Source organism: Myripristis murdjan, chromosome 18 (assembly GCF_902150065.1).
Source record: "Myripristis murdjan chromosome 18, fMyrMur1.1, whole genome shotgun sequence".
NCBI lineage: Eukaryota > Metazoa > Chordata > Actinopteri > Holocentriformes > Holocentridae > Myripristis > Myripristis murdjan.
The window spans coordinates 5,170,342-5,457,680 of NC_043997.1; the positions used below are offsets into that span (position 1 = coordinate 5,170,342).

Genomic DNA, 287,339 nt, shown 5'->3' on the forward strand with positions numbered 1-287,339 from the left:
AAACATGGTCGACCACGAAACCTGTGTAATTTTTTTTATTTTTTTTTTTTCATTTTTGAGGGGCTGGCATGCCTACCAGTTATGATGTATGACAGATTGTATGACAGTTTTTGTATATTCTGAGAGAGTAAACTTGTTGGAGGTGTATTATTGTACCAAATTTCAGTTTCCTATGTGGTGTAGTTCCTGAGATATTGACATCTGAAAATGGAGGAAAAATAAGGATGCACGAAAATCTCACCAAAATCGACATAACACCCTCACTAAATTGGCCCTATCTCAAAAAGTATCCATTCGAGCAAACTAAAAATTTACATTGTGCCTATTGGATACATAAGGAACAACTGGTGAATTTTTCAGAATTTTTTGAGACCCAAGTGCGTGGGCCATTTGTTGAAATGACTTGGAATGACCCTAAAGCATTAAGTTATGGCAGCCTTAAGTTGACTTGACATACCTGATTTACTTTTTAAAAATATTGGTAGAACTCTCCACAGGATTTTTACACTTTGAAAAACTGTCAGCCATTTCAACCTTAAAAGATCAGAAGGATTAGATTGGAGATTTTCTTTCCAGTTAATCTAATCTGACACTGTCCTAATAACCCCAAGCTGACTTTTTGTTAAACTTCATTTTATTTGATTTCACCCCAGAGACCCAGTTTGGATTTTTCCAAGATGGCATTGTAGCATTACGGCTAGTAAGACTACATGTGGGATTACGGTGTGGCTGTCTAGTACTGGAAAAACACCAAAACGTTGAGTGGAGGAACAACTCAGGAGGTGGAAGTCCATGCAAAAAAAAAAAAAAAAAAAAAAAAAAAAAAGGTTTCATTCGCCAAAACAACAAACAAACCAAAAGTCCCTGAAAAGCTAACAAGGAGCAAACAAACTGAAAAAAAGTCCCTGATAACAAGGATTGATCTAAACTGATGTTCCCCAACCCAGTCCTCAAGGACCGCCTGTCCTGTAGGTTTTGGTTTCAGCTTTGCTCTTGCACACCTGACCCAATTAACCAATCAGCATGAAGCCCTTAAATGGATCCGGTGTGAAAGAGCAGAGCTGAATTAAAAACCTGCAGGACAGACAGCGAGCCAGAGGATATGCAAATTAGGAAGGAAAACTCCGCCAAAATTAATGTGAACTGTTTTTTTTTAAACCATTAAAAATCAACACCTTGACTCCCGTGCATGTCACAAAACACTACTGTCACTCTTTCGTGCACTTTTTAGTGGATTTAGCAACTTTTAGATTGGCTAGCTTAAAACAGCGGGGGAAGAGTATTTCAGGTCTTACCGTGTCAGAAGCTGTCGTTTCCGTTCTGCCGGGAAAACTTTCCCTGCGTTCCAATACTCATACTACCATACTATTTAGTAGGGGGGGGGGGGAAATTAGCATGCATATTTCATACTAAACTACATACTTTGTAAGGGCAGCTGCAGTACATACTAAAAGTAAAAAGTATAAGTATGCGGTTTGGAACGCAGGGCCAGCTTTAACATATGTATGTGGAGCGTTCGTCACTAATTAATGTCCACCTGTTACAACAGGTAACTGGAACCATTTCAAGAAACTTACATATATAAACAATATAGGCTAAAGTGGTGCTGAAGCAGTCAGTTATATTAACTTTTACTGCAGAAAATATTGAGAATTTTCACAAAATAATTATTCACAGGAATATTTGAATGTAAAATATTTACCCAGCTACACACACCATTATCAGGAAAAAAAAAAAACACAACAGGTTGACTGGTGTTATCTCTTCAGCTTCTTGGGTCCGAACCGTAGTAAGGATCCTCTGGGTAGCCGCATAAAAGTGACGCACGGGCGACATGCGTCGGGTTGAGTAGCCATTATAAGATTCGGAACTTTGCTGGGAGAAAATTTTAGTTACTGGACCTCTTTGAATTTTAATTGAATAGCCTACCCCGCCTTAGGCCATCTAGTTTCATGTGATGCCTGGGTCTTTAATCTAGCAGGACCTGCAATATCACTGTTATGGAAAGCGACTAACAACAACAACAACAACAACAACAATAATAATAATAACAACAACAACAACAACAACAATAATAATAATAATAATAATAATAATAATAATTTTCCCACAATACGACTCCAATAGCGGTAGTAGCGCTGTAATGCAAGGCCTCTGGTTCATTCGGGCTTGGACCCCCAGTTTTTCTGATTAGACCAGCCATGTGAGTGAGGGAATCGAGTCTTAGTCAAATGAAAGGTACAACTGTTATTTTACTGCAAGGCTTCTAGCTCCTGCGTCACCATCACATTCAGGATATTTTCCTGCAGCTCGGTCATTAATTTCACTACTTTTCTCTGTTTCAGGTTTCTGTAAACAAACAGAAAGCAAACGCACCGGGTCTCGGCGCAGTTAAAAGAAAAATCATTTCAGTGAGCTGGAGGCTCGGAAGCCGCCGTTATGTAATGAGCCGCAAAAACGAAAGTAAATTGCACTGGAGTGCCGCTGCTTGTGCTTGAGTTGTTCAGGCTCTTTGCAAGAATCAGCTGTGTTTCCAGACAGCGGGCTGCATTTGAGCATTTTCCTCCCCGTATTCTCAGGCGTTTGGAGCAGCGATGATCAAACCAGCTCTTCTTTCATGCCTGTTTCTGCTGTTAAGTCCGTCTCCGTGTGAAGGTAAGCGGTGGATAATTGTCTGTTTTTTTCGCCGTTATCATGATTAGTATTTATGTATTTCTTAATTTATTTGAGTTAATTTCTTGGATCATGAAGGCGCGGATCTTTAGCAGAATGAGGCTGCTTACAGTTTGTCTTTTATTCTACAAAGTTCTCTGTTGAACAACAGTAACATTATAATTTACACAGGTCTGTTCTATCAGCTGTCAGGGAGCTCAAAATAAAGGGTTAAATGTTAGTATGTAAGGCTGATATGAAGGCTACTGGGCACAACCTCGTATCTTTGTTGCCAGAGTGTGTGTGCACTGATAAACTATCTCTCACTGTCACTTGGGGTTGATCGTCAGACCCGACAGCAACAGTTCCCTTACCAAAAAGTAGTATACTCAAGTAACTTATAAGTATACTTTTTATGAACTAAGTATACTTTCTGTGAACTAATACTTAGGTAAGTATACTTTTCAGATTACTTTGAATGTACTATCAGGAATATACTTAACAAAAGTATACTTAGTTTATACTGATGAGTACACAGACAAAGTTTAAGTATAATCCAAGTATAACATACTTGATATACTTTAAGTATATTATCCAATAGTAGTTAAAACTTAGTACAAGTTTATAAAAATGTTGTACCTGCTTGCAACATGGAGTGTTATTTTACTGTATTAGCTGGCTTGCTGTATAGCTATTTTACACATTGGCTGTTTTGCCATAACACATACACTGTGAGTGAACCTGTAGTGTACTGCTTATACTTGACTACATTTACACTTAAATACTACTATATTTATGTATATACTGTTTATATGTTCAAGGTTGCCAGTTGCCACACACAAGGTTTGGAAGGGATCAACGTCATCAAAACACTTGATGACGTTGATCATTTGTATGTTGCCAAATGTATATGAACGTGACTACAATATGATGACTCATGTGCAGTGTGTATTTTCTTTTCTTTCATTCTTTCTTTCTTTCTTTCTTTTTTTTTTTTTTAATTGTAAAGCACTTTGGCACAGTGTTGTTGTTTTTAAATGTGTTTTATAAGGAAAGATGGATGGTACTTTAAGTATGAGTTGAATTCTGATTTGAGCATTGTGTACTTGTGTGTGGCAACTGGCAACCTTGAACATATAAACAGTATATACATAAATATAGTAGTATTTAAGTGTAAATGTAGTCAAGTATAAGCAGTACACTACAGGTTCACTTACAGTGTATGTGTTATGGCAACTACCTCAAAGCAGCCAATGTGTAAAATAGCTATACAACAAGCCAGCTAATACAGTAAAATAACACTCCATGTTGCAAGCAGGTACAACATTTTTATATACTTGTACTAAGTTTTAACTACTATTGGATAATATACTTAAACTTAAAGTATATCAAGTATGTTATACTTGGAGTATACTTAAACTTCATATTCCTGATAGTACATTCAAAGTAATCTGAAAAGTATACTTACCTAAGTATTAGTTCACAGAAAGTATACTTAGTTCATAAAAAGTACACTTATAAGTATACTTGAGTATACTCCTTTTTGGTAAGGGAAGTTTTGAATGCCATGCCTATTTGTCACATTTGCTCTCACAGGGTTGGCGCCTAAACCCTGTAACACTTTCATTCAGTACCTCGCATTTTTCAGTTCTTCGTTCATTAAAGTGCATTTTTTTCCAAGAGGTGTTTATTCACATGAGATACCTCTCCACTCAGATATTTGATTCAAACTAGACTGTGCCAACTCAGTGGCCTAGTGGTAGAGCATCCACCCTGAGACTGGGAAGTCGGGGGTTCAATCCCCAGCCGGGTCAACAAAGTCAACAAATTCAACTATGGTTGTAGTATGCATCAAGTATAAGTAAAGTATATTCAAGTACATTGAAGGTAAAAGAGTAGTACACTTTTAAGTTTATAAAAGTGCAAAGTAAGTAAAGCAATAGTGTACTTGAAGTACACTAATGAGTAAACGAATGGTTTACTTTAACTAAAGAATAGTACAACTCAAGTACAGGAAATAGTATAATTTAAGTATACTTATATATAAGTAAAGTAACCTTGAAGTATACTTTGTAAGTATACTAACTAGTACATATGTAAGTACACTACTAGTACATAAATACAAGTATACTTGGTAAGGAAAGTATACTTGATAAAGTATACTCAAACTCCACTTAAGTATACTTGGAAAGGTAAACTAGAAGTTTACATCTTTTTGGTAAGGGTTTAAATGCCCTCCTGTGGTGATTTTAGGCTGCGCAGTTACAGAGCAGAAAAAAAACACAAACCAGATGTGACACAATTACAAAATGTGTTCTTCCTGGATTCTGGTTGCACATTTGAGCTTTTTGACTTCTTTTTTCGTCTTCAAAATTATGACGGTTTTTCACATTGATCTGTTATCAATTGCCTGCAAGCCCAGACATCAGCTCTCACCCCCCTTCTCCACCCTCCTCTGGCGTCACGAAGTCATTATTGTTCAGAGTAATGTGGCTGCAGCTTGTCGGTCATGAGTTTCCCAGTTTCCTGTGGGAGGAAGCAGGCAGCCTTTTCCTGAAGGTCTGTCTCCAGATAAGCAATGTAAACAATGTGCTATCGCCATCCCCACTGTTTATTATTATTTCTTGGATCATGAAGGCGTGGAGGTCATTTATTCTAGAGAGTTGGCCACACTGATGTCTTTCTTCTTCTAACACACTCCTGTGCAGGTAACATACACACATTAAATATCAGTCATACCCTGGTGTTTACAGGTCAGAGGTTGTGATTGGGTTTAGATTTTATTTAAGGGTGAAAATAATCCCTGCAAATACTATTTCCTTTAAATGTTTATGTTGTTTACCCTCTACTGGGCGTACACTGCATATGCTGACCTGGACCATTTATTAACCCTAAATGTCAGTAATCTGTGTTTTCCCTCATTCATGACATCAAAGGCATGACATTGAAAAATCCTATTTCTCCTCAGGTCAGTCTCAGCTGATTGGTCCTCCTCAGCCAATAGTGGCGAAACTTCGTGATGACATCATCCTGCCAAGCCACCTGGACCCTGCTGTGGACGTTATTGACATGATAGTGGAGTGGACGAGACCTGACCTGGACCACAGACTTGTCCTTCTATGGCGTCAAGGTTGGGAGCTTGAGCATAAAAAACACCCGTCCTACAAGGGCAGAACGTCTCTGTCCCTGGGCAAACTGGTAAACGGAGACGTTTCCCTGAAACTCTCTGAAGTGAAACTCTCTGATGAAGGAAAATACAGATGCTTCATTCTTTCACTGGACAGAGAATCTATAGTTGAGCTTGTTGTTGGTAAGTCGGACTGTGTTTATTTTCCATGATGCATTCATTCACTCATGATGTGTTTTCTTCCAGTCAGTGTTCATGAGTAGCTTGTCTGCCCCTAGTGGCTGTTATGAGGAATAGAAATGTCTAAATGTGTAAAGAGCACATATTGAAGCAGCATCATTAATTCACCCCCTACTAGGCCTGTACTGCTGAACTGTATGTAGTACTTCACACCGATGATACTGTATGTCCTTGAGTGTGTACTTCCTCCTCTCCCTCCATCAGGTGCTGCCTCCTCTCCTGTCATCAACGTGACCAAAAGCAGCAGTGGAGTGGTTTTAGAGTGTGAAAGTAAAGGCTGGTACCCAGAGCCTGAGCTGTTTTGGCTGGACGCTGAGGGAAAGCTCCTCTCTGCTGGAGCTCCAGAGACAGTCAGAGGTCCTGATGGCCTCTATACTGTCAGCAGCAGAGTGACTGTGAAGAAGAGACACGGCAACAGCTTCACCTGCAGGGTTCAGCAGCTCAGCATCAACCAGAGCAGGGACACACACATCCACGTCCCAGGTCAGAGGGCTTTTAAAAATATGCTATGGGTTATTTAAACATGTGTGACATCTCGTTATATATAAATGTCATCTTGTTCTGTTTTATCATTTCAGATGATTTCTTCTCGGCTTCTCCTGCTGATCCTTTCACAATCGGCTTGTTTGTTGTCTTCTTGTCTGTTGCCTTGCTGCCTTTTGTTGCTGTCGTCTATGTTGTGTGGCAGTTGAAACACATCAAAATCAGTGAGTAACACATTAATTTTTCCTCTCCTTTCTTTATGTCAGATTACCGTCACATCTCTTTGATGGTTTGAACGATTGGTTTGAAGGATTCACATTTTTAATAGATTTCATTAATTCTAAAGCCTCAATAAAAACACCAGTGTTTATTGTTTACTGAAAAAAAAAAAAAAAAGTTGTGGTAGATGCTTTATCAGTCAACCAGTAGAGGGTGTATCTTTAAGGCTCAGTTCTTGTCAAAGTGGCCTGGGCTCTTTGCTGCAAATGACACAAAAAGAAAAAGTCTTCATACCATTATTAAAAGGTTACATAAAAGGTTAAAACTTAAAGAGAAAAATCAGAGAAATATTTTTTTGGAAAGGTTATAATTATTATAGTTATAGTGAGGTTATAGTTATTTCATGCTGAATTATATTTTCATGCCATCAGTCAGCCTCTCTGACAAACATGTTTTCAGCTTCATGTTTTCATTGTGCCTGTATTTTCTTCAGTTTGGTGCCTTTTCTCTCCAAAAGACAAAACTCCATCAACACAAAAGGTTTTAACATCAACTAACATTGTTTCCTGTTTCTGTTTCACACAGAGAGAAAGAGGGAGGGGAGCAAAACCAAATTTCAGAGGAACAATGTTGAACTTCAGTTCCTGACGGAGGAAGGAAGAAACCCGGAGCAGCTCAAGACAGAAAGAAAGACACTGAAGGATCTGGACAAGAAAAAGGCCAAACTGGAGGAAGAGCTGCAAAAGAAAAAGGAGGAAAGGAAACACTTGGTAGTGGAGTGTGATAAACTGATGAGACACAAGATTGAACTGGAGAAAAACAGTGAGGAAAACAAATTAAATCTGGAGAAGACAGAGAGACAGTGGGATGAGAACCAGAAGAAACTTCAGTCAGTGAGAAGAAAAATACATGAGCAGGAGAGAGACAAGACAGACCTTAAAAAACAAAAAGACAAGGCAAAGAAAAAGAAAGATGAAGACCTAAGTTTTCTATTAACAGCCCAAAACAAACTGAAGTGGACAAAGTCCCATCTTGCGAAACAACTACAAGAAGAAGAGAAAAAACTGGAATACAAAGAGATTGAACTCACTGCAGCAACAGAAAAGAAGAAAGTAGCAGAGAGCCAGATGGAGAAGATCAGAGTGAAGCTGAAGGAGCTGAAGGAGGTAGAGAAACAGAGGAAGGAGAGAGAGGGGAAGACTCAGGCAGAGGAATAGCAGAAAGGAAAAGCTCTGGAAAGTCAGAAGAGAGAAACAGAGAATCAGGAAGAGCCGCAGGAGAAAGATCAGCTGACTGAGGGAAGAGCTGAAGCTAAAGAAAGACTGGAGAGAGAGGAGGAAGAGAGGAAGAAGAAGGAGAAGAGAGACTCAAAGAAGGGGAAAAACACTAATGCGTTTTCAGTCATGGGGAGTCATTTTACACTATTTTAATTTTTTAAGTCTTACTCATCATAGAGTTTGCTGACAGTAAAACCATTTGAAGCCATCAGACAGAGAAAAGGAGCTGAGCACATCAGCTTTGGATTTCATGCCACAGCTGCCAGTGTTGATGTTTCCCACTTCCACACTGGGATTTGTAAAAGTGGAGACGAGGAGGAAGACTGGAAACAGATCCATGTTGACTTCAGAATCCAAGAGACTTGACCACCACCGTCTCTCTGTCTCAGGTTGTTGATTCAAAATAGAAGAAAATGGACTTAACATGAGAATATACAGTCATTAATAACAGTACTTTGTAATGTCTCTAGTTTTGTAACTGGATATTATATTTTTGCATATTTTTGTATCATAGCTTATTGTGTCTCTTATTATTATGTTTTGAATGTGTTGTGATAACTCCACATGTGATTGTACAGTTAGAAATGACTACTTACTTTGTCATTTTTTTGTTTTATTGCAAGATATTATATTTTTATATTTTTTATATCACAGCTTATTGTGTTGCTCATAATTATTTTTTGAATGTATTGTGATGATTAAATTTTGCCTCATTCCTTGGTGATAATGCACATTAGGCTGTGTGTCAGTGTGTCACACCTGTACAATGTGACATCAGGTGTGTGTGCAGAAAAAAATGATTTTGTAAGCTTGAACACTGTAAACTGAAGTGTAAATATTCATCATGACGTTTGAGCTGAGCTCTGGGTGTGATGGATTTTATTTAGCTATGAAATGACAAGAGGTTTCACACGTCAAGCCAAATAATGTAAAAATGCATTGTCTCTGTGTTCCTCATACTGTAATAAAGTTGATTGATGTTACAATTCAATTCAGTTCAATTTTATTTGTTTGTTTGGCATCAAATCATAACAAAAGTTTCTCAAGGTGCTTTACAGAAACCCAACAGATATCGGCCAAATCCATGGAGCAAAATCCCCCCAAGAGCAGCACAGGGCGACAGTGGTGAGGAAGAAACCCTGAATAAAAGCTCCAACTCTGCCCCCTGCAGGACATCAGATGAACTGTCACTTATATTCCTTCATTGACCTTTGATGAAATGGGAGATATTGTCATGTGATCAGCTGCCAACAGGATGGAGGTCTGTCACTGAGCACAGCTGCAGAAAAACAAAGTCTTACATGAAATGTGGTTTATTTGATATTCCAGTTTCATTGTCCAGGCCAGGTGAATTATTTATCCCTCAGCTTCAGGGAGCAGAGGAGGTGGGAAACTACCTTTAACAGCTGATAACTTCAAAATAAAAGACAAGAAAAGAAAAATCTGGTGTCAGTGGAGACTTTAAATATCCCGTGATGGAGTAAATGTCACTTCAGAGGCTGAGACCTGGACAGAAAAGGATTCTGGGTAAAATTTCCCAGTGTTAAATATGACCATGATACACTGGTGCTGGACAATTAACTGTATGATTATTGGTCTATAAATGACAACACAGTTTGAACCCTGTGGTTAATAAAGATTCTGGGGTTGTTGAATAGACACAGTCTCAACATTGGTAATATAGATCTGAATCTAAATGGACTTGTGCATTAATCTGTTCAGAGCAGAAAACACCAAGTCAAAACACATCGCCGCCCAGCTCAGCTCAAGGTTCAAGTTTTGTTTTATGACACTTTGGACATTTATACTTTCCTCTGAGATGAGGCAATTCCTTGAGACATCAAACAGGTCGGTTGGATTTCTGTTTTAATATCTGAAATATTCTAAATAAAATCTACCTCAGCTGTGAAAAGTTTTTTTTATCACCTTCAGTGAGCTGCATTTAAAATAAGAGCTCGTCTGCTGTCACTGCTGGACTTCGTCTCTGAACAACGAGTTTATTCTCTTTTCATACTTTCACTTTTACAGGAGAGAACAATCAAAATAGTCTTTCTTTGTGCTTTAATATTGCAATATGGAAAAAGGAGTACACTTTCATATCAACTTTATTGATTGATTTTAGTGAGCATTATACAAGTGTAAGGGTTAAAATGCATCACTAAAGACTGACATGCAGAGTCACCTGGCTCCCAGTACATCACTTTAATCTGTAATGTTGTCATGGTTGCTAAGTCCTCTACTTGTTTTCATATGGCTGTGTTTTTTTCCATCATGTTGTTTACTTCATGAGATTTTCTCATTTACTGCTTTTACTGTGAAGTGTTTCTGAGTGCCAGTAGCGGTTTTAGGCATGGGCGAAGCGGGGAGCCGCCTGGGGCCACATTTTTCACACGGAAGGGCGCAAGGCAGTAATTATGCCTAGGGTGGAAACATGGGCTGAACCGCCACTGCTGAGTGCCAAGAAAAACTCTATACTGACAAAATGTCTTCTTCTTCTTCTTCTTCTTCTTCTTCTTCTTCTTACATTGTGAAAGAAGAGTAACAGTTCCAGTAAAACAAAGTCAAAACTCAACACTGAAATGTATTTTTTTCATGATGTGAAGTGTTGAAGAAAAACCACTGTAGTCCAGGTGTGAGTTTACTGAAGTATACCGGCACACTGGTGAACTGACCGACACAGAGGGTATCTGGTACGGTGAGCTGACCAAGAGCAATGTCAGGGGAAGACCTTTATACAGTGAGTACAGATGGTACGTAAATAGAAAACAAAAAGTGAGGGAAGGTATTGTAAGACAGTGATCAAGGTATTGTAAGGCAGTGGTCAGGTAGGATGTGGTACCGAATGGGAACAAAAGACATGCTAAGTGTTGATGTGCATGCCCACAGGATTAAAGGCCAGGCCCAGACGACAGGATGGGCCGTCAGTTAGCAAGTCTGAATCAATCAGGAAGTCTGAGCTGCCTAAAATGTGTATTTTCCTTCCACAGAAGTCAACTGTCTGTCTTGAGGGCAAAGAAAGACAATGTGTTGTATGTATCAGTGTGTTAATCATTATCCATGATATAAACTTCATTTTATTTTATTCAGTGATATCATCTGGTGGATGTAACTCCTTCTCCACTTACCTCACCTTGACTTTAACCTCTGTCAGCCATAATTCAGGATTGGACTTTATCACCCTGTGGGCTGATTACCTCTGATCACGTCCATTCAGTGGTGTGTATAACTAATCCAAACTCAGGTGTCATTTACTTTCCGAGACAATCAGGACAGGATTGCTTGTAATTCAGGGCTGTCCCATGTTGGTCTGGTCACTGTACCTGCAAAGCATACCTGTCTAGGTGTGTTCCATACCATCTGTAGATTTCATATTTATTTATTACCATCTGTATATTTCACATCTCATATCTTATATTCTTAGGTTAGTCCTTATTTTATATATATATAGTCTTAATTGTATATAATTCTGCTTAATTTTATTTTTATGTTTCTATTGATGCTGCTGTAACATAAGAATTTCACAGTTTGGGATCAATAAAGTAAATCTATCTATCTATCGATCGATCGATCGATCGATCTAAACACAGAATGACAGTGACCAACAGGGGGTGCTGTTTCCCAGGTTTCATTCTTCAAATGTTCCTCGGTCCAGAGACAGTTCTAACTTCTGTTTGGAAGGTGCTGGAGGACGTCACATCAAATATCTGAGTAGAAACCACAGGATAGATCAATGGTTTAGTAACAGATGGATAAATAGACAGACAGATTACGCCACACGAAATGTGTTTCCAGAGCCCTCACATACACTGAGACACACAGAAAACCACCCTGCATCATCCAGATACACATATCTACAAGGTGGTGGTTGATGATGTTACTGTGCCTGTTTTTACTGCTGCTGCTGTGCCACTGTTTAAAATCATGTAAGCTTTCAGTGGCTTCTGTGTTGTGCTGGAGCAAGTTGAGTCTGCTTTTGTCCTGAGGACTGAACTTCTTCACAGTTTGAAGCCTGAAGTAGTTTTTTTTTTTTTTTCCCCTGCCACATGTCCTATGTAATAACTTCCAGTGTAAAGCAAAGTTTGTTTCAGCTTTCAGGTGGCAAGGATGCTTCACGTGATGGACAGACTGTCCCTTAAATCTCAGCTCAGCGTCTTCACCACCTTGGTTTTCCATCACACTGTGGTCGTTCTTCTTCTGACACACTCCTGTGCAGGTAACGTACACTCATACAATATCAGTGATACCGTGGTGTTTACAGGTAAAAACTCATGATTGGACTTTAGATTTAATTTTGTTTAAGTGAAAATAATCAGTGAAAATGTTGTTACCCTCAACTGACTACACCTGTACATTTTGTTATCTGTCATTTCTATTCTGAACTTTGTTCATCACATAAAAGACATGAACTTAAAAAAAAAAAAAAAACTCTATTTCTCCTCAGGTCAGTCTCAGCTGATTGGTTCTCCTCAGCCAATAGTGGCGATTGCTGGGGGTGACATCATCCTGCCGAGCCACCTGGAACCTGCTGTGGACGCTGTTGGCATGACAGTGGAGTGGACGAGACCCGACCTGAAGCCCAGATTTGTCCATATGTGGCGTGACGGCTGGGAGCTTGTGTATAAAAAACATCCATTCTACGAGGGCAGAACGTCTCTGTTCATGGACAAACTGGAGCACGGAGACGTTTCACTGCAACTCTCTAAAGTGAAACTCTCTGATGAAGGAAAATACAGATGCTTCATTTTGCCACTGGGTAGAGAAACTACTGTTCAGCTTGTTGTTGGTAAGTAGGACTGTGTTTATTGTCCATGATTTGTTTTGCAAAGTATATCACATTCATTCCCTCATGATGTCTTTTCCTCCAGTCAGTGTTGATGAGTAGCTTGTCTGCCCCTAGTGGCTGTTATGAGGAATGTAAATATCTAAATGTGTAAAGAGCACATATTGAAGCAGCATCATTAATTCACCCCCTGCTAGGCCTGTACTGCTGAACTGTAGGTAGTACTTCACACTGATGATACTGTATGTCCTTGAGTGTGTACTTCCTCCTCTCCCTCCTCATCAGGTGCTGCCTCCTCTCCTGTCCTCAACGTGAGCAAAAGCAGCAGTGGAGTGGTTTTAGAGTGTGAAAGTAAAGGCTGGTACCCAGAGCCTGAGCTGTTTTGGCTGGATGCTGAGGGAAAGCTCCTCTCTGCTGGAGCTCCAGAGACAGTCAGAGGTCCTGATGGCCTCTATACTGTCAGCAGCAGAGTGACTGTGGAGAAGAGCCACAGCAACAGCTTCACCTGCAGGGTTCAGCAGCTCAGCATCAACCAGAGCAGGGACACACACATCCACGTCCCAGGTCAGGGGGCTTTTATGGATGGGATGTGGGTTGTTAACATATGTGTGACATCTAGTTTCATATAAATGTCATCTTGTTCTGTGTTTTATCATTTCAGATGATTCCTTTCCGTCTTTTCCTGCTGTTCCTGTCACCATCAGCTTGTCTGTTGTCTTCCTCTGTGTTGTTGTTGTTGTTGTTGTCATTGTTATGGTGAAATGTAGAGTTAACGAATTAGGTGAGTAACACATTCATTTATTATCCTTTATTATGTCAGATTACCGTCACATCTCTCTGATGATTATTTTGATGTGAAGAACTCCCATTTTTCATGAATTTCATTGATTCCAAAATCTCAGTAAAATACCACAGTGTTGTTTACCGGGCTCTTTGCTGCCTGTCATCACCTCCCTGCCTTTATCTTATTTGTCTCTCTACTGAGACTAGACTCATCTGATAACACTGTTTTGATGTTAGAATTTCTAAGAAAAGGTTTGTTGTTGATTTCTAGTTATTCCATGCTGAATTATTTTCCCATGCCATCAATCAGCCTCTTATCTCTGACAAACATGTTTTCAGCTTCACGTTTTCATTGAGCCTGTATTTTCTTCACTTTGGTGCCTTTTCTCTCAAAGACAAAACTCCATCAACACAACAGGTTTTAAATTCAACTAACATTGTTTCCTGTTTCTGTTTCACACAGAGAGAAGAGCGAATGCCTGCGCAGGTAGCGTCATTAAACTTGAGAACCTAATGGATGATCTGAACAAGAAAAAGGCAGAACTGGAGGAAGAGCTTAAAAAGAAAGAGCAGGAAGGGAAACACTGGGAAGAGCTGTGTGATCAACTGATGAGAGAAAAGACTGAACTGGAGAACAAAATAGAGGAAAACAAATTGAAACTGGAGCAGATGGAGAGAGAGAGAGATGAGAACGAGAACAAACTTCAGTCAGAGAGAAGAACAGTAACAGTCAAGCAGAGAGATGAGACACACCTGAAAAAACAAAAAGACACAGCAAAGAAAGAGAAAGATGAAGAACTAAGTCTTTTATTACAGGGCAAAAACAATCTGGAGAGGACAAAGTCCCATCTTGAGAAACAGTTACAAGAAGAGGAGAAAATACTGGAAAACAAAGAGAGCGAACTTACTGCAGCAACAAAAAAGAGGAGACTATCAGAGAGCCAGATAGAGCAGATCAGAGTGGAGCTGAAGAAGCTGGAGGAGCTGAAGGAGGAAGAGAAACAGGGATGAGAGAGAGAGGAAGACTCAGGCAGAGGAACAGCAGAAAGGAAAAGCTCTGGAAAGTCAGGAGGATAAATCCCACATGGATTTGAAGAAGAGAGAAACAGAGAATCAGGAAGAGCCGCAGGAGAAAGATCAGCTGACTGAGGGAAGAGCTGAAGCTGAAGAAAGACTGGAGAGAGAGGAGGAGGAGGAGAGGAGAGATTCAAAGAAGGGGAAATTCAGAGATGATAAAGTTTCATCAGTCATGGGGAGTCACTTTACACGATGTTAATTTTCCTCATCAGAGAGTTCACTGACAGTAAAGCAGGTAAATGAAGTGCAGCTCCCTGCTGTGATCCTCTTGAACAGCTGCTCTCCACTTCCTTTCTCCAGCGGCTCCAAGCAGCGCTGGAACAGTCTGAGTCCCTCTGAGCTCTGAGCAGCTTCTTCATCTCTGCTCACATCCAGCAGACATTTGAAGCCATCAGACAGAGAAAAGGAGCTGAGCACATCAGCTTTGGATTTCATGTCACAGCTGCCAGTGTTGATGTTTCCCACTTCCACACTGGGATTTGTAAATGTGGAGACGAGGAGGAAGACTGGAAACAGATCCATGTTGACTTCAGAATCGCCTTTTTTTCTGCCAATTCCAAGAGACTTTATCACCAACACTTTCTCCAAATGTGATGCTAAAGACTTTGAGCTGCTGTGAGAGGATAACACTGCTCTGATTTAGAGAGGCAGAAGGAAAAACTTGAAATTGTCTCACTCAGTTTGTTGATTTAAAATGCAAGAAAATAACTCCACATGAGATTATCCAGTTATTAATGACAGTGTTGACTTTGTAATGTTTTTAGTTTTATAACACGATATTTACATTTTTGTATTTTTTGTATCACAGCTTATTATGTCACTTATAATTATGTTTTGAATATTTTGTGATAATTAAATTTTGTCTCATTCCTGGGTGAGCATTCACATAACTCTCTCCCGCAGTGTGTCACACCTGTATGCTGTGACATCAGGTGTGTGTGCAGCTAAAACTGATTTTTTAAAGCTTGAACATTGTAAACAGAAATGTAAATATTCATTATGACGTTTGACCTAAAAACTAACCTTTCAAAAGTTTCAAACAGTGCACACGCTGCGGTCCCATGAATGAACAATAAAGGAAAAAAAAAACATGAAACCATATAAGCCAAACCCTGTTGTTCATCTGGACTGAGTGTTAATTTATGACATGAACAAACACACAGCCTGAAAGTGAAAGTCTAAACATGAAGTGAATGTGACCCAGTTATCAGGACACCAGGGTGAAAGTACGACTTCTCTTTTATTTCTCTGTATGTGTGGACTTTGGCCATGCAGTTAACTCTTCATGACTGTGAGACGAGGAGCAGGTAGGCATGTTGGACTTTTTTTCTTTAAAATTTAGTCATTATTTATATTTTTAATCTATTGTAGCCATGCTTCGCCAAACATTTCACCAAAAGAAAATCTTAATTGCTTCCAGTGGTGTATTTCTTAGAGTATCTGGTTTTCAGTCGCAGGTTTTGAGTCTCTTCTCAACAACAAATAGCCTTTCATGCTTTTATGAGTAACTTATGTGGCACCGTAGTGTATGTAATTAAATTTATCAATCCAAATTTCAACAGCACTAACTGCGTTTTAAAGCAGCCTGTAATACATATTCTTACACAAGCTTAATACAGGCCTAATATATCTATTTTCTAGCACTAAGTGTGACACTATTGATTCTCCTGCCGAGCGTATTTAAAAGAAAAGGAGACCTACAGGAGGCAGTGATGCAGGTCCGACCCACAGGTCCGTCCAAGTTGAGTCTCAGGTTGACAGCAGCAACGAGGGAGGTCAGAGGTCAAGGGACCCCGAGTTTTTCCCTGCTATAATTTTGCGTAAATTTGAAGTGATATTTAGCCGCCTTGCCAACAACTTGTCCGGTTAAACCAGCCGTGTGAGTGAAGGACTGACCAACAGGGGGAGATATTTAACAGGTTATATTCATTGTTCAACGGTGGCGACAGTTTGACTTGATTTGAGAGGAATTGAACTCCATAAGGCATATCAGTGGTTTAAACAATGTCCTCATTAAAAATAAAGACACAAGGATCAGGATGTTTTCTGGTGTGAAACTAAAAGACAAACCAAATGAGCAAAAACCCTCTACAGACCAAGGCAGCAGAGAGACCATGAGGTACGAGATTTGGGCTCAGTTCATGAAATTGTGATATTTTTAAATATTTCTCCCAAGTGCTCGATGGACTCTTTGCAGAGGATGTACACTGGTTTTCTCCAAATCTAATTGCATGATTTAATTCCAAAATGCAGTATTTTGTTTCCTTGATTTCAGGCCAATGAGTGTTGCAACAGACTGCAATGAATGGAAAAAAAAAGAATGATTAAATGAATGAATGAGTGAATGATTTTATTTTGATGGGTTAACCTCTTAACTCTCCTCAGTTTGAATAATTTTGTTGTTTCGCACTGTTCTCCCTGTTCAGTGCTCACCTTGTTTTTGACTACTTGCGGAGAATTTTTTGAATTTTGATTGGAGGGATTTTATTTTTCCGTGCCACGTGTTCTTGTTCATGAATTGCCTTGTAAAAACAAATTTATTTGAGTTTTCAGAATGCGAGGATGATTCACCTGAAGGACGGCCTGTCCCTTCAATCTGGGCTCAGTGTCTTGGTTTTCCGTCACACTGTTGTCGCTCTTCTTCTAACACACTCCTGTGCAGGTAAATAACACACAGAAAACATCAGTAATACCTTTTACAGGTACAACATCATTATTAGGCTTTAGATCTATTGCCATCCAAGTAAAAAGTGCAGTGATGTTAAGAGACGACATGAAGCATACTGACATTTTAAGTACATATTTATTTGTATTTATGAATCTTTGTGTGACTGATGTGATGTTTAGTGTGTGTGTGTGTATGTGGTACGGTGAATTTCCACACCAAGACAATGAAAACTAATTGAACTGAAGTGAAAATGAGAGTTTGTAGACAAAAACAGCTGCGTACACTGAATCAGTTCAGTCAGTTCTCATTGCGGGAAATGAAAAACAACATTTCTCCTCAGGTCAGTCTCAAGTGATTGGTTCTCCTCAGCCAATAGTGGCGATAATTGGTGATGACATCATCTTGCCGAGCCACCTGGAACCTGCTGCGGACACTGTTGGCATGACAGTGGAGTGGGCGAGACCCGACCTGGAGCCCAGATTTGTGTATCTGTGGCGTGACGGTCATGAACTTCTGGTTCATCAAAACCCAACATATGAGGGCAGAACGTCTCTGTTCAGGGACAAACTAAAGGATGGAGACGTTTCTCTAAAACTCTCTAAAGTGAAAATCTCTGATGAGGGAAGATACAGATGCTTCATCCCTTCACTTGGAAGAGACACTTTCGTCAATCTTGTTGTTGGTAAGTGCTCATATGTTCACTCTGTTTAGGCTAACTACAGCCACTCACACTGGGTGCTGATCAGTACAGACAAATCACTGATGGGAATCTTTCATCTCCCTCCTCATCAGGTGCTGCCTCCTCTCCTGTCATCATCATGACCAATATCAGCAGTGGAGTGGTTTTAGAGTGTGAAAGTAAAGGCTGGTACCCAGAGCCTGAGCTGTTTTGGCTGGACGCTGAGGGAAAGCTCCTCTCTGCTGGAGCTCCAGAGACAGTCAGAGGTCCTGATGGCCTCTATACTGTCAGCAGCAGAGTGACTGTGGAGAAGAGCCACAGCAACAGCTTCACCTGCAGGGTTCAGCAGCTCAGCATCAACCAGAGCAGGGACACACACATCCACGTTCCAGGTCAGAGGGGTTTTCTGAACTCACAATATGACACTTTTAGTTTCAAACAGCTGAAGTCTACTTTTATATATATATACACTTGGTTAAAGGGTTTAGGCAACAAATTGAAAACTGGAGACGGTCTCGTGCATGGAATGTCTACCTGGAAACGAGAATTGAACTCGGGTCTCATGCATGAAGGACCTGTGTCTTACACACCTGCCATCCACAGGTTGAAGGGCTCCCTTGTTGCTGGAAAAAGCCCTGGGAGTGAGAATGGGCTAGAATGTCACGATGTTCTGTGTTTTATCTTTTCAGACGATTTCTTCACGGATACCTGTAGCTTTCATGTGGTTTACATCACCACTGGCTTGGCTGTTGTCTTCATGTGTACTTCATGTGTAGCCATTGTCTGTCTTGTATGGAAATGCAGACGTGACACACTCAGTAAGTCACAAATTAATTATTATTCTCCTTTCATAACGTGAGGTTTCTCCTACAGATTGTTCATATGGTCACAGGGATATAAAAGGTGTCATTTCAGGCTGTGTGTTCACTGTCTCCTGCTTTTCTTTGCACACAGAGGCCAGGAACCACCACATGGATCAAACTGACCAGAGAGAAGAAGAGATGATAATATCTATATTTAATAACCCAGAACTTCAGTGTGTAATGGAAAAAGATCTGGCTCTGAAAAATGTGAAACTTGAGGAAGAGCTACAGAATAAAGAGAGTGAACAGAAACGTTGGGAAGAGCAGTGTGATAAACTGATTAGACAGAAGAGGGACTTGGAGAAGCAGATGGAGCAACTGAAATTACAACTGGAGAAGGAAGAGAGACGGAGACATGCGAGTGAGATGAGGCTTCGGGAAACTGTAGAGGCTGCTGACAAAAAGGAAAATGAGTACAAGAGGGTTCTGGGGATCGGCCAGGCAGAATTTGAGATACAGCCACAGTCGACAAATCACAGCGGCTTCTCGAGGCAGGAGAGAGCAGAGAACCAGAGGGCAGATTCTTTTTACTTGCGAAACAACCTGCCCAAGCCCCTACCGAGGCGCTTTAGTAAGCCAGAAAATGTCCAGAGCAGACAGCGCCCTTTGACAACGCGCAGGCCTGACTTTGGTGATGATAGTAAGAAGCTACAGTTCTCTGACATGGAAAACAGAAACAACAGGGATGGGGAAAATATGCATCCTCCATTGTGGTCCAGCTCAACGGTGACCAATCATGTGGTCCAGCCCGATGGTCACGGGTGGACAAATCGGCATTCTTTGAGGAACTACAGGCATTGCGTAGGTGATGATGCCCGCAATAAGATACAGTACTCTGACCTGGATGATAGAAACAACAGGCCTGGGGAAAATATGCCTGTGGTCCAGCCTGATGGTCACGGGTGGACCAATCAGCGTTCTTCGGGAGTCTACAGGCATAATCATTGTGCCCAAGCTTACGCCCCTGCAGTCCATCCAGTGAACCCACGATGGTCCCATGTAAACAGTTTCAGGTGTCCAGCAGAAGCACCAGCTGTAGACATGCAGATACCCCATGCACATGGACCTGTAGGCAGAAAAGAGCAGGCTCTCCAGAGTGAAGAGAGGCAAGGAAGAGTTGCACAGGGGCAAGTAAAACGGAATACCCATCATCATCCCGTACGCACGGTCCCGCAACCGAGCCAAATTGAGACTACAGAGCTGTAGCCCTGTTTTTTGGGGATCAGCGACCACAACCCCAGATCAGACGCATTGATTGTAGTGGGTGAACTGTTCAAAGACCTGAGAATCTGCCGCAGACACTCAAGAGACATCTAGCAGGATGAATATGAGAGCAGTGACGAGCTACAGCTAATGAGAGTGAAAGAAAGAAGATGACAACACATATCCTTGTATTTTTCGTAGTTCATTTGTCACTGCAAATCAGCACATGAAAAAACTTGAATTGCTTGCTTCTTATAGACGTCCAGTTTTGGAAGAAAAAAAAAATCCTGTGTCACTTCTCCTGTGTGTTTTCATGACAAAAACAGACAGATTTAGTCAACATTGTCTCCAGTGAAAGATACTGTAATCGTGACTTCAACCCATGACGACTTCAAGATTACCAATTCATCGCTTTTCATTGACTTTGTATTGTATGAAGGAGCCTCTGTGGCTTCTGATGGTCTTTACCTCAAAACTAATGGTAAGTTCGCTTCACGCATGGTATGGCTTGATTCAGCAGAAGACGCTGAGCTTTTTGGCGATACATATTTGCAGGTTCAGTTTGAATTAACAGTGTGCTTTAAGCTCCTGTCCCAGTTTTTAGGTTTACTTTTATTTTATTTTATTTTTTTAGGTTTTTATGTGTTTTTAGCACTACTTTTAGTATTTTTTATTATCTTTGATGTGTCTTTGTCTTGTCGTGATACTGTATGGGCTTGGGGGAACAATATTTCGTTTTTTATAATAATAAGAGATAAAAAGAAGAAATCTTGAATCTTGAATTGCAGACGTGAATCACGAAAAACAAGCTTACTTTTTGATTAAAATTCTGTTCCAGTGATTATGTATTGAACCGCTAGAGCAAGCGACCCTTCCCTGACCTAATACAGATTATTGACAGTTCATCCAAATCAGCATATCATCCTTCAAGTATCAATTTGTATGAGTTGTAAAAGCATTAAATCCAAGACAAACAGTTTAATATCTTGGTCACATTGTCAAGGAAGGCACAGTAAGGTCATCAGACCATTGTGGTGGCAGTGCAGTGAACTGGTTTTCAGGGTCGATCAGTTCTCTACAGGACTTAAATGTAGATTTTCTTTACAAAAACATTAGAGCAAACATTGTGCACCAACATGCTGACATACATGCGGACGACAAAGTGCAGAGAAACCAGTCCAAACGTCATCTGTCTCTTCCTCTCTCTGTTCTCTCTGTTTCTGCTGCTGTCTGTCGGTCTCTCTGTACCTCTTACGGCCACACTCATCACCTTAAATGGTTTCATGTGGGATTATAATTCTGATTACACATGCTCATGTTACTGATGTTGAGATGCATTTGTTGTGTACTTTTTCGAGATCTTTAAAAAATTAGTAACTGTTATAAAATGACAATGACAAGTTTCCATAGTTTCTGTCATCCGTAACTAACATTTACAACTCCAGGATGTCCAGGTGATACAGGCGTCAACTAACAGGCCTGTGTCCCTTTTCCCCTCCGAGCCTCACTCACCACACTGTGTTGATGATCACACTGAGATTTACTGAATGTCAGCAGATTCAAGTTTATAATGTTCAGTTTGTGTTCACATTGTGTAAATTTAACTCTGTGTTTATTACCGAGGTTGTAGTTTGCAGAGTTCTTGCACTGCACTACTTAATATTGAGAGGTGTTTCCAATTTTTTGTCCCCCGTATTTACATACAATAAATGGGGGCAGAATATTGGAAACACCTCTCAATAAAATGCAGTCCAGTCCAACAGCAGCACTAACTATGAGCTTAATGTCAAACATAGAAGTGAATGAACACCTCTGTTACTGTGACAACAAGACAAACTGAGCATTATAGGCAGCAGGAGAGGAAACTTTCTGGCACAACAGCTGAATTAGATTAGATTAGTCTGTACAGGTGGAGCTGATAAAGTGGAGAATACTGAACGCTGAAGGCAGTTCCGGGTTTATAGATGCACTGAATTACCATGATGCCTTTGTTGAATAATTTCTTTGATTATTTTTGTTTACTGATTTGGAATATTTATTTTGTACATGAAAAAAAAAAAAAAAATACATGTTTGTATTCATACGTGAAAACAATAAACGGTTGAACGACTACTGCATCCCTGTGTTTGAATGTGCAACCCAGACCAGATGCTCTTCTGTGATTTTCCATAGTTTCTTCAGTAATTTTACTTTTCCTCCAGTACATTGTTGCAGTTCAGATTTCATAGGCTTTCTTTCAGCATCAGAAACTGGACCGTCATGAACGCATTTCCAGTTAAAAGAATCTTATTTGAAGTTTGTTGTAGCACTACATGGAGAAGACAGCATAAAGTTATTGTTTTAAAGAAGTAATTCACAACTTTTACCTTGAGTACATCTCACATGAGCAACTTTTTACTGGTAGATTTTTTTTTTTTTTTTTTTTGCTGGAGTACTTCTATTTCAGCTTTCAAAATAAAAGAATGTTTCCATATAATCCAGTGGGTCAAACCTTATTGTTAATATAGATGAACAGCCTAATTGATAATTTGTGACATAACCACATAGAGACACAGTTATAATGTTATTAATATTGTGTAAAATTTAAATAGACATGCTCATTACTCTTGGCTTGGCACCACCTGGTGCAGCTGGAGATTAAAGTTCAGTTTTTATTTTTTTTATCATAGTTTTTATTTGAGGACTTTGACCTTGCAGCGCATTGTCCTCTGAGAGGTCGTTCTGCAAGACGTGAAAGAGGTATGTAAGATATTTTTAAAAATACAGTATATTAAATTATCTATACTGCTGCAATGCTTTGCTTCACATTTCAGTAAATGAAAATCTTTATTGACAACAGCGGGCTGTTTTTCCTCTTTTTTCTTCTTGGTTTTTGTTGAGTAAAACTGTCCTCCGTGACTGCAGGAAGTCCTCGCTGAACAGCTATTTTTGTCAATGCAACTTTTCATACATTTATAAGAGACTTAGTGCACGCACATTTGGCACATTTGGCACATATGGCACATATGAGATGTAATAATTTGATCTGCTGAATTCTCAACTGCGTTTAAATCACTTTTCAAACAGTAAGTCTGAGCATTTTAGTGCAAAGGCGAACAGTTTCAGAGCGTTAAACTTTCACATCAAACTTTATTCATTTATTTCATTTATTTATGTGATTTATGCAAATGTGAGGTTTAAAATAGATCACTAAAGACCGAGCTGCAGAGCGGTTGTACAGTTTGTCTGAACAAGGAAATGAGAGTGAAGGAGGAGCCAGCAGAAGAGGTTGTTGTTAAGTTACCATGGTTCATTACTCAGAGAGGCTTTACAAGGGCAATAACTGAGGTCCATTGTTTTGAACTAAAAGTAAACTAAAACTAAAACCAAGTGTGGAAAAAAAAAAAACTTAAGGAAATTAAAATAAATTTAAAAAAGACTTCAGAAAAAAAACATGGAAACTGGTTAAAATGATATTGTGTATTTGAAGAAATAGAAAAAAGAGAAACTAAAACTGAGACTGAGACTGATAAAAACTGAACTAAAACTGAACAATAAAAAAAATAAAATAAAATAAAATAAACTGATAAGAGTGAACCCATTCTGGAAACCAACTGAAACTAAACTGAATTGAATTGTCCTTAATTTGATTATTGATGAATTTATGCCTGACTATTTCACTCTGCTTCATTCCTCAGTATTTGGTGGTATTATTATTGTTGTTGTTATTATAAAATATAATTTAAAAAGCCTTTTTTCTTCCAGGTGTTCTTGTAGATAAATCCCATTGTAGAAGTTTTCAGAGCTCAGCGATGTCCCACCTGAAGGACGGCCTGTCCCGACTCAGTGTCTCGGTTTTCCATCACACTGTTGTCGCTCTCCTTCTAACACACACCTGTGCAGGTAAATGACACACTGAAAACTTCAGCAGTGCCTCAGAGTTTACAAAAACACTGTAAAAGATTGTGATTAGGCTTTAGATCTAATGTTGTTTGGGTGAATAAGTGACATTAACTTCTTTGTGCCCTCTTTTAGGACCATTACGGTCATGTTCCTCTGTGATGTTCTGTAGTTTCTTCAGTAACTTTACTTTTCTTCCAGTACACTGTTGCAGTATAGATCTCATAGGCTCTGTTTCAGCATCAGAAACTGGACCGTCATGAACACATTTCCAGTTAAATGAGTCTTATCTGAAGTTTGTTGTAGCACTAGGAGGAGAAAATAACATTTAATGAAGAAAACATTTTCGGTGGCAGATTTGTCTCCATGAAATGTTTGTTTAATAACTCAAACACTAAGCTGCAATGTTCCAGCTTAAAGTACAAGAATGTCACATGTTCATGTTCATTTATGTTTGCAGTAGATGCACAGAAAATGCAGCAGCCATTAGAAGACAGTCCGTTTATTGTTATTTCTCCTCAGGTCAGTCTCAGCTGATTGGTCCACCTCGGCCAATATTGGCAATAGTTGGTGATGACATCATCTTGCCAAGCCACCTGGACCCTGCTGTGGACGCTTTTGGCATCACAGTGGAGTGGGCGAGACCCGACCTGAAGCCCAGGTTCGTCCACGTGTGGCGTGACGGTGTGAACCTTCTGATTAATCAAAACCCGTCCTACATTGGAAGAACGTCTCTGTTCATGGACAAACTGAAGAACGGAGACGTATCTCTGAAACTCTCTAAAGTGAAACTCTCTGATGAGGGAAAATACAGATGCTTCATCCCTTCACTTGGAAGAGACACTATCATCCAGCTTGTTGTTGGTAAGTGCTCGTATGTTCACTCTTCTCAGGCTAACTGCAGCCACTCACAGTGGGTGCTGATCAATACAGACAAATCATTGATGGGGATCCCTCCTCCTCTCCCTCCATCAGGTGCTGCCTCCTCTCCTGTCATCAACGTGACCAAAAGCAGCAGTGGAGTGGTTTTAGAGTGTGAAAGTAAAGGCTGGTACCCAGAGCCTGAGCTGTTTTGGCTGGATGCTGAGGGAAAGCTCCTCTCTGCTGGAGCTCCAGAGACAGTCAGAGGTCCTGATGGCCTCTATACTGTCAGCAGCAGAGTGACTGTGGAGAAGAGCCACAGCAACAGCTTCACCTGCAGGGTTCAGCAGAGCAAAATACAGCAAACCAGGGAGACACAGATTCAAGTTCCCGGTTAGAAACAATTTATAAAATGTAAAATGGGTTCTCTATTAGCTTGAAGCATGCTTTAATTTTATATTAATGTCATGTTGTTCTGTTTTGTCATTTCAGATTATTTCTTCGTGGATATATGTGACCATTCCGCTCTCTATGTCGCCATTGTCTTTAATGTCATCTTTGTCTTCATGAGTATTTTGGCTGTTGTCTTTGTTTTGTGTAAACGGAGACAAAACAAAATCAGTAAGTCAAAAAAGTTTTTTTCTTCTTTGTTCTTACTGTCATACAGTACATTCCTCATACAGATATAATGACAGGGTTCTTCATGTAATATAGAAAAACAAGGTTTATAAGGTGCTTTACAGCAACAAAACATCAGGAGGCATGAAAGTGTTAATCATAAAAACAATAAGAGCAATAGCACCATCAATAAAACAAAGGTGAAATGTAGGGCACTGAATCAGCCATCTGCTATTGGCTGGTAGTCGGTGCCAGGCACTGGCGCCGGAAGAGGGCGGGGCCGGGGGGAGGCCCACTTTTTAAGTGACGAACCACCATATCCCCACAAATGCCCCTATATTACAACACTTGTGGTAAAAATGAAGTTTCTTTCCTTCATTCCCGTCCACACTGAGACAAATTCCTCTATATTGGAACATTTACGGTAAAATTACGTTTCAGTCTGTGGTCCACCAGAGGTAAAATAAAGCAGACAACAGCGAGTCAACACACTTGGGCTGAATCTCAACGTCCCCCCTGAGCCCTGAACCCTCCCAGACTCACCTGACATGTCACATTATGTGTGACGAGGACATGACTGATGAATAAACTCGGTGTGTAATACAGGATATGCTTGCTTTTCTCTGATTTCATGTGTTTCTCATGTAACATCTTAAATCCTTGTTAATGTAGTGTTTCTTTGTATATTGAGGCAGACATGACAACTTATTTTTTTTCTTGTAACCTTAACGTTGGGGTTGGTTGCTCCTTCCATGCTTGTTTGTTTACTGCTCCTATATGTTCTTCTTTTTCCATTTTATTGATTTAATATTGATATAATTTGAATGCTTTCACGTTTCACGTAACAACACAATGAATGTGTGTTCTGGTCTCTTTCCCCTCTTTCCATTTGTATACAGAGAGTAAGAAGCATGGAGATGAAACTGACCAGAGAGAAGAAGAAGAAAAAGAAAAGACCGAATCTCTGAGCAGAAACTCAGAACTTCAGGTTCTGATGGAGAGAAGAGACAGAGAGCAGCTTGAGGCAGAGAGGGATAAAAATGCCAAACCTGGGGAAGAGCTGCAGAAGAAAGAGAACGAACAGAAACATTGGAGAGAGGAGTGTGAGAAACTGGAGGAAGAGCAGAGGGAAGTGACAGAGCAACTCAGACAACAGCTGGAGGAGAGGGAGGAGAACGAGAGGAGGCTCAGAGAAACTGCTCAGAGAGAAAAAGAAGAAAAGAAAGCATCTATGAGAGAGTCAGAGAGAGTCAGAGAGCAGCTCAATAAAGAAAACAGACTCTTGAAAGCAGAGTTGGATAAATCGAAGAAGCAGCAGAGGAAACTAGAGAACCAGACAGAGCAACTCAGACAGCAACCGGAGGAAGCAGAGAGACAGAGGGATGAGAAGGAGAGGAGGCTCAGAGAAACTGTAAAGCAGAAAGAAGGTGTTGGGATAAATGAGATAAATGAGTTTGAGAGAGATACCAAGGAAGAACTTGTGAAACAACAGCAGACAGAACCGAGTACCTCAGAGTCGGTGCATACAAGAGACTACAACGCTCAGATCAAGAAAACGAATCAGGTACAGACGTTGGTCAGTGACTATGAGAAGAAGATGACACTGAAAAACCCGACACAGTCGACTGATGTCGCGTGCTCATTTTCTAATGACCCTCAAAAACATCTGACATCATCTCTACGGAGAGATTATGGGAAACAACAACACAACCCAACCAATCAGTCTCCTCTGATGAGCTCCAGCAGTGGCTCAGGTGATGGTGACACTGGGAGGCAGCAGGACACTGAAATGGGAAACAGAAACAACAGGACAAAGGATTGCTCATACATCCAACAGTACTCTCATAAGTTTCAGAGCGACCCAATGGCTTCACAACAATCCCATGTTAGCACATTCATTTTTCCAGCAGGAGCAGCGGCTGCAGGCCTCCACAATTCCCAGTCAAACAGACCAACTGGAAGAGTAACCAAAGATCTCCCTGGTGAAGAAAGACACAGGAGAACCGCAGCAGGGCAAATAGAGAGAGATACCCACACTGACTCTGTAAGCAGGACATGGCAAGGTCATAAAGAGTCCACAAAACCCCCAGGACAGAGGCAGATGACTAGGTATGACCTATGCAAACCCACGATGCAACAGCAAATACAGGAGGATAACAATAATCCTCCTGTAAGCAGGACAAGCCAAGGTCATGAAGAAACCACAGGAACCCGAGATCATAAAAACTCTGTTTATATGCAACACAAAGAAAATACACAACATGATTTGCAAAATTAAGAGAAGTCTAACGTGGGGAAACCACAGTCACAGAGTTCATAATGTGCAGTGATGTGATAGGGACAAGGAATGACAGTGGAGCTACAGCCAATGAGAGCTCAAGACAGCGAGACAGGAAAACCTGGGGGAGGAGTCACAAAACAATCTGTAACCATAACAGATGCAAAATAATTTCTTTGTCTTTTTTTTATATATATTATTGAGTCACTTATTGTGTTTTTTTTTTTTTTTTTTTCACAAGAAAATGACAGAATGACTGATTAACTGTGTTGCCTGTTGAGTGTGCTGTGATTTTTCCTTAGTGAAAATTTGCATTATCAATGTGTCATATGTGCAAGGTATTTTCATATTATTTTGTGTGTAAAAATAATCCCAATACTGAGACCACTGCAAATCAATAAATACGATTCATCACGTCTGTCCTGGAAACTTTTCTTTAGAAACTTTTCTTCTTCAATTTCAACTTCTTCAGTTTTGCATTGTGCATTTTGAAAGTGTTCATTTCTCTCTCCAAAATAAAAGCCCCTGCTCTTCTTCTTCCTTGGTTTGCAAAAGAAATATTATTATTGCTGATGATTTTTGGCTGCTGTAGTTTTTTAAATGAGTAATCAGTTCCTTAGCAACAGCCACACGTCTAAACTAAATTTCTTTACATGTAGCTCACAAACACAGGTTGTGAATGCTAATTAAATAAGCATCTTAATGATTTGTAATAGTTTTAATACAGGCTATAACACAGATACAATCACATTACTGGACCAAAAAGTACTACCTGAATGATGGAGGCTCAGCTAAAGATAAAAAACAGACAAGAAAACAAACTGACATGAAGTTTTATTTGTTTTTATTTGAATACTTTCACAATTCTCCTGCAGTCTATTTTTTTGTGCATGTTAATGTAATCTAATCTGCAGCACAGGCAGCAGAGAACACACATTACTACCTAATAACTAACCAGGAGGGTTAATATGATTTCTTTTATTACTTTTTATTTGGGGACTTTGGCCGTGCAGCAAACTGTCCTCTGACTCTGAGAGACGTGCAGCAGGTATGTGAGCTTTAATAAAAAATATATATATATTCAATTATCTAGTGCACTCAAACTCCTGAACAGTGTATGAAATGTAATAGTTTGTCACATAATAACTTTACTGATCGCATTGAGTGTAATAATTTAATCAATAAAAATTTCGGTTGGTGTTAGCTTCACCTTTCTGAACTGTACAGCTAACTGATCTTGGCAGCTTCAAAATACATTTTAATGTCAAAACAGCGCTGAAGGTTAAAACTTCACCCAGTTGTTCCAGTTTATTATTATTACACAGAGCAAACACACAGAGAAATATGCATTATTAAACAATTTTACAGGGTTAACTTTGATTCTTTTCAATTAAACCTTGTTTAGTTTTCCACTTGATAAATCATATTATTTTTTTCTATGTATATAAATGTAACATACTTTCACTGGTTTGTGGTCACTGAATATGGTAATTAAGATAAACGCAACATATAGATTGATATAAAAATAAACATTTTACACTGCTAAAAATGCACACTGTTTTACATGAGATCAAATGCAAAACAATTCAATAATAAGGAAAACAATATTCTGACTAGCATTATATTGACAGTATAAAGTAGTAGTTGTTGTAAATAATATTTCATAACAGCTTTATTGTTTCCAGCCTGTTTTCTTCAGCCTCGGCGGCCATTTTGCCTCCCAGAGGAACATGAAGTGGAGTGTGTGCCGCTGCTTTGGACTCTGTGTGTTTCTTATCCTCACACTCCCAGTTTGCTCAGGTAAACTGGACCAGTTCAGACCTGAAGGAGCAGCGGTGAGGTGTCTCTGTGCCGCTGAGACAAAACTAATGTTTTCTGGTGGCTCAGTGCTCAGATATAAAACGCACATGTGCAGCAACCTCGATGTGGGACTAGTTCTTATGACTTTTTAAAATCAATATAAGACTGTTATGTCCATGTGTATGGTGCAGCGTGGTCACTCTCTCCATGCTCTGCTGCTGACTAATGTCCAAAACATCCATTGGCTTGTAAGGTCACACCTGTCCTGGTTGACAGTGTCAATAAAGTCTGTTAAAATCAGAGCTGTTACACTATAAATCAGATGAATCAACACTGCAAAAACTCAAAATCTTACCAAGATTATTTGTCTTATTTCAAGTCAAAAATGTCTTATTACTAGTCAAAATATCTCATTACACTTAAAATAAGACATGATCACCTCAGAAGTAACTTGTTTTTAGACAATTGTCTCTTGTTTCAAGTGAAAATTTGCTTGAAACAAGTGAAAATTTGCTTGTTTCATTGGCAAAATTTGTTTCTTGTTTCTAGCTAATTTTCACTTATTTCAAGTGAATTTTCACTTTTTCTACTGGCAAATTTTTGCCAATGAAACAAGCAAATTTTCACTTGAAACAAGTGAAAATTGTCTAAAAACAAGTTACTTCTGAGGTGATCATGTCTTATTTTAAGTTTAATGAGATATTTTGACTAGAAATAAGACATTTTTGACTTGAAATAAGACAAATAATCTTGGTAAGATTTTGCGTTTTTGCAGTGAATTTATTCATGATGAATCCAAACTGAGACCGGAACATGAGTCTACCATCATAGTGAGTTTATATAGGTATATATCAATAAAACAAAACAACCACTGAGAACTGAAGTAGATGTGATCAAAATGAACTTCTATTATGACTGAAGGCAACATGTTATAAGGCAGAGAATGTCTGCTCACTAATAATTCAGCTGTGTCATTTGTTGTCATCCTTATGATGAATTTTGATGGAGGATGATGAGCAGTCAGGCCGGTCATCTCTTCCTCAAAGAATTTTTAGACTATTGCTTTAATTAAATTGGACAAGTTATAAACTGTGTTCCCATTATCTCTCTGTTGCTGTGTTCGTTCCTCCAGGACAGTCTGTAGTGATTGGATCACCTCAGCCAATAGTAGCATTAACTGGTGATGATGTCATTCTGCCGTGTCGCCTTGAACCAGTCATCAGAGACTTTTCTGGGACAGTGGAGTGGACCAGACAAGGCCTGGACCCAGAGTTTGTCCATGTTCACCAAAGTGGTCGTCTGGTGATTCAGACCCAAAATCCTCTGTATAAGTACAGGACCGTCCTGTTTGTGGATGAGCTGAAGAACGGAAATGTCTCTCTGAAACTCTTCAGAGTGACAATCTCTGATGAGGGGAGATACAGATGCTTCATTCCCTTGATACAGAGAGAAGCCTTCATCCAGCTCAATGTTGGTGAGTCAGTCAGTGCGTGTTGTGAAGGATCTGAAGTGCAATAAAAGCGTCATGGTTTGAGAAATTGTACTGAACAATCCCTCTACTGTATTGTGGCTTTTATGACACCCATTACAGAGAAATCCCTCCTCCTCTCCCTCCTCATCAGGTGCTGCCTCCTCTCCTGTCATCAACGTGAGCAAAAGCAGCAGTGGAGTGGTTTTAGAGTGTGAAAGTAAAGGCTGGTACCCAGAGCCTGAGCTGTTTTGGCTGGACGCTGAGGGAAAGCTCCTCTGTGCTGGAGCTTCAGAGACAGTCAGAGGTCCTGATGGCCTCTATACTGTCAGCAGCAGAGTGACTGTGGAGAAGAGCCACAGCAACAGCTTCACCTGCAGGGTTCAGCAGCTCAGCATCAACCAGAGCAGGGACACACACATCCACGTCCCAGGTCAGAAATGATTTATAAAATGTAAAATGGGTTCTCTATTAGCTTGAAACAGCCAATGTTTCATTTTATATAAATGTCATGTTGTTCTGTTTTGTCATTTCAGATTATTTTTTCGTGGATAAAAGTGACAGTCCTGCTCTCTACGTCTCCATTGTCTTTGCTCTCATCTTTGTCTTCATGTGTATCTTTGCTGTTGTCTTTGGTTTGTGTAAACGGAGACGAAACAAAATCAGTAAGTCACAAAAGTTTTTTTCTTCTTTTTTCGGTGTGTAATACAGGATATGGTTGCTTTTCTCTGATTTCATGTGTTTTTTAGGTAACATATTAAATCCTTGTTAATGTAGCATTTCTTTGTAGATTGAGGCAGACATGAAAAATTCTTTTTTTTCTTGTAACCTTAACGCTAACATTGGCTGCTCCTTCATGCTTGTTTGTTTACTGCTCTTCTATGTTCTTCTTTTTCCCATTTTCTTGTTTTATTTTATGTATTTTCTTTCAGGCTTCCCGTGGCTTTTTTGCATTTCACGTCACAACACCATGACTTTGTTCCTGTCTCTTTTCTCTGTTTCTGTTTGCACGCAGAGAGCAAAAAGGATGAAGATGAAACTGACCAGAGAGAAGAAGAAGCAAAGAGCAAATCTCTGAGCAGAAACACAGAACTTCAGGTTCTGATGGAGAGAGGAAGAGACGGAGAGCAGCTTGAGGCAGAAAGGGATAAAAATGGCAAACTTGAGGAAGAGCTGCAGAAGAAAGAGATTGAACAGAAACACTGGAGAGAGGAGTGTGAGAAACTGAAGGAAGAGCTGAGGGACGTGACAGAGCAACTCAGACAGCAGCTGGAGGAGGCAGAGAGACAGAGAGACGAGAACGAGAGGAGGCTCAGAGAAACTGCTCAGAGAGAAAAAGAAGAAAAGATGAGAGAGACAGAAAGAGTTAGAGAGCATCTTCTGGTAGAAATTAAAGAAAAGAGACTCTTGAAAGCAGAGTTGGATGATTCGAAGTGGCAGCAGAGGAAACTGGAGAACCAGACAGAGCAGCTCAGACAGCAGCTGGAAGAAGCAGAGAGACAGAGGGACGAGAACGAGAGGAGGCTCAGAGAAACTGTAAAGCAGAAAGAAGGTGTTGAGATAAATGAGATAAATGAATTTGTGAGAAAGACTAAAGAAGAGCTTGCAAAGCGACAGCAGAAAGAACTCAGTTCCACACCATGGGTGCATGCAAGAGACTACAACGCTCAAATCCAGATACTGAAGCAGATACAGACGTTGGTGAGTGACTTTGAGAGGAAGATGACACTGAAAAACCCGACACAGCCGACTCCTGTCACATGTTCATTTTCTGATGGCTCTCAAAAACATCTGACATCATCTCTACAGAGGGATTATGGGAAACAACAACACAACCCAACCAATCAGCCTCCTCTGATGAGCTACAGGAGTGGTTCAGGTGATGGTGACACTGGGAGGCTGTAGGGCACTGAACTGGGAAACAAAAACAACAGGACAGTGGACTGCACACAAACCCAGTTGTATGGTCTTATGTTGCAGACCAACCAAATGGCCTCACAACAATCCAGTGTTCATCAACTCACTTTTCCAGCAGGAGCAGCGGCTGCACCTCCACACTTCCCAGGCAAACAGACCAACTGGAAGAGTTAGTAAGATTCTCCCTCATGAAGAAAGACACAAGAGAGTTGCAGTGGGGCAAAAAGAGAGAGATACCTACACTGACTCTTTAAGCAGGGCACAGCAAGGTCATAAAGAGTCCACAAAACTCCCAGGACAGAGGCAGATCACCAAGAATGAACTATACAAAGACATGATGCATCAGCAAATACAGGAGGATAACCTCCTGTAAGCAGAACAAGCCAAGGTCATGAAGAATCTGAACCCTAGATCATAAAAACTCTGTCTATGTGCAGCACAAAGAAACTACACAACATGATGCGTATAATTAAGAGAAGTTCTGAGGGAACAACAGACACAGAGTTCATAATGTGCAGTGACGTGACAGGGACAAGGAATGACAGCAGTGTGGAGCTACAGCCAATGAGAGCACAAGACAGCGAGACAGAAAAACCTGGGGGAGGAGTCATAAAACAATCTGTAATCATAACACATGCAAAACAATTTCTTTTTTTAATATTATTGAGTCACTTATTGTGTGTATTTTTTCCACAAGAAAATGACAGAATGACTGATTAATTGTGTTGCCTGTTGAGTGTGCTGTGATTATTCCTTAGTGAGAATTTGCATTATCAATGTGTCATATGCACAAAGTGTTTTCATATTATTGTGTGTGTATAAAATAATCCCAATATTGAGATCACTTTAAATCAATAAATAAGAATCATCACGTCTGTCCTGGAAACTTTTCTTTAGAAACATTTTGTTATAAAAACTGCATTTTAATCTTATGGAATTACATTATATTACCATTATTTCCATGACACTATATAGAAGTGTGTAGACAGTAGTTTTCCACTCTTCACCCAAGTGAGAGTGTAATATGACCTTGTATCCTTCTATTGTAGCTGGATTGTTGAATATTACCATATAAGGATTCATTTCCTGTTAGAATAGAATAGATAACTGTTGATGTGTGAACAAGTGCCTCAGTGAGAGGTCGCTGCCCAACGGGGTAAGCTACTCACTCCTTGCAAGTAAAAATTTACTACTCAACTGGGCGTTGTCTGTCTCCTTTGTCAGGAGGTGCTCTCAGAATTTTAGTAACAACTTGGTCCTTCGAGCCGGATCCCAACATCTCTGACTGGAGGACGGGGAGGAACTGGTGAAGCTGAAAAACCTGTGCACAGTCTGGTCTGGGACCTGAAAGACCTCCGCCGCAGAGTTCGGTGAAAAAAGAGGCCAGCTGAACCAGGACACCTCCGTCCAACAGTGGGGTGACGGGATCCGAACAACAGTGAACGAGACCCTGCCTGCCTAGGGAGACACCAGTTGAGTGAGTATGAGTGTGTTTGTGAGGTCGCGCGCATGAACCGTTCTTGGGTGAACCGTTCTTGAGTGAGAGGTCGCTGCCCAGAGGGGTAAGCTACTCACTCCGGGGTGAGAGGTCGCTGCCCAGGGGGGTAAGCTACTCATTCCTAGTAAAGACCTGATTAGGGAGGTCTCTAAAGACAAACCTCGCGCATGCACGTTAAAGATAAAGCTAGCAAAGAACGGTGTGATTGATGTGTGATTGATGAGTGATTGGGTTCGCGACAGCCGAAGCAGCGGGCAGAGGGTAAACCCGATCGGTGTCAACTGACTCTGCTGACTGTTGAAGTAGGCTGTTGGCGTTCCATTGGCAAATATGAGAAGTAGTGGCAGTAAAAAGATTGAACCTCAGCTGATGGCTGATGCAAAATACATGCATAAACGTTACCCTGGCTCTTGTGAACAATTGCGCATGTGGCAAAAGAAATATGATTTCAATGAAACTCGGAGTAACTGCTTGTACTCTGTTGGTAAAAAAAGGAAAAAAAAAAAAAGATTGGGTGCAAAAAAATATGGTTGGTCTGAACTCAAGTGACCTTTCAGCATAGCTGGACTATGTAAAATAGATAGATAGATAGATAGATAGATAGATAGATAGATATACTTTATTCATCCCAACTAGGGAAATTCTGGTGTTCCAGCAGCAACAGTAGAAACATACAATAAAGTTAAATAAAAAAGAATAAAGGCTAATTATATACAATAAAGACTATAAAGACTAAAAACTAAAACATACAATAAGGGCTAACCTAAGAAAAAGAGATATGAGATGTGAAATATACAGATGGTAATGAATATGACAATATACAGAGGGAGTAGAAAGTAAAAAGTAGTAAAAGTATGGACTAAAATATGCACAAATGTGGAAAGAGGAAGCAGTATGATGAAGATTATGGTTGTAATTCTTCAGCACCGTCACAACAAGCACAACAGCAACAGGCAGGACAGAGACGTGCCACGTCTCCCCCTTACTGCCTCGCCACCACCTTTTGCGGCAGCACAGGCAGAGCTGGATGCGCTTAAAGGTGCTGTAGGTGGAAATGCAGGGAAGAAAAAATGAGAAGAGCATGGAAATGTTTGAACTGGAGGTTTATTTGAAGCAAATTGATAAAAAAAAAAAAAAAAAAAAAAAAAAAAAAACACTATTGACCTCTATGTAATGGATAAGCTGATCACCTTTCTTTGTGATTCTGGAGCTGATAAAATAGTGGTGAATGATCCCTGGTTCTCAGATAAACTGTCAAATGATTTTGTCTGGGACAGATCAGCAAATGGTCTGATGTCGAAGGAATTTCTGACATAACATGTTTGCGAAGGATGAACTTACTGGTCAAGCACAAAGACACAACTCCTTTATTTTAGCAGCTGCCCGGTTAATCTTTTGAGCAGACAAACAATGTGCAAACTGAGCTTGGCCTTGCTTCCCACACTCAAGGGCCTGATAGTTAAACGAGTAAACAACGATGAAGATGTTTTTGTTATGGAAGGGCGAGGGCAGCCCCAATATTTTTACACTTTGGACTTGTGTGCTTCAGCAGTCAGTGACATCCCATGCACACTGGTAGAAATGGCAGATGCATGTGTTCCATCCATGTCAGAAAAACACAGCTACACAGACTTACACTGTACAATGTACTTCCCTCATTCTGGTGAACCAGATAAAAAAATATGAAGCTAAACTTGCTCAGCTGACAGACCTACAACTCAGTTTAACAGACATGGTGTGGGACAAACACGGAAACTCTGTGGTTGCAGTTTCACTAACTAACACACAGCAGCTCCTGTACAGAGAACATGCACCTCCACATGTGTCTCTTACTCGTAACCCCAACACAGAATGGAGAGACCTTTACCGTCTCCTGTGCCAGGCAAAAATTGCCACTGATTGGCGCCCTGTGCAGACCCACATTTTCTACAGTCCCGCATGCGGACTGTACAAACAACGCCTCAATTGGCGCACGCGAGTGGAAACTGCAACCCACTTGATATCAGAAAGTTGAGAAGAAGTGTTTTTGTCCTCTGAGGAGGAAGAGCAATTGACTGAGATAAATCCAAACCTGTGGTCCTCTGGACCCGCTGATGTTGGTTTGATAAAAGGTGCAACACCGGTACAAATTACACCAAAGATTTCTTTTAGGCCATGTGTTAAACAATATCCCCTAAAGAGAGATGCTGAAGAAGGCATATCAGATACTAGATGCGTTGGGAAAGGCAGATGTTATAGTTCCTTGCCCTGATTCACCTGTTCCCTGTAAAGAAAGCAGCCATCCCAGTGCATCCCGACAGTCAATTCTGGTTTGCCTTCATGTATAAACGAAAGAAGTGGACGTTCACATGTTCAGCCCAAGGTTACTGTGAATCTCCCACCATTTTCTCACAATGGATGTCATCTAATCTAGCTAAATTTTCACCACTCTGTGTTAGTCAATTACTGCTGTATGTTGATGACATATTGTTAGCTTCCCCTACAGAAAAAGCATGTCAAATTGACACGAAAGCCTTGCTAACATTCTTAGCTGATAATGGGCACAAAGTCAATAAAGCAAAATTGCAGCTATGGCGTCCTACAGTTAAATATTTGGGTCACAACATTAGTGCGGACGGAAAAGCCATAGATCCTAAACGTAAACAAGTCATTCTTAATGCACCTAAACCATGCACCAAACAACTGTTCAACAATTGTTGTTCAAATGGTGTATTGTAAAAATGGTCACATGTCATCAGTCCTGTTGCAGTCTTATGGTGACAAGTTGAGACCCTTGGCATACTATTTTTCCAAATTAGATTCTGTCACCTTAGCATTCCCAGTATGTGTCCAGGCGGTTATTGCTGCTTCAGTGGCCGTTCAGGCATCTTCTAGTATTGTTCACTTTCACCCCCTTACAGTCTTTTCTGACACAGATTCTGTTGAGTCTGAACGATCTTTTTGGTTGTCTCATGGTGCTTCAATTATTGATGGTATTTATTTCTCTCCTGAGAAAAAAAAAACTATTCTCCCTAAAAATCTATATAGATGGGCGTGTATTTTGAGCCACAGTCCTTGCCATGGTTCGACAGGAAGGATGAATACCCTTATATTAAGTAAATTCACAGCATACGGTTTCACAAATTTTTCAACGAATTTTGTAGCAAGATGACACATATATGCAAAATTTAATACCCAGGGACGGCTGAGACCAAAACGAGGAGCTTTCCCAATGCCCACAGAACCATTTGAAGCTATGGCAATGGATTTTATACAACTTAATAAATGTGAAGGGAAAGAATATTGCCTTGTAATGATAGATATGTTTAGTAAATGGGTAGAGATATTCCCCACAAAAAATCCAGATGCCCTGACAGTAGCCAAAGCATTGTGTAGAGAAATTATTCCTAGATATGGCATCCCCAGAATGCTATATAGTGACAATGGAGCCCACTTTGTAAATAAAATCATAGAACATGTGGGAACAAGACTACAAATAGATTTAAAAAATCATTGTGCCTACCATCCTCAAAGTGCAGGGCTGGTAGAGAGGTATAATGGAACAATAAAAAATAAACTTAGGAAATGTATGGCTGAATCCGGAAAAAACTGGATTTACTGTCTAGATTTAGTAAAATTGTATATGCATATAACCCCAATGGAAAATGGTCTGACGCCCTTTGAGATACTATATGGTAGACAATTTAGATTACCACAATGGAGTGTGCTTACACCAGAACAAAATCAAGAACAGACGATAGCTGATTATATGAGGAAAATGCTGCAGCATAAAGAGGTTGAGATTGCTAACAAGTTGCCAGTGTCTCCTGTTGATTCTATCCCTACAGAAGCTGACTCAAAGCTGAAGCCAGGAGATTGGATTCTGATTAAGGTCATCAAAAGGAAGGCTTGGTCATCCCCGCGGTGGGAAGGTCCATATCAAGTGCTGCTGACCACACCCACGACAGTAAAGATAGCTGAAAGACCCAGCTAGATACACCAATCTCACTGTAAGAAACAACATCCTTTGTCTGACTAAAACCTAGGTGACAACCTGCTGAGTGTAATAAGTCTGGCTACAAAGGGGGTTAGAATCATTAGGAACTAGCCGTCTCAATGCCAGTGAAGAAACCAACGGTGCACTCAGCAATTTAGGTCACATCAGGCTGGTCAAGATGAAGTGGTTGTTTTTGTTTCTTTTGGCATTTTTTGCTTCACTAGCAATTATAACTCCTCCATTGGTGGTAAGAAATAAACGTTATCGTATTGATCATCATGAACCTATGGACAATTCTTGGTATAAGTCTGTAATGTTAATCTCTAACCGACTCACAAATGACAGTAGTTGTTATGTTTGTTCCATATGGCCGCATGGAGTGCCAGAAAGCACTATTCTGGTCCCCCATCCAGCCTATATCGCGGATGTATTTGCTGTATTGCAAGATGTAACTGTGGGAAGGAATCGCTCCACGTGGGTGTCTTACTTCCCAGCCCTGAATGTCACTTCAACTTTTATCTTTCGTGACCCTTCAACATTTTCTAATGTGACTAATGCTACAGTTTCTAAAGGAATGATGTCTCATAGGTATGGAGATTCAATGCCCAATGCTCCCCTCTGTTTTTACAGACCCCGCTTTGATGATGACACTTTTTTGGGCAATGCCACTAACTGTAAGGTCATAGTGCGTGTTGGTAAAATGATTCATCGAATAATGCGACTGGACGAAATGTTTATGGTACAACACATTCAGGATGCCTGGTCACTTTTAACCTGACTACATTATCTCCCATTGTCAACTTTTCCTTGGGAAAAGGTGCTAACAGCTCCATGTGGCTGGGGATACGCATGTCCTCAGTCCATGGTCTGGACATGTGGGCACAAATCCTATATATACCTTCCCACTGGGTGGTCTGGTTGCTGTCATGTGTCATATCTGCTCTCATCTGTGCAGGTATTCAAGACCTTCGCTTCTCATCACACCACTCAAACCGACCTATAGAGGCAAAGGCGTGGCCAACGCATCTCTGACTTCAAGGGCACCCTGGGCACAATATTCCCTTTTATGGGGCGGCTAATGTCGCACACTGATTAAATGAAGTTGCATTTGCGCTAGAAAACCTAACAGCCTTAGTTGATGGCATTGTACAAACTGTTAGTCCAGAGTTATCTGCTCTCAGAGCCATGGCCTTACAAAACAGAATGGCTCTTGATTTGGTAATGGCTGAAAACAGGAGATGTCTGTCAATTGATTGGTGAGCATTGTTGCACATGGATCCCTGACAGTAGTAATAAGTAATCTAACCTAACTACACTCACATCTATTAGCCTTACAAAGATGCATGCAAGATCAGACTGATACGGGAGTGGGATTCAGCTTGTGGAAATGGCTTACTGGTGGTTCATGGTTCTCTGTGGCCGTGAAGGTGCTTACACCCATTTTGCTGGTCTTGGCTTTGCTGTTTCTCTTGTTGTCTGTTGTATACCTTGTTTCCAGGTGCTGATCCGGAGGCTTGTCAGCGGAATGGTCAGAAACACACTGTACACTGAGCATGGGGAGGTGTATGTCCAGCTACTCATCGGGGGAGACAACAGCAGCATTTCTAACAACACTGAAGACGCAACTGTTTGAAATTTATGTGTTGATCTCTATGACGTCATTACAGAAAATCGAAAGAAGTTGTAACTGACTGACTTGATGATCTTATGCATATTTTTCTATTTGTATGTAAATAATGATAAACAGGAGGGAAATGTTATAAAAATTGCATTTTAATCTTATGGAATTACATTATATTACCATTATTTCCATGACACTATATAGAAGTGTGTAGACAGTAGTTTTCCACTCTTCACCCAAGTGAGAGTGTAATATGACCTTGTATCCTTGTATTGTAGCTGGATTGTTGAATATTACCATATAAGGATTCATTTCCTGTTAGAATAGAATAGATAACTGTTGATGTGTGAACAAGTGCCTCAGTGAGAGGTCGCTGCCCAACGGGGTAAGCTACTCACTCCTTGCAAGTAAAAATTTACTACTCAACTGGGCGTTGTCTGTCTCCTTTGTCAGGAGGTGATCTCAGAATTTTAGTAACACATTTCCTCTTCAATTTCAATTTCTTCAGTTTTGCCTAGTGCATTTTTAAAGTTCATTTCCCTCTCCAAAATAAAAGCCCCTGCTCTTCTTTTTCCTTGGTTGGCAAAATAAATATTATTATTGCTGATGATTATTGGCTGCTGTAGTATTTCAATATGAGTGTCAGTTCCTTAGCAACAGCCTAAAGTCTAAACTCCATGTTTGATTACTTATTTACATGGAACTCACAAACAAAGGTGGTGAATACAAAATAAATAAGCATCTTAATGATTTGTAATAGTTTTAATACAGGCTACAACACAGATACACTCACATTACTGGACCAAAAAGTACTGCCAGTATGATGGAGGCTCAGCTAAAGATTAAAAAAAAAAAAACAAAAAAAAAAAACAGACAAGAAAACAAACGTGACATGAAATTTGATTTATTTTTCTTTGAATTCTTTCACAATGCTCCTGCGGTCTTATTTTTTGTGCATGTTAATCTAATCTAATCTGCAGCACAGGCAGCAGAGAACACAAATTACTGCCTAATAACTAACCAGGAGGGTTCACATGATTTCTTTTATTAATTTTTATCTGAGGACTTTGGCCGTGCAGCAAACTGTCCTTGAAGTAAAGTGACTCTGTGAGACGTGCAGCAGGTATGTGAGCTTTTATCAAAAAATATTAAAGTATCTAGTGCACTCAAACTTCTTAACAGTGTATGAAATGTAATAATTTGTAACATAATAACTTTATTGATTGTACTGATTCTCTTAATTTAATCAATCAAAATTTCCGTTGTGGTGTTAGCTTCACCTTTCTGAAATGAACAGCTAAACGATCTTGGCAGCTTCAAAATACATTTTAAGCTCAATGCAGCGCTGAAGGTGAAAACTTCGCCCAGTTATTACAGTTTATTATTTCACAGAGCAAACACAGACAAACATGTATTATTAAACACATTTACAGGGTTAACTTTGATTCTTTCCAATTAAACATTGATTCATAGATCATATTATTTTTTTCTATGTATATAAATGTAACATACTTTCACTGGCTTGTGGTCACTGAATATGGTAATTAAGATTAACACAACATATAGATTGATATAAAAATAAACATTTTACACTGCTAAAAATGAGCATTGTTTTACATGAGATCAAACGCAAAACAATTCAATAATAAAGAAAACAATATTCTGACTATCATTATATTGACATTATAAAGCAGTACTCGCTGTTGTAAATAATATTTCATAACAGCTTCATTGTTTCCAGCCTGTTTTCTTCAGCCTCGGCAGCCATTTCACCTCCCAGAAGGAACATGAAGTGGAGTGTGTGCCGCTGCTTTGGACTCAGTGTGTTTCTCATCCTCACACTCCCAGTTTGCTCAGGTAAACTGGACCAGTTCAGACCTGAAGAGGCGGCGGTGAGGTGTCTCTGTGCCGCTGAGACAAAACTAATGTTCTTTGGTTGCTCAGTGCTCAGATATAAAGGGCACATGTGCAGCAACATCGAGGTGGAACTAGTTTTAATGATTTTTTGAAAATTAATATAAGGCTGTTATGTTTATGTGTATGTGGTTGGTCGGTGACATTTTCACTCTAAGATGCATGAAGTAGTTGCAATAACTAACAAATAACGGGCTGCTGTTGTGTTGAAGTCTTTCTTGTATTAATCCAATCAAAGAATTAAAATTACTACAAGGAATACAAGGGATATGAATGATAACTTAATTGTATTATGTAAACATATAAATAAAAAATAGTTAAAGTGCTGTAAAAGATACTGAAACAATCCTATAAAACAATTTACTTATTTCTTCCAAAGTCTAAAAACAATATTATGAAGTTATTACTACTGTAAAGCTCAGCAGCAACATAAATTAATGTAGTAAATTTCAAATGAAAAATCCCAAAACACAATGTGCACAGTATCCGAAGTTATCAATTTTATGAGCAGAAAGTTAAGTTACTTATTAAATGGCGGACAGAACTGAGTCTGATATTGCAGAAATATACTCCGATAATATGTCAACATTGAAAAAAAAACAAAAAAAACAAAAAAAAACGAACCAAAAAACACCAGGTTATTATTATAAGGTACAATTTCAAGCAGAAGTGTCTACTCACTAACAATTCAACTGTGTCATTTGTTGTCATTATGCTGAATGTTGGTCAAATCACTTATTGCCATTAAAGTGATTATGATGACATTGAAGATATAGGGATCCAGCTATATTGTTGTTAATATTTTCTAAAATCCAAATAAACATGCTCATTACTCTCGGCTTGGCACAACCCAGTGCAGCAGGAGGTTAAGGTTCAGTTTTTTGTTTTTTTTTTATTATCGTTTTATTTGAGGACCTTGGCCTTGCAGCTTATTGTCCTCTGAGAGGTGGTTCCACAAGACGTGAAAATCCAAATAAACATGCTCATTACTCTCGGCTTGGTACAACCCAGTGCAGCAGGAGGTTAAGGTTCAGTTTTTTTTTGTTTTTTTTTTATTATCGTTTTATTTGAGGACTTTGGCCTTGCAGCTTATTGTCCTCTGAGAGGTGGTTCCACAAGACGTGAAGCAGGTACAGTACAGGCCAAAAGTTTGGACACACCTACTCATTCAATGTGTTTTCTTTATTTTCATGACTATTTACATTGTAGATTCTCACTGAAGGAATCAAAACTATGAATGAACACATGTGGAGTTATGTACTTAACAAAAAAAAGGGGAAATAACTGAAAACATGTTTTATATTCTAGTTTCTTCAAAATAGCCACCCTTTGCTCTGATTACTGCTTTGCACACTCTTGGCATTCTCTCCATGAGCTTCAAGAGGTAGTCACCTGAAATGGTTTTCCAACAGTCTTGAAGGAGTTCCCAGAGGTGTTTAGCACTTGTTGGCCCCTTTGCCTTCACTCTGCGGTCCAGCTCACCCCAAACCATCTGGATTGGGTTCAGGTCCGGTGACTGTGGAGGCCAGGTCATCTGCCGCAGCACTCCATCACTCTCCTTCTTGGTCAAATAGCCCTTACACAGCCTGGAGGTGTGTTTGGGGTCATTGTCCTGTTGAAAAATAAATGATCGTCCAACTAAACGCAAACCGGATGGGATGGCATGTCGCTGCAGGATGCTGTGGTAGCCATGCTGGTTCAGTGTGCCTTCAATTTTGAATAAATCCCCAACAGTGTCACCAGCAAAACACCCCCACACCATCACACCTCCTCCTCCATGCTTCACAGTGGGAACCAGGCATGTGGAATCCATCCGTTCACCTTTTCTGCGTCTCACAAAGACACGGCGGTTGGAACCAAAAATCTCAAATTTGGACTCATCAGACCAAAGCACAGATTTCCACTGGTCTAATGTCCATTCCTTGTGTTTCTTGGCCCAAACAAATCTCTTCTGCTTGTTGCCTCTCCTTAGCAGTGGTTTCCTAGCAGCTATTTGACCATGAAGGCCTGATTGGCGCAGTCTCCTCTTAACAGTTGTTCTAGAGATGGGTCTGCTGCTAGAACTCTGTGTGGCATTTATCTGGTCTCTGATCTGAGCTGCTGTTAACTTGCGATTTCTGAGGCTGGTGACTCGGATGAATTTGTCCTCAGAAGCAGAGGTGACTCTTGGTCTTCCTTTCCTGGGTCGGTCCTCATGTGTGCCAGTTTCGGCGTTTGATGGTTTTTGCGACTCCACTTGGGGACACATTTAAAGTTTTTGCAATTTTCCGGACTGACTGACCTTCATTTCTTAAAGTAATGATGGCCACTCGTTTTTCTTTAGTTAGCTGATTGGTTCTTGCCATAATATGAATTTTAACAGTTGTCCAATAGGGCTGTCGGCTGTGTAGTAACCTGACTTCTGCACAACACAACTGATGGTCCCAACCCCATTGATAACGCAAAAAATTCCACTAATTAACCCTGATAAGGCACACCTGTGAAGTGAAAACCATTTCAGGTGACTACCTCTTGAAGCTCATCGAGAGAGTGTGCAAAGCAGTAATCAGAGCAAAGGGTGGCTATTTTGAAGAAACTAGAATATAAAACATGTTTTCAGTTATTTCACCTTTTTTGTTAAGTACATAACTCCACATGTGTTCATTCATAGTTTTGATTCCTTCAGGTAGAATCTACAATGTAAATAGTCATGAAAATAAAGAAAACGCATTGAATGAGAAGGTGTGTCCAAACTTTTGGCCTGTACTGTATGTTAGATATTTTTTAAAAATACAACATATTAAATTATCTAAACTGTTGCAGTGCTTCATTTCACATTTCAGTAAATGAAAATCTTCAGCTGTTTTTCTTTTTTGTTTTTGTTGGGTAAAAGTTCGTCTCCTGTGACTCCAAGAAGTCCTTACTGAACAACTATTTTTGTCAGTGTAATCTGTTTATAAGAGACTTAGTGTACTCAAATTTGACCAAGATATGAGATGTAATGATTTGATCTGCTGAATTCTCAACGTCATTTAAAATCACTTTTCAACCAGTAACTTTGAGCATTTTAGTGCAAAGGCAAGCAGTGTCAGAGCGTCAAACTTCCTCATCAAACTTTATTTTTTTTATTTTAGTGATCATTATGCAAATATGAGGTTTAAAACAGATCACCAAAGACTAAGGCTTAGGGTTAGCACAGTTAGTACAGATTACTAAAGACCGAGCTTGTTAAGCCAGAGCTCAGAGGAACAGAACCAACAATGAGGATACGGTAGAATAACTTCTTAATGAACTTTGTTCTTTAATGAACAAAGTGCATTCACAAAAACAGAGAAACAAACGGGGAAATCAAGGAGAGGCTGGGTGCAGCAGGCAAGGCACGGAGGGTCTAAAGGTAGAGCAAAAATTCCGGGAGTCAAAAAACAGGTCTGCAAGACAGAGCAAAATCACAGAAAGGAACCGGGACGTTACCACGCATGGTACAGGGAGAACTGGCGATGGATGGAGGTCTGAACCGGGGTTATAAAGGCTGTAGATTGTTGGAGATGATGATGGGATGAGAACCAGGTGGGTGAGTGGAATAGGTGAGTGGGAGAAACCAATGAGCCTGCCACGCCCAGCCTGAAGGGAAAAACACACACACACAAGACACAGGGGGAGGGGAACAGGAAAAAACACACACAGACAGGGCCGACTCCTAACAGAGCTGCAAAGCGATTGTACAGTTTGTCTGAACAAGGAAATGACAGTGAAGGAGGAGCCAGCAGAGGAGGTTGTTGTTAAGTTACCATGGTTCATTACTCAGCGAGGCTTTTTACGGGGGAGGAGCTGAGGTCCATTACTTTGAACTGAAAATGAACTAAAAGTAAAACTAGGTGTGGAAAAAAAAAAAAAAAAACAATTTAAGGAAATTAAACTAAAAAAAAATGGACCTTTAAAAAACATGGAAACTGATTAAAATGATATTGTGTATTTGAAGAAACAGAAAAAGAGAAACTATAACTAAAACTGAGACAAAAAAAAAAACTTAACTAAAACTGAACATTAAAAAAAAAAAAAACTGATAAAAGTGAACCCAATCTGTTAACTAACTGAAACTAAACTGAACTAACTGAAAAAAAAATACAAAACTAATAAGCAATGCTAAAGTACAATAACTCAATAAACTGGTGGAATGAGCTTGGTGTGCTTTTATTTTGAAGACAGAACCTTTTAACCGTCCTAAATTTAATTGTTGATTTGGATTTGTGCCTCACTATTTCATTCACTCAGTATTTGATGGTATTGGTATTTGGTGTTATAATATAATACAATAGTTATAAATACAATTTTAAAAAGGTTTTTTTTCCCTCCATATGTTCTTGTAGATGAATCTCAATGTAGAAGTTTTCAGAGCTCAGCGATGTCCCACCTGAAGGGCGGCCTGTCTCTTCAATCTGGGCTCAGTGTCTTGGTTTTCCATCACACTGTTGTCGAACTCCTTCTAACACACACCTGTGCAGGTAACTGACTCACTGAAAACCTCAGCAATGCCTTAGAGTTTACATAAAGACTGTAAAAGATTGTGATAATGCTTTAGATCTAATGTTGTTTAGGTGAATAAGTGACAATGACTTCTTTTTGCCTCATTTAGGATCATTACAGTCATGAGCTTGAAAAGTCTGATAGGCCAGTAAAGTAACCTTGACTGTGTGAATGCTTTCAGTTATTTTTGCCTCTACAGCAGATTTATCTCCAAGAAGTGTTGGTTTAACTCAAACACTAAACTGCAATATTTCAGCTTTAAATACAACAGTGTCATACTTAATTTAAGTTTGCAGTAAATGCACATAAAATGTAGCAGCCATCAGAAGAAATTCCCTTTATATTTGTCATTTCTCCCCAGGTCAGTCTCAGCTGATTGGTCCTCCTCAGCCAACAGTGGCAACAGTTGGTGATGATGTCATCCTGCTGTGCCACCTGGAACCTGCTGTGGATGCTGTTGGCATCACAGTGGAGTGGACAAGACCTGACCTGGACCAGAGAATTGTCCTTTTGTGGCATCACGGTTGGGAACATGAGCATAAAAAACATCCATCCTATGAGGGCAGAACGTCTCTGTCTTTGGGCAAACTGACACAGGGAGACGTTTCACTGAAACTCTCTAAAGTGAAACTCTCTGATGAAGGAAAATACAGATGCTCCATCCCTTCATTGGGCAAAGAATCTATAGCTGACCTTGTTGTTGGTAAGTAGGACTGTGTTTATTTCCCATGATTTATTTTCTAATTGCAAAGTACACTCAGTGTCACATTCTCAGCTTTACCAGTATGAACACCTCTATTACTGTGACAACAAGAAAAGCTGAGCATTATAGGCAGCAAGAAAGGAAACTTAATGGCACAACAACTGGATCAGATTGGATTAGATTATACAGGTGGAGCTGATGAAGTGGCCAGTGACTAGGGATAGGATTTGATAAGATTTTAGTGATTCCAATTCCATGATCGAATCTGCTTATCGATTCAATTCTTTAATGCTTCTCTTTCACTGGGCAAGGGTTTATTTGTATTATCTTTCTTTTATATCATTGTGTTGTTAAAATACCACCACTCCTGTCCATCCAAATGACTTTCACACAACTACATTTGAGTGTTCAAAATAGTGAAATATTTATTCAATAACTGTACAAAACTGTACAAAACAAATAGTCATTCTTTTCTCAATCTGGGTACAGAAGGATCAGATGTAAGTCGCATTTGACTGGAGAAGTTCTGATACTACCTGGCACTGGGTTATTTTGGTCAAAAGGAACTGAAATTCTAATGTAGAAATTAAAATCCAGGAACACTTAAACATGTTACTTGAAAATGCTCATTCCTTTTTAAAAGGGTTTATGAACTGAGCTGCCAAAAATAAAACCAGTCCAGAATCGACAAATACAACCAAGTCACTCTAATGTAGAAAAATAACTGCTTGGTTGAGATTCATTAGCGTTAGCATTAAGGCCAATTTATGGTTCTGCGGACACTAGACGCAACACGCACGGCACGCAGTTGCTACGTAGATGGTGTGTGCCTTGTATGTTTCTGCGTATTACGCTAAGCAATTCCCTGCCAAAACGGTAGTGGGGCCGGCTTTTTTCTGCAGACCTACGTAGACCATGTGACGTATAGTTGCTGCTCTATTTGTTTACCTTCCGGCTTTGTACTTCTTCGACTTGATCCAGCATGATCCAAGCCGGTGAGAAATTATTACCGACGAGTCGAGATCTGATCACAACAGTAGTTCTTTTAAAAATGCTGCTGCTGGCACTCCAGCAGGAGATGAAACTGGAGGGGTGAAATGCCGGAAATGATGTAGTCGGCGACCAATCATAGCTCTCGTTGTCTGTGTAGGACGCATTTGCTACGCAAACTGTCCGTAAGTTAAGGCTGAATTATGCTTCAACGTTAGAAGAGCGTAAGGGGGTTGCGAAGCACGCATTTCCTACGCAGCGCGTGTGTGTCCAACATACCTCTGCAACACACACTGAGCAATTCTCCTCCCACCAATGTAGACCCTGTGACGTATGGTCGCTGCTCTTCTGTACATCTTTGTAATGGCGAGAGGATGAGTCGTATAGGTGCAGGTACTTGCGCACCTCCTCGGCCAGGCGTTCTTCCGCGAGATCCAGCACTCTCCAAAGTTTTCAAACACAACCGACAAGTCGAGACACAACAGTTGTTTTAAAAACGGCGCTGCCGGACAGCATAACAACAGGATGTGATGCCGGTTGCAACGAAATGCCGGAAATGATGTACTTCGGCGGACCAATCACCGCTCTTGTGGGGCTGCGTAGGGTCTGCGTAGTTACAATTTTTGGGAGGTGCGCGGCAAGGCTCTGCGGCGGTCGCACAACCCCGTAAGCTTCGCACAACCTCCGTACGCTCTTCCTACGCGGAAGCATAATTCAGCCTTTAAGCGTACACAGAAGCATAAATCGGCCTTTACTTGGGAGCATATGGAAAATGTGACATTCCTGCAGAGTAGCTGCCTGCTGTGTGGACAAATGTTTCTGCTGCTGGCACTTCCTCCCTTTGTCGAAATAGAAGTTTTGCAAGTGTTGCAAGTGGCTCTGTTGTCGTCTTTCTGCGTGAAGCATGACCAAACTTTTGAACTCCTGCCTCGATGCAGTGCTGACTCTATAGCAACGTGGTGTGCGTATGACATCATACCACATGCGCAGAGGACTCGATAGCAGAATCGTTAAGCACTTCGGCAAACACAGAATCCCATTCCTACCGGTGACTTTATATGATGCATTCATTCCCTCATGATGTGTTTTCTTACAGTGTTCATGATCATGGTTCATGATTAGCTTGTCTGCCCCTAGTGGCTGTTATGAGGAATAGAAATGTCTAAATGTGTAAAGAGCACATATTGAAGCAGCATCATTAACTCACCCCCTACTAGGCCTGTACCATTTTGAAGAGAAATAAACATTTGTTCAACAAGAATATTTAAAAATGTAAACAAGAAAGAGTGAGTGATCTGCACAAACGTTAAAACTCTTATCTCGCTGAAATCTTGACGGATTTACAAACGGCTTGGTTTCTTACAAACGTTATTAACGTGGCTACAATTCTGGATGTTTGACCAGAAGTGTAACATAATTATCCATAAGTGCAGTTTTATTACTACACCTCTGACATTTAAAACAAACCAAACCGTTTGAAAATCGGTAGAAAATTGAGCAAGTTATGGTTATTTAAAAAGTGCATGCACCACTACTACACAATGTTATGGGTGAGCGAGCTGACTGTGGCAAGATGGCCGCCATGTGCGGATGTGCGACTCCATTGGCCGGCAGCGCGGACGAGACATCTAGCCTTTATTATAGATATCTATGGGTTAGGCTGCGTTTGGTTTGGAAAGAAGTTCCATGTCATTCTTGTTCACTTTTTTCTCCGCCTCGTCTTGTGTGTGTGTGTGTGTGTGTGTGTGTGTGTGTGTGTAGCCAATTCCCCCCCCCCCCCTTTGGCAGAGAGAGACGAGGAAAACAAACACGCATGAATGTAGTAATTAATCGCGGTCAGAAAAGTTACCGACTTCATTTAAATTTACCGTGCAATTAACCGACTTATCGCGCATCGTGACAGGCCTACTGCTGAACTGTATGTAGTACTTCACACCAATGATACTGTATGTCCTTGAGTGTGTACTTCCTCCTCTCCCTCCTCATCAGGTGCTGCCTCCTCTCTTGCCATCACCGTGAGCAAAAACAGCAGTGGAGTGGTTTTAGAGTGTGAAAGTAAAGGCTGGTACCCAGAGCCTGAGCTGTTTTGGCTGGACGCTGAGGGAAAGCTCCTCTCTGCTGGAGCTCCAGAGACAGTCAGAGGTCCTGATGGCCTCTATACTGTCAGCAGCAGAGTGACTGTGGAGAAGAGCCACAGCAACAGCTTCACCTGCAGGGTTCAGCAGCTCAGCATCAACCAGAGCAGGGACACACACATCTACTTTTCAGGTCAGAGGGCTTTTAAAAATATGATATGGGTTATTTATATATGTGTGACATCTAGTTTTATGTAAATGTCATCTTGTTCTGTGTTTTATAATTTCAGATGATTTCTTCGTGGATACAAGAGACAGTCCTGCTCTCATTGCCATTGTCTTTCCTGTCATCTTTGTCTTCTCGTGTATCTTGGCTATTGTTTTTATTGTGTGTGGACAAAACAAAACCGGTAAGTCAAAAATGTTTTTTTTTTTTCTTCTTTTTTCTTGCTGTCAGGGTTCCTCATACAGATATAATGACAGTGTTCTTCAGCCTGTTCTAATGGATGTAATGTAGAAAAAAATCAAACAAACAAACAAAAAAAAAACAATAGTAATAAGAATAATACAGTTTATTTTGTAGCATCTTTCCAAAACAAGGTTAACAAGATGCTTCACAGGATAAAGCAACAGAACAGCAGGAGGCATGAAAGTGTTAATTATAAAAACAATAAGAACAATAGCACTGTCAATGCCGTGTAATACAGGATATGCTTGCTTTTCTCTGATTTCATGTGTTTTTCATGATACATCATAAATCCTTGTTAATGTAGCATTTCTTTCTAGATTGAGGCAGACATGACAACTTATTTTTTTCTTGTAACCTTAACGTCAGGGTTGGTTGCTCCCTCCATGCTTGTTTGTTTACTGTTCCTATATGTTCTTTTTTTTCCATTTTATTGTTTTATTTATTTTTTTGAACGCTTTTGGGCTTCCCCTGGCTTCCCTGAGTTTCATGTCACACCACAATGACTGTGTGTTCCTGTCTTTTTTCCCTGTTTCTGTTTGTACGCAGAGATCAGGAACCATGGAAATGAAATGTACCTTTTAGAGAATGAACTGAAAGACAGTATAGAAAAATTAAGGGAAAGCGAAGAGCGATTGGAACAATCAAAAAAGGAGATGTGGAGATGGAGCGAGACTAAGTACGGACAAATTGTAAAACAGACAGAAGATGATAGCATAAATAAGTATCTGAGAGAGATCAATGCGAAACTTGCAAAACAACAGGGGACAGAACCACAGAGTAAATATCTGGAAAATATTCCCGACAAATATCTGACATCATCTCTATGGAATGATGACCCAACCAATCAGCATCCTCTGATGAACTACAGCAGTGGCTCAGGTGATGGTGACACTGGGAGGCTGCAGGGCAAAGAACTGGGAAACGGAAACAACAGGACAGCGGACGGTCCACACTCCTCACTGTACTCTTATTTGTTGCAGACTGACCCAACAGCCTCACAACAATCCCGTGTTTATAAACTCACTTCTCCAGCAGGAGCAGCGGCTGCAGACCTCCACAATTACCAGTCATACAGACCAACTGGAAGAGTAACCACGGATCTCCCTGATGAAAAAAGATCCAGTTGGCTCGAGGCATATATAAAGAAATACGGTAAATATACTGTCCCCTTAAGCAGGGCACAGCAAGGTCATAAAGAGTCCACAACACCCCCAGAACAGAGGCAGAACATCAAGTATGAACTATACAAAGATATGAAATGATGCAACAGCAAATACAGATAACAATAAACAGGACAAGCCAAGGTCATGAAGAATCCACAGGGACCCGAGATCAGAAGAACTCTGTGATTCGCACAAAGAAACTACACAAGAGAAGTCTAACATGGGGAAACTGCAGACACAGGGTTCATCTTGTGTAGTGACATGTGTAGTGACATGAAGGAATGACAGTGGAGCTACAGTCAATGAGAGCACAAAACAGCTAGACGGGAAAACCTGGGGGAGGAGTCATAAAACAATCCATAACCATAACACATGCAAAACCATTTTCCCCCTGCATGTACATCACTATACAAACAACTGGAATCAATACCTTGTTAGTGGACATTCATTTTTAAAATAAATAAATAAAAATACATGTCTCAAATCATTTCCCATGACACCTCTTATGTATCTTTTTCTTAAGAAATTGACAAAGTGGCTGATTAATTGTATTGCATGTTCTGTGTAGTTTGTTTTTTCCTTAGTGAGAATTCATACAAAGCTCTCCACATCTTTATATCATGTGTACAAGGCACCTTCATGTTATTTTGTATGCAAATAACTTAATCCAATATAGATCATTGTAAATAAATGGATAAGACTGATCACATCTGTCCTGAAATCTTTCCTTTGGATATATGCTGCTGTATGATAACTGTAAACACTGTGCTGATGTTGAGTCTGACTTGCTCATGAAATGTACTTATTCCACATTTCACATTAAAAGACTTACTGTAATGACAGTTTTTGTGATCATGGTGCATCTTTAAAGAGTTCATGTTGCTGTCCTGAATTAATTTATGAAGCTAAAACAGCCAAGGGTCAAATTCAGCCCAGAACACTGGAAATATATCATCATGTTGATTTCATGTTATTAAATTAGGAAACCCGAGGATAACAAGGGGGTAAACTGCTGATATGATGGAGGCTCTTCATGAACCACAGCTAAAGAAAGTAAATAATCTATAAAACCTGATGTGAAGTTTGATTTATGTTCCTTTGACCTGTTTCAGAATGTTATTTTAGGCTGCAGCAGGCAGACACAAGACAACACAAACACATCACTGCCTAATTAAAAAAAAAAAAAACAGGAAAGCACATTATCGTTTTATTACTTTTTATTTGAGGACTTTGGCCGTGCAGCAAAGTGTCCTCTGACGTGAAGTGACTCTGAGAGACGTGCAGCAGGTTTGTAAGCTTTTATTAAAAAATATTCAATTATATAGTACACTCAAACTTGTAAATGGTGTATGAAAAGTAATAATTTGTTGCATAATAATTTTACTGATTTATTGAGTGAAATAATTTAATTAATTCAAATTTCAGTTGTAGTGTTAGCTTCACCTTTCACCTTTCATATTATTTTTTTCTGTGTGTATAAACAGAACATACTTTCACTGATTTGTAATCACTGAATATGGTAATTCAGATTAATATAACATGTAGATTGATATAAAAATACACATTTTACACTGCTAAAAATGAGCACTGTTTTACATGAAATCAAATGCAAAACAACTCAATAATAAGGAAAAAAATATTCTGACTTGCATTATATTGACATTATAAAGCAGTAGTAGCTGCTGTAAATAATATTTCATAACAGCTTCATTGTTTCCAGCCTGTTTTCTTCAGCCTCGGCAGCCATTTCACCTCCCAGAGGAACATGAAGTGGAGTGTGTGCTGCTGCTTGGGACTCTGTGTGTTTCTCATCCTCAGACTCCCAGTTTGCTCAGGTAAACTGGACCAGTTCAGACCTGAAGGAGCAGTGGTGAGGTGTCTCTGTGCTGCTGAGACAAAACTAATGTTCTCTGGTGGCTCAGTGCTCAGATATAAAGGGCACATGTGCAGCAACATCGGGGTGGAATTAGTTTTAATGACTTTTTTTTTTTTTTTTTTTAAATTAGTATTAGGCTGTTATGTCTGTGTGTATGTTGTTGGTCAGTGACATTTTCATTCTAAGATGCATGAATTAGTTGCAATAAATAATAAATAACGGGCTGCTGTTGTGTTGAAGTTTTTCTTTTATTAATCCAATAAAAGAACTATAATTACTTGGACCTGATACAAGAGATATGAACGGTAACTTAATTATACTACGTAAACATATGAAACAAAAAATAGTTAAAGTGCTGTAAGTGATACTGAAACAATCCTATAACATAATTAACATATTTCTTCCAAAGTCCAAAAACAATCGGATAAAATTATTGCTACTGTAAAGCTTAGCAGCAGCATAAATTAATATCCATAAATCCAAAAATACAATGTGCACAGGAACCAAAGTTATCAATTTTATGAGCAGAAAGTTATTTATTAAATGGGGATCAAAATTGAAACCTAAGCATGAGTCTGATATTGTAGCAATTTCCTCCGATGATATGTCAATATTTAAAAAACACCAAGTTATTATTATAAGGGGCAATTTCAAGCAGAAGAGTCTGCTCATTAAAAATTAAACTGTGTCATTTGTTGTCATTGTTAAGTTGAATGTTAACTAATTCACTGATTACCATTAAGGTGATTATGATGATATTGCAGATATAAAACTGACTGGTTCAAAAATAAATACATGATCTTCCATAATAGAGAGAAAAAAAAAAGATTTATGCTTTTAAGATACCAAGACGTCTTTACCTGGATATTATCTTGGCATGAGGAAAGTCTGGCTTGTCGATGTCTTTTAATTAAACTTGTGAGCTGTTGCTGTCTGAGGTCGAGTGAACAACGAGCCAAACTGCAGTTATGAAAGATATGTAATGAGTTATGAAATGAGACCAAGATCCTTAAAATCCACACACAATAATTAATCTAAAAATGGACATACTGGCTGAAAAGTTACTGTTGTTGTGCTCTTTCCTCCAGGACAGTCTGCAGTGATTGGTTCGCCTAAACCAATAGTAGCATTAGCTGGTGATGATGTCATTCTGCCGTGTCGCCTTAAACCAGCCATCAGAGACTTTTCCGACACAGTGGAGTGGACCAGAGAAGACCTGGACCCAGAGTTCGTCCATGTTCACCAAGGTGGTCGTCTTGTGGTTCAGGAACAAAATCCACAGTATAAAAACAGGACCGTCCTGTTTGTGGATGAACTGAAGAACGGAAACGTCTCACTGAAACTCTTCAGAGTGACAATCTCTGATGAGGGGAGATACAGATGCTTCATTCCCTCGATCGGGAGAGGAGATTTCATCCAGCTCCATGTGGGTGAGTCAAGAGCACCATCACTGTTTGAGAAACTGGATGAACTTTTTCATCATGCAGAAATATTTCCAGTGACATTAATGTTTGAAATCCCTCCTCATCAGGTGCTGCCTCCTCTCCTGTCATCATCGTGAGCAAAAGCAGCAGTGGAGTGGTTTTAGAGTGTGAAAGTAAAGGCTGGTACCCAGAGCCTGAGCTGTTTTGGCTGGACGCTGAGGGAAAGCTCCTCTCTGCTGGAGCTCCAGAGACAGTCAGAGGTCCTGATGGCCTCTATACTGTCAGCAGCAGAGTGACTGTGGAGAAGAGCCACAGCAACAGCTTCACCTGCAGGGTTGAGCAGAGCAAAATACAGCAAACTAGGCAGACACAGATTCATGTCTCAGGTGGGAAGAGTTTTATAGATGTGCTTTGACTCATTTATTAGCTTGAAACAGGTGAGGTTTAGTTTTAAATAAATGCCGTGCTGTTCTTTGTTTTATCATTTCAGATGATTTCTTCATGGATAAATGTGGCTGTAACGCTCTCTACATCACCATTAGCTTTACTGTCATCCTTGTCTTCATGTGCATTTTGGCTGCTGTCTTTGTTGTGTGTAAACGGAGACGCAATAAAATCAGTAAGTCACAAAAGTGTTTTTCCTCCTGTAGTGACAAAATTGCAGTAAAACCTTTCTTGCCATTTTAGCAGGATGCAATGTTTCTGACTTGATGTGTTGCCCAGGCCTCAATACTCCACATGCCGTCCACACCTTGCAAACTCAACCAATGCGGCACAAACGAGGCAGGAATAAAATGTAAAAATACTAAGGGTTATACTAAGTTTGATAAACTGCCAAAACAAATAAAACAAAAACCGTCTCCACCTGGAACACTATGTTATACTCTCACTTTTGAGTCTGTAGCCAGGAGGGACTCCAAAAAACAAACAAACAAACAAACAAACAAACAAAAAAACACACTGAAAAACAGCCAAATAAAGTACAGTAAAAGCTGTTCATCTGTGTGCACTGACTTACATGTGACTAATTAAACTACAATCTTCTAACAACAGGATATCCTAATGGAGCACAGACAAAACCTTAAAGATGTAAACCAATATGATAGAGCACATTAAGCCAAACTAAACACCATTTCTTCGGTCGATGTAAAATATCTTAAATGATAACATAAACTGAAATAGTCACAAAATATTCAATCACTGCAATTACACAGTAAGTGAAAATACTAATTTACAGTATGACTCTAACACCTCTCCTGTCTTAGTGTCCGTTTTCTTTATACAGATATAATAACAGGGTTCTTAAACAATACTGTCAATAAAACAATGGTGCAGTGTAAAGCACTGAATCATCTGCCTGCTATCCTGGCAGCGCCACTGGTCGGTGATGTCATCTTCTAGTAAAAAGGGAGTGATCATGATGATCAAATGGTTGTTTTTTGATTTGGTTACTGTAGAAAACAAAATGAAACAAATACTTTAATGAGGTTTCAATATTTAAACATCAGATATACTCATGAGATAACCTCATTTGGAGCTTCACCATCATCATTTTGTTGTGTTTCTGCAGCTTTGTCATCAGTTTCACACCTCGTCTCTGTTCCCTGTTTCTGTTTGTACACAGAGAGCAAGAAGCATGAAGATGAAACCGACCAGAGAGAAGATGAAGAAGAGGAAAAGATCATATCTCTGAGCAGAAACACAGAATATCAGGATCTGATAGAGAGAGTAAGAGACAGAGAGCAGCCTGAGGCAGAAAGGGATAAAAATGCCAAACTTGAGGAAGAGCTGCAGAAGAAAGAGAACAAACAGAAACACTGGAGAGAGGAGTGTGAGAAACTGAAGGAAGAGCAGAGGGAAGTGACAGAGCAACTCAGACTGCAGCTGAAGGAGGCGGAGAGACAGAGGGACGAGAACAAGACGAGGGTCAGAGAAACTGCTCAGAGAGAAAAAGAAGAAAAGATGAGAGAGACAGAAAGAGTCAGAGAGCAGCTCCTGGCAGAAATAGAGGAAAAGAGACTCTTGAAAGCAGAGTTTGGTAAATTGAAGGAAGTGGAGAACCAGACAGAGCAACTCAGACAGCAGCTGGAAGAAGCAGAGAGACAAAGAGATGAGAATGAGAAGAGGCTCATGGAAATTGCTGAAAACAAAGAAAACACCAAATCTACAAGTGGCAACACAGAAGTTCAGTTTCTGATGGAGAGAGAAAACGACAGAGAGCAGCTCATGGCAGAAAGGGAGGAGAAGCGACACTGGAAAGACGAGTGTGACAAACTGAAGGAGCAGCAGAAGGAAATGGAGAACCAGACAGAGGAGCTCAAAATGCAACTGGAGGAAGCAGAGAGACAGAGGGACGAGAACAAGAGGAAACTTCAGGAAACCGTGAAGCGGAAAGACGCCGGTGGGGAGAAGACGACCGAACACAAGAAGTTCTTGATGGAGACCAAACGGATTCTGATGCTCAGTGCAGCAGAACTGGAAAAACAGCCGCAGAGGACATCGTACGGGACAGGTAAAACAGCCAGTGGTCTTGTCCTGACGTCGGGGCGAGTGCAGAACCAGACAGCACAGAGGGAGGTGCTGAACGAGATACAGAAGCTGCTGAGTGAGATTGAGGCGAAATTGAAATAACTTTTTTTTTTTTTTTACTCACAAAACCACCAGGCCACGCTGCAACTGAAGGGTTACTGGAAGCCACAAAAGAGGCCGAACTAGTCAAAATCCTGTGAGGAACTGGAGAACACAAACAACAGAACAGTGGAAATACTCTTCTCTGTTGAGGTCGGTTAGCAGCAGATCCACTTTTTTAAAAATCACAATAAGCTTCACATTTGGGAGGGTCAGACATCTCAAAACCACGCTGCAGGAGGTGAGAGAGAGGAAGTCTGACTGAGAGTCTTGATAGAGACTTCTGCATTCATTGCAAACACAAAAAAGTAAACAAGATAAATAAAAAAGACCCATCACGTCTGTCCTCAAATCTTTTCTTCAGAAATGTTTGAACCAGTAAATTTTCTGCCGTCTCATAACTCTAAATGCGCTGATGTTTGCAACCATGACTTGGACAAAAATATACAACAGACTTCTATGCATCACACATAAAGACACTCCACATGCCACCTAAAGACCCAAATTTAAATTAATTAACACTTGACAATTGTGCACAGTGCATGTCACCCTCCAGAATAAAAGCCCCTGCTCTTCTTTTTCCTTGCTTGGAAACGAGATGATGAAATGTTGTTATTGCTCATGATTATTGGCTGCTGTAGTATTTTAATATGACTAATCAGTTCCTTAGCAACAGCCACAAGTGTAAACTCCATGTTCAGTTAATTATTTCCATGTTGCTCACAAACAAAGGTGCTGAATGCAAATTAAATAAGCATCTTGATTTGTAATAGTTTAAATACAGGCTACAAAACAGATATACTCAAAGTACTGGACCAAAAAGTGCATAATAATGTCAGAAAACTATGGCTGTGTCCCAATTCAGGGTCTGCGGACTTCGGACGAAGCGTCCTCCCCGTCAACCAAATGGGACGGTCTAGCCTTCGGAGTATTTCCTGGTCGGGTAACCGCCGTTCCCATGACAACAAACTCCGGAGACAGAAAAGCTGTGTCCCAATTCAGGGTCTGCATCCTTCGAAGTCCGCATTTGAAGGCCAGTTACGTCACAACACTGAGCGAAGGCCTGTCCCAATTCATCCAAAGTCGAAGGATCCTTCAAATTCGCACTTCAAATGCGTCCTCCTTTTCAGCCGTTGGTAGCCGATTCGGAGGACGCACCGCGACTATCCTTCTCGGGCTCCCGTATCCCAAGATGCTTTGCGTGCTGCTGCTCAGTCGAAAAAAGTTAACTGAAATGGCCACGGTGGCATCTAGTATATGTAAATATTCAGATTTCACTATTATAAAATATTTGGTTTATACTCATTTGAACATCCAACGCCATATACTGTATGTTAAACCAAAACCCCTTTCTTTACTGTTCTGTCTTGTCTGACGGAAAGAAACGTTATCTTTCTGTCTCCGGAGTTTGTTGTCATGGGAACGGCGGTTACCCGACCAGGAAATATTCCGAAGGCTAGACCGTCCCATTTGGTTGACAGGGAGGACACTTCGTCTGAAGTCCGGGTCCTCCAAAAGCCATGGACTTCGGAGGACCCGGACTTCAAAGGATGCAGACCCTGAATTGGGACACAGCTAAAGATAAGGTTTCTTTCCGTCAGACAAGATAAAACAGTAAAGAAAGGGGTTTTGGTTTAACATATATGGCATTGGATGTTCAAATGAGTAAAAACCCAATATTTTATTAGTGAAATCTGAATATTTACATATACTAGATGCCGAATTTGCCATTTCAGTTCCTTCGAGCAGTGTTGTGACGTAACTGGCCTTCAAATGTGGGCTTTGAAGGATGCAGACCCTGAATTGGGACACAGCTTATATGTGCATGTTAATATAAGTGAGCACACACTGCTGCCTATCAGGTAACCAGAACACGAACATGATTTGTTTTATTGGTTTTTATTTGAGGACTTTGGCCGTGCAGTAAACTGTCTGACACTTAAAAAAAAAAAAAAAAAAAGAAAGAAAAGAAGTTAATTATCCAGTACTCTAAAAGCTGTAAACAGTGCATGAAATGTAATAAATTGCAATATAATGACTTCACAATACCTGCTTTAGTCTGCATATGAATTCCTTTGTTGGCAGGGTGCTGTACTCACAGTCTGCTGGGAAAAAAATGAAAGTGAAACTAATTTTCTAGGACTATGGTCATTTCGCAGTGAGGGACATAAACATAGAAGAAAAAGGAGAGGAAATGACATTTTAGGGGGGCAAAGTGATTTATATACAAGTTTAAGATGTGAAATAAGTCGCCACATTTGAATTCCACATTTGAGAGAAAGATTAAAACTAAAATGTGTATAAATGTGAAGGTGAGGCACTGGCCAGCAGGCAGCACTGTTGGTGTAGAGGTTGTAGATGTTAAAGGTACAGTAAAGGAACTGTATTTCTGCACAGTGAAGCACAAACACAAAGAAAAACACACTTTATTAATGTTTGAATCACTCCAACTAAGCCTTGTTTGAACTCCCACTCCAAAGATCATATTATTTTTTCTATGAATGCATACATAACATCATATAAAAATAAAAAATAAACAATTTAAATTAATATAAAAATGTGTGAATGATGGAAAAATATCTATATCCTCTTTGGACAGTGATTTGAGTGAACTACTGTGCTAAAGTGCAGGGTTTTTTTTGTTTTTGTTTTTATTTTTTTTTTTTTGGTCTACTTTAATTTTTTTTATTCATGAGTGCTCAGCAATTTTCTTAAGAAGATCATGAAGAAATCTTGAGATCATGTCAAACTGAGTCTGCCTCTAATTCGCACTCTCGGGATGGAAGATGGATACAGGTTTCAGGTGTTCTTTGGCAGAAAATAGTTCCCATGATGATTATATCACACATCCCTGTTACTGTCTTTGAATCGAGCTGCTGCTGTTCGTTACTTCACAGGAACTGTCAGGATGGATAAACTGCACTGCAGCAGGGGTTCAGTTGGGAAATGGGGCTAAATGTTAGCTGTGTTATCGACCACATGGTGTCTGTTTTAAAGCTGCACCGCCTCTGTGGTCGAGAACAGCATCATCAAACATGAGAGCAGCCAGAGAGGAAGTCTGCCTGGTCTGGTAAGTCTGCCTTGGATGGTTACAACGTTATGGCTAATAATCAGAACTATTTTTCAGAATATCGATTAAATTTGCACTTCCGGGATCTATGAACTACCACCCACAGCGTGACATCTTTGAAGCCGAGAATCCGTGTGTCCAGCATGGATCCTCGTTGACTTTCAGTGGACACTGTTTGTGTGGTGACAACACGGAATTAAAACCGTAGAAATCTATGATTAAAACAGGTTACGTGCGAGGAGCACGCAATGCGTTATTAAGAGGTCGTGCTCCTTTCACGGATTTCTGTGAGATCAGGTTGGGCAGACTCTATTACCACGTTATATGACGCAGAAAACGTCACGTTACCATGACAACAAAGAGTTAGTTGACGCCCCAAATGCTTCCCGTGGCACGTTGTGGGAGTTCTATGTAAGTCTGTCGGGTTACCCAACTCGTCGAAAACTGACGAGAAACGGGTGCCTAATGAGTCGGCATGTGACGCTAAGGGACCCTGACCATTCATCAGGCTGTTGATGCATTAGGAGTGAGAACGTGTTGAAATATAGCAAGAGCAGGTTTTAAGAGCAACTCGGTCCGTAACCGACATCAACTTCCTTCCGGTTCGTTGTTAATAGCGTCCATGGCTACCACCGTAGCAACAACAAAAACGTATTTTTAGTACAATTTCGTAGGGAGATCTGAAAGAATGTACGTCGAAATGACAAAACTACAGAACGTATACATAAACCGAATGGATGCTATGAAAAGAAAGTGTACATTTGTCGCTAGAAAAGTTATCAAAACAAAGCTAAAGCCACAAGCTATCTTAAAATATAGCAATTTCCACCGAAAGTAGAAGGGATGTCTGCCATGTTTTTTGTTCACGCCGGGGAGAAACTGGGCAGTCACGTGACCGAAAGTATGCCTGCAGAAAAGACTAGGCAGATCAAAGGTACCCATGTCACAATTTCAGAGCCGTTTTTGTGAAATGACTACATTTTGCCTTGTGGACCAACGTAGCTATTACACAATTTGGAGTGAGACTGGGTTGTTATTGGTGATGTCGCCAGCCTTGCGCTGCGCTGCACTCAGCTCAGCTCAGACTGGTGCGCTCTTGTGCCCCGCGATCACATACACAATGAATGGCTGAATGGCTAAAAGCAGCACCAATGAAACTTTAGCATTCAGTATTCAGTTCACTTTTTTTTTTCATTAAAAAGCAAATGGTTTCAACTCGGCTCTTGCACTCCTGACCGAACTAAGGCCTGTGCATCTTCCTGCACACCCTCTTCAGGTAGATCTGCTTCAACCAATCAGCATGAAGCCCTTAAATGGATCAGGTGTGAAAGAACAGAACTGAAACAAAAACCTGATGGAGGGAACCTTTTCACATTTCCCCTTCCCCTGGAAGCTTGCCATCAGGATGGTGAGACAGGGAGTCTGCCACAACATTGGCACTCCCAGGTCGATACCGAACACTGAACCTGTAAGGCTGCATCTCTAGCAGCCATCTGGAGATGCGGTTGTTTGAGTCTTTCATTTTATTGTGCCACTGCAGGGCTCAGTGGTCAGTTTCTAGTTTGAAGTCTCTGCTCAGCAGATAGTATTTGAAGGTCTCCAAGGCCCACTTTATAGCCAGACTATCCAGTTCAATGGCTGAATGCCTGGTCTCTCGTGGCCATAGTTCCCGGCTGACATAAACCACTGGCTTTCGGTCATTTCCTTCACCCTGAAGCAGAACAGCCCCCAGAACCACACCAGAGGCGTCTGATTGGGCAACAAAAGGTTGGCTGAAGTCAGGGCTCTGTAATACTGGGTCAGTGCAGAGTGCCCCCTTCAGGTCAAGGAATGCTTGTTCATACTTTTCCTCTGATAGCAGTTGATTAGGGCTGGATTTCCATGTCAGGTCTGTTAAAGGGGCTGCTTGGGTGGTGAAGTGGGGAACAAATCGCCGGTACCACCCAGCTAAGCCAAGGAGGGACCCGAGCTCCTTCTTGGTGCGGGGATGAGGACAGTCCTTCACTGCCTGCACCTTGTCTTGTTTGGACCGGATCACTTCACCGCTGCTCCTGTTTGTAGGCCTCTCTCTCCTGGATCTGCATCTGTCTCTGTAGCAAGGCATACAGCTGATCAAAGCCTCCTTTGTCCTGTTCCCTGGGATCATCATTGTCTCCTCCCATGGCCTGGTCCTCCATGCTCTCCTGGCCACATGGAAGAGTACCTGGGTCATACTGTAAGGCTTTGCCAGAGTCTCTCTCTGCATGGCCTTCTGCACACTCCTGGTGATGTAGCACCCTGGTTTCTTTTTGTTCTCCAGTGTCAGTGATGAAAACACATCCCACCACTGCCACCAATTATAGTACTACAGCTAGTAAGACTACATGTGGGATTTCGGTGTGGCTGTCTAGTACTGGAAATGAGTAAAAACGACTGCAATCTGCAACAATACAGCCTCAATGCCCGTCTGGCTTTTTATAAGTCTTCTGGCCCCCTCCCTAATCAGACTATCACACTAGACAAGCAGTTGGGACAAGGGACAAGCAGCCAAGAGAGGGAAACACAACAAAGTTCACATTTCAATAGCATAATTGCACTACTGGGGAAAAAGGAGCGGAAAAAAAAAAAAAAAAAAAAAAAAAAAACATTAATGCACATCAGTGTTCACAAACACTGCATTTACAAACATAAAAAACCTAATAAAGACAAATCTTTTCTCATCTCTTCTGACTGACTAAATGAACACAAACCTAACAAATCAGTGGCTCCACCTAGTGCCCAATTTGGCACAGGTGGCCTGACTCAGCTGATAATGGGGATTGATCTAAACAATGTAGGGAGTATGGGCATGTGAAAAGGTGATAGAGGGAACCTTTTCACAGGCATACTTTGACAAATAGATTCAAAGACAAAAAATTCAAAGACTGTATTTTGCAGTGGATTGTTAAAGTATAGCAGTTAAACTGTTCCTCATTTTGCTGAGGATCCTCTGCTGTGAAACAAAAAGACACCAAACCCAAAGAGCAGCTGCCCTCTGGTGGCAGTCCGAGACAGTGCAGAGACCATCAGTATGACTTCAGGATCGACTCCCAGGGGAGCCACAGTTTCTGAGATTTAGGATCAGTTCATGAAATTGTTATTCTTGTAAACATTTCTCCAAAGTGCTGGAGGCACTCTTTGCAAGGTGACCACATTAGTTTTCTCCAAATCCAGCAGGAGAACTGAATTATCAAATGCAAAAAATAACAACAGCCTAAACAAAGCATGTGTAAATGACTGTTTGACCCCAAGCCTAAGACTTTGAAATGTATTTTAAAAGTAAATCAACACTGAGTATTTATCAGCTGATAGTGTGAGGACGCCGAGTGGAAAAAGTGATAGATAGATAGATAGATAGATAGATAGGTCACAGTCCTTACATACAAAGAAACATACAGAAAACCACATTACAACATACAGATATGCATGCAGACACATAAACACATGACCCTCATTCCCCACCTGCATACACACTTGTCCACTCTCCTTTATTTTAACAACTTTCCTGACTTCAGATCTTCTTGCCTGTTCATTAGACATGAATGTTCACTGAAGCAGTTTCATAAATGCAAACAGATATATGTTAACTTCAGAATCCAAGAGACTTGACCACCACCGTCTCTATCTGTTTGTTGATCTAAATTGCAAGAAATTTAATGAGTTTTCTTAATGTAATGAGTACTACCGGGTAAACATGAAATTCACATGATGATGTGCTTTCAATGTCTTGTACACACTTTGTAACGCATAGGTTATAAATAACAAAAATCTCTTTCTCAAGATGTTCTCTTGACGCATGTTATTTTATTGGCGGACAATCCCCCACATCGATGTCGTGCTGTATCACATGCGTCTGAGTCAGCACCTCTGAAAACAGACACAAGGGAGATTCAGTCAAGTTGACCACATCCTCACGTTGAGACCCAGTCAAAAGCCAAGTTTCGACAACATTTCACAGTTTTTAGCCGTTCTTGTAGGCCTACAACAGCACTGAACGGAGCAACAACATCTTCAGCAAGCTCATCAGACACCGCTGACGGAACCGGCACTGGACAGCGCCACGCCCGAGCTGTCCTGATCAGTGGTTTCAGCACTGGACAGCGCCACGCCGGAGCCGCCCTGATCAGTGGTTTCAGCACTGGACAGCGCCACGCCGGAGCCGCCCTGATCAGTGGTTTCAGCACTGGACAGCGCCACGCCGGAGCCGCCCTGATCAGTGGTTTCAGCACTGGACAGCGTGTGGGGCGAGAGCTGTGGGAGAGTTTAGGGTAAAAAGGGGGAATGGGGAATTTCGCCCCAGGAATTAAAGGGTGTAACTTTTGAATGTTGGAAGTATAACTAATGACGCAATTCTTCGAACGCGACCCCCTTGCCGTGCTACTTAATGACATTTGAGGTAAATCGGGGATATTTAAGCAGCCGGATCCTAATGCTAGAGTCGGCTGTGTTTTCAAACAGCGGGCTGCATTGGAACATTTTCCTCCCTGTATCCTCAGGCGTTTGGAGCAGCGATGATCAAACCAGCTCTTCTATCACTCGGATGCCTGTTTCTGCTGTTCAGTCTGTCTCCGTGTGAAGGTAAGCAATGGATAATTTTCTTTTTTTTCTTTTCTTTTTTTTTTTTTTATCTGAGTCGGAATCAGCATCATGACGGCCATCAAACATGAAGCAAACTTTCTTGGATCATGAAGGCGCGGATCTGTTGCACAATGAGGCTGCGTACAGTTTGTCTTTTATTCAACAAAATTCTCCGTTGAACAACAGTGACATAATTTACACAGGTCTGTTATATCAGCTGTCAGGCTGCTCAAAATAAAGGGTTAAATGTTAGTATGTAAGGCTAATATGAAGGCTACTGGGCACAACCTCGTATCTGTGTTACCAAAGTGTTTGTGTATTTATAAACTGTGTATTTTTTTTTTTTTTTTTTTTTTTTTTTTGGTGGGGGGATGGGGGCTGGGGTGGGGGGTGTGTGTGTGTGTGTGTGTGTGTGTGGGTGGTGATTTTAGGCTGCGCAGTTACAGAGCAGAAGAAAACACAAACCAGATGTGACGCAGTTGCAAAAGGTGTTCTTCCTGGAATCTGGTTGCACATTTCAGCTTTTTGACACTCTTCAAAATTATGATGGAGGTTTTCACATTGATCTGTTATCAATTTACCCTTAAGCCCAGACACCAGCTCTCACCCCCCTTCTTCACCCCTCCTCTGATGTCCTCACCTCAGTATTGTGTGTGTTCAGAGGAGTGGGGTTGCAGCTTGTCGGTCATGTGTTTCCCAGTTCCCTGCACAGCTGTGAGAGGAAGCAGGCAGCCTTTTTCTGATGTTCTGTCTGTCTCCATAAGCAATGTAAACAATGCGCTACTGCCATTTTTCCCCTCAAATCACTCTCATGAAGATTATTTTTTGTTTATTATTATTTCTTGGATCATGAAGGCGTGGATCTGTTGCAGAATGAGGCAACATGTGTCATTTATTCTAGAGAGTTGGCCACACTGTTGTCTTTCTTCTTCTTTCTTCTTCTAACACACTCCTACAGGTAACACACACACATGAAATATCAGTCACACCCTGGTGTTTACAGGTCAAAGGTTGTGATTGGATTTAGATTATATTTAAGGGTGAAAATAATCCCTGAAAATAATGTTTCCTTTAAATGTTTACGTTGTTCGCCCCCTACTGGGCGTATACTGCATATATTGACCTGGACCATTTATTAACCCTAATTGTCATTAATCTGTGTTTTACCCCATTCCTGACATGGAAGATATGAGCTTGGAAACAAAACAAAACAAAAAAAAAACAACCTCTCTATCTCTAAAACTCTATTTCTCCCCAGGTCAGTCTCAGTTGATTGGTCCTCCTCAGCCAATAGTGGCGATAGTTGGTGATGACATCGTCCTGCCGTGCCACCTGGACCCTGCTGTGGACGCTTTTGACATGATAGTGGAGTGGACGAGACCTGACCTGGACCACAGACTTGTCCTTCTATGGCGTCACGGTTGGGAGCTTGAGCATAAAAACCATCTGTCCTATGAGGGCAGAACGTCTCTGTTCATGGAAAAACTGAAGAACGGAGACGTTTCACTGAAACTCTCTGAAGTGAAACTCTCTGATGAAGGAAAATACAGATGCTTCATTCCTTCACTGGACAGAGAATCTATAGTTGAGCTTGTTGTTGGTAAGTAGGACTGTGTTTATTGTCCAGCATGAATTCATTCCCTCATGATGTGTTTTCTGAGTAGCTTGTCTACCCCTAGTGGCTGTTATGAGGAATAGAAATGTCTAAATGTGTAAAGAGCACATATTGAAGCAGCATCATTGTAATATCCTGAGACTTCTTATATTAATCTTGAGGGAGCTCTAGGTGTGGGTTTCCTGTCAGGAAGTCTATATGTAGAAGTCCATGTCATTTGATTTCTATCTCACTCTCTGTATGCGTAGACTACCATGTGTCAGTAAAAGCCAAGAAAGATATTTTTGGAGTCCTGTGTCCTCCTTGATTTTTCCAGGGTCACAATGTTATATTGGCGACAAGGATAATCTGGAGAAATGTTTTTTTTTTTTTTTTTTCCGCTTTTTTGCCCTGCTCCCTGGCCCTGTGCATGGATTGATTGCTTGATTAGATGATTGGACTCCAGGTGGACAAAAACCTTGGTGGAAGGGGGAAGACAAGCAGGTGAGATGGCAACAATAGGATCCCTGCCTCCATTTGAGGGAAAAGTGCAAGCTTGCGAGGAATACTGTGAGATAATGGAACACTTTTTTACTGCAAATGATATCACTGATGAAGATAAAAAGAAGTCCATATTGCTCAGTGTGGTGGGAGCACAAACTTATAGTTTGATGAGAAACCTCCTAAGTCCTGCAAAACGTGGAGAGAAGACTTTTGCCCAGTTGGTAACTTTATTAAAGAACCACTTTAACCCCAAACCAAGTGAAATTGCCCAGAGGTTTAAATTTGATTCACAAATGAGACAACCCACTGAATCTGTAACTGAATATGTGGCTGAGTTAAGGAAACTGGCACAAGATTGTAATTATGGAGAGACACTTTCACAAATGTTACATAAGGCTGGTATCTGGAATAAATGATGATCGCATTCAGAGAAGATTATTGTCAGAGAGCAAGCTCACATTTGAAAGTGCCCTGTCTCTAGCTCAAGCAATGGAGACTGCCAACAGAAATGTGCAGGATTTGCAGGCAAAGGCAGGAGCCATGTCCTGTAATGCAGTGAGGGCTGGTGGATCGGAGAGCAGGGGGCAAAAGAGAGAGAGCCAAGGGAGAGCAGAAAAGGATAAAGACTGTTATCACTGCAACATGCACCTGAAGACTGTCGGTTCAAAAAGGAAAAATGTCATGCATGTGGAATGACTGGACACATTGCCCGAGCTTGTCGCAATAAGAAAAAGTCCAATGCTGAAAAGAATGCTGACAGAAGAACCAGAGGAAGAGGAAGACGCTTCACACAGGAGAGAAATGTGCATTATTGTTCTCCCAGAGTGGCAGAAGGGAGTGAGGAGGAGGAACAGGCATTCCCATTATACAGTGTCCTGGGCGAGGATGAAGAGGAGGGGGAGCCACCCTACAAGGTATGCATATGGCTTTAAATGAAGAACCAGTGACATTTGAAGTGGATACTGGTTGTGGACTCACCATCCTGAATAAGAAAACATTCAAAGAAAAAGTGAAAAATGCCCCTCCATTGAAGAAAACTCGCCTGAAGTTGAGAACATATACAAAGCAAAAGATAAAGGTGCTGGGGAAAACATAATGTGAAGGTGAACTACAAACAGCAGGAAAAGATATTGCCCATCATAGTTGTTAGGGGCACAGGTCCAAACTCACGAGGAAGATGGTGGCTGAAGCATGTTAAACTGGACTGGGCTGAAATAAAGAACCCTGCACACCACCCATCATCCCTGAACCTGGATCAAGTGCTACAAAAGCATGAGGGAGTGTTTAAAGAAGAGCTGGGAACTTTAAAAGGATTTAAAGCTACTATTCATGTACCTGATAATGCAGCTCCCTGCTTTTATAGACCCAGATCTGTTCCCTATGCTATGAAACCTAAAGTTGATGCTGAAATTGACAGATTGTTAAAAGAGAACATCATTACTCCCGTCAAGTATTCTGAGTGGGCAGCTCCTGTGGTTCCTTTGCTCAAACAGGATGGTGACTGTAGATTGTGTTGAGATTATAATTTGACTGTGAATAGAGTCTCCACCTTGGAACAGTACCCCATACCCAAAGTAGAGGATTTGATGGCAAGTGTTAGCTGGCGGGCAACAGTTCACAAAACTTGACATGAGTCATGCATATCAGCAAATCCAAATGGATGACCAGTCTAAGAAGTATTTAACTGTAAATACTCACCGTGGAATGTTTACAAACAACAGATTACCATTTGGTGTATCCTCAGCTCCTGCAATATTCCAGAGAACCATGGAGGAGGTTCTCCAGGGAATACCACAAGTTGCTGTATATCTGGATGATATCCTGGTTTCCGGGGAAACCAGAGAAATGCACCTCAAGACCCTGGATGAGGTGTTGACCAGGTTAGAAGATGCTGGTCTCAGATTAAAGAGAAGCAAATGCACATTGCTGGCTGATGAAGATCAGTTTTTGGGACATAAAGTGGATGCGAAAGAAGTTCACACAGTGGAGGTCAAGGTCAAAGCTGTTGTTGATGCGCCCACCCCAACTACAGTGACAGAGCTCAAGGCCTACCTGGGCTTGTTGAATTATTATAACCGATTCCATCCAAATCTCTCCACATTGCTGGCCCCTTTACATCATCTGCTGAGGAAAGATGTGGTTTGGAGCTGGGGGGACCGTCAAGAGGAAGCCTTCAGGAGGTCCAAAGACTTATTGAAGTCAGCTGATGTTTTGGTGCATTATTCTGGAGAGAGGGCTTTAATATTAGCCTGCGATGCCTCACCATATGGCGTGGGGGCAGTGTTGTCCCACAGGATGGAAGATGGAACAGAAAAAATAATTGGTTTTGTATCTCGAACCTTGGCACCAGTGGAGAAGAAATACTCACAGCTGGATAAAGAAGGTTTGGCTGTGATCTTTGGAATTAAAAGGTTCCACAAATACCTTTATGGCCGGAACATTACAATTGTGACTGATCACAAGCCCTTGATCTCCCTGTTCAATGAAACTAAACCTGTTCCTCAGATGGTGTCTCCACGTGTTCAGCGTTGGTCTGTATGGCTCAGAGCTTATGAGTATCACATTGTATACAGGCCTGGAAAGCAGCATGTAAATGCAGATGCCCTCAGTAGGCTTCCCTTGCCAGAAACATTCCCTGCTGAGGAAGAGGAGGATGTGGTGCTGATGCTGGATGGAATGGATGATGCACCAGTGACCACAGAACAAGTAAGGCATTGGACAGCTAAAGATGTGACACTGTCACGTGTGCATGGATATGTGCTAAAAGGATGGCCTTCAACAGTGGAGCCTGAATGTATGCCTTACTGCTCTCAACGCTTGGAGCTCAGTGTGCGAGATGGATGTGTTCTGTGGGGTGCTTGAGTCATTATTCCCCAGGCTAAGCAGTATAGGGGTCACCAATCACTCTCTGGCTTGGTTCTCCAACTATCTCTCCCACCGGGTACAGCGTGTAAGATTTGACAACTCACTCTCTCGCCCCCTCTCTGTCACCAAGGGTGTCCCTCAAGGTTCTGTACTCGGTCCACAACTGTTTTCCATCTATATCAATGACATTCCCCTGGCTGCTGGAAATTCATCCATCCACCTTTACGCCGATGACACAATACTCTATGCCTCTGGTCCGTCCCCCTCCTCTGTCCAATCCACGCTCCAGGATAGCTTTCTCCAGGTACAACATGCCTTCTCTCATCTAAAACTGTCTCTCAACACCTCCAAGACAAAGGCCATGTGGTTTCACCGAAAGGGTGCCCCCTCTCTGTCTCCACTAAACATCTCCACCTGTGAGGGAGCTATCCTGGAGCACGTTCCCACCTACAAGTACCTGGGCACCTGGTTAGACTCCACACTTTCCTTCTCGCACCACATCTCTCGGTTACAGTCTAAGGTCAAGGCAAAACTTGGTTTCCTTTACAGAAATCGTCACGTCTTCACTTCATCCGCCAAACTCACTCTCATCAAAATGACCATTCTCCCCACACTCGACTTCGGTGACACTATCTACAGATCCGCTTGCAAGGGCACTCTCGCAAAACTTGACACACTCTATCACTCTGCCATCCGCTTTGCCACTAATGCCCCCTTCAACACCCACCACTGTACCCTTTACTCACTGGTAAGCTGGCCCTCTCTTCACACCCGCCGCCATATTCACTGGCTCACTCTCATCTACAAGACCCTCCTTCACCGCACACCCCCCTATCTGTCTCGTCTGCTGCACCGACTCCCCGTCACATACAACACCCGGTCCTCCCTGCACATACAGTTAACTACTCCTAAATCCAGATCCTCCCTTGGTCATACATCTTTTCAATCAGCTGCTGCCACTGACTGGAACGCTCTGCAAAAACACCTAAAACTGGACAACTTCATTTCTATCCCGACCTTCAAGGAGGCCATCTCACACATACTTACTGAAACCTGCAATTGCTTTCCGCCATCCAATTCAGCCCCCACCTCACGTTGTACGCTTATACCCGCTGACGCCGCCCAGGTCACACTGTGATGCTGTAAATATGTTGTTCATGTTGTAAATATTCCTCATTCCATGTTCTAGTCTATGTTTTTAAATTTTTTATCCCCTTGTAAGTTTACCTTGTCATCCTGCCTGTTAACCTGCTTGGCCTGTTCTTTCACATTGCTCATTGTGTACCTGTCTTCCCGCATGGTTGTGTCCAAATGCCCCCCTGCATTTTTATTGTATGGTTGTGGTTGTGTCCTTCACTGTAGTGTGTAGATGTATAGCCTGGTTACGGTTGTCACCGTATTCCAAGTTGGTGTTTTGTACCTTGTTGGTGTTTCCCCTGCATCTTACTTGTATTGTTTAACCCTGCCTGTCTTTGTATTCTCTGTGTTTGTCTATATTGTTGTACTTATTCCGCTGGTTTCTGTGCCCCGCTGCATGTTTTGCCTGGTTGTCGCTTTTTTTTTTTTTTTTTTTTTTTTTTTGTTTTTTGTTTTTTGTCTTACCGTATGTCTGTACAGCCGTCATCTTTACCGTGCATGTACCCTGTCTTACCGTTGTTGTTTGCTGTATGTCCGCATTGTCGTGTAATGTCTTGCTGTATGCTGTTTTGCCGTACTTTATTCTCCTGTTTCCACTAACCAAACCTCTTTCCTTTACAGCCCCCCCACCCCCACCCTCCCCCAAGAGGTTTATGCCTCTTGACAGGCCATCATTGTAAATAAGAACTTGTTCTTAATGATTTGCCTGGTTAAATAAAGGTTAAATAAAAAAAAAAAAATAAAAGAAAGGAAGGAAAATGCTGTTAAAGTTGCTGCATCAGTCCCACCCAGGGATGTCTAGGATGAAGGGACTGGCCCGGTCATATGTCTGGTGGCCGCAGATGGATCACGATGTTGAGAGGGAAGTACACCAGTGTGATGAGTGTCAACAGAATAGCATGTCTCCTTCTACAGCACCCTTACATCCCTGGGAATGGCCAGAGAAGCCCTGGACTCGACTCCATGTGGACTACGCGGGTCCATTTTTGGGCAAGATGTTTCTGGTACTGGTTGATTCCCATTCTAAATGGATGGATGTGTATCCTGTGAAAACAGCAACTACTCATGGAACCATTGAAAAGCTCAGACAAAGTTTCGGTGTCCATGGATTGCCACAGATGTTGGTGAGTGATAATGCTACATGCTTTACAAGTGCTGAGTTTGCTGATTTCATGTCTAAAAATGGGATAAAGCATGTGACTTCAGCCCCTTTCCATCCTTCATCGAACGGATTGGCTGAGAGAGCAGTGCGGACCTTTAAGGAGGGGATGAAGAGGATGCAAGGAGTAAATGAGAGCTTGGAAGCAAAAGTGTCCAGATTCCTGTTTAGTTACAGAATCACTCCACACTCTACCACAGGCTTGTCCCCGGCTGAAATGCAGATGTCACGGAGGCCCAGGTCTGCCTTTGGCCTGTTATTCCCAGACTTGAAGTCTAAGGTGGAAAAGAAACAGTGGAAACAAAAAGTTAATCATGACAAACGCACCAAGCTCAGAAGTTTTTCACCTGGGAATCCAGTTTTTACAAGAAACTACGGATATAGTCCCAAATGGATCCCTGGAATAATTGAGAGCTGCACAGGTCCGCTGTCATGTACAGTCCTCATTGGGAATGGACAGGTCGTGAGGAGACATGTTGACCAAATCAGGAATAGAGAGCTAAGTGGTGTTCCAGATACCGATCCCAGTACACCTCAGGTTGTGAGCACCCCATCTCCTGTGATGCCAGAACAAGTGCAGTCCCCTGAGGTCAGGGCCTCTGACTCTCCAACCCCTGTGGAAGACTCCAAAAGTGACACACCCATGTTGGGGAGTGAGCCCCCACCTGTGCAGCAGGAACAAGTAACACCACCTTTAAGGCGCTCTATTAGAGAGAGGTGCCCTCCTGATTATTATAGGCCGTAGTTAACATTGAAAAAAGCAAAAAAAAAAAAAAAAAAAAAAAAGGAAACACTGGTTTATCAGCTCTGCAGAGAATACTACTGATGATTAAATTTAGTTGCTAAACCAAATTATTCTAGGCTGTCAAAGAGACATTTATGTATATTGCATTTAAAGTTCAGTTAAAGTTCAAAATTTAAAACCCAGATTTAAGTTACAATTTAAAAGTTAAGTTGAAGTTGAGTTCAGCTTATAAAGGTTATGTAAAATGTATTTTATGTGCAATGTTGCTTAATTTATCTTATTTTCTCTTGCAGTGAGTGTTGTCTGCAGACCTGAGAGGGGAGGGATGTAGTATCCTGAGACTTCTTCTATTCATCTAGAGGGAGCTCTAGGCTCCAGGTGTGGGTTTCCTGTCAGGAAGTCTATATGTAGAAGTCCATGTCATGTGATTTCTCTCTCACTCTCTGTATGTGTAGACTACCATGTGTCAGTAAAAGCCAAGAAAGATATTTTTGGAGTCCTGCGTCCTCCTTTATTTTTCCAGGGTCACAATGTTATAATCATTAATTCTCCCCCTGCTTGGCCTGTACTGCTGATCTGTATGTAGTACTTCACACCGATGATACTGTATGTCCTTGAGTGTGTACGTCCTCCTCTCCCTCCTCATCAGGTGCTGCCTCCTCTCCTGTCATCATCATGCACAATAGCAGCAGTGGAGTGGTTTTAGAGTGTGAAAGTAAAGGCTGGTACCCAGAGCCTGAGCTGTTTTGGCTGGACGCTGAGGGAAAGCTCCTCTCTGCTGGAGCTCCAGAGACAGTCAGAGGTCCTGATGGCCTCTATACTGTCAGCAGCAGAGTGACTGTGGAGAAGAGCCACAACAACAGCTTCACCTGCAGGGTTCAGCAGCTCAGCATCAACCAGAGCAGGGACACACACATCCACGTCCCAGGTCAGAAATGATTTATAAAATGTAAAATGGGTTTTCTATTAGCTTGAAACAGCCAATTTTAATTTTATATTAATGTCATGTTGTTCTTTTTTGTCATTTCAGATTTTTTCTTTGTGTACATATATGACAGTCCTGCTCTCTACGTCGCCATTGTCTTTGCTGTCATCTTTGTCTTCATGAGTATTTTGGCTGTTCTCTTTGTTTTGCATAAACGGAGAGAAAACAAAATCAGTAAGTCAAAAAGTTTTTTTCTTCTCCTTTCTTAGTGTCAGGGTTCCTCAGATAGATATAATGACAGCATTCTTCAGTTTGTTCATATAGATGTAATGTAGAAGGACAAGGTTTACAAGGTGCTTTTTTGGATAAAACAACAAAACAACAGGAGGCATGAAAGTGGTAATCATAAAAACAATAAGAGCAATAGCACCATCAATAAAACAAAGGTGAAATGTATGGGCATTGAATCAGCTGTCTGATATTGGCTGGTAGTCGATGCCAGGCACTGGGGCCAGAAGGGTGGGGGTGGGGGGGTGATGGAGAACCACTGTTTCCCAAAAAAACAACACTTATGGTAAAAAGAAGTTTCTTTCCTTCATTCCTGTCCACGCTTAGACAAATTCCTCTATATTGCAACATTTACAGTAAATGTATGTTTCAGTCTTTGGTTCACTAGAGGTAAAATAAAGCAGGCAACAGCGAGTCAACCAAATCCCAACGTCCCCCTTGAGCCCTGAACCCTCCCACACTTATTCAACATGTCACATTATGTGTGACGAGGACATGACTGACGAATAAACTCGGTGTGTAATACAGGATATGCTTGCTTTTCTCTGATTTCATGTGTTTCTCATGTAACATCTTAAATCCTTGTTAATGTAGCGGTTGGTTGCGCCTTCCATGCTTGTTTGTTTACTGCTCTTACATGTTCTTCTTTTTCCATTTTATTGTTTTTTTATTTATTATTATTATTATTATTATTATTATTTAATGTTTTCGGACTTCCTCTGGCTTTCCTGCGTTTCATGTCACAGCAGAATGACTGAGTGCCTCTGTCTCTGATCCCCTTTTTCTGTTTGTACACAGAGAGAACAGAACTTCAGGATCTGATTAAGAGAAACAAAGAGCAGCTTGAGGCAGAAAAGAAGGAAGTGACAGAGCGACTCACACTACAACTGCAGGAGGCGGAGAGACAGAGGGAGGAGAACAAGTGGAAGCTCACCGAAATTGCTCAGAGAGAAAAAGAAGAAAAGAGAGAGAAAGAAAAAGTCAGAGAGCAGCTCCTGGCAGAGAGGGAGGAAAAGAGACTCTTGAAGGAACAGCAGAGAGAGCTGGCTATGGAAAAAGCCAAACTTGACAAAGAGCTGCAGAAGAAAAAGTACGAACAGAAAGACCAGAGAGAGGAGTGGGAGAAACTGAAGGAAGTGACAGAGCAACTCAGACTGCAGCTGATGGAGGCAGAGAGACAGAGGGAGAAGAATGAGAGGAGGCTCAGCGAAACTGCTCAGAGAGAAAAAGAAGAAAAGACCAAGTCTATGAGAGAGACAGAAAAAGTCAGAAAGCAGCTCCTGGCAGAAAAGGAGGAAAAGAAACTCTTGAAAGCAGAGTTTGATAAATTGAAGGAACAGCAGAGAGATCTGACTATGGAAAAAGCCAAACTTGACAAAGAGCTGCAGAAGAAAAAGAACGAACAGAAACACCAGAAAGAGGAGTGTGAGAAACTGAAGGAAGTGACAGAGCAACTCAGACTGCAGCTGATGGAGGCAGAGAGACAGAGGGACGAGAATGAGAGGAGGCTCAGAGAAACTGCTCAGGGAGAAAAGGAAGAAAAGATGAGAGAGACAGAAAAAGTCAGAAAGCAGCTCCTGGCAGAGAGGGAGGAAAAGAGAGAGCTGCCTGTGGAAAAAGCCAAACTTCACAAAGAGCTGCAGAAGAAAGAGAACGAACAGAAACACTGGAGAGAGGAGTGTGAGAAACTGAAGGAAGAGCAGAGGGAAGTGACAGAGCAACTCAGACTGCAGCTGATGGAGGCAGAGAGACAGAGGGATGAGAACGAGAGGAGGCTCAGAGAAACTGCTCAGAGAGAAAAAGAAGAAAAGACCAAGTCTATGAGAGAGACAGAAAAAGTCAGAGAGCAGCTCCGGGCAGAGAGGGAGGAAAAGGGACTCTTGAAAGCAGAGTTGGACAAATTGAAGGAACAGCAGAGGAAACCGGAGAACCAGACAGAGCAACTCGGACAGCAGCGGGAGGGAACAGAGAGACAGAGAGATGAGAAGGAGATGGAGCTCAGAGAAATTGCTGAAAACAAAGAAAAGACCAAATCTGTGAGTGACAACACAGAAGATCAGTTTCTGATGGAGAGAGAAAACAGACAGAAAGCAGCTCATGGGAAGAAAAGGAAGAAAAGCAACACTGGAAAGACGTGTGTGACAAACTGAAGGAGCAGCAGAGGAAAGTGGAGAACCACGGGGCGAGTGCAGAACCAGACCAGGCATAGAGGGAGGGAGGTACTGAACCAGATACAGACGCTGCTGAGTGAGTTTGAGGTGAAGTTGAAATAGCGTCACACGCATCCAGCTGTTCCTGCGAGCTCACTTTCTTTTTGTACTCGGGAAAAACCATCAGGCCACGCTGCAACTGAGGGGTTACTGGAGGCCATAAAGAGGCCGGACCAGTCAAAATCCTGTGAGGAACTGGAGAACACAAACAACAGAACGGTGGAAATACTCTTCGATTAGCAGCAAGATTCAAGATTTCAAGATTGAAGATTTATTCGTCACATGCATGAATGTACAGGTACAGCAGCAGTGAAATGTAATTGCAACAACTCCAGCACTGTGCAAGTAAAAAATAAAAATATAAATAAAAATAATAAAAATAATAACGATAATAATAATAATAATAAAAAAAAAATAAATAAAAGTAAAGATAAAAAGAAAGAATATATGACATTCCTATATACAATGAACAACCTGTGTACAATATACAACAATATACAAAAGTAAAAGTAAAAGCAAAAGTAAAAGCAGATCCACTTTATCAAAATCCACAATAAGCTCTACATTTGGGAGAGTCAGATGTCTCAAAACCGCGTTGCAGGAGGTGAAAGGGAGGAAGTCTGGCTGAGAGTCTTGACAGAGACTTCTGCATTCATTGCAAACACAAAAAGGTAAACAAGATAAATAAATAAGACTCATCACGTATGTCCTGTACGAAGGAGGATTAGGGCCACACTGAGAAAAAAAAAATCCGAGATTTCGAGATTAAAGTCGTAATATTACGAGAATAAAGTCGTAAATTTACGAGAATAAAGTCGTAATATTAAAAAGTCGTAAATTTACGAGAATAAAGTCGTTAATTTACGAGAATAAAGTCGTAGATTTACGAGAATAAAGTCGTAAATTTACGAGAATAAAGTTATAGATTGAGGAGAATAAAGTCGTAGATTTAGGAGAATAAATGGTATGGTATAGAATCATCATCATCATCATCATCATCAATACGTTTATGTAATATAATTGTATAACCAGACTGTAAATTCTTTTTCAGGTGCTTAAAATCGCCAGTGCTGTGATTTTCATATGTAATCTTCTCATATTGTTCTAATATTCAAGATTAATTTTCGTAATTTATTTATAATAGACCATAAACTGACAAGTTTATAAGCTTTTGGTGTGTAACTCGATCTGTTCAGAAGCATGACTTAATAATAGGCAAGGCAAGGCAAATTTATTTGTATAGCACATTTCATACACAATGCAATTCAAAGTACTTTACATAAGAGTGCAAGAAGCATTAAAACACAAATTAAAAACACAAAAATGTAAAAACAACAAGAAACTGTTGCAGTTCTTTGTTGTCACCACAAGACAAGAACCTAGACCACTGTTTGGGTATTTTCTGTTCAGCTGAATATATTGTAGTCAACTGACATCCTTTTCTTCCTCGTCGGTCTTGTTCTGCATTCTTTATACTCTGTTTTGTAGGTATCAGGGACTCGTAAGTACATTCTGCAGATGATGCTTGCATAGTTTTACTTAAATATACAATATATTCAGCTGAACGGAAAATACCCAAACACTGGTCTAGGTTCTTGTCTTGTGGTGACAACGAAGAACAACTGTGTCACATAAGGATGTTGGGAACATCTTTTCAACCCACAACAGAACTGTATGAAGCAACTGAAGCTTTTACATGTGTCCTCTGTGACCTGAAAGGCTGTAGAGATGTCTACTATGCAAGAGGTCAAATGTTCAAGGGTGGAAAGTGCACAGACAGAAGTCTCCCACCAAACAGGGATGCCTTAGGGAAACACTCTCAGCAGGTAAACTACCAGGCAGCCATATACAGGAGGCGCTTGCAGAGTCCAGCCAGATATACCCCCACCAACGGCCCATGGCTGGAAGATCGAGGGAGACTTCTTTGGGATTGACTGGATGACACTACCCTCAACCCCTGTTGGCATCTTGGAGCTTGTGTACTGCTCCTGTAAAAAACACAATGTGTGGAAGGGAGATGTACATGCAAAATGAACGGGCCACCATGCACAGACATGTGTCTTTGTTTAGACTGTGAGAATATTTCAAACTAAGCCTATGTGTAGGCATATGTTTTTGCCTTTGGTCAAGTTAAAAAAAAAAAAAAGGAACTGTCTAAACTAAGACTGATAAATTAGTAAGATTCAGTTTAGATCTTTACCACTTCAGTCTCTGTCTTGTCTGGTCACTTACATAAGTGGGGATAAAACTAGCTTTGCTAATACAGTCTTGGGTTTGGTCTGGATTACAAACATGTCCACAGTTTAATTCCACAGAGCTACAAACCAAAGAGCCTAATTTACGTTCTGGTGTTACAACATGCTAGCATGCTATCGTTAATAGTAGGCTATTTAACCCTTATAAGGTATTCGGGTCTGTGGGACCCGTTTTCAGTTTTTAGCTTAAGAAAAATGATACTAATAATTATTTTTTCAAACTGATATTTATTGGCCTTGGGTCATTTTCTGTGAGGAACATGAACCAGAAAACAAATTTCAATTACCCCCCCTGCATACCCCCTCTACACATTTATATTACATACAGGGTCTTCGGGTCCACTTGACCCGGACCTAGTGAAAGTGTGTAAATCATAGATCCTGTGCACCCTCATGTTCCCTTCCTCCTCTGTGTGTGTGTGTGTGTGTGTGCGTGTGTGTGTGTGTGTATTGTGTGTGAGAGATAGAGAGAGAGTGCGGGAACAGGTGCACACTGTGGGTGTACCTGTTCCCGCACAAGGTTGCAACATTGTTAGAAAATTGGAGTACCCAACACTAACTGCACCCACATTCCCACACATTTCACCCTCTGTCTTGCGGGAACCAATCTCGGGGACCTGACGCTATAGATAGCTCTGTCAGTGTGGTGTCATACCACAACTGATCAAGATGGCAAAGCGATTTTCTGTTCAGACTGCCTTACAACTGATATTGGAAGAGAGAGAAGGTGATGATGATGATGCAGAGGAAGAGGTTTCAGAATGTGAGGATCACAATTCTGAAAATGCTATCTGACACTGAGTTTGAAGAGGAGGATGAGTATCAGCCAACTCAGAAGCGTAAAAGAGCCTCTGGACCAGCCCTTCAGCAAACCAGGACGATGTGAGCAGCCAGGACCAGCCCATGAGCAACCAGGCCCAGGACCAGCCCACGAGCAACCAGGCCCAGGCCCAGCCCATGAGCAACCAGGCCCAGGCCCAGCCCATGAGAGGCCAGGATCAGCCCGTCAGCCGCCTCCCAAACGCAAGCGTACCTCAGGAGCAGCAGGCCAGCAGCCAGCCCCAGGGCCAGTGGTGAGCAGCTTCAAAATGACAACATATGGATGTCAAGAAATGGCAGAATTGAATGGTCTTCGTTTTCAAGAAATGAACCGTCCCGCATAGCTGCCAATGTGACGAGTGTTAGTAAAGATCTTTATCTTTACATTATTCTAGATTGTGGCCAGTAACAAAAAGAAGCGCTGTGAGGTGTGTGGACCCAAGATGGACAGAAAAACACTATACATGCACCCAGTGCAAGAAGTACATTTGCAATACATACACAGTGAAACTCTGTACCTATTCTATGGCATAGTCTGGTATGAAATGGCTGTGTTCAATTGGGCTAATGTGTTGTTCAGACAGATTTTATGTGTAAATGTTAGGTTACATTTCTAATGAAATTCAAATAAAACACTAGTTATGAAAAAAAACTGCCTTCATTTGTACATTTGCTGATTATTTTCTAGTTATGCCTGTTTTATGATAGATTTTCTTATTTTGTTGCATTTTAATAAAAAAACGAGTGTTATTTATATTCATAAATGTTATTTTACAAAGGTAAAGGGAAGAAATTTAACATATGTATTGTTTATATTACTTGCAATTGGGATGAAGTAAAGATCTGCTGAATATTTTAACAAAAAAAGGTTTGATTATGTTGAATTAAAAGCCCCAAAATGCAACGGGTCCACCAGACCCAGCAGGACTCCCTGTGTAACAAAAAAACGAATACCATATAAGGGTTAAATACGATGGATGTGCTTTGTGCGGGTGTCCAGTAATGACTACAAAGATTTAGCATACAGAGTATTGCTATAATATGAAATTATGAATTTAAAAAGATATTTCAACCTTACCAGACAGCAGTATCGTCACTTCTGTAGCCATATTTACTTCCTATTTGGACAAATATCATTGGCGCCGGAACTTGTTGTTGCTTGGTTTGCAGTATAGCATTCCATAGCGTTTACCTTGGTAGTTTATCAAACAAAAGCTCCGTTTTCATAAAAATGTGATAAAAACCTATCGCCGAGGATCGATCATTTCAAAACAAAAGCAGATAGAGTCCTTCGGCCCACCGTCTTATTGTGTGGGCGGGCACAACACCGGAGACGGTGGTCGCCAAAGAGGCTGCCTGTGCTCTCGCCTGTTTTACTTCCGTTGTCGGATATCCTTTACTCATAATTACGACTTTAATCTCGTAAAATTACGACTTTTTGCCCCTCGTAATATTACGACTTTATTCTCGTAAAATTACGACTTTATTCTCGAAATTTTAAGACTTTATTCTCGTAAAATTACGACTTTATTCTCGTAATATTACGACTTTATTCTCAATATTCTCAAAAAATAATTTTTTTGCTCAATGTGACCCCAAAACTCCGTCGTAGGGTCCTGAAATCCTCTCTTCGGAAATCTGTGAACCTGTAAATTTTCAGCCGTTTCATAACTAAATGTGCTGATGTTTGTAACCACGACTCGGACAAAAATGCATGATGTGCATTTTCGAGTCTACATGGATCACACATAAAGACGCTCCATAAGGCCACATAAGGACATAAATTCAAATTAATTAACCCTTGACAATTGTGCACAGTGCATGTTACCCTCCAGAATAAAAGCCCCTGCTCTTTATTAATGGCCACATGCCAATAAACTCCATGTTCAGTTATTTATTTACATGTATCTCACAAACAAAGGTGGTGAATGTAAATTCAATAAGCATCTTAATGATTCATAATAGTTTTAATACAGGCTATAAGACAGATAAACTCAAAGAACTGGACCAAAAAGTGCATAATAATGTCAAAAATTATATGTTCATGTTAATCTAAGTGAACACATGTTGCTGCCTATCAGGTAACCAGAACAAGAACATGATTTGTTTTATTACTTTTTATTTGAGGACTTTGGCCATGCAGCAAACTGTCTGAAAAACATCCAGTACTCTAAAAGTTGTAAACAGTGCATGAAATGTAATAAACTGCAATATAATGACTTCACAATACCTGCTTTAGTCTGCATATGATTTCATTTGTTGGCAGGGTGCCGTACTCACAGTCTGCTGGGAAGAAATGAAAGTGAAACTAATTTTCTAGCACTACGGTCATTTCACAGTGAGGGACATAAATATAGAAGAAAAAGGAAAGGAAATGACATTTTAGGGGGGCAAAGTGATTTATATACAAGTTTAAGATGTGAAATAAGTCGCCACATTTGAATTCCACCTTTGAGAGTTAGATTAAAACTAAAATGTGTATAAATGTGAAGGTGAGGCACTGGCCAGCAGGCAGCGCTGTTGGTGTAGAGGTTGTGGCTGTTAAAGGTACATTTTTTTTTTTTTTTTTGGCAGACAGGATGCATATCAATCGCTTCCAGTTTCATCACACTGCATTTAATAAGCCCTGTGAATTTTGGTGTTACCTTCACCTTTCCGAAATGAGCAGCTAAACAAACTCAGCAGCTTAAAAAATAAATATTTCTGCACAGTGAAGCACAAACACAAAGAAAAAAATGCTTTATTAAAGTTTGAATCACTCCAACTAAGCCTTGTTTGAACTCCCACTCCAAAGATCATATTATTTTTTCTATAAATGCATACATAACATCATACAAAAATAGGTTTGGTTTACTTTAATTTTTTTATTCATGATTTTTTTATTCATTTTACCAAGTGCTCAGCAATTTTCTTAAGAAGATGATGAAGAAATCTTGAGAACATGTCAAACTGAGTCTGCCTCTAATTCGCACTCTCGGGATGGAAGATGGATACAGGTTTCAGGTATTCTTTAGCAGAAAATAGTTCCCATGATGATTATATCACACATCCCTGTTACTGTCTTTGTAAAGAGCTGCTGCTGTTCGTTACTTCACAGGAACTATCAGGATGGATAAACTACACTGCAGCAGGGGTTCAGTTGGGAAATACCTGAGAAAATTTCTGTACCTGAATTAATTTAGTAGATGATGCTGTGTTTCTAAAAATGTTCTTATGCAACCACAGACAGAAGTTAAGTTCCTCCTGACCACAGACCACAACAGCACGCAACACACCTGCATTACAGCTGCTTCAGGCTAAATGTGAGCTGTGTTGTCAACCACATGGTGTCTGTTTTAAAGCTGCACCGCCTCTGTGGTCGAGAGCAGCCAGAGAGGAAGTCTGCCTGGTCTGGTAAGTCTGCCTTGGATGGTTAAAACGTTATGGCTAATAATCAGAACTAGTTTTCAGAATATCGATTAAATTTGCACTTCCGGGATCTATGAACAACCACCCATAGCGTGACATCTTTGAAGCCGAGAATCCGTGTGTCCAGCACAGATCCTCGCTGAAACGAACCCATGTCACAATTTCAGAGCCGTTTTTGTGAAATGACAGCAGACTGGTGCGCTCTTGTGCCCCGCGATCACATACACAATGAATGGCTGAATGGCTAAAAACAGCACCAATGAAACTTTAGCATTCACTAAGTACTAAGGCCTGCGCATCTTCCTGCACACCCTCTTCAGGTAGATCTGCTTCAACCAATCAGCATGAAGCCCTTAAATGGATCAGGTGTGAAAGAGCAGAGCTGAAACAAAAACCTGATGGAGGGAACCTTTTCACATTTCCCCTTCCCCTGGAAGCTTGCCATCAGGATGGTGAGACAGGGAGTCTGCCACAACATTGGCACTCCCAGGTCGATACCGAACACTGAACCTGTAAGGCTGCATCTCTAGCAGCCATTTGGAGATGCGGTTGTTTGAGTCTCTCGTTTTATTGAACCACTGCAGGGCTCAGTGGTCAGTTTCTAGTTTGAAGTCTCTGCTCAGCAGATAGTATTTGAGGGTCTCCAAGGCCCACTTTATAGCCAGACTATCCAGTTCAATGGCTGAATGCCTGGTCTCTCGTGGCCATAGTTCACGGCTGACATACTGTAAGCCACTGGCTTTTGGTAATTTCCTTCACCCTGAAGCAGGACAGCCCCCAGAACCACACCAGAGGCATCTGATTGGGCAACAAAAGGTCGGCTGAAGTCAGGGCTCTGTAATACTGTCAGCGCAGAGTGCCCCCTTCAGGTCAAGGAATGCTTGTTCATACTTTTCCTCTGATAGCAGTTGATTAGGGCTGGATTTCCATGTCAGGTCTGTTAAAGCCACGGTTCTCAAAGTGGGGTCCGCGAAAAAATTCACGGAAATGTATTTTTTTATTATTAGGGGAGAGTGGGGTACTTTGTGCCAAGGGGCAAGTAGTGCCACCCCTGTTATCTAGAAAACCATAGAAGAAGTTGGTCATGTGACCACATATTTTTAAGAGGCATCCATTTCACTCATCCTGCAAAGAAGGGAGACACATGGCTTGAGAGGTAAGCACATTTCAGTTCAAAAAACCTTTTTTTGCCCTCCAAAGTAAAATTTCCATGATCAAGGTTTTTTGACTGCTGTGTTTGAACAATTATAGAAAACTTTGAAAACAGTTCACACAGGTTTTAGTGCTTTAGTAAGCTACACCATGAGTCTATACAGTTAGCATGATGTTAGCTCAAAACAGCTGGGGGATGCATTTTTTTTTTTCAAAATGGTGGGCTTGGGGTAAATTGTGCCAGTGGCACAACTTGTAATTATATACTATATATTACTTTATTGTATTTTATTGTTATTGTACATTGTCTTCTTACCATTGATCACTAAAACTATTCAGATTCAGATGAAGATGATTTGCAGGTGCTCATTTTGGAAGTTTTACTTTGTTCTGGGTATGTGTTCATGTGGCGCTAGGCCTTGTTATAGAAAAGAGGCCTGTGATCTTGTTAAAATAATAAATAAATGTTAAATAAATAATTTTGTATTGAATTTGCTTTGCTTTTATATAGCGTTATCATTTGTGAGATTAAAATGATCTGTTTTACTTCAATTATCAATGGCACAATTTACCCCAGTGTATTCTCTCTAATGGCACAATTTACCCCACACCGGGGGCAAGTTGTGCCACAAAACCACTTTTTTTCGAAAGCTATATTTCTCAAACAGTTTATATAAGATCCAAAATGATGGTTCGCAGGGATGCACAACATCCTAAACTATATGTGCATATTTTAGTTGGAGGCATTACTGTAATCCCCTCGCTTTAAAGGCACTTTAAGTAAAAAATTGGCACTACTTACCCCACTCTCCCAAGCAGTTGGGACAAGGGACAAGCAGCCAAGAGAGGGAAACACAGAAAAGTTCACATTTCAATAGCATCATTGCACAACTGGGGAAAAATGAGCGAAAAAAAAAAAACAAAAAACATGAAGGCACATCACTGTTCACCAACACTGCATTTACAAACATAAAAAACCTAATTAAGACAAATCTTTTCTCATCTCTTCTGACTGACTAAATGAACACAAACCTAACAAATCAGTGGCTCCACCTAGTGCCCAGTGTGGCACAGGTGGCCTGACTCAGCTTATAATGGGGATTGATCTAAACAACGTAGGGAGTCTGAGCATGTGAAAAGGTGACAGAGGGAACCTTTTCACAGGCATACTTTGACAAATAGATTCAAAGACAAAACTGTATTTTGCAGTGGATTGTTAAAGTATAGCAGAGTTAAACCCAGCTGGCCTCTGGTGGCAGATCAAGACAGCGCAGAGACCATCAGTATGACTTCAGGATCGACTACCAGGGGAGCCACAGTTTCTGAGATTTAGGATCAGTTCATGAAATTGTGATTCCTGTAAACATTTCTCAAAGTGCTGGAGGCACTCTTAGCAAGGTGACCACATTAGTTTTCTCCAAATCCAGCAGGAGAACTGAATTATCAAATGCAAAAATAACAACAGCCTAAACAAAGCATGTGTAAATGACTGTTTGAACCTAAGCCTAAGACTTTGAAATGTATTTTAAAAGTAAATCAACAGTGAGTATTTATCAACTGATAGTCTGAGGATACCAAGTGGAAAAAGTGATAGATAGATAGATAGATAGATAGATCAGAGGCCTTACATACACAGAAACATACAGACAACCACATTGCAACATACAGATATGCATGCAAACACATAAACACATGACCTTCATTCCCCACCTGCACGCACACACACAAAGACACAGACACACACGCACGCACACACACACACACACACACACACACACACACACACACACACACACACACACATCTTCTTGCCTGTTCATTAGACATGAATGTTCATTGAAGCAGTTTTACAAATGCAAACAGATCCATGTTAACTTCAGAATCCAAGAGACTTGACCACCACCGTCTCTGTCTGTTTGTTGATTTAAATTGCAAGAAAATAACTCAGCATGAGAATGTCATTAACCCTCCTGTTTGGGGTCAGTTTGACCCTAGCCAATGTTTAACGTCTCTAAATAAATGATTAATATCATTTTTTGCTGCATATTTAATGAGTTTTCCTAATGTAATGAGTACTACCGGGTAAACATGAAATTCACATAATGATATGTTTTCAATGTCCTGTACACACTTTGTAATGCATCGGTTATAAATAACAAAAATCTCTTTCTCAAGATGTTCTCATTACGCATGTTGTTTTACTGGCGGACAATCCCCCACATCGATGTCGTGCTGTATCACATGCGTCTGAGTCAGCACCTCTGAAAACAGACACAAGTGAGATTCAGTCAAGTTGACCACACCCTCATGTTGAGACCCAGTCAAAAGCCAAGTTTCGACAACATTTCACAGTTTTTAGCCGTTCTTGTACAACAGCACTGAACGGAGCAACAACATCTTCAGCAAGCTCATCAGACACCGCTGAAGGAACCGGCACTGGACAGCGCCACGCCCGAGCCGCGCTGATCAGTGGTTTCAGCACTGGACAGCGCCACGCTCGAGCCGCCCTGATCACTGGTTTCAGCACTGGACAGCGCCACGCCGGAGCCGCCCTGATCAGTGGTTTCAGCACTGGACAGCGTGTGGGGCGAGGGCGATGGGAGAGTTTTGGGTAAAAAGGGGGAATGGGGAATTTCACCCCAGGAATTACAGGGTGTAACTTTTGAACGTTGGAAGTATAACTAATGAGGCAATTCCTCGAAAGCGACCCCCTTGCCGTGCCACTTAATGACATTTGAGGTAAATCGGGGATATTTAAGCAGCCGGATCCTAATGCTAGAGTCGGCTGTGTTTTCAAACAGCGGGCTGCATTGGAACATTTTCCTCCCTGTATTCTCAGGCGTTTGGAGCAGCGATGATCAAACCAGCTCTTCTATCACTCGGATGCCTGTTTCTGCTGTTCAGTCTGTCTCCGTGTGAAGGTAAGCAATGGATAATTTTCTTTCTTTTTTTTTTTTTTTTTATCTGAGTCGGAATCAGCGTCATGACGGCCATCAAACATGAAGCAAACTTTCTTGGATCATGAAGGCGCGGATCTGTTGCAGAATGAGGCTGCGTACAGTTTGTCTTTTATTCTACAAAATTCTCCGTTGAACAACAGTGACATAATTTACACAGGTCTGTTATATCAGCTGTCAGGCTGCTCAAAATAAAGGGTTAAATGTTAGTATGTAAGGCTAATATGAAGGCTACTGGGCACAACCTCGTATCTGTGTTACCAAAGTGTTTGTGTATTTATAAACTGTGTATTTTTTTTTTTTTTTTTTTTTTGGTGGGGGGATGGGGGCTGGGGTGGGGTGTGTGTGGGTGGGTGGTGATTTTAGGCTGCGCAGTTACAGAGCAGAAGAAAACACAAACCAGATGTGACGCAGTTGCAAAAGGTGTTCTTCCTGGAATCTGGTTGCACATTTCAGCTTTTTGACACTCTTCAAAATTATGATGGAGGTTTTCACATTGATCTGTTATCAATTTACCCGTAAGCCCAGTCATCAGCTCTCACCCCTCCTCTGATGTCCTCACCTCAGTATTGTGTATGTTCAGAGGAGGGGGGCTGCAGCTTGTCGGTCATGTGTTTCCCAGCTCCCTGCACAGCTGTGAGAGGAAGCAGGTAGCCTTTTTCTGATGTTCTGTCTGTCTCAATAAGCAATATAAACAATGCGCTATTGCCATTTTCCCCCTCAAATCACTCTCATCAAGATTATTTTTTGTTTATTATTATTTCTTGGATCATGAAGGCGTGGATCTGTTGCAGAATGAGGCAACATGTGCCATTTATTCTAGAGAGCTGGCCACACTGTTGCCTTTCATCTTCTAACACACGCACACACATGAAATATCAGTCACACCCTGGTGTTTACACGAAAAAAAGGTTGTGATTGGATTTAGATTTTATTTAAGGGTGAAAATAATCCCTGCAAATAATGTTTCCTTTACAGTTTTTTTTGATTGCTTGAACTCATTTTACAAATGCTTTGCTCACTGTGCCAAAACTCTAAACACAACGCAAATAAGACACAACACCTGGAAATAAACCATACACATTTATGGCAAACTGAAACTCAGTCATCAAAACTTAAAAATCCTTTGTCAAAATGTAACTCTGATAACAAAAGGATACACATTTCTATAATATGAACACACTTTCAAAGCAGCAAGCAACACAACAATATACTTAACACAAAACACTGCAGTTTTTACTGCTTTTCATTTATTTCTTCAAAAAGAATTCTGCAAAGCTCAAAATAGAAATTAAGCACATTTTTCACAGTAACAACTGTTTGCAAAATAACCAAAAAATAAAAATAAATAAGAAAGGTGTAAACTCAAAACTGAATACAGTCTACAGTCTTTCTGAGTTTGGATGCAGTTCTTTACTGTAAGTTCACATTTGAATGTGTAGCTCACAGGAGAACCTTGTTCAAACTGATAGCTGTACTTTGTATTCTGCTGTCAAAGGCCCTTGGAATTGTCCTAACTTTCCCCCCATATATGGCGCCCCTGGTCAGCTGTGTTACAGTACAGTATAGCTGACTGAAGGAATCTACTCATTTGGGCAGAAGTTGAGTTGTTTGAGGGAAATATTGGCTTTTGCTACTTGCTTTACAATATGTAACTATGCAAATTGTCAAAAAAAATATGACTGCATACACACAAGAAAAAGTGAGGTTGAACCTGCTCAGACTGAAAAGGCTGTGTTGCATTCTGGTGTTGAGTATGAAGTGAGTGAGTGAGTGGATTAATTGCATTGGGCGCTGACAAAATGCTTTTGCTGCATGTTTGAAAGGTTTTGTCATGGTAAGAGCCTTTTGACAAACATAAATAAACATACATGCATAGTATGTAAAGCAAAAATAAAACAATATAACAAAATCAAACTACATACAGCTACAAAATCTCATCCACATCGCATACGATGTCTTCCTGTGCCTCTTTCTCTCACCGCCTCCACGCAAAGTACTCAACATGGCTGACATGGGGCCTGTTTGTAGTGCTTAGGCCCTGACTGATTGGTGTTCAGTTTTCTAAGTAAGTGCTTTCATGTGTGTGTCTCGGGTTTTCTAATTACCCGATGTGTTTTGTATTTTGAACATAAGTGTTTTCCCAATTGTAACCACATGCTTTCATTTTTGAGCGAGGTGTCTTCTGTATGAAATAGTGTCTAGTGTTAAGGAGGAAGTGTGTTGTAGAATTGCAAACACAGTTTAAAGCAGCACATGTGTCTAAGGTATGGCCACGCTGTGTTTAAGGTTTAGTTCCAATGACTTCAAGTTTTGTCACATTGGTTTAAGTGTATGTTCTTAGTGTGTAAGCAATCGAAAAAAACTGTAAATGTTTACGTTGTTCGCCCCCTACTGGGCGTATACTGCATATGCTGACCTGGACCATTTATTTATCCTAAATGTCAATAATCTGTGTTTTACCCCATTCCTGACATGGATGATATGAACTTGAAAAAAAAAAAAAAAAAAAAAAAAACTCTCTATCTCTAAAACTCTATTTCTCCCCAGGTCAGTCTCAGTTGATTGGTCCTCCTCAGCCAATAGTGGTGATAGTTGGTGATGACATCATCCTGCCGAGCCACCTGGACCCTGCTGTGGACGCTTTTGACATGATAGTGGAGTGGACGAGACCTGACCTGAACCACAGACTTGTCCTTCTATGGCGTCACGGTTGGGAGCTTGAGCATAAAAAACACCCATCCTATGAGGGCAGAACGTCTCTGTTCATGGACAAACTGAAGAACGGAGACGTTTCACTGAAACTCTCTGAAGTGAAACTGTCTGATGAAGGAAAATACAGATGCTTCATCCCTTCACTGGACAGAGAATCTATAGTTGAGCTTGTTGTTGGTAAGTAGGACTGTGTTTATTGTCCATGATGCATTCATTCACTCATGATGTGTTTTCTTCCAGTCAGTGTTGATGAGTAGCTTGTCTGCCCCTAGTGGCTGTTTTGAGGAACAGAAATGTCTAAATGTGTAAAGAGCACATATTGAAGCAGCATCATTAATTCACTCCCTAGTAGGCCTGTACTTCTGAACTGTATGTAGTACTTCACACCGATGATACTGTATGTCCTTGAGTGTGTACTTCCTCCTCTCCCTCCTCATCAGGTGCTGCCTCCTCTCCTGTCATCATCATGACCAATAGCAGCAGTGGAGTGGTTTTAGAGTGTGAAAGTAAAGGCTGGTACCCAGAGCCTGAGCTGTTTTGGCTGGACGCTGAGGGACAGCTCCTCTCTGCTGGAGCTCCAGAGACAGTCAGAGGTCCTGATGGCCTCTATACTGTCAGCAGCAGAGTGACTGTGGAGAAGAGCCACAACAACAGCTTCACCTGCAGGGTTCAGCAGCTCAGCATCAACCAGAGCAGGGACACACACATCCACGTCCCAGGTCAGAGATGATTTATAAAATGTAAAATGGATTTTCTATTAGCTTGAAACAACCAATTTTAGTTTTATATTAATGTCATGTTGTTCTTTTTTGTCATTTCAGATTTTTTCTTTGTGTACATATGTGACAGTCCTGCTCTCTACGTCGCCATTGTCTTTGCTGTCATCTTTGTCTTCATGAGTATTTTCGCCCTTGTCTTCATTTTGTGTAAACGGAGACAAAACAAAATCAGTAAGTCAAAAAAGTTTTTCTCTTCTCTTTTCTTAGTGTCAGGGTTCTTCAGACAGACATAATGACAGCGTTCTTGAGCCTGTTCTTATGGATATAATATAGAAAAAAATGTTTACAAGGTGCTTTACAGGATAAAACAACAAAACAGCAGGAGGCATGAAAGTGTTAATCATAAAAACAATTAGGGCTCTAGTTTCGCAGACCAGGCGAGGCGGGGGCGTAGCGCAGATGCGCTTCGTCAACTGGGTGTGGCCAGGCGGATTTTCCAAGTTTGGCACGCCGGTCTCGGTGGCGCAAGTACTCCGCCGTCCCTCCTACCGGTGCAAGGGAGGAGAGAAGGCGTGGAGTGGGTTTGACACAGCCGATTCACATTTAACCAATCAAATGAGCCCCTGTCCTTGCCTTTAAAATGCGCTGCGTGAAGGCGTAATGAAAGTTTACACAGCTGACATGGAGGTCTATTGCCGCGGGCAGAGCGGAGCTCAGGAGACAGGCGCGGAGCGGAGACCGGCGAGCAGTGCGGACACGTCACCAAAACCTCACAGGCAGGCTTCCGGGATGTCAGGCACATAAACGATGCAATAAATACCGAAAAAAACACTATTCAATGCTACGATCACAATCAGCACATACATATATCTCCATATCAACTGTCCCGTCACAGCTGATGTCAGATCAAAGGAGATTGGCACCGTTTGTGCTGATCGTGAGGTTTTGGTGATGTGCGCCTGTCAGCCAAACTTCCACTGCGCCGGCTCCGCTCCGCCTTGCGCTGAAAGTAGACGTGGTTTCAGACGGCGAGCTTTTGGCGCACCTCGGCGAAGCCTTTTGGCACGAAACTCTCACTGCGCCAAGTTGAATCTGTTGACACCTCCCCCCGCTGCGCCGGCACTCCCATCTCGGCGAACCTCCGCCTGCGAAACTTGGACACTGTCCGCCTCTCCCGCTTCGCCGGTCGAAACTAGCTCTGCGCGGGGTTCGCCTCACTGCGCCACCCCGCGCTGCGCCGGGAAACTAGAGCCCTTAGAGTAATAGCACCGTCAATAAACGCTGTCCACGCTGAGACAAATTCCTCTATATTGCAACATTTACAGTAAATGTAGGTTTCAGTCTTTGGTCCACTAGAGGTAAAGTTAAGCAGACAACAGCGAGTCAACACACTTGGGTCAAATCCCAGCGTCCCCCCTGACCCCCGAACCCTCGGGGCGAGTGGCAACACAGAAGATCAGTTTCTGATGGAGAGAGAAAACACACAGAAAGCAGCTCATGGGAAGAAAGGGAAGAAAAGCGACACTGGGAAGACGCGTGTGACAAACTGAAGGAGCAGCAGAGGAAAGTGGAGAACCACAGGGAGAGTGCAGAACCAGACGGCACAGAGGGAGGGAGCTACTGAACCAGATACAGACGCTGCTGAGTGAGATTGAGGCGAAGTTGAAATAGCCTCACACGCATCCAGCTGATCCTGCGAGCTCACTTTCTTTGTTTACTGAGGAAAAACCATCAGGCCACGATGCAACTGAGGGGGGAACCACCCTTTCCCCATAAATTACAACACTTATGGTAAAAAGAAGTTTCTTCCCTTCATTCCTGTCCTGTCCAAATTCCTCTATATTGCAACATTTACAGTAAATGCAGGTTTCAGTCTTTGGTCCACTAGAGGTAAAGTTAAGCAGACAACAGCGAGTCAACACACTTGGGTCAAATCCCAGCGTCCCCCCTGAGCCCCGAACCCTCCCAGAATCACGTTACATGTCACATTATGTGTGATGAGGAAATGACTGATGAATAAACTCGGTGTGTAATACTGGATATGCTTGCTTTTCTCTGATTTCATGTGTTTCTCATGTAACATCTTAAATCCTTGTTAATGTAGTGTTTCTTTATAGATTGAGGCAGACATGAAAACTTATTTTTTTCTTGTAACCTTAACGTCAGGGTTGGTTGCTCCTTCCATGCTTGTTTGTTTACTGCTCTTACATGTTCTTCTTTTTCCATAGTATTTTTTTTAAATTTATTATTATTATTATTATTATTATTATTATTATTATTATTATTTAATGTTTTCGGACTTTCCCTGGTTTTCCTGCGTTTCATGTCACAACACAAATACTGTGTGTCTCTGTCTCTGATCCCCTTTTTCTGTTTGTACACAGAGCTTCAGGATCTGATGGAGAGAAACAAAGAGCAGCTTGAGGCAGAAAGGGAGGAAAAGAGAGAGCTGGTCGTGGAAAATGCCAAACTTGAGGAAGAGCTGCAGAAGAAAGAGAGAGAACACTGGAGAGAGGAGTGGGAGAAACTGAAGGAAGAGCAGAGGGAAGTGAGAGAGCAACTCAGATTGAAGCTGGAGGAGGCAGAGAGACAGAGGGATGAGAACGAGAGGAGGCTCAGAGAAACTGCTCAGAGAGAAAAAGAAGAAAATATGAGAGAGACAGAAAGAGTCAGAAAGCAGCTCCAGGCAGAAATGAAGGAAAAGAGACTCTTGAAAGCAGAGTTGGATAAATTGAAGAAAGAGCAGAAAGAGCTGGCTGTGGAAAAAAGCAATCTTGAGGAAGAGCTGCAGAGGAAAGAGAACGAACTGAAACACCAGAGAGAGGAGTGTGAGAAACTGAAGGACAAGAAGAGGGAAGTGACAGGGCAACTCAGACTGCAGCTGAAGGAGGCGGAGAGACAGAGAGACGATAAGGAGAGGAGTCTCACAGTAATTGCTCAGAGAGAAAAAGAACAGATGAGAGAGACAGAAAGAGTCAGAGAGCAGCTCCTGGCAGAGAGGGAGGGAAAGAGACTCTTGAAAGAAGAGTTGGATAAATTGAAGAAAGAGCAGAAATAGCTGGCTGTGAAAAATACCAAACTTGAGGAAGAGCTGCAAAAGAAAGAGAATGAACAGAAAAAACAGAGAGAAGAGTGTGAGAAACTGAAGGAAGATGAGAGGAAACTAGAGAAACAGACAGAGCAGGTCAGACAGCAGCTTGAGGGACAAGAATGAGAAGAGGCTCATGGAAATTGCTGAAAACAAAGAAAAGACCAACACAGAAGATCAGTTTCTGACGGAGGAAGAAAACACACAAAAAGCAGCTCGGCAGAACCAGAAAAGGAAAGAACCAGACGGCACAGAGGGAGGGAGGTACTGAACCAGATACAGACACAGCTGAGTGAGATTGAGGCGAAGTTGAAATAGCCTCACACACATCCAGCTGTTCCTGCGAGCTCACTTTCTTTTTGTACTCCGGAAAAACCATCAGGCGCCCTGCGATGGACTGGCGACCTGTCCAGGGTGTGTCACTGCCTTCGCCCTATGAGCGCTGGGATAGGCGCCCCGCGACCCTAGTGAGGAAAAGCGGTTTAGAAGATGAATGAATGAATGAATGAATGAAAACCATCAGGCCACGCTGCAACTGAGGGGTTACTGGAGGCCACAAAGAGGCCGGACCAGTCAAAATCCTGTGAGGAACTGGAAAACACAAACAACAGAACGGTGGAAATACTCTTCGATTAGCAGCAGATCCACTTTATCAAAATCCACAATAAGCTCCACATTTGGGAGGATCAAATATCTCAAAACCACGTTGCAGGAGGTGAGAGAGAGGAAGTCTGGCTGAGAGTCTTGACAGAGGCTTCTGCATTCATTGCAAACACAAAAAAAATAAACAATATAAATAAATAAGACTCATCACGTCTGTCCTGAAATCCTCTCTTCGGAAATGTTTGAACCTGTAAATTTTCAGCCGTTTCATAACTAAATGTGCTGATGTTTGTAACTACGACTCGGACAAAAATGCCTGTTGTGCATTTTCGAGTCTCCATGGATCACACATAAACGCTCCATAAGGCCACATCAAGACATAAATTCAAATTAATTACCCTTGACAATTGTGCACAGTGCATGTTACCCTCCAGAATAAAAGCCCCTGCTCTTTTTTTTCCTTGGTTGGAAACAAGATGATGAAATGTTGTTATTGCTCATGATTATTGGCTGCTGTAGTATTTTAATATGACTAATTGGTTCCTTAGCAACGGCCACAAGTGTAAACTCCATGTTCTTTTATTTATTTCCATTTTGTTCACAAACAAAGGTGGTGAATGTAAATTAAATAAGCATCTTAATGATTTGTAATAGTTTTAATACAGGCTATAACACAGATACACTCACATTACTGGACCAAAAAGAACATAATAATGTCAGAAAACTATATGTGCATGTTAATCTAAGTGAGCACACATTACTGCCTATCAGGTAACCAGAACAGGAACATGATTTGTTTTATCACTTTTTATTTGAGGACTTTGGCTGTGCAGCAAACTGTCTGTAAAACATCCAGTACTCTAAAAGTTGTAAACAGTGCATGAAATGTAATAAATTGCAATATAATGACTTCACAATACCTGCTTTAGTCTGCATATGCTTCCTTTGTTGGCAGGGTGCTGTACTCACAGTCTGCTGGGAAAAAATGAAAGTGAAACTAATTTTCTAGCACTACGGTCATTTCACATTGAGGGACATAAACACAGAAGACAAAGGAGAGGAAATGACATTTTTAGGGGGATTAAAACTAAAATGTGTATAAATGTGCAGGTGAAGCACTGGCCAGCAGGCAGCGCTGTTGGTGTAGAGGTTGTAGATGTTAAAGGTTCATTCACATTTTTTTTTTTTTTTTTTAGCTGGCAGCAGACAGGATCCATATCAGTCGCTTCCAGTTTCATCACACTGCATTTAATGAACCCTGTGAATTTTGGCGTTTCCTTCACCTTTCCTAAATGAACAGCTGAACAAGCTGAGCAGCTTAAAAAATAAATTTCAAAATCAAAAGTGAAATCTGGTTTGAATCACTCCAACAAAGCCCTGTTTGAACTCCCACTCCAAAGATCATATTATTATTATTATTATTATTATTATTTTATGAATACATACTTAACATCATACAAAAATAAAAACTAAAAAAAATAAACTAATATAAAAATGAGTATATGATGGAAAAATATCCCCTTTGGACAGCGATTTGAGTGAAATACAGTGATAAAGTGCATTTTTTTTTTTTCATTTTTTTTTTTTATTCTGGAAAGCTTTGCTTTTTTGTTACATAGTCTAATTGTTATTGTTGATTTGTGAAATCTAATTGTTTTATTTCAGAGTGTCTGTACACCACTGCCCTGGTGGAAAATGGACAGCAATGAATCACATAGTGGAAAATGTGAGTAATTGCATTTCTTAAAATAAATAAATAAATCAAATAAATAATAGTACTTACTGAACTCATTCATCCAGTTCTGCTGACCAATCCTGCCACACATTCTTATAGTTAAATATTTGTCATCACTGTCAGCTGAAATCCTCATACCTCCAACATAAAACAAATGAACAAATGACTGTGGCTGTGTCTTTTGAAGTCCACCCATTTGGGTTTTGACAGAGTTTCATTTTACCAAGCGCTCAGCAATTTTCTGAAGAAGAAGATGAAGAAATCTTAAGATCATGTCAAACTGCGTATGCCTCAGGTGAACATTTTCCATCCACTCTGACTCTGACCGCAGTTTCTGGTTTCTCTTTGCTGAGTCAGCTTGAGCCTTATCTCATCCATTTTATTATCCTGCAACCGGACATTTGCCAGGAGTAGGCTGGGTAGTGGGACAGTCATCGAGTCTTACCCCGGCTCGTTTCCCTCTCTTCCTGGGTCGACCGCACTGCTTGCGATGACGTCTGATCCGAATGTTTTGGTTGTCGGATCTTGAGATGCCGAGAACAGAGATCGTCTCAAGGTCCGCGCCACTCAATGCAATTATTGCACTTCCTCTTCTGATATTGACGAGTGTATTACCGTCATAAGTAACACGACTCTCAGCGATAAAAACGGGAGAATCGCTCCTCTTTATGCTGAAATTGAGGGAGCCACCAGCTGCTGCATGCATATGCGCCGCCGTTGCCATGGTACTTCCCTCTGTCTCCCTCTGCCTCCCAGTGATTTTTCTTTATTTCTGAATTCACATCCACAACCTTTTTTCTTCTCTCCACCAGTGTTACTGCAGTCCTGCTCCTGTCCGGTTGCTTGTGGTTTGGGTTTACACACACACACACACACACACACACACACACACACACACACACACACACACACACACACACACACACACACACACACACAGACCCTATGTGCAAAAGGGGAATTAAAACAACAGTCAGTCAGCAGCCAGGGGCTGAGCACTGTAACTTAACTGACTGACTGACTGTTGTTGTAATTCCCTTTTGCACACTGGGTGGCCCACTACACATTGTACTGCATTTAGACATAAAGGACATAAAAACAGCACCAATGAAACTTTAGCATTCAGTATTCAGTTCACTTTTTTTTCATTAAAAAGCAAATGACAGATGACAGGTCGCAGTTGAAAACATAAGCGTCTATTATTCCGTGCACTGATTTGATAATGAAGGGGAGTATAATCTGGATTTTGGTGATGGTTTTGTTGCTTGTTCCCTCGCTCGCAGGTAAAACAAGACTTAATATCCTATTTCCCTATAGCATTAAGTTATGGCAGCCTTAAGTTGACTCAACATACCGTGTTTGACTTATCTGATTTACTTTTTAAGGCTATTGGTAGAACTCTCTAGAGGATTTTTACACTTTGAAAAATTGTCAGCCATTTCAACCTTAAAAGCTCAGACAGATTCGTTTGGAGATTTTTAGTTTTCCAGTTAATCTCATCTGTCACCACCCTAATAACCCCAAGATGTCTTTTTTTTATTTTTTTTTTTTTATTAAGCTCCATTTGATTTGATTTCACCCCAGAGACCCAGTTTGGATTTTTCCAAGATGGCACTGTAGCATTACGGCTAGTAAGACTACATGTGGGATTTTGGTGTGGCTGTCTAGTACTGGAAATGAGCAAAAATGACACCAAAACATTGAGTGGAGGAACAGCTCAGGAGGCAGAAGTCCATGCAAAAAAAAAAAAAAAAAAAAAAAAAAATGGTTTTATTTACCCAAACAACAAACAAAACAAAAGTCCCTGAAAAGTTAAGAGGGAGCAAACAAACTGAAGAAAAAAAAAAAACTTTCTGCAACAATACAGCCTCACCGCAAGCTGCCACCAAAAGAACAACCAACTCCGACGATGACGACGTCAACCGATGTTGAAGCCATCACTGTGGATAAGCAGAATGAGTCTTTTTAAATATGCTGATGACATGGCCCTGGTGGCCCACATGGACAGTATAGTGGCTCCCATCCGGCAGCAAAAAGACTCTAACAATGGTTTACAGGTCACTCATAGAATCCATTCTCACCTTCAATATCACATCTTGGTACAACTTCCTCACCAGCAAGCAGAAAATAAAACTCTCACGCATCAGTGACCAAGCCAGCAAAATAATTGGTTCACCACAAACCCCACTGTCCCATCTGTATGAGCGCTCTGTGATCAGGAAAGCCATCCTGATCACAGACGAACCCCCCCATCCGCTTCATCACTCATTTACCCTCCTCCCATCAGGCAGAAGATACAAAGTTCCACGGGCCAGGAAAACAATCTACAAAAAAATCATTCATTCCATCTGCAGTCACAGCGTTCAACAGCTCAAAAGCTTAACTTGGAGCCGGTCCTTTCCCTTCTCCCTTCTCTTAAAGAATAGTGTTTTTTTTTGTTTTGTTTTGTTTTGTTTTTGTGTGTGTGTGTGTGTGTGTGTGTGTGTGTGTGTCTTTTATTATGAGTACTGTAGTTGTTGTTTTTGTCGTTTTTAATGCCTACTGTGGGTGTGTGGGTGTATACATGTAAGCCTTTTTTTGAGCCTTGTCAAAGGAAAATTTCTGGCACCTTCTGTGTCAGACAATAAATTCTATCTATCTATCTATCTATCTATCTATCTATCTTCCTCAATGCCTGTCTGGCTTTTTATATCTCTCCTGGCCCCTTCCCTAATTGGACTATCCCACTGGACAAGGGACAAGCAGCCAAGAGAGGGAAACACAATAAAGTTCACATTTCAATAGCATCATTGCACTACTGGGGAGAAAGAAGGAAAAAAACACATTAATGCACATCAGTGTTCTTTTCTCATCTCTTCTGACTGACTAAATGAACACAAACCTAACAAATCAGTGGCTCCACCTAGTGCCCAGTGTGGCACAGGTGGCCTGACTCAGCTGATAACAGGGATTGATCTAAACAGTGTAGGGAGTCTGGGCATGTGAAAAGGTGACAGAGGGAACCTTTTCACAGGCATATTGTGACAAATAGATTCAAAGCCAAAACTGTATTTTGCATTGGATTGTTAAAGTATAGCAGAGTTAAACTGTTCCTCATTTTGCTGAGGATCCTCTGCTGTGAAACAAAAAGACACCAAACCCAGCTGCCCTCTGGTGGCAGACCGAGACAGCGCAGAGACCATCAGTATGACTTCAGGATCGACTCCCAGGGGAGCCACGGTTTCTGAGATTTAGGATCAGTTCATGAAACTGTGATTCCTGTAAACATTTCTCCAAAGTGCTGGAGGCACTCTTTGCAAGGTGACTGCATTAGTTTTCTCCAAATCCAGCAGGAGAACTGAATTATCAAATGCAAAAATAACAATAACCCAAAAAAAAGAATGTGTAAATGACTGTTTGCCCCCAAGCCTAAGACTTTGAAATGTATTTTAAAAGTAAATCAACACTGAGTTCTTACCAGCTGATAGTGTGAGGATACCAAGTGGAAAAAGTGATAGATACATAAACACATGACCTTCATTCCCCACCTGCACACACACACACACACACACACACACGTACTTCGAGGAGTGAACTTGTCCACTCTCCTTTGTTTCAACAACTTTCCTGACTTCAGATCTTCTTGCCTGTTCATTAGACATGAATGTTCACTGAAGCAGTTTTACAAATGCAAACAGATCCATGTTAACTTCAGAATCCAAGAGACTTGACAACCACCGTCTCTATCTGTTTGTTGATTTAAATTGCAAGAAAATAACTCAACATGAGAATGTCATTAACCCTCCTATTATGTTTGGGGTCAGTTTGACCCTAGCCAATGTTTAACGTCTCCAAATAAATGATTAACATCATTTTTGCTGCATATTTATATATAATATAATGAGTACTACCGGGTAAACATGAAATTCACATGATGATATGTTTTCAATTTCCTGTACACACTTTGTAACGAATAGGTTATAAATACCAAAAAGATCTTTCTCAAGATGTTCTCATTATGCATGTTATTTTATTGGCGGACAATCCTCCACATCGATGTCATGCTGTATCACATGCGTCTGAGTCAGCACCTCTGAAAACAGACACAAGTGAGATTCAGTTAAGTTGACCACACCCTCACGTTGAGACCCAGTCAAAAGCCACGCCCGAGCTTCCGGATCAGTAGTTTCAGCACTGGACAGCGCCACGCCCGAGCAGTCCCGATCAGTGGTTTCAGCACTGGACAGCGCCACGCCGGAGCCGCCCTGATCAGTGGTTTCAGCACTGGACAGCGTGTGGGGCGAGAGCTGTGGGAGAGTTTAGGGTAAAAGGGGGGAATGGGAAATTTCGCCTCAGGAAGTTACACCCAAGGAAAGGTGTAACTTTTGAATGTTGGAAGTATAACTAATGAGGCAATTCCTCGAAAGCGACCCCCTTGCCGTGCCACTTAATGACATTTGAGGTAAATCGGGGGTATTTAAGCAGCCGGATTCGAATGCTAGAGTCGGCTGTGTTTTCAAACAGCGGGTTGCATTTGAACATTTTCCTCCCTATATTCTCAGGCGTTTGGAGCAGCGATGATCAAACCAGCTCTTCTATCACTCGGATGCCTGTTTCTGCTGTTCAGTCTGTCTCCGTGTGAAGGTAAGCAATGGATAATTGACGTATTTCTTTATATATTTGAGTTTATTTCTTGGATAATGAAGGCGCGGATCTGTTGCAGAATGAGGCTGCGTATAGTTTGTCTTTTATTCTCGAAAATTCTCCGTTGAACAACAGTAATATGATAATAATATCAAAATAAAGGCTTAAATGTTAGTATGTAAGGCTGATATGAAGGCTACTGGGCACAACCTCGTATCTTTGTTACCAAAGTGTGTGTGTATTTATGAACTGTGTATTTTGGGGGGTTGATATTGAGACTGCATCAGTTTTAATTCACTCCCTGTGGTGATTTTCGGCTGCGCAGTTACAGAGCAGAAGAAAACACAGACGAGATGTGACGCAGTTGCAAAATGTGTTCTTCCTGGATTCTGGTTACACATTTCAGCTTTTTGACACACACATTGATCTGTTATCAATTTACCCGTAAGCCCAGTCATCAGCTCTCCCCCCCTTCTTCACCCCTCCTCTGACGTCACCAACTCAGTATTGTGTGTGTGTGTGTGTGTGTGTGTGTGTGTGTGTGTGTGTGTGTGTGTGCAGAGGAGTGGGGCTGCAGCCTGTCGGTCATTAGTTTCCCAGCTCCCTGCACAGCTATGAGAGGAAGCAGGCAGCCTTTTCCTGATGGTCTGTCTGTCTCCATAAGCAATGTAGACAATGTGCTACTGCACATTTCTCCTCAGGTCAGTCTCAGCTGATTGGTCCTCCTCAGCCAATAGTGGCGATGGTTGGTGATGACATCATCTTGCCAAGCCACCTGGACCCTGCTGTGGATGTTGCGGCCACAACAGTGGAGTGGACAAGACCCGCCCTGAAGCCCAGATTTGTCCATGTGTGGCATAATGGTCTAGAGCTTCTGATTCAGCAAGATCCATCCTACAAGGGCAGAACGTCTCTGTCCCTGGGCAAACTGAAGAATGGAGACGCTTCACTGAAACTCTCTGAGGTGAAAATCTCTGATGAAGGAAAATACAGATGCTTCATCCCTTCACTGGGCAGTGAATCTATAGTTGAGCTTGTTGTTGGTAAGTAGGACTGTGTTTGTTGCCTATGGCTCATTTTTTCATTGCAAAGTATATGATGCTCCCCCATGGTCTACTTTCTTACAGTCAGTGTTGATGAGTAGCTTCTCTGCCCCTAGTGGCTGTTATGAGGATTAGAAATGTCTAAATGTGTAAAGAGCACATATTGAAGCAGCATCATTAATTCACCCCCTAGTAGGCCTGTACTGCTGAACTGTATGTAGTACTTCACACCGATGATACTGTATGTCCTTGAGTGTGTACTTCCTTCTCTCTCTCCTCATCAGGTGCTGCCTCCTCTCCTCAAACTATCAATGTGAGCAAAAGCAGCAGTGGAGTGGTTTTAGAGTGTGAAAGTGACGGCTGGTACCCAGAGCCTGAGCTGTTTTGGCTGGACGCTGAGGGAAAGCTCCTCTCTGCTGGAGCTCCAGAGACAGTCAGAGGTCCTGATGGCCTCTATACTGTCAGCAGCAGAGTGACTGTGGAGAAGAGCCACAGCAACAGCTTCACCTGCAGGGTTCAGCAGAGCAAAATACAGCAAACCAGGGAGACACAGATTCATGTACCAGGTCAGAAATGACATATAAACTGTAAAACAGGTTCCCTATTAGCTTGAAACATGTTTAGTTTTATAGAAATGTCATGTTGTTCTGTTTTGTCATTTCAGATTATTTCTTCGTGGATATATATGACCGTTCTGCTCTCTACGTCGCCATTGTCTTTGCTGTCCTCTTTGTCTTCATGAGTAGTTTCGCCTTTGTCTTTGTTTTGCGTAAACGGAGAGAAAACAAAATCAGTAAGTCAAAAAGTTTTTTTCTTCTCCTTTCTTAGTGTCAGGGTTCCTCAGATAGATATAATGACAGCATTCTTCAGCTTGTTCATATAGATGTAATGTAGAAGAACAAGGTTTACAAGGTGCTTTATAGGATAAAGCAACAAAACAGCAGGAGGCATGAAAGTGTTAATCATAAAAACAATAAGAGCAATAGCACCATCAATAAAACAAAGGTGAAATGTAGGGCATTGAACTGGCTGTCTGTTATTGGCTGGTAGTCTGTGCCAGGCACTGGCGTTGGAAGAGGGCGGGGCTGGGAGGGAGGCCCACTTTTCAAGTGAAGAACCACCATATCCCCACAAATGCCCCTATATTACAACACTTGTGGTAAAAATGAAGTTTCTTTCCTTCATTCCCGTCCACACTGAGACATATTCCTCTATATTGAAACATTTATGGTAAAATTACATTTCAGTCTTTGGTCCACCAGAGGTTAAATAAAGCAGGCAATAGCGAGTCAACACACTTGGGCCGAATCCCAATGTCCCCCCTGAGCCCTGAACCCGCTCAGACTCACCTGACATGTCACATTATGTGTGACGAGGACATGACTGATGAATAAACTTGATGTGTAATACAGGATATGCTTGCTTTTTTGATTTCATGTGTTTCTCATGTAACATCTTAAATCCTTGTTAATGTTGTGTTTCTTTGTAGATTGAGGCAGACATGACAACTTATTTTTTTCTTGGGGGTTGGTTGCTCCTTCCATGCTTGTTTGTTTACTGCTCTTATATGTTCTTCTTTTTCCATTTTATTTATTTATTCATTTATTTATTTATTATTATTATTTTAATGTTTTCGGACTTCCCCTGGCTTTCCTGCGTTTTATGTCACAACACAATGGGCTCTATTTTCGCAGACCTGGCTGCGCTGCGCCAACTGGGTGTGGCCAAGTGGATTTTGCAATTTTGGCACGCCGTGCGCCGTGGCGCAACTACTGCGCCTTTCCTCCTACCGGCACAAGGGAGGAGAAAGGCGTGGACTGGGTTTGACACAGCCGATTCACTTGCGCCACCCCGCGCTGCGCCGGGAAAATAGAGCCCAATGACTGTGTGTTCCTCTCTGATCCCTTTTTCTTTTTGTACACAGAACTTGAGGCAGAAAGGGAAGTGACAGAGCAACTCAGACTGCAGCTGGAGGAGATGAAGAGACAGAGGGATGAGAACGAGAGGAGGCTCAGCGAAACTGCTGAGAGAGAAAAAGAAGAAAAGAGAGTGAAAGAAAAAGTCAGAGAGCAGCTGCTGGCAGAGACGGAGGAAAAGAGACTCTTGAAAGCAGAGTTGGATAAATTGAAGGAACAGCAGAGAGATCTGGCTATGGAAAAAGCCAAACTTGACAAAGAGCTGCAGAAGAAAAAGAACGAACAGAAAGACCAGAAAGAGGAGTGGGAGAAACTGAAGGAAGAGCAGAGGGAAGTGACAGAGCAACTCAGACTACAACTGCAGGAGGCAGAGAGACAGAGAGACGAGAACGAGAGGAGGCTCAGAGAAACTGCTCAGAGCGAAAAAGAAGAAAAGACCAAGTCCATGAGAGAGACAGAAAAAGTCAGAAAGCAGCTCCGGGCAGAAAATGAGGAAAAGAAACTCTTGAAAGCAGAGTTGGATAAATTGAAGGAACAGCAGAGAGATCTGGCTATGGAAAAAGCCAAACTTGACAAAGAGCTGCAGAGGAAAAAGAACGAACAGAAACACCAGAAAGAGGAGTGGGAGAAACTGAAGGAAGAGCAGAGGAAAGAGACAGAGCAACTCAGACTGCAGCTGAAGGAGGCAGAGAGACAGAGAGACGAGAACAAGAGGAAGCTCGGAGAAACTGCTCAGAGAGAAAAAGAAGAAAAGAGAGAGAAAGAAAGAGTCACAGAGCAGCCCTTGGCAGAGAGGGAGGAAAAGAGACTCTTGAAAGCAGAGTTGGATAAATTGAGCGAAGAGCAGAGAGATCTGGCTATGGAAAAACCCAAACTGGAAGAAGACCTGCAGAAGAAAGAGAATGAATAGAAACACCAGAAAGAGGAGTGTGAGAAACTGAAGGAAGAGCAGAGGGAAGTGGGGAACCACGGGGCGAGTGCAGAACCAGACGGTTCAGAGGGAGGGAGGTACTGAACCAGATACAGAAGCTGCTGAGTGAGATTGAGGCGAAGTTGAAATAGCCTCACACGCATCCAGCTGTTCCTGGGAGCTCAGTTTCTTTTTGTACTCGGGAAAAACCATCAGGCCACGCTGCAACTGAGGGGTTACTGGAGGCCACAAAGAGGCCGAACCAGTCAAAATCCTGTGAGGAACTGGAGAACACAAACAACAGAACAGTGGAAGCACCATCAATAAAACAAATGTCTCAAAACCACATTGCAGGAGGTGAGAGAGAGGAAGTCTGGCTGAGAGTCTTGATGGAGACTTCTGCATTCATTGCAAACACAAAAAAAGTAAACAAGATAAATAAATAAGACTCATCATGTCTGTCCTGAAATCCTCTTTTCGGAAATGTTTGAACCTGTAAATTTTCAGCCGTTTCATAACTAAATGTGCTGATGTTTGTAACCACGACTCGGACAAAAATGCCTGTTGAGCTGTCTACACATAAAGACATAAATTCAAATTAATTAACCCTTGACAATTGTGCACAGTGCATGTTACCCTCCAGAATAAAAGCCCCTGCTCTTTTTTTTCCTTGGTTGGAAACAAGATGATGAAATGTTGTTATTGCTCATGATTATTGGCTGCTGTAGTATTTTAATATGACTAATCGGTTCCTTAGCAACGGCCACAAGTGTAAACTCCATGTTCTTTTATTTATGTTGCTCACAAACAAAGGTGGTGAATGTAAATTAAATAAGCATCTTAATGATTTGTAATAGTTTTAATACAGGCTATAACACAGATACACTCACATTACTGGACCAAAAAGAACATAATCATGCCAAAAATATACATGTGCATGTTAATCTAAATGAACACACATTACTGCCTATCAGGTAACCAGAACAGGAACATGATTTGTTTTACTGTTTTTTTATTTGAGGACTTTGGCCATGCAGCAAACTGTCTGAAAAACATCCAGTGCTCTAAAAGTTGTAAACAGTGCATGAAATGTAATAAATTGCAATATAACTTATAACTTCACAATACCTGCTTTAGTCTGCATATGATTCCTTTGTTGGCAGGTTGCCATACTCACAGTCTGCTGGGAAAATAAATGAAAGTGAAACTAATTTTCTAGCACGATGGTCATTTCACAGTGAGGGACATAAACATGGAAGAAAAAGGGGAGGAAATGACATTTTTAAGGGGGGAAAACTGATCACTATACAAGTTTAAGATGTGAAATAAGTCGTCACATTTGAGAGAAAGATTAAAACTAAAATGTGTATAAATGTGCAGGTGAAGCACTGGCCAGCAGGCAGCGCTGTTGGTGTAGAGGTTGTAGATGTTAAGGTCCATTTACAATTTTTTTTTTTTTTTTTTTTTTTTTTGGCAGACAGGATCCATATCAGTCGCTTCCAGTTTCATCACACTGCATTTCATGCACCCTGTGAATTTTGGTGCTACCTTCACCTTTCCTAAATGAGCAGCTAAACAAGCTCAGCAGCTTAAAAAATAAATTTCAAAATCAAAAGTGAAATCTGGTTTGAATCACTCCAACTAAGCCCTGTTTGAACTCCCACTCCAAAGATCATATTATTTTATTTATTTTTTATTTTTTTATGAATACATACATAACATCATACAAAAATAAAAACAAAAAAAATTAAAGTAATATAAAAATGAGTATATGATGGAAAAATATCCTCTTTGGACAGCGATTTGAGTGAAATACAGTGCCAAAGTGCATTTTTTTTTATTTTCATTTTTTTTTTTTAAAATTCTGGAAAGCTTTGCTTTTTTGATACATAGTTTAATTGTTATTGTTGATTTGTGAAATCTAATTGTTTTATTTCAGAGTGTCTGTACACCACTGCCCTGGTGGAAAATGGACAGCAATGAATCACATAGTGGAAAATGTGAGTAATTGCATTTCTTAAAATAAATAAATAAATCAAATAAATAATAGGACTTACTGAACTCATTCATCCAGTTCTGCTGACCAATCCTGACACACATTCTTATAGTTATATATTTGTCATCACTGTCAGCTGAAATCCTCGTATCTCCAACATAAAACAAATGAACAAATGAACAAATGACTGCTGTGTCTTTTGAAGTCCACCCATTTGGGTTTTGACAGAGTTTCATTTTACCAAGCGCTCAGCAATTTTCTGAAGAAGAAGATGAAGAAATCTTAAGATCATGTCAAACTGTGTCTGCCTCTAATTTGCACTCTCGGAGAGGAAGATGGATACAGTTTTCTGGTGTTGTTCGGCAGAAAATAGTTCCCATGATGATTATATCACACATCCCTGTTACTGTCTTTGTAAAGAGCTGCTGCTGTTCGTTACTTCACAGGAACTATCAGGATGGATAAACTACACTGCAGCAGGGGTTCAGTCAGAAAACACCTTCATTTGTATTTTGGTTGTACTGTTCCTTTAAGTAAATACCAAGTAAATGGAAGGAAACCTGAGAAAACTGTACCTGAATTAATTTAGAGACGATGCTGACGATGCTGCATTTCTAAAAATGTTCTTATGCAACCACACACAGAAGTTAAGTTCCTCCTGACCACAGACCTCAACAGCACGCAACACACCTACATTACAGCTGCTTCAGGCTAAATGTTAGCTGTGTTATCGACCACATGGTGTCTGTTTTAAAGCTGCACCGCCTCCGTGGTGGTGAACAGCGTTATCAAACATGACAAACAAGACGGTTAAACTGCTCCACTCTTAAAACCAGCTCGCTTTTAAAAATAGAGGCTGATGCAGAGTTTTATTTAGAGCGCTCACATCAAAACTGATCATGTGAATAATTTTTAATGAACTTTTAGACGGCTACTCGAGTGGCTCTGGTCGAACCAAATGATTTCCTGTTCTGTGAGGTTCACTGTCATTAACTGTGAATGGACGCCATGCTCACTGTGCTCATAAACACACACAACCTGCTGCTGGTTTTAAAATAAAACTGAACTTCGGTAGAGCGTTGGGTTGTAAAGTCCGCAATATTGTGTCTTTAGATATCAGCATAATCCACGTTGCTTGTGCTAAAGGTGTTATTTTTGGACCTGTTTTGTGTTTTCTTTCATTGAAGAAAGAAAATATATAATTAGGAGCACGCACGGAACCAAGACCTAAATACACTAGAAACTAATGAGGAAACAAGACACACCCGAGGAGGGGACCGAACACAAGACAGGGGACAGGTGAGCCAGGAGGACACAGGGAACAGACTCAGGAGCTGACTGGCTGGGAAAAGGTGAAGACACTAAAGAGAGGGCAAAGCAACAGGAAGCAATGAGGGACAAAGAGCGGGAACAGAAGTCTGTACAGACAGAGTCCAGGGGAAACTCAACAGACAAAGAGTTCAACAAAAGTCCAGAAAAATGTAGAACCACAGAGCTGCTCATAAATGTATTTCACCAGCATGTGGACTCCCCAGGGACGCCCAGGGAGCCAGACAACCCAACACTACACCAAAGTTCAGTTTTCCTTTAAATATGAAAAACATATTTTAAAGTATTTTAGTAGGAATATACACAACATTACAACTAGTGGTCATTAAGTAACTGCAGTTTCTCAGAGACTTGGTTACTTCAAAACAACGCAGCTTTTCTTCAGCTCATGCTTCACATAATTAACACAAGCAACTGGTGAAAAGTCGGCAGTGCAACCTAGTGTGGTGTGTGTGTGTACAACCACAGCTGTATGTGTGTGTGTGTGTGTGTGTGTGTGTGTGTGTGTGTGAGCAACAGTGTCAACAGAGTCTGAGGACAATGGAGTCTGAGAAGGAAACGCAACTTGTTCAAGACTACACAGACTATTATATTGACTTACTTAACATTTGTAATTCCAGGTTTGCAATAAAGGGAAAAAAAATGAATATCATCCAAAATGCTTCATTCAGGGTGCACTGCGACACCCTGGTTAATTTAAAGGGTTAGTTAAGGTAAGGGAAAGGTTGGGTTTAGGCAACAAAATGGAAACTGCACGCAGTCTCGCTGGAAATGGGTCTCGAACTCATATCTTGTGTGTGAGGGTCATAATGAATTAATGAGGGGATAAAGGTTGTTTTTGAGGTACTGACTAGAGTGACACGATGCGGTTTTGAAAAATTAGACCTTGAATTTGGCTTTATCGTTTGCAGCGGCTGCAGAATCAGGCATGCTTATCTTAAATGTTAAGAGATGCTGATGCTGTTTGGTGCTGCTGGATCAAAGATTGTTCACCACTGTCTTCGTCCTCCAGGACTTACTTGCCCCTCTCTCCTTCATACGGTCTTACAAAACCGAAATGTCATAAAAAATCATTTTGACACTCTGTACAAGTCCAGCATTACCCTTAGTGTCACTTAACGGAATACAATAGTTGCATATAACGTCTCCTCCTTTTCGCGGCGTGGGTGAGCCACTGCCGAGGAAGCTGCTCTCACTCTTTGTTCTGCTTTGGAAAAAAGAAAGAAAGAAGTATCTCAGCCTTTCGACAGAATTCTTGCATTTGCTTTAAAGTAAGACAATGTGACTGAATAAATAAGTTATTTAAGGTGGTTAGGGTCTCTGGAAATATGGGTATGTTTTCTCTAGATGACAAATTGTGCCAAATATGAGATAACAAACTCAAAGCACAAAGAAAGTAAATTGTACAAAGCTTATTTGAAAGACCATGTTTTTACACAGCCACATTAATTCAGGCATTTTCTTTATTTTGGCTGTAACGTGAACATTTGTAGGTATTTTTTTCGGTACCTTTGTGTTTCCCCAGGTGAAGCAGCACCACCAGGCAGACCAACAGCAACAGCAGAGCCACTGGTGCAACGACAGCAGTGACAAGCACCCATGGGAAAGGATGAGGCTCTTGGTGAAGGGCTGGAAAACTCTCTGAAGTGCATGAAAACAGGGTCGGTGTTGGGGCGGGACCCTGACCTGCTGAGGAGGAGGAGGAGGGTGGGAATAATAAAATACTTTTCACCTCAAGGTGAAAAGCTGCACACTGATGCTTAAATATCACAATTCAAACAATATCCACTCATCAAGACATTTAGTTTAGTGTTGAGTCTTAAAAAAATCATGCCGTTGCCTTTCCTTACTGTCACTGCAGTTTCACTTGTTTCATATATTTCCACACCACATCTTGAATTAAAATGTGAGTCCCAACCAAAACATTTCATAAGGTACGTTCATTTGTATTGGAAAATAAAATCATGAACTTGATAGAAAAACTTACAATATATTTTTGCAGCAAACTGACACAAAACTGAATGGATTTTCTACAAATGATCATTTTAAATTTCTTTATCTGTGATGTGTCACCTCTGACAGCCAGCCAGCTCTCGGGTGATTCCTCAGAGTCAGAGATGCTGCACTTGTAGAAACCTTCATCAGACTTGGAGACGCTGTGGATGGTCATCTCTCCTGTTGAGCCGTTCCCGAAGAGGAAGCCATCTTTATAGAAATCAGCTGTGAGGTTGGAGGGAGTCGTCTTGGCTTTACAGCGCAGAGTGACATCACTTCCCTCCATCACAGGGAGGACAGGACTCTCCAGGACCACAGAGCCATCTGAACAAATATATATAGACAATATTGCTGTTACAATGTCCGATCCACACTAAATGTACAAAATGCACAAATAATCTGGTCCTCTGTATGTTCCTGCTGGTGTAATCTCATTTGTTAAAATCTATTTGGGACAATCAAATCACAGGCACATCAGAGTAACTTGGATAAGGAGGACGTTTGAGCGGTTTGAGTTCTAGTTTTGACGACAGACTGCCTTTTCTAAAATGTTAACCTCACAAACTTTAAAGCCCATATGGTTAATACTCTATTGTTGATACTTATTTTTTCTCCTCGTCTTCATCCTCAAAAAGATCGTTTTTGAAAATGTAATCTCCAGACCAAAGCAGACAAATTTGGTGGACGGGTTTCAGATCTGCCCCACTACTCATACACCAAAGTTTTCACCATCAGCCCAAGCAACTTTAAAAAGGTGGTGGATTTTTCCTTGTTTTAGTCAAAATGTCAAGTTCCAAAAGGAAGGCGGAAAAGTTTTGACACACGATGTCGCTTCTTGCTGTGGAGGAGTTCATCTGGTGTTTCAAAACTTCAGCCATGAGGCCAGTGTCTTGGCTCTATGTGGCCAACATGGTGGCCAAACCACGTCGCGAATCTGGAGCCCGTTTCTGTTTCACGGGCTCAGAAGAACAGAATGCCATGCAATTCATCAACTAATATTGAACGAATAATTTCAAGATGGCCATTTTTTGTCAGATTCTCTGGCTGGAGATCAAATACATTTCACATTTTCCTTTCAAGCAATGGCAGATTTTCCAAAGGCCAATCAAGATGTTTTTGTTTTTTTTCTTTTGAAGGAAAGACAAAATGAATTTAAGTCCTTGCCTGGCAAAATGATACCATCTCATAACCACACAACAATGACTTCTTTATTTTTTAGAGATACAGAATGACAGTCTATCAGGTAATAGTAATTTGAACTTGTTGGTTTCTGTAACCATACCTGTGACAGTGATGTTGACAGCGTGGCTTCTCTCTCCCCTTTCGTTCTCACACCAGTATTCCCCACCGTCTGCTGAGTAGGCATTGTTTATGGAGCACGAGGACTCTCTTGATGTTTCCTGGTTTGTGCTACACGCTTTAATTTCTCCCTTGATCGTCCTCATCACTCTCCATCCAGAAGAGCCTTCAAACTCCTCGCAGCTGACGGAGACAGGCTCGTATCGAAAGAGCTGCAGTCTGTTTGGATCAATGTGAAGAAGAGCTGCATCTGAGGAAAAGAGAGAGAGAAAGAGGTTGATTTAAAAGATGTTGGCTCCTCATTGGAGGGAACTGGGTTAATATAATTGTAATGCAAACCCAGTGGACTTGGATGGCCCATATTGTCCATCATGACAGACTGAAGTGATACAGCCTGGAGTCTGTTTTGCCGCCAAAATGTTTTTTTTTTTTTTTTTTCTGCCTGTTCTTTGTTCTCAGGGTTATGTCATACGACACTGATTATACGAGAAATGAGTGTGTTTCTAATTCTACTACACTGTCATCTAGGTCAACCATAGCACCTCTGTTACATAACTTTTTAAAATGTTTTTATTTTATTTTATGTTATGTTTGGACATAACAGTGGGTGACATACAACACAGTGAGCTACAATATACAGTATAATATATAATAACAGTTTTTGTATGTGTATGGTGGGATGTTGTGATGAGTCTGTACAATAAATACAATTATAAAGTAATAATAATAATAATAATAATAATAATAATAATAATAATAATAACAATGCACGATACATTTCCATTTCCATATATCCTTATATATCTATATATATATAGATATATATATATATATATATATACAATAGACAGGGTCATAATAATTAATGCTTTATAATACTAATTCTGATCTTTATAACAATTTATACTATGTTGATATGGGGAAGTAAATAAAGTTAATTAACTATGTTGTACTCACCACCTTTCTGAGCATTATAGCCATGCTGAATTTGTGCAACCAGCAGCATCAACACATTCATTACTGGGCAAAAGAAGACAGAGGAAGACAGAAGTATAACACACATGCTGTCTTACTGTAAAAGTGGAAAAAAAGAACACTGGTTAATTCTGGCTGCTTGTCTTGGCTGTGATCTAGAAATCTGACAAGTGGTTTAATATCTGAAATGTAAATGAAAGAAAGAACAGATTCATCTTCCTTTGAAGGCTGAGAAGTTCTGTTGGTAAAAGTCTTCATAAGAGTTGCATGACAAAGACACAAGAAGATGCACTGACATCTAATATGTAAATGATGTAAAATCAATATACTTAATATCAATTGGACACTCTCAGTTCAACCAATTGATTTGTCTGGATCGGTAAAACATTATCAGTATCTAACTTTTCTGGTTTGTGAAGCTCCAGAGAGATGAAGCAGGGAGTGGGTACTCACCGAGTGTGAGGCAGACAGCTGTGACCTCCATGCTGTCTTGCTGCTGACTGTCTGAGCGTCAGACTGAACATCAGCTCAGATCTGAGGGAGGGGAGGACCTCCTCTTCCTGTGCAGCTCATCTCTGCAGTTTGAGATGAACCTCATTTCTCTCCTTGGCTGAGTTGACCTCAACAGACTGAACCAGAGAACCAAGAGCTGAAGTGACAGTTGATGAGCTTTCATTTAGTTTAGTTTAATTTGCTTAATTAGTTTATTTAACATGGGCCAGGCACAACACAGTGTTGGACCAGAGTTAGCTATATAAATAATTTACAGGTCAGTACACACCAGATCACTGAGAAGGAAGTGGGCTATACTCACCTGTATACTGCAAACTGCCAGGAAAATACTGCATATACTCACATATACTCTTGGCTGTTCAGATGTGAAATTTTGATCATCCCAGATGTGAATCATCTAGTTTTTTATCTTTTCTTTTTTTTTTTTTTTTTTATTTGCTAATCCAACATAGTGTTTATTTTATTATTTATTCCTGTAATGACTATATTTTACATTTCTGTTTTTTTTTTTTTTTTGTTTGTTTTTTTAGCAAGACTATTCTGTGTTTAATGTTTATTGCTGCTCCAATATATTGTTTATTTTTATTATTTATTCCTATTATTACTATACTTTACATTTCTGGGGTTTTTTAAGCAAGAGTATTTCTATTGTTTTTACAGTTGGATACGTTTTATTGTCTGTTTTGTGTGTACTGTAAAAGAGAAACTAAATGTCATTGTACTGCTGTGCAGTGACAATAAAGGACTGCCCCCTGCAGTAAATCAGCCAACCTGCATCTCGTTAAATTTCCTTTTCCTCAGCTGCCAAATTGATTTAAAAAGATTAAAAAAAAAAAAAAAATGAATAAATAAATAAATAAAACACATGCTGCCCACATATTTTTACTGAAATGATGGACTTTTTCAGCTTATTAAAAATAGGAAGTACTGGTGATAATCTTACAGACTGACTGATCTTACAGGCCTGTTGCATGTAGGCATGTAGAAGCTGTTCTGGCAGCTCTTGGTGAACCAACATCTTACCAAGTGACAGCAATGAAATAAAAGTTTGTGGAATTAAATGTTATTTTCTTTGCATGTTTTACTTTAATTTAAATTCATTTAAAGGCCTTATGCAGGATATAACCTGGTGTTTGATGCAGCTGTAATCTAACAGCTGTGCACATTAATCTGGGCTGCAGGCAGAAAAACACAAACACAAATTAACCAGTATGAGGGAGGGCCTACAACTTTTTTTTTATTGTTTTATTTGAGGACTTTGGCCGTGCAGTTTACTTTCCTCCGAAGCAGCCGGAGGTGACTTTAGGAGACGTACAACAGGTATGTATATATATATGTTTTTAAATGTAGCCTGTTCTGGTGGTGTTCTTCCTTAATTTTCATTAGAAATTTCTGCAACAAAAGCTGGTCTGCAGACTTGCTGGGGATCTCTTATCAGCCACAACGATTTTTTCATACATGTGCATGACTCACTACACTCATAGGCCTTACATATGAAAAAAATAGCCAGAAATTGTATTGGATGTAAGCTTCATCACAGTTTTATCATTCAAACTTTGAACGGCAATGTTTTAGAAGCAAAAGGATCAAGGTAATATCTTGTCCTTGGGAACAAATGTAAGTGAAACTAGTTTTCCAGCACCTAAAAGTAGAGGAATGACCAGCAGGGGGCACTGTTAACCAAATACCTTGTTACATTATCCAACATGGAGGACGGGGGATGCATTTTAAGGGAACTAGAAATGTGCATTAATGCTTTTTAATGAGTGTATGGTTTATTTTGAGTAGAAATAAAGCAGAAGAAAGTGAGAGCAAGAAAATGTTAAATGCTTAAGGAGTAATAGAGCATACCATACCATAAAGTCTAAATTTCAAACCATGAGTGATAGTATTGACCTATTTTTTAGCAAGCAGAGTTATGACTTCATCTCTGATCCTCTCCTGAGATGTTTTGGTTAATTTTAGCTGATGCCAAAAATCTTTTTTCCTGTAGGATCTTCCAGTGAATAAACATTTTCCATCTAGTCATCATCAGTTTTCAGAAGTGGAGGATGTCTCACCTGAAGGACGGACCGTCCCTTAAATCTCAGCTCAGCATCTTTACTGCCTTGGTCTTTCTTCTTCTAACACACAGCTGTGCAGGTAAGTTACACAAACCACACACACACACACACACACACACACACACACACACACACACACACACACACACATTATTATTATGGCACATGACATGCATATACACAATTAGCAATTCTCTGCCAGCTGTCTTCTCTGGCGTTGGCTGCAGCTACAGTTTTACTTTTAGACACACAATGTATGTTTAATTCCATTTATCACTGACGGACTTTTGATATGAAATAGTGGAGAAATATAATCTATAATATAAATCTATAATTTTTAGGATACTATAAGTGAAGACAGTGGCTCTTTTATAGGAGTGCACACAGAGCCTGATTTACATCTGCCCAGTTGCCAAGTTATATTTCTGAAAACCAAAATGGTGACATGTCAGTTGACTCAAAAATAGACTTAAAGCCATGATGTTGGGACTTTTAGTGGCCTTTTACCACATCAAATATGTTTTCAGCAAATGCACACCAAACGCAACAGCAATAATCAGTGGTTACCTTTCATTTCCATTTATCAAGTAAAAAAAGTAACTTGAACTGTATCGTGAGTTTCTTGGCAGACCCACAGCCTTTAGAGGTGACCCAAGTCTGTTGGTTCTGATAGCAAGAAATATAAAACAAACCCATTCTTTTGCAGTTGAGTCTCAGGTGATTGGTCCACCTCAGCCAGTGCTGTCACTGGTTGGTGATGATGTCATCTTGCCGTGCCATCTGGAACCTGCTATGGATGCTGTTGCCATGACAGTGGAGTGGACGCGGCCTGACCTGAAGCCCAGATTTATCCACGTGTGGCGTGACGGTCCGGACCGTCTGATTGATCACCACCAATCTTATAAGAGAAGAACGTCACTGTTTGTCGACAAACTGAGGAAAGGTGACGTTTCTCTGAAACTCTCGAACGTGAGACTCTCTGATGAGGGAAAATACAGATGCTACATTCCCTCACTGGATAAAGAAGCTATTATTGACCTTGTAGTTGGTAAGTTGACATATCCTCATTGTGTGTGCGTTTTCTTTTCTTTCTTTTTTTTTTTGTCTTTTATGCATTCCAAAAATGGGTTTTGCAAGGAATGGCCCTATTTGACCATCATACAGCCATTCATACTGGGTGCTGTCCAGTACAACCAGAGTCTCTTCATGACATCATCACTAGGGCTGCACAATATGGAAAAATAAAATACCGTTAAATCTTTGGAAGAGTACGCCACTATTAACAGTGAAACAATATTGTATTAATTACCAATACATTCATATGACATTTATACACAATAAATTTCTGATTTACATGATTTGTGATGCATCATGGTATCACTTAGTGCAATAATTTCCTGTACAATACAGGAAAAGAAACAACTAATGCCATATCACAAAATTAAGATATGAAAAGTTTCAAACAATATCTAGTCTCACAACAAGACATCAATATAATGTTGTTATTTGCTGATTTCACTACTGTATGCTGTGCCAGACATCATTATTCAATTTCTATTTTAACTGTTGTTTGAAACTCCCCGTCTCTCTCCTCATCAGGTGCTGCCTCCTCTCCTGTCCTCAACGTGAGCAAAAGCAGCAGTGGAGTGGTTTTAGAGTGTGAAAGTAAAGGCTGGTACCCAGAGCCTGAGCTGTTTTGGCTGGACGCTGAGGGAAAGCTCCTCTCTGCTGGAGCTCCAGAGACAGTCAGAGGTCCTGATGGCCTCTATACTGTCAGCAGCAGAGTGACTGTGGAGAAGAGCCACAGCAACAGCTTCACCTGCAGGGTTCAGCAGAGCAAAATACAACAAACCAGGGAGACACAGCTTCATCTTCATGGTGAGATATGACTTTCAAAATTTATGTCATGGGCACGTAATTAACTGTAAACAGCTGATGTCGCGTTTTACATAAAATCCATGCTGCTCTGTTTTATCATTTCAGGAGATTTCTTCATGGACACACCTACAGCGGATTGTAGTTGTTCTGCTGAACATATTGTCATTGGCTTTGCTGTTGTTTTCCTGTGTGTTTGTGTTACCTTTTTTGTTTATAAATGGAGACAAAACAAACTTGGTAAGTCACAAATTTATTTTCCCTCAAAAGGCTGTGATGTCAATTTACTATCACAGCTTTTTGATGTTTATATTGATATGTGGACCCCAGGCCATAAGTTGAGAAGTTGAGTATCACTGTTGTAGGAGCTACAGTGACCAAACTTTGCTTGGAAATCTCAGCTGCTACTCAGTTAGACATCAGTCTTAAAACACAAAACAAAACAAAACAAAGCAAAGCAAAAAAAAGTCCATAATGCTGTCATTTCACTGTAAAAATCATGTATTTTAGCTTTAATATCACACTTCTGCTGTGCTCCTGCATCTTTGTCTTCAGTTTCTCACCTTTTAAGTCAACACTGTAAAGCAGGTTTGACTCTCAGCTTCAACACTGTTTCCTGCTTCTGTTTTCACACAGAGACCAAGACCCAGCAGAGTGAAGGAGAGAAGACTGAATCTGTGAGAAACAACGTGGAACTTGAGGTTCTGATGAAAGGAGAAAGAAACGGAGAAAAAGTCAGCGCAGAAAGAGATGCAACGAAGAGTCTGGACAAAAAAAATGCAAAACTTGAAGAGCAACAGAAGGAAGGGAATAAAGAGAAACAGATGGAACTGGAGAAACAAATTGAGACACTCAAATCAGAGGCAGAGAGACAGAGAGAAGAGAATGAGAAAAAGAGAAATGAATACAAAGAGTTACTAGAAGAGGCTCACAGGGCTCTATTGGACAGAAAATCAGAAGTTGAAAGAGAGCTACAAGTGATAAAAAATCAGTATTTTCCTTCAAAAGAGAAGATAAAACAACTCAATGAAAAACTTAATATCATAAAGGCACTGACTAATAAAATTCAACTGAAGCTTTACCCAGTCAGAACTGAAGTAACAGAGCTTTCAGAGGAGAGGAGACCATGGGCACTTCTTTAAACTCTGCTGATGAAGCCTTCCTGTGCTGTGAAAAGATAATCCTGCTCTGATTTAGAGGAATTGAGAAAAGATCATCATCTAGATGCTCGAAATGTTGATTTATGATCCAAGAAGCAAAAAGCAGAGACAGAAGAGGAAATTAAATCATGTAACTGTTGAAACTGTTTTATTATTATTATTTTTTTTTTTAAATAGATTGTAATTTGCTTCTTTGTAAATTCAGTGTTGTAAATGAGGATCTCCATCAACTGAACTGTATTTTGTGTCTGCATTTTTTAATATCCATATCTTTATCTATATCTATACTTTGTGCTGATTAGTGTTTTCTGTTTCTGTAAAGTAGTGCTGCCTGTTCCTTGGTGACAATTAAAGCTGTAAGGCTGTCCTGCTTCTATATTGAGTTTTCATGATCAACAACTTTGTGAACATCAGGCGACTTTGTGTTTGTGTAGGAATAGATAAACACTGCACTTGGATCATTGCAAATAAACAATATGGCTAAATATTCTTTCATGATGTCTGTCCTGATTATTTCTTTGGGCTGGGAATCTGTTGCTCAAGTACATTAAATAATCATACATTCACTCATCCATTCATTCATTGTTTATTTTGCTCATTACTGTGTGTAATTCCTAAACATACTTTCACATGACAGATAATTCACAAGCAGAGCAGGATGAGGAACCATAATGATGTGGAACTGGTTTCAAAACAGGCTGTAAGACTCACTATACTGGACCAATATATTGCTTGGCCAGTATATTGTGTTGATATTCTTCACTGAATATCGATTTATCATCATAAAGAAAGCCTGACATGAAAGAAAGCCTGACATGAATTTTGATTTACTTTGTGCAGTTTGTCTTTCACAAAATTGTTAAATTCAAGTTAGATAATGTTTTATGTAAATGAATTTGTAAGTCAACATGTTATCGTCCAATATCTAACCAGGAAGGTTCACATGGTTTCTTTTATTACTTTTTATTTGAGGACTTTGGCCGTGCAGCAAACTGTCCTCTAAGGCGAGCTGACTCTGAGAGACTTGTAACAGGTAAGTAAGCTTTTTTTTAATATATAGGAAATTATTTCAGCATTAATAAATATTTAAATTTTAATAAGTAAGAATTCTTTATTTCCTCTTTTTAGAGTAAAAGCTGGACTGATGTCACGGCTGTAAGTCTCCTCTTAACCGCAACTATTTCAGGGGCGTAATAGAGTCAAATCTGTAAACAACAAATTGAATGTAACAGTAAACTGTAATAATTGTAATAAATGTCATAACTTCAGCACTGCAAATTTCAGCGCGCATAAATGACTTTTAAGACTGTCTACATATCATTTAAGCATTTTAAAATAAAGTTTGTTTGTATCTGAGCATCAAACTGTCAATTAAGGGTTTACACATTAATTTGTTTAATTTAGTGGATAAACTGGACTTGCATTAGCAGGTTGCATGAGTTGGTTTTGTTCAGACGTGGCAGCTATGAGGCAGATTTTCAGTCTTTCACTCTCTTTGGACAAAATAAAAGTAAAAAAATTAAAAACACTTATTATTATTTCACATAGGACATACATACATAGAGGAGACAAGGTTTTTTGTTATTGATCACTGTTTGAAATCACCTAATCCACTGTAGCCTATGACATACAAATCAATTAGTGTGTCTAAACATGAGCATGAAAGTAAGGGACAGAGCAGCAGGAAGTGTTGTTTACTAGTGATATCTTTATTTGTTACTCAAAAGATTAGGTGTAAAGTCCATTTGTGATTTACTTTTGGATGGCTAGAGGCCTGGGCCTAAAGATCGCCTTTCTGATCTGTCCGTCCTCTTAACTCCAAGGCAGCACAACTTGAAACCCACGAAATTTAGGTAGCGCATTCATGTTTGTGAGAGGATTCTAACAGTCTGTTTAAATCACAAGATTTGAATGTGTTCATCCAACAGCAAACAAGTCAACAACAAATGAACATGGATGTGAAAATAAAATAAACAGCAGGGGACACTGTCGAGCAGCTTCTCCCGAATAGGATCAAAGACTGGTTGGTTAATCTTTAAGAGATGCTTTCATTACTACACTTCTGCTAAAAATGATGATGATGATGATGATGACGGTGATGATGATGATGATGATGATGATGATGATGATGATGATGATGATGATGATGATGATGATGGTCTACTCACTGCTCAAGAATACAGAATTCCACTAATTTGTGGTAATTTGGTCAGGAGTTATTCAGATGAATATCATCTTATTTACACATTGTGTCATTTGTATTGTAAACAACATGAATGATCAGGCAATATGCTCTTATATTTTGGGTTATGCTGTAATAAAAGAGTTGTCTTGGAGCCATGAAGCATTTCTAAGCTCTGTTTTGAGAAGTGAGTGGCAGTCATCATTCTTCACCACATCATAACGAGGTGGGGGGACCTCCATTTTTAAACTGCTTCGTCTTCTTTTAATGTTTTGTGTGAGTTTAAACTGTAAACTGTGTGTCCTCAACCCACAGAACAATAAAATTTAATTTGAACTGACTCTCAGTTGACTGATCTGTGTCAGCAGCCTGTTTTCTTCAGCCTCGGCATCTTTTTTGGTTCCCAGAGTAAAATGAAGTGGAGTGTGTGCAGCTGCTTTGGATCCTGTCTGTTCTTCATCCTCAGACTCCCAGTTTCTACAGGTAAACTGGACCTTTCAGTCCTCCGCTCTGATTGGCCGAGTCCACTTCAGCTCCATTGGAAAATGCAAAAAAAGCAGACCTGTAGCCATACTTGTTAATTAACTGTAGTACAGTTACTACAGTTAGTTAATTCAAATGTCAATACAACTATCAATATAACCATATCAGTAAACCTATGTGTCTGAGCAGCCACACTGCACTGCTGTTGCTAATTTGAACTTTACTGCTGAGTGGAATGAAAACATTCATTTAAACTTAGAATTTTAACCCAGCAGAAAATAACTGCAAAATGCAGGGGTATCATGGCTGACTAATGGGAGTATTTTCTGAAACTGATCTGGAAGTTTCTTCAAATTTCCCTTAATTCAAGGATGTATAGGCTTTATTGTCCTTTGCAGAAATAAACAAGTTATCAGTGCAGTTACATTATTAGTTCAAACCAGAACTGGTTCTTCTTGTTTCTGATAAAAAGAAAGGATTGTTTCTGTTGTTCTGTCCTGTTTATTCTTTGGTTTGTGTATTTTTCCCCCTCTAGGTCAGTTTTGGGTGGTTGGCTCACGTCAGCCAATAGTAGCGTTAGCTGGTGATGATGCCATTCTTCCGTGTTGCATTGAACCAACTATCAGTGACTTTTCCGACACGGTGGAGTGGACCAGAGAGGACCTGGACCCGCCGTACGTCCATGTTCAACACAATGGTCTGCTGGTTCAGCACCAAAATCCACAGTATAAAAACAGGACCACCCTTTTTGTTGATGAACTGAAGAACGGAAACATCTCACTGAAACTCTTCAGAGTGACACTCTCTGATGAGGGGAAATATTTGTGCTTGATTCCCTCGATGCGGAAAGGAGATTTGATTCAGCTCAATGTTGGTGAGTCAGTCACTGTGTGTTTTGAAAGATTTGTATTGTAGGAGCAGCATCACTGAGCCCTCTGCAGTGAAGTAGTTAATATGACCCCATTACATTGAAATCACCATTTGAAATCAGGTGCTGCCTCCTCTCCTGTCATCAACGTGACCAAAAACAGCAGTGGAGTGGTTTTAGAGTGTGAAAGTAAAGGCTGGTACCCAGAGCCTGAGCTGTTTTGGCTGGACGCTGAGGGAAAGCTCCTCTCTGCTGGAGCTCCAGAGACAGTCAGAGGTCCTGATGGCCTCTATACTGTCAGCAGCAGAGTGACTGTGGAGAAGAGCCACAGCAAAAGCTTCACCTGCAGGGTTCAGCAGAGCAGCATCAACCAGACCAGGGAGACAGAGATTCACGTTCCAGGTGAGGAAGGTTCATAAATTTATGACAAGGGCATGTTACTAACTTCAAACAGCACAGGGCTAGTTGTACATTAATTCCATGCGGCTCTGTGTTTTAACTCTACAGATGATTTCTTCATGGACACACCTACAGCTGATTGTAGTTGTGTTGCTGCTCATATCGTCACTGGCTTTGCTGTTTTCTTCTTTCTGTGTGTTTGCGTTGCCTTTTGTATTTACAAACGGTGACAAAACAAACTTGGTAAGTAACAATTTATTTTTCCTTCATGTGTTTCTCACCTTTTTCTCTACACAAGGTCAACACTGTACAGCAGGTTTGATTTTCAGCTGCAACACTGTTTCCTGCTTCTGTTTTCACACAGAGGCCAAGACCCAGCAGAGAGAAAAATATGCAATAAATAGCAATGAACATGAACAGTTACTAAAAGAGATCCACGGCTATCTATTGGACAGAAAATTGGAACCTGAGAGAGAGCTAAAGGAGATAGAAAAACAGTGGTTTCTTTCAAAAGAGAAGACAAAACAACTCTAACAAGAACTTAAACACATAAAGACACTGACTGATGAAATTCACTGTAAGCTTTAATCAGTTCAGAACTGAAGGAACAGAGCTTTCAGAGGAGAGGAGACCACCAGCACTTCTTTAAACTCTGCTGATAAAGCCCTCCTGTGATGTGAGAAGATAATCCTGTTTTAATTTAGAGGAACTGAAACAACATCATCCAGTTGCTCAAAATGTTGATTTATGATCCAAGAAGCAAAAAGCAGAGAAACCAGAGAAAGAGGATGAAATTAAATCATGTAACTGTTGAAACTGTTTTATTTTTTTAATAGATTGTTATTCACTTCTTTGTACATTCACAGTGTTGTAAATGAGGATGTTCATCAAATGATGTGTTTTGTGTGTGTATTTTTTATTATCTATGTCTTTCTATCTATATCTATATTTTGTGCTATAATGTGCTGCTGATCAATTATTTTCTTCAGTTTCTGAAAAAGATAAATACAGTGCAGCACCAGGGGGCTTCTGTCTCTTGTGAACAGCCATCTGTCATGACTAATTTCTCAGCTGATTCTCAGAAATCAGCTCATTTATATTGCTTGTCTGTTCCCCAGGGACAGACAAGCAATATAAATGAACAAACTAATGACTAGCTACACAAATGTAATGTTTTTATTTTACCTCGTCAAAATAAATTGTGTTGCTTAGTGTTTCTTCATTTTCTGGGTGTATTTTGACATGATGCAATTTTGTATAATAAAAGAGTTTTGCATGTTTGACAACATTTGAGCATGTGAACAACATGACACTATAATATCTTGAGTGTGTAAATGAGTAAATGTAGTATTTGGATCATTGTAAATAAATGAGATGGGGAAATAAACTGTCATTTCTGTCCGGTCCATGTTTAAACCAATAAATCTGCTGTAATCTTATAACTACATAGCACTTATGTTTCAGTCCACAAGATCAAGGGACAAAAACTGTAAACTGCAAACTGTAATCCTGATTGAATTCTTCTACAGGGTCAGCAGATCATCTTTTCCTCAGTCAGAGGAAACAGCAGCAAATACATCAGTGTGGCTTTACCCTGTAGTTGATAACAGTTTAAATATTTCTTTTCTACATTTTACAACATTTCTATCTTCGAGCCAGATGGTATTAATGGCCCATGGCCTCGAGCCACGAGAACAAAAAACATTCACGTTTCCATTGCTGTGCTGATGGCCCCCGAGTCTCACCTTATGACCTGCCCATCACACGCCAGCTGGGAGTAAACATCACACATCCTGTCCATACACGTTAGTGGGGAGTAAAGGAGGCAAGTGGTTAAAGTCTGCTGACCTGGCACCTACTAACTACTGCAGAACCCTGTACCGCAGGCCTCACAGGCACGCACTAGCACACCTGAGTTTGGCGTCCTCCATGTCCAGCTCCCTGACCACCTCCATGTCCAGCATCATGTCCAGCACCATGGACAGCACCACGACCAGCAGTCTGGGCTTCACTGTGGGCACCAGGGCCAAAACCACCATTTCAACACTGGGGGGGACAGATATCCCGGGGGCTTTTTGGGGGGGAAATTTTGGGGAAATTGTAAATAGAAACGCAGCAATGTGGTGGAATCTGAGAGCAAAATGTCATTACATAGCGCCTCATTTTTAGACATAAAACAGAAATGTATGACATTTTTAGACCTAACAACATGGAACTCTGTACCCCAAAAAAGGCTTCGTAAACAGCCTGCACAAATTTGTGCACAGATTTATATGTGCTAGCTAAACAATAAAACTAAACTAAAATTGGATGGTTGCATTTTAGGACTAAGTATTGATGACTAAAAATAGTAGCCTAGATAGCAATAAAGAATCAAAGTATTATTTAATATCATTTACTGATTTAAATCATATATTCTTGATATGGCTGAGACAGTGTGTCCAAAGTTATAGGTTGAGTGTGTGTGTACAGTGTGTGTACGCTTTGTGTAATGTTACAGTTTACAGGCTGAGATTATGTGAACACACACAGAGAGAGAGAGAGAGAGAGAGAGAGAGGGAGAGAGAGAGAGAGAGAGAGAGAGAGAGAGAGAGAGAGAGAGCAATGTTTGGGGGGGGCGGTGTGTGTGTGTGTGTGTGTGTGTGTGGTGGTTTGTGGGGGTGGGGGTGGGGGGGGACTTGTACCCCTCAATGTATATGGGTGTTTGGTCCTTGTTGGGCACCATTAGGAAACTCTGCGTTAAATTTTCACTTTCAGAATCTAAACAGTATTTACTGAATCCAGGTAATCTGAATCCAGTAATTTCGCCAAGGGCGGCAACATGGGTTGAACCGCCACTGGCACAGAGGCAGTTCACTACAGAGCCCAAGGAAACAAACTGCCATGCCCAGTTCTTTTTGCCCAGGGGGGAAGGCAGAATACTTTTTGTTATTACTTCAAGAACTTCTCTTATTCAAGATATGCAGGACCTCTGAAGTCTGTCTACTCCGTGAAATACGCATTAAGTATGTATTTATTCATTTATCTAAATTTTAAATTATCTAACCACACTTTGCCTGATCTGAGTAAGAGTATTGTTAGAATATTTTTAAAGAAACCAACTTTTCACAGATGTCTAACATCTAACGTCTTTTTACTTTATTTTTAAACACCGTAAGCGTTTAAGATTGACATAGTTCACGCTTTGCTGCACACGTTAAATAAATCACTTGTCAGTGCAGGCGCGGCGCTGGTAACATTATTAAACTGTTCAACATGATGGTCTACAGGTAAAGATATTTTAGGTGTAGGATCAGGACAGCGGCAGTATTAACTTGGGCACAAACCTACAGTTTACACGCAGCGATCAGCTGTTTCAGACACCGCTGCATTATTTCTTGGTGAAGAGTGAGATTGTGATGAATTCAGTTTTAAAGATTTCGGTTTGTTGTAATTTCCAGAGGTCAAGGATATTTCCCCTGGTGGATAAACCGGATCTTCCCCCACACTCCTTTGAAGGTGACTCCCACGCAGAGGCATCAACATCATGGCGTGTTATTTAGTGTAATAACAAAGACTTAAAGTGACAACAGAGAGGTAACGAGCTGGAAAAGAGGTAAGCTGGTAGATTTCAGTTTCTGTGGGAGTCTATGGGAATGATGATGATGATGATTGTACAGAGAGGGCAGGTGTCACAAACGACTACATCATAAATTACTCGAAAAACAATACACAAAACAAGTCATATTTTATTAAAAGTGGAAAATTCCAATCATGGCTAGTTTATAGATCTATAAAGTCAAATACACAGTAGAGCATTTGAAATAAAACAGCCTGTTTAAGTAGAAAGGTTCAAAACTGTCCATCCAACAGCAAACAAATCAACAATAAATGAAAATGGACGTGTAAATAAAATAAACAACAGGGGGCGCTGTTAAGCAGGTTCTCCTGAATAACAACGAAGACTTACTGAACTCAAATTGTGAAAATATTATAATCACATTTGAAGCTGGTTAGTCTTTAAGCAATGGTTTCATTACTACACTTGTGCTAAAAATGAGAACAACAATAAAGTTTGTTTTGAAATGACTCTCAGTTGACTGATCTGTGTCAGCTGCCTGTTTTCTTCAGCCTTGGCGTCTGTTTTGGTTCCCAGAGGAAAATGAAGTGGAGTGTGTGCAGCTGCTTTGGATCCTGTCTGTTCTTCATCCTCAGACTCCCAGTTTCTACAGGTAAACTGGACCTTTCAGTCCTCTGCTCTGATTGGCTGAGTCCACTTCAGCTCCATTGTAAAATGCACAAAAAGCAGACCTGTGACCACACTTCAGCTAATTCAAGTATCGATATAATTATTGTAAATCACCATATTAGTAATCCTGTTCAGCGCAGTTACATTTATAGTTCAAATCAGCTCTGGTTCTTCTTCTTTTTGATAAAAAGAAAGAATTGTTTCTGTTGTTCTGCCCTGTTTATTCTTCGGTTTGTGTATTTTTTTCTCCCTCCAGGTCAGTCTTGGGTGATTGGCTCACCGCAGCCAATAGTAGCATTAGCTGGTGATGATGTCATTCTGCCGTGTCACCTTGAACCAGCCATCAGTGACTTTTCCGACACGGTGGAGTGGACCAGAGAGGACCTGGACCCACCGTACCTCCATGTTCACCAAAGTGGTCGTCTGCTGGTTCAGTTACAAAATCCACTGTATAAGTACAGGACCATACTGTTTGTGGATGAACTGAAGAACGGAAACGTCTCGCTGAAACTCTTCACAGTGACCATCTCTGATGAGGGGAGATATTTGTGCTTCATTCCCTCAATGCGGAGAGGAGATTTCATTCAGCTCAATGTTGGTGAGTCAGTCAGTGTGTGTTTTGAAAATTTTGTATTGTAGGAGCAGCATCACTGACTAACTGGACTGAACAAGCCCTCTGCAGTGAAGTACTTAATATGACTCCCATAACATTGATATCGCCATTTGAAATCCCTCCCCGTCTCCCTCCTCATCAGGTGTTGCCTCCTCTCCTGTCCTCAATGTGAGCAAAAGCAGCAGTGGAGTGGTTTTAGAGTGTGAAAGTAAAGGCTGGTACCCAGAGCCTGAGCTGTTTTGGCTGGACGCTGAGGGAAAGCTCCTCTCTGCTGGAGCTCCAGAGACAGTCAGAGGTCCTGATGGCCTCTATACTGTCAGCAGCAGAGTGACTGTGGAGAAGAGCCACAGCAACAGCTTCACCTGCAGGGTTCAGCAGCTCAGCATCAACCAGAGCAGGGACACACACATCCACGTCCCAGGTGAGGAAGGTTCATAAATCTATGACAGGGGCATGTTATTAACTTCAAACAGCACAGGGCTAATTTTACTTAAATCCATGCTGCTCTGTGTTTTATCTCTACAGGTGATTTCTTCATGGACACACCTACAGCTCATTTTAATTGTTCTGCTGCTTATATCATCACTGGCTTTGCTGTTTTCTTCTTTCTGTGTGTTTGTGTTGCCTTTTGTGTTTACAAATGGAAACCAAAAAAACTTGGTAAGTAACAATTTATTTTTCCTTCATTTTTGGTAATGCCACATTTCTACACAGTCTTTTGATTATATTGATACATGAGATTTCATTTAAAACATTATTGAAACATCCACAAATTAGTAATTGTTCAAATAAAAAACGATAACACTTTTTTAAATCTATTCTTTTAATTTTATGAGGTTATTGTATAGAGGAAAATAATGTAACCACATCATTCCAAGATGATTTTTTACTCTCAAGCCAACAGTCATTTCATCAGTAAACGTGTTCATTAACATGTTTATTTGAAATGCCTCTGCTCTAATATGTTCCTTTAATGCAAGTAAATGAGTTGGATTTTTTTTAATTTGGGGTCCATGCATTGCAGCCGTCATATGATAGTGTGGATTATTATGTGCTTGCCTTTTCGGCAAACAAGTATCATTCTCTTGTATGATGATTATTCAACCAAAGTTCAACGTTTACTGTCCCTACTCATCTTTACCAAGAAGCAAATCCACTAAACTTTGCAGATAGGTTGGAGATCTAAGCTGCTACTCAGTTAGACATCAGTCTTGAAACATAAAAAAAAGTCCATAATGCTGCCATTTCACTAAAAAAATCATAAAGTTTAACTGTCACACTTCTGCTGTGCTCCTGTATCTTTGTCTTTAGTTCCTCACTTTTTTCTCCACAAAAGGTCAACACGGTAGGGCAGGTTTGACTTTCAGCTTCAACACTGTTTCCTGCTTCTGTTTTCACACAGAGACCCAGTACAGAGAAATATACATTGAGGAGAGAAATAGCAATGAACATGAACAGTTACTAAAAGAGATCCACAGCTATCTATTGGACAGAAAATCGGAACTTGAGAGAGAGCTAAAGGAGATAGAACAACGGTGGTTTCCTTCAAAAGAGAAGATTGCACACATGCATCAAGAACTTAAACACATAAAGACACTGACTGATAAAATTCATTGTAAGCTTTAATCAGTTCAGAACTGAAGTAACAGACCTTTTAAAGGAAAGGAGAAAGGAGACCACCAGCACTTCTTTAAACTCTGCTGATAAAGCCCTCCTGTGATGTGAGAAGATAATCCTGCTCTCATCTGGAGGAACTGAAGGAGAAAACATCATCCAGTTGCTCAAAATGTTGATTTATGATCCAAGAAGCAAAAAGCGGAGAGACCAGAGAAAGAAGATTAAATTAAATCATGTAACTGTTGAAACTGTTTTATTTTATTTAATAGATTGTTATTTGTTTCTTTGTACATTCAGTGTTGTAAATGAGGATGTCCATCAAATGATCTGTGTTTTGTGTGTGTATTTTTTATTATGTATATTTTTATCTATATCTATATTTTGTGCTATAAAGTGCTGCTGATCAATTATTTTCTTCAGTTTGAAAAAGATAAATACAGTGCAGCACCAGAGGGCTTCTGTCTGTCATGCAGGGACAGTCTCTCGTGAACAGCCATCAATGATGGCTAATTTCTGAGCTGATTCCCAGAAATCAGCTCAGATATATTGCTTGAAATCAGCTCATTTATATTGCTTGTCTGTTCCCCAGGGACAGACAAGCAATATAAATGAACAAACTAATGACTAGCTGCACAAATGTAATGTTTTTCTTTTACCTCATCAAAATAAATTGTATTGCTTATGTGTTTCTTCATTTTCTGGGTGTATTTTGATATGATAACAAAATTTTGTATTTTTCCTGTCCATGAAAAAAAAAATACATACACTACTCACAAAAAGTTAGGGATATTCGGCTTTCGGGTGAAATTTCAGGATGAACCTAAAATGCTTTATAACCTTTACAGGTGAACTTAATGTGACCTTCTGTAAACTTTTGAATGCACATGTCCAACTGTTCAATGTTTCAGTACTTTTTGCACAAGTTGCTGTTCTCTAACAAGGAGTTTAACGGCAAAATTCACATCAGGTGTTTGATGCTCCAGCTCATCGAGGTCGTATCATTAGGGAACGGCTGCTGGAGACTGGGGTACCTCAGATGGAGTGGCCTGCACTTTCTCAGACCTGAATCCCATAGAAAACCTATGGGATCAGCTGAGTCGCCGTGTAGAGGCTCGGAGCTCTGTACCCCAGAACCTCAATGTCCTGAGGGCCGCCCTTCAAGAAGAGTGGGATGCCATGCCTCAGCAGACAATAAGTCGACTTGTGAACAGCATGAGACGTCGTTGTCAAGCTGTAATTGATGCTCAAGGGCACATGACAAGTTATTGACACTGACATTTTTTGTTGTGGTATATCCACCACTGTTGTTGGCTTTTGTTTCAAGAAATTGTTTGAGATGAGGAAATCACCAGTGTATGCTTCTACTTAAATGCCCTACTTTCATGATATAATATCACTGCAGCGTGAACTTTTTACATTTTCCATAAATTTCACCCAAAAGCCAAATATCCCTAACTTTTTTGTGAGTAGTGTATATATTTACTCGATGATGGTTTAATAAATTTGGTTTAAAAAAATTAGTTTTTACCTATTTTTTGGGGCCCCTGTCAGGCAAGGGCTATAATATCTTGAGTGTGTAAATGAGTAAATGTAGTATTTGGATCATTGTGAATAAATGAGATGGGGAAATAAACTGTCATTTCTGTCGGGTCCATGTTTAAACCAATAAATCTGCTGTAATCTTATAGCTACATAGTACTTATGTTTCAGTCCACAAGATCAAGGGACATTAAACTCTAATCCTGATTAAATTCTTCTACAGGGTCGGCAGATCATCTTTTCTTCAGTCAGAGAAAACAGCAGCAAATAGATCAGTGTGGCTTTGCTCTGTAGTTGATAACAGTTTAAATATTTCTTTTTTACATTTTACAACATTTCTATCTTCGAGCCAGATGGTATTAATGGCCCTCGGCCTCAAACCACGAGAACAAAACCCATTCACGTTTCCACTGCCCTGCTGATAGCCCCGAGTCTCACTGTATGACCCTCCCATTACATGCCACCTGGGTCACACATCCCGTCCATGCACGTGAGTGGGGAGTAAAGGAGGCAAGTGGTTAAAGTCTGCTGACCTGGTGTCATGTCATAGAAGTTATGTTTTGTTTTGTTAAGTTTTATGTCATGTCTTGTCTCGTAACTTCCTGTTTTATTTTGAAATCCCAATCCCCTCTTGTGTCAGGTCACTTGCCCTTCCCCTTGTGTGTATATATAGTCCGTGTTTCCCTTTGTCCTGTGCCAGTTCGTCCTGTTTGTCATGTGTCCTGTGCCAGTTCGTCCTGTTTGTCATGTGTTTTGGACCTCAGTTCTTCCTTGCTCCATGTTCCATGTCAAGTCTCGCCACGTCAGGTTTTGTATTTTCTTTGTTACTTTGCCTTGTTTTGCTATTGCCATAGTTTTGCTTTCATGTTCTTTTGATACTTTGTCTTGCCTTGTTTGTTATCCCTCGTTAAGAGAATATTTCTGTTGATACTTTTGTCTTAGTATATTTTTGTTGTAACTTTGTTTGATACTTCAGTTGTTACTTTGTTATTAAAAGACTGTTTAGTTTAACCCTTGTTTGAGTCGTGCGTTTGGGTTCTATCCCCGTCAGTACTAGTTTTGACAGAACGAACTGGCCAGCCAGAACCCAGCCGACTCAGAATAGCTGACAGAATGAACAAGCAGGAAATGACACCAGCTGAAGTCTTTATATTTTGTCAGAGGCTGTGGTCTGATATGTCCTCCCGACCTGCACCCCAGTCTCATTTGCCACAGCAGCTCCCTGTTGCCTGTCCTGCTGCTCTGTTCCAAAGCCCATTTCAGGGAACCCGACTGGCCTTTGGGGGTCCTCGTAGCCACCAGCTGGCCAGGCGCCGGCTTGCTGGTCAACAGCGTGCTAGTCGCAGCCCAGCCATCAGCCTCGGCAGCCTGGCAAGCTTAGCCCGGAGCCCCAGCAGCCCAGTGAGTCAAGCCACGAGCCCCAGCAGCCCAGTGAGTCAAGCCACGAGCCCCAGCAACCAAGTGAGTCAAGCCACGAGCCCCAGCAGCCAAGTGAGTCAAGCCACCAGTCCCAGCAGTCTAGCTACCAGTCAAAGCAGCCCAGCTACTAGCTATAGCAGCCTAGCTAGCCTAGCTACCAGTCCCAGTAGCTTAGCTACCAGTCCAAGCAGCCAAGCTACCAGCCCTACCAGTCCAAGCAGCCTAGCTAGCCCAGCTACCAGCCATAGCAGCCATAGCAGCCTAGCTAGCCCAGCTGCCAGTCATAGTAGTTCTAGCAGTCTAGCTAGACCAGCTACCAGTCCTAGCAGCCCAAGCAGCCAAGCTATTCCAGCTACCGGCCCCTGCAGTCTAGCAGGTCCAGCTATTAGCCTCTGCGACCTAGCAGAGGCTAGGTCTGTCCCAGTTCCCAGAACCAGATTGGCTGCCCCAGTCCCAGTTCCCAGGGTCAGACAGGTTGTTCCGGTTCATGTCACTGTCACAGTACCTCGAACCCAAGTGGCTGCCCCAGTCCCAGTTCCCAGGTCCAGACTGGCTGCCCCGGTCCCGGTCACAGTCCCCCGTGCTGGATCAGCTTCCCCGGCACCAGTCCCAGTTCCCCGAACCGGACCGGCTGTCCCAGTCCATGTCACAGTCACAGAACCTCAAGCCGCACCAGTCCCAGTTTCCCGAACTGGACCCATTGCCCCAGTCCATGTCACAGTTTGCCGAGCCCGACCGGCTGTACCGGACCCGGTCTTGGTTCCTGACCCAGTACCCCGAACCGGACTGGCTGCCCCTGTCCCAGTGCCCCGAGCCAGACTGGGTGTTCCAGCCACTGCCCTTGTCCCAGTTCCCCGTACCAGACTGGCCCTGGCCGTCCGCCAGAGCACCGCCTCGTCCATGGTTCCCTGCGCCCTGGCTGTCCGCCAGAGCACCGCCTCGTCCATGGTTCCCTGCGCCCTGGCCGTCCGCCAGAGCACCGCCTCGTCCATGGTTCCCTGCGCCCTGGCCGTCCGCCAGAGCACCACCTCGTCCATGGTCCCCTGCGCCCTGGCCGTCCGCCAGAGCACCGCCTCGTCCATGGTTCTCAGTACCCTGCCTGTCCGCCAGTGCACCATCTCGTCCATGGTCTTCTGCCCTCCGGCTGTCCGCCAGACTTTTGCATGGACATTTTGTTTGTTTTGGCCTCCTCCTCCCCCCGTCTTATGACGGCCATCCATCCCCGTGCCCTAGAGACTGTTTGGGACGTCAGGAGCCGTCCCTAGAGGGGGGGGTACTGTCATGTCATAGAAGTTATGTTTTGTTTTGTTAAGTTTTATGTCATGTCTTGTCTCGTAACTTCCTATTTTGAAATCCCAATCCCCTCTTGTGTCAGGTCACTTGCCCTTCCCCTTGTGTGTATATATAGTCCGTGTTTCCCTTTGTCCTGTGCCAGTTCGTCCTGTTTGTCATGTGTTTTGGACCTCAGTTCTTCCTTGCTCCATGTTCCATGTCAAGTCTCGCCACGTCAGGTTTTGTATTTTCTTTGTTACTTTGCCTTGTTTTGCTATTGCCATAGTTTTGCTTTCATGTTCTTTTGATACTTTGTCTTGCCTTGTTTGTTATCCCTCGTTAAGAGAATATTTCTGTTGATACTTTTGTCTTAGTATATTTTTGTTGTAACTTTGTTTGATACTTCAGTTGTTACTTTGTTATTAAAAGACGGTTTAGTTTAACCCTTGTTTGAGTCGTGCGTTTGGGTTCTATCCCCGTCAGTACTAGTTTTGACATCTAGCACCTACTAACTACTGCAGAAGTACGTACCACAGGCCTCACAGGCACGCACTAGCACACCTGAGTTTGGCGTCCTCCATGTCCAGCACCCTGACCACCTCCATGTCCAACATCGTGTCCAGCACCGCGGACAGCTCCCCGACCATCTCAATGTCCAGCGCCCTGGACAGCACCATATCCAGCTCCCTGACCACTTCCATGTCCAGCATCGTGTCCAGCACCATGACCAGCAGTCTGGGCTTCACTGTGGACACCATTAGGAAACTCTGCATTAAATTTTCACTTTCATATGTTCAGAACTCAAATAAGACATTTTAGACTAGGCAACACAAAATCCCCACAGCTGTTATGAGCATCTAACAGTGTGGCCCACATCCTCTCTCTTGGCTTCCCAAGATGGACTGAATTCCGTTTCAGAGGCTCTCAGCCTGAACTCGTGAAATGTAAAGATCCTGCCAGCATGGATTATCTGCAATGGGCAGCTTCACTCCAACAACAGCAACATCAGACCTCAGAAATCAGCAGGGTGAAGCTTTCTATTACTGGCACATGTTCTCAGCACAGAGGCAGTTCATTACAGAGACCGAGGAAACTGAAACTTAATGTAGCCAGAAAACTATGTAATTGCACATTATTCCAGGCGGATGGGAGGGCACGAAGAAAGTCCGCCCAGTGCAAGGCGGACTTTCTTAGGGGGTTAAGGCAGAATATTTTTTTTTTGTTATTAGTTCAAGCACTTCGCTTACTGAAGATATGCAGGACCTCTGAAGTCTGTCTACTCCGTGAAATACCGTACGCATTAAGTATGTATTTATTCATTTATCTAAATTTTAAATGATCTAACCACACTTTGCCTGATCTGTAACACAGACTGTTATTGGAATATTTTTAAGGAAACCAGTGTTTCACAGACGTCTTAACAGTCTTTTAATTAAATGTGAAAGTAACTCATTTATTTCACAGTAAAGAACATTCATAGAAAGTTTTTTTTGTTGTTGTTGTTGTTTTACTTACTTAATTTTTCAACACCGTAAACGTTTAAGATCGACATAGTTGACGCTTTGCTGCACACGTTAAATACATAATTTGTCAGTGCAGGCGCGGCGCTGATAACTTTATTAAATTGTTCATCAGGCTACTAAACATGAGGGCCTACAGGTAAAGATATTTTAAATGTAAGATGAGAACAATGGTCGTGTTAACTGGGACTGGGACTGGCAAATCTGCAGTTTACACACAACGATCAACTGTGGCTGACATCGTCGCATTATTTCTCAGCGAAGAGAGATAATTTAAGGAATTCAGTTTTAAAGATTTTGGTTTGTTGTAATTTTCAGAAGTCAAGGATGGTTCCCCGGGTGGACAGACTGGCTCTTCCATGTGGACTTGTTGTTGTCTGTCTCCTTCTAGCACACTCCTGTGAAGGTGACTCGCATACAGAGGCATCAACAACATCATGGCGTGTTATTTAGTGTAACAACAAAGGCTTAAAGTGACAACAGAGAGGTAACAACCTGGAAGAGAGGTAAGCTGGTAGATTTCAGTTTCTATGGGAGTCTATGGTGCGGCCTAGATGATGATGATGATGATGATGATGGTACAGAGAGGGCTGGTGTCACAAACGACTACATCATATATAACTCTATGTGACTCTAAAAACAATACACAACAGTCATATTTTATTCAAAGTGTAAAATTCCAATGATGGCCAGATCTATAAAGTCAAATACACAGGACAGCATTTAAAATAAAAACAGCCTGATTAAGTATAAAGGTTCGAAACCGGTCATCCAACAGCAAACAAATCAGCAATAAATGAACATGGACGTGAAAATGAAATAAATAGTAGAAGGGGCGCTGATGAGCAGCTTCTCCCAAATGGGACCAAAGACTTACTGAACTTAAACTGTGAAAATATTAGAATCACATTTGAAGCTGGAAAGTCTTGAACAGATGGTTTCATTACTACACTTCTGCTAAAAATGAGAACAACAATAAAGTTTGATTTGAACTGACTCTCAGTTGACTGATCTGTGTCAGCAGCCTGTTTTCTTCAGCCTCGGCGTCTGTTTTGGTTCCCAGAGGAAAATGAAGTGGAGTTTGTGCAGCTGCTTTGGATCCTGTCTGTTCTTCATCCTCAGACTCCCAGTTTCTACAGGTAAACTGGACCTTTCAGTCCTCTGCACTGATTCAACTTCAGCTCCATTGTGAATTGCACAAAAAGCAGACCTGTGGCCACACTGCAGTTAAATCACATATATCAGTATAACTATTGTAAATCGCCATATCAGCAATCCTGTGTGTCTGAGCAGCCACACTGCACTGCTGTTGCTCAAGGACTTTACTGCTGGGTGGAATGAAAATATTTGTTAACCCAGCAGAAAAAAGACTGAAAAATGCAGGGGTATCATGGCTGATTGATGGGAGTTTTCAATGAAACTGATTTTGAAGATTCTTCAAAATGTCCCTTAATTCAAGGATTCAAAGGCTTTATTGTCTTTTGCAAAAATAAACAAGTAATCAGTGCAGTTACATTCTTGGTACAAACCAGCACTGATTCGTGTTTCTGATAAAAAAAATAAAAAAAAAGAAAGGATTGTTTCAGTTGTTCTGTCCTGTTTATTCTTTGGTTTGTGTATTTTTTTCTAGAACAGTCTGTAGTGATTGGCTCACCTGAACCAATAGCAGCATTAGTTGGTGATGATGTCATTCTGCCGTGCCGCCTTGAACCAGCCATCAGAGACTTTTCCGACATGGTGGAGTGGATCAGAGAGGACATAGACCCACCGTACGTCCATGTTCACCAAAGTGGTCATCTGCTATATCAGGACCAAAATCTGCAGTATAAAGACAGGACCATCTTGTTTATGGATGAACTGAAGAACGGAAACGTCTCACTGAAACTCTTCAGAGTGACAGTCTCTGATGAGGGGAGATATTTGTGCTTCATTCCCTCTATAAGGAGAGGAGATTTCATCCAGCTCCATGTTGGTGAGTCATTCAGTGAGTGATGTGAAAAATCTGAAGTACAACAGCAGCATCACTGTCTCAGAAATTGTACTGAACCTGCCCTCTGCTGTAAAGTAGCTGTTATGACCCCATTTCATTTGAAATCCTTCCTCCTCTCCCTCCTCATCAGGTGCTGCCTCCTCTCCTGTCATCAGCGTGACCAAAAACAGCAGTGGAGTGGTTTTAGAGTGTGAAAGTAAAGGCTGGTACCCAGAGCCTGAGCTGTTTTGGCTGGACGCTGAGGGAAAGCTCCTCTCTGCTGGAGCTCCAGAGACAGTCAGAGGTCCTGATGGCCTCTATACTGTCAGCAGCAGAGTGACTGTGGAGAAGAGCCACAGCAACAGCTTCACCTGCAGGGTTCAGCAGCTCAGCATCAACCAGAGCAGGGACACACACATCCACGTCCCAGGTCAGAAATTTATCACTTGGGCACTTTCTTAACTTTAAACAACTGACATCTTGTTTTCCATAAAATCCATGCTGTTGTGTGTATTTTATCATTTCAGGTGATTTCTTCATGGACACATCTAGTTACTCTGCTGCTTATATCTCTTCTGGCATTGTTGTTGTTTTATTTGTGTGTGTTGGCATTGCCTTTCTTGTTTGCAGATGGAGAAAAAAACAAATTGGTAAGTTACATATAAATGTTTTCTTGTACTAATCAATCAATCAATTAATTAATTACATTTTTTTTTTTTAAATCCACAAAGTGGTCACTGTTCAGTGTTTTAAAAAAGGAACAGTTTTTTACTCTCCAGCCAACAGTCATTTTGCCCTTTTTCTGATTGTTTGGATTGTTATAATTACTTATCCAACAGAAATCAGTATCAGCACACACACAGACACACACACACACACACACACACACACACAGAGAGAGAGAGAGAGAGACAATAAATAAACAAATTAATAAATAAACAACATTAATAAAATCAAGGTAAAGTAAATTAAATAGTCCCAGCTGGATGTTTTAACAAACCCCAGGATTTTTACCAATTCATGTCTGGAATGCTGTCATTTCACTGGAAAACGTCACACTTCTGCTGTGATCCTGCAACTTCATCCTCAGTTTCTCACCTTTTTCTCCAAAAAAGTCAACACTGTTTGACATTTTTTCCTGCTTCTGTTTTCACACAGAGACCAAGACCCAGCAGAGAGAAGGACAGAAGACTGAATCTGTAAGAAACAACATAGAACTTGAGGTTCTGATGGAAGGAAAAAGAAAAAGAGAACATGTCAGCGCAGAAACAACAAATGAAGAGAGACAGAAGGAACTGGAGAAACAAATAGAAACACTCACATCACAGCTGATGGAGGCAGAGACACAGAGGGAGGAGAAGGAGAGGAAACTTCGCCAAACAGAAAAACAGAAAGAAGCTGCAGAGAAAAAGAAAAATGAATACCAGCAGTTACTAATACAGAGTTACCGGGATCTAATTGTCAGAAGAACAGAACTTGAGAAAAGACTAAACGAGGCCAAAGACAGTTGGAATATCTTTACCAAACATAACAAGATAAATCAAATTGACGAAGAAATTGATAAGATAAAGAGAATTTTTGATGCAATTCACAGAGCTTTAGTGAGTCAGTATTAAATTAACAGAGCCTTCAGATTAGAGATAGACCGATATGTTTTTTTCACGGCCGATACCGATTATTCAAGGAGATCGATAACCGATATTTAGAGCCGATATTCATTTGCAGTAAAAGTGAAAATACTGGCGTCAAAATTTTGAATAATACAAACTCCAACACTTAGCTTTGTTTAAACACCTTTAAGCATATGTTTATTAAACAGCTTTTTTAAATTTGCAACATGTTAAAGGTTTTTTTTTTTTTTTTTATCTTAGAGAATATACATATTTGTTTTAAAATTGTAACAAAAAGTGCAAGGAGGTCCCAGGGTCAGCAGCATCTCTTATAAAGTTTACTGAAAATTTTAATAAATTCATAGCTTCCTGAAGTTTTATAAAGTAAATAAAACAAAGCTTAATAAAATTTGCACAGAAATGTGAGTCTCAAATCAATTAGTAGTCCCAATTGAGCAGCACCAGATTGTGGTGCAAAAAGCAGAGTTGTTCAGTGTGCTCTCCAGTGAAGTGTTAATTTTGACAGCCATTTTAATTTTAGTCTTAGTCTTCTTTATGAAAATGCTTTTCAGTCTTTGTCACATTTTAGTCATTTCTGTCCTTAATAGTTTTAGTCTAGTTTTAGTCACACACACACACACACACACACACACACACACACACACACACACACACACGCACACACACACACACGCACACATGCACGTATGTCTTTAAAGTTTAAACTAATCAAATCATGCCAATACAGGTAGACTCTCCCATCAAAAGAGATGAAATGCAACCATACAGTACTTAATGATATACATTACACACATGTAAAATTGATAACAGTGGAATCACTTGTCATTACACAAAGACAGTCAAGAAACAAAACTTTTCGATCGTGGCTTTTTATTTCTGAGAACCAGACCTTGAGTGTACTGCGCCACTGTAATTTAGAAGATACATTTGACTATTATGATGAAAAACTTAACAGACATCAAAATATACGACCCCAGTCTATATTTACCTGTTTGTTTTAGGTTAGGTAAATTTGCTGACTTGTAAGTTCAAGTCCATCACCATCACCCTGTGTTACCGTGTGTGTGCGTGCGCAGGCTGCCTGGTAGCCTCATTTGTACTGTGTCGTTGGACGGATATGTGCGGCGAACATGACCACGATCTGTCTGGGCTTGTGTATCAGCTGTGTTCGCTGACACCAATCGCGGTCGCTACCACGGCGTGAGTTCTGCAAACACTTCTCCTCCTCCTGTGACTGTGTATCTGGTGCTGCGTTTAACTGTTGCGCCTGCACTTGCCGTTGCTGTTGCTCTGCATAGATCAACCTACCCTCAAAAGATTTGCTTGTCCCGCAGAAAGGGGAGTTCTGACTGGATCTCTTCTCCGTTCGTCCCTCCCAACATTTTCCTCTTGTTTTTATTCATTGACTAAAGTGTCAGTTATATTTTGTCACAGTCTTCGTCATCATATCTAACTTTTTATTTAGTTTTCGTCCGTGAAAAAGGTTCGTTGACGAATATTTTCGTCATAGTCTTCGTCAACGAAATTAACACCGCTCCAGTAAGACGGCTTCTCTTGCTCTCATCAATTGCAGATGCAAATTCCACTCGGTAAAACTTTTTCTCCTCTCCGCCGTGTGTGTGAGCACTGTGCACTTACAGCTTTCACTGCTGATTGGCTGTTACCCGTGGCTCTGCGTGTAACCAATCAGATGGTGCTGTGGGTGGGACAATGCTGGAGACAGAGACGTGAATGCAGACAGAGAGGTGCAGCTGCATCAGAGCCAAAATAACCCAGTTTTAAATTGATCTCTTATCAGCTGCCGGATTTAAAAAAAAAAAAATGCTTATATGCGTCAAATTGCCGAATATCGGCGCCGATAATCGGGCAGGCCGATAATCGGTCGATCCCTACTTCAGATCAGAGCAGACCTGTGAACCAAAGCACAAGGTGTCAGTTTATCATCTTTCTACCACAGACTGTATAAACTATTACAGTGCTTACTGTTTTAAACACAATATGGAAAATTAAATTGCTAATCCTGTTAATCCTTGCCCTTTCAGTTAGTCAGTTTCAGTCACTTTAGATTCCCTAGAGCAATGCTCTTGGATCTGTGTGCTGAACTGGATCCATTATTAGTCCCTGTTCAGTTGCAGGTGTTAACTCTGGGGTTTCTGACAACCGGCTCTTACCAGCGCGAATTGGCCGACAGGTATGTGTTTAATATCAACAATATAATGTTCAACTCTCTGCTTGAAGCCACTTTTGGCTATAATTCTAATATAATCCATAGGTCTGAGATATCGCAGCCGGGTCTAAGCGCAATAATGCCTGCCGTCTTGGATGGCATTGTTGATGTGACCAGTCCATATATCAGATTTCCCTTCACTGTAGGAGAACAGGCCAACAATAAAAGGCAATTTGCAGCAATGTTCGGTTTTCCAAATTTGATCGGCGCAATTAACTTCACTCATATATTGCTATAAGGGCTCCATGTCACAATGAATGTGTGTGTTAGTAGAAAACATGCACATTCCATTAATGTACAAGTCATATGTGACCCCAACATGCACCTGACAAATTTATTGGCACGATGGCCTGGCTCAACACATCACTCTTTCATCGTGACACACAGCCGTATAGGGAACAGACTGCAGACAGGCGCTGTGCGTAATTGCTGGCGTCTTGGTAAGTCAATTACAAAAAACAAACAAAAAAAAAAAACAACTAACCATTCAAGCCTGACGTACTGATGCACTCTTTCGCTATAACCTGCAGCCTGCAGCCTGCCAGTAGCGAGGTCCACCTGCAGCCTGGAGGTGACAGTGGCACCTCGATTTCCGTGTCTGTAAAATTCCGTTTTTTCCGCCTTTCTCTCGTAACACACCATTGGTCAGCTGGATCATTTACATATGCATCAACATTCATGAGGTGCTTTGCATTGGCCATTTATGGTTGAATGTGGGTGTTCAGAAGGTCAGCAACTCATGGTCAGTTTCCTGCATAGGTATCCCATTCACAGATCACATGCACAGTCCCTGTCTGTTACTCTGCGCACTAAGAGCATGCGAACACACATGGATCGCACATGAACAGACACCGTCAGGACGCTCTGAACGAATCAGACATTAGATTGGCTGTGTGAACTGTCTACCGCGAGCCGATGAAGAGTTTTTCATTTACCGCAGCAGCTTCTGGATTTAATTCATTCGTCTCTGTTGTTCGGACTGTCTTTTCACTTACCGCTGCAGTTTTCTGGACTTTTCTTGCTTCATTTGTTGAATTACTCCTTCCTATGCATCCATGAGAATGTGAGTAATCATTTATTGTTCTGTTATTCTTAATTCGGTTGTGTATGTTGTTATGCGGCAGTAGTAGTACAGTACAGTAGTAGATTATAGTGTTATACCGTATCATGCACGTCGGTTAACTGTTGCATATTTATTTATTGTCAGTCTAATAATGCATATGGTTCATGACGATATTGTTTATGTTGGTTAGTGACGCACCGTCGTGGTATCAGTTATCATTATTCATGTCAGAGTGGCATGGTGAGAACGCCGATGCGTCCGTTAAGGGACCGTCGCGCATTTCTTGATTCGCCCTCTACACATTATACCAGCGTAATATATATATATATGCACCTCTCTGAGCTGAGATGTTATTTTGCTGATAGTCCCTTACTATTAGGAGGATTGTGGTCTCTTTATATGTTCATTTTTTTTTTTTTTTTTTTTTTTTTTTTTTTGTGACTACATAGTATTATTATTGCATTGTGTATCTCATGCCTTTTGGTAATGTTTATTACCATCTCAATGAGAGTGTGTGAGACTTGGATTCATTAAGCCATCATTCCTGTTCTTACCGGACAACCTGTGGAGAGTGTAGAGACAATCACAGAATCAGCACCTAAGGATTTATTCATTCAGTCATTGAGAGGTCACAAGTTTGGTACTCAGTAAACCAACGCCTTTTTACAGTGGGCGTGTTGTGGGGCGGAGGATGAGACGCAATCTTGTCCGCAAACTTTCAGGTGGACTGTGATTTATAAAGGGAAATTGCTTGCAGGTGTGCGTACGCATGGTTTTATAAGTCTGGATTTTTTTGGGCGTACGCCATTTTCGGCTTTTGGGCGTACGTACACTTTTAGTATGGATCCTACGCAAAGTATTATAAATGAGGCCCCTGGAGTGTTTTAAATAAAGACTTGCTGGATGTTATGATCCTCAAAAACAGTTCCTCTTCTGCCCCCTGCAAGAGATCAGCTGTCATAAACACTTTGGTTGGCAGGACGATGCAGACCCGTTGTTGTGTAGCTCATGTCAGGAGATAAACTGCTGTTTTAAGTATTTAATGTATCAGTTAGTGTTAGTGTTGTCATGTTCAAACTTCATGATTAACTATTCATTTATACAAGTAGACAACAAAAATACTGGAAGAAAATGAATAAACATAATTTGACAATGACCAGCATCTTTAGCCATCTTTCCACAGCTCGGGCTTTTTTCCAAGCCAGATGGTATTAATGGCCGTCGGCCTCAAGCCACAAGAACAAAAACCATTCACAGCCGTGCTGATGACCCCACGTATCGCCTTATGAGCCGCCCATCACATGCCACCTAGGAGTAAAAGTCACACATCCCATCCATGCACGTGAGTGGGGAGTAAAGGAGGCAAGTGGTTAAAGTCTGCTGACCTGGCACTTACTAACTACTGCAGAACTATGTACCACAGGACTCACAGGAACGCACTAGTACACCTGAGTTTGGCGTGACAGTGGAAAACCGTCTATACAGCACCTTGAACACCTCCATGTCCACCTCTGTGTCCAGCACCATGGACAGCATCCTGACCACCTCCATGGACAGCATGGTGGTCAGTAGTCTGGGCACCATAAGGAAACTCTGCATTAAATTTTAACTTTCAGAATCTAAACAGTATTTTCTCTCTCTCTCTCTCTCTCTCTCTCTCTCTCTCTCAACAAAATGATAAATGATGATGATGATAAAGAGATCATTCTGTTAAACAACAATGTCTCAAGAAAATTCTTTAAGTCATTCCACTGTTTTCTTCGCATTGACTGAACAATTCAGTTTTTGGTGGGGTGTGGGTGGAGACTGTGTTTGTGGTCTCTAATTTTTTTTGTCTGACTCACAGCAACACAGACCTCGGCTGTTTCAGCAGAAAGTAGAACTTCCTGTAGCGTCTCTAATGCTCCACGCGTGTGAGACTTGAACGCAGCAGTATAAATATTGGGCTTTTGCAGGCTATTAAATTAACAAGCATGCTGAAATAAGAGCTTGTGTGAGGAAATTCTTCATAAGTGAAATATGCGTGATGTTCTGTGGGGTTCTCCAGCTGAATGCACAGTGTGGGACCTTTAGGGATATGAGCTCCACCCTCTGCGTCCACTGAGATAAGAGCAAATCAGATATGTAACTGACAGTGATGGTTTCTTTAATTATTATCTTTCAGCAACCCAAATGAAACAGGAACATTTAAAATCCATTCTCCCTCACATGCTCACAAATTAGACCCATCTACCTCAAGGTTGGACCCTCATCCTCTATTCTGATGCCTTCATACACTGGTGCAATAATGCAATAGTTTGGTTTCTCTCCTAAAAGACATTTGATGTACTCTCTCTCTCTCTCTGGGCGACACAAAATCCCCACAGCTGTTATGAAAATCAAACAGTCTCTCTCTCTCTCTCTCTCTCTCTCTCTCACACACACACACACACACACACACACACACATACATTACATTTTTAGAGTTTAAGAATTCAAAATATTTGTCAGACACAAAATAGACAATGTTTATTTGATATGTTTATTAAATATGTGTCCATGAGCATAAAAAGGAGCACCAGCAAGTCACAGAAACTTAAAGCCACACTGAGCAACTTCTGACCAGTAGAGGGAGCTGAGAGCACAAACAGAGTCAATCACATTTTGGGGATGGAAATGAGCGCTACATGTCACTCTCACAAGGCTCCTGTTGGATTAGTTGGATGAACTTGGATTATTTGGTCTCTGAGCTCCAATCTGACAACAGTGGGAGGAGCTTATTTGGGAGCTGAAACCAGGAAATACCAACAGGGTGGATTAAACTGTGTGGTGGAAAGAAGACACTCAGTGACGGCTCTCACATTGCAGTGGGTCATTTAGTGACTGTACCTTTAAAAAGTTAAAATTAAACCTAGAAAAAACGAGAATTCATTTCATAGTATCTGTAGTGAAGCAGAATGAATTTAAAATTGAATACAGAAAATGAAAAAAGGCCTATAGTGACTTATTTTTGAGTACCAAAATTCACAGGAATGTGTACATGACTTGAAATATCAATCACATGGTCTCTTAATAAAAAGAAAAAAAATGACAAGACAAACACACACACATTACCCTCTTTCTGAGGTGAAATGGTTGAAAAGTCAGTGTCAAAAGGATGAACACTAAAACTCCAGCATTTCATCAGGCAGCACCTTCACTCAGAAGTTAAAGACACAACAAAATTCAGCAAAACAGACGGATGAGGGTTAAAACAAAATAAATCCCGGAGTAAACCTGAGTAATAAATCCTACTCCACTTTTTACTGTTCTCCCTTTTTTTCTGTCACACTCAAGCTCTCTCTCTCTCTCTCTCTCTCCCCCCCCACACACACAAGTTGTGTGTACATCTTTGCATACATTGTATGGCACCATTCATACACAAAGCAATTCAAAGTGCTTTACAGAGACATAGAAATACATGAGGAAAAATAATAAAATAGTAAAACGGGAAAAGAAAAAAAACATTTAAAGAGCTGGTTGCCATGGCAGTGCTCAGGTGTTCAGGAAAGCTGCCTCACCTGGTTTGCTTTGGATTCCCCTACGTGACCTGAGGCGTCTGCATGCGTCATAACGAAGAAAAAGTAAACCACAGAGGTATCGAGGCCAAAGACCATTTAGTGCTCTGCAGACACTGTTTTCAAGTATATTCTCTGACACACAGGACGCCGGTGCAGTTAGTGAGGATTTTTCTACTAAGGCCTGTGAAGACACCGTTACAATAGTCAAGCCTGCTGAAAATAAATGCATGAATAAGTTCTTCTGCACCATTTTGAGAAAGAAATCTTCTTATTAGTGCGATGTTTTTGAGGTGGCAGCAGGCTGGCTTTGTAAGAGTGTCAGAGATGGGAGTTTGATCTCAAACAAGACGGATGAATTGGGTATAGCAACAATTAGGTTAAAAAATCACCACAACAACCTTTCCTGTTGTTTGAATTTTCAGGGGGTCCCTAAGCTGTTGCAGGCTTTTGAGTGCAGCTGCCATTTTTGCTGTTGATCACAGTAAATGTGGTCTGAGCAAAGAAGTTAGTGTTTGGAGTGAACAGAGTCAGGTGGTGTGTGACGCCCCGACTTCATCCTCAGTGTGAGCAGCATCCTGATGGGATGATGACAAAACAGGTCGCGTCATTTCAAGTAGTTCATTCATCTCATCAGGCTGGCCTCCAGGTTCTCCACCTTGCCGTCTGCCTGCTCCATGATCTGCTTCTCCTTGCTGTTCTCCACCACCTCCTCCTCTTCCTGCAAAATACAGAAAATATACCGACTTACTCTGTCAAAGGGAGGTGATACATGTTGACGCCACTTTAGCCTCAGCTGATTCGAATGTGGTGACTCAACCATAAAATGACCTTCAGTTGACCTTCGGAAATTGTTGCAAACAGGTGGGGGAAATGAAAACACACCTCAATCTGCACCTGATGCTACAATCATTTATGACAATCGTGGCATCAGGCTGCAACATAACAGAAGCGACAAAAATGAAAGTGGTCTGAATACTTTCTGAATGCTATGTCTGTTTCAGTAATAAAGTAAATTAGATGACAGTGGGACAAATGTCAGTGATAAAACATTAAGGAGCAGAACGTTGTGACTTACGGGCTTCATATTTTTTCCACAGACAGTAGACACCAGCAACAATACCAGGGATGAGAATGACGCAGGCAACGGCAATCCCAGAGCCAAGCTTAGTTTTCTCTCCTGAAAGACATAATGGAGCAGTCATCTTAGGAGAACAGAGGACAGACGTCTCTGAGCCAGACACTGAATGGACACACACTGACCAGTGCTGCTTGTTGGAAATCAAACATTTACCTTTGATTGTTGACCAGTTGTTTTTGGCTTCTTCTCCGACTGACACTGTTTGAAAAGACAGACAAGTTCAGGTGAGTTCAAATCAGACACACAGACCATCACTGATTATTTGGTTTTGATGCAGCACGTGAAAATGCTTTGCCCATTCCGCCTGAACCTCATCATTCGGTTTCTAACCGTGGACGACTGAGTCTGTAAATGTGACTGCACTTTGTCAGCTGATGATTTGTACATACAAGCTATTGTCTAATTCATGTCATGTAACTGCATCATCATTTATTTGCATCATCAAGGACTGCAGTGCAAATAATTGTAATGACTTTTTTATGTCAACCTTGTCATTGTAATCAAAATAGTAATAGTAATGTTTTCATTTTTCATTTTTTAATTGTCAAATACACTTACATTTGCACTACAGTGTTTTTTTTTTAGTTGTTTTGGAAGAGGGGGTTATCGGTTTATCAAATGGTAGAGAGACCATTATAATATGACCGACAACTTCACTGCTGCAGCACAGTAGATTTTATTTCATAACAAACAGTCGCTTCTACCAGAGTCAAATCTTGAGTATCTCCTAACAAAATGCCTCACATGCGCGTCCGAACCTTTATGTTGATCCAATGTTAATGCAGCTCTAAACAAAATAATTAACATATTTCAGAGGTTAAAGTGAAGTTCCTACACATGCAAAGTCACAAAGAAATGGGAGTTTTTTGCCTTTCACCATTTGTCTGTTTTGCATGCCATGAATGCCAAGAGACATAGAAAATTCTTATTTTCTTGTCTGATCAGTCCTGACCGTCCTCTCATAGATTTGCAGTGCTTACCAATGAGGGAGACAAAACCGCTGGTGACCATTGCCTTATTTGACAGCTTCATAACAGCACAGGTGTACTTTCCTTGATCGTCCTGCTGTACTCGGAGTAGTTTCAGTGACAGATTTCCTTTGGCCAGGTCCTCGCTGGAGAGGATGATTCTGTTTGTGTATTGCTGGTGCTGTTGATCATGGTCATCCTGTCCATGTCTGTAAAGGTGGACAAAGCTCTCGCCTTTTTTCCACACCACTGTCAGACTTGTCAAATTTTTCGGGGGCTCAGTGTGACACGGCAGAGTGACATTTTTACCAACTACAGCCCTCACTTCCTCAGTAGATTTAATCACATAGTCTTGTACTGTAGAAACAAATTTGACATGAAAGCCTTTATTAGTCATCAGTGGAAAAGCAGAGAGGAGGGGAGTGAGTTATTACAGGGTATACAAATAATACCAATTTACCATTTTAATCAATTCTAAATTATATTAGTGGAGTACCTTTAATAATAAAATAAAAACAAAAAAAATGTTTCGAGGTTAGCAGTTTGAATCTATTTTCAATATATACATCTGGCAAATAATAAAAATAATAATAAAAAATAAAAACTAATACTTGTGACAGTTTTTATTTATTTATTTAATTATTTATTTATTTATTTATTTATTAAAAATGAGACGAGGTCAGATTAGATAAACTTCAAATAATTTCTCCGAACTAATCCAACTGATCTTTGAGCTTAAAATGGCTGACTCCACTACCAGCAAATTAAAAATGCTTCCAGTGGAATTTTCCATTTAAGGGATTGTAAAATTCCTACTTACCAACAACAAGCTCAACTATAGATTCTCTGTCCAGTGAAGGGATGAAGCATCTGTATTTTCCTTCATCAGAGAGTTTCACTTCAGAGAGTTTCAGTGAAACGTCTCCATTCGTCAGTTTGCCCAGGGACAGAGACGTTCTGCCCTCGTAGGATGGATGTTTTTTATGCTCAAGCTCCCAACCGTGATACCACTGAAGGACAAATCTGTGGTCCAGGTCAGGTCTCGTCCACTCCACTATCATGTCAAAAGCATCCACAGCAGGTTCCAGGTGGCTCGGTAGGATGATGTCATCACCAACTATCGCCACTATTTGCTGAGGAGGACCAATCAGCTGAGACTGAGCTGGAGAAAAATAGGATTTTTTTCAAGGCCATGTCTTCCATGTCAGGAATGAGGTGAAACACAGATTATCGACATTAAGGATTAAAAATGGTCCAGGTCAACATATGCAGTATACGTCCGGTGGGTGATGTATAAAATTCCATATTTTAGACATCAAGCTGCCTGAATATTCTGGTTTACTGAGCCTCAAGGCCCTCTGTGTGGTAACCAGTCCTTCAGGAAAGATGACACTGACAGATCATGTGACAACACAGTGTGAGCAGCAACCCCGTCTTTAATAAGCCTACATTTGTGCATTATTATATGGGTCCAACTTGGGACAGCTGGACTTTATTTGAACAAATGGATGACATGATATTCCACAAAGGGACAAGTGAGCAGCTGTTAATAACAAACAGTTGCTTGTACCAGAGTCAAATCTTGGGTATCTCCTAACAAAATGCCTCACATGCACGCCTCACATGCAAAACGCTAAGCTCTGTGCTGAAGAAAATTGACAAAAACTGAACCTTTATGTTGATCCAATGTTAATGCAGCTCTAAACAAAATAATTAACATATTTCAGAGGTTAAAGTGAAGTTCCTACACATGCAAAGTCACAAAGACATGTGACTTTTTCGCCTTTTACCATGTGTCTGTTTTGCATGCCATGAATGCCAAAAGATATGCAAAATTCTCATTTTCTTGTCTGATCAGTCCTGACCATCCTCTCATAGATTTGCAGTGCTTACCAATGAGGGAGACATGACCTCTGGTGATCTTTTCCTTCTCTGACAGCTTTGCAACAGCACAGGTGTACTTTCCTTGATCGCTCAGCTGTACATGGAGTAGTTTCAGTGACAGATTTCCTTTGACCAGGTCCTCATGGGAGAGGATTGTTCTGTGTCTGTATTGATGGTGCTGTTCATCATGATCATCCTGTCCGTTTCTGTAAAGGTGGACGTAGCTCTCGTTGTTTTTCCACTCCACTGTCAGAGATTGCAAATCTTTCGGGGGCTCGGTTTGACACGGCAGAGTAATGTTTTCGCCAACTACAGCCCTCACTTCCTCGGTAGAGTTAATCTCATAGTCTTGTCCTGGAGAAACAAGTTTGACATAAAAGCCTTTATTAGTCATCAGGGGAAAAACAGGGGGGAGTGAGTGATTATTAGGAGAATATCAGCCAATGATCAGCAAGGTCTTCTGTTTTAGCAGTGTGGGCAGCATGAGATATATCTGTTGAACCTGATGTGAGAATTTCATCAGATCAGTTGTGAACACGATGTCAGATGACTGACAGCTTCACACACACCTTCCAGATCATCATTAGACAAGGCCTGCACTAAGGAAAGCCTGTCCAGTGTGAAAACTGAGCTCGGCTGCATGAAAACAGCAATGCATTTCCTCATAGACTATATCATGACATGTGCCAACTTGATCTCTGTGGCTTGATCTCTGTGGTGCAGGAGACATTCATTCTTTCGTTCATTCATCATAGGGCATTGTTTTACACATCGAGCTATAATCAGGTGATAATCAAGAGAATATCAGCCAATAAATATCAATAATGAATAAATATCTTGGTATATATATTCAGATATGCAGTGTAAACATTAATGTCAATCCCTGAATAGATTTTTTCTGATTAGGATCATTTACTTGTCTACTTGATCAGCTCTACATGACGTGTGTTCTGACTCCTGTCAGTAGTTGAAAGGGAAAGAAAGTTAAGTTTCCCCCTGGTGGTGGTTTTAGGTTACTGTGGCTTTAAGGTTTTTCCAGTATTCATGTATAGGCTACATTTGTCTCATCACAGAGTTGGTTGTCTGTGCCTTGGAGAGGAACCAACAGTAAGTTTATTGCCATTTTATCCAAATTCATTGCATCATTTAATGCATTAACGTTAGGCTGACCAACATTACATTCGCTGGCGGAGCTAAAGCTACCTCCTGGAACTTTGCCTTACTGCCCGTACCAAGCCACTGCCAGTGTGTGGAGATAGCTACGATGTAAATAAAGCTAACGCTAGCTTGGTGGTGCTCGTCTCACCCACGGCATCCTCACAGTTGAAAGCAAACTTCTCGTCAATATTTTGTTTATTGATGGTTTGTTTACTAATACTACAACATCGTTTAAACTGGCGCCGTTAATGTTATGTGTTGAAGCAAGTGTTATTGTAAACGGCAGTGCCTTATATTGTTTACAGAGAAAGGTTTTTGTCAAAATTTGGCTGTTAATCTATTTTGAAAGCATTTCTGAGCATAATAAGAACAAATCATCTACAGTGTGTTGATTTCTATTGCTTATAAGTGGCTCCAGTCTGCAGTTAGTTAAGTTTTATTAAGAGGATGTTGAGAAGGTAGCTAAATTAATTTCCACCTATTGACTGAAAACAATAGTTGACAAGTGTGATGCTTGTGATTTTTGGGACCATCTGCATGGTTGCAGTTTATTTCCTTTCATGCTCCGTCAAATTGCCACGAGGAAAGTGATGTAGACTGCACTTTAGTTTCACGTTTCATGTATTGTACTGTAATATCTCCTGTATTTGCATTGTCTTGCAGTTTTACAAAAAAGAAGATTCAGTAAAGGAACTTCTGTTAAATCTACTGGGTCTTTTGTTCGCTATCTGTCAGCCAGGACAGAATAGTAAAATGTTGACCGCTCAGCGTGTAAAGGCAATTGAACAACTGTGATCAGCAAGCAAAAACACTGCAAGATGAGTGACAACGACAAAGAGGAACGTCAGTCACAGCCGGAGACGAGGTCTCGAGTCTCAGCTTCACACAAGTCCTCCAGAGCCTCAACCCGGACATCAGTCAGCACCGCTGCCACAAGGGCCAGAGCTAAGGCTGAAGCAGCAAAAATTAAGGTATCCTTTGCAGAAAAGGAGGCAGCCATGATGAAAGAAAAGGCTTCAATAGAGGCAAGTCTTCATGTGTTAAAACAAGAAAAGGAGGCCACTGCAGCATCAACAGAGGCTGCAATATTCGAAGAAGCAGCAGCAGTGCTAGAATATAGGGAAGGAGACTATCTTGGTGAGTTACAGCATTTAGCTCTTGAAGATCCACTAAGACGCACCAAAGACTATGTAGAGACTCAGCAATTTGATACACATGCTCCACAAGAGCTTCGAAATGCTATGCAGCAGCCACCAATCGCTCATATTGAAACTCTCGAAACCCGGCCCCTTAGTAACAATGCACCAGATTCACTGCATGAGTCATTTAAGGAGGAAAAGGAGCGAAGACCTATTACTAGTGAAAGCTATGCACCTCCCCCTCCCCTTGGAGTATTTTTGCCGAGGCAGAAATATTCACCTGTGACTCCTGACACTCAAAGGAAGTACACATCAGCCACTCCTAAAACTCCTCACCCTGCCCAGAGTAACAAATACTCACCTGCAACTTCTCAGGCCCCTGACTTAGCCCAGTATCTTATGAGAAAAGAGATGGTCAGCTCTGGGCTACTTGCCTTTGATGATTGTCCAGAAAATTACTGGGCATGGAAAACATCTTTCCTTACAGCTACAAGAGAGTTAAATCTATCTGACCAGGAAGAGCTCAACCTCCTGGTCAAATGGCTTGGGCCTGAGTCCTCAGCTCAAGCTAAGCGGATAAGGTCAGTACATGTAAAAAATCCCAGAGCAGGTGTGTTTATGGTGTGGGAGCGCTTGGAGGAAACATATGGAAGCCCAGAGGTGATTGAAAATGCACTACTGAAAAAATTAGATACCTTCCCAGATATTTCTAACAAAGACGCACACAAACTCAGGGAGTTAGGTGACTTGTTAAAAGAGCTAGAAGCTGCAAAGGCTGAGGGATTCTTGCCTGGACTCATGTACCTAGACACAGCGAGGGGCGTGAATCCAGTTGTCGAAAAACTTCCTTTCTCTCTGCGAGAACGCTGGATCACGCATGGATCCAAATATAAAGAGGATTATCGTGTCCCCTTCCCACCATTCAGCTTTTTTGTTGACTTTGTATGCTCACAGGCTAAGACCCGTAATGACCCCAGTTTTGCATTTAACCTCTCCTCTACCCCTAGTCAGACCAAGATTGAAAAGGCTCCAAAATACTTCCCAAAATCAGCTGTGACAGTTAGAAAAACTGAAGTTACTGCCGCAGTTAGTGCCCCTCAGGCTAACACAGCTACAAAGAGAGATGAACCAGACAAGCAATGTCCCATACACAATAAACCTCACCCGTTGTCAAAATGCCGAGGGTTCAGAGGAAAACATCTGGATGACAGGAAAGCATACTTAAAGGAGCATTCAATCTGTTTTCGATGCTGTGCTAGTACCAAGCATATGGCTAAAGATTGCAAGACCACGCTTAAATGCAAAGAGTGTGAAAGTGACAAACATACCTCAGCAATGCATCCTGGTCCAGCTCCGTGGTCGTTTAGTGGGCAGGCTGAACACTCACCTGAGGACAAGCAAAGCGGGGAGAGGGAAGACCTTGCACCACTTATAGTCACTTCCAAATGTACAGAAATATGCGGCCGTATTCCCAAACCCAGATCCTGTTCAAAAATCTGTTTGGTCAAGGTTTACCACGCCGACCATCCGAGTAGGTCTCACAGAGTGTACGCAGTACTAGATGACCAAAGTAACCGGTCTTTAGTAAAATCAGAGTTCTTTGACCTACTAGACATAAACAGCAGTGCATCCCCCTACACTCTAAAAACATGTTCCGGCACAGTGGAGACTGCAGGGAGGAAAGTGAGTAACATCATAGTGGAGTCACTGGACGGAAAAACCAAGGTGACACTTCCCACCTTGTTGGAGTGTAATTACCTGCCTGATGACAGATCAGAGATCCCAACACCTGAGTGCACCCAATATTTCCCTCACCTCATACCAGTGGCTGATAAGATCCCTCCGCTTGACACCAGTGCCCCCATCCTGCTTCTGTTAGGCAGGGACATTTTGAGCTTGCACAAGGTACGTGAACAGCGTAACGGACCCCACAATTCACCATATGCCCAGCGCCTTGACCTTGGCTGGGTCATAGTTGGGGAGTTATGCTTAGGTGGTGCTCACAAGACAGAGGAAGTCAACGCTTACAAGACACATGTCCTTCAAAATGGACGCTCCTCTTTCCTTAAGCCATGCACCAACAATATCCATATAAAAGAGAGAGTCAAAGGTCTTCAAATGCCATCTCTCACTGAGAAGACCTTGCAGGAGACCTGTAAAGATGGTCTGGGGGAAAGTGTTTTTCGGAAAACTCCTGAAGATGACAAACCAGCCATGTCAGTGGATGACAACAGTTTTCTGAGAATAATGGAAAATGAGGTGTATATGGACGACGAAAACCACTGGGTGGCACCACTACCCTTTCGTCTACCCCGTAAGCCCCTTCCTAATAACAGAGAACAGGCCTCCCAGAGATTCAGCTCTCTCCAGCGCTCGTTCAGGAAAAGACCTGAGATGAAAGAGCATTTCTTTGACTTCATGCAGAAGGTCATTGACAACCGCCAGGCAGAGCAAGCACCTCAACTGGAGTCAGGACAAGAGTGCTGGTATTTGCCAACCTTTGGGGTATACCACCCCCAGAAACCTGGGAAAATAAGAGTTGTTTTTGATTCCAGTGCTGAGTACAAGGGAACATCATTGAATGATATGCTTCTTAGTGGGCCCAACCTCAACAACTCACTAATTGGTGTTCTACTAAGATTCAGAAGAGAGCAAATAGCTGTTACAGCTGACATAGAACAGATGTTCTATGGGTTCAAGGTCAGAGAGGACCATCGCAATTACCTTCGGTTTTTGTGGTACAAAGATAATGATCCAGATAAAGAGGTCATTGACTACTGGATGACTGTGCATGTGTTTGGGAACAGCCCATCACCGGCAGTAGCAACATATGGGCTGAGGAAGGCTGCAGAGCATGGAGAAACTGAACATGGTAGTGAGGCTAAACAGTTCGTCTTCAAAAATTTTTATGTTGACGATGGACTCGCCTCAGTGGCCAAGGAGGTCGAGGCTATCAATCTCCTGCAGCGAACTAAGGCAATGCTGGCTGAGTCCAACTTAAGACTTCACAAGATAGCCTCAAATAGTGCAAGAGTCATGGAGGCCTTTCCAATGGGAGAACAAGCAAGTGACTTTAAAGATCTAGATTTGGGAGCAGACCCCTTGCCCCCCCAGCGGAGTTTGGGCTTGAGCTGGGAACTCCAGATCGACAGTTTCACCTTCAGAGTGTCTAAAGATGTTAAACCATTCACTAGGAGAGGCGTGCTGTCCACGGTAAACAGTCTTTATGATCCCCTTGGATTTGCTTCTCCCATCACGATCCAAGGCAAGGCATTGATGAGAGACATTTCCTCAGAGCAGCACGAGTGGGACACACCTCTCCCTCTGGAGAAAGAGACACAGTGGAAAGCATGGACTGACTCCCTAACTGAGCTGGAACAGGTTTGCATTCAGAGGGCATATGTTCCAGTCTCTGTGTCATGCAGCAAACAAGCAGAACTGTGCGTTTTTGCAGACGCTTCAACTATGGCGATAGCTGCTGTAGCCTACCTACGTGTCTTGGACTATGACGGGAAATGGCATGTAGGCTTTGTAATGGGAAAATCAAAACTAGCCCCTTACCCTATGCACACTGTACCTCGCTTGGAGTTGTGCGCAGCAGTCTTGGCGGTCGAGCTGGCTGAAGTGATTCATTCTGAAATAGATATAGAGTTGCAAGCAGTCAGGTTCTTCACAGATAGTCGCATTGTATTGGGCTACATCCATAACAGCTCACGGAGGTTCTATACCTATGTAGCTAACCGAGTAGCTCGCATTCGAAGCTTTACTGAACCAAAGCAGTGGCAGTATGTGTTAACTGACCACAACCCTGCAGACCAGGGAACCAGGCCCATGCCAGCAGCTTACTTGTCCTCATCTAGTTGGTTGCTTGGCCCCCCCTTTCTCAGTCAGCTAAACACAGGTCAAGATGATGAGACAGAATCATTTGAGCTTGTAGACTCAGAGAAGGACAAGGACGTTCGGCCCCAAGTTAGCTCTCTTGTAACCAAGGTCACAGAACAATCTCTTGGGTCATCAAGATTTGAACGTTTTTCCACTTGGAAGAGCCTAGTAAGGGGCATAGCAAGCCTCATTCATGTAGGCAAATCATTCTCAAAAGAGAATAAGACTGCTGGATGTAAGGGATGGCATCAGTGCAGTCAGCCGCTCACCACAGAGCGTTCTCAAGCGAAGGTGGATATCTTCAAGGCTGTGCAGAAGGATGTGTATAAGGAGGAGCTGAAATGCTTAACCCACGACACCAAAGTCAACCGGCAAAGTCCCCTTGTAAAGTTGGATCCTTTCGTTGACAGGAGTGGATTGATTAGAGTTGGAGGTCGGATACACAAGGCAGACTTGGAAGACCAAGAGAAACATCCACTCATCCTACCAGCTGGTCACCATGTGACCGCTCTCCTAGTCAGACACTATCATGACAAAGTAGCCCACCAAGGTCGCCACTTGACAGAGGGTGCATTGCGCACCGCTGGTGTCTGGATAGTAGGAGGGAGGAGGCTTATCTCCAGCGTCATATTTAAATGTGTCATCTGTAAGAAGTTGAGAGGCAAAAGTGAAGTTCAAAAAATGTGCGATCTGCCGGTTGATAGGTTGACTATGGACCCCCCTTTTACTCATGTAGGACTTGATGTCTTTGGTCCATGGAGTGTCACCACTCGACGTACACGAGGTGGAGCTGCAGAGAGCAAGAGGTGGGCAGTAATTTTCGCTTGTCTAAGTACAAGAGCTGTACACCTTGAAGTTATGGAATCTATGTCAACCTCGAGCTTCATCAATGCCTTGAGGCGCTTTTTATCCATACGGGGACCTGTCAAACACCTAAGATCAGACAGAGGCACAAATTTCATTGGTGCATGCAGAGAACTTCAAGTTAACACAAACGACCCTGAAATCAAGAACTACCTGCAGGAGCAGGGATGTACATGGACCTTTAATGCTCCCCATTCCTCACACATGGGAGGAGCTTGGGAGAGGCTAATAGGAGTGGCAAGACGCATCTTGGATGGACTGCTAGTGAAGGATGGTGCTACCAGACTGTCTCATGAAGTCCTAGCAACCTTGATGGCCGAGGTTATGGCCATCATGAATGCTCGACCACTTGTCCCAATCTCATATGATGCAGAGATACCTGAAATGCTCTCACCTGCCACTATACTCACCCAGAAGGCGAGTGTTACTCCTGCACCCCTGGGAGACTTTGAATTGGACCATCTATGCAAGGTACAGTGGCGCCAGGTCCAGAACTTGGCAGACTCCTTCTGGAAAAGGTGGAGATTGGAGTACCTGGCAATTCTTCAGCCACGGAGGAAATGGACCTCGGAGAAGTCTGACCTCCAGGAAGGTGACATTGTTTTGATAAAGGACATTCAAGCAAAACGTAATGAATGGCCTCTTGGACGGATAGTTAAGGCTATTTCCAGCTCGGACAGCAAGGTCCGCAAGGTCATAGTGAAGACTCTTAGCCAAGGGGTACTTAAAGAGTATCTTAGACCCATTAATGATGTTGTTTTACTTATGTCACATAAGAATGAGTAAATTGTGGTATAACATATTTATACCAAGCGGGGAGTGTTCTGACTCCTGTCAGTAGTTGAAAGGGAAAGAAAGTTAAGTTTCCCCCTGGTGGTGGTTTTAGGTTACTGTGGCTTTAAGGTTTTTCCAGTATTCATGTATAGGCTACATTTGTCTCATCACAGAGTTGGTTGTCTGTGCCTTGGAGAGGAACCAACAGTAAGTTTATTGCCATTTTATCCAAATTCATTGCATCATTTAATGCATTAACGTTAGGCTGACCAACATTACATTCGCTGGCGGAGCTAAAGCTACCTCCTGGAACTTTGCCTTACTGCCCGTACCAAGCCACTGCCAGTGTGTGGAGATAGCTACGATGTAAATAAAGCTAACGCTAGCTTGGTGGTGCTCGTCTCACCCACGGCATCCTCACAGTTGAAAGCAAACTTCTCGTCAATATTTTGTTTATTGATGGTTTGTTTACTAATACTACAACATCGTTTAAACTGGCGCCGTTAATGTTATGTGTTGAAGCAAGTGTTATTGTAAACGGCAGTGCCTTATATTGTTTACAGAGAAAGGTTTTTGTCAAAATTTGGCTGTTAATCTATTTTGAAAGCATTTCTGAGCATAATAAGAACAAATCATCTACAGTGTGTTGATTTCTATTGCTTATAAGTGGCTCCAGTCTGCAGTTAGTTAAGTTTTATTAAGAGGATGTTGAGAAGGTAGCTAAATTAATTTCCACCTATTGACTGAAAACAATAGTTGACAAGTGTGATGCTTGTGATTTTTGGGACCATCTGCATGGTTGCAGTTTATTTCCTTTCATGCTCCGTCAAATTGCCACGAGGAAAGTGATGTAGACTGCACTTTAGTTTCACGTTTCATGTATTGTACTGTAATATCTCCTGTATTTGCATTGTCTTGCAGTTTTACAAAAAAGAAGATTCAGTAAAGGAACTTCTGTTAAATCTACTGGGTCTTTTGTTCGCTATCTGTCAGCCAGGACAGAATAACGTGAAATAGTAGTCATTAATGCAAAAAACATCAATTTCAGCCTTTGTTGCGCTTTTATGTTCCCACCAATGTCAAAATCAAACCTATGCCCTTGATTTGGGTCCAACTTGGGACAGCTGGACTTTATTTGAACGATTTGGATCACATGATATTCCACAAAAGGACTTTGCAGTACTTTGCAGATAAAATCTTCTTTTCAGGGTATGTTCCCAAACACAAAACACATGCCTGCCATGTTTGGGCTTGTACCCGATACAAATATTTTATCATACAAAGTTAAATTACATGACTGTCATCACAGCACAGGCAATGCATTTTCAAAGCGAGGTCCGGAGGCCCCCATGTAGCGTAAACAAATTATACTAATTAATCAATTCTCAATTTTATATATATATGTTGTAGTATTAATGCAAAACTTAAAAAATGTTTTTAGGTCAGCAGTTTGAATATTATCAATGTATGCATCAAGGAACAAAAAACCTTTTCAATTCCACATCTGAGAGTTTTCTCTTTTTTTCGTCTTTTTAATGAAACGAGTGGAATTTTCCATTTAACGGTTTGTAAAAGTGTAAAAATCCTCCAGAAAGTTCTGCCAGTGTCGTAAAAAAGCAAAAGAGATGAGAAATGTGGAAAGGTGAGAGCCAGACTGCTGAAATAATAATTAGTATGTCGAGTAAAATCAAGGTTTCCATCACTTAAAGGTACACGGAAATATGATCATAAACCTGGCTTACCTGCGAGCGAGGCGCCAAGCGACAAACTCATCACCAAAATCCCGATTATGTTCCTCTTCATTATCAAATTAGTGCGCAGAATAGACGTTAAAGTTTTCAGATGGCTGGATGTGGTCGGCAGTTCAGAAGCTAAGTTAAAGTGTTCTCCCCCGGGGGACTTTTACTTTCGATTTGAGCGACACAACCATTCAGGCCCGGACTGTACATCGGGAGAACCGAGAGATCTCCCGAAGCGCCGGCCTGTCACTGGCCTGGTGGCCTGCGCGTGTTTTTTTTTTTTTTTTCTTTCTTTTTTAGACAGGTCGCCGGCCAGGCCAATCAGCTTTTTTTTTTTTTTTTTTTTTTTTTTTTTTTTTTTTAAGTCAGAGAGACAGGCCAGGCCAATCAGAGGCCACCAACCTGTGAAGAGATCAAGACGTGATTGGTTTGTTTTGATTAACACCCGCCCCAACACTCCCAGTCCGTTGTAAACAGGCAGCATGTTGAGGAGGGGGTGTCGTGACTCGCGTGTGTGTCTGAATGTGGAGGAGAGGAGAGGAGAGGAGGCGGAAGCAGAGGAGAGGAGAGGAGGCGGAAGCAGTGGCGGTTCTGCCTATGTTGCCGTCCAAGGCGAAATTACTGGCTTGTATGGAAAGCCGTTTGAGCATATATTCAGATATCCCACTAGTTAACTTTTTTTGCACTCACTAGTGACACTAGTGAGTGCTACTAGTGACACTAGTGAGGCCAAAAATATTTACTAGTGTCACTAGTGAATGCCAAAAATGCTCACTAGTGTCACTAGTGATGCCTAAAATATTAACTAGCAAACCACATATGCAACTGACAGTGATGATTTTTTTTTTTTTTTTTTTTAAGTATCATCTTTCAGCACCCCAGTTGAAGCATTTAGCCCTCCTGTTATGTTCAAATTTTCTAACATCTCTTATGTTTGGGGTCAATTTGACGCCAGCAGTTTAAACCTCCACAAAATTATTATAACTAAAATTATTACCAAAGTTTATGTGTCAGGTACTTTATGTTTCTTTGTTGACGACCTAAATAACCCTTTAAATAAAACATGACACCTCCTACAGCTCCACTTATACATCCAGTATTCCTATTACAGGACTATGGAAAAATATGCAAATCACCATAAAATCTCACCGACTGACCTAAAATTGGAAAGAAATATTAAGTTTTGGTGTTTTAATGGATTTATGTTATTTCTAAGTACAGATTTTTGTTATTTATAACCAATGCGTTACAAAGTGTGTACAGGACATTGAAAACATATCATCATGTGAATTTCATGTTTACCCGGTAGAACCTATTAGGAACATTAGGAAAACTCATTAAATATGAAGAAAAAAAAATGATGTTAATCAGTTATTTAGAGACGTTAAACATTGGCTGGGGTCAAATTGACCCCAAATAAAATAGGAGGGTTAAAGTCCATTCTCCCTCACATGCTCACAAATTAGACCCACCTACTTCAATGTTGGACCCCCATCCTCTGTTCTGATGCCTTTACACACCAGTGCAGTAATGGAATAGTTTGGTTTCTCTCCTAAAAGATATTTGATATAATCTCTGTCTCTGTCCCTGTGTCTGACTCTCTCTCTCTCTCTCTCTCTCTCTCTCACACACACACACACACACATTACATTTTTAGAATTTAAGAAATCAAAAATAGACATTTGTCAGACACAAAATAGACAATCTTTATTTTCGCAGGGGAAAATCCCCGCCAGGGATTTTGGGCCCCATGAAAAGAAATCTTATTGCACCCTTGTACAGCCGACCTTTATACTTCAGGCCTTTTGAGGACCCCCTCTCCCATTGTAGGTAATAAGTCCCGCTTATTCCCCCACTATGACACCCCTGTAAACAAGCATAAAAAAGCATCAGCAAGTCATAGAAACTTAAAGCCACACTGAGCAACTTCTGACCACTAGAGGGAGCTGAGAGTGCAAACAGAGTCAGTTCTGTTTTGAGGATGGAAATGTCCCTCTTACAAGGCTCCTGTTGGATTAGTTGGATGAACTTGGATTATTAGGTCTCTGAGCTTCAATCTGAAAACAGTGGGAGGAGCTTATTTGGGAGCTGAAACTAGGAAATACCAACAGGGTGGATTAAACTGTACGGTGGAAAGAAGACACTCAGTGACGGCTCTCACATTACAATGGCTCATTTGCTGACTGGACCTTTAAAAAGTTAAAATGAAACCTAAAAAACCCTGCAGTTAATTTCATAGTATCTGCTGTGAAGTACAATGAATTTAAAATTGAATACAGAAAATGAAAAAAAAAAAAAAAAAATACCTGTTATCACTTGTTTTTAAGTACCAAAATTCACAGGAATGTGTACATGACTTGAAATATCAATCACATGGTCTCTTAAAAAAAAAAATTTAAAAAATCAAAGACAAGCGCACACATTACCCTCTTTCTGAGGTGAAATGGTTGAAAAGTCAGTGTCAAAAGGCTGAACACTAAAACTCCAGCATTTCATCAGGCAGCACCTTCACTCAGAAGTTAAAGACACAACAAAATTCAGCAAAACAGACGGATGAGGGTTAAAACAAAAAAAAATCCCGGAGAAAACCTAAGGAATAAATCCTACTCCACTTTTTACTGTTCTCCCTTTTTTCTGTCACACTCAAGCACACAGTAAATGTGGTCTGAGCAAAAAGGAGTTAATGTTTGGAGTGAACAGAGTCAGGTGGTGTGTGACGCCTCGACTTCATCCTCAGTGTGAGCAGCATCCTGATGGGATGATGACAAAACAGGTCGCGACATTCCAAGTAGTTCGATTATTTCATGAGGTTGGCCTCCAGGTTCTCCACCTTGCCGTCTGCCTGCTCCATGATCTGCTTCTCCTTGCTGTTGTCCACCTCCTCCTCCTCCTCCTGCCTCTTGTGCTGCTCCTGCTGTGAAAACACAGAAAATACACTGAGTTTTACTCTGTCAAAGGGAGGTGATACATGTTGACGCCACTTTAGCCTCAGCTGATTCGAATGTGGAGACTCAACCATAAAATGACCTTTAGTTGACCTTCAGAAATTGCTGCAAACAGGTGGGGGAAATGAAAACACACCTCAAACTGCACCTGATGCTACAATCGTTTATAACAATCGTGGCATCAGGCTGCAACATAACAGAAGTGACAAAAGTGAAAGGGGCCTGAATACTTTCTGAATGCAGTGTCTGTTTCAGTAATACAGTAAATTAGACGACAGTGGGACAAATGTCAGTGATAAAAAGTTTAGGAGCAGAACGTTGTGACTTACGGGCTTCACGTTTTTTCCACAGATAGACAGCAACACCACCAAGGATGAGAATGACACAGGCAACGGCAATCCCAATCCCAATTTTTGCACCAAGGCTAAGCTGAGTGTCAGTTGTCTCTCCTGAAAGACATAATGGAGCAGTCGTCTTAGGAGAACAGAGGACAGACGTCTCTGAGCCAGACACTGAATGGACACACACTGACCAGTGCTGCCTGTTGGAAATCAAACATTTACCTCCATCACCACTTTCTCTCGCTGACCCGTTGTTTTTGTCCTCTGTTGTGTTTGACACTGTTTGAAATGACAGACAAAAGTGTTCAGGTGAGTTCAAATCAGACACACAGACCATCACTGATTATTTGGTTTTGCTCTAAGACGCCTTCATTCCATTTTAAGGAAAGCCTGAATTGTGATCAAGTTTTCAAAAATGCGGATGCAGCACATGAAAATAATTTTGCCCATTCCGCCTGAACCTCATCATTCAATTTCTAACCGTGGACGACTGAGTCTGTAAATTTGACTGCACTTTGTCAGCCAATGATTTGTACATACAAGCTGTTGTCTAATTTATGTCATGTAACTGCATCAAAGACCACAGTGCAAATAATTGTGATGACTTTTTTGTCATCACAATTGGTTTATCAAATGATGGAGAGACCATTAATTAATAATATGACTGACAGCTTCAGTGGATTTTATTTCATAACAAACAGTCGCTTCTACCGGAGTCAAATCTTGGGTATCTCCTAACAAAATGCCTCACATGCGCGTCCGAACCTTTATGTTGATCCAATGTTAATGCAGCTCTAAACAAAATAATTAACATATTTCAGAGGTTAAAGTGAAGTTCCTACACATGCAAAGTCACAAAGAAATGTGACTTTTTCGCCTTTTACCTTTTGTCTGTTTTGCATGCCATGAATGCCAAAAGATAGACAATATTCTCATTTTCTTGTCCGGCCAGTCTTGACCGTCCTCTGATAGATTTGCAGTGCTTACCAATGAGGGACACATGACCGCTGGTGAACGTTGCATTTTTTGACAGCTTCACAACCCTGCAGGTGTAGTTTCCTTGATCGCTCAGCTGTACATGGAGTAGTTTCAGTGACAGATTTCCTTTGACCAGGTCCTCATGGGAGAGGATCGTTCTGTGTCTGTATTGCTGGTGCTGTTCATCATGATCATCCTGTCCGGTTCTGTAATGGTGGACAAAGCTCTCGTTGTATTTCCACTCCACTGTCAGAGATTGCAAATCTTTCGGGGGTTCGGTTTGACATGGCAGAGTGACATTTTCGCCAACTACAGCCCTCACTTCCTCGATAGATTTAATCTCATAGTCTTGTCCTGGAGAAACAAGTTTGACATGAAAGTCTTTATTAGTCATCAGTGGCAAAGCAGAGAGGAGGGGAGTGAGGGATTATCAGGAGAATATCAACCAATAAATATCAGCCAAGTCTTCTGTTTTAGCAGAGTGGGCAGCAGGAGATATACCTGTTAAACCTGATGTGGGAATTTCATCAGATCAGTTGCGAACACAATGTCAGATGATTGACAGCTTCACACACACCTTCCAGATCATCATTAGACAAGGCCTGCATTAAGGAAAGCCTGTCCAGTGTGAAAACTGAGCTCGGCTGCATGAAAACAGCAATGCATTTCCTCATAGACTATATCCTTGACATGTGCCAACTTGATCTCTGTGGCTTGGTAGAATATTTGTTGTGTTATCCAGGAGACAGTGACAACAGTCTCATTTATTCATTCATTCATGCGTTGTTTTACACATCGAGCTGTCTGATTATTCGGGTTTACTGAGCCTCAAGGCCCTCTGTGTGGTAATCAGTCCTTCAGGGCAAGCCTAAGACTGACAGGTCATGTGAGAACACATTGTGAGCAGCAGCCCTGTCTTTAATAGGCCTACATTTGTGCATTATTATATGGATCCAGCTTGGGACAGCCGGACTTTATTCGAACGATATGGATGACATGATATTCCACAAAAGGGCAGGTGAGCAGCCGTTGTGCTTTGCAGATAAAATGTACTTTTCAGGATATGTTCCCAAACACAAAACACAGCAAAAAGCAGGACAGAGCACCCAGACATCCTCATACTTTTGAGGGAAAAAAAGAAGCCAAAAAGTGTCCTGAAGAAGCTAAGCTTTTTGTTTGCCATGTTTGAGCTTGTACCCAATAGAAATATTTGATGATACACAGTTAAATTAAATGGCTGCCATACTGTCATCACAGCACTGGCCAGGCATTTTCAAAGTGAAGTCAGGGTATACAAATTATACTAACTTACTTTTGTAAGCAATTCTAAATTATATCAATGTAGTTTACTATTTACTATTAATGATAAAGTAAAAAATAAAAATACATTTTAAAAAATGTTTAGAGGTCAGCAGTTTGAATCTATTATCAATGTATGCATCTGGCAAAAAATAATTAAAATAATAATAATAATAATAATAATAATAATAATACTTCTGTACTTTTCGATTCCACGTCCGACAGTTTCCTGATTTTTTTTTTCAAAGAATTTCTCCGAACTGATCTTTGATCTGTTTTTTTTTTGTTGTTGTTGTTGTTGTTGTTGTTGTTTTAATGAAACGAAGTCAGATTAGATAAACTTTAAAGAATTCCTCCAAGCTAATCCGGCTGATCTTTTATCTTAAAATGGCTGACAGTCGGACAGTCCGGCTCAGAGCAAATCAAAAATGCCCCCAGTGGACCATTTTAATGGTTTGTAAAAGTGTAAAAATCCTCCAGAGAGGTCTGCCAGTGTCGCGAAAAAGTGAGAGCCAGACTGCTGAAATAATAATTAGTATGTCGAGTAAAATCAAGGCTGCCATAACTTAATGATGCACGGAAATATGATAATAAACCTGTCTTACCGGCGAGCGGGAGGCCAAGCGAGAAAATTATCACCAAAATCCAGATTAGACTCCAATCCATTATCAAATCAGCAGAAGTTTTCAGATGGCTAGATATGGTCGGTAATTCACTTTTTAATTAAAAAATCATGTTACATGTCGAGTGTTGAAGGTTGCCTGCAGCTAAGTTAGTCTTCTCCCCCAAGGACTTCTACTTTCGATTTGAGTAATCCTGCTGGAACTAACTGGAAATTCACGTTTACGTTCTTCCTTTCTCCCTTTCTCCCTTTCTCCCTTTCTCTCTTTCTTCCTTTCTTCCTTTCTTCCTTTCCTTCTTTCGTTCTTTCCAATCACCCATTCATCATCCATATTAGTTCATTCATCCACCCATTCATTCCCAGGGCAGTCACAGTGAATATGATCCGGCCAGAGAATAAATGTGTTGAGGCGACACAGACATTTAATTAACAAATATTTGCGTGTTGATTTGTGTAGGTGTACAATACAGGGCAGCGGTCTTCAACTTTTACTTATTTGTTCATTTAAGAGTTACTTTTTTTTTTTTTTAAATGAAAGTGGCTAAGAGCTACTCGTGTCTTACATTAATTACGCTTTTTTTCACGTATTGCATCAGCCGAGATTTTATATACATCCCGGACAAATTAAGCCAATTTTTCACCCATCAAATGTTATCAAAAGCCAGCGAAAACGAAAGAAGCAACGACAATGCACATAAAAAAGAATGTGATTTGTATTTTCTGAATCCAAGTTAATTAAATTTCAGTGCTTTACATCTATCAAATTGGCATCACAACACCTTAAACTCACACAAAGGGCACAGAAGACTGAACAAAGCTTACTTATATATATTTTTTTACTACCTGACAAACCGTTTCCCTACATATATTAAAGGCTCATTAACATTTTACATGTGTGTAATAATATACAGTGCATTCACCCATTCTCAAAGTCAGGCGCCATGACTGCCTCTGCATGGTTTCCTCGCTGGAGATGTGCGCTTCATGTTCGCTTGTTTAAATATTCATCTATCGGCCGGGTTGTGAATTTATTTTTGAGATGATGTCAGAAAAATCTGCTTCACAATGTGGAGCCAAACAAGACAGATCCCCTCAGGGCTGGTATTTAAATATGGAGTGGAGTTACAAATTGATAGATCAAAATTACAGAAAATAATTAATGTCACCAATGTCCATACATTAATCAGTAAAATAAATAAACAGATTAAAGAACGTGACAATCAACCAAAACACAACAACTATCCCCCGTTTGGTTCCCTCCCGTCATCCCTCATGTACACATGATGGCAGCCCAATTTTCCATAGAAGCCACAGTTTTTCTATGTTGACAGAATAAGAAGCTTTCCATCTACATTTTCATCTTTTTTGTGCATGATTTTTAAACCTTTTGACCGGCCGCTCAGAAACAAGCCTCTGTTACAGGGCCTGCAGCTCGCTATAATTAGTTGTAATGCCACTTTTGTCCACTGGGTGGCAGACAGGCTACACAGATTGCAGTGCACTGAACATGAAAAAGAGCCAGGCTTACATGGCATATTGTTTCGGTGAATAACACTGAATCTGAATCATTTGTTTGCCAAAGTTTTGCCGAAAACAACAAATACAAACGCAGAACAACTAGGACAACTCCCCCCCAAATAATAAAAAAAAAAAAAAAACTACAATAATTGTGATTGTTTGCAAGCACAAAGGGGAAAATATGAAATAGATCCCTGAGTATTAGCCCAAAATCAGAAACAGAGAAAAAACATGGGGCTGAATCAAAGTCCTAATGCAGTGGTTAGGGTGCCTAATACAGTATACAGTACAAAACACAGTTGTTACTGCGTTAAGTTACTGAGTTAAGTTACGTTTAAAAAAGTGAGTTAAGCCAGTGTTCATCCGTTTTGAAGGGGCCAGAAAAAACATGAAGAGGAGTTTACTAGCTATGTCACAGATTGTATTTGACCCCCTCCAGTTTGCATATCAGGCAGGCAAAGGGGTGGAGGATGCTATGGCAACTCTGATCGATGGGGTTGTTGGGCATCTGGAGGGCACTAAGACACATGCAATGGCATCTTTTATTAATTTCTCATCGGCGTTTAATTGTATGCAGCCCCATATTCTTGCCAGTAGGCTCTCTGAAATCCCTGACATAGATGTCGGTACCATTGGTTGGTTGGTCGGTTGGCTGACCAGGAGGCCACAGAGAGTTTGTGTAAATGGCTCCCTGTCTAAGGCCCTGGTATGTTCAACAGGTTCACCTCAGGGTGTGTTTTGTTGCCCTTGTTATTTATACTGTACACTAACTACTGTCATGGTACATTTGAGTCATTGCTCATAATAAAATATCCTAACGATTCAGTGATCCTCAGTTTCCTACAGGACGGATCAGGTCTTGTTTTGGACAATTTTATCAAATGGTGCGAGGAGTTATTCCTACAGCTTAAAGTCGCCAAGACCAAAGACATGCAGTTTGATTTTCATAGGAATCCACCTACCATGCCACCTACTATTATAAAGGGTTCACCAGAAGAGGCAGTCAACCAGTATAAGTATCTGGGAACTATTCCGGATTACAAGTTGACCTTTGAGGCCAATACAGACAGGATTTTTAAAAAGGTCAACCAGAGACTGTTTTATTTAAGGAAGCTGAGGACTTTTCATATTGAGAGCTCACTCATGAAAATGTTCTATTCATCATTTGTTGAGTCTATTCTCACATTTGCAATGACTTGTTGGTTCGGCAGTCTTAAGCTAGTTAACAGAAACAGGCTGGGAAGTGTGGTTAAACAGTGACAGATCATCGGGGTAAATCTTAGTGATCTTAGCCAGCTCTATCAGCCTAGGTGTGTTGGGAGGGCTGAGGCCATCAAGGCAGACCCTCAGCATCCTCTATACAAAGAGTTTCTGCTATTGCAATCCGGTAGGAGATTGGCCTTTTCTAGGAAGGCAAAGTCTAATAGATACCTGAAATCGTTTGTACCTTCAGCTGTTAAATATTTAAATCAACTGTGAGATTGTATTCTGTTACATTCATGATGACAACTATGTGTTAATTGTATTTATGAATTCTTATTTATTTCATTGCTTTATTCTGTGCTTTTATTCTATTTGTCTGATTGTGCCAACAGCTGCAGTACACCAAATTTCCTTTTGGGGACAGTTTTCAGATGCCAAAAAAAAAAAAAAAAAAAAAAGAAATATCTTTATGTTGCCATCAATCAGCAGAGTTAAGGACAGAAAATGAAACAGTCATTTGTTGAATTTATGTTGGTCAGTTTAGTTAGCTGACCTATTAATTAAATCCAAGTTGACCAGATAATGTCTGAATTGCCCAATACAGTCATGTCAGTCACACAAAGTCCATTATTGCCATCTTTAGGGTAATGTTAAATTACATATAACACCTATATATCTATATCTATATATAGATATAGATATATAGGTCTATATATAGTTATAGATATAGATATCTCTCTCTCTCTCTCTTTCTCTCTCTCTCTCTCTCTCTCTCTGGAGAGAGACGGCTCATCATCTGTGGCCACAAAGCTTTTGCACATCCTCCTACAAACTGGGTCGGTTCCTGTTATGCTGCATGTCTCACACCTCATGTGTTTCTAAATGATACAATGCAGCACGAATCTCAGTGTTATCCAGCGTGAGGGTCTAAGAGTCGACACAGGCGCTGTATTCCTCTCTGGGCTGCTCCTGTGGCAGCCTGTGGTCTAGGTTTGCAGCTGACCTGGGGAACCTCAGGAGGCTCTGAGGCTCTGAACGAAGAAGAAAAGGCGTCTCGCTCAGTTACGCATCAAAACGAAGGGCACCAAGTCATGATCTAGCTTCAGTGGAGGTGTACACCACCTGAAAGGTGAGGGGCGCTGCACCTGCATACCTGATCTGACTGGTGACATCATACGTGATGAACACCTGTGATTCACCCCATCTAGGGTGATGGGATATTTTTGCATTTAAGGAAGGATGTGTGAGGCACATAGTGTAAACACCTAAAACATGCTGTGAATAACGGTAAATCCCCTGTGCCCCTTCTGTGTTTGTTGGGACTCCTCTTTTTTGTGTGTAAAATGCAAATAAATTGTCTTTGACTGCCAACTAGTGGCCAGGGTTGGTGAGGGGAAGCTATATAAGGGAGGAGACTAACGCGCCCGGTAACCTGGCCTGTGCGCATATTCACCTGCGCATCCAGCATCTCATCCTTTTGTCTCCAGTGGGTTGGTGCGGCGTGTGCTGCTGGGTTTTCTTTGTATTGGCGATTTTTTTTTGAGTAAGTTTCTCTCTTTCTTTTTTTCTTCTCTCCTTTTTTTGGATTATGTATTGTGCTTATGTATTGTTTTTGTGTTGATTGGGTTTTCGCAGTCTGTTTAAGTTTGTTTCATTGATTGTTAGGAGGTAGATGGGTTCACCGACTGGCGACTTCGGCCTTAAAGGAAATTAGCCCCCTTGGTAGAGTGGAATGAGGTAGGCTATGTTGATGTATTTCTAAGCTTTTACCCTTCAGCTCCATGTCTGGTTGTATTTTATTTTGAAGGATGCCGTGCACTCTATTTTTTATGCTTTGATTGAGTTTAAGAGTGACGAAATGTTTGTTTCATGTTTTTAACCTAAATTTCCTTTTTCTGTATTTCCCCTTTGTAGTTTTCACGGTGCCATGTCTATTAATAAAGTTAAGCACCCGTAAGGAATCTCGTCACGTCATTTATTGAACCAAGGGTCCGCTACACATGCGACAGCGATGATTTCTTTAATTATCATCTTTCAGCACTCCAGTTGAATCAGGAGCATTTAAAGTCCTTTCTCCCTCACATGTTCACAAATTAGACCCACCTACCTCAATGTTGGATCCCCATCCTCTATTCTGAGGCCTTTACACACTGGTGCAATAATGCAATAGTTTGGTTTCTCTCCTAGAAGATATTTGTCACACACACATTTTAGAGTTCATGAAATCAAAAATATATATATTTGTCAGAAGCAAAATAGACTATTAAACACTTCTGTTTAGACAGTTTAACAGTCAAAAGGTTAGTATCAGACCGCCTAAGGATCTCCCATAAAAGAGACATGAGGACACCAAAAGCCAGTTCACAGGTTCAGTGATTTATTTTTCTCCAGAAAGCCATGATCTCTGACAGCAAACAAAACAAACAGTGATTCAGAATTAGTAACTTAAGCAATAATACAAAACTGAAATGATTAAGGAATTGCAAGTAGATCAAAACAGGTAAATAAATACTCAAAATGTAACAAACTAAATAAATGCATAACATACATATCAAACAAAGGCTTACATGTGTCATCCACACATGGCTGTGCTGCTGGAGAGGAGTGTGAAACGATAGGGTTTCTATACACATACACATACCTGAGTTGGAATGAGTAACAAGTGGTAGAGGCACACACCTGACTGTCATTGATAACTGAGAGGTGAGCTGTCCATGAAGAGGCTGCCACTAAGACAGCATAGGGAATTCACAACACTATCTTTATTTTGCCATCAAAAATATCTAGACAAGCATAAAAAAGCACCAACAAGTCACAAAAACTTAAAGCCACACTGAGTAACTTCTGACCACTAGAGAGAGCTGAGAGCACAAACTGAGTGGGGATGGAAATGAGAGCTACATGTCACTCTCACAAGGCTCCTGTTGGATTAGTTGGATTAATTTGGAATATTTTGTCTCTGAGCTCCAACCTCAAAATGTGGTGAAGCTGAGGATATTCAGCCACAAGGTGGCGCTGCTTTGAATGCGGCCTCAGTGCTGCCTATAGCCACAGAGGCGCTCACACAATGGAAATTTGCATCTATTTCAGAGACACTTTGAATGAAACCAGGAAATACCAACAGGGTGGATTAAACTGTACGGTGGAAAGAAGACACTCAGTGGCAGCTCTCACATTACAGTGGGCCATTTGCTTAATATAGCTTTAAAAAGTTTAAATTAAACCTTCCCTAAAAAACTAGAAGTAATTTCACATGTGCATGGAAGAACAATGAATGCACAAACAATGCATTCATTGTTAATAAGTGACAAAATGTTGTCACTTATTGTTTAAATTGTTTAAATATCAACCACATGGTCTCTTAAAAAAATGTAAAAAATCAAAGACAAAAGCACACGTTACCATCTTTCTGTAGTGAAATGGTTGAAAAGCCAGTGTAAAAAGGCTAAACACTAAAACCCCAGCATTTCATCAGGCAGCAACTTAATTCAGAAGTTAAAGATGCAACAAAATTCAGCAAAGCAGACAGATGAGGGATAAAACAAAATATATCCTGGAGCAAACCTGAGTAATAAATCCCACTCTGCTTTTTACTGTCCTCACTTTTCTCTCTATTGCTCTCTCTCTCTCTCTCTTGCTCTCCTAGCTCCTTAAGACCTGCTACAAATGTTGCTTTAATTTACTTTGTAGTTCACTTTTTGGGGTGCTGGGAATTTCTTTCTTCTTCTTCTTCTTCTTCTTCTTTTTTTTTTTTTTTTTTTTTTTTTTTTGGTTTGCTACTTATCCAGTTAATACTAAAAAAGTTGCAACCAAAGAATTCAGTCTATTGTTTAACACAGGTCAGCCCTGAACTGTTAATTACTTGACACAATGACATAAACAACAAAAAGCTAGAAGTAATTTCATAGTATGTGAACTAAAGTACAATGAATTTCAAAATGAATACAGAAAATGAAAAAAAGGCCTGTCATCACTTACTGTTTATGTACCAAAATTCACAGGAATGTGTGACTGAAATATCAGCCACATGGTCTCTTAAAAAAAAAGACAGAAAAATGTAAAAAGTCAAAGACAAATGCGCACATTACCCTCTTTCTGAGGTGAAATGGTTGACTAGTCAGTGTAAAAAGGCTAAACACTAAAACTCCTCACATTTCAAAAGGGAGCACCTTCACTCAGAAGTTAAAGACGCAACAAAACTCAGCAAAACAGACGGATGAGGAATAAAACAAAATAAATCACCCCACTCCGCTTTTTGCTGTCCTCCTTTTTTTTCTGTTACACTCACGCACACACTCTCTCTCTCTCTCACACACAAACACACACAAGTTGTGTGTACATGTTTGTGTACATTGTATGGCACCATTCATACACAAAGCAATTCAACATGCTTTACAGAGACACAGGAATACATGAGGAAAATAATAAAATAATAAAACGTTTAAATGCATGAATAAGTTCTTTTGTACTATTTAGAGAAAGAAATGCTCTTATTAGTGTGATGTTTTTGAGGTGGCAGCAGGCTGGCTTTGTGTCAGAGATGGGCGTTTGATCTCAGACAACACAAATTAGTTAGGTATGGTATCATGTGAATGGAGCAATTAGGTTAAAAAGTCACCACAAAAACCTTTCCTGTTGTTTGAATTTAAGCTTTTGAGGGCTTTTGAGGGCAGCTGCCATCTTTGCTGTTAATTAAGGTAAATGTGGTCTGAGCAAACAACTTAATGTTTGGAGTGAACAGAGTCAGGTGGTGTGTGACGCGACGCTTAAAGTAGTTTGCTTATCTCATGTGGTTGGTTTCCAGGTTCTCCACTTTGCCGTCTGCCTGCCCCATGATCTGCTTCTCCTTGCTGTTGTCCACCACCTCCTCCATGTTCTCCACCATCTCCTCCTCCTCTTCCTGGCTCTTGCGCTGCTCTTCCTGTGAAAACACAGAAAATACATCAAGTTTTACTCTGTCAAAGGGAGGTGATACATGTTGACGCCACTTTAGCCTCAGCTGATACAAATGTGGAGACTCAACCATAAAATGACCTTTAGTTGACCTTTGGAAATTGTTGCAAACAGGTGGAGGAAATGAAAATGAAAACACACTTCAATATGCACCTGATGCTACAAGTGTTTATGACAATCGTGGCATCAGGCTGCAACATAACAGAAGTGACAAAAGTGAAAGGGGTCTGAATATTTTCTGAATGCAGTGTGTGTTTCAGTAAATTAGACGACAGTGGGACAAATGTCAGTGCTAAAAAGTTTAGGAGCAGAACGTTGTGACTTACGGGCTTCACGTTTTTTCCACAGATAGACAGCAACACCAATACCAGGGATGAGAATAACGCAGGCAACGGCAATCCCAGAGCCAAGCTTAGTTTTCTCTCCTGAAAGACATAATGGAGCAGTCATCTTAGGAGAACAGAGGACAGACGTCTTTGAGCCAGACACTGAATGGACACACACTGACCAGCGCTGCCTGTTGGAAATCAAACATTTACCTTTGATTGTTGACCAGTTGTTTTTGGCTTCTCCTCCGTCTGACACTGTTTGAAAAGACAGACAAAAGTGTTCAGGTGAGTTTTAATCAGACACACAGACCATCACTGATTATTCGGTTTTGATGCAGCACGTGAAAATGCTTTGCCCATTCCGCCTGAACCTTATCATTCAGTTTCTAACCATGGACGACTGAGTCTGTAAATTTGACAGCACTTTGTCAGCTGATGATTTGCACATACAAGCTGTTGTCTAATTTATGTCATGTAACTGCATCATCATTTATTTGCATCATCAAGGACTGCAGTGCAAATAATTGTGATGACTTTTTTGTGTCAACCTTGTCATTGTAATCAAAATAGTAATAGTAATGTTTTCATTTTTCATTTTTTAATTGTCAAATACACTTACAATTGCACTACAGTGTTTTTTTTTTAGTTGTTTTGGAAGAGGGGGTTATCGGTTTATCAAATGGTAGAGAGACCATTATAATATGACCGACAACTTCACTGCTGCAGCACGATGGATTTTATTTCATAACAAACAGTCGCTTCTACCAGAGTCAAATCTTGAGTATCTCCTAACAAAATGCCTCACATGCGCGTCCGAACCTTTATGTTGATCCAATGTTAATGCAGCTCTAAACAAAATAATTAACATATTTCAGAGGTTAAAGTGAAGTTCCTACACATGCAAAGTCACAAAGAAATGGGAGTTTTTTGCCTTTCACCATTTGTCTGTTTTGCATGCCATGAATGCCAAAAGACATAGAAAATTCTCATTTTCTTGTCTGATCAGTCCTGACCATCCTCTCATAGATTTGCAGTGCTTACCAATGAGGAAGACAAAACCGCTGGTGACCATTGCCTTATTTGACAGCTTCATAACAGCACAGGTGTACTTTCCTTGATCGTCCTGCTGTACTCGGAGTAGTTTCAGTGACAGATTTCCTTTGGCCAGGTCCTCGCTGGAGAGGATGATTCTGTTTGTGTATTGCTGGTGCTGTTGATCATGGTCATCCTGTCCATGTCTGTAAAGGTGGACAAAGCTCTCGCCTTTTTTCCACACCACTGTCAGACTTGTCAAATTTTTCGGGGGCTCAGTGTGACACGGCAGAGTGACATTTTTACCAACTACAGCCCTCACTTCCTCAGTAGATTTAATCACATAGTCTTGTACTGTAGAAACAAATTTGACATGAAAGCCTTTATTAGTCATCAGTGGAAAAGCAGAGAGGAGGGGAGTGAGTTATTACAGGGTATACAAATAATACCAATTTACCATTTTAATCAATTCTAAATTATATTAGTGGAGTACCTTTTGTAGTGGCTATTTGTCTTAAACAAACGAACAATAACAACCAAAAAAATAAGAAAACTTATCCTAATAAATCAAAGCAATCAAACGACCACTGAGGCACTAAGGGAGTAAAAGGGAGAGAAATGAGTCCATTGTCCAGGCAAAAGTCAGGATTTGGTAGTTTATTTCCTTTGGAAAACAAAAGCAATGGCCTCTGCCACCTCTCTTTGTCTCTCATCCTGGTAAAAAACCATGACCCTTCCCCAGTGCCTAGCTCACCTGTCCCAGATTGCCCTCTTATAAATTAACTTGGCATGCCCCGTTACCTACAACTTTCAAAATAAAAGCATAAACAGTAATCTAAATCAGAATAGTGCTGATGGCCTAATGAAATTACTTAATGTGTAAAGTTAATATGTAATGTGTAAACTAAACTAAAGGAATAAATATTTAAACAGTATTACAAAAATAACAAATAGCTCCAATATCCCGGCCCCTAATTGTGAAGAGTATAAACCCACAATTACATCTATTTCTGAATGGAGCTATTCTTTCTACATCTTCTCTAATTATATTATGTAGATTCTTCAGCCTTCTTCTGGATATCTGCTTGGGAAAGAAAAAGACAGGAGGAGGACAGAATAGAGAGAAGGAAAGAAAGAATAATTGTCCATGATTCTACACTGTGGCCTCCAGGAGCAGGCAGATCTTCGTTACAGGCCTTTCCAACACACTGGTCTTAGTTTGGAGGCGCACAGAACGGACCAATCCTTTGGAGTCAGATTTGGTAGTCAAAACTCGGCCCATAATCCAGGATCCTCTTGGAGCTGTAGCATCAGCGATGATAACAATATCTCCTGGAGCAAAACTTTTTCTTGGCCTTGCCCATTTATGTCTCTCTTGCATCGTAAGTAAATATTCAGACGTCCATCTTTTCCAAAACAGTTCTGCAATATACTGTATTTGCTTCCATCTTCTCCTGGCATATGAATCACTCTGCTCAAAGAGTCCTGGTGGAAAGATGGGTTTTCCTTTTAACAGGTTCACTGGTTGACATCTGTAGCTTCTCTAATAATGGAGACTCTGTTGGCAACAAAAGTATGAAAACGTCTACTTTCGCTACAGATGTAATTCAGTACAGTGGTGCTATCGGTCCAGAACACCGACCTCTCCAACTGCCACTGTAGCTCCTTCTGAAGCATTGCATCCACTCGGACAGCAAGAACAGCTGCTGTGAGCTCCAGACGGGGAATGGTCATTTGTTTCAGAGGGGGAACTCTGGCCTTTCCCACAAGAAATGAAATATGAACATTATCACCATCTTTCAGTCTTAGATAAGATGCTGTGCCATAGCCAACCTGACTGGCGTCAGAGAAATGATGAATTTGTGCTGTCACAGATGTTCCAAAGTCTTGGGGTTTAAGGCAGCGCTCCACTTTGAAGCCGCTCATCCTTTGCAGGTCACTCAGCCAATCAGACCATTGTTTGGAGAAGAGAGGGGGAATTTGTTCATCCCACTTCAGGTTTCTTCTGCAGAGCTCCTGTAACATTAGTTTGGCTGACATGATAAACGGAGCTAAGAATCCTAAGGGATCATACAGTGAGCTGACCACAGACAAAATTCCTCTCCTGGTCTGTGGTCGCTCCTGCACTAATGTCCTGAACATGAACTTGTCAGACTCAACACACCATTGCAGTCCAAGTGTCCTTTCCACAGGAAGTTGATCGTTGTCCAAATCCAGCTGTTTCATCTCTGTCGCTCTGATGTCACTTGGGATTGACATCAACACAGAACGGCTGTTTGTGACCCATTTTTGGAGACTGAATCCACCTTTGTCACAGAGTGCAATTAGGTTCTTTGCAATTTGAATTGCATCTCCCTCTGAGGCTGTGGACTTCAAACAGTCATCCACATAAAAGTTATGGTTGACTGTGCTGATTACTTCAGGAGAAAAGTAAGCTGCATTATCCTCTCCCGTTCTTCTCAGGGCATAATTAGCGCAACTCGGGGATGACACAGCTCCGAACAAATGCACCCTCATGCGATATTCCACTGGTTGTTGGTCAGTGTTGCCCTGAGGCCACCAGAGAAAGCGCAGGAAGTTCACATGTTTATCAGGCACCCTTACCTGATGAAACATTGCATGAATATCTGCCATGACTGCAACAGGCTCTTTCCTGAACCGCATAAGGACCCCAATAAGAGAGTTGGTGAGATCTGGGCCTTGCAAAAGCTGATGGTTCAGTGATGTTCCTTTATACATGGCTCCACAATCAAACACAACCCTTAGCTTTCCTTTGGTGGGGTGATGCACTCCATGATGAGGAATGTACCACACTTTTCCATCATCTTGTTCGAGCTGATCTGTAGGCACTATTTCAGCATAGCCTTTGGCCAACATATCACTGAGAAATGAAGTGTACTCCTCCTTATACTTGACATCTCTGTCAAATTTCCTCTTTAGGCCTTGAAGTCGCTGCTCTGCCACACAACGGTTATTTGGTAGTACAGGATCTTCTTCTCTGAATGGTAAGTCAATACAGTAGTGTCCATTTTTTAGTTCTGTTGTAGTTTGCACAATCCTCATGAATTTAATGTCATCTCTTGACATTTCCAGTTGCTCAGCTGATGTTTTTTCATTAAAATCATGATTATATTGATTGATGAGCATCTCTTCCAGATGTTCCACAGAGATGCGATTGGTTGTAACAACAGAACAACCAGTTTTGACACTACTGCTGTCTCCACCACGAAGCGGTCCATTGACTACCCAGCCCACTTTTGTTCGGACTGCATATGGTCCATCACCTTGGCTATTAATTAGCTCCCATGGTTCCATCACTTTTGGTGCATCTGTTCCAATGAGCAAATCAACATCAGCATCCACATCATGAAGCTTTATGCTGCTCAGGTAAGGCCATTTTGCAACATCTTCCTGCCGTGGAATGTTCAATCTTGACACTGGCATAGACTTTTGAGTCAGAACATTAGGTAACTCAATAAAATCATTCACATCCATACCAGAAACTTCCAAACCAGACAGTACAGTGGTATTCACAATCTTCTTCTGACCCATTGTTCTTAATAAAATGTTGGCAGATTTGCCTCTTAGTCCCAGTTTCTTTGCCAAATTGACAGTGCAAAATGTTCCTGAGCTCCCAGGATCCAGAAAGGCATAAGTATGCACAATTTTATTATCCATCTGGCTCTTAACCTGGACGGCAACAATGGAGAAAACAGCATTATCCTCGTCACCGGCCCCTATATGACCACATGTCTGGGACGGCCCAGGAGAAACACTCAATGGGGGGCTCACAGACTCCTGTGCTTCCTTAAAGGATGTGCCTTTATCCTTTTCCTGAATGTGAAGGACTGATGGATGCTTCTGGTGACACACAATGCAATCCAAACGATTTCTGCAGTCTTTACTGGTGTGACCAACCTTTAAGCAACCAAAACAAATTCCATTTTCCTTTATGAAATTTATTTTGTCCCGATGCATCTTCAACTTAAAGTGTGAGCATTTATCCAGAGAGTGACGGGTTTGTTTGCAAAATAAACAGCATTTTGGGTCGCTTTGAGCAAAACACTTGACTTTCTCATCCTTGTTAATGTTATCTCCTTCCTTCACCGCAGTGACACTGGTGGCAAATGTACTGCCATTTCTTCTTTGCTTTGTGTGACTAGCAGTAGAGGCTTTACTGCGGCTTGCAGGTCGTGGATCTTGAATATTACCAAAAAGGGGATCAGAGGCTATTTTGACCTGTTTTTCAACAAAGGTCACAAGGTCAGCAAACACTGTTCTACATCCACTTCGTTCCTGCAGATCACATGCAACACTTCTCCACTTTTCCCTTAGCTTATAAGGAAGTTTCATCACAATATTTCTGAGGTTGGATGGCATATCTAACTCCTTCATATACATGATTTGTTGAGTTAAATTAGAGCAACCTCGAAGAAACAGTGAAAATGATTGTAGTGCTTCAACATCCTCGGATTTAATAGATGGCCAGTTGTGAATTTTGTCCATGTAAGCAGAAGCAATTTTATGTTCGTTTCCAAAATGCTCAGTAAGGAGTAATTTCGCTCTTTGGTATCCAATACTAGGAGGTAGGTGTTGACAACTCTTTACAAGGTCTCTTGGCTGCCCTCTGGTGTACTGTTCCAAAAATGTCAGGCAGTCACTTAAGTTGTTGGTTTTTCCCTCCACACAGTTTTCAAAAGTTCTCATAAAGGACTGAAACTGAAGAGGATCACCATCAAACACAGGGATACTTCTAGTTGGCAGTGCAGATGACAAATTTTGCTGAACTAACAATGCAGTGATGTCATTCTGTCTTTGCAAGATGTTTACAATATCATTGCCATTGTTATCATTGCCTGCTTGATTAAGATAAGATTCACGTCCTGTTTGTAAAGTGTCATGAACCACTGGTATTGTTGGTGCTTGAGTTTGACTTATAATTGGGCTGCTGTCAGTTTGTGTCATTATTGCTTGTCTCGGTCCAGCATTATAGGATTCACGTCCTGTGTGGTGAACATCATGAACCATTTGTGTTGTTTTTACTTGGACATTAGGTCTGATGTTAGTTTGTGTTATTGCCACTTGTTTAGGCCTGACAGTGACAGCTTGAGCTTTAAGGTCATATTCATTCTGAATATCATTTGCATCACCCTTTTCTGGAACAAAATCATCAGCACGAGGATTCAGCTGTCTTGTTTTTTGAGCATTGTTTTGATTCCTTTCAAGATATGAGTTCATTCCATCAGATCCTTTAGAGCCACATTTTGAGTTGATTTCCAGCACATGAAGTTTTGCATTGGCTGCAGCCAGCTCCGTTTCCAAAGCCAAGCGTTCCTTTTCCTTTCTTAGTTCCTCCTCCTTTGTTTCCAAAAAATGTTTCCTTTTTAATGCAGCCATGCGCTCCACAAGTGCTGCCTTCTCAGCTTCTGCTTTTATTCTTACAGATGAAGTGGTTGATGCTTTTGATAAGCGAGATTGTGATGTGGAATGATTCTCCTTTTGACATGAAATGTTCGAAGCACTATCATCAGGATTAATATCATCTGAAACCACACTCAGATCATCAGGAGGTTCACCATCATTGTTTAATTGCACATATGGGTGACCAGCATCAGATAACCAACACTTTACATTTTCAATGAAATCAGAAAACATCATCTTCTTTGCTTGAAAATATGTGGTTTGCCGTTCAACTTCATCTTCAGGCAAATTCATATTTAAAATGGCTTCATGCATGTCACCAGCATCTTCACAACACTGAATAATTTTACTCAGATGAGATTGTACAGACTTCACATTGTCAATGGATTCCATCAAACCACGCAGTTGATCCATGTACCTTTTTGCTTCTTTGCATTTCCGAGACCTTTTTTCTTGACATGTTTTTATATAAAACGCCAAGCCTTTTGTTGTAAACTTGACGCTCCGTTTTACAGCGAACTCGGACCCAGTTTGAGCCTGGGCATTTAATACAACGTCGGACATTGTCTTCCTTATATCAAACCCCTTTTATTCTCCTTTAATTTCCACAGCTTTATTTGCAACAATCAGGAAAGCGGGGAAAACATTTGTGACTCAAATGTCAGTCAGCGGCAGTGATTTTATGAATGAATGAAGGTCGCCCGGCGAGGCATTGTGCAATCACATGTGCGTCCTTCAAAGTCCGACAAACTTTCAAAACTCCCAATCTCCATCATGGCAATGAATCAATGACTCAAAACAGTGCAATTGTTAAGCCGTTTTCCAATACAGCCTTCAAAGAAAATGCTTTCACATACCGATGCTGTTGGAGAGTTTTGTGCATTGTCCGTAGGCCACCGACTCGTTGTTGATCAAAATAATCAGCATCCTCTTTGTTCCACGCTTCCACAAGATCCATCCACAAAAATGTTCACTTTAGGGAGGGTTTTTTACTTTTGTAGTGGCTATTTGTCTTAAACAAACGAAAAATAACAACCAAAAAAATAAGAAAACTTATCCTAATAAATCAAAACAATCAAACGACCACTGAGGCACTAAGGGAGTAAAATCACGCAGGGAGAGAAATGAGTCCATTGTCCAGGCAAAAGTCAGGATTTGGTAGTTTATTTCCTTTGGAAAACAAAAGCAATGGCCTCTGCCACCTCTCTTTGTCTCTAATCCTGGTAAAAAACCATGACCCTTCCCCAGTGCCTAGCTCACCTGTCCCAGATTGCCCTCTTATAAATTAACTTGGCGTGCCCCGTTACCTACAACTTTCAAAATAAAAGCATAAACAGTAATCTAAATCAGAATAGTGCTGATGGCCTAATGAAATTACTTAATGTGTAAAGTTAATATGTAATGTGTAAACTAAACTAAAGGAATAAATATTTAAACAGTATTACAAAAATAACAAATAGCTCCAACACCTTTAATAATAAAATAAAAACAAAAAAAATGTTTCGAGGTTAGCAGTTTGAATCTATTTTCAATATATACATCTGGCAAATAATAAAAATAATAATAAAAAATAAAAACTAATACTTGTGACAGTTTTTATTTATTTATTTAATTATTTATTTATTTATTTATTTATTAAAAATGAGACGAGGTCAGATTAGATAAACTTCAAATAATTTCTCCGAACTAATCCAACTGATCTTTGAGCTTAAAATGGCTGACTCCACTTCCAGCAAATTAAAAATGCTTCCAGTGGAATTTTCCATTTAAGGGAGTGTAAAATTCCTACTTACCAACAACAAGCTCAACTATAGATTCTCTGTCCAGTGAAGGGATGAAGCATCTGTATTTTCCTTCATCAGAGAGTTTCACTTCAGAGAGTTTCAGTGAAACGTCTCCATTCGTCAGTTTGCCCAGGGACAGAGACGTTCTGCCATCGTAGGATGGATGTTTTTTATGCTCAAGCTCCCAACCGTGATACCACTGAAGGACAAATCTGTGGTCCAGGTCAGGTCTCGTCCACTCCACTATCATGTCAAAAGCATCCACAGCAGGTTCCAGGTGGCTCGGTAGGATGATGTCATCACCAACTATCGCCACTATTTGCTGAGGAGGACCAATCAGCTGAGACTGAGCTGGAGAAAAATAGGATTTTTTTCAAGGCCATGTCTTCCATGTCAGGAATGAGGTGAAACACAGATTATCGACATTAAGGATTAAAAAATGGTCCAGGTCAACATATGCAGTATACGTCCGGTGGGTGATGTATAAAATTCCATATTTTAGACATCAAGCTGCCTGAATATTCTGGTTTACTGAGCCTCAAGGCCCTCTGTGTGGTAACCAGTCCTTCAGGAAAGCTGACAGTGACAGATCATGTGACAACACAGTGTGAGCAGCAACCCCGTCTTTAATAAGCCTACATTTGTGCATTATTATATGGGTCCAACTTGGGACAGCTGGACTTTATTTGAACAAATGGATGACATGATATTCCACAAAGGGACAAGTGAGCAGCTGTTAATAACAAACAGTTGCTTGTACCAGAGTCAACTCTTGGGTATCTCCTAACAAAATGCCTCACATGCACGCCTCACATGCAAAACGCTAAGCTCTGTGCTGAAGAAAATTGACAAAAACTGAACCTTTATGTTGATCCAATGTTAATGCAGCTCTAAACAAAATAATTAACATATTTCAGAGGTTAAAGTGAAGTTCCTACACATGCAAAGTCACAAAGACATGTGACTTTTTCGCCTTTTACCATGTGTCTGTTTTGCATGCCATGAATGCCAAAAGATATGCAAAATTCTCATTTTCTTGTCTGATCAGTCCTGACCATCCTCTCATAGATTTGCAGTGCTTACCAATGAGGGAGACATGACCTCTGGTGATCTTTTCCTTCTCTGACAGCTTTGCAACAGCACAAGTGTACTTTCCTTGATCGCTCAGCTGTACATGGAGTAGTTTCAGTGACAGATTTCCTTTGACCAGGTCCTCATGGGAGAGGATTGTTCTGTGTCTGTATTGATGGTGCTGTTCATCATGATCATCCTGTCCGTTTCTGTAAAGGTGGACGTAGCTCTCGTTGTTTTTCCACTCCACTGTCAGAGATTGCAAATCTTTCGGGGGCTCGGTTTGACACGGCAGAGTAATGTTTTCGCCAACTACAGCCCTCACTTCCTCGGTAGAGTTAATCTCATAGTCTTGTCCTGGAGAAACAAGTTTGACATAAAAGCCTTTATTAGTCATCAGGGGAAAAACAGGGGGGAGTGAGTGATTATTAGGAGAATATCAGCCAATGATCAGCAAGGTCTTCTGTTTTAGCAGTGTGGGCAGCATGAGATATATCTGTTGAACCTGATGTGAGAATTTCATCAGATCAGTTGTGAACACGATGTCAGATGACTGACAGCTTCACACACACCTTCCAGATCATCATTAGACAAGGCCTGCATTAAGGAAAGCCTGTCCAGTGTGAAAACTGAGCTCGGCTGCATGAAAACAGCAATGCATTTCCTCATAGACTATATCATGACATGTGCCAACTTGATCTCTGTGGCTTGATCTCTGTGGTGCAGGAGACATTCATTCTTTCGTTCATTCATCATAGGGCATTGCTTTACACATCGAGCTATAATCAGGTGATAATCAAGAGAATATCAGCCAATAAATATCAATAATGAATAAATATCTTGGTATATATATTCAGATATGCAGTGTAAACATTAATGTCAATCCCTGAATAGATTTTTTCTGATTAGGATCATTTACTTGTCTACTTGATCAGCTCTACATGACGTGAAATAGTAGTCATTAATGCAAAAAACATCAATTTCAGCCTTTGTTGCGCTTTTATGTTCCCACCAATGTCAAAATCAAACCTATGCCCTTGATTTGGGTCCAACTTGGGACAGCTGGACTTTATTTGAACGATTTGGATCACATGATATTCCACAAAAGGACTTTGCAGTACTTTGCAGATAAAATCTTCTTTTCAGGGTATGTTCCCAAACACAAAACACATGCCTGCCATGTTTGGGCTTGTACCCGATACAAATATTTTATCATACAAAGTTAAATTACATGACTGTCATCACAGCACAGGCAATGCATTTTCAAAGCGAGGTCCGGAGGCCCCCATGTAGCGTAAACAAATTATACTAATTAATCAATTCTCAATTTTATATATATGTTGTAGTATTAATGCAAAACTTAAAAAAATGTTTTTAGGTCAGCAGTTTGAATATTATCAATGTATGCATCAAGGAACAAAAAACCTTTTCAATTCCACATCTGAGAGTTTTCTCTTTTTTTCGTCTTTTTAATGAAACGAGTGGAATTTTCCATTTAACGGTTTGTAAAAGTGTAAAAATCCTCCAGAAAGTTCTGCCAGTGTCGTAAAAAAGCAAAAGAGATGAGAAATGTGGAAAGGTGAGAGCCAGACTGCTGAAATAATAATTAGTATGTCGAGTAAAATCAAGGTTTCCATCACTTAAAGGTACACGGAAATATGATCATAAACCTGGCTTACCTGCGAGCGAGGCGCCAAGCGACAAACTCATCACCAAAATCCCGATTATGTTCCTCTTCATTATCAAATTAGTGCGCAGAATAGACGTTAAAGTTTTCAGATGGCTGGATGTGGTCGGCAGTTCAGAAGCTAAGTTAAAGTGTTCTCCCCCGGGGGACTTTTACTTTCGATTTGAGCGACACAACCATTCAGGCCCGGACTGTACATCGGGAGAACCGGGAGATCTCCCGAAGCGCCGGCCTGTCACTGGCCTGGTGGCCTGCGCGTGTTTTTTTTTCTTCTTCTTCTTCTTCTTTGATGTTTAACGGCAGTTTGCATCCTTTCCGTTGCATTACCGCCACCTATCGGGGTAATTCAACCCCTACAATATTCCGTCCTTCATATTCTTTTAATCAGTCCAGTCCTCATTAAAAAGTTAATTAGTAACTTTCTCCCATTTCCACTTTCACCACCCTCAATTATTTTCTTTAAACCTGTCCCTGTTATTCCATTTCTTTCCATTCCCTCCATCATGACCCTTCTTTCCTGTTCATATTTCCTGCATCTTATTAACACATGTTCTACATCTTCTTTTTCTTTACATTGTTCACATAGCCCTGTTGGGTGCTTCCCTATCATGTGGAGAGTCCCATTAAGGTAACTGTGCCCAATACGCAGCCTTGTCATAACCACCTCCTCTCTTCTGTTTCCTCCCCTACTCCTTCCAGTCCCCACTCTTTTATATGTTTCATACAGTGATCTTCCTTTTGTCTCTTGATCCCATTGTTGCTGCCACTCTCTCATGCTTCCCTTCCATGCAATGGCCTTCCCTTCTGCTTTTGACAGTTTAATTTTAACCTCTATGTTTTCTTTTTTGAGAGCCTGTTTGGCTAATCTGTCCACTCTTTCATTCCCAAGGATGCCCACATGTGCTGGGACCCACATTAACATCACCTCAGTGCCCCCTCTCTTCACCCTTGTGTACAACTCCAATATTTCATAAACAATTTCTTGATGATTTTTAACTATTCCATCCTTCAAGCTGTGCAGTACAGCTGAAGAATCACTACATATAATAGCTTTCTTGACTTTGGCTTTCTCCACCCATTCTATCGCCATCTTAATTGCATACATTTCAACCGTATACACACTAAGGAAGCTTGATGTCCTCTTGCTTATACCTAAATTATGACTAGGAACTGCCACTGCAGAACCAGTCCTATTGAATACAGGGTCTTTGGATCCATCAGTGTAGATTTGCACATAATCTTTATATTTCCTTTCAATATACTCATAAAATTCTTCTACCAAATCTACATTTTTCTTTTTTTCCTTAACTTGCAGTAATTGTAGATCTACTTCTACTGGCTCTAATGCCCACACTGGGGTTGTAGGCCATACTACTGCTGGGCAGAACTCTTGCTCATATACCCCTAATTCTTTTGCCATTAAGTCTCCTGTCCATCCAAAACTTGATTTTTGATCATTCTCCCTTTCCCAACATGTTTGCAACACTCTTTTAGTTGGATGTTTGTCACCATGTCCTGCCAAATTCATCCAATAGTTCACACAAAGTAGTTTCCTACGTATATAAAGTGGCATTTCTGCTGCCTCAACTTGTACCGAACACACTGGTGATGTTTTAATTGCACCTATACAGATTCTGAGGGCCCTATTCTGAATCACATCTAATGCCTTTAATGTGGCTTTTGCAGCAGAACCATATACTACACTCCCATAATCCAGCCTAGATCTGATGAGAGCTACATATATATACTTTAGTGCTACTACATCTGCCCCCCAGTCCCGTCCTATTAAACATCTCATTACATTAATAACTTTTTTGCATTTATCCACTATATTTCTAATATGTTCTTTCCATGTGAGTCTGGTATCAAATTGAACACCAAGGAACCTGAAAGATTGAACTATTTCTAATTTATTTCCATACATTTTGAGGTCTGAATTTCCTCTATTTATCTTTCTTGTAAAAAACATTGCTTTTGTCTTTTCAACTGAAAACTTAAATGCCCACTTCCTCCCCCACATCTCAACTTGATTTATCCCCTCTTGTAACTTTTGCACAACATGGTTCCAGTTTCTCCCTCTCTTCCATAATGCCCCATCATCTGCAAACAGCGACCTCCCTAAGTCTGACGGCACATTTGCAAATATATCATTAATCATTATTGAAAATAGCAACGGACTCACTACACTCCCCTGTGGTGTACCATTTTCTACTTCATATTTACTGGACATTTCACTTCCTATCTTTACTTGAATGCTTCTTTTGTTCAAGAAATCCATCACCCAATTAAATATATTGCCTCCCACACCCATTTTGTGTAACTTTATTAGTAGCCCTTCCCTCCATAACATATCATACGCTTTCTCAACATCAAAAAACACTGCTGCTACTGTTTCTTTATTACATTGGGCTTTCCTTATTTCATCTTCTAGACATACTATTGGGTCTACCGTCCCCCTCCCTTTCCTAAAGCCACTTTGCCATCCAACAATTATGCCCTTCTTTTCAACAATGTACATCAATCGTTCATTCACCATCCTCTCCATAACTTTACATAAATGTGATGTTAATGCTATTGGCCTATAGTTGGTTGGTTGACTTGCATCTTTCCCTGGTTTCCTTATAGGGACTATGACTGCCTCTTTCCAGATTTTTGGAATTCTACCTTCCTTCCATACTTTATTGTACAGCATCAACAACTTTTCTAGGCTCCTTTCACTTAAGTGTTTAATCATTACATAACATATCTTATCCTTCCCTGGTGCAGTCATACCAGCTTTAGTCAATGCTCTTTTTAACTCTCCAATGTTAAATGGGATACTCTGTTCATCCCCTGTATTTTTCTTTTTTCTTAAAATACCTATATTTTCAGACTTTGTTTCATCTCTGCCCCTTCTTCCCTCCTCTGACAAATTACTAGAACTATGCACCTTAACAAAAGTTCTCACTAGTAACTCCGCCTTTTCTTTATTATTTACTGCTACTTCACTTCCCTGTGTGAGAACTGGGTAACTCCAATCTCTTCTATCCCCTCCCATCTTTCTAATCATGCCCCACACCTCACCTACTTGAGTTGCGTTCCCTATTGAGTCACAAAATTGTCTCCAATATTTCCTTTTTGCTTGTCTTATTGTCCTCCTTACCACTGCTTGCTCTTTTTTATATTCTACCATATGTTGATAATTATGTGTTCTTTTCAACACTTTAAATGCCTTATTTCTATTTCTCACTGCATCTTTACATTTCTCATCCCACCAGGGTACTGCTTTCCTGTTCCCTCTTCCTTTGCTCTTAGGGATGGATCTCAGTGCAGCTGTTCTAATACCTTTCCTTATTTCTTCCTCCATTGTTTCTAAGTCCATGTTATCATTAACCTGACTCAGATATTCATCACATTCTTTTTCAAATATGTCCCATTTAGCCTTTTCAAAAATCCACTTCCCACCCCTCTCTACTTCTGACACTGGAGTATCAACTTGAATCCAACATAGTACTGGGTAATGGTCGCTTCCTATTGTTCCCTCCTGATATACTTTCCATTCACATATGGGAGCTATATTATTTGAGGCTATTGTTAGATCTAAAGTTGATTCCTTTCCTGTATTAACATCAATTCTAGTTTTCTTTCCATCATTTAAACAGACTAAGTTCTTTTCATCTAACAAGTCTTCTATTACTTGCCCATTAGCATCTGTTCTTTCACACCCCCACAATGTATTATGTGCATTGAAGTCCCCACACCACACAATATTTGCACTATTTTGCCCTTCAATCTCCTCCAGTTTATTTAACTCTAGTTTCTTACAAGGATTATAGTAATTAACAATACTAAATTTCTTCCTCTCTGCCCATACTTCTACCACCACATACTCTATGTCTTTCCCAATCCCAGCAACTCTATAAGGGATCCCTTGTTTAATAAATGTCACACATCCTCCTCCTCCTCTCTCTTTCCTGTCTCTCCTGACTGATACATACCCATATAAAACAAAATCTAGGTGTGGTTTCAACCATGTTTCCTGAATACATAATACGTCTGGTTTTTCTCTCTGGTCATCAATGAACTTCTTAAATTCCTGCCCATTTGCAATCAAACTCCTAGCATTCCACTGGAGTATTAACATAATTAATAATAATATTACCCTACACATGATGTCTCTTGGCTTGCCTGAATATTTAGCTCATCTCTGATCTCCTCCCACTTCAACCCCCTCATACCCAAATGATGTACTGCTGCTGTGACAATTATTTTAATCCTACCAGTTCTAGTCGGTTCATCTGCTGTTCCATTAATCACTCCTGCAATAAAGGTAACCAAGCTCTTCTTTTCTACCCATGTTTTACTTTTATCCACCTCTGTTCTAGTCACTGTCACTTGGGCTGTATTTTGGTTGTCCTCATTGCGTTTTTCTTGTCCTGCCTTCTTCACTGCTGCTGCATAAGATACTTTTTCCTTTACTCTGATTTTCTGTATCTCCATTTCTTTCCTCATCACTTCACATCTCCTATATGTTACACTGTGATTCCCTCCACAGTTACAGCACTTTGGCCTCACTCCATCTCCACACTCCCCATACTCATGATCTCCACTGCATTTAGCACATCTTCTCTTTTCTTTACACACCTTAGCCACATGTCCAAACCCTTGGCAGTTGAAACATCTTAGTGGTTTTGGTATAAATTCCCTTACCCTGTAGCACATAAGCCCAAAGTATACATCCTTTGGTATCACCTTTGCTTCAAATTCTAACAGTATAGTCTCAGTTTCAATTTTCTCAACTCCCCTTGTCATTCTTTTTGCATCTATGACTTTAACTCCCACCCTCAAGTTTTTCTTCAACTCCTTCATGGTAACTGTTAGTGGAATTCCAGTAATAACTCCCTTACATCCATCATCCCTTCGTTCTCCCACTTTGACCACTTTTGCCACTTTGACTTTCCCAACACTCCTCATTACTCTTGCTTTAGCCACCTCCATTTCCGAGTTACATCCAATTAACAGATTACCGTCACCCAAAATTCTTGCATATTTTACCTCTCCCATCTGTGACTGAATGATTTTGGTTAACTTCAAAGGATCCATTTTCTTAACGCCCCCTTCTTCCTCAAATCTTACAATAACATTTATTATTCCTGCTCTCTCTTTTCTCTCTCCCCTCTCTCCTCCTCCCTCACTCTCTGATCCTCCACCTGAGCTACTAGTAGCGTCCTGATTCTGGCGTCTCCTCTTTAATTTCTTTCCTCTGCTCCCCCTCTCCACCCTTTGCCATTCACTCTCCCTTATCTCACCCTCATCACTAAACATATCACAGATATTATCTCCCACCACCTCCTCCAAGGCTGCCATCCTGTCAGTGTTTGTTTGGAACAACAATCCGAATACCGATCCGGACCTATAGCCTACAGGCCGTCGGTCGGTATTCCGAGTCCTTGTTCCCCCAAACACCCACAGATACTGTTACCAAGTCCAGTTGTCCGTTATCCAAAGCCAAAGTCCTTTATTTATTCCAGTTTTCCAAGGTTTCCAGTCAAAAAGTAATTCAAACGCTATCCTACTACCGCCAACCACCCGTGTTTTTTTTTTTTTTTTTCTTTCTTTTTTAGACAGGTCGCCTGCCAGGCCAATCAGCTTTTTTTTTTTTTTTTTTTTTTTAAGTCAGAGAGACAGGCCAGGCCAATCAGAGGCCACCAACCTGTGAAGAGATCAAGACGTGATTGGTTTGTTTTGATTAACACCCGCCCCAACACTCCCAGTCCGTTGTAAACAGGCAGCATGTTGAGGAGGGGGTGTCGTGACTCGCGTGTGTGTCTGAATGTGGAGGAGAGGAGAGGAGAGGAGGCGGAAGCAGTGGCGGTTCTGCCTATGTTGCCGTCCAAGGCGAAATTACTGGCTTGTATGGCAAGCCGTTTGAGCATATATTCAGATATCCCACTAGTTAACTTTTTTTGCACTCACTAGTGACACTAGTGAGTGCTACTAGTGACACTAGTGAGGCCAAAAATATTTACTAGTGTCACTAGTGAATGCCAAAAATGCTCACTAGTGTCACTAGTGATGCCTAAAATATTAACTAGCAAACCACATATGCAACTGACAGTGATGATTTTTTTTTTTTTTTTTTAAGTATCATCTTTCAGCACCCCAGTTGAAGCATTTAGCCCTCCTGTTATGTTCAAATTTTCTAACATCTCTTATGTTTGGGGTCAATTTGACCCCAGCAGTTTAAACCTCCACAAAATTATTATAACTAAAATTATTACCAAAGTTTATGTGTCAGGTACTTTATGTTTCTTTGTTGACGACCTAAATAACCCTTTAAATAAAACATGACACCTCCTACAGCTCCACTTATACATCCAGCATTCCTATTACAGGACTATGGAAAAATATGCAAATCACCATAAAATCTCACTGACTGACCTAAAATTGGAAAGAAATATTAAGTTTTGGTGTTTTAATGGATTTATGTTATTTCTAAGTACAGATTTTTGTTATTTATAACCAATGCGTTACAAAGTGTGTACAGGACATTGAAAACATATCATCATGTGAATTTCATGTTTACCCGGTAGAACCTATTAGGAACATTAGGAAAACTCATTAAATATGAAGAAAAAAAAAATTATGTTAATCAGTTATTTAGAGACGTTAAACATTGGCTGGGGTCAAATTGACCCCAAATAAAATAGGAGGGTTAAAGTCCATTCTCCCTCACATGCTCACAGATTAGACCCACCTACTTCAATGTTGGACCCCCATCCTCTATTCTGATGCCTTTACACACCAGTGCAATAATGCAATAGTTTGGTTTCTCTCCTAAAAGATATTTGATATAATCTCTGTCTCTGTCCCTGTGTCTGACTCTCTCTCTCTCTCTCTCTCTCTCTCTCTCTCTCTCACACACACACACACACACATTAAATTTTTAGAATTTAAGAAATCAAAAATAGACATTTGTCAGACACAAAATAGACAATCTTTATTTTCGCAGGGGAAAATCCCCGCCAGGGATTTTGGGCCCCATGAAAAGAAATCTTATTGCACCCTTGTATAGCCGACCTTTATATTTCAGGCCTTTTGAGGACCCCCTCTCCCATTGTAGGTAATAAGTCCCGCTTATCCCCCCACTATGACACCCCTGTAAACAAGCATAAAAAAGCATCAGCAAGTCACAGAAACTTAAAGCCACACTGAGCAACTTCTGACCACTAGAGGGAGCTGAGAGTGCAAACAGAGTCAGTTCTGTTTTGAGGATGGAAATGTCCCTCTCACAGGGCTCCTATTGGATTAGTTGGATGAACTTGGATTATTTGGTCTCTGAGCTTCAATCTGAAAACAGTGGGAGGAGCTTATTTGGGAGCTGAAACCAGGAAATACCGACAGGGTGGATTAAACTGTACCTTGGAAAGAAGACACTCAGTGACGGCTCTCACATTACAATGGCTCATTTGCTGACTGGACCTTTAAAAAGTTAAAATGAAACCTAAAAAACCCTGCAGTTAATTTCATAGTATCTGCTGTGAAGTACAATGAATTTAAAATTGAATACAGAAAATGAAAAAAAAAAAAAAATACCTGTTATCACTTGTTTTTAAGTACCAAAATTCACAGGAATGTGTACATGACTTGAAATATCAATCACATGGTCTCTTAAAAAAAAAAAAAGAAAAAAAAAATGTAAAAAATCAAAGACAAGCGCACACATTACCCTCTTTCTGAGGTGAAATGGTTGAAAAGTCAGTGTCAAAAGGCTAAACACTAAAACTCCAGCATTTCATCAGGCAGCACCTTCATTCAGAAGTTAAAGACACAACAAAATTCAGCAAAACAGACGGATGAGGGTTAAAACAAAAAAAAATCCCGGAGAAAACCTAAGGAATAAATCCTACTCCACTTTTTACTGTTCTCCCTTTTTTCTGTCACACTCAAGCCACCCCCCCCTCCCCCCCAGGTCGCGACATTCCAAGTAGTTCGATTATTTCATGAGGTTGGCCTCCAGGTTCTCCACCTTGTGCTGCTCCTGCTGTGAAAACACAGAAAATACACCGAGTTTTACTCTGTCAAAGGGAGGTGATACATGTTGACGCCACTTTAGCCTCAGCTGATTCGAATGTGGAGACTCAACCATAAGATGACCTTTAGTTGACCTTCAGAAATTGCTGCAAACAGGTGGGGGAAATGAAAACACACCTCAGTATGCACCTGATGCTACAATCGTTTATGACAATGGTGGCATCAGGCTGCAACATAACAGAAGGGACAAAAGTGAAAGGGGCCTGAATACTTTCTGAATGCAGTGTCTGTTTCAGTAATACAGTAAATTAGACGACAGTGGGACAAATGTCAGTGATAAAACGTTTAGGAGCAGAACGTTGTGACTTACGGGCTTCACGTTTTTTCCACAGATAGACAGCAACACCACCAGGGATGAGAATTACGCAGGCAACGGAAATCCCAATCCCAATTTTTGCACCAAGGCTAAGCTGAGTGCCAGTTTTCTTTCCTGAAAGACATAATGGAGCAGTCATCTTAGGAGAACAGAGGACAGACGTCTCTGAGCCAGACACTGAATGGACACACACTGATCAGCGCTGCTTGTTGGAAATCAAACATTTACCTGAATCGTCGTTTCCGTCCTCTGCTCCATCTGACACTGTTTGAAATGACAGACAAAAGTGTTCAGGTGAGTTCAAATCAGACACACAGACCATCACTGATTATTTGGTTTTGCTCTAAGACGCCTTCATTCCATTTTAAGGAAAACCTGAGTTGTGATCAAGTTTTCAAAAATGCAGATGCAGCACGTGAAAATGCTTTGCCCATTCCGCCTGAACCTCATCATTTGGTTTCTAACCGTGGACGACTGAGTCTGTAAATTTGACTGCACTTTGTCAGCCGATGATTTGTACATACAAGCTGTTGTCTAATTTATGTCATGTAACTGCATCAAAGACCACAGTGCAAATAATTGTGATGACTTTTTTGTGTCAACCTTGTCATTGTAATCAAAATAATATTAGAAGTGTTTTCATTTTTATTTTTTAATTGTCAAATACACATACATTTGCACTACAGTGTTGTTTTTTAGTTGTTTTGGAAAAGGGGGTTATTGGTTTATCAAATGATGGAGAGACCATTAATTAATAATATGACTGACAACTTCAGTGGATTTTATTTCATAACAAACAGTCGCTTCTACCAGAGTCAAATCTTGGGTATCTCCTAACAAAATGCCTCACATGCACGTCCGAACCTTTATGTTGATCCAATGTTAATGCAGCTCTAAACAAAATAATTAACATATTTCAGAGGTTAAAGTGAAGTTCCTACAAATGCAAAGTCACAAAGAAATGTGACTTTTTCGCCTTTTACCATGTGTCTGTTTTGCAGCCATGAATGCCAAAAGATAGACACAACTCTGATTTTCTTGTTTGATCAGTCCTGACCGTCCTCTCATAGATTTGCAGTGCTTACCAATGAGGAAGACATGACCGCTGGTGACCTTTGTCTTATTTGACAGCTTCACAACACTGCAGGTGTAGTTTCCTTGATCGCTCAGCTGTACATGGAGTAGTTTCAGTGACAGATTTCCTTTGACCAGGTCCTCATGGGAGAGGATCGTTCTGTGTCTGTATTGCTGGTGCTGTAGATAAAGATCATCCTGTCCGTTTCTGTAATAGTGGACAAAGCTCTTGTTGTATTTCCACTCCACTGTCAGAGATTGCAAATCTTTCGGGAGCTTGGTGTGACACGGCAGAGTGACGTTTTCACCAACTACAGCCCTCACTTCCTCGGTAGAGTTAATCTCATAGTCTTGTCCTGGAGAAACAAGTTTGACATGAAAGTCTTTATTAGTCATCAGTGGCAAAGCAGAGAGGAGGGGAGTGAGGGATTATCAGGAGAATATCAACCAATAAATATCAGCCAAGTCTTCTGTTTTAGCAGAGTGGGCAGCAGGAGATATACCTGTTAAACCTGATGTGGGAATTTCATCAGATCAGCTGCAAACACTACACACACACACCTTCCAGATCATCATTAGACAAGGCCTGCATTAAGGAAAGCCTGTCCAGTGTGAAAACTGAGCTGGGCTGCATGAAAACAGTGATGCATTTCCTCATAGACTATATCCATGACATGTGCCAACTTGATCTCTGTGGCTTGGTAGAATATTTGTTGTGTTATCCAGGAGACAGTGACAACAGTTTCATTCATTCATTCATTCATCATAGGGCGTTGTTTTACACATCGAGCTGTCTGATTATTCGGGTTTACTGAGCCTCAAGGCCCTCTGTGTAGTAACCAGTCCTTCAGGGTAAGCCTAAGACTGACAGGTTATGTGACAACACAGTGTGAGCAGCAGCCCTGTCTTTAATAGGCCTACATTTGTGCATTATTATATGGGTCCAACATGGGACAGCTGGACTTTATTCAAACGATATGGATGACATGATATTCCACAAAAGGGCAGGTGAGCAGCTGCTGTACTTTGCAGATAAAATCTACTTTTCAGGGTATGTTCCCAAACACAAAACACAGCAAAAAGCAGGAGAGAGCACCAAGACATGCGACACCTTTTGACGAAAAAAAAAAAAGAAGCCAAAAAGTGTCCTGAAGAGGCTAAGCTTTTTGCTTGCCATGTTTGAGCTTGTACCCAATAGAAATATTTGATGATACACAGTTAAATTAAATGGCTGCCATACTGTCATCACAGCACTGGCCAGGCATTTTCAAAGTGAAGTCAGAGTATACAAATTATACTAACTTACTTTTGTAAGCAATTCTAAATTATTTCAATGTAGTACTATTAATGATAAAATAAAAAAATAAAAATACATTTTAAAAAATGTTTTGAGGTCAGCAGTTTGAATCTATTATCAATGTGTGCATCTGGCAAATAATAATAATAATAATAATAATAATAATAATAATAATAATAATACTGTACTTTTCGATTCCACATCCGACAGTTTCCTGCTTTTTTTTTTTTTTCGAGGAATTTCTCCGAACTAATCCGACTGATCTTTGATCTGTTTTTTTTTTTTTTCCTTTTGTCTTTTTAATGAAACGAGGTCACATCAGATAAACTTCAAAGAAAGAATTCCTCCAAACTAATCCGGCTGATCTTTGATCTTAAAATGGCTGACAGTCGGACAGTCCGCTCAGAGCAAATCAAAAATGCCCCCAGTGGACCATTTTAACGGTTTGTAAAAGTGTAAAAATCCTCCAGAGAGGTCTGCCAGTGTCGCAAAAAAGTGAGAGCCAGACTGCTGAAATAATAAGTAGTAGGCTATGTCGAGTAAAATCAAGGCTGCCATAACTTAATGATACACGGAAACATGATCATAAACCTGGCTTACCGGCGAGCGGGAGGCCAAGCGAGAAAATTATCACCAAAATCCAGATTAGACTCCAATCCATTATCAAATCAGCAGACGTTTTCAGATGGCTAGATATGGTCGGTAATTCACCTTTTAATTAAAAAATCATGTTACATGTCGAGTGTTGAAGGTTGCCTGCACCTAAGTTAGTCCTCTCCCCCAAGGACTTCTACTTTCGACTTGAGTAATCCTGCTGGAACGTATTATGGAAATTCACGTTTACGTTCTTCCTTTCTTCCTTTCCTTCTTTCGTTCTTTCCAATCACCCATTCATCATCCATATATCAATTCAATCATCCACCCATTCATTCCCAGGGCAGTCACAGTGAATATGATCCGGCCAGAGAATAAATGTGTTGAGGCGACACAGACATTTAATTAACAAATATTTGCGTGTTGATTTGTGTAGGTGTACAATACAGGGCAGCGGTCTCCAACTTTTACTTATTTGTTCATTTAAGAGCTACTTTTTTTAAAATGAAAGTGGCTAAGAGCTACTCGTGTCTTACATTAATTACGCATTTTTTTCACGTATTGCATCAGCCTAGATTTTATATACATCCCGGACAAATTAAGCCAATTTTTCATCCATCAAATGTTATCAAAAGCCAGCGAAAACGAAAAAAGCAACGACAATGCACATAAAAATAATGTGATTTGTATTTTCTGAATCCAAGTTTATTAAATTTCAGTGCTTTACATCTATCAAATTGGCATCACAACACCTGAAACTCACACAAAGGGCACAGAAGACTGACCAAACCTTAGTTATATATATTTTTTTTACTACCTGACAAACCGTTTCCCTACATATATTAAAGGCTCATTATCATTTTACATGAGTGTAATAATATACAGTGCTTTCGCCCATTCTCAAAGTCAGGCGCCATGACTGCCTCTGCATTCATGTTCGCTTGTTTAAATATTCATCTATCGGCCGGGTTATGAAATTATTTTTGATATGATGTCAGAAAAAGCTGCTTCACAATGTGGAGCCAAACAAGGCAGATCCCCTCAGGGCTGGTATTTAAACATGGAGTGGAGTTATAAATTGATAGATCAGAATTACAGAACATAAATAATGTCACCGATGTACATATATCAATCAGTAAAATAAATAAGCAGATTAAAGAAAGTGGCAATCAACCAAAAAACAACAACTATCCCCCCTTTGGTTCCCTCCTGTCATCCCTCATGGACGCCAAACACTTACTATATTAAGGATTTTATCAGAGTAATTGTTTGTTTCCAGTGTGAAAATATTTCTGTTTTTGCCTGCATGGTGCATGATGGCAGCCCAGTTTTCCATAGAAGCCACAGTCTTTGTATGTTGACAGAATAAGGAGCTTTCCATCTACATTTTCATCTTTTTTGTGCATGATTTTTAAACCTTTTGACCACCTGCTCATAAACAGGCCTCAGTTACACGGCCTGCAGGACCATGAGATGGGTCATGGTCCTGTCTTGGATAATTTTATCAAATGGTGTGAGGAGTCATTCCTACAGCTTAATGTCGCTAAGACCAAAAACATGTGGTTTGATTTTTGTAGGAATCCACCTACCATGCCACCTACTATTATAAAGGGTTCACCAGTAGAGACAGTCAGCCAGTATAAGTATCTGGGAACTATTCTGGATAACAAGTTGACCTTTGAGGCCAATGCAGATAGAATTTGTAAAAAGGTCAACCAGATACTGTTTTATTTAAGGAAGCTGAGGACTTTTCATATTGAGAGCTCACTCATGAAAATGTTCTATTGATCATTTGTTGAGTCTGTTCTCACAATTGCAATGACTTGTTGGTTCAGCAATCTTAACCTTGTTAACAAAAACAGGCTGGGAAGTCTTGTTAAACAGTGCCATACGATCATTGGAGTAAATCTTAGTGATCTTAGCCAGCTCTATCAGGCTAAGTGTGTTGGGAGGGCTGAGGCCATCCTGGGAGACCCTCTATACAAAGAGTTTCAGCTATTGACATCAGGTCAATAGCTTTTCTAGGAAGGCAAAATCTAATAGATACCTGAAATCATTTGTATCTTCAGCTGTTAAATATTTAAATCAACTATGAGATTGTATTCTTTTACATTCATGATGGCAACTATGTGTTAATTGTATTTATGAATTCTTATTTATTTCATTGTTTTATTCTGTGCTTTTCTTTTCAATTTGTCTGATTGTGCCAACAGCTGCTGTACACCAAATTGCCCTTTTGGGACAATAAAGTTTTCAAATGTAAAAAAAAAAAAGAAAAAAAGAAAAAAAAAAAAGAAATATCTTTATGTTGCCATTAATCAACTGAGTTAAGGAAAGAAAAAGAAACAGTCATTTGTTGAATTTATGTTGGTCAGTTTCGTTAGCTTACCTATTAATTAGGTCCAAGTTGACCAGATAATGTCTGAATTACCCAATACAGTCATGTCAGTTACACAAAGTCCATTATTGCCATCTTAATAGTATTGTCAAATTACATCTAACACAACTCAGTTTGGTGGAAATCGTTGACCTAATTGGATTGAGAATATATATATATATATATATATATATATATATATATGTATATATATATATATATATATACATATATATGTATATATATATATATATATACATATATTTAATTTTATTATTAAATCAGGACAGTGGCCTAGTAGAGACGGCTCACATCATCTGTGGCCACAAAGCTTTTGCACATCCTCCTACAAACTGGGTCTGTCCCTGTTATGCTGCATGTCTCACACCTCATGTGTTTCTAAATGATACAATGCAGCATGAACCTCAGTGTAATCCAGCTTGAGGGTCCAAGAGTCGACACAGGCACTGTATTCCTCTCTGGGCTGCTCGTGTGGCAGCCTGTGGTAGAGGTTTGCAGCTGACCTGGGGAACCTCAGCAGGCTCCGAGGCTCTGAACAAAGAAGAAAAGGCATCTCACTCAGTTACGCATCAAAACGTAAGGGCGCCAAATCATGTCCTAGCTTCCAGTGGAGGTGTAAGCCACCTGAAAGGTCAGGAGCGCTGCACCTCCATACCTGATCTGACTGGTGACATCATACGTGATGAATGATTCACCCCATCTAGGGTGATGGGATATTTTTGCATTTAAGGAAGGATGTGTGAGGCACATAGTGTACACACCTAAAACATTGCTGTGAGTAACCAGGCACACTTGCGCTCTCTCACACACGTCATGCTCTGTGGGGTTTTGAACACTCTCTTCAGCTGAAAGCTGACTGTGGGACCTTCAGGGATATGAGCTCCACTCTCTGCATCCACTGAGTTAACAGCAAGCCAGATAAGCAACTGACAGCAATGATTTCTTTAATTATTATCTTTCAGCCCCAGTTGAATCAGGAGCATTTAAAGTCCATTCTCCCTCACATGCTCACAAATTTGACTCATCTACCTCAATGTTGGATCCCCATCCTCTATTCTGAGGTCTTTACACACTGGTGCAATAATACAATAGTTTGGGTTCTTTCCTAAAATATATTTGTCACACACACTTTTTAGAGTTCATGAAATCAAATATATATTTGTCAGAAGCAAAATAGGCTATTAAACATTTCTATTTAGACAGTTCAACAGTTGGCAGCAGACCAGCTAAGGATCTCGCATAAAGAGACTTGGGGACACCAAAAGCCAGTTCACAGGTTCAATGATTTATTTTTCTCCAGAAAGCCATGATCTCTGACAGCAAACAAAACAAACAATGATTCAGAATTTGTAACTTAAGCAATAATACGAAACTGAAATGATTAAGGAATTGCAAGTAGATCAAAATAGGTAAATAAACACTCAAAATGTAACAAACTAAATAAATGCATAACATACATATCAAACAAAGGCTTACATGTGTCATCCACACATGGCTGTGCTGCTGGAGAGGAGTGTGAAACAATAGGGTTTCTATACACATACACACACCTGAGTTGGAATGAGTACAAGTGGTAGAGGCACACACCTGACTGTTATTGATAACTGAGAGGTGAGCTGTCCATGAAGAGGCTGCCACTAAGACAGCATAGGGAATTCACAACACTATCTTTATTTTGCCATCAAAAATATCTACACAAGCATAAAAAAGCACCAACAAGTCACAGAAACTTAAAGCCACACTGAGTAACTTCTGACCACTAGAGGGAGCTGAGAGCACAAATTGAGTGGGGATGGAAATGAGAGCTACATGTCTCTCTCACAAGGCTCCTGTTGGATTAGTTGGATTAACTTGGAATATTTTGTCTCTGAGCTCCAACCTCAAAATGTGGTGAAGCTGAGGATATTCAGCCACAAGGTGGCGCTGCTTTGAATGCGGCCTTTCTGCGGCCTCAGTGCTGCCTACAGCCACAGAGGCGCTCACACAATGGAAATTTGCATCTATTTCAGAGACACTTTGAATGAAACCAGGAAATACCAAAAGGGTGGATTAAACTGTACGGTGGAAAGAAGACACTCAGTGGCAGCTCTCATATTACAATGGGTCATTTGCTTAATATAGCTTTAAAAAGTTTAAATTAAACCTTCCCCAAAAAACTAGAATTAATTTCACATGTGCATGGAAGAACAATGAATTTCAAATTAAACACACAAAATGTTGTCACTTATTGTTTAAATTGTTTAAATATCAACCACATGGTCTCTTAAAAAAATTTAAAAAATCAAAGACAAATGCACACGTTGCCATCTTTCTGTAGTGAAATGGTTGAAAAGCCAGTGTAAAAAGGCTAAACACTAAAACCCCAGCATTTCATCAGGCAGCAACTTAATTCACAAATTAAAGACAAATGCTACAAATGTTGCTTTAATGCTTTTATATTTACTTTTGTGAGGACTGTTTCTTCTTTGTTGTTCAGTATTTGGGGTGCTGGGAATTTCCTTCTTCTTCTTCTTCTTCTTCTTCTTCTTCTTCTTGGTTTGCTACTTATCCAGTTAACACTAAAAAAGTTGCAACCAAAGAATTCAGTCTATTGTTTAACACAGGTCAGCCCTGAACTGTTAATTACTTGACACAATGAAATAAACAACAAAAAGCTAGAAGTAATTTCATAGTATGTGCACTAAAGTACAATGAATTTCAAAATGAATACAGAAAATGAAAAAAAGGCCTGTCATCACTTACTGTTTAAGTACCAAAATTCACAGGAATGTGTGACTTGAAGTATCAACCACATGGTCTCTTAAATAATAATAAAAAAAAAAAGTCAAAGACAAATGCGCACATTACCCTCTTTCTGAGGTGAAATGGTTGACTAGTCAGTGTCAAAAGGCTAAACATTGAAACTCCTCACATTTCATCAGGCAGCACCTTCACTCAGAAGTTAAAGACAGAACAAAATTCAGCAAAACAGACGGATGAGGAATAAAACAAAATAAATCCCGCAGTAAACACCCCCCCCCCTCTCTCTCTCTCTCTCTGTCTTTCTCTCTCACATACACAAGTTATGTGTACATCTTTGCATACATTGTATGGCACCATTCATGCACAAAGCAAAGGCATAGGGTACTTTGGATATATGAATAAAATAGTAAAACAGGAAAAGAAAAAAAAAAAACATTTAAAGAGCTGGTTGCCGTGGCAGTGTTCAGGTGTTCAGGAAAGCTGCCTCACTTGGTTTGCTTTGGATTCCCTCACATGACCTGAGGCGTCAGGTCACCATTACAATAGTCAAGCCTGCTGAAAACAAATGCATGAATAAGTTCTTCTGTACCATTTAGAGAAAGAAATGTTCTTATTAGTGCAATGTTTGTGAGATGGCAGCAGGCTGACTTTGTAAGAGTGTTAAAGATGGGAGTGTGATCTCAAATAAGATGGGTGAATTACAACAATTAACAACTAGGTTAAAAAGTCACCACAAAAACTTTCATGTTGTTTGAATTTTCAGGTGGTCCCTAAGCTTTTGCAGGTTTTTGAGGGCAGCTGCCATCTTTGCTGTTAATGACTGTAAGTGTGGTCTGAGCAAACAATTTAATGTTTGGAGTGAACAGAGTCAGGTGGTGTGTGACGTGTGAAGGAATTTACCATTAAAATCATGTATTGCGTTTGCCTTTGTCTGACCAGCTGTTGGTATTTGCAGTGGATCTGACCCTCAACCTGCTTACTCATTTAGAAGTGGTTGGTTGCTGGTTTTGAATTTATGGTTAGGCCTGTTGAACTAGGTCTGTTTTGGGAAAGTTTTTAGTGCTTTAGTACCTAAGTGACTATGTAAGACATGCAAAATATATGTAAAATCTGAAGACCTTAAAAGCTGTCAGTCACCTCTGTCATACTGACAATCTACCTCCAAGCTTTGGTGTGTATGATTCTCCTGCTGTCACAGCATTGAAGGCCTGAAGACCATCTGACTGTTCATTTTTGTTGAAGAATTCCACGACAGACGTCCCTGAGTGTGAGCAGCATCCTGATGGAACGGTCAGAAAACAGCTCACGACATTTTAAGTAGTGGGATTGTTTCAGGAGGTTGGCCTCCAGGTTCTCCACCTTGCCTGCCTCCTTGTTGTTCTCCACCACCTCCTCCACGTTCTTCACCACATCCTCCATGTTCTTCACCACCTCCTCCACGTTCTCCACCACCTCCTCCATGTTCTCCACCAAATGCTCCTTGTTCTCCACCACCTCCTCCATGTTCTCCACCAAATGCTCCTTGTTCTCCACCACCTCCTCCATGTTCTTCACCACCTCCTCCATGCTCTTCACCACCTCCTCCATGCTCTTCACCACCTCCTCCATGCTCTTCACCACCTCCTCCATGTTCTCCACCAACTGCTCCTTGTTCTCCACCAACTGCTCCTTGTTCTCCACCAACTCCTCCATGTTCGTCACCAATTGCTCCTTGTTCTCCACCAACTGCTCCTTGTTCTCCACCAACTGTTCCTTGTTCTCCACCACCTCCTCCATGTTCTCCACCAACTGCTCCTTGTTCTCCACCACCTTCTCCATGTTCTCCACCACCTACTCGTTCTCCTGCCTCTTGCCTTGCTATTCCTGTGAAAACACAGAAAATGCACTGAGTTTTATAGGTGATATTCGTTCAAATATGGAATGATATCTCCGACAATTAGAATCATAGAGACTCACTCCTCAAACAATCCTCAATTGGCCTTAGAAAATTGTTGCATAGGGCATCTTTAAACAGGTGGAGAAAATGAAAACATATTTCAGTAATACAGTAAATTAGAAAACAGTGGGACAAATGTCAGTGATAAAAGGTTTAGGAGCAGGACTTTGTAACTTACGGGCTTCATATTTTTTCCACTCACAGACGCCAGCAACAATAAGAAGGATGAGAATGACGGGAATCCCAAACCCAAGGCCAAGGCCAAGGCCAAGCTGAGTTTCCTCTCCTGAAAGATATAATGGAGCAGTCATCTTAGGGGAACAGACCGACGTCTCTGAGCCAGACACTGGATAGACACACTGACCAGCGCTGCCTGTTGGAAATCAAACATTTACCTCCATCACCACCTTTTCTTGACCCGTCGTCGTTGTCCTCTCCTCTGTCTGACACTGTTTGAAATGACAGACAAAAGTGTTCAGGTGAGTTCACATCAGACCTTGATTCCATTTTAAGGAAAGCCTAAGTTGTGATCAAGTTTTCAAAAATGCAGATGCAGCACATGAAAATAATTTTGCCCATTCCGCCTGAACCTCATCATTCAATTTCTAACCGTGGAGGACCGAGTCTGTAAATTTGACTGCACTTTGTCAGCTGATGATTTGTACATACAAGCCATTGTCTAATATATGTCATGTAACTGCATCAAGGACCACAGGGCAAATAATTGTGATGACTTTTTTGTGTCAACCTTGTCATTGTAATCAAAATAGTATTAGTAGTGTTTTCATTTTTATTTTTTAATTTTCAAATACACATACATTTACACTACAGTGTTGTTTTTTAGTTGTTTTGGAAGAGGAGGTTATCGGTTTATCAAATGGTGGAGAGACCATTAATTGATAATATGACTGACAGCTTCACTGCTGCAGCACGGTGGATTTTATTTCATAACAAACAGTCGCTTCTACCAGAGTCAAATCTTGGGAATCTCCTAACAAAATGCCTCACATGCACGTCCGAACCTTTATGTTGATCCAATGTTAATGCAGCTCTAAACAAAATAATTAACATATTTCAGAGGTTAAAGTGAAGTTCCTACAAATGCAAAGTCACAAAGAAATGTGACTTTTTTGCCTTTTACCATTTGTCTGTTTTGCATGCCATGAATGCCAAAAGATATACAAAACTCTCATTTTCTTGTCCGGCCAGTCCTGACCGTCCTCTCATAGATTTGCAGTGCTTACCAATGAGGGACACATGACCGCTGGTGACCTTTGTCTTATTTGACAGCTTCACAACACTGCAGGTGTAGTTTCCTTGATCGCTCAGCTGTACATGGAGTAGTTTCAGTGACAGATTTCCTTTGACCAGGTCCTCATGGGAGAGGATCGTTCTGTTTGTGTATTGCGGCTGCTGTAGATCATGATCATCCTGTCCGGTTCTGTAATGGTGGACAAAGCTCTCGTTGTTTTTCCACTCCACTGTCAGAGATTGTAAATCTTTCGGGGGCTCAGTTTGACACGGCAGAGTGACATTTTTGCCAACTACAGCCCTCACTTCCTCAGTAGATTTAATCTCATAGTCTTGTCCTGGAGAAACAAGTTTGACATACAAGGAGTGGAGTGAGTGATTATCAGGAGAATATCAGCAAATAAATATCAGCCTGATCTTCTGTTTTAGCCATGTGGGCAGCAGGATATACCTGTTAAACCTGATGTGTGAATTTCATCAGATCAGCTGCAAACACTGCGCACACACCTTCCAGATCATCATTAGACAAGGCCTGCATTAAGGCAAGACTGTCCAGTGTGAAAACTGAGCTTGGCTGCAGGAAAACAGCAATGCATTTCCTCATAGACTATATCATGACATGTGCCAACTTGATCTCTGTGGCTTGATCTCTGTGGTGCAGGAGACATTTATTCTTTCGTTCATTCATCATAAGGCGTTGTTTTACACATCGAGCTATAATCAGGTGAAAATCAAGAGAATATCAGCCAATAAATGTCAATAATCAATAAATATCTTGGTATATATATATTCAGATATGCAGTGTAAACATTAATGTCAATCCCTGAATAGATTTTTTCTGATTAGGATCATTTGCTTGTTTATTTGATCAGCTCTATATGACGTGAAATAGTAGTCATAAATGCAAAAAAACATCAATATCACGGGTGCAGCCTTTGTTGCGCTTTTATGTTCCCACCAATGTCAAAATCAAACCTATGCCTTTGAACTTGGGACAGCTGAACTTTATTTGAACGATTTGGATCACATGATATTCCACAAAGGGACAAGTGAGCAGCTGTTGTACTTTGCAGATAAAATCTTCTTTTCAGGGTATGTTCCCAAACACAAAACACATATTTACCATGTTTGGGCTTGTACCCGATACAAATATTTTATCATACAAAGTTACAGTTTTTTTAAATTGCTTACACACAAAACCTTTATATATCACACTATATCTAAACTCTTTCACTCAAACCTCACAACTTCACCTCAAATCAGCAAAACCGTAAACTAATTCTCAGCCTTGACACAGTTTTCAATTTAGCTATTCACTTTTTGCAAATCAATGCACACAATTCTCTAGCTAACACACAAAAGTCTGTCAGGAAGTAACTTGATTTCCCATTTCAAACACAACCAATCAAAATGCCACACTTATTCATCAGTGCCTCAGACTCTGTCCTCACATGTGTAAACAATAATTGCTTTACTGAACACCAACCAATCACTCCTTGACATAGGCCTATAAAACTATCTGTCTTGAACAATGGATAACAACAATGCAGAGAGAGCCAGGGGAGTCAGACGAAGACACAGAGGACAAGGAGTCCAGGTTCGACGACCAGCTCCTGATTGGGAGCTGTGTTTTTTTTGTTTTTTTTTCCCCAGGAGCCGATTTTTTATTTTTATTTTTTTTTCTGCGAAAACCGCACGTGATTGGTCAAGATGTGGGGTACCGTCTGTCTCTGCTGAGTGCTTCACCCCGAACCGGCAGTTACACACACACACACACACACACTCTCCTCTCCTGTGATGGTTGGTGTATTGCTTTGATGCTGTACAATGCTGCATCCACAACAGCAACTGATTTATTCAGAAAATTAAATATTTTTGGTTCCATTATTGCTTGTGTTGATTTCTTTTTGCATGCTACTATATTTTCACTCTTATATGGCAATATATCAAGAAAATCCATAGAAACAAAAGAGCTTTAGATTTAGAGCACCAGTGTGTAAATGATATACACAAGTATGTGATACAATGGGAGATGTGTTTGTGATGTGAGACAAATGCTTGCTTTTGAGATGTGTTTACAATATTTTGAATACTGTGTTTCATTTTGCAGTGGATAGGGCGCATTTTGCATTTTGTGTGAGCAGTAGTTGGATTTGTGTGTAAAGTTTTGAGAAAAAGACACAGAGCTTTGAAAATGTGTGTAAGCAATTGAAAAAAACTGTAAATTACATGACTGTCATCACAGCACAGGCAATGCATTTTCAAAGCGAGGTCCGGAGGCCCCCATGCAGGGTATACAAATTATAGCCTACTAATTAATAAATTCTGAATGATATATACGTTTTAGTATTAATAATAAAAAAAAATTAAAAAATGTTTTGAGGTCAGCAGATTGAATCCATTATCAGTGTATGCATCTGGGAATAAACCTCCCCAAACCTCCCAAACTTTTTTTGTTTGTTTGTTTTTTGTCTTTTTTATGAAACGAGGTCACATTAGATAAACTTTAAAGAATTTCTCCAAACTAATCCGTTTGATTTTTTTTTTTATCTTAAAATGGCTGACAGTCCACTGCAAGCAAATTAAAAATAGTCCCAGTGGAATTTTCCATTTAACGTAAAAGTGTAAAAATCCTCCAGAAAGTTCTGCCAGTGTCGCAAAAAAGCAAAAGAGCTGAGAAATGTGGAAAGGTGAGAGCCAGACTGCTGAAATAATAATGAGTATGTCGAGTAAAGTCAAGGCTGCCATAACTTAATGATACACGGAAATAGGATCATAAAACCTGGCTTACCTGCGAGCGGGGCGCCAAGCGACAAACTCATCACCAAGATCCCGATTATGTTCCCCTTCATTATCAAATCAGTGCGCAGAATAGACGTTAAAGTTTTCAGACGGTTGGATATGGTCGGCAGTTCACTTTTTAATTAAAAAATCATGTGAAATGTAGAATGTTAAGATTATAACGGTGCCGGAAGCTAAGTTAAAGTCCTCTCCCTCGGGGGACTTTTACTTTCGATCTGAGTCATCGTGCAGGAAGCAACTTTCTTTGTTTGTTTATTTCTTTCTTTCTGTCCAATCACCCATTCATCCTTTGATCATCCATAAATCAATTAATTCATCCACCCACTCATTCTCAGGGCAATCACAGTTAAATGAATAAATGCGTTGAAGCTGCATAGCCATTTCATTTCACATATTTGCGTGTTGATTTGTGTAGGTGTACAATACAGTACAGGGGTCTCCAACTTTTATTTATATGTACTTTTAAGAGCTACTTTAAAAAAATGAAAGTGGCTAAGAGCTACTGATGTCTTACATTAATTACACATTTATTCACGTATGCATCAGCCCTGATTTTATATCCACCAGACAAATTAAGACAATTTTTGAATCCAGCAAATTTTATTGAAAGCCAGCGAAAACGATAAAAGCAACGACAATGCACATCAGAGGGCATGTGATTTGTATTTTCTGAATCCAAGTTTAAATTTCAGCTCTTCAGATTTTTAAAATTGGCATCAAAACACCTTAAACTCACACAAAGAGCACAGAAGACTGACCAAAGCCTGCTTATATTACCTGACAAACCGTTTGCCTACATATATTAAAGGCTCATTATCATTTTACATGTGTGTAATAATATACAGTGTAATCACCCATTCTCACAGTCAGACGCCATGACTGTCTCTGCATGGTTTCCACGCTGGAGATGTGCGTTTTATGTTCACTTATTTAAATATTCATCTATCGGCCGGGTTGTGAATTTATTTTAGATTTGATGACATTCATGTCAGAAAAAGCTGCTTCACAATATGGAGCCAAACAAGGCAGATCCCCTCAGGGCTGGTATTTAAATATGGAGTGGAGTTACAAAACGATAGACAGAGCATAAACAGTGTCACCAATGTCTATAAATTAATCAGTAAAATAAATAAACAGACTAAAGAAAGTGACAATCAACCAAAACACAACAACTATCCCCCCTATGGTTCCCTCCCGTCATCCCTCCAAACAGTTATTATATTAAAGATTTTATCAGAGTAATCGTACGTTTCCAGTGTGAAAAAATTTGTTTGCTTTTGTATGTTTTTTTTGTATGTTTTTGCCTGAATTGTGCATGATGGCAGCCCACTTTTCCATAGAAGCCACAGTCTTTGTATGTTGACAGAATAAGGAGCTTTCCTGCATGATTTTTAAACCTTTTGACCAGCTGCTCACAAACAGGCCTCTGTTACAGGGTCTGCAGCTCGCTCTTATTTGTTGTAATGCCACGTTTGTCCACTGGGTGGCGGGAAAGGCCACACAGATTGCACTGCATTGAATATGAACAAGTCAGGCTTACATTGTATATTGTTTCGGTGAATAACACTGAATCTGAATCATTTGTTATAATATACCTGTAATAAATCATTTTGCCAAATTTTTGCCGCAAACAACAAATAAAAACACAGAACAACTCAGACAACCCCAAAAAACATAACAATTATTGTGATTATTTGCAAACACAAAATGGAAAAATGGAAAACATAAAATAGATCCCTGAGTAGGCTATTAGCCCAAAATCAGAAAGAGAGAGAGAGAGAGAGAGAGAGAGAGAGAGAGAAAACATCCGGGTATGTGGGGTATAAACAAAGTCCTTATGCAGTAGATAGGGTGTCTAAGAGTATACAGTATATTCCCAGTATATTATATTGAATTTGTGATATAAGATCATCTGGGGTTTTGGATGTCACAATGTTTTCATGTGGCATCAGTTTTGTGTTTTCCTGGCTGCATTAAAGTGAATTGATGATGAAATTTTCTGAACTTATCAGCCTGGTGAAGCTTTTCTGTTATTTGCGTGCTTGGTCACTAGCCACATTAATGACTGACTGTTTATTAAAAGATCACGATGCAAATTTCTTATGAAAGCACACGTATAGTCATCTAAACACCGGCTCTAACCCCCAGGAGCTAAGTCACTGTCAGGTGACAACCAACAGGCTCCGAGGCTGAAATACAAAAACGACCACATCCATTATAGCCCACTGACAGGATGTGTCACCTCAATTTCGAAATGTATGCATGAGTCTGCTCAGTGTCTTAATAGAGTCAGGATGTTTGTCCTCCTTTTTCACATACTACTGGTGAAGGCATGCCACTTTCCTTTCTCTTCAAAAACCTGCAAAGTAAAATTTTCCTGATTAACAGCACATGCAACAACAGCAAAAACAAATCCTTCCATGCCTATTCCAGTCTATTCTCACATTTGCAATGGCGTGTTGGTTCGGCAGGCTTAAGCTAGTTAACAAAAACAGGCTGGGAAGTGTGGTTAAACAGTGACATAAGATCATCAGGGTAAATCTTAGTGATCTTAGCCAGCTCTATCAGGCTAGGTGTGTTCCGAGGGCTGAGGCCATCCTGGCAGACCCTCAGTATCCTCTATACAAAGAGTTTCAACTGCCATCAGGTATGAGATTCCTGTTATGTTGCATGTCTCGCACCTCCTATGGTTGTAAATGACACAATGCAGCATGAACCTCAGTGTCATCCAGCATGAGGGTCTAAGAGTCGACACAGGCGCTGTATTCCTCTCTGGGCTGCTCCTGTGGCAGCCTGTGGTCGAGGTTTGCAGCTGGCATGGGGAACCTCAGCAGGCTCCGAGGCTCTGAACGAAGAAGAAAAGGCGTCTCGCTCAGTTATGCATCAAAATGAAGGGCGTCAAGTCATGTCCTAGCTTCCAGTGGAGGTGTACGCCACCTGAAAGGTCAGGGGCGCTGCACCTGCATACCTGATCTGAAGGGTGACATCACTCATATCACTTACATGTGATGAACACCTGTGATTCTCCCCTAACCCTAACACATATACACACACACTATTCAGATCCAGGACTGTCCCGGTTGAGCATCTTACACCTACATTGTTTGCAAAGGCAGGATGACCGAGTTAACAGTAGGACCACCATTTAAGTCAATTATTTCTTTTATGTAAATTATTATCATAGGGTGCACTCACAAAGGTTTACAAGCTCCAGTACCGCACCAATCAATAAATTCATTTTATCTCCTATGACAGACTTCTGATACTGACCACTGTTTCTTCATCCAGCCAGTAGATGGCGTGACTCTCCAAGCATGAGATCAAAGAAGAGACACATCCACACCCTGAAATGGATGAGATGCATGTAGTGATGCACTTAACCAAAGTTAATAAGCTACTGAGTCTCAGTTACATACACAAATCAAAATCTCCTGATGAGCAGAAACTTGTTTCCAATGCAAAGCTGCCTGTTTGACACTTGTTTCAGTCTGGGTCTGCTGTATCTGTGGAGACACTGAGAAATGAGTTTGAGGTTATGACTGCTTTGAAAGCAGAGCCTTGGCCAGCCCTCAAGCCAACACTGTCACTGATATGTTGCTCATCTTGTATTTTTGTCACATTTCCTTTTTGCGGTGGGTGGGGTTTTTATTTGAGAAGTCTGCTGATTCAAAGAAACTTAGAAACTTAGACACGTCGCAACCTCCTCCACTGTGGTTGCAAAAAGGTGTTGTGGAAGATGCAAATGTGCCAAGGCAGCACTTCAGTGCACTGCCCTTTGCTACTGTGGTGGACTGTGTCATCATACGTAACTTTGTGTTGTCACACTTTCTTTCCTCTTTGGCTTTATTAAAAATGCCTTTAAGCTAAATGGTGTCCTGTCTCTGTACTGCTGTATAGTTCCACTTTGGCCATTGCCATAACACACATGCATTTCATGGCATATCTGTCAACATCTTAGAAAACATGTACAGTATACTCTATACCGAAATACATATTTTGATGGTGTTTACTATTATTTAATTAACTGAATGCTGGAAATATGTAGTTAGGTAGTTGCTAGCATGTTGTAAATAGTACCATTGTATTCCTCATCCTTGAAAATGTAGGATTAGCCACCAGGATCAAGATCCTAGGTGGTCTAGAAGCTGAGTTACAGGTAAAATCACAGCAGGTGTCAGCCATTTTGAAAAATGGTTGCCACGGTTACCACGGGACAAATCTGCGATGGCCCTATAGCCAAAAATGAACCTTAGGGCATGCTCTAACAGTGTGCCAAATTTCATGCTTGTATCGTGAAGTGCACGATTTTTCGCATAGCCGCCGGACTACTAATAGAATTAATGGTGATAAAAGACAAATCAAACTGTGTTCTGATATGTGGTGTGTCCAGCGTCACAGCTTTCTCCTCTCTTCTCTCTCCACAGCTTGAGCTGAAAGGAAAAAAAAAACTTTCTGATGAAGTTGCAGAAGAATGAAAAATCCTTTTTTTTTTTTTTTGTTTGTTTCGTTTTGTTTTTTTCACCTCCCTGCATCCCCATAGAACAAGGAAGAGAAGATTCAAGATGCAATCCCAAGTGCGCTTATATGCATACCAATATTCTGATTACTGGGACGAATCAGAAGCCTATAAATCAGTACTTTATTAGGCTATTATATGGTTATAAAAACAGTTTCTGTAAAAATCCAGTTTATATGGATTCATTTATTTTCTTCTCTTCCCATATACGGTCACAGTGTCTGAAATGATGTACCATCACATGATATATTGCAATACATCAGCTCCTTTCCCAGTTTTTTGGCAATATATACACTAATTTACAAAACTGTTCTGTCTCTTCATCCTTGATCCCTTGATAGAAAATGACTTAACAGAAACTGATCATTACAAACAAAAAGAAACAATTCAATTTCAATTCAATTTTATTTATTTGTATAGCCCAGAATCACAAATACAAATTTGTCTCAAAGGGCTTTACAGAAAAATACAACATCCTCTGTCCTTAGACCCTCACATCGGATGAGGAACAACTCCCTAAAAAACCCCTTTAACAGGGAGAAAAATAGGAAGAAACCTCAGGGGAGCAACAGAGGAGGGATCCCTCCCCAGGACGGACAGACGTGCAATAGATGTTGTAAACACAGATAACAAACAATAAATGTATGGGAATAGATAGGTGGCGGATGAGGGATGATGACGCCAAGGCAAGCTGGATGCACCAGAGCAGCCAGGGACCCGGGCCACACAGCCACCTACACCACGACGACCTGGATCTAAAATAGACAGCACGCACTCGGACAAACACACATCAACCATTCACACGCACTCACACAGAGACAAAGGTGGAACATTAATTATCTGGAGAAGACTAATTGATAATTAGCTCCGTGAGAGCAATAATTTCATAATCTCGTCGGCAGGTGAGTGCTTGAGTTACTTCACTGAGACAGAGAACCAGCCCACCGTACCACTAACTGTCAGCCATAAGTTAGGCCGAAGAGATGAGTTTTTAATCTAGATTTGAAAGAATCAACAGATTCAGATTGCCTGACGTCAGCAGGGAGGTTATTCCACAGCAGCGGGGCACGATAGGAAAAGGCCCGGCCACCTGCTGACTTCTTCTTAATCCTAGGTAAGCAAAGCAGCCCCGCATTTTGAGAGCGGAGAGCCCGCGATGGAATGTAGGGTTTAAGGAGATCCGAAAGGTAAGATGGGGCAAACCCATTTAAGATTTTGTAGGTTAACAGAAGCACCTTAAAGTCAGATCTAATATGCACAGGAAGCCAATGAAGGGAGGCCAGAATTGGAGTAATATGATCAAATTTTCTAGTTCTAGTTAAGACCCTAGCTGCAGCATTTTGAACCATCTGGAGACTTTTGGTGCTGGCCTGTGGGAGACCTGAAAACAGGACATTGCAGTAATCTATCAAAACAACAACAACTGTAAAGTCACAGGCTGGAAACCCAAATCTATGGGAGCCATGCCTGGAATAAACTGAAACTAACTGTGTAACATGTTGATTTCTGCACCAGAGACAGGCAGATTAATTCTTCATATGTTCAGCTTATAGTTTTAGCTTGTCTTGATTTTGCTGTGCACAGCAACTTTTTGCACATAATAAGCTTTTGCAGGGACCAAGCCTGTGACTTTACAGTTGTTGTTGTTTTGATAGATAGATACACTATATTACCAAAAGTATTCGCTCACCCATTCAAATGATCAGAATCAGGTGTCCTAATCACTTGGCCTGGCCACAGGTGTATAAAATCAAGCACTCAGGCATGCAGACTGTGAAACAAGACATTTGTGAAAGAATGGGCCGCTCTCAGGAGCTCAGTGAATTCCAGCGTGGAACTGTCATAGGATGCCACCTGTGCAACAAATCCAGTCGTGAAATTTCCTCGCTCCTAAATATTCCACAGTCAACTGTCAGCTCTATTATAACAAAATGGAAGCGTTTGGGAACAACAGCAACTCAGCCACGAAGTGGTAGGCCACGTAAAGTGACGGAGAGGGGTCAGCGGATGCTGAAGCGCATAGTGCAAAGAGGTCGCCGACTTTCTGCACAGTCAATTGCTACAGAGCTACAAACTTCATGTGACCTTCAGATTAGCCCAAGTACAGTACGCAGAGAGCTTCATGGAATGGGTTTCCATGGCCGAGCAGCTGCAGCCAAGCCACACATCACCAAGTGCAATGCAAAGCGTCGGATGCAATGGTGTAAAGCACGCCGCCACTGGCCTCTAGAGCAGTGGAGACGCGTTCTCTGGAGTGATGAATCACGCTTTTCCATCTGGCAATCTGATGGATGAGTCTGGGTTTGGAGGTTGCCAGGAGAACGGTACATTTCAGACTGCATTGTGCCGACTGTGAAATTTGGTGGAGGAGGAATTATGGTGTGGGGTTGTTTTTCAGGAGCTGGGCTTGGCCCCTTAGTTCCAGTGAAAGGAACTTTGAATGCTTCAGGATACCAAAACATTTTGGACAATTCCATGCTCCCAACCTTGTGGGAACAGTTTGGAGCGGGCCCCTTCCTCTTCCAACATGACTGTGCACCAGTGCACAAAGCAAGGTCCATAAAGACATGGATGACAGAGTCTGGTGTGGATGAACTTGACTGGCCTGCACAGAGTCCTGACCTGAACCCGATAGAACACCTTTGGGATGAATTAGAGCGGAGACTGAGAGCCAGGCCTTCTCGACCAACATCAGTGTGTGACCTCACCAATGCGCTTTTGGAAGAATGGTCAAAAATTCCTATAAACACTCTCCTCAACCTTGTGGACAGTCTTCCCAGAAGAGTTGAAGCTGTAATAGCTGCAAAAGGTGGACCGACATCATATTGAACTCTATGGGTTAGGAATGGGATGGCACTTCAGTTCATAGTATGAGTAAAGGCAGGTGAGCGAATACTTTTGGTAATATAGTGTAGATAGATAGATAGATAGATAGATAGATAGTATATTAGGGATTAGTGATTAAAGCACAAGTATTATGTTTAACATGATAGTGACAATTGTTAATACAAAGACACAATAAATATCCTTATTTTCTGTCCAATTCTGATGTATTTTGTGAACGTGCAGCGCAGGAAGCATGCCGCAGAATAGAGGAAGTGTGTGTGTGTGTGTGTGTGTGTGTGTCCCAATCCATATTCAGCAAGTAACAAATTTTGGTTTTCCGATTAATAAATTACCCTTCCATTCATTTTTCTGTACGTTTGGCTGTAGATCAGTGGTTCCCAACCCACTCCTGCAGGTTTTTGTTTCAGCTGTACTCTTTCACACCTGATTGATTTAAGGCTTTCATGTTGATTAGTTGAAACAGATCTACCTGACTAGGGTGTGCATGAAGGTGCTTGGGCCTTAATTGCATCAACTGTGCAAGAGTAGAGGTGGAATAAAAACCTGCAGGACAGGGGGGCCTTGAGGACTGGGCTGCTATAGATAATATACATTGTAACTCGGCAAACAGGTTTTCTTGTAAAGTATGACACTGTTTCAGCAATTTAAGACATCCAGTCTTTTATTTTGAAGAACCAAAAACCTGGACATCACATAGCATATTACATGGCACCTGCACAATTTAAGAAAATAGTTCTTTTTTTTATCTCAGTGCAACATGGGCAGAACTACCACTGCAAGTCAGAGCCACGTCATTACGTCAGCGGAAAACGTGATGACGTGGGTGTGCGAGACGCTCGCTCGGAATCACAATAACCAACATGGACGACAAATAGACGTAGCGATGCAAATACTGTTTGTGTCTTTACAAGCCTACATTGCAATCCAGTGGCGAAAAACGCAATTATCACTGGCTGCCCGTTGTATTTGTGGCCAGAACGAATGATGACCGAATTTGAGCTTGGAAACGTTGATATGATAACGTTTCCCTAGTTTGCAGAAATGTAAAAGGGTGACATTTCCCCATGGAGACTGGGTTGGTTCACTGTCACCCAAATAAATAAAAATCCAGATATCTTTTATTACAAAAATAGAATAACACACTTGTAACGAGGAGAATCTGATTTTTACAATATTGCAGTTAAAACAAGAAATACAGACTGAATTGAAGAGTCAGCATCTACACTGTTGATATTATCCATAACTACTTTGCACAAGCCAGAAAAAGATGCAACGGTATGAAAGTGAAACCACATGTTTACAGTGTTATGAATGAACTGTGGTTTATTCAGTAAAATTTCCTGGTGTGACTGATTTCACTTGTTTCACTTGTAGCATTAATCTGCCTGTCTCTGGTGCAGAAATCAACATGTTACACAGTTAGTTTCAGTTTATTCCAGGCATGGCTTCCATAGATTTGGCTTTCTTTTTGTTTGTAATGATCAGTTTCTGTTAAGTCATTTTCTATCAAGGGATCAAGGATGAAGTGACAGAACCGTTTTGTAAATTATTGTATATATTGCCAAAAACTGTGAAAGGAGCTGATGTATTGCAATATATCGTATGATGGTACATCGTTTCAGACACTGTGACCGGATGTGGGAAGAGAAGAAAATTAATGAATCCATTATACCTGGATTTTTAGAGAAACTGTTTTTTTTTTTTTTTTTTTTTTTTAAACCATATAATAACGTAATAAAACATTGCTTTATAGGCTACTGATTAGTTCCAGTAATCAGAATATTGGTGTGCATATAAGCGAACTTGGGGTTGCACCTTGAATCTTCTCCTCTTCCTCGTTCCAGGGGGATGCAGGCAGGTGAAAAAACAAAACAAAACAAACAAACAAAAAAAAACAGGATTTTTCATTATTTTGCAACTTCATCAGAAAGTTTGTTTTTTCTTCCTTTCAGCTCCAGCTGTGGGGAGAGAGAGGAGAGAGGAGAGAGCTGTGACGCTGGACACACCACATATCAGAACAGTTTGATTTGTCTTTTATTATCACCATTAATTTCTATTAGAATTCAGTGGACAGCCCAAGATATCGAATATCCACCTCCACTTCTTCTTCAAGTCAAAAAGAGATGTGTCACACTTGTCACATCTCCACAGGTCTGTAGTGTATTTCATAACAAAAACAGGTCACTTCTTGAGTGGCATTTGTCAAAATCTAATTATCTGGAGCTCCATCCTCATGTCTTGGTTGTCGATGGATTCACCAAAATGCAAAAAAAAACTTTCACAGCAAAACAGAGGATTTTCCTGCTCATGTGAAACTTCTGATGAGTTGATGAACTACATAGCGATAAAATGATTATGTACCCTTTTTTTAATTCCTTTGTCTGATGTCTGACTGGTGATGGAGTGACACCGTCGCAGCACTTTAAATCCGGGCTGGCCTGGAAGAGGAAGCCTCTTTTTCCATTTTTACCCTTTTTACCCTTTACCTTTTAAAAGAGACTGGCCATTGGCAGCTATTTTTGACTTTTATATAAAATGCTTAGCAGACGATATCGGTATTGTGATGATATAATAGGGATGACTGTTGGTGTTTTCATAAGATATTTAAGCAGAGATTTTTGATAAGTAATTATTAGTAGTGTGGGTATGATTACCAAACAGGTAAAGACAAATATCAGAGCAGCTAAAACAGTCAAATAAGTTCAGAAAATGTCATCTTCTTACTATGTTGCAGCTTATAAAACCAGGACAAAACAACTCTCACTGTACATCAGATCAAGATATTACAGTTACTGAAATCCAAGATGATATTTAGTCTCATATCGCGATATTGATAAAATATCAATATATTGCCCAGCCCTTATTCAAACTTCCCAGAAAGATATAGCTTCTCAATAAAAATGTTCCACATGTTAACAGACCATTTTGCCTCTGTCCTCCCAGTGGAGCGAGGTGAAAGGAAACAGAATCTCCCTGTGGGGTTCAGCGAACTGAAACATTAATATTATTTATATTTTTCATTATTGTTTTTACCTTGAGCCCAGCGTATGTGGACATACACACACACGATGGTGAGCACGGTGTACAGAGTCACCAGCAGGACAGTACACGCCAGCCTCGGCGTGGACATGATGGGAGAAGGAGGAGGAGAGGCGCTCGTTGGCTGCAGTTTGTCTGGAACAGAAAAGTGACCATGAGAGTTAGCTGAATAAAGTGACGACTGTAGCGTTTAGTCTTTGGCCATCTTTGGTGACACAAAATTGCTGAACTTAGATGCTTTTTTTTTTTTTTTTTTTTTTTTTACGTCAGCTTTGTCTCTGTCTGCTTAAGTAGATCTGCACTCTATCTGCAGTGCACTCATATTAAATTTTTTTAAAAAGTAACAACTGCATGGTGTGACTTCCAGACTACAAACTAGAGCTAGTTTGCTGTTAGCAGAGGAAGAGTGTAATTTATGGTGCATCTTCAGTCTCACTCCAAATTGTGTAATAGCTACGTTGGTCCACAAGGCAAAACGTAGTCATTTCACAAAAACGGCTCTGAAATTGTGACATGGGTACGTTTTATCTGCCTAGTCTTTTCTGCGGGCATACTTTCGGTCATGTGACTGCCCAGTTTCTCCCCGGCGTGAACAAAAAACATGGCGGACATCCCTTCTACTTTCGGTGGAAATTGCCAAATTGCTACAACAAACCGGAAGGAAGTTGATGTCGGTCACGGACATGGTTTTTGGGTAATGTAGTGCTTCTCCGTGATATGACATCGAAAATAAAACGTGTTTTCTTAAAATAAAGTTGATATTATACGGAACTTGTGGACTTGGCAGAAGCACATGCCATCGTTACACATCCTCATAGCTCGTGGTAAGTCTGCCTTGGATGGTTACAACGTTAGGGCTAATAATCAGACCTTTTTTCAGAATATTGATTAAATTTGCACTTCTGGGATCTATGAACCACCACCCACAGCGTGACGTCTTTGAAGCCGAGAATCTGTGTGTTCACCACGACACGGATCGTAATTGACTTTCATTGGCTTCATATTTCTGCACACCAGCAACAGTACCAAGGATGAGAATGACGAAGGCAATCACAATCGCACTAATTACACGAGAGCCAAGCTGAGTGCTAGTTTCCCCTCCTGAAAGATACAATGGAGCAGTCATCTTAGGAGAACAGAGGACAGACATCTCTGAGCCAGACACTGAATGGACACACACTGACCAGTGCTGCTTGTTGGAAATCAAACATTTACCTGAATCGTCGTTTCCGTCATCTGCTCCGTCTGACACTGTTTGAAATGACAGACAAAAGTGTTCAGGTGAGTTCAAATCAGACACACAGACCATCACTGATTATTTGGTTTTGCTCTAAGACGCCTTCATTCCATTTCAAGGAAAGCCTGAGTTGTGATCAAGTTTTCGCAGGATTTTATTTCATAACAAACAGTCGCTTCTACCAGAGTCAAACTTGGGTATCTCCTAACAAAATGCCTCATATGCACGTCTAGCCTCTGCAAAACGGTCAGATCTGTGCTGCAGAAAATTGAGAGAAACTGAACCTTTATGCTGAATCTTATGCTCTTACAGATTTGCAGTGCTTACCAATGAGGGAGACATGACTGCTGATGATCTTTTTCTTCTGTGACCGCTTCATAACACTGCAGGTGTAGTTTCCTTGATCGCTCAGCTGTACATGGAGTAGTTTCAGTGACAGATTTCCTTTGACCAGGTCCTCATGGAAGAGGATTGTTCTGTGTCTGTATTGCTGGTGCTCTAGATCATGATCATCCTGTCCGTTTCTGTAAAGGTGGACAAAGCTCTCGCCTTTTCTCCACACCACTGTCAGACTTGTCAAATCTTTCGGGAGCTTGGTGTGACACGGCAGAATGACGTTTTCACCAACTACAGCCCTCACTTCCTCGGTAGATTTAATCTCATAGTCTTGTCCTGGAGAAAAAAAGTTTGACATTAAAGCCTTTATTAGTCATCAGTGGAAAAGCAGAGAAGAGGGGAGTGGGGGATTATCAGGAGAATATCAACCAATAAATATCAGCCAGGTTTTAGCAGTGTGGGCAGCAGGAGATATATCTGTTAAACCTGATGTGGGAATTTCATCAGATCAGCTGCGAACATGACTTCACACACACCTCCAGAGTTCAGCTGTTTTGTGGCATGAAAGCAGCAATGCATTTTGTCATAGACTATATCCATGACATGCGATTTTATGCCCCCACCAATGTCAAAATCAAACCTATGCCCTTGATTTGGGTCCAACTTGGGACAGCTGGACTTTATTTGAACGATATAGATCACATGATATTCCACAAAGGGACAAGTGAGCAGCTGTTGTACTTTGCAGATAAAATCTACTTCAGGGTATGTTCCCAAACGCAAAACACAGCAAAAAGCAGACATGCGATGCATTTTGAGGAAAAAAAACATAGAAACATGTTTGCCATGTTTGGGCTTGTAGGGGAGACTGGGGTAAGATGAGCCATTTTTCATATTTAGGATCACTACATCAAGGCAATCATAGTTTTGTCGCTAACTAACATATCTGCATATATTTCAGGATGTTGTGCATCTCTTCAAACAAACAGAATGAGTGTAAACATAACTGTTTCCATAATATAGCATTTCCAAAAAAAGTGGTCTCGTGGCACAACTTACCCCGTGTATGGGGTAAGTTGAGCATAGGAGCGGGGTAAGTTGAGCCGTATCCCTACTCACCCCCCACCTTCCTCCCCACCTCAATCCCACCCCTCCCTCACCTTCTCCCTCCCTAAATAACAGTCACTTCTTCACATTCATATGTATTTTTTTTATTAAACACAATTCAGCAGGTACAATAAACAGCTGTTTTAACATGCCTTAAAATGCGCTTGGGAAGAGAAAATTAACAGCTGTGTTTTTGGAAAGAAAACACTAGAACACTAGTTTCTTGGTGTCCTTGCTGACAGTAAGGTCAGTTATGAGCATATGAACGTAACACATTTGGTGGCAACAGCCACCACTGGCCGTGGCCCCATGCCCCCATGCCCACCGGGGGCATGGGGGCATGGGGGAGGGTTAATATTTATTTAATATTTTAGACATATAGGCTACAGCCAAAATACACTTACCCTATACACTTAATAAGTAATTGATATTTATTATTTTATTTATTATTTAATATTTAAGACATTTAGGCTACAGCCAAAATACATTTATTAAGTGTATGGGCCTCCGGCTCAACTTACCCCTGGCCAAATGGCTCAACTTACCCTAGAGCTAACATTTTGACTTTTTTAGGCCCCACAGCTAAAATGGTGCACTTTTATGCTAGGTTTATGACCTCATGTTGTAGCTCATAGATACCACAATTGATGTATAAAACAAATTTAAAATGATCTATTTTGGTCTTAACACAATTCTCATGAAACTGATGATAGACTAAATTCACTTTTAAGAGTAAAAAATGTTTTTTTTGGAAATAAATGTCTAACCACTTTACCCATGTGGTTCTTACCTTCACAGACTCCATGAAATGATGCCTTCCTCCTAAACATTTGGTCACATGATCAATATTTTTTATCGTTTCCTAGCAACAGGGGGTGGCTCAACTTACCCTTTGGCTCAACTTACCCCAGTCTCCCCTAGCCGATAAAATATATATTATCATACAAAGTTAAATTACATGGCTGCCGTACTGTCATCACCGCACAGGCAAGGCATTTTCAAAGTGAGGTCCGGAGGCCCCCATGCAGGGTATACAAATTATACTAATTAATCACTTCTAAATTATATATATGTTGTAGTATTAATAAAAAAAAAAAATGTTTGGAGGTCAGCAGATTGAATTTATTATCAATGTATGCATCTGGAAAAAAAAAAAAAAAAAAAAAAAACTTCTGTACTTTTCGATTCCACATCTGACAGTTTTCTGTTTTTTGTGTGTGTGTGTGTGTGTGTGTGTGTGTGTGTGTGTGTGTGTGTGTGTGTGTGTGTGTGTGTGTTTGTTTGTTTGTTTGTTTTTTGTCTTTTTAATGAAACAAGGTAAGATTATGTAAACTTTAAAGAATTCCTCCAAACTAATCCGTCTGGTCTTTGATCTTAAAATGGCTGACAGTCCGCTCAGAGCAAATTAAAAATGCCCCCAGTGGAATTTTCCATTTAACATTGTAAAAGTGTAAAAATCCTCCAGAGTTCTGCCAGTGTTGCAAAAGAGCTGAGAAATGTGGAAAGTTGAGAACCTGTCTGCTGAAATAATAATTAGTATGTCGATTAAAATCAAGACTGTCATAACTTAAAGATACGCGGAAATAGGATCATAAACATGGCTTGCCTGCGAGCGGGGGGCCAAACGACAAACTTACAACCTTCAAGCTAGGACTACCGGGATTTTTAGCCTTATTTACTGTTCAGCACACAGTGCAGAGAGTCTGTGGCATGTTTCCTATGGAGATTTAGCCCAAAGTATTAAGGAAATGTCTGCAACTCTACCCCGGATTGTGAAATACAAAACCTAACCTGAGAAAAATAGCCAGCCTTCATTAGTTTTCATTTGTGTTTAATGACAAAAAATTGGGGAAAAATTGGGCAATTCCCACAATCCCATTGTATCTACGGCTAAACTGTATTTTTTTTGCTGAGCCTCATTTTATTCACCTGTCACAGCCAGCCGGCTCTCTGGTGACTTTCCTTTAGTGGGGTGTTCACATGAGTACAGGCCCTCGTCAGACTTGGACACCGCATGGAGAGTAATCTTTCCTGCAGACATGTCGTCGTCGAAGGCCCCATCTTTGTACAGACTTGCAGTGCCTGATACTCTTCTAAATTCCTGTAGGAGCAGTGAAGTGTCACGTCGTCTCCCTCTGACACAGGAAGTGCAGGGCTCTCCAGGAAGTGCAGGGCTCTCAACCATAGATATCTATAATAAAGGCTAGATGTCTCGTCCACGCTGCCGGCCAATAGAGTCGCACGTCCGCAAATGGCGGCCATCTTGCCACAGTCAGCTCGCTCACCCATAACATTGTGTGGTAGTGGTGCAGGTACTTTTTAACAACCATAACTTGCTCAATTTTCGACCAATTTTCAAACGGTGTGTGTTTTTTTTATAAACGTCAGAGATGTAGCTATAATACTGCATTTAATTAATAATTATGTTACACTTCCGGTCAAACATCCAGAATTGTAGCCACGTTAATAATGTTTGTAAGAAACCAAACCGTTTGTAAATCCGTCAAGATTTCATCGAGATAAGAGTATTTACGTTTGTGCAGATCACTCACCTTCCCTCAGGTACCACAGATTCTGCCAGAGAGCTTGCCTGTGGTAAGATGGCCGCCCGGTGATGATGTTACAGACTCCGCCGTAAGACATCTAGCCTTTATTATAGATATCTATGCTCTCAACAGCTGAATTCCCTTCCTATAATGTGTTGTCTTATGACATTTTTCTGCTTGTCCACCTTAAATGTCATTGATTGTACTGGTGGCCACTAGGGCTGCTAACCCATTTTTTGCAGTTTGAGAATTTGAACTGGAGAAAGTGAATAGAAACATGCAATTTCTTTTTTTATTATTATGTTAGTTTGCTTGAGGAGCCTTCTGTGGCATGCTGATGATGTAGGTGTTGTATGCAAAATTAATTTAATTATGTAGGTTATGACCTTGTGTTTTACTAGGGGAATCGTAGAATTTCTTAATGTATCTCTCTCATGGTGGCCATAGTTGGATGGCCATTTCTCCTCTTATTACCAGACTGGCTAAACCATTTTGTCCTTGCAAATAAGAATCACAGTGACATTATTAAATAAATATGAATATTAAAAAAACTATTATTTCACAGATGGTAAGCAAGTCATGGAAAGCTCACTTTGCTTTCAAATTGTGAGATGTGGATCTTAATCTTCAGGGCTTTCACACAGACAGCAAAAGCCACTGGTGAAAATGCACCTGATTCGTATTTGAGCATGACTGACTTTTCAAAAGGTCACTCATAATTGGCACAAAATGTGAATGGGAACACGGCTACTGCCTGCCATGACGTTGTCAACTGGAACAGACGACTTCCAGTGAAGTCATCAAGGATGTGACCACAGCATAAACACAACATACAACATACAAGCCCTGTGCACATTCGGCCTTACGGTCTTACCCGTCACAGTGATGTTGACGGCATTGCTGCAGCCCACGTCTCTGGACTCGCACCAGTACAGCCCTGAGTCCTTTGCATAGGCCTCTTCAATGGTGCAGGAGGGCCCATTTGGGATCCCCCAGGGTTTCATGCACGGCACATCAATCTGAGAAGTCGTGTTCCTTCTTACCATCCAGCCGGTGGAGTTCCCGGAAACATTACAGGTCAGCTTGATGGTGTCGTACGTGAAGAACTGAAGTCTGTTGGGACTGATGCTCAGAGAGGCTGCAAGAAGACAACAACTTATCACAGAGGCTGCATTCATACAGGAAATGACAGACATGACCACCAGCCGCTGGGATGCAAACTAAATCCGGAAACATCAAACGACCTGTTCTTGGTTCTTTAACACGTTCATGATGTGGTCAGGTCTGTGTCAGTAAGCCTGCAGCTGCTGTTTCCATGCAACTTATATATAATCACATCATGTATTTACTGAATCCAGAAAAAAAAAAAAAAACCTTTTAACTAAGCTACATTCATTTACAGAACACCACAAAGACCCTCGTTCTCATCTTGAGCCGGTGCATATCTGAGAACAACATCATGGATACTAAAATCACATCGCAGCTGTTTTCTTGTCAGACCTCCAAAACTTGATATAGAGCTGATCATGTTCACATCATAATAACAATTCTGGGCACAGATCTTTAATATTTAGATGACAGCAAGACAAATTCTCCTGTTGGTGCCTGTGCATTTCAACATTCAGTGCCGACTATTAAAAAGCAAAGCTCGTCTAAAGCAAGACAACAGAAAGGTAATGTTTGAGAGAAAAGTAGCAGGCAGGTTTTGGCAACGCAATACCAGTAAACTGAGGGTGACTTATAGAGAAAGAGACTCACATACTATCTTTCCTGTGTAGGAGCGTGAGAGGAAATAACAGCTGGTAACTCACAGTGTAGACTAACTTACCAGCCAACAAGATTTTTTAAATATAAAATCCACAAATAGTAATTATTAAGTTGGCCAGGTATGTGGTGTACACATTTATCAACCACAAACAAAAAATTCAAACTTTTTATTCTGGTGGTTGGTGTTGATTTTCCTCTGTGCTGCACCTTGCAGTTGGATAAAATCAAAAAAGAGGGTTTTGGATGAGATTATGGCTAAAAGCAGCAGGAGGGAAAATACTAAAATTGAGAGTTTCTCACCAAGAACCAGGCAGAGTGAAGTGATGTCCATTGTCTCTCAATGCTGTTGGTCTCTCTCAGTTTCTTTGAACCAGTAGACTTTTCATATAAAACCCTAACCCACATCCTGATCTCAAAAAGGAAATGTGATAAGAACACAAGATGAGCAACATGTCAGTAAGGGTGTTGGCTTGAGGGCTGGCCAAGGGTTTGTTTTCAAAGCTAGGACTGTATGTGTGTTGTGAAGGTGGGGGATGAGTGGTGGTGATGGCGGTCATAACCTCAAACTCATTTCTCAGTGTCTCCACAGATACAGCAGACCCAGACTGAAACAAGTGTCAATCAGGCAGCTTTGCATTGGAAACGAGTTTCTGCTCATCAGGAGATTTTGATTTATGTATGTAACTGAGACTCAGTAGCTTATTAACTTTGGTCAAGTGCATCCCTGCGTGCAACTCATCTATTTCAGGGTGTGGATGTGTCTCTTCTTTGATCTCAGGCTTGGAGAGTCACGCCATCTACTGGCTGGATGAAGAAACAGTGGTCAGTATCAGAAGTCTGTCATAGGAGATAAAATCAATTTATTGATTGGTGCAGTACTGGAGCTTGTAAACCTTTGTGAGTGCACCCTATGGTAATAATTTACTTAAAAGTAATCATTTACTTGCTCACATGTGCAATATGACAATAACTCAGCTGGGATTCACAGCTGATCAAGGCGGTGTGATCCTGTCCAGTGTCTGGGATGGCCAGTATTGAATGAAGCGTAAATAAAGATTACATTGAATGAGTTCTGATTTTATTCTGCAGCTAAAACAAATATGATTCCAAAGCCCTTGGGTTTAATGTTATTCATTCGCTAATTTTATTAAATAGTGGTCCTACTGTTAACTCGGTCATCCTGCCTTTGCAAACAATGTAGGTGTAAGATGCTCAACCGGGACAGTCCTGGATCTGAATAGTGTGTGTGTATATGTGTTAGGGTTAGGGGAGAATCACAGGTGTTCATCACATGTAAGTGATATGAGTGATGTCACCCTTCAGATCAGGTATGCAGGTGCAGCACCCCTGACCTTTCAGGTGGCGTACACCTCCACTGGAAGCTAGGACATGACTTGACGCCCTTCATTTTGATGCGTAACTGAGCGAGAAGCCTTTTCTTCTTCATTCAGAGCCTCGGAGCCTGCTGAGGTTCCCCATGCCAGCTGCAAGCCTCTACCACAGGCTGCCACAGGAGCAGCCCAGAGAGGAATACAGTGCCTGCGTCGACTCTTAGACCCTCACGCTGGACGACACTGAGGTTCATGCTGCATTGCGTCATTTACAACCATAGGAGGTGCGAGACATGCAGCATAACAGGAATCTCATACCTGATGGCAGTCGAAACTCTTTGTATAGAGGATACTGAGGGTCTGCCAGGATGGGCTCAGCCCTCGGAACACACCTAGCCTGATAGAGCTGGCTAAGATCACTAAGATTTACCCTGATGATCTTATGTCACTGTTTAACCACACTTCCCAGCCTGTTTTTGTTAACTAGCTTAAGCCTGCCGAACCAACACGCCATTGCAAATGTGAGAATAGACTGGAATAGGCATGGAAGGATTTGTTTTTGCTGTTGTTGCATATGCTGTTAATCAGGAAAATTTTACTTTGCAGGTTTTTGAAGAGAAAGGAAAGTGGCATGCCCTCTCCAGTAGTATGTGAAAAAGGAGGACAAACATCCTGACCCTATTAAGACACTGAGCAGACTCATGCATACATTTCGAAATTGAGGTGACACATCCTGTCAGTGGGCTATAATGGATGTGGTCGTTTTTGTATTTCAGCCTCGGAGCCTGTTGGTTGTCACCTGACAGTGACTTTGCTCCTGGGGGTTAGAGCCGGTGTTTAGATGACTATACTAGTGCTTTCATAAGAAATTTGCATCATGATCTTTTAATAAACAGTAGGTCATTAATGTGGCTATAATCAGGGGCGCTGCCAGGGATTTTAGGCCCCATGAAAATAAATCTTATTGGACCCTTGTATAGTCAGCCAATAGGCAAACCTTTTTATTTCAGGCCTTTCGAGGGCCCCCTCCCACATTGTGGCCCTGGGTAATCAGTCCCACTTTTTCCCCCCACTACGACGCCCCTGGCTATAATGACCAAGCAGGCAAATAACAGAAAAGCTTCACCAGGCTGATAAGTTCAGAAAATTTCATCATCCCTTCACTTTAATGCAGCCAGGAAAACAGAAAACTGATGCCACATGAAAACATTGTGACATCCAAAGCCCCAGATGATCTTATATCACAAATTCAATATAATATACTGGGAATATACTGTATACTCTTAGACACCCTATCTACTGCATAAGGACTTTGTTTATACCCCACATACCCTGATGTTTTTCTCTCTCTCTCTCTCTCTCTCTCTCTCTCTCTCTCTCTCTGTCTCTCTCTCTCTCTTTCTGATTTTGGGCTAATAGCCTACTCAGGGATCTATTTTATGTTTTCCATTTTTCCATTTTGTGTTTGCAAATAATCACAATAATTGTTGTGTTTTTTGGGGTTGTCTGAGTTGTTCTGTGTTTTTATTTGTTGTTTGCGGCAAGAATTTGGCAAAATGATTTATTACAGGTCTATTTTAACAAATGATTCAGATTCAGTGTTATTCACCGAAACAACATACAATGTAAGCCTGACTTGTTCATATTCAATGCAGTGCAATCTGTGTGGCCTTTCCCGCCACCCAGTGGACAAACGTGGCATTACAACAAATAAGAGCGAGCTGCAGACCCTGTAACAGAGGCCTGTTTGTGAGCAGCTGGTCAAAAGGTTTAAAAATCACGCAGGAAAGCTCCTTATTCTGTCAACATACAAAGACTGTGGCTTCTATGGAAAAGTGGGCTGCCATCATGCACAATGCAGGCAAAAACAGAAAATTTTTTCACACTGGAAACGTACGATTACTCTGATAAAATCCTTAATATAATAACTGTTTGGTGTCCATGAGGGATGACGGGAGGGAACCAAAGGGGGGATAGTTGTTGTGTTTTGGTTGATTGTCACTTTCTTTAGTCTGTTTATTTATTTTACTGATTAATTTATAGACATTGGTGACACTGTTTATGCTCTGTCTATCATTTTGTAACTCCACTCCATATTTAAATACCAGCCCTGAGGGGATCTGCCTTGTTTGGCTCCATATTGTGAAGCAGCTTTTTCTGACATGAATGTAATCAAATCTAAAATAAATTCACAACCAGGCCGATAGATGAATATTTAAATAAGTGAACATAAAGCGCACCTCTCCAGCGTGGAAACCATGCAGAGACAGTCATGGCGTCTGACTTTGAGAATGGGTGAATGCACTGTATATTATGACACACATGTAAAATGATAATGATCCTTTAATATATGTAGGGAAACGGTTTGTCAGGTAATATAAGTAAGCTTTGGTCAGTCTTCTGTGCTCTTTGTGTGAGTTTAAGGTGTTTTGATGCCAATTTTAAAAATCTGAAGAGCTGAAATTTAAACTTTGATTCAGAAAATACAAATCACATGCCCTCTGATGTGCATTGTCGTTGCTTTTTTCGTTTTCGCTGGCTTTCAATAAAATTTGCTGGATTCAAAAATTGTCTTAATTTGTCTGGTATGGATATAAAATCTGGGCTGATGCATACGTGAATAAATGTGTAATTAATGTGAGACATCAGTAGCTCTTATAGCCACTTTCATGTTTTTTTTTTTTTTTTTAAGTAGCTCTTAAAAGTACATATAAATAAAAGTTGGAGACCCCTGTACTGTATTGTACACCTACACAAATCAACACGCAAATATGTGAAATGAAATGGCTGTGCAGCTTCAACGCATTTATTCATTTAACTGTGATTGCCCTGAGAATGACTGGGGGGGTGAATTAATTGATTTATGGATGATCAAAGGATGAATGGGTGATTGGACAGAAAGAAAGAAATAAACAAACAAAGAAAGTTGTTTCCTGCACGATGACTCAGATCGAAAGTAAAAGTCCCCCGGGGAAGAGGACTTTCGGCACCGTTATAATCTTAACACTCTACATTTCACATGATTTTTTACTTAAAAAATGAACTGCCGACCATATCCAGCCGTCTGAAAACGTCTATTCTGCGCACTGATTTGATAATGAAGGGGAACATAATCGGGATTTTGGTGATGAGTTTGTCGCTTGGCCCCCCGCTCGCAGGTAAACCAGGTTTTATGATCCTATTTCCGTGTATCATTAAGTTATGGCAGCCTTGATTTTACTCGACATACTCATTATTATTTCAGCAGTCTGGCTCTCACCTTTCCACATTACTCAGCTCTTTTGCTTTTTTGCGACACTGGCAGAACTTTCTGGAGGATTTTTACACTTTTACGTTAAATGGAAAATTCCACTGGGGCTATTTTTAATTTGCTTGCAGTGGACTGTTAGCCATTTTAAGATAAAAAAAAAAAAAAAAAATCAAACGGATTAGTTTGGAGAAATTCTTTAAAGTTTATCTAATCTGACCTCGTTTCATAAAAAAGACAAAAAACAAACAAACAAAAAAAGTTTGGGAGGTTTGGGGAGGTTTATTCCCAGATGCATACACTGACAATGGATTCAATCTGCTGACCTCAAAACATTTTTTATTTTTTTATTATTAATACTAAAACGTATATATAATTTAGAATGTATTAATTAGCAGGCTATAATTTGTATACCCTGCATGGGGGCCTCTGGACCTCGCTTTTAAAATGCATTGCCTGTGCTGTGATGACAGTACGGCAGCCATGTAATTTAACTTTGTATGATAAAATATTTGTATCGGGTACAAGCCCAAACATGACAAATATGTGTTTTGTGTTTGGGAACATACCCTGGAAAAAAAGAAGATTTTATCTGCAAAGTACAACAGCTGCTCACTTGTCCCTTTGTGGAATATCATGTGATCCAAATCGTTCAAATAAAGTTCAGCTGTCCCAAGTTGGGCCCAAATCAAGGGCATAGGTTTGATTTTGACATTGGTGGGGACATAAAAGCGCAACAAAGGCTGCACCCGTGATATTGATGTTTTTTTGCATTTATGACTACTATTTCACGTCATATAGAGCTGATCAAATAAACAAGCAAATGATCCTAATCAGAAAAAATCTATTCAGGGATTGACATTAATGTTTACACTGCATATCTGAATATATATATACCAAGATATTTATTGATTATTTACATTTATTGGCTGATATTCTCTTGATTATCACCTGATTATAGCTCGATGTGTAAAACAACGCCTTATGATGAATGAACGAAAGAATAAATGTCTCCTGCACCACAGAGATCAAGCCACAGAGATCAAGTTGGCACATGTCATGATATAGTCTATGAGGAAATGCATTGCTGTTTTCCTACAGCCAAGCTCAGATTTCACACTGGACAGTCTTGCCTTAATGCAGGCCTTGTCTAATGATGATCTGGAAGGTGTGTGCGCAGTGTTTGCAGCTGATCTGATGAAATTCCCACATCAGGTTTAACAGGTATATATCCTGCTGCCCACATGGCTAAAACAGAAGACCTGGCTGATATTTATTTGCTGATATTCTCCTGATAATCACTCACTCCACTCCTTGTATGTCAAACTTGTTTCTCCAGGACAAGACTATGAGATTAACTCTACCGAGGAAGTGAGGGCTGTAGTTGGTGAAAATGTCACTCTGCCGTGTCAAACTGAGCCCCCGAAAGATTTACAATCTCTGACAGTGGAGTGGAAAAACAACGAGAGCTATGTCCACCTTTACAGACATGGACAGGATGATCATGATCTACAGCAGCCGCAATACACAAACAGAACGATCCTCTCCCATGAGGACCTGATCAAAGGAAATCTGTCACTGAAACTACTCCATGTACAGCTGAGCGACCAAGGAAACTACACCTGCAGTGTTGTGAAGCTGTCAGAGAAGGAAAAGATCACCAGAGGTCATGTGATCCTCATTGGTAAGCACTGCAAATCTATAAGAGGACGGTCAGGACTGATCAAACAAGAAAATCAGAGTTTTGTGTATCTTTTGGTATTCATGGCATGCAAAACAGACACATGGTAAAAGGCGAAAAAGTCCCATTTCTTTGTGACTTCGCATGTGTAGGAGCTTCACTTTAACCTCTGAAATATGTTAATTATTTTGTTTAGAGCTGCATTAACATTGGATCAACATAAAGGTTTGGACGTGCATGTGAGGAATTTTGTTAGGAGATACCCAAGATTTGACTCTGGTAGAAGCGACTGTTTGTTATGAAATAAAGTCCACCGTGCTGCAGCAGTGGAGTTGTCAGTCATATTATTAATTAATGGTATCTCTACCATTTGATAAACCAATAACCCCCTCTTCCAAAACAACCAAAAACAAAACAACAATGTAGTGCAAATGTAAGTGTATTTGACAATTAAAAAATAAAAATGAAAACACTATTTTTTCAAAGGGCAGTTTTGGTCCCCTGCAGTTTTTACCGTCCAAAAACAATATTACGCTATATTAAATGGAGACAGGTCAAGCACTAGGACCCAGCGGAAAACGGTCGCTCAAGCTTCCCTTGAGACCGCCCACAAGCTCCTCAAGGAGCATTTTGTGGAGAACATGGAGGAGGTGGTGGAGAACGTGGAGGATGTGGTGAAGAACGTGGAGGAGGTGGTGAAGAACGTGGAGGAGGTGGTGGAGAACAACAAGAAGGCAGGCAAGGTGGAGAACCTGGAGGCCAACCTCCTGAAACAATCCCACTACTTAAAATGTCGTGAGCTGTTTTCTGACCGTCCCATCAGGATGCTGCTCACACTCAGGGACGTCTGTCGTGGAATTCTTCAACAAAAATGAACAGTCGGATGGTCTTCAGGCCTTTAATGCCAGCAGGAGAATCATACACACCAAAGCTTGGAGGTAGATTGTCAGTATGACAGAGGTGACTGACAGCTTTTAAGGTCTTCAGATTTTACATATATTTTGCATGTCTTACATAGTCACTTAGGTACTAAAGCAATAAAAAACGAAAAAAGCAACGACAATGCACATCAGAGGGCATGTGATTTGTATTTTCTGAATCAAAGTTTAAATTTCAGCTCTTCAGATTTTTAAAATTGGCATCAAAACACCTTATACTCACACAAAGAGCACAGAAGACTGACCAAAGCCTGCTTATATTACCTGACAAACCGTTTCCCTACATATATTAAAGGCTCATTATCATTTTACATGTGTGTAATAATATACAGTGCATTCACCCATTCTCAAAGTCAGACGCCATGACTGTCTCTGCATGGTTTCCACGCTGGAGATGTGCGCTTTATGTTCACTTATTTAAATATTCATCTATCGGCCTGGTTGTGAATTTATTTTAGATTTGATTACATTCATGTCAGAAAAAGCTGCTTCACAATATGGAGCCAAACAAGGCAGATCCCCTCAGGACTGGTATTTAAATATGGAGTGGAGTTACAAAATGATAGACAGAGCATAAACAGTGTCACCAATGTCTATAAATTAATCAGTAAAATAAATAAACAGACTAAAGAAAGTGACAATCAACCAAAACACAACAACTATCCCCCCTTTGGTTCCCTCCCGTCATCCCTCATGGACACCAAACAGTTATTATATTAAGGATTTTATCAGAGTAATCGTACGTTTCCAGTGTGAAAAAATTTTCTGTTTTTCCAACCAAGACCTCCACCAGGTGATTTCACTGATCACCTCACCTTGTATCAGAAAGGAGGAACTAATCAGTGAAATCACCTGGTGGAGGTCTTGGTTGGAATGAAAACCTGCAGCCTCTTGGCCCTCCATGGCACATGATTGGTGACTCCTGTATATTGTTTAGGTGAATAACACTGAATCTGAATCATTTGTTAAAATAAACCTGTAATAAATCATTTTGCCAAATTCTTGCCGCAAACAACAAATAAAAACACAGAACAACTCAGACAACCCCCAAAAAACACAACAATTATTGTGATTATTTGCAAACACAAAATGGAAAAATGGAAAACATAAAATAGATCCCTGAGTAGGCTATTAGCCCAAAATCAGAAAGACAGAGAGAGAGAAAAAAAAAAAAAAAAACATCCTGGTATGTGGGGTATAAACAAAGTCCTTATGCAGTAGATAGGGTGTCTAAGAGTATACAGTATATTCCCAGTATATTATATTGAATTTGTGATATAAGATCATATGGGGTTTTGGATGTCACAGTGTTTTCATGTGGCATCAGTTTTCTGTTTTCCTGGCTGCATTAAAGTGCAGGGATGATGAAATTTTCTGAACTTATCAGCCTGGTGAAGCTTTTCTGTTATTTTCTGCTTGGTCACTCGCCACATTAATGACTGACTGTTTATTAAAATATCACGATGCAAATTTCTTATGAAAGCACACGTATAGTCATCTAAACACCGGCTCTAACCCCCAGGAGCTAAGTCACTGTCAGGTGGCAACCAACAGGCTGTGAGGCTGAAATACAAAAACGACCACATCCATTATAGCCCACTGACAGGATGTGTCACCTCAATTTCGAAATGTATGCATGACTTTGCTCCGTGTCTTAATAGGGTCAGGATGTTTGTCCTCCTTTTCCACATACTACTGGAAAGGGCATGCCACTTTCCTTTCTCTTCAAAAACCTGCAAAGTAAAATTTTCCTGATTAACAGCACATGCAACAACAGCAAAAACAAATCCTTCCATGCCTATTCCAGTCTATTCTCACATTTGCAATGGCGTGTTGGTTCGGCGGTCTTAAGCTAGTTAACAAAAACAGGCTGGGAAGTGTGGTTAAACAGTGACATAAGATCATCAGGGTAAATCTTAGTGATTTTAGCCAGCTCTATCAGGCTAGGTGTGTTCCGAGGGCTGAGGCCATCCTGGCAGACCCTCAGTATCCTCTATACAAAGAGTTTCAACTGCCATCAGGTATGAGATTCCTGTTATGTTGCATGTCTCGCACCTCCTATGGTTGTAAATGACACAATGCAGCATGAACCTCAGTGTCGTCCAGCGTGAGGGTCTAAGAGTCGACACAGGCGCTGTATTCCTCTCTGGGCTGCTCCTGTGGCAGCCTGTGGTAGAGGTTTGCAGCTGGCATGGGGAACCTCAGCAGGCTCCGAGGCTCTGAACGAAGAAGAAAAGGTGTCTCGCTCAGGTACACATCAAAACGAAAGGGCGCCAAGTCATGTCCTAGCTTCCAGTGGAGGTGTACGCCACCTGAAAGGTCAGGGGTGCTGCACCTGCATACCTGATCTGAAGGGTGACATCACTCATATCACTTACATGTGATGAACGCCTGTGATTCTCCCTTAACCTTAACACATATACACACACACTATTCAGATCCAGGACTGTCCCGGTTGAGCATCTTACACCTACATTGTTTGCAAAGGCAGGATGACCGAGTTAACAGTAGGACCACCATTTAATAAAATTAGCGAATGAATAACTTTAAACCCAAGGGCCTTGGAATCATATTTGTTTTAGCTGCAGAATAAAATAAGAACTCATTAAATGTAATCTTTATTTACGCTCCATTCAATACTGGCCTTCCCAGACGCTGGACAGGATCACACCGCCTTGATCAGCTGTGAGTCCCAGCTGAGTCATTGTCATGTTGCACATGTGAGCAAGTCAATTATTTCTTTTTTGTAAATTATTATCACAGGATGCACTCACAAAGGTTTACAAGCTCCAGTACCGCACCAATCAATAAATTCATTTTATCTCCTATGACAGACTTCTGATACTGACCACTGTTTCTTCATCCAGCCAGTAGATGGCGTGACTCTCCAAGCGTGAGATCAAAGAAGAGACACATCCACACCCTGAAATGGATGAGATGCATGTAGTGATGCACTTAACCAAAGTTAATAAGCTACTGAGTCTCAGTTACATACACAAATCAAAATCTCCTGATGAGCAGAAACTTGTTTCCAATGCAAAGCTGCCTGTTTGACACTTGTTTCAGTCTGGGTCTGCTGCATCTGTGGAGACACTGAGAAATGAGTTTGAGGTTATGACTGCTTTGAAAGCAGAGCCTTGGCCAGCCCTCAAGCCAACACTGTCACTGATATGTTGCTCATCTTGTATTTTTGTCACATTTCCTTTTTGCGGTGGGTGGGGTTTTTATTTGAGAAGTCTGCTGATTCAAAGAAACTTAGAAAGACTGAAAGCGTCGAGACAATGGGCGTCGCTTCACTCTGCTTAGTTCTTGGTGAGAAACTCTCATTTTTAGCATTTTCCCTCCTGCTGCTTTTATCCATAATCTCATCCAAAACCCTCTTTTTTATTTTAATTATTGCACTTAATAATTAGTATATACTTAGTATATAATTAGTATTTGTGGATTTTATATTTTAAAAACCTTGTTGGTTGGTAAGTTAGTCAATATTGTGAGTTACTAGCTGTTATTTCCTCTCAAGGTCCTTTACAGGAAAGATAGTATGTGAGTCTCTTACTCTATAAGTCACCCTCAGTTTACTGGTATTGCATTGCCAAAACCTGCCTGCTACTTTTCTCTCAAATATTACCTTTCTGTTGTCTTGAAATGCACAGGCACCAAAGGGAGAATTTCTACGTCTAATTTCTACCCAACTGTGATGCTGTTTTAGTGTTCATTATGTTGTTCTCAGATATGCACTGGCTCAAGAAGAGAACAAGGGTCTTTGTGGTGTTTTGCAAATAAATGTAGCTTAGTTAAAAGGGTTTTTACTGGATTCAGTAAATACACGATGAGATTATATGTAAGTAGCATGGAAACAGCAGCTGCAGGCTCACTGACACAGACCTGACCACATCATGAATGTGTTAAAGAAGCAAGAACAGGTCATTTGATGTTTCTGGGTTTAGGTTTGCAACCCAGTGGCTGGTGTTCACGTCTGTCATTTCCTGTATGAATGCAGCCTCTGTGATAAGTTGTTGTCTTCTTGCAGCCTCTCTGAGCATCAGTCCCAACAGACTTCAGTTCTTCACGTACGACACCATCAAGCTGAGCTGTGATGTTTCCGGGAACTCCACCGGCTGGACGGTAAGGAGGAACACGACTTCTCAGACTCATGTGCCATGCATGAAACCCTGGGGGATCCCAAATGGGCCCTCCTGCACTATTGAAGACGCCTATGCAAAGGACTCAGGGCTGTACTGGTGCGAGTCCAGAGACGTAGGCTGCAGCAATGCCGTCAACATCACTGTGACGGGTAAGACCATAAGGCCGAATGTCCACAGGGCTTGTATGTTGTATGTTGTGTTTATGCTGCGTTCACATCTTTGATGGTTTGACTTGAAGTCATCTGTTGCAGTTGACAACGTCATGGCAGGCAGTAGCCACGTTCCCATTCACGTTTTGTGCCAATTATGAGTGACCTTTTGAAAAGTCAGCTTTGATCAAATGTGAATCAGGTGCATTTTCACCAGTGGCTTTTGCTGTCTGCGTGAAAGCCCTGAAGATTAAGATCCACATCTCACAATTTGAAAGCAAAGTGGGCTTTCCATGACTTGCTTACCATCTGTGAAATAATAGTTATTTAATATTCATATTTATTTAATAATGTCACTGTGCTTCTTATTTGCAAGGACAAAATGGTTTAGCGCCCTGCGATGGACTGGCGGCCTGTCCAGGGTGTTTCACTGCGTTCGCCCTATGTGCGCTGGGATTGGCTCCAGCACCCCCCCGCGACCCTAGTGAGGATAAGCGGTTTAGAAGATGAATGAATGAATGAAAATGGTTTAGCCAGTCTGGTAATAAGAAGAGAAATGGCCATCCAACTATGGCCACCATGAGAGAGACACATTAAGAAATTCTACGATTCCCCTACCAGGGAGAAAAACACAGGGTCATAACCTACATAATTGAATTAATTTTGCATACAACACCTACATCATCAGCATGCCACAGAAGACTCCTCAAGCATACTACAATAATTTAGGAGATTTTGTTGTTGTTGTTGTTGTTGTTTCTATTCACCTTCTCCAGTTCAAATCCTCAAACTGCAAAAATAATGGCTACATGGAAATGAATATATCTCCAACTAAACTGTAAAAGGATGGAAATGCACAAAAAGTTCAAAAAATGACACTGTTTTTCTCTGTTTCGCTCAGATGGTGTTGTGATCCTGGAGAGCCCTGCACTTCCTGCGTCGGAGGGAGACGACGTGACACTTCGCTGCTCCTACAAGAAATTAGAAGAGTATCAGGCCTCCTCTGACTTCACCGCAAGTCTGTACAAAGATGGCACCTCCATTGGGTACATGTCTGCAGGAAAGATTACTCTCAGTGCGGTGTCCAAGTCTGACGAGGGCCTGTACTCATGTGAACACCCCACAAAAGGAAAGTCACCAGAGAGCTGGCTGGCTGTGAGAGGTGAGACAGGTGTTCTGCTCTCTCTTCTTACCTGGTGAATACCATCAGGCTCAGCGAAAAAATACAGTTTAGCCGTAGATACAATTGGATTGTGGGAAATGTCACATTTTTCTACTTCTAATTTTTCTCAGTGTAGATAGATAGATAGATAGATAGATAGATAGATAGATACTTTATTCATCCCGAAGGAAATTCACAGTTTTCAGCAGTATCCACAGAGTACAAGATTAAGTAAATCAAAAATAAAGAATAAGTAAATCAAAAATAAAGAATAAAAGATGACCCTCGAGATCTAAAGATCTAAGTACCCAATGTACAAAAAAACTGTGCAAAAAACCAATAAAACCAGTGTGCATCGATGTAGCCTATACAATGTGCATAGATGAGGGCAATGTGCAAATTTACAGTATAAACAGATGATAAATAAATAAATAGCACCCAGATGATAAATAGATGATAAAAAAACAAAAAAACAGTGTGTATCGATGTATACAATGTGCATAGATGTGGGCAATGTCCAAATTCACAGTATAAACAGATGACAAATAGCAGCAAGCAATATATACGCTATAAACGAGAAATATATAAAAAATAGAAATATGAACAGTTTAAACAGCAGAAATAACCTAAACAGAACAGTTTAAACAGCAGAAATAAATATGAAATATGAAATATGAAATGTATTTAGTATTTCAGGGTAGATTTATAGTCATTTCCTAAGTATATCGGTCTAAATCTCCATACGAAACACACTACAGATTCTCTGCACTGTGTGCTGAACAGTAAATAAGGCTAAAAATCCCGATAGTCCAAATAAATATCTAATCTGAAGGTTGAAGTGACTGCAGACAATACAGTGACCGTCAGTAAAGGACACCTGAGGAATCCTGAGCACATGAAGCTGCTGTGATTCAGTTCAGTTCAATTTTATTTGAGATAACAAAAGTTATCTCAAGGCACTTTTACAGAAACCCAACAGATATCAGCCAAATCCATGGACTAAAATCTGACCCAAGAGCAGCACAGGGCAACAGTAGCGGGGAAAAAAAACAAAAACAAAAACATTTTAACAGGGCCAAAAACCTCGAGCAGAACCCAACTCTGGGTGGGCAGCCATCTGCGTCACCCAAGCACATTGCAGGACATAGAACGATGCAGTTCAACATGGGGCTGGATAGCAATACTAGTGGTGATAATAGCTGTAATGACAATAGTGTTGCAACAACAGTAGTAATCATAATAACACTAATCGCAATAATAATAAAATGATCACCACTGAAGATGCACTATAAATGACACTCTTCCTCTGCTAACAGCAAACTAGCTCTAGTTTGTAGTCTGGGAGTCACACCATGCAGTTGTTACTTTTTTAAAATTTAATATGAGTGCACTGCAGACAGAGTGCAGATCTACTTAAGCAGACAGAGACAAAGCAGACGTAAAAAATTATGTATTTATGTTCAGCAATTTTGTGTCACCAAAGATGGCCAAAGACTAAACACTACAGTCGTCACTTTATTCAGCTAACTCTCATGGTCACTTTTCAGCTCCAGACAAACCGCAGCCAACGAGCGCCTCTCCTCCTCCTTCTCCCATCATGTCCACGCCGAGGCTGGTGTGTACTGTCCTGCTGGTGACACTGTACACCGTGCTCACCATCGTGTGCGTGTAAGTCCACATACGCTGGGCTCAAGGTAAAACAATAATAAAAAATACAAATAATATTAATGTTTCAGTTCATTGAACCCCATATGGAGATTGTCTTTCCTTTTGCCTTGCTCCACGGGGAGGACAGAGGCAAGATGGTCTGTTAACATGTGGAACATTTTTACTGAAAAGTTATATCTTTCTGGGATGTTTGAATGAGGGCTAGGCAATATATTGATATTTTATCAATATTGCGATATGAGACTAAATATCACATCAACAATAATATCTTGATCTGATATGCCGTGAGAGCTGTTTTGTTCTGGTTTTAAATGCTGCAACACAGTAAGAAGATGCCATTTTCTGAACTTATTTGACTGTTTTAACTGCTCTATTATTTGCCTTTACCTGTTTGGTAATCATACCCACACTACTAATAATTACTTAACAAAAATCTATGTTTAAATAGCTTATGAAAACATTAACAGTCATCCCTACTATATCATCACAGCATCAATATCGAGGTATTTGATCAAACTTATCAATGATATTTGTTTTTGTCCTTATCGCCCAGCCTTAGTTTGAATCTTAAGATGCATGCAGAGCTAGAATAGCTCTGCATGCATCTGCATGCTCTGCATGCAAAGCTGTTCTCCTTCCTGGCAACTTGTGTTACATGTCGCAACCTCCTCCACTGTGGTTACAACATGCTAGCAACTACCTAACTCCATATTTCCAGCATTCAGTTAATTAAATAATAGTAAAAACCATCAAAATATGTATTTCGGTAAAGAGTATAGTGTACATGTTTTCTAAGATGTTGACAGATATGCCATGAAATGCATGTGTGTTATGGCAATGGCCAAAGTGGAACTATACAGCAGTACAGAGACAGGATACCATTTAGCCTAAAGGCATTTTTAATAAAGCCAAAGAGGAAGGAAAGTGTGACAACACAAAGTTACGTATGATGACACAGTCCACCACAGCAGCAAAGGGCAGTGCACTGAAGTGCTGCCTCGGCACATTTGCATCTTCCACAACATCCCTTTTTGCAACCACAGTGGAGGAGGTCGCGACATGTAACACAAGTTGCCAGGAAGGAGAACAGCTCAGCTTTGAAAAATGGTTGCCACGGTTACCACGGGACAAATCTGCGATAGCCCTATAGCCAAAAATGAACCTTAGGGCATGCTCTAACAGTGTGCCAAATTTCATGCTTGTACCGTGAAGGATTTTTCGCATAGCCGCCGGACTACTAATAGAAATTAATGGTGATAATAAAAGACAAATCAAACTGTGTTCTGATATGTGGTAGGGCTGGGCGATAGGGACCAAAAGTCATATCCCGATATATTTTGGCTGAATATCGATATACGATATATATCCCGATATTTTTTCCGCAAAGTGAGAGCAAATGTTCAGTCATAGTCAAAGCCAAATATGACATGATGGGGCTGGAGCTTTTCTGGGTTGTGGATGGCTTGTGGCTGGGACTTCTGCAGTGTTCCTGGTAGTATTTGGGGGTCAGGAGCTGCTACAGGAACGTCCTCTCGCTCGGCGCTCTCACCTGCCGTGTCTCCACTGAGAGGGCCGAGTAGGAGGAAGGTTCCTGTAAAGTCAACGGGCGGTTGCGCGACCATGACCGGGGCATCAAAATGCGTGTTGGTAAAAAAGCGTGTTGTTAGCGTTAGCTAACGTTAGCTAGCACGTTAGCGTTAGCTTGGTAGTGTTGGCCGTGTTGCTAGGGACGCCTAGCGCCCGGCTGTTTGCTTTCTGTTGACACCACATCGCGCTGAGAGTAAATCCAGTCAGCACCAAGTAAACCCCAAGCCCCACCTGGGAGTTTTTCGGGGCCGCTCAGAGTCCCTATCCCGAGGCAGGGCCGTTTTTAGCCCCTGTAAAAGTTCAGGAACTCTCTCCTTCGGGGTAGTTCCTGCGGTGGAGACACGCGACAACGGCCCCAGCCCCATGAAATTACCCCGAGAGTGCCGGAGTGTTTGTTCCTGCCCCTGCCCCTCCTCTGTGCACGACAGAGGAGGAGCGGGGGCGCGCGGAGCAGTGCAGAGTGCTTCAGGTCAGCAGCACAGCAGAGCAAGGATCACAGCGCAAATTTGAACTATAACGATATATGCGATATAGTCTGATTCCATATAACATTTAAAAATATATTGATATAATTTTTATATCGATATATCGCCCAGCCCTAATATGTGGTGTGTCCAGCGTCACAGCTGTCTCCTCTCTCCTCTCTCCACAGCTCGAGCTGAAAGGAAGAAAAAAAAAACTTTCTGATGAAGTTGCAGAAGAATGAAAAATCCAAATTTTTTTTGTTTGTTTCGTTTTGGTTTTTTTTCACCTCCCTGCATCCCCATAGAACAAGGAAGAGAAGATTCAAGATGCAATCCCAAGTGCGCTTATATGCACACCAATATTCTGATTACTGGGACGAATCAGAAGCCTATAAATCAGTATTTTATTTGGCTATTATATGGTTATAAAAACAGTTTCTGTAAAAATCCAGTTTATATGGATTCATTTATTTTCTTCTCTTCCCACATCCGGTCACAGTGTCTGAAATGATGTACCATCATATGATATATTGCAATACATCAGCTCCTTTCCCAGTTTTTTGGCAATATATACACTAATTTACAAAACTGTTCTGTCACTTCGTCCTTGATCCCTTGATAGAAAAAGACTTAACAGAAACTGATCATTACAAACAAAAAGAAACCCAAATCTATGGGAGCCATGCCTGGAATAAACTGAAACTAACTGTGTAACATGTTGATTTCTGCACCAGAGACAGGCAGATTAATTCTTCATATGTTCAGCTTATAGTTTTAGCTTGTCTTGATTTTGCTGTGCACAGCAACTTTTTGCACATAATAAGCTTTTGCAGGGACCAAGCCTGTGACTTTACAGTTGTTGTTGTTTTGATAGATAGATAGATAGATAGATAGATAGATAGATAGATAGATAGATAGATAGTGTCACACTTTGCCTTTGAGTGTGGGCAGTTTGGCCGAAAGGCTAGCTGAAAAAGGTGCAGTTCAAATAAAAATGCCAAAAAAAAGGTACCAAAGTCCATTTAAAGGAAGAAAATTAGGTGTTTTATTGTCCTTTCTTACTAGGCAGAAAATAAGGCAAAAATACAGCAAAAAAAAAAAAAAAAACACTATTTACAAAAGACAGTCTTAGCACCACTAGGTCTGCACCATACGGCAGCCCTTCACTGACTGACTAGGAGGGGGTAGATCCCCTCTATTTAAAGGCAAGGCCCCTCCCACTGGACCATACCATCTTTAATTGAACATAGGAACAATAACTTTCAAACAAACAAAACATTTAAACCTCTATACATGATTTAAGTACATTAAATCAGTCAGTCACATTAAATTATTAATATTACACCATTGCAAGGTTACATTATATTTTTATTCACTGGGATGGTGCAGTATAAATGGACAAAGCACCTGCCTACTCATCAATCAGGCAGTATAAGGCTGCCTGAAGCTGTGCTTGGGTCCTTTGACACTGCCCATGACCAGGAAGCACTGCGGTAAGGACAAGGACACATTAGAAAACTAACAACTCAAAATATCATTATCATTATCTAAATAAAGAGTTATCTCACCTCACTTAAGTGTTTGTGTGTGATTGTGGTAACCTTAACATGAAAAATAGCACAGGAAACAGCATTGTTGTCATATGTAGCTCAGTGTGTGCACCCACCAAACTATCCAAACGCATGCTACCTGGCTAACCTGTTGCATGTGGAGTGAGTGATGGTGTGGTGTGCTGCTGTGGTGTGTTACTAGTGGCAGGGGAAACTGCCACAGATAGATAGATAGATAGATAGATAGATAGATAGATAGATAGATAGATAGATAGATAGATAGATAGATAGATAGTATATTAGGGATTAGTGATTAAAGCACAAGTATTATGTTTAACATGGTAGTGACAATTGGTAATACAAAGACACAATAAATATCCTTATTTTCTGTGCAATTCTGACAACCTGATCTCACAGAAATCCGTGAAATGAGCACAACCTCTTAACAACGCATTGCGTGCTCCTGGCACATAACCTGTTATAATTATGTGTGGCCACCACAGAAACAGCGTCCACTGAAAGTCAGTTAGGATCCGTGTCGTATGGCCACCACGCAAACGCTGTCCACTGAAAGTCAATTTCATGTGGGTGGTAGTTCATAGATCCCGGAAGTGCAAATTTAATCAAAATAAAATAATAAAATAAAAAATAAAAAATCGCCAGTTTTCTAGACTAGGCCTACCATATTGACCCGCATAAAAGACGACCCTGATTTTAAGATGACCCCTCTTTTTCAAGACCATTTTTGGAAAATAGGCTACTTTTTATATGGACAAAATCTTGTTTGAATAAAAAAGCCACCGGCCTGCATCAGGCAGGTCGGCCGCGGCACCGGCTGGTACCGCGCCCACCCGGTCAGGTCTGCGGGATCTGACAGGTGAGCGGTCAGTGCCGCGGTCGGCCCGCCTGGTGCCATGGCCGGTAGGAGTAGTAGCCTATCTAACATGGAAGGGCGCAAGCCAGTAATTTCGCCTAGGGCGGCACATAGGCAGAACCGCCACTGTATAGTTTATAATGTCATCATTTTCATATTTTTCTAGTCCACAAAAATCACATTTTAAGCCATTTTGAAATCAATGAACGAAATTTTATTTTAATCTGAAAAACACCGGCGTTACCAAGGCAACGCGCTTCATGCTACCTGGTGATTCCCGGCTTCTCGGCTTCAAAGACGTCACGCCGTGGGTGGTGGTTCATAGATCCCGGAAGTGCAAATTTAATCGGTATTCTGAAAAAAAGGGCTGATTATTAGCCATAACGTTGTAACCACCCAAGGCAGACTTACCACGAGCTATGAGGATGTGTAACGATGGCATGTGTCCACAAGTCCCGTATAATATCAACTTTATTTTAAGAAAACACGTTTTATTTGCGATATCATATCACGGAGAAGCACTACATTACCCATAATCCTAGTGTTTATCAGCGACGTGTCTGAATTGACAGCTTTCATCAATAAAGTCAATAAAATCTAATAAAGTGCATGAAAGTTGATAATGTGCTGATATGTTACGCCATTGAACACAACCCTTTCAGTCAGCGAAACAGAGCGGGTCGACAAACCGTGGAAACACGTCAAAAATAGCACTAACGATTTATATAGTCTATAGATACCTATATATATATTTTTTCATAACACATCTTTACTCGTGGCATAAACATAGGCTACATGTTAAGGTTATGCTTTTGCTGTTGAAAAACTACCGTATGTATGGTTTTTAAACCTAAATTCACAATGTTTATCCTAACCCGGAAGAGAGGTACCAGAACTACAATTCGTGCAGAGTTGCAACACACAGAGCAGTCCTGCGCCATAGCTTTTGTAGTTCTAACATGTTATGTCTATTAGCTATATGAAGTGGTGATCACTAATTTTGCAATCTTAATCAAAGTTTTTGGGTGTGGGAAGAACGCCTGAATGGTCAGATTTTAATTTTTTTTTTCTTAAGATAGTGAAATCATGTTTTTTCCATGTTTTGACACTAGTCGGTGGCGCCCCCTATTGGTTTGCCATCGGACATGATAGTAGAGGTCAAGAGCTTTCCAAAAATGTTGACCCCATGTCTCTACCATATTTTGTTGCTGCACTGTAAGCCTTTAAAAGTGTCTCAGGTGCAAGGTTCAAAGGGCACTTGTGGGGAGCAGGAACTGCCCACTGGTCTCACACTGAGATATGTTACTCCATAGGTCAAGACCTTTCAAACGATGTCTTCATTGTTGTTCTGTGACAAAGTTTGATTTTCATCGTGCTCCAAGCCAAGGCTGTCTCAGGTGTACATCTGCAGACCTCTTTTAGGGCCAAGCTTGATAAAATCAGTCAAACTTCTTTAAGGGGGTATGTAATGGCCAAATTTATTTAGAATATTGATGTTAGTCATATACACAGTCATACTTTTCAATTTGGACCATTTCAAAGCTTTTTTTTCCCCATAAAATACTCAATGTTTCATATTTCAGATTTTCCCATTAACTTAATATGGCCACCTGAGACACTTTTAAAGGCTTACAGTGCAGCAACAAAAAATGGCACAGACATGGGGTCAACATTTTTGGAAAGCTCTTGACCTCTACTATCATGTCCGATGGCAAACCAATAGGGGGCGCCACCGACTAGTGTCAAAACATGGAAAAAACATGATTTCACTATCTTAAGAAAAAAAAAATTAAAATCTGACCATTCAGGCGTTCTTCTCACACCCAAAAACTTTGATTAAGATTGCAAAATTAGTGATCACCACTTCATATAATAGACATAACATGTTAGAACTACAAAAGCTATGGCGCAGGACTGCTCTGTGTGTTGCAACTCTGCACGAATTGTAGTTCTGGTACCCCTCTTCCGGGTTAGGATAAACATTGTGAATTTAGGTTTAAAAACCATACATACGGTAGTTTTTCAACAGCAAAAGCATAACCTTAACATGTAGCCTATGTTTATACCACGAGTAAAGATGTGTTATGAAAAAAAAAATATATAGGCCTATATAGACTATATAAATCTTTAGTGCTATTTTTGACGTGTTTCGACGGGTTTTCCACCCGCTCTGTTTCGCTGACTGAAAGGGTTGTGTTCAATGGCGTAACATATCAGCATATTATCAACTTTCATGCACTTTATTAGATTTTATTGACTTTATTGATGAAAGCTGTCAATTCAGACACGTCGCTGATAAACACTAGGATTATGGGTAATGTAGTGCTTCTCCGTGATATGATATCGCAAATAAAACGTGTTTTCTTGAAATAAAGTTGATATTATACGGGACTTGTGGACACATGCCATCGTTACACATCCTCATAGCTCGTGGTAAGTCTGCCTTGGGTGGTTACAACGTTATGGCTAATAATCAGACCTTTTTTTCAGAATACCGATTAAATTTGCACTTCCGGGATCTATGAACCACCACCCACGGCGTGACGTCTTTGAAGCCGAGAAGCCGGGAGTCACCAGGTAGCATGAAGCGCGTTGCCTTGGTAACGCCGGTGTTTTTCAGATTAAAATAAAATTTCGTTCATTGATTTCAAAATGGCTTAAAATGTGATTTTTGTGGACTAGAAAAATATGAAAATGATGACATTATAAACTATACAGTGGCGGTTCTGCCTATGTGCCGCCCTAGGCGAAATTACTGGCTTGCGCCCTTCCATGTTAGATACTACTCCTACCGGCCATGGCACCAGGCGGGCCGACCGCGGCACTGACCGCTCACCTGTCAGATCCCGCAGACCTGACCGGGTGGGCGCGGTACCAGCCTGTGCCGCGGCCGACCCGCCTGATGCAGGCCGGTGGCTTTTTTTTTTTTTTTTTTTTTTTTTAAATGGTCTTGAAAAACAGGGGTCATCTCAAAATCAGGGTCGTCTTTTATGCGGGTCAATACGGTAGGCCTAGTCTAGAAAACTGGCGATTTTTTATTTTATTATTTTATTTTGATTAAATTTGCACTTCCGGGATCTATGAACTACCACCCACATGAAATTGACTTTCAGTGGACAGCGTTTGCGTGGTGGCCATACGACACGGATCCTAATTGACTTTCAGTGGACGCTGTTTCTGTGGTGGCCACACATAATTATAACAGGTTATGTGCCAGGAGCACGCAATGCGTTGTTAAGAGGTTGTGCTCATTTCACGGATTTCTGTGAGATCAGGTTGATTCTGATGTATTTTGTGAACGTGCAGCGCAGTGTGCTGGGCATGGGGAGTAGTTCCTCTATTTAGGAAGCATGCCGCAGAATAGAGGAAGTGACACCAAAGAAACAAAGATGGAGAAGTTACTTCACAAAACAGAGTTAGAAAGTTTTTCAGATAACTGTAGAAATAACAGCAATATGCTGACAATGCTGATTTGTATGTCTAAAACAAAACTTGAATATTTGGTCTAGGAATATGATGCAGTCATGCCTGTTAATTAATGACATTTTTAAGGTTATGGTGAGTGTGTGAGTGTGTGAGTGTGTGTGTGTGTGTGTGTGTGTGTGTGTGTGTGTGTGTGCACGTGCGCACGTGAGTGTGTGTGTGTCCCAATCCATATTCAGCAAGTAACAAATTTTGGCTTTCCGATTAATAAATTACCCTTCCATTCATTTTTCTGTACGTTTGGCTGTAGATCAGTGGTTCCCAACCCACTCCTGCAGGTTTTTGTTTCAGCTGTACTCTTTCACACCTGATTGATTTAAGGCTTTCATGTTGATTAGTTGAAACAGATCTACCTGACTAGGGTGTGCATGAAGGTGCTTGGGCCTTAATTGCATCAACTGTGCAAGAGTAGAGGTGGAATAAAAACCTGCAGGACAGGGGGGCCTTGAGGACTGGGCTGCTTTAGATAATATACATTGTAACTCGGCAAACAGGTTTTCTTGTAAAGTATGACACTGTTTCAGCAATTTAAGACATCCAGTCTTTTATTTTGAAGAACCAATAACCTGGACATCACATGGCATATTACATGGCACCTGCGCCACATCATTACGTCAGCGGAAAACGTGATGACGTGGGTGTGCGAGACGCTCGCTCGGAATCACAATAACCAACATGGACGACAAATAGACGTAGCGATGCAAATACTGTTTGTGTCTTTACAAGCCTACATTGCAATCCAGAGGCGAAAAACGCAATTATCACTGGCTGCCCGTTGTATTTGTGGCCAGAACGAATGATGACCATGTTTAGCTATACGTTTGTAGTGCTCGCTGTTCCCGTTTGGGTCTGTAACCCCACCCACCAATGACGTGGTGGGTCGCGCCATCGGTTCTTTCTCTGGCTCCTGTTTAGCCCCTGCTCGAAGTCGGTGCTTGCCTGGAACCTTGGGCGGTGGAAAATCACAGAACTGGTGCTAAGTCAGGCACTGGCTCTGAACCAGCCCTGGAACCTCTTTGGTGGAAAAGGGCCTGCAACTCGCTGTCATCTGTTGTAATTCCACTTTTGTCCACTGGGTGGCGGAAAGGCCACACAGATTGCAATGCATTGAACAAGGACAAGAGCCAGGCTTACATGGCATATTGTTTCGGTGAATGACACTGAATCTGAATAATTTGTTAAAGCAGATCTGTAATATATCATTTCGCCAAACTTTTGCCAAAAAGAACAAATACAAACGCAGACAAATAACTCCAGAAAAAACGTGAAGAGGAGTTTACTAGCTATGTCACAGAGTGTAACTGACCCACTCCAATTTGCATATCAGGCAGGCAAAGGGGTGGAGGATGCTATGGCAACTGTGATCAGTGGGATTGTTGGGCATCTGAAGGGCACTAAGACACATGCACTGGCATCTTTTATTGATTTCTCATTGGCGTTTAATTGTATGCAGCCCCATACTCTCGCCAGTAGGCTTTCTGAAATCCCTGACATAGACGTCGGTACCATTGGTTGGTTGGTCAGCTGGCTGACCAGGGGGCCACAGAGAGTTTGTGTAAATGGCTCCCTGTCTAAGGCCCTGGTGTGTTCAACAGGTTCACCTCAGGGTGTGTTTTGTCGTCCTTGTTATTTATACTGTATACTAACTACTGTCATGGTACATTTGAGTCATCGCTCATAATAAAATATGCTGACGATTCAGTGATCCTCAGTTTCCTACAGGACCATGAGATGGGTATAAGTATCTGGGAACTATTCTGGATGACAAGTTGACCTTTGAGGCCAATACAGACAGAAATTTTTAAAAAGGTCAACCACAGACTGTTTTATTTAAGGAAGTTGAGGACTTTCCACATTGAGAGCTCACTCATGAAAATGTTCTATTCATCATTTGTTGAGTCTATTCTCACATTTGCAATGACTTGTTGGTTCGGCAATCTTAACCTAGTTAACAAAAACAGGCTGGGAAGTGTGGTTAAACAGTGACATAAGATCATCAGGGTAAATCTTAGTGATCTTAGCCAGCTCTATCAGGCTAGTTGTGTTGGGAGGGCTGAGGCCATCCTGGCAGACCCTCAGCATCCTCTATACAAAGAGTTTTGGCCATTGACATCAGGTAGGAGATTCCTGTTATGCTGCATGTCTCGCACCTCCTATAGTTGTAAATGACACAATGCAGCACAAACCTCAGTGTTATCCAGCTTGAGGGTCTAAGAGTCAACTCAAGCGCTGTATTCCTCTCTGGCTGCTCCTGTGGCAGCCTGTGGTCGAGGTTTGCAGCTGACATGGGGAACCTCAGCAGGCTCTGAGGTTCTGAATGAAGAAGAAAAGGCGTCTCGCTCAGTTACACATCAAAAAGAAGGGCACCAAGTCATGATCTAGCTTCCAGTGGAGGTGTACACCTCCTTAAAGATCAGGAGCGCTGCATCCGCATACCTGATCCGACTGGTGACATCATACGTGATGAATGATTCACCTAGGGTGATAGGATATTTTGCGTTTATCGAAAGATGTGTGAGGCACATAGTGTACACACCTAAAACATTGCTTTGAGTAAACAGGCACACGCGCTCTCTCTTTCTCACACACACTCAAACACGCGTGATGTTCTGTGGGGTTTCAAACACTCTCTCCAGCTGAATGCACAGTGCGGGACCTTCAGGGATATGAGCTCCACCCTCTGCGTCCACTGAGATTAGGGCAAATCAGATAGGCAACTGACAGTGATGGCTTCTTTAATTATCATCTTTCAGAAACCCAGTTGAAGCAGGAACATTTAAAGTCCATCCTCCCTAACATGCTTACAAATTAGACCCACCTACCTCAATGTTGGATCCCCATCCTTTATTCTGATGCCTTTACACACTGGTGCAATAATGCAATAGTTTGGTTTTGTCTCCTAAAAGATATTTGATATAATATAATAATCTCTGTCTCAATATACATTTGTCAGAAGCAAAATAGACAATCTTTATTTTCCCATCAAATATGTGTCCATGAGCATAAAAAAAAGCACCAGCAAGTCACAGAAACTTAAAGCCACACTGAGCAACTTCTGACCACTAGAGGGAGCTGAGAGCACAAACAGAGTCAATCACATTTTCGGGATGGAAATGAGCGCTACATGTCACTCTCACAAGGCTCCTGTTGGATTAGTTGGATTAACTTGGAATAATTGGTCTCCAATCTGAAAAAAAAGTGGGAGGAGCTTATTTGGGAGCTGAAACCAGGAAATACCAACAGGGCGGATTAAACTGTACAGTGGAAAGAAGACACTCAGTGGCGGCTCTCACATTACAATGGCTCATTTACTGACTGTACCTTTAAAAAGTTTAAATTTAACCTAGAAAAAACTAGAATTCATTTCATAGTAATCAGTGCAAACTCCTCGCACAGCCACAGGTCGTCAGGTGCTAGAAGGCAGCAGGAGCTTGCAACAACTAAGACAAACAGATCCTCTGCACACTGACGCAGACTTTACTTAAACACTTCATTTCATAGTATTTGCAGTGAAGTACAATGAATTTAAAATTGAATACAGAAAATGAAAAAAGGCCTGTAGTGACTTGTTTTTAAGTACCAAAATTCACAGGAATGTGTGACTGACTTGGAATATCAATGATATGGTTTCTTAAAAAAAAGACAGAAGAAATATTTTAAAAAATCAAAGACAAGCACACACATTACAATCTTTGTGAGCTGACACCGTTAAAAAGCCAGTTTAAAAAGGCGAGTGTATTTTGAAACACTAAAACTCCAACATTTCATCAGGCAGCACCTTCATTCAGAAGTTAAAGACGCAACAAAATTCAGCAAAACAGACGGATGAGGGATAAAACAAAATAAATCCCGGAGTTAACCTGAGTAATAAATCACAGTCTGCTTTTTACTGTCCTACCTTGTTTTCTGTGACACTCAAACTCTCTCTCTCTCACTCTCACACACACAAGTTGTGTGTACATCTTTACATACATTGTATGGAACCATTTATCCACAAAGCAATTCAAATTGCTTTACAGAGGCATAGAAATACATAAGGAAAAAAGCTTTGGGTACTTTGGATTCCCCCTCATGACCTGAGGCGTCTGCATGTGTCATAATGAAGAAAAAGTTTGAGTTTGAGTTTATTAAGATCCCCATTAGCTTTTGCAGAGCATCAGCTATTCTTCCTGGGGTCTTTCCATTTTCATAAGTGACAATACAAACCCACTGTTTACCACACATACTTAACATATAAAAAAAAAACAGGAGCACATACACAAGACACATACTTAATACATACACATACACACAAAACATCCTAAATGAACACCAAACATAAACATTACCCGCTCTTACATTGAATCAATACAAAATAAAACAAGGCAATTGCTGTGTATCACGTCACACGAAAATGCCAGGACCCAATTTCCAAATCTACACTACTGATCAAAATTATGATCTAAATAATAATCTCTTAGTTTCACTTTAAAACTGACCCTGTTTCTTTGTAGTGTAACATAACTGGGAAGGGCATTCCACTCCTTCATAGCTCTGTATAATACCGTACGTTGAGAGAGTGTCCTGGGTAAAATAAAACAACCTCCTGCTGCATGTCGAGTTGAGTAGTTATGTATCTCTGAACTAAAGGATAATTTCCTGTAAAATATAAGTGGCATTTTCGTTGTTATAATATTTCGAAGAAATACCATCAACAAATATGACATTCTGTTCTTAACATCCAGCCAGCCGAGACTGGCATGCATTTGACAAGTATTCAACCTTATTCCACAAGTAAGTGCTACACGTGCTGCTTTGTTTTGTATAAGTTGCAGTTTTCTGATGTTGGCTAGTGAGGTATTGGACCAAACAACAGTACAATAATCCATATGTGACAAAACCAGGGCTTGAATAACTTGTTTAGTAATTTGTCTTGTAAAATATTTAGAGCATCTCCTTATCATTGAAAGAATGTTCCCAATTTTGGTTATTATCATCCTAATATGCATGTCCCATGATAGTGTATGATCTATGATAATTCCCAATAATTTTACCTCTTTTACCTGTTTAATTGATTGGTTATTAATCGTAACATTAAGCTCTTGGTTTGCACGCAATGCATAATTTGATCCAATAACCATACTAGTGGTCTTTAAAAAGTAAACCAGAGATGTATCAAGGCCAGAGACCGTTTAGTGCTCTGTAGACACTGTTTTCAAGTCTATTCTCTGACACACAGGACGCCGGTGCAGCTAGTGAGGTTTTTTCTACTCAATCCTGTGAGGACACTATTACAATAGTCAAGCCTGCTGAAAATAAATGCATGAATAGGTTCTTCTGTACCATTTTGAGGAAGAAATGCTCTGATTAGTGCAATGATTTGAGATGGCAGCAGGCTGGCTTTGTAAGAGTGTCAGAGATGGGAGTTTGATCTCAAACAAGACGGATGAATTAGATATAGCAACAATTAGGTTAAAAAATCACCACAACAACCTTTCCTGTTGTTTGAATTTTCAGGGGGTCCCTAAGCTGTTGCAGGCTTTTGAGGGCAGCTGCCATCTTTGCTGTTGATCATAGTAAATGTGGTCTGAGCAAACGAGTTAATGTGTGGAGTGATCAGAGTCAGGTGGTGTGTGACGCCCCGACTTCGTCCTGAGTGTGAGCAGCATCCTGATGGGATGATGACAAAACAGGTCGCGTCATTTCAAGCAGTTCATTCATCTCATCAGGCTGGCCTCCAGGTTCTCCACCTTGCCGTCTGCCTGCTCCATGATCTGCTTCTCCTTGCTGTTCTCCACCTCCTCCATGTTCTCTACCTCCTCCTCCTCCTCCTCCTGCCTCTTGCGCTGCTCTTCCTGTGAAAACACAGAAAATACACTGAGTTTTACTCTGTCAAAGGGAGGTGATACACATTGATGCCACTTTAGCCTCAGCTGATTCGAATGTGGAGACTCAACCATAAGATGACCTTCAGTTGACCTTCGGAAATTGTTGCAAACAGGTGGGGGAAATTAAAATGAAAACACACCTCAAACTGCACCTGATGCTACAATCGTTTACGACTATGGTGGCATCAGGCTGCAACATAACAGAAACAACAAAAATGAAAGTGGTCTGAATACTTTCTGAATGCACTGTGTGTTTCAGTAATACAGTAAATTAGATGACAGTGGGACAAATGTCAGTGATAAAACATTTAGGAGCAGAACGTTGTGACTTACGGGCTTCATATTTTTTCCACAGACAGACACCAGCAACAATACCAGTGATGAGAATGACGCAGGCAATCCCAATCCCAATCCGAATTTTGGCACCAGGGCCAAGCTGAGTGCCAGTTTTCTTTCCTGAAAGACATAATGGAGCAGTCATCTTAGGAGAACAGAGGAGAAGACGTCTCTGAGCCAGACAATGAATGGACACACACTGACCAGCACTGCCTGTTGGAAATCAAACATTTACCTGAATCGTCGTCACTGTCCTCTGCTCCCTCTGACACTGTTTGAAATGACAGACAAAAGTGTTCAGGTGAGTTCAAATCAGACACACAGACCATCACTGATTATTTGGTTTTGCTCTAAAATGCCTCAATTCCATTTTAAGGAAAGTCTGAGTTGTGATCAAGTTTTTGCAGGATTTTATTTCAGGATTTTTATTTCATAACAAACAGTTGCTTCTACCAGAGTAAAATCTACAAAATGCCTCACATGCACATCTGGCCTCTGCAAAACAGTCGGATCTGTGCGGCAGAAAATTGAGAGAAATTGAACCTTTATGTTGAACCTTATGCTCTTACAGATTTGCAGTGCTTACCAATGAGGAACACATGACTGCTGGTGATCTTTTCCTTCTCTGACAGCTTCACAACACTGCAGGTGTAGGTTCCTTGATCGCTCAGCTGTACTCGGAGTAGTTTCAGTGACAGATTTCCTTTGATCAGGTTCTCATGGGAGAGGATTGTTCTTTGTCTGTATTGCGGCTGCTGTTGATCAAGATCATCCTGTCCATGTCTGTAAAGGTGGACGTAGCTCTTGTTGTATTTCCACTCCACTGTCAGAGATTGCAAATCTTTCGGGGGCTCGGTGTGACACGGCAGAGTGACATTTTCACCAACTACAGCCCTCACTTCCTCAGTAGATTTAATCTCATAGTCTTTTCCTGGAGAAACAAGTTTGACATAAAAGCTTTTATTAGTCATCAGTGGCAAAGCAGAAAGGAGTGGAGTGAGGGATAGGGATTATCAGGAGAATATCAGTCAGTCAATACATATCAGCCAGGTCTTCTGTTTTAGCAGTGTTAGCAGCAGGAGATAAACCTGTTACACTTGATGTGGGAATTTCATCAGATCAGCTGTGAACACGACTTCACACACACCTCCAGAGTTCAGCTGTTTTGTGGCATGAAAGCAGCAATGCATTTCATCATAGACTGACATGTGATTTTTGTAATATGTGCTGTATTTAAGTTATGAATTGCAGCATAAGTGCACAGAGAGCTGGGTTAGCCATTGTTAAATCACTTTTCCCTTTCCTCTACGCTGTTTCTTGGCGAGTGATTTATTATCTTATTTTAGGAAAGCCTCTAAGTACTCCTGTGGTTCGGGTGCCCACTTGATCTCTGTTGCTTGGTAGAATATTTGTTGTATTCATTCTTTCATTCAGTCATCATAGGGAGGTAATTTACACATCGAGCTGTCTAATTATTTTGGTTTAGTGAGCCTCAAGGCCCTCTGTGTGGTAACCAGTCCTTCAGGGCAAGCCTAAGACTGACAGATCATGTGACAAAACACAGTAAGTCTACATCTGTGCATTATTATTTGGGTCCAACTTAGGACAGCTGTACTTTATTTGAACAATGTGGATGACAAGATATTTCACAAAAGACAAGTGAGCAGCAGTTGTAGAAATCACAACGAAAAGAAAGAGAGAGCACCCAGACATGCAAACAAACAAACAAACAAACAAACAAACTTACAAAAAAAGTGTCCTGAAGAGGTTGAGTGTTTTGTTTGGGATGTTTGGGCTTACCCGTTAAAAATATTTTATCATACAAAATTAAATGGCTTCCGTACTATTTTAATTATGAATTAATTATTATGAATGAAACGAGGTCAGATTAGATAAAGTTTTAAAAATGTCTCCGAACTAATCCGGCCGATCTTTGATCTTAAAATGGCTGCCAGTGGAATTTTCCATGTAACGGATTGTAAAAGTGTAAAAATCTTCCAGAAAGTTCTGTCAGTGTCGCAAAAAAAGCAAAATAGCTGAGAAATGTGGAAAGATGAGAAACAGGCCCAGACTGCTGCAATAATGATTAGTATGTCGAGTAAAATCAAGGCTTCCATAACTTAATGATATACACGGAAATAAGAATGAACCTGTCTTACCGGCGAGCGGGGGACCAAGCGACAAAATTATCACCAAAATCCTGATTATGTTCCCCTTCATTATCAAATCAGTGCGCGGAATAGACGTTAACGTTTTCAGACGGCTAGAAATGGCCGGCAAGTCACTTTTTAATTTTAAAAAATCATGTGAAATGTCGAGAGGTTAAGGTTATAGCGGTGCCCGGAGCGAAAGTGAAGTCTTCTCCCCCGGGGGACTTTTACTTTCGATCTAGCCTAATCGTGCAGAAAGCAACTTTGTTTGTTTGTTTGTTTGCTTCTTTCATTCTTTCTTTCTTTCTTTCTTTCTTTCTTTCTTTCTTTCTTTCTTTCCAATCACGCATTCATCCTTTGGCCATCCATAAATCATTTCATTCATCCACCCACTCATTCTCAGGGCAGTCACAGTGAAATGAATAAATGTGTTGAAGCTTCACAGCCATTTTATTTCAAATATTTGCGTGTTGATTTGTATAGGTGTAAAATACAGGGCAGGAGTCTTCAACTTTTATTTATTTGTTCATTTAAGAGCTGCTTTTTTAAAAAATGAAAGTGACTAAAGGCTACATTAATTACACATTTATTCAAGTATTGCATTAACCCAGATCTTATATCCATACCGGACAAATTATGCCATTTTTGCATCCAAATGTTATCAAAAACCAGCGAAAACGAAAAACAACGACAATGCACATCAGAGGGCATGTGATTTGTATTTTCTGAATCCAAGTTTAAATTTCAGTGCTTCAAATATCTAAAATTGGCATAAAAACAACTTTAACTCACACAAAGTGCACAGAAGACTGACCAAAGCTTACTTATATTACCTGACAAACCGTTTCCCTACATATATTAAAGACTCATTATCACATTACATGTATGTAATAATATACATCACCCATTCTCAAAGTTAGGCGTCATGACTGTCTCTGCATGGTTTCCACGCTGAAGATGTGCGCTTTATGTTGGTTCATTTAAATATTCATCTATCGGCCTGGTTGTGAATTTATTTCAGATTTGATGACATTCATGTCAGAAAAAGCTTCTTCAAAATATGGAGCCAAACAAGGTAGATCCCCTCGGGACTGGTATTTAAATATGGAGTGGGGTTACAAATTGATAGACAGAGCATAAATAATGTCACCAATGTCCATACATTAATCAGTGAAATAAATAAACAGACTATCCCCCCTTTGGTTCCCTCCCGTCATCCCTCATGGACACCAAACAGTTATTATATTAAGGATTTTATCAGAGTAATCGTACGTTTCCAGTGTGAAAAAAAAATTCTGTTTTTGCCTGCATTGTGCATGATGGCAGCCCACTTTTCCATAGAAGCCACAGTCTTTGTATGTTGACAGAATAAGGCGCCTTCCTGCGTGATTTTTAAACCTTTTGACCAGCTGCTCACAAACAGGCCTCTGTTACAGGGCCTGCAGCTCGCTCTTATTTGTTGTAATGCCACGTTTGTCCACTGGGTGGCGGACAGGCCACACAGATTGCACTGCATTGAACATGAACAAGAGCCAGGCTTACATGGCATATTGTAACACTTAATCTGAATCATTTGTTAAAACAGATCTGTAATTAATCATTTTGCCGCAAACAACAAATACAAACACAGAACAACTCAGACAACCCAAAAAATACTACAATAATTGTGATTGTTTGCAAACACATAATGGAAAATATAAAATAGATCCCTGAGCATTAACCCAAAATCAGAAAGAGCGGAAAAACATCAGGGTATGTGGGGCTGAATCAAAGTCCTAATGCAGTAGATAGGATGCCTAATACAGTATACAGTATATTCCCAGTATAGGACTGAGCATTATCTATATTATACTGCATTGAAAACATCATGATGCAAATTTCTTATGAAAGCACTAGTATAGTCATCTAAACACTGGCTCTAACCCCCAGGAGCTAAGTCACTGTCAGGTGACAGCCGACGGGCTCTGACGACCACATCCATTATAGTCCACTGACAGGATGTGTCACCTTAAAATTCAAAATGTATGCATGAGTTTGCTCAGTGTCTTAATAGGGTCAGGATGTTTGTCCTCCTTTTTCACATACTACTGGAGAAGGCATGCCACTTTCCCTCCTCTTCAAAAACCTTAGCTCAACTGAAATCCCAACTATGTTCCCACGGGAAAAGGTAATAGGTAAGGCAAGGTAAAATTTTCCTGATTAACAGCACATGCAACAACAGCAAAAACAAATCCTTCCATGCTGGCAGTATCTTAACTATGAAAACCAACCAGTTAAAACAAAGTGCAATGGATGCCACATATTATTTAAGTCTGTTAAACAGGAGCTACACAGTATAGTTAGCTGGTCTTACTAAACACAGTTGAGTAACTGTGGGTCTAAGAGTTAAGTGACATTTAGAAAAGTGAGTTAAACCATTGTAATGAAATAGCCTCATGTTGCCATGAATCAACAGAGTTAAGGAAAGAAGAAAAGAAACAGTCATTAGTTGAATTTATGTTGGTCAGTTTAGTTAGCTGACCAATTAATTAGATCCAAGTTGACCAGATAATGTCTGAATTGCCCAATACAGTCATGTCAGGTACTCAAAGTCCATTCTTACCATTGTTAAATTACATCTAACACAATACAGTTTGGTGAAAATTGTTGACCTAATTGGATTGAGATTTTTTTTTTTTTATTATTATTTTATTTTGAGTGAAAGAGGACAGTGGCCTAGTAGAGACGGCTCAAATGTCATCTGTGGCCACAAAGCTTTTGCACATCCTCCTGCAAACTGGGTCGGTTCCTGTTACGCTGCATGCACCTCATGTGTTTCTAAATGATAGAATGCAGCACGAACCTCAGTGTTATCCAGCTTGAGGGTCTAAGACTCAACACAGGCACTGTATTCCTCTCTGGGCTGCTCCTGTGGCAGCCTGTGGTAGAGGTTTGCAGCTGGCATGGGGAACCTCAGCAGGCTCCGAGGCTCTGAACGAAGAAGAAAAGGCGTCTCGCTCAGTTACGCATCAAAATGAAGGGCGTCAAGTCATGTCCTAGCTTCCAGTGGAGGCGTACGCCACCTGAAAGGTCAGGAGCACTGCACCTGCATACCTGATCTGAAGGGTGACATCACTCATATCACTTACATGTGATGAACGCCTGTGATTCTCCCTTAACCCTAACACATATGCACACACACTATTCAGATCCAGGACTGTCCCGGTTGAGCATCTTACACCTACATTGTTTGCGAAGGCAGGATGACCGAGTTAACAGTAGGACCACCATTTAATAAAATTAGCAAATGAATAACATTGAACCCAATGGCCTTGGAATCATATTTGTTTTAGCTGCAAAATAAAATAAGAACTCATTCAATGTAATCTTTATTTAGGCTTCATTCAATACTGGCCTTCCCAGACGCTGGACAGGATCAAACCACCTTGATCAGCTGTGAATTCCAGCTGAGGTATTGTCATGTTGCACATGTGAGCAAGTCAATTATTTCTTTTATGTAAATTATTATCATAGGGTGCACTCCCAAAGGTTTACAAGCTCCAGTACTGCACCAATCAATAAATTCATTTTATCTCCTATGACAGACTTCTGATATTGACCACTGTTTCTTCATCCAGCCGGTAGATGGCGTGACTCTCCAAGCCTGAGATCAAAAAAGAGACACATCCACACCCTGAAATAGATGAGTTGCACGCAGGGATGCACTTAACCAAAGTTAATAAGCTACTGAGTCTCAGTTACATACATAAATCAAAATCTCCTGATGAGCAGAAACTCATTTCTAATGCAAAGCTGCCTGATTGACACTTGTTTCAGTCTGGGTCTGCTGTATCTGTGGAGACACTGAGAAATGAGTTTGAGGTTATGACCGCCATCACCACCACTCATCCGACACCTTCACAACACACATACAGTCCTAGCTTTGAAAAAAAACCCTTGGCCAGCCCTCAAGCCAGCACCGTCACTGACATGTTGCTCATCTTGTATTCTTGTTGCATTTCCTTTTTGAGATCAGGATGTGGGTAAGGGTTTTATATGAAAAGTCTACTGGTTCAAAGAAACTGAGAGAGACCAACAGCATTGAGAGACAATGGACATCACTTCACTCTGCCTGGTTCTTGGTGAGAAACTCTCATTTTTAGCATTTTCCCTCCTGCTGCTTTTATCCATAATCTCATCCAAAACCCTCTTTTTATTTTAATTATGCGCTTTATCCAACTGCAAGGTGCAGCACAGAGGAAAATCAACACCAACCACTAGAAAAAAAGTTTGAATTTTTTGTTTGTGGCTGATAAATGTGTACACCACATACCTGGCCAACTTAATAATTACTGTTTGTGGATTTTATATTTTAAAAACCTTGTTGGCTGGTAAGTTAGTCTATACTGTGAGTTAACAGCTGTTATTTCCTCTCACGCTCCTATACAGGAAAGATAGTATGTGAGTCTCTTTCTCGATAAGTCACCCTCAGTTTACTGGTATTGCATTGGCAAAACCTGCTCGCTACTTTTCTCTCAAACATTACCTTTCTGTTGTCTCGCTTTAGAGGAGCTTTGTTTTTTAATGGTCGGCACTGAATGTTGAAATGCACAGGCACCAAAGGGAAAATTTGTCTTGCTGTCACCTAAATATTAAAGATCTGTGCCCAGAATTGAGATTATGATGTGAACATGATCAGTTCTATATCAGGTTTTGGAGATCTGACAAGAAAACAACTGTGATGTTATTTTAGCGTCCATGATGTTGTTCTCAGATATGCACTGGCTCAAGGTGAGAACAGGGGTCTTTGTGGTGTTTTGCAAATGAATGTAGCTTAGTATTCAGTAAATACACGATGATATTATATATAAGTTGCATGGAAACAGCAGCTGCAGGCTTACTGACACAGACCTGACCACATCATGAACGTGTTAAAGAAGCAAGAACAGGTGGTTTGATGTTTCTGGGCTTAGGTGTGCACCCCAGTGGCTGGTGGTCATGTCTGTCATTTCCTGTATGAATGCAGCCTCTGTAATAAGTTGTTGTCTTCTTGCAGCCTCTCTGAGCATCAGTCCCAACAGACTTCAGTTCTTCACGTACGACACCATCAAGCTGAGTTGTGATGTTTCCGGGAACTCCACCGGCTGGACGGTAAGGAGGAACACGACTTCTCAGACTCATGTGCCGTGCAAGAAACCCTGGGGGATCCCAAATGGGCCCTCCTGCACCATTGAAGACGCCTATGCAAAGGACTCAGGGCTGTACTGGTGCGAGTCCAGAGACGTGGGCTGCAGCAATGCCGTCAACATCACTGTGACGGGTAAGACCGCAAGGCCGAATGTGCACGGGGCTTGTATGTTGTATGTTGTGTTTATGCTGTGGTCACATCCTTGATGACTTCACTGGAAGTCGTCTTTTCCAGTTGACAACGTCATGGCAGGCAGTAGCCGTGTTCCCATTCACGTTTTGTGCCAATTATGAGTGACCTTTTGAAAAGTGAGCTGTGATCAAATGTGAATCAGGTGCATTTTCACCAGTGGCTTTTGCTGTCTGCGTGAAAGCCCTGAAAATTAAGATCCACATCTCACAATTTGAAAGCAAAGTGGGCTTTCCATGACTTGCTTACCATCTGTGAAATAATAGTTATTTAATATTCATATTTATTTAATAATGTCACTGTGATTCTTATTTTCAAGGACAAAATGATTTAGCCAGCCTGGTAATGAGAGGAGACACATTAAGAAATTCAAGGATTCCCCTACCAGGGATCAAAACACAAGGTCATAATCTACATAATTAAATTAATTTTGCATACAACACCTACATCATCAGCATGCCACAGAAGACTCTTCAAACAAACTAAAATAATTTAGGAGATTTTTTTTAAAATGTATGTTTCTATTCACTTTCTCCAGTTCAAATCCTCAAACTGAAAAATAAATAAATAAATAAATAAATAAATAAATAATGGCTTCATCGAAATGAGTTAGCAGCCCTAGTGGCCACCAGTATAATGAATGACATTATTTAAAGTGGACAAGCAGAAAAACGTCATAAGACAACACATTATAGGAAGGGAATTCAGTTGTTGAGTGTAAAACTGACTGTGGCAAAGTCTGGTTGTGTTCCCACTGACTTACATGAAAGTGGTCTGGGGTCTTCAGTTGTTCTGGAACCAGCCACTAGATGGCATTAGAGGACCTGCATTAGCTGCCACTTAGAGGCTTTAGCTGCTTCATGTGTTTTAACAAGTTAGAGCTACAAGGTTAAACCGTTTTTTTTTTTTTCTAAAGGCCCTTTGCTTTTTTTTAGTCACCTGCACAACTTATACAATTTTTAAATAATCACATTTATATCTCCAACTAAACTGTAAAAGGATGGAAATGCACAAACAGTTCAAAAAATGACACTGGTTTTCTCTGTTTTGCTCAGATGGTGTTGTGATCCTGGAGAGCCCTGCACTTCCTGTGTCGGAGGGAGACGACGTGACACTTCGCTGCTCCTACAAGAAATTAGAAGAGTATCAGGCCTCCTCTGACTTCAACGCAAGTCTGTACAAAGATGGCATCTCCATTGGGTACATGTCTGCAGGAAAGATTACTCTCCGTGCGGTGTCCAAGTCTGACGAGGGCCTGTACTCATGTGAACACCCCACAAAAGGAAAGTCACCAGAGAGCCGGCTGGCTGTGAGAGGTGAGACAGGTGTTCTGCACTCTCTGCTTACCTGGTGAATACCATGAGGCTCAGCAAAAAAATACAGTTTAGCCGTAGATACAATGGGAGTGTGGGAAATGCCACATCTTTTCTAATTTTTCTCAGTGTACATTGTGTATTTCATATTTCAGGGTAGATTTATAGTAATTTCCTCAGCATATCGATCTAAGTCTCCATAGGAAACATGCTACAGATTCTCTGCACTGTGTGCTGAACAGTAAATAAGGCTAAAAATCCCCATAGTCCAAATAAATATCTAACCTGAAGGTTGTAGTGACTGCAGACAATACAGTGACCATCATTAAAGGACCCCTTAGGAATCCTGAGCATAGGAAGGTGCTGTGATTCAGTTCAGTTCAATTTTGTTTGTTTTGCATCAAGTCATAACAAAAATTATCTCAGGGCGCTTTTACAGAAACCCAACAGATATCGGCCAAATCCATGGACCAAAATCTGACCCAAGAGCAGCACAGGCCAACACTGGCAGGGAAAAAAAAAACAAAAAAACATTTTAACATGGCCAAAAACCTTGAGCAGAACCCGACTCTGGCTGGGCGGCCATCTGCCTTGACCGAGCACACTGCAGGACATAGAACGATGCAGTTCAACGTGGGGCTGTATAGTAATACTAGTGGTGATAATAGCAGTAATGACAATGGTGTTGCAACAACAGTAGTAATCATAATATCAATAATAATGAAATGATCACCACTGAAGATGCACTATAACTTACACACCTCCTCTGCTAACAGCAGATTAACTCTACTTTGTAGTTGGGGAGTCACACCCTGCAGAGATAGACCGATGAATCAGGCCTGAGCATTTTTTTTTAGTTTTTACTTTTTTAAAATCTAATATGAATGCACTGCAGACAGAGTGCAGATCTACTTAAGCAGACAGAGACAAAGCAGACTTAAATAAATATGCATGTAAGTTCAGCAGCTTTGTGTCAGATGGCCAAAGACTAAACGCTACAGTCATAAAGTTATTCAGCTAACTCTGATGTTCGCTTTTCAGTTGCAGACAAACCAAGACAAGACAAGTCAGACAACCAAACGAGTGCCTCTCCTCCTCCTCCTCCTCCTCCTTCTCCCATCATGTCCACACCGAGGCTGGTGTGTACCGTCCTGCTGTTGACTCAGTACACGGTGCTCACCATCGTGTGCGTATACGTCCACGTACGCTGGGCTCAAGGTAAAAACAATAATAAAAAATATAAATAATAACAGTTCGTTGATGGAGATTGTCTTTCCTTTCACCTCGCTCCACCATGAGGACAGAGGCAATATAGTTTGTTAACATGTGGATCATTTTTATCTGGGAAGTCTGAATTAGGCGATATATCAATATTATATCAATATCGCGATATGAGACTAAATATTGTCTGGGATTTCAGTAACTGTAATATCTTGATCTGATGTGCAGTGAGAGTCGTTTTGTCCTGGTTTTAAAGGCTGCAACACAGTAAGAAGATGACATTTTCTGAACTGTTTTAGCTGCTCTGTTATTTCCCTTTACCTGTTTGGTAATCATACCCACACTACTAATAATTACTTATCAAAAATCTATGTTTAAATAGCTTATGAAAACACCAACAGTCATCCCTACTATATTAACACAGTATCGACATTGTGATATTTGATTTTGTCCTCATTGCCCAGCCTTAGTTTGAATCTTACGATGCATGCAGAGCAAGAATAGTTTTTAATTTTAATAAGACATGAGGATGAAGCTTCAGATAATTTGATTTTGACAAATGCCACTCAAGAAGTGACCTGCTTTTATTATGAAATACACTACAGACCTGTGGGGATGTGACAGGTGTGACACAGATCTCTTTTTGACTTGAAGAAGAAGTGGAGGTGGATGTTCGATAACCTGGGCCGTCCACCGAATTCTAATAGAAATTAATGGTGATAGTAAAAGACAAATCAAACTGTGCTCTGACATGTAGTGTGTCCAGCTTCACAGCTCTCTCCTCTCTCCTCTCTCTTCCCACAGCTCAAGCTGAAAGGAAGAAAAAAAAACTTTCTGATGAAGTTGTAGAAGAATGAAAAAAGAGAAGATTCAAGGTGCAACCCCAAGTACGCTTATATGCACACCAATATTCTGATTATTGGGACTAATCAGTAGCCTATAAAGCACATTAGTGATTAGTCCCGCCTCTCTGTTTGGAGGTAGGGTGATCAGTGAAACCACCTGGTGGAGTATTTGGTTGGAATGAAAACCTGCAGCCTCTTGGCCCTCCATGGCACCAGTTTGACACCCCTGCTATAAAGCATTATTATATGATTAAAAAAAAAAAAAAAAGTTTCTCTTCTTCCCAGATTCTCTCTTCTTCCCAGATATAATGGATACATTCATTTTCTTCTCTTCCCACATCCGGTCACAGTGTCTGTATCGATGTACCATCATATGATATATTGCAATACATCAGCTCCTTTCCCAGTTTTTTGGCAATATATGCTCTTATTTAGAAAACTGTTCTCTCACTTCATCCTTGATCTGTTAATGGAAAAAAGACTTAAGACAAATTGACCATTACAAACAAACTGAAGTCAAATCTATGGGAGCCATGACTGGAATAAACTAATTGTGTAACATGTTGATTTCTGCACCAGAGACAGGCAGAGTAAGTCTTAAAATATTCGGCTCATAGATTTGGCTTGTCTGGCTTTTTTTTTTTTTTTGTTGTGCACAGCAACATTTTGCACATAATAAGCTTTTGCAGGGACCAAACCTGTGACTTTCCAGTTGTTTAAGCCTTAGAGCACCATTGTGTGTATGTATCTCTGTGTGTGTGTATAATTGGTGTTTGCTAAATACTTTCATATTGCATATTGCTGTCTTTGTTTTTAAGACTGTGCTTTGTCCACAGAACTTGCTGTAGGAAGGTCATTGCACTGTTTGATGTGATCATTTGGCTGGCGCAGAATAAAATGGTGATTGTGCATGGTTGCTATGGTGACAAGTCTGTAGGGCTGTAAAGTGTGTAACATTTGTTTGAATGAAAATGACCATTTTATTCCATTTAAGTCATCTGGTCTTACCTTAGCAGTGTTCATACAACATGTATCACAGCCACAGATAGATAGATAGATAGATAGATAGATAGATAGATAGATAGATAGATAGATAGATAGATAGATAGATAGTATATTAGGGATTAGTGATTACAGCACAAGGACATCGGTTTATAGGTACACGCGTGAATGAACAGCGCAGTGTGCTGGGCATGGGGAGCAGTTCCTTTATTTCGGAAGCATGCCTCACAATAGAGGAAGTGACACCAAAGAAACAAAGACGGAGAAGTCACCTCACAAACAGGGTGACAAAGTTTTCCAGATAACTGTGAAATAATAGCGATATGCTGACGATACTTTTTTGTATTTTTGTCTATTTTTGTCTTTTTTTGTCTAAAACAAAACTTGAATGTTTGGTCCAGAAATATAATGCAGTCATGCCTCTTAATTAATGACATTCTTTTAAGTTATGCTGTGTGTGTGTGTGTGTGTGTGTGTGTGTGTGTGTGTGTGTGTGTGTGTGTGTGTGTGTGTGTGTATCCCAATCCATATTCAGCAAGTAATGAATTTTGGCTTTCTGATTAACAAATTACCCTGCCAAACATTTTTCTGTAAATTTGGCTTTAGATCAGTGGTTCCTAACCCAGTCCTGCAGCTTTTTGTTTCAGGTCTACTCTTTCACACCTGATTGATTTAAGGCCTTGATGCTGATTGGTTGAGCCTTGAGGGGCCTTGAGGACTGGGCTGCTTCAGATAATATATGTATTGTAACTCAGCAAACAGGTTTTCTTGTAAAGTATGACACTGTTTCAGCTGTTTAAGACATCTAGTCTTTTATTTTGAAGAACCAGTTTTTTTTAATCTCTTTTCTTTTATCTCTCATACACTTTGTGTATTTATATATATTGCTCTCTGCACGTATTGGCACATGTAGCAGAGCTGCAGGACCCAAGTGCAGGAGACAACAGACAAGCTGGAGTGCAAAATCTTTATTTACAGACGTTAGGTTATATACACCGGGTTGCTGCACACTTTCTGAAATCAAATTAAATGCTTTTTAAGAATTCGGCAGAGAAAATTTAATATCCTTTCTGCAGCAAAACAAATGCACATTATAGGGCTGAGTTTCACGTTTGAAATCAGCTTCATAATATTAGTACGGATATTCTCCCCGATAATTCTGCATCTCCACATAACAGTTATTTGTAAAATCACACAAAGCAATCAAATAAATGGCAAATGCATTAGAAAGTTTCCCACTGTAAGACTTTACATTAAATAAAACAGTTTAAAATATAAATAAAAAATAAAAACTTTAAAATAAGAACACTGTCCTGGCTGATTTCGTCCCTCTAGTCAGCTGTGCACAGCGAGCATTATCCAGCTGAAAAGTGAAAATTTTCCACCAACTATTTGTAGACATCAACTGAATGTTTTTTTCACCAGGATCTGGACTTCACATACACAATGAGCGTTCAACAGCTGTATACATTCAATATGTCAAGAGAAAAAAAAGCTGAAATACTGATCAATCTTTCATTCCCACAGAAGAACAAGTGGCATGATAGCACAAAACTAAGTACAAATAGACACTTTGTATTTTTCTTGCTGTGGAAGGTCTTTGCAGCTTCAGGACTGTGAAGAAAAGACACAAAAGTAAGTGTAAACTTTATTGTCCCCAAGGGAAATTAGTCTTGGGCAAAGTGCTGCATTCCATTGCTTCACAGAAATAAGGTCAAACACCATCACAAAAACAGCTACATGACATAAAACATCCTAAAAGAAAAAACAGATTACATTTAACATTGACAGCACTGACAGCAAATTGGACCGCACACAAAAAAGGTTGGGCAATTTAAAGCGAAATTATTATTATGATCGACATGATTATGTAAAATATGTTAATTTTACTACAGACGTTCCTTACTTTTAAAGTGAAACAGCAACTAGATTTTTTTTTTTTTTTATTAATGTGAAATTTTACAGCCTGGTGCCCACATCCTCATGCAACTTTCACCCCATAATGCCAAGTGAATCATAGCTGAGGCATTGAAAAAAAAAATCTGTCTTCTGCCCCCTGGTGGTTTTTCCATGCACTGCAGCCCCAGAGACATCTAAAGTGGATGCTGTCAAACAGAGACCCACTTGTGGTTTGGCATGGATATTTTTGTTATTTTTTATTTTTTTTTTTTTAAAGTTAAGGTGATGTTATGTAGGGGTGATGTAGCTTCAATGGTGCAGATACAGAATATGTATTACACTGCTGTGCAATATGGAAATAAAGCCTTATGTTTGAAATATCTTGTGGAAAAACCTAAAGGAAGCTCAGACAATAAGGGGTTAAAAAAGTTGTGTCCTGTATATTTTTGTTTGTTAAAAAAAATAAATAAAAAACATGTTGTGTCCATTGAATTGCAACAAATTCCACATTTATCAAATATGATACAAAGCAAAACTACTATGATAAGTGTTTAATTTCTTTTCTTTTTTTTTAATTTTTCAAAGAATTAGAATTTTCTTGTCATTATTTCATGGTTCAGGCTTTACAGGGTTAAAAACACAATTGAAAGCTTCAAAAATAATAATAATTGTGACCCATGCATGCACAGATGCCTTGAAATGCAGACTGATCACTTGTGTCAAAGGTCATGATTACCGTCTTGATGGCTGCATAGCAGTGGTCTCCCTCTGCTGAAGGTGGGCTGCTTGGATTCGCTCTCACTAAGAAACTGGATATTTCTGGCTCTGCTTTGTAAACAAACACAGTTATCTCAGCTGATTTTTTTTTTTTCATTTTCTTTATAAAAATGAACATTTTAAGACTGAATACAAGTGAAAAATAAAAAAGAAGAAGAAAATACTGAACTGGAGCGGGAGTCATCTCTATAATCATGGTCTGAAATCCTATATTCTAAGGATGCAACTGCAATTTGGTCTTTGGGTTAGGCTTAAGGATTTGTCTGTTGCATTTTTTTTTTTTTCATTTGGTTTATTTTAGCTTTAGTTTCACTTTTGAGACAAGCAGGACTTGTGCACAAAACTGACACGGGCTTCTCTCATGTTGGTTTGAGAACAAATTCTGTAATAAATGTTTGGAGTGTCTCTGAACGACATGCAGTAGGCGAGGATTGTGCTTCGTCTGAGAAAAGACAGACAGATCTACCAACACTTAGATTAGATATTACCTCATACCTGTTTCTGCCGGTGGTTTGCTGGTGTGGTTTATGTCAGTGAGGCTAAAATCAGCACAGTCGTCTGAGGTGCCTGAAACAAAAGTCAGCCCCAGACAAGCTGAGAGACAGTTCAAAATGTACCTTTATTAATAGAGAGTACTTCTCAAGTGTTGTTGCGGGTAACGCAGTGGTCTTCAGCATCTCTGCAATGACTATGCTCTGTGTCCTCTTTTGCATGTCACAGAATTAAAGGTGAATGTGCTATTAGAACACTCGAGGACATTAATTGTTGCACCACAGACTTGCCATGGCCTTCTGCTGAACAGGAAGTGAAGACAAGCCAAGCTAAAGTAAAAATAACATCAACTAGGCTACTGTAAGTCTCTTTTTGCTATGTTTTGTGCCAGAAGAGCACTGTCCTGAGTGAATTGACACATATCAGAAGGTGTTTTTTTTTTCTTTCTTTTTATATACGCTTTATATACGTACCTTTGTACTCACAATTTTGTGGACACACGACATTGAGGAATGTAATCTTGTATTTGGAAAAGGGGGGCAGGATACAGATAAGCTACGCTTCCTCCTGTCCCTCCTCGAGCCTTTTTTTTTTGTATCTTTTTTTTTCTTTTAATCACTTCTCATTTTGCTGTGTATAGACCTTGTGTCTTGTGATTGTTGTTTTTCTGGCATCGAGGTAAATAAAGAAACTGAACTGAAATTAACTTCACTTGTAAGATGTTTCTGTTGTATCTCTGCTCTAATTGGCTAGTTTATGCCTCTATATTCTGAAACTATTTTCATTAACAGGTACTGTATCTCAATCAGACTGGAAGAGTGGCATGATAATGGTGCAATTACTATTTGCCACCAGCAGATGTCAGTAGAAACAATTTATGTCCCCTTCAAAATAACATATTCAGTCTTAAGATTTTTAAGAACAAACAGTTTTTTTAAGATGGATTTTTTTCAGGTTTGCAGTATAGTTTGTTCGTTCTGTCCTGAGTCTGCTCTTGGTGTTGGCATCTCTGGGAAAAAAGCGGACCATACAGCAGACAAATAGAAGAGGAATTCAAAGGCAAGTATTAAAAAAAAAAATTACTTCTTTTCTTCTTTCAAGCTTCAAAGAGAAATGGAGCGAGACGGACATTACACATCATATTTGGTCCAAACTCATGAAATAATGCTTTTTCATTTTCTCCATCAAACGAGATGACATCTTGTTCTGTGTGAGAAAAAGTGCAAAAACCTGCTGTTGAAGGATGCTCTGACCTTTTTCTGTCTGTGGGTTTCTCATGTGGTTTGTTTCAGTGGAGCTCAAATTATCACCATCACCTGTAGCATCTGAAATGAGACAGCGTGAGAAAATGCACCAGTAAACACTTCTTAAAAGTGTCAAACAAGGTAACTCAGTGGTCCTTGGCCGTCTCTGCTTGCAGAGCTAAAGTGACATCGGCTCACAACCGCTGATAAAAGTGTAAAAAAAAAAAACTGGGTCGTGAACTTTAGACAACAAGAAATTAAATTTTCTTTCTCTTAAAAAGAAAGATGCATGTCGTTGTGTGCTGTGGCCTCCTGACCAACAGGAAATAAAAGTCAAGTCAAAGTAAAGTGCATATAATATTGAGCAATGTACCTCTCTTCCTCCTGTATTTTGTGATAACAGCATATGTCACCATCGCTGGATTAGCTTCGCTGCTCTGTACACAGGCTGAAACATAAAAAAAAATAAATAAATAAAAAAATGAGTATTTAAATGAATATTAAACATCGAAACTAGATGCAAATTCTCAGTCATGGTTTGGACAAAAGTGGAGTGGCATTGCAGCAGGGGGAGGTGTTGACAGATTCAGCTTGGCGTAGTGACAGTTTCGTGCCAAAAGGCTTTGCAGAGGTGCGCTCAAAGCTCGCAATCTGAGACCAGCCCTGCGTTCCAAATCGCATACTTATACTTTTTACTTTTAGTATGTACTGCAGCTGCCCTTACAAAGTATGTAGTTTAGTATGAAAGTTGCATGCATATGCATACTATTGGGACACACTACATACATCATCCCTGAAGTTCGCCCCTCTTGCTCACTTCCGCCGCCGTCCGTAGCGGCAAATTTGAATGTTGTTGTCAAAATGGTGGTGCTGTTTCATACTGCGCTGTCCTCTGTCATATTTCTGATCTTCTGTCTTCCTGTCACTGCTGCTGTCACTGAGCGAGTTTTGTGCGATATGTGTTTTATTGTCGTCCGTATGTGGGCGTGGCTTGTAAGCACAACTCAGTCAGTGCGATGTAACGTCCACTGCGCAAAGGATTGTGGGACATACTTATTCTTTTTTTCCCCTACTAAATAGTATGGTAGTATGGGTATTGGAACGCAGGGCAGGTCTACTGTCGGCGCAAGGCGGAGCGGAGCCGGCGTAGTGGAAGTTTGGCTGACCGGCGGGCAGTGCGCACACATCACTAAAACCTCACAATCAGCACAAACGGTGCCAATCTCCTTTGATCTGACATCAGATGTGACGGGACAGTCGATATGGTGATGTGTATGTGCTGACTGAGATAGTAGCGTTGGATAGTGTTTTTTGATTGGTTTAAAGTGAATTGGCTCTGTCAAACCCACTCCACGCCTTCTCTCCTCCCTTCCGCCGGTAGGAGGAAAATCCACCTGGCCACACCTAGTTGGCGAAGTGCAGGTGCCCTGCGCCGCTGCCTCGCCCAGTCTGCGAAACTAGAATCCAAGATTTTGGATACCATTTTCACCTCTGTATGTCCAGTGGTTCGGTTCCTATGGGTAGCATATCATGTTAGCTTAGTATAACAACTTGAAGTCTATGGGAGTCATTAGCCTAGCTCCATCAAAGTGGAAAAAAATAAAACCTTACCGAAACTCTGAAGCTGTCTTATTTACACAGTGGATCATGTGGATTTGAAATACATGTACAGAGGTGAAAATGGTAGTGAACATCTTGCCCTCTCCTTTAAATCAAGTAATATTATCACAATACAAGTGACAGTTGTGGCTCATTTTAAGATAGCGACACTTAATTGATTTAATAACTTCGGCACCAAACCTGTGGTGAACAACTTGCTTTCAGTGCTTGGTATCCATTCAGTTTGCCAAATATTGCCTTTGATGTGGCGTCAACTTAAATCTACAGTAGTGGGTAGTTATTTTTCTGTACCTTTTTGTGGCCCACAGCCCAGAATTCCTGCCATCAGCACCAGAGCCACCACACAAATGGTGACAACAGTCCAAATGAGAATGAAGAGGCGGGGGGAGTGACGGGGGGAAGCAGGAGTCTCTTTGTCGTATGCTGGAGAGACTGTAGTGGATGATTGGTAAACAAGGTGACCTCTTAATGCTGAAATATAAATTGGAAATTAAATTGAAATTTGATTTAATGACCTCACGACCCTAGTCTCTACTATGACCATCAGGCAAAACTTCTGCTTGTACACACTAGCTAAAAGCTTTTAGGGAAATTACTATTAAATTTGGTGAGTACAACCATGCTCCTCATAGGGTGAACCCTGTCAGTTTTGGTGACCTCATGACCTTTCCTCTGGTGCAGAGGTACCCAAATTCATTCCTGTGAAGGGCTAAAAATGAATGTGGATGTAAGGTCCTGAGCCAAAAGTAAATGTTATTATATGAAATTACGCTACATTAAAATGTACTGTATTTTTCAGATTATGTACTTTTTAGCTGCATGAAATTAGGTTCTGTTTCACTTTACAACACTTTCAAATTAAAAGGAGAATAGGCATGAGTTTGTCAAATGCCACAGAAGGACCCAAAACAAAGGGAGCACTGGCCAAATGTGGCAAATTGGACATTCATGTTCCTCAAAAGATGGACCCCCCTCAATTTTTCTTTAATGTGACTTATAGGCTTTGCATGAGGTATCACTAAATCTAGTCTGTGGCCTGCCTTGATATTTGGTGAGTGCATTCATGCTCCACAGAGGAATCTTGATTGTGCTCCACAGAGTCCTCTTGATTGTGGTAATGCATAACCTTTCCTCTAGCGCCACCCTCAGGCCTAACTTGTACACATTTGACTCGTACACATTTCTTTCAGTGTTATGTTCAGAATATAATTTGCAGTAATTTGTTACAGTAATTTGCTGAGTGTCCACAAAGTTCCCAGGTGAATGAACCCTTTGTGTTTTGGTGTCACCGTCACCTTGCCTCTAGCGCCATCCTAAGACCTCAGACATCCTCAAAATGTCAAACTTGCTATCACAGAATCTACTGGGCAGATTGCCATCAGATATGGTGAGCATGTTCACACTCCCTTGAGGATGAACCCTCTCAACTTTGGTGAACTCACCATCTTTTCTCGAGCGCAAGAGCATGGAAAACATAAGAAATGCAACTCAAAAACATACAATGAACTGTTTTGAGATAACATAATGTTTCTGAAAACAACTGTGTAGCCATGTGACAGTTCCACCTTTCATCATGTGGGTCTTAACATATAAACAGGTACACAACATTATTGATCATCTGCATAAAACATGGACATGCAAAAGGCAAATTATAGTCTGAATGCTGTTTGGAAATGCTGTGATGTCTCACCTCTGACAGCCAGCCAGCTCTGTGGTGATTCTCCAGAGTCAGAGACGTTGCACTTGTAGAAACCTTCATCAGACTTGGAGACATTGTGGATGGTCGTCTCTCCTGTTGAGCTGGTCGTGAACAGGAGACCATCTCTATAGAAATCAGCTGTGAGGTTGGAGGGAGTCGTCTTGTTCCTACAACGCAGAGTGACATCACTTCCCTTCATCACAGGAAGGACAGGACTCTCCAGGATCACAAAGCCATCTGGACAGTATGAGATTTATAACATTTTATTTTACATTAAACGTGAGTTTTATCGACAGTTTTGAAGAGAAATGAGAAAGAAAGCCGTTCGCGTATTATCAAAATAGAGGCACAAGAATCTGACATATGCAGCATTGGCATCATCCCTATGAAGTGAAGCACACATTTTACAATTTTTAGCTGTTTTTACTTTTATTTGTGTCATTTTTGTGCCCATTAACCCCTTTTAAGTTCATCTCTTATATTTGTATTTCTCATTTTCAATTGCACTTTTGCTTTTATTGTGACGGTCAACAGTAAATGTTTTGGAGAGTAGAGAGAGTAGCACAGTGGCTCATGATTTTTGTTTCAACCTGATATAGTTAAAAATTATTGTGCTGTTTTCTTAAACTTCTGTAAGAGCAGTCCTTGCACACCTCCACAGACTGCGTTGTAGCTGGATGACCAGCTTCAGAAAATGATGTTTTCTTTCTCTAGATAAATAAAAGTGTATCTTTGAAACTGATTTTTTTGGGGTTTTATAAACATACCAGTGACAATCATGGTGACGTTGTTGCTTTTCTCTCCTCTTTCATTCTCACACCAGTATTTTCCACTGTCTGTTTTGTAGGCATTGTCAATGGTGCAGGACGACCCATTTGATGGCTGCCCAGTCGTAGCACACGCCGGTTCGTTTTCCTCAGTCTGACCCACCACTCTCCACCCAGCAGAGCCACCAGGTGCCTCACAGTTAAAAGAGACCTCCTCGTATTCAAAGAGCTGCAATCTGGTGGGAACGATTTGAGGAAAAACTGGACCTGAGATGAACAGAGACAAAGAGTAATGCTGTTACCACATAAAATATTCACCATCCAAAAGACAGATTATAGATCTGACCAAGCCAAAATAAATGAATATACCTGTGTATTGTAACAGATGACAGAGCAAAGTTGAAAAAAATGAAAATAAATGGGGAAAAAAGTGGAAAAGCCTTTATTTTTTAATAGCTAAACTACATGCTGTGGCAGATCAAGGCTTTTCAAGGCACAAAAGAGGAGTGCATTCACTTCTCTTGACTCTACCAAGAAGCTTTTCTCACGCTCAAATATCCCTTCTCAAGCTTGATATGGTTTCATGTTTTGTGCTGTAACTGAACTTTTTCATAAAATGCAAAATGTGGCTCAGGTTTCAGTGTGAAAATGAAAGTGTTTTTTTTTATTATTATTATTAGGGAGATAAAGACACAAGATATTAAAGGATGTAATAATTATGATGTAATACTTGTGATACAGGTTTAGACGGGTTAGGTTGTTCTACAGCTTTGGTTTGGGAATGTATAATTCAAAAAGAAAAATCTGTAGACAGTTGATTAGCAGCTACTTACCACTTTTCTGAGCAAAATCACCCTGAACCAGCAGCATCAGCACGTTCACCCCTGTGAAAAGGAAGAGAGATGTGTATTAGACAGGGATGCTTTTATCTGTCTGTTTTACATGTCTGCTTGAAAAAACACCTCTCATGTATCATACAGGCTCACAGAAGCATGGAGTCGGTACTCACCCAGTGTGAGGCAGACAGCTGTGACCTCCATGCTGTCTTGATGCTGACTGTCTGAGCGTCAGATTGAACATCAACTGAGGTCTGATGGAGGGGAGGACCTCCTCTTCCTGTGCAGCCCAAGTCTGCTGCTGGCGAGGTTTCAGGGTTTACAAAAACTGCTCAGAGGCAGAGCTGCTCGAGGGGAGGAAACTGTCTAAACCTCAGACAGATGGAGCCAAAAAATAGCTGTTTTTAGGAGCGTAAGGTAGCTAACTGCGTGGCCTATAGCTATTAATGTACAGCATGTAATAACATATTAAAGCCACAGGCAGAGGTGGAAGTAGCTAATCACAATTACTCACGTTACTGTAATTGAGTAGCTTTTTTGTGCACTTGTAATTTTTTGGGTATTTATTAAAGTCACCAATTTTACTTTTACTTCAGTACATGTTTTCTTGGTATTGTACTTCACCTCATGTTAAATCAGATCAATTTCAGAGAACAAATGATCTGTGTGGAACCTTTCACAATAAAAGCTCAGTCAGCAAAGATGAAAAGAGGAACTTGCTTCTGCTTTGTTGCTTCTGCTTTTTTGTCATTTCCAAATTTCACAATAAAAACTGCATGTTGAAAAACTGCAGATGGTCAGATGAAGTTAGGACCATTTTGACTCAGCTGGCAATTCTGCATAATGCACCTTTAAAATAATCCTGTGTAAACTGTGTTCTTTCCTCCTTTTCCAACTGCACTGAAAAGTTCACATCAGAGGTCAGCTACAGAGCAGCAAGCTTGCAGCAGGGAGGGTTTCAGTGTCTTGCTCAAAGGCACTTCAGCAGAGCACACAGGTTTGGGTTTGGGTTTGGGGTGCAGTTACTCTTTAAAGAGCATCTCAACTTTAAATCACATCAGAACTTTCTGGCATGTTGCCCCTTTGGCCACAGCCAGCCAGTGATGTGGCAGCAGGTATTTTTAGCAGCTGCTAATAATAAAGTTCCTGCAGCCACGTCACTGACTGTGTGTAGCAAGAGGTGTAACACACCTGAAGGTTTCAACCCCTAGAGGGCAGCGCAGCATAGATGCCATGAAAGACAGGCACAGAGGCTCTGATCATGGCAGCACAAGAACAGGCCCACAGCACCAGACCAGGCAGGGGCCCAGGTACGGGCTGTGCAGAGGGGCTCCTGAGACAGTATAGCACATCACAGCAGGGGGCGCCATGCTGGCAGTTGCAGCAGACATGGAGCACCATAACCAAGTGGCTGGCAGAATGAACAGGAACATCTGCACTGAACTGGGGCTGGAAGTCCCAACATCAACATGAAGACTCCTCCAAAGGTGGTTGAGAACGACAGAGCCAAGATCCTGTGGGACTTCCAGATCCAGACGGATCAGCTGGTGGTGGCTGATCAACCAGACATCATGGTGGTTGACAAACAGCAGAAGAAGGCAGCAGTGAGAAATGCAGTGATCTCGAGCGACAGCAACATCAGGAAGAAGGAACACGAGAAGCTGGAGAAAGATGTGAGGAGTGAAGGCAGCCGTGGTGCCGGTGGTGATCGGAGCTCTTGGGGCTCCAATCACTGGGAGCCCCAAACTGGGAGAGCGGCTCCAGCAGACTCCAGGAACAACATCTGAGATCTCTGAACCCTCAGGCTCCCAGGCCTCTGCGAGGAACCCAGCTTGAAGGAGATGCAAGACTGCTCAGTGGGAAGAGTGGGGAATTTTTTTTTTTTTAAATACATAAGTCTAGTTAGACTTTCACCTTTTAGAGAATATTTGTCAGTTTCATTTTGTTATCCGAAATCTCTGAAAGAAAAAAGTTATTTTTGTGAGTAGGACAAAACACAGAGAACACTGGAAATGGTATTTTTTTGTTTGTTTGTTTTGTTTGTTTTGTTTTGTTTTTTTTGTTCTCCCTAATGTGCAAAACGAATCGAACTGAAACTGAAATCATGACCCAAAAAGCGTAATACAAACCGAACCGTGGGTTTATTGAACTGTTACACCCCTAATAAACAGTAATGCGTAAGTGATGGAATTAAATATTTTGCATTTTGTCCCTTTTTTAAGCAGTAACATTGTTTAAACTGCAAGCCATGCTCCTCACCAGGTTATCAGATTTGATAGGTAACCCCTAGAGCAGATTGATAGAAAATATAATCCTAAGTAAAGACTGGCACTTTGCCCCATGATGTAAATCAGATGAACTGTCACTTTTATCCGCCTTTTCATTGGTTGCCAAGAGGACAAAGAGATGCTGTTATCACCGAACTTCTGTATTTTTAGATATGATTCCTGCTGTAATATTTTATAGTAGTGATAATCAGTTACCTAGCAGCGGCTAAAATGTCCAAAGTTCAAGTTCAGGTGTTTATTACAGCTGCCTCACAGTCAAAAATATTGGTGAAAGTGAATGACAAGAGCCCCCTAGTTATGATGAATATTTTATCTGAGGATTTTATATAATCATAAAGTGTTCAATGATGATTTATGTAAATATGGTATTAATTGGGGAGGGGGAGGGGGGGGGGGGGGGCTTCAATGCAAAAATGTTGCTATCTTGGGTATATCTAGTTTGAAAACCCTAAATCAGTCAAACTCTATAGGCAAATTTTAAAAACACCCTCACAACAATTTTTATTTATGATATAAACAAACAAGCACACATAGACACATTGTTTATATAGGCTAAAGTCAAATAGATATTGATAATATTCCATATAAAAAATATAAATCCATATAAAATCAAGCAATAACATTAGGCTGCAGCAGGTGGCACACAAAGTCAACGCTCACACACACGCACACACACACACACACACACACACACACACACACACACACACACAACACACCAGGTGGACAGTAGGCAGCAGAGAGTTTTTTTCCCTCGTAGGTGAGCTGAGGTGACAGTGACACATACACATCAGGTATGTGAGCGTGTAACTTATTAATTTCTGTATTTACGAAATGGAAATGTGTCTTGCCTATTCCAGCCGTGTTTCGTCTTATTTTCAGTCACCTGGGATAAATAATTACCTGTATTTTTCCACCCAAAGCCGCTCCGCCCGCCATCCCAGGTGCAGTTCGGCTCTGAATCACCTGTTGTTCCACTGTTAAAAGTGAGGGGCTTTATTAAATTCGAAACAGTACATAAACTTTACCGCATGCAATAATAATTTCGTTATTTACATTTTCAGTAGCACTTCAGTGCCTATTAGAAAAAAAGCTATTTAGAGTTAAATCAAACTGCTATCACGAGTCCACACGTCAGACTTAAATTAGAGAGATTTGCTTCATTTACAAACAGTGACGCTTTAAGCCTTAAATAATATTTTTAATACTATTAAGAAAAACTTGGCTGCTTAAAACACAATTTTAAATTTACAGTGAACATGCGACAGGTTTTTGTCTGCAGGTGAAAGTGAAACCAGTTTTCAAACAGGATCGTCACACAAATGATAACAGACACAGATAAGCGGCGTGCGTGCGTGTGTGTGTGTGTGGTAAAGTATAAAGCTGTGACAATGATGATGATTACTCATCTATCTGAAATCACGTATGGAGCCGTGTCCCGCCTTTTTTCAATTTCTAATTTTGTTTCTTTTTTTTAAGTACATGTTGTTCATGAAATATCAATTCTTTGAAAAAGTCTAATTAAAGGTGAAAGTTGTTTACAAGAGCAACCTTTCGTGTTATTTATTTATTTATATTTATTAAATTATTTTTTATAGCAGAAGTTAATTACAGAGCGAGTGACAGCTGTCCTGGGAGCGTAACTCAACACAATGAAGTGCAGAAAAAAGAAGAAATAATAAATTATTATCAGCCCAAGCTCAAACACCCAAGATCCTGAAGGAATTATTCAGCATTATTAATAACACAAGCCTTTCAGAGCTGTGATTTATTTTTTAATATGCTCATAAAACGAGAAGGCTTTTTGAAACTGAACCTCAAGATGACGGAGGTTTCCTGGTACAGAGCAAGCGGTACTGCTAAAGGCCACTAGATGGCAGCATGTCTCTTTCTGTGGTTTCCCCAGGTCGTAATCAGGTTTGGTTGTGTTGAGTAGCATTTAGGCCCTGTGCTTCTCATCTTTGAGCTTGAAAGCTGAACCACATGTTAAGCATTTCTTTTGTACTACACGTAAGGCTTCAGATGCAACTTTGTTATGACCTGGATTTTCCTAATTTACAGTTGCAGTACCTCTAGTTGCCAGCAGGCCATCAGACAAGGCAGAGTAGTAAGCAAACTTGGATGGAGGTGCTTATGAAAAGACCTTAGTCTAGTTGTCACACTCTTTAAAAATGTGTGCTCGGTATTAATATAACCAGATAAAACGGTAAAGAGCAACAAATTTAGCTCTAACATGAACAGGGCCTCAGAAACTTACAGTTTAAGGTTTTTTTTTTTTTTTTTTTTCCAACAGCACATTGACAGTAACGCATAGATGCACTCCTTAATTTTCATCCAGAGAGCACCTTGAGTTTGAAGCCAACAGCACAAAAAATGTTGTTTTGTGTCTGAACTGGAGAGCCAGCCACCCTCTCAGTTGTCTTTGCTCTTAATTCCAACCTCATTTACAGTTGCAGTGTTTGAGGTTGCCATCAGACATGGTACAGTAGTGAGGAAGCTTGGATGAAGGTGCTTATGAGGAGGATGGCATCAACCAGATTGTTGTCGATCAAACAGAGCTCTGTGAGCAGCGTCATGAAGGCAGTCAAAACAGGTCACAGTTAGATGTTGGACCTCGGATCCATTGTAGTCCTACGTCGGTTTAATTATCTTACAAAAGCTAAACACAAGCCTTCAAAGAATTATGTTGTGTGTATGTGAGTGTACAAACATCAGTTCCAAAAGCATTGTTTTTTCCATTTGCTCTTCCAGGGAATTAACATTTTATATCTACTTTTTTGTTCATTTTCAGAACTCAAGGATGTTTTACCTGAAGGACAAACTGCCCCTTAAATCTCAGCTCCGGCTCTTGGTCCTCCATCATGCTCTTGTCTGTCTTCTTCTAACACACTCCTGTGCAGGTAACACACACACAAAACTATCAGCAACATCTTTAGATCTAATATAATTTAAAGAAATATGCCAATAATGGCTGTTAAATGATAAAATATCCAGCCGTTATGAAAATCCATACACAAGAAATACTTTGGTAAGAAGAAGACATTTGGAGTATTTACTGGAACCCTGCAAGGTGGGAATGCCTGCAAACTGGTATGTCCTTACTAGCTTAGTGATAGAAATAAGACAGTGGAGCCTCCTAGTGGCAGCGTTAAAATTTGCTGGGGATGGTGCAGAACTAAGCTATACTGGACTTTCACTGCTTTTCGACTACAGGGCAGTAAAAAAAAGGTGGTGTAGGGGTGTAGAGGGGTATAAAAGCCGCTCTGCACCCTACTGCCCCTACTGGCCTTGCAGTGGCAGTGCAAGAGTCTGTGGGTGGTGATTTTAACTTGAGTTATTTATTGAATTATGTGGGGGCTTGTCCAGGATTTGAACCCTGGGCTGAAACATAAAGTGGAGACAGACATCAGAGTCTACAAAAATAGTTGTATAATTACACTCGCTAGCCTTATTAGGTACACCTGCTACTATTACAATCCAACACAACTCTTCTGCCGTATCAGAATATATTTGGCATTGAGCTCATATTTAGTGGTTTTATTGTTTTATTGTTAGTTTTGTTCAGAGGTGTTTCCATGTTTTTGTCCTCCATATTTTTATATATGAGAGGGGCAGAATAGTAGACACACCTCTCAACCAAACGAACAATAAAACAATAAAACCACTAACTATGAGCTCAATGCCAAATATATTCTTGAATTAACATCTCTACTACTGTGACAAAAAGAAAACCAGAGCAATATGGGGATCATAAAAGTAAACTTTATGACAGAACAGTTGGATTACATTGGATTAGATTGAGCAGATGTACCTAATAACAAGGCCAGCCAGTGTACATATATACAGCTGTTTTTGTAGACTCTGATGTCTGTCTCCACTTTAGTTTGCAACCCATGAGCCCGGGTCATAACATGTGGGTGCTCGTGCGGGACGTCCCGGACAAGCCCCCACATGTTACGACCCCAGCTCATGGGCCGCAACATAAAGTGGAGACAAACATCAGAGTGCTTCATCACTTCATTGAGTGGACTCTGAGTGGTAACAATATTGTCGAAGCTGTTTTAATGTGAAGAAAGCCACACCTATGCGATCATACAACCAGCCACTTGAAGACTACTGAATTTCCAGTGCTTATTCCTTTTACCCACCAGCAGGTTCAAGTCCTCATATGGCTCCCAAGGGGAATCTTTGGATATGCAACAACTTTATAGGGTGCTATTTCTTGTAAAATATTTACTGTGGTGAGCTTAATGCCAAACTTTTGTCTTAATATCTATCTCTTGTGCATTGTCTTTTGGGCCTTGTTTGATTGAGATGCTGATGTCTGTCTAAAACAAACTAATATTTATCAAGACTGGCCTTGCAGCAATATAAACATTTCTTGGAGGCAGAGCTGCTCTGTCATTGGTCGACGTAAACCTCAAAGGACAGAGTGATAGCGCAGCGCTGCTACCTGCCAAATTTAAATACAAGTGCCCATGCTTTACCTGTTTCTTCCCAGGTCAGTCTCAGGTGATCGGTCCTCCTCAGCCAATTGTGGCAACAGTTGGTGATGATGTCGTTTTGCTGAGCCACCTGGAACCTGCCGTGGACGCTACGGGCATGACGGTGGAGTGGGCGAGACCAGACCTGGAGCCCAGATTTGTCCACGTGTGGCGTCATAGTCAGGAGCTTGTGTCCAAAAAGCACCCGTCCTACAAGGGAAGAACGTCTCTGTTCACGGACAAACTGAAGGACGGAGACGTTTCACTGAAACTCTCTAGAGTAAATCCTGCTGATGAGGGAAAATACAAATGCTTCATTCCTTCAGTTGGAATAGAAACTATTGTTGAACTTATTGTTGGTAAGTGAGCATGTTCATCGTTAATTTTTCTTTAATCTTTATTCATTCTAAGGAATTTTTTTCCTTAGTGTACCCTCTCTTAAATTGCATAGAGGCACATCGATTCACACTGATAGTTGACCAGCATACTCACAGTTTTCTACTCTTTGGTTTTTCATTTGTGATAAGTTTAAAACCAGCATTTCAAGTATCATTTACTTATTAAAAGACAAACGATTGCACTGTGGGTTTTTAGATTTATTCATTTATCTGTTATTATTTTTTGCATGTATGTACTCATGTTTAAAGGTTTATAGCTTTTATGACCTGTGTTTTCAAACTCAGCAGCCCACATTTTTTTCCAAATAAAATTACAATTACTTGATTGTTGTGTTTATTACCCCATAGGATGTCTGTGTAGGTTCTCAGTCCATCCAGGATATGGTTATACATCAACTGGATGAACTGTTTGTAGATTTGTAGAGGACGTTTCACTCCTCATCCAAGAACTGAAGAAGCTTCTTGGATGAGAAGTGAAATATCTTCAGGAACAAACAAATTAACTTAATTTGTTTGCTTTGATTTCCTTAACTGGACCTTCCATCATGATCAGTGAACATCTTGATATGTGTTTGATGTGTGTCTCTAGGTGCTGCCTCCTCTCCTGTCATCAACGTGAGCAAAAGCAGCAGTGGAGTGGTTTTAGAGTGTGAAAGTAAAGGCTGGTACCCAGAGCCTGAGCTGTTTTGGCTGGACGCTGAGGGAAAGCTCCTCTCTGCTGGAGCTCCAGAGACAGTCAGAGGTCTTGATGGCCTCTATACTGTCAGCAGCAGAGTGACTGTGGAGAAGAGCCACAGCAACAGCTTCACCTGCAGGGTTCAGCAGAGCAAAATACAGCAAACCAGGGAGACACAGATTCATGTTCCAGGTGAGAAATGTTTTGATATAGACACTTTGTTTTAAACTGTTGAAGTCTAGTTTCATATAAATGCCTTGCTGTTCCACCTGATTTGAATGCTCTTACACCTCTGGACGTTATCAGTCATAACCCCGCTACAGGTTTGGGTTAGTAGGTCCCTGCTGCACCTTCTAGTGGTTCAGAAGGTTGTCATCATCTACTCCTATCATCAATCTGTCTTAACCAATCACATGGGACCCTGGAGCCAGATATATCCTGATGAAGCATAATGAGACCGTGGATCAAGTCGCGACTCAAGCAAGAACCCTGTTCCTGTTTTTAGCTAGACAGTTTGAGCAAACCTTAGTCATCACCTTTTCCTAACGTTCACCATCATAACACCCTTTCCTAACCTTAACCAAGTAGCTAACGAAAGCCAATGAAAGTGGCTAAAGCTAATGTTTGAGTAGTTCAGACCCATCGATCATAGGGAAAGCTGCTAACCCAAACCTGTGAGTGGGATATAACATCCGTTCACTGGTGTGATTGCAGTCAAATCAGACAGCTGTTCTGTGTTTTATCATTTCAGATGATTTCTTTATGGTCACGTCTGATTCTGCTGTCCGTATCTCCATCATCTTGGCTGTTGTCTTCCTGTGTGTCACTGCAGCCATCTTTCTTGTGTGGAAATCGAGACAAAATGAAAACAGTGAGTAAAAAGAAAAAAAATCTTCTAAATGTCAATTTATCATCACAGTTCTTTGTTCAATATTAAAATCATTTAAAAAGTGTCATTACTACTAAGTAAAGGTTAGGAATTGAAGAAAAAGTATGTCCAGATTTACTGTTCACTTAAGCCAAAATGTGAAACTGTCATCAAATGGGTTATGCCTCATTTTGGAATGAAATGATATGGAATTTTATATGCAGATATATCTCATTTGCTGAAATACTGTCCTCCACCATCACATTTGTTTTGTGCTTCTGCAGTTGTCATCTTCAATTTCATACATTTTTCTCCTACAAAAGGCAACATTGTTTTAATATGAACTTACACTGCTGTCTGTATGCACACAGAGACCAAAATGCATGATGAGGAAGAAGGAAGAGAGACAGCGCCGCTCATGGCGGGGGCAGACAAAAAAGTGGAGACAGAGAGAGACGGAAAAAAAGAGCTGTTATCAGAAGCAGAGAGACAGAGAAGAGCACTGAAGACAGAGACAACAAAGACAAATGAAGAAGATGCAAGTGCTGGTAATACGGCAACAAACATGGAAGCAGAAAAACACAAACAGCAAAGCAATACTAACTTGGAGGAGACAGAGAAACAGGGCGATGAGGAGAAGAGGCTTCAGCCAGGCACTAGTGAAATACCAGAAGAGACAAAGAATACAAATCTCAAAATACAGAATGAAGGAGCAAGAGAAAATGAAGAGGACAGTCTTGAAACAGAGCCTCAGACAGATCAGCAAAAGACAGAAAAATCCCTGGAAAGTCAGGAGGAAATCACAAGCCAGCTGGAGAAATCCAACATGGATGTCAAAAACAAAGACGCAGAGCATCAGGAAGACACACAAGATAAAGTTCAGGTTGTTGGGCAAACAGCTGGCACTGATCAAACAGAGAGGACAGATGTGGACAAGGCAGGACAGGACAATGTCCAATCTTTAAGTGACAACACAGAAGATGATTCTCACACTCAAAAAAGAGACCAACAGCAACACATGGGAGAAGGACATGAAGCTGGACAGCAGAAGGAGCTGGGACACAAAGGAGAACTGGAACAGCAACAGAAGAACAATCCAGAACTTCAGGGTCTGATGGAAGGAGAAAGAGACACTGAGCAGTCAGTCACAGAAAGAGAGGAAGAGACAGATCAGGATGACAAAAAGGAAAAACCTGAGGAAGAACAACAAAAGACAGAGAATGAAGAGAAACATGTGGGAGAAGCAGCTGCTGGACCGACAGAAAACAAGGAGCTGGAGAAGCAGACAGAGAAACTCAACATGCAACCAAACGAGACGGAGAGACAGACAGATGAGAAAGAGAGGCAGCCTGAGTCTGTGGATCAGGAAGATACAGGGAGTGAAGGAGACAAGGCAGACCTCAAACTGCAGGACAAAGAAGTGGAGACAGAGAGAGACGGAAACAAACAGCTGTTATCAGAATCAGAGAGAGAGAGAATAGCACCGAAGACAGAGGAAACACTGACCAGTGAAGAAGGTGGAAGTGCTGGAATCATGGAAAAGGATGACAACGATACGAGGCTTCACCTGGTCAGTAGTGAAATAACAGACAAAACAGAACAGACAAAACTAAATGTACCAACTGATGAAGCAGGAGAAAATGGCAACTCCAGACTTGAGAAAGAGCTTCAGACAGATCAGCAACAACAAGAAAAACCTCTGGAAAGTCAGGAGGAAAATACAGATCAGCTGGAGAAATCCAACATGGATGTCAAAAAGAAAGACGCAGAGCATCAGGAAGCGACACAAGATAATGTTCAGGTTGTTGGGGGAACAGCTGGCACTGATCAAACAGAGAGGACAGATGTGAACAAGGCAGGACAGGACAATGCCCAATCTTTAAGTGACAACACAGAAGATGATTCTCACACTGATGTAGAAAGAGACCAAGATCAACACATGGAAGAAGGACATGTAACTGGACAGCAGAACCAGCTGGACAACAAAGAGGAACTGGAACAGCAACTGGAGAACAACACAGAACTTCAGGGTCTGATGGAAGGAGAAAGAGACACTGAGCAGTCAGTCACAGAAAGAGAGGAAAAGACAGATCAGGACAACAAAAAGGAAAAACCTGAGGAAGAGCCACAAAAGAAGGAGGATGAAGAGAAACATGTGGGAGAAGCAGCTGCTGGACCAACAGAAAACAAGGAGCTGGAGAAGCAGACAGAGCAACTCAACGTGCAACCAAACGAGACGGAGGGACAGACGGATGAGAAAGAGAGGCAGCCTGAGTCTGTGGATCAGGAAAAGACAGGGAGTGAAGGAGACAAGACAGACCTCAAACTGCAGGACAAAGAAGTGGAGAAAGAGAGAGATGCAAACAAGGAGCTGTTATCAGAAGCAGAGAGACAGAAAACAGCACTGAAGACAGAAGAAACACTCACTAGTGAAGAAGGTGGAAGTGCTGGAATTACAGCAACAAACACGGAAGCAGAAAAACACAAACAGCAAAACAATACTAACTTGGAAGAGACAGAGAACCAGAGTGATGAGAAGGAGAAGAGGCTTCAGACAGAGGAGACAAAGAATACAAACCACAAAATACAGAATGAGAAAGCAGGTGAAAATGAGGAGCTCAGTGTTGAGACAGGGCCTCAGGCAGATCAGCAAAAGACTGAGAAACCCCTGGAAAGTAAGGAGGAAATCACAGGCCAGCTGGAGAAATCCAACATGGATGTCAAAAAGAGAGACGCAGAGCATAAAGAAGACACACAAGATAAAGTTCAGGTTGTTGGTCGAACAGCTGGCACTGATCAAACAGAGAGGACAGATGTGAACAAGGCAGGACAGGACAATGCCCAATCTTTAAGTGACAACACAGCAGATGATATTCACACTGAAAAAGGAGACCAACAGCAACACATGGGAGAAGTACATGTGACTGGACAGCCGGCGGAAGTGGACAACAAAAAAGGAGAGCTGAAAGAGTCACATGAGACAGAGACAACACAGCAGGATGGAGCGAATGAAGGTACTAGAAAGGAGACAGGAGCAATCAATAAGAAGGCAGAAAATAATGTTAGTGTGGAAGAGACAGAAAAACAAGGGGATAAGAAAGAGGACAAACTTCAGTCAGTCAATCAAGAAAAAACAGAGGCTGATACAGTCAAAACTGATGTCATAATACATGAAGAAGCAGAGGAGAAAGAAAACCCACAGCTCCATCAGGAGACAGGGCTTCAGGCTGAGCAGCAGCAGAAAGACAACCCACCAGAAAGTCAGGAAAACATCACAGAGCTGGTTGGGAAATCCAACATGGATTTGAATAAGAGTGAAGGAAAACACCAGGAAAAGGAGGGGAAAGATCAGGGAAGAGAGGATGCTCATAAAACAGAGGAGAAAGTTTTGGATGAGGGAGAAGGACAGGAAAAAGCCAAATCTGTAAGTGACAACACAAAATGTATGATTCAGGCTGATGCACAAAAAGATCAAGAACAGAGAGGAGAGGATAACAACATTGAACCTCAGGGTCTGATGGAAGGAGATGGAGACACCAAGCAGCCGGTCACAGAAAGAGATGGAGAGACAGATCAGGATGACAAAAAGAAAAAAAGTGAGGAAGGACAACAAAAGAAGGAGAATGAAGAGAAACAAGTGGCAGAAGCAGCTGCTGGACCGACAGAAAACAAGGAACCGGAGAAGCAGACAGAACAACTCAACGTGCAACCAAACGAGACGGAGGGACAGACGGATGAGAAAGAGAGGAAACCTGAGTCTGTGGATCAGGAAGAGACAGGGAGTGAAGGAGACAAGACAGACTTCAAACTGAAGGACAAAGAAGTGGAGAAAGAGAGAGCTAAAGAAGGTGGCAGTGCTGAGAATATGGACAAGAAGATTGAGGCAGGAAAAGAGAAAGAGAAAATCGGTGTTAACTTGGAGGAGACAGGACCACAAAAGGATAACGAGAGGAGGCTTCAGCCAGACAGCAGTGAAATACTAGAGGAGACAGAGAAGACAAACCTCAAAATACTGAATGAAGGAGCAGGTAAAAATGAAGAGCTCAGTGTTGAGACAGAGCCTCAGACAGATCAGAAACAAGAAGAAAATCCCTTGGAAAGTCAGGAGGAAAATACAGAGCAGCCGGAGGATTTGGATAAGAGAGAAGCAGAGCATCAGGGAAAGCTACAGGAGAAAGATCAGGACAAGGGAGAAGGACAAGACAATTCAAAATCCACTGATGAGACAGAAGCTAATTCCCAGACTGCAGCAGGAGGAGATGGAGAGCAACACTGCAGGCTCTCTAACGTAAATGATGCGGGAGCCACCCAGCAACAGCCGGCAGCTCAAACATCTGGCCAGCAGCAGCAGGAGGGACCACCGCCTGAAGCCCCTCCTTCTGATAACCCGTCCTCACCAGGTGAGGAGAATGTGGATGAAGCTTCTGCTGCTACTGATGATGATGGAGGTTATGAGGATGCTGCTGATGAGAATAATGTGGGTGAAGATACAAATGATGGGAGCTTTAAGAGTACAAGCTCGGATATCAGTCCTTCGAATGCAGGCCAGGAGGAAGAAAATGCAGAATCGAGAACTGATGGGACAGAAGCAAAGTCTCAGACTGAAGCAGGAGGAGATGGAGAGCAAGTAAGCGATGGCAGAACAGTAACGAGACAGCAGATTGGACAGGACAAAAAGAAGACAGGGCTTGAACAACCAGAGAATACACAGCAGAGAGAAGAGAGTGAAGGTACTACAGTGATGGAAACGAAGATGGAAGACAGCAACGAGAAGGCAGAAAATAAGATTGACTCGGAAAAGACAGAAAAACAGAGGGATGAGAAACTTCAGTCAGGCAGTGGAGAAGAAAGACAGAAGGAGACAGGGAAAACTGACCTCAAGACACAACAAGAAACAGCAGGAAGAGGAAAGCAAGAGCTCCAACAGGCGACGGGGCCTCAGGTGGATTCCAGTGAGACAGAAGCAGAAAATCAGGAAAACCAACAGGACGGGGATCAGGATGCTGAGGAAGGAACTGAAAATAATGAAACAGAGAACCGGGACGAAAATGCCACATCAGAGAAATCAGCGAAAAAGAGAAGAAAAAGAAATAGAAAGAGTAAAGCCAAGACAGCCAAGAGTGATTCATGAAGAAATAATGACCCATTAACAGCTGCATGCTGTCATTTTGCACAATCCTAATTTCTGCAGTTAATAATCATAGGATTTTGCAATAACAGCACTTGAGCGCTGGATTTATGAGAGCACTGTGAAAAGCCAAAGCCACTGACTGAGCACGGATTAGTTCATTAACCTTGTTGCTGTTGTGCCTTTAAAGTGACAACAACATTAACACGTGCCATACAAGCGAAAATGAAATGAGGAGGTTGAACGCTTGAATTTCACCTCAACACTCCCACTGTCTCCGTCCTCACAAACCTCTGGAATGGGATTCATAAAAGAGTAAATAAGGAGATGGGTTCATGTTGATTTCAGAATATTAATCAGTTTTATTAAAAAAAAAAAAAAAAAAAAAAAAAAGTGTAACCTGTTCATAAGCCAGTCAAGTTTGTTTTGTGATGCAAGAAAAAAAGGAGAGACAGAGGAGAGATTAAATGAAGTCATAACAAAAAAAAGAAAAAAAAATGCTCTGATGCTTTTAATTTAATCATAGGGTGTCTTTTTTAATAATTGTTTTTTTGTACATTGTTGTTTGTTTTCTTTTGTATATCAGTGTTGCATATTTTGAGCCTAGAGTTATTTTGTCAGAGTTTTTTTTCCTACATATTCCTTGTTGAGAATTCACATAAGGC

At 40.8% G+C, this 287,339-nt stretch overlaps 19 protein-coding genes and 1 long non-coding RNA gene across 23 annotated transcripts; 14 read left to right on the forward strand and 6 right to left on the reverse strand.

The window, feature by feature from the left end:
- Positions 1-2,477: 2,477 nt before the first annotated feature.
- On the forward strand, positions 2,478-31,309 carry LOC115376898 (butyrophilin subfamily 3 member A2-like; the record flags this gene model as incomplete). The annotated part of the gene is made up of 3 exons (XM_030076726.1): positions 2,478-2,655; positions 24,453-24,794; positions 31,110-31,309. Coding segments are annotated over exons 1-3 (603 nt in total), but the record flags the coding sequence as incomplete, so codon positions are not given.
- LOC115376880 (butyrophilin subfamily 1 member A1-like) lies at positions 11,155-15,616 on the forward strand. 2 transcript variants are annotated; one of them, XM_030076697.1, is made up of 6 exons: positions 11,155-11,214; positions 12,087-12,211; positions 12,440-12,781; positions 13,064-13,342; positions 13,440-13,559; positions 14,025-15,616. In XM_030076697.1, exons 2-6 carry the CDS (start codon positions 12,103-12,105, stop codon positions 14,570-14,572), a joined length of 1,398 nt encoding a protein of 465 aa, XP_029932557.1. In that variant the 5' UTR covers positions 11,155-11,214; positions 12,087-12,102; the 3' UTR covers positions 14,573-15,616. The 2 variants fall into 2 exon arrangements, with proteins under 2 accessions (XP_029932557.1, XP_029932556.1); XM_030076696.1 differs by lacking the exon at positions 11,155-11,214 and having other exon boundaries at positions 12,068-12,211.
- Positions 31,310-46,262: 14,953 nt separating the features above from the next.
- Positions 46,263-53,658, forward strand: LOC115377023 (butyrophilin subfamily 3 member A2-like). Its single transcript, XM_030076877.1, has 5 exons — positions 46,263-46,362; positions 46,746-47,087; positions 50,067-50,345; positions 50,443-50,517; positions 53,603-53,658. The coding sequence occupies exons 1-5, from the start codon at positions 46,263-46,265 to the stop codon at positions 53,656-53,658; spliced, it is 852 nt and encodes a 283-aa protein (XP_029932737.1).
- A 300-nt stretch (positions 53,659-53,958) lies between these two features.
- On the forward strand, positions 53,959-57,715 carry LOC115377024 (butyrophilin subfamily 3 member A2-like). The gene is made up of 6 exons (XM_030076878.1): positions 53,959-53,965; positions 54,749-55,090; positions 55,192-55,470; positions 55,575-55,703; positions 56,709-57,010; positions 57,365-57,715. The coding sequence occupies exons 1-6, from the start codon at positions 53,959-53,961 to the stop codon at positions 57,713-57,715; spliced, it is 1,410 nt and encodes a 469-aa protein (XP_029932738.1).
- Positions 57,716-65,097: 7,382 nt separating this feature from the next.
- Positions 65,098-74,252, forward strand: LOC115377025 (butyrophilin subfamily 3 member A2-like; the record flags this gene model as incomplete). The annotated part of the gene is made up of 4 exons (XM_030076879.1): positions 65,098-65,196; positions 65,297-65,378; positions 66,637-66,978; positions 74,032-74,252. Coding segments are annotated over exons 1-4 (657 nt in total), but the record flags the coding sequence as incomplete, so codon positions are not given.
- A 1,392-nt stretch (positions 74,253-75,644) lies between these two features.
- On the forward strand, positions 75,645-77,037 carry LOC115377026 (golgin subfamily A member 6-like protein 1). The gene has a single exon (XM_030076880.1). It carries the CDS (start codon positions 75,645-75,647, stop codon positions 76,743-76,745), a length of 1,101 nt encoding a protein of 366 aa, XP_029932740.1. The 3' UTR covers positions 76,746-77,037.
- A 10,097-nt stretch (positions 77,038-87,134) lies between these two features.
- On the forward strand, positions 87,135-100,504 carry LOC115377027 (butyrophilin subfamily 3 member A2-like). The gene is made up of 7 exons (XM_030076881.1): positions 87,135-87,178; positions 87,279-87,360; positions 89,947-90,288; positions 90,552-90,830; positions 90,933-91,061; positions 93,215-93,751; positions 100,389-100,504. The coding sequence occupies exons 1-7, from the start codon at positions 87,167-87,169 to the stop codon at positions 100,502-100,504; spliced, it is 1,497 nt and encodes a 498-aa protein (XP_029932741.1). The 5' UTR covers positions 87,135-87,166.
- A 149-nt stretch (positions 100,505-100,653) lies between these two features.
- LOC115377028 (butyrophilin subfamily 3 member A2-like) lies at positions 100,654-103,416 on the forward strand. The gene is made up of 6 exons (XM_030076882.1): positions 100,654-100,697; positions 100,798-100,879; positions 101,581-101,922; positions 102,207-102,488; positions 102,587-102,664; positions 103,412-103,416. The coding sequence occupies exons 1-6, from the start codon at positions 100,686-100,688 to the stop codon at positions 103,414-103,416; spliced, it is 801 nt and encodes a 266-aa protein (XP_029932742.1). The 5' UTR covers positions 100,654-100,685.
- A 1,416-nt stretch (positions 103,417-104,832) lies between these two features.
- Positions 104,833-112,826, reverse strand: LOC115377030 (Fc receptor-like protein 5). The gene is made up of 5 exons (XM_030076883.1): positions 112,796-112,826; positions 112,325-112,387; positions 111,351-111,617; positions 110,147-110,392; positions 104,833-105,032 (listed from the first exon to the last, which is right to left on the reverse strand). Exons 1-5 carry the CDS (start codon positions 112,824-112,826, stop codon positions 104,833-104,835), a joined length of 807 nt encoding a protein of 268 aa, XP_029932743.1.
- A 12,007-nt stretch (positions 112,827-124,833) lies between these two features.
- LOC115377031 (butyrophilin subfamily 3 member A2-like) lies at positions 124,834-132,510 on the forward strand. Its single transcript, XM_030076884.1, has 10 exons — positions 124,834-124,890; positions 125,326-125,480; positions 125,979-126,096; positions 126,370-126,711; positions 126,869-127,147; positions 127,252-127,386; positions 128,129-128,286; positions 131,146-131,283; positions 131,804-132,157; positions 132,322-132,510. Exons 3-10 carry the CDS (start codon positions 126,027-126,029, stop codon positions 132,508-132,510), a joined length of 1,665 nt encoding a protein of 554 aa, XP_029932744.1. The 5' UTR covers positions 124,834-124,890; positions 125,326-125,480; positions 125,979-126,026.
- A 13,967-nt stretch (positions 132,511-146,477) lies between these two features.
- On the reverse strand, positions 146,478-158,259 carry LOC115377032 (CD276 antigen-like). Its single transcript, XM_030076885.1, has 5 exons — positions 158,072-158,259; positions 148,522-148,866; positions 147,449-147,790; positions 146,641-146,985; positions 146,478-146,491 (listed from the first exon to the last, which is right to left on the reverse strand). Exons 1-5 carry the CDS (start codon positions 158,130-158,132, stop codon positions 146,478-146,480), a joined length of 1,107 nt encoding a protein of 368 aa, XP_029932745.1. The 5' UTR covers positions 158,133-158,259.
- Positions 158,260-161,595: 3,336 nt separating this feature from the next.
- Positions 161,596-164,424, reverse strand: LOC115377033 (myelin-oligodendrocyte glycoprotein-like; the record flags this gene model as incomplete). The annotated part of the gene is made up of 3 exons (XM_030076886.1): positions 164,237-164,424; positions 162,342-162,686; positions 161,596-161,633 (listed from the first exon to the last, which is right to left on the reverse strand). Coding segments are annotated over exons 1-3 (444 nt in total), but the record flags the coding sequence as incomplete, so codon positions are not given.
- Positions 164,425-168,375: 3,951 nt separating this feature from the next.
- Positions 168,376-168,972, forward strand: LOC115376903 (uncharacterized). Its single transcript, XR_003929867.1, has 3 exons — positions 168,376-168,517; positions 168,640-168,711; positions 168,889-168,972. It is a non-coding gene; the product is annotated as an uncharacterized LOC115376903 (long non-coding RNA).
- Positions 168,973-169,972: 1,000 nt separating this feature from the next.
- LOC115377034 (CD276 antigen-like) lies at positions 169,973-183,482 on the reverse strand. The gene is made up of 8 exons (XM_030076887.1): positions 183,244-183,482; positions 181,577-181,921; positions 180,503-180,844; positions 173,298-173,642; positions 172,467-172,511; positions 172,254-172,352; positions 171,857-171,895; positions 169,973-170,016 (listed from the first exon to the last, which is right to left on the reverse strand). The coding sequence occupies exons 1-8, from the start codon at positions 183,302-183,304 to the stop codon at positions 169,973-169,975; spliced, it is 1,320 nt and encodes a 439-aa protein (XP_029932747.1). The 5' UTR covers positions 183,305-183,482.
- A 7,231-nt stretch (positions 183,483-190,713) lies between these two features.
- LOC115376897 (myelin-oligodendrocyte glycoprotein-like) lies at positions 190,714-205,921 on the reverse strand. Of its 2 annotated transcripts, none has more exons than XM_030076725.1 (5): positions 205,724-205,921; positions 202,926-203,270; positions 191,869-191,904; positions 191,635-191,754; positions 190,714-191,271 (listed from the first exon to the last, which is right to left on the reverse strand). In XM_030076725.1, the coding sequence occupies exons 1-5, from the start codon at positions 205,782-205,784 to the stop codon at positions 191,177-191,179; spliced, it is 657 nt and encodes a 218-aa protein (XP_029932585.1). In that variant the 5' UTR covers positions 205,785-205,921; the 3' UTR covers positions 190,714-191,176. The 2 variants fall into 2 exon arrangements, with proteins under 2 accessions (XP_029932585.1, XP_029932584.1); XM_030076724.1 differs by having other exon boundaries at positions 190,714-191,274.
- Positions 205,922-227,548: 21,627 nt separating this feature from the next.
- LOC115377035 (myelin-oligodendrocyte glycoprotein-like) lies at positions 227,549-230,199 on the forward strand. The gene is made up of 4 exons (XM_030076888.1): positions 227,549-227,618; positions 229,047-229,391; positions 229,896-230,126; positions 230,189-230,199. Exons 1-4 carry the CDS (start codon positions 227,558-227,560, stop codon positions 230,197-230,199), a joined length of 648 nt encoding a protein of 215 aa, XP_029932748.1. The 5' UTR covers positions 227,549-227,557.
- On the forward strand, positions 230,073-239,705 carry LOC115376895 (low affinity immunoglobulin gamma Fc region receptor III-like). Its single transcript, XM_030076721.1, has 5 exons — positions 230,073-230,326; positions 234,357-234,620; positions 235,522-235,782; positions 237,330-237,476; positions 239,690-239,705. Exons 1-4 carry the CDS (start codon positions 230,260-230,262, stop codon positions 237,452-237,454), a joined length of 717 nt encoding a protein of 238 aa, XP_029932581.1. The 5' UTR covers positions 230,073-230,259; the 3' UTR covers positions 237,455-237,476; positions 239,690-239,705.
- Positions 239,706-251,757: 12,052 nt separating this feature from the next.
- Positions 251,758-253,956, reverse strand: LOC115377036 (V-set domain-containing T-cell activation inhibitor 1-like). Its single transcript, XM_030076889.1, has 3 exons — positions 253,771-253,956; positions 252,198-252,542; positions 251,758-251,882 (listed from the first exon to the last, which is right to left on the reverse strand). Exons 1-3 carry the CDS (start codon positions 253,829-253,831, stop codon positions 251,758-251,760), a joined length of 531 nt encoding a protein of 176 aa, XP_029932749.1. The 5' UTR covers positions 253,832-253,956.
- A 3,860-nt stretch (positions 253,957-257,816) lies between these two features.
- Positions 257,817-262,653, forward strand: LOC115376892 (low affinity immunoglobulin gamma Fc region receptor III-like). Of its 2 annotated transcripts, XM_030076719.1 has the most exons (5): positions 257,817-257,882; positions 258,797-259,060; positions 260,173-260,433; positions 261,472-261,648; positions 262,456-262,653. In XM_030076719.1, the coding sequence occupies exons 1-5, from the start codon at positions 257,852-257,854 to the stop codon at positions 262,506-262,508; spliced, it is 786 nt and encodes a 261-aa protein (XP_029932579.1). In that variant the 5' UTR covers positions 257,817-257,851; the 3' UTR covers positions 262,509-262,653. The 2 variants fall into 2 exon arrangements, with proteins under 2 accessions (XP_029932579.1, XP_029932578.1); XM_030076718.1 differs by lacking the exon at positions 257,817-257,882 and having other exon boundaries at positions 258,757-259,060.
- A 13,140-nt stretch (positions 262,654-275,793) lies between these two features.
- On the forward strand, positions 275,794-286,677 carry LOC115377037 (uncharacterized protein DDB_G0290685-like). The gene is made up of 10 exons (XM_030076890.1): positions 275,794-275,914; positions 277,912-278,020; positions 279,622-279,963; positions 280,592-280,870; positions 281,430-281,549; positions 281,918-282,483; positions 283,402-283,871; positions 284,262-284,265; positions 285,487-285,886; positions 285,917-286,677. Exons 2-10 carry the CDS (start codon positions 277,921-277,923, stop codon positions 286,675-286,677), a joined length of 3,042 nt encoding a protein of 1,013 aa, XP_029932750.1. The 5' UTR covers positions 275,794-275,914; positions 277,912-277,920.
- The last annotated feature ends 662 nt before the right edge of the window (positions 286,678-287,339 follow it).

Excerpts from the sequence above, each read along its gene's own strand:
- LOC115376880 (XM_030076697.1), top strand. The coding sequence starts at position 12,103 with ATGCTTCACGTGATGGACAGACTGTCCCTTAAATCTCAGCTCAGCGTC. Across the intron at positions 12,212-12,439 it reads TCTGACACACTCCTGTGCAG|GTCAGTCTCAGCTGATTGGT; the intron begins GTAACGTACACT and ends ATTTCTCCTCAG. Across the intron at positions 13,560-14,024 it reads ATGTAGAGTTAACGAATTAG|AGAGAAGAGCGAATGCCTGC; the intron begins GTGAGTAACACA and ends TGTTTCACACAG.
- LOC115377023 (XM_030076877.1), top strand. The coding sequence starts at position 46,263 with ATGTCCCACCTGAAGGGCGGCCTGTCTCTTCAATCTGGGCTCAGTGTC. Across the intron at positions 46,363-46,745 it reads TCTAACACACACCTGTGCAG|GTCAGTCTCAGCTGATTGGT; the intron begins GTAACTGACTCA and ends ATTTCTCCCCAG. Across the intron at positions 50,346-50,442 it reads CACACACATCTACTTTTCAG|ATGATTTCTTCGTGGATACA; the intron begins GTCAGAGGGCTT and ends TTATAATTTCAG.
- LOC115377024 (XM_030076878.1), top strand. Across the intron at positions 55,471-55,574 it reads GACACAGATTCATGTCTCAG|ATGATTTCTTCATGGATAAA; the intron begins GTGGGAAGAGTT and ends TTATCATTTCAG. Across the intron at positions 57,011-57,364 it reads GGGACGAGAACAAGACGAGG|GAGCAGCAGAAGGAAATGGA; the intron begins GTCAGAGAAACT and ends GACAAACTGAAG.
- LOC115377026 (XM_030076880.1), top strand. The coding sequence starts at position 75,645 with ATGGAAAAAGCCAAACTTGACAAAGAGCTGCAGAAGAAAAAGTACGAA.
- LOC115377027 (XM_030076881.1), top strand. Across the intron at positions 90,831-90,932 it reads CACACACATCCACGTCCCAG|ATTTTTTCTTTGTGTACATA; the intron begins GTCAGAGATGAT and ends TTGTCATTTCAG. Across the intron at positions 91,062-93,214 it reads ACGGAGACAAAACAAAATCA|AGCTTCAGGATCTGATGGAG; the intron begins GTAAGTCAAAAA and ends GTTTGTACACAG.
- LOC115377028 (XM_030076882.1), top strand. Across the intron at positions 100,880-101,580 it reads CAGTCTGTCTCCGTGTGAAG|GTCAGTCTCAGCTGATTGGT; the intron begins GTAAGCAATGGA and ends ATTTCTCCTCAG. Across the intron at positions 101,923-102,206 it reads TATAGTTGAGCTTGTTGTTG|GTGCTGCCTCCTCTCCTCAA; the intron begins GTAAGTAGGACT and ends TCTCCTCATCAG.
- LOC115377030 (XM_030076883.1), bottom strand. The coding sequence starts at position 112,826 with ATGGAGGTCACAGCTGTCTGCCTCACACTCG. Across the intron at positions 112,388-112,795 it reads AGCTGTCTGCCTCACACTCG|TAATGAATGTGTTGATGCTG; the intron begins GTGAGTACCCAC and ends TCTTTTGCCCAG. Across the intron at positions 110,393-111,350 it reads TGTCAACATCACTGTCACAG|ATGGCTCTGTGGTCCTGGAG; the intron begins GTATGGTTACAG and ends ATATTTGTTCAG.
- LOC115377031 (XM_030076884.1), top strand. The coding sequence starts at position 126,027 with ATGAAGTGGAGTGTGTGCAGCTGCTTTGGATCCTGTCTGTTCTTCATC. Across the intron at positions 126,712-126,868 it reads TTTCATTCAGCTCAATGTTG|GTGTTGCCTCCTCTCCTGTC; the intron begins GTGAGTCAGTCA and ends CCTCCTCATCAG. Across the intron at positions 131,284-131,803 it reads CCCGGAGCCCCAGCAGCCCA|TACCTCGAACCCAAGTGGCT; the intron begins GTGAGTCAAGCC and ends TCACTGTCACAG.
- LOC115377032 (XM_030076885.1), bottom strand. The coding sequence starts at position 158,132 with ATGAAGAGGAACATAATCGGGATTTTGGTGATGAGTTTGTCGCTTGGC. Across the intron at positions 147,791-148,521 it reads AGGTCATGTCTCCCTCATTG|CTCAGTCTCAGCTGATTGGT; the intron begins GTAAGCACTGCA and ends ATTTTTCTCCAG. Across the intron at positions 146,986-147,448 it reads TATAGTTGAGCTTGTTGTTG|TACAAGACTATGTGATTAAA; the intron begins GTAAGTAGGAAT and ends TTGTTTCTACAG.
- LOC115377034 (XM_030076887.1), bottom strand. The coding sequence starts at position 183,304 with ATGAAGAGGAACATAATCGGGATTTTGGTGATGAGTTTGTCGCTTGGC. Across the intron at positions 173,643-180,502 it reads TATAGTTGAGCTTGTTGTTG|TACAAGACTATGTGATTAAA; the intron begins GTAAGTAGGAAT and ends TTGTTTCTACAG. Across the intron at positions 172,512-173,297 it reads CGGTTTTGTCTTCCTCATTG|TGTCAGACGGAGGAGAAGCC; the intron begins GTAAGCACTGCA and ends CTTTTCAAACAG.
- LOC115376897 (XM_030076724.1), bottom strand. The coding sequence starts at position 205,784 with ATGAAGGGGAACATAATCGGGATCTTGGTGATGAGTTTGTCGCTTGGC. Across the intron at positions 203,271-205,723 it reads GCTTGGCGCCCCGCTCGCAG|GACAAGACTATGAGATTAAA; the intron begins GTAAGCCAGGTT and ends TTGTTTCTCCAG. Across the intron at positions 191,275-191,634 it reads GTGGAAAAAACGTGAAGCCC|CAGGAGCAGCACAAGGTGGA; the intron begins GTAAGTCACAAC and ends GTGTTTTCACAG.
- LOC115377035 (XM_030076888.1), top strand. The coding sequence starts at position 227,558 with ATGAAGGGGAACATAATCGGGATTTTGGTGATGAGTTTGTCGCTTGGC. Across the intron at positions 227,619-229,046 it reads GCTTGGCCCCCCGCTCGCAG|GACAAGACTATGAGATTAAC; the intron begins GTAAACCAGGTT and ends TTGTTTCTCCAG. Across the intron at positions 229,392-229,895 it reads AGGTCATGTGATCCTCATTG|TTTTTACCGTCCAAAAACAA; the intron begins GTAAGCACTGCA and ends GGTCCCCTGCAG.
- LOC115376895 (XM_030076721.1), top strand. The coding sequence starts at position 230,260 with ATGAACAGTCGGATGGTCTTCAGGCCTTTAATGCCAGCAGGAGAATCA. Across the intron at positions 234,621-235,521 it reads CGTCAACATCACTGTGACGG|ATGGTGTTGTGATCCTGGAG; the intron begins GTAAGACCATAA and ends TGTTTCGCTCAG. Across the intron at positions 235,783-237,329 it reads GAGCTGGCTGGCTGTGAGAG|CTCCAGACAAACCGCAGCCA; the intron begins GTGAGACAGGTG and ends GTCACTTTTCAG.
- LOC115377036 (XM_030076889.1), bottom strand. The coding sequence starts at position 253,831 with ATGAAGGGGAACATAATCAGGATTTTGGTGATAATTTTGTCGCTTGGT. Across the intron at positions 252,543-253,770 it reads GCTTGGTCCCCCGCTCGCCG|GAAAAGACTATGAGATTAAA; the intron begins GTAAGACAGGTT and ends TTGTTTCTCCAG. Across the intron at positions 251,883-252,197 it reads CAGTCATGTGTTCCTCATTG|TGTCAGAGGGAGCAGAGGAC; the intron begins GTAAGCACTGCA and ends CATTTCAAACAG.
- LOC115376892 (XM_030076718.1), top strand. The coding sequence starts at position 258,757 with ATGAATGCAGCCTCTGTAATAAGTTGTTGTCTTCTTGCAGCCTCTCTG. Across the intron at positions 259,061-260,172 it reads CGTCAACATCACTGTGACGG|ATGGTGTTGTGATCCTGGAG; the intron begins GTAAGACCGCAA and ends TGTTTTGCTCAG. Across the intron at positions 260,434-261,471 it reads GAGCCGGCTGGCTGTGAGAG|TTGCAGACAAACCAAGACAA; the intron begins GTGAGACAGGTG and ends TTCGCTTTTCAG.
- LOC115377037 (XM_030076890.1), top strand. The coding sequence starts at position 277,921 with ATGTTTTACCTGAAGGACAAACTGCCCCTTAAATCTCAGCTCCGGCTC. Across the intron at positions 278,021-279,621 it reads TCTAACACACTCCTGTGCAG|GTCAGTCTCAGGTGATCGGT; the intron begins GTAACACACACA and ends GTTTCTTCCCAG. Across the intron at positions 285,887-285,916 it reads GGCAGCTCAAACATCTGGCC|CCCCTCCTTCTGATAACCCG; the intron begins AGCAGCAGCAGG and ends CACCGCCTGAAG.